Here is a 288358-nt window from a genome sequence, read left to right as displayed (position 1 = left end):
ATCTATCTATCTATCTATCTATCTATCTATCTATCTATCTATCACCATCTAACTATATTATTACGTATAAGCATGTTCTTGCAGAGATTCAGAGCATAAGAAACAGCATAAGTGGTCTAGTGTGTGGCCATATCTATCTATCTATAATCTACCTATCTGTTATCTATCTATCTATCTATCATCTAACTTTATTATCTATCTATCTGTTTATCATCATCGTCACCATTATCTATCTATCTATCTATAATCTACCTATCTGTTATCTATCTATCATCTATATATCATCTAACTTTATCTATCTATTTATCATCATTATCATCTAACTATATAATCTATCTATCTATCATCTATCTATCTATCTATCTATCTATCTATCTATCTATCTATCTATCTATGTATCTATCATCTATCTATCTATCTATCTATCTATCTATCTATCATCTAACTTTAATATCTATCTATCTATCTATCTATCTATCTATCTATCATCTATCATCATCTATTATCTATCTTTCATCTATCATCATCATCTAACTATATAATCTATCTATCAATCATCTATCTATCTATCTATCTATCTATCTATTATCTAACTATATTATCTATCTATCTATCTACCCATCTATTATCTAACTATCTATCCATCTTTAATATATCTATCTATCCATCTATAATCTATCTATCTATCTATCTATCTATCTATCTATTTATCATCTACATATCTGTTATCTATCTATCTATCTATCTATCTATCTATCTATCTATCTATCAATCACCATCTAACTATATTATTATCTATAAGCATGTTCTTGCAGAGATTCAGAGCATAAGAAACAGCATAAGTGGTCTAGTGCGTGGCCATATCTATCTATCTATCTATCTATCTATCTATCTATCTATCTATCTATCTATCATCTATCTATCCATCTATCATCTATCTATCTATCTATCCATCTATCTATCCATCTATCTATCCATCTATCTATCTATCATCTACATATCTGTTATCTATCTATCATCTATATATCATCTAACTTTATCTATCTATTTATCATCATTATCATCTAACTATATAATCTATCTATCATCTATCTATCTATCTATCTATCTATCTATCTATCTATCTATCTATCTATCTATGTATCTATCATCTATCTATCTATCTATCTATCTATCTATCTATCTATCTATCATCTAACTTTAATATCTATCTATCTATCTATCATCTATCATCTCTATTATCTATCTTTCATCTATCATCATCATCTAACTATATAATCTATCTATCAATCATCTATCTATCTATCTATCTATTATCTAACTATATTATCTATCTATCTATCTATCTATCTATCTATCTATCTACCCATCTATTATCTAACTATCTATCCATCTTTAATATATCTATCTATCCATCTATAATCTATCTATCTATCTATCTATTTATCATCTACATATCTGTTATCTATCTATCTATCTATCTATCAATCACCATCTAACTATATTATTATCTATAAGCATGTTCTTGCAGAGATTCAGAGCATAAGAAACAGCATAAGTGGTCTAGTGCGTGGCCATATCTATCTATCTATCTATCTATCTATCTATCTATCATCTATCTATCCATCTATCATCTATCTATCTATGTATCCATCTATCTATCCATCTATCTATCCATCTATCTATCTATCATCTACATATCTGTTATCTATCTATCTATCACCATCTAACTATATTATTACCTATAAGCACGTTCTTGCAGAGATTCAGAGCATAAGAAACAGCATAAGTGGTCTAGTGTGTGGCCATATCTATCTATCTATAATCTACCTATCTGTTATCTATCTATCTATCTATCTATCTATCATCTAACTTTATTATCTATCTATCTGTTTATCATCATCGTCATCATTATCTATCTATCTATCTATCTATCTATCTATCTATCTATCTATCTATAATCTACCTATCTGTTATCTATCTATCATCTATATATCATCTAACTTTATCTATTTATTTATCATCATTATTATCTAACTATATAATCTATCTATCTATCTATCTATCTATCTATTATCTATCTTTCATCTATCATCATCATCTAACTATATAATCTATCTATCATCTATCTATCTATCTATCTATCTATCATCTATCTATCTATCTATCTATCTATCTATCTATCTATCATCTATCTATCTATCTATCATCTAACTTTAATATCTATCTATCTATCTATCTATCTATCTATCATCTATCTATCATCATCTATTATCTATCTTTCATCTATCATCATCATCTAACTATATAATCTATCTATCATCTATCTATCTATCTATCTATCATCTATCTATCTATCTATCTATCTATCTATCTATTATCTAACTATATTATCTATCTATCTATCTATCTACCCATCTATTATCTAACTATCAATCCATCTTTAATATATCTATCTATCCATCTATAATCTATCTATCTATCTATCTATCTATCTATCTATCTATCTATCTATCTATCTATCATCTACATATCTGTTATCTATCTATCTATCACCATCTAACTATATTATTATCTATAAGCATGTTCTTGCAGAGATTCAGAGCATAAGAAACAGCATAAGTGGTCTAGTGCGTGGCCATATCTATCTATCTATCTATCTATCTATCTATCTATCTATCCATCTATCATCTATCTATCTATCTATCTATCTATCTATCTATCTATCTATCTATCTATGGAAATGGCAATTTCATAGAATGCATTATAAACCATATTTTTAATGATTTACATTTTCTTTGTAAAACAGTACTGTTTATTCTGTCTTAAATAAACTAGCATAACTTGGTGGCAAGGCAGTTCTCTGGGTTTTTTAAGTTTAAATGTTTTATGTTTTTTTGTAGGCTGGAGATATGGTGATCCATATTACAGAAAGACCTGTATACATACAGTATTGTACAGGTATGGGATCTATTATGCGCAAACCTGCTATCCAGAAAACTCAGAATTACAGGAAGACATCTCCCATAGACTCCATTTTAATCAAATACTTCAAAATGTAAAAATTTTGGGATCTGTTATTCGGAAACTGTTATTCAGAAAGCTCCAAATTACGGGAAGGCCATCTCCGATAGACTCCATTTTTATCAAATAATTAACATTTTTAAAAATCATTTCCTTTTTCTCTTTAATAATATTAAATAATAAAAAAACAGTAGCTTGTACCTGCTCCCAACTTACATATAAGTTATAACATTAGATACTTTCAACTTTTAACATTTTAGATACTTCGACCATCGAATAGGATACTATGACTTCGACTTTGAATTAGATTCGAAGTAAAATAGTTAGAATATTCGAACATTTGATAATCGAAGTCTTGTCTCTTTTAAAAAAACTTCGATTTCAATACTTCGCCAAATTAAACCTGCCGAAGTGCTATGTTAGCCTATGGGGACCTTCTAGAGCATTTTTCTAATTTATCACTTTGAAATTCGACCCTTGCCCCTTAATGTTTCAATAATTTCTTTAGTAGAGTCTTCAAGTTTGGGATTCCAAATTAGGGAAAGACCTTTTATCCGGAAAAACCCAGGTTCCGAGCATTCTGATAACAGGTCCCATACCTGTATTATGTCTTTACGAATTTGTTTCTTTCTTTACATTTTACATAGCAATAAAGGTCTCTTTCATTGTGAAGGAATTCAATTTACCAATTTTTAGTATTTGGTGGGTTGTATATTTACCTAACACACAGTACTTGAGCTGGAACAGATATGGAAGACCGTCCCTCAGCTTGTTAGGAAAATTAATTTTTTTTTTGTAATTTATATTTTTATTACAAGTTGTGCAAACAAGTGTAAACAAGACAGGCAAAGTATGTGACATCAAGGGGCAGATTTATTAAGGTTCAAGTTTTGTTTTCCATGAAAAATGTGAGTTTTCGAGGTTACTTTTGAGTCAAAAATCTATTTTTTGTTTTTTGGGGTACAAACAGGAACTCAAATTTTATGAGTTTCATTATACCCCGACCCTGGAAATAATCCAGAAATACACCAAACCTGTCGAGGTAATGTAGAGGTCAGTGGCAGAGGTCCCTTGAACGATTTGAAGATGAAAATGAAGCCTTCAGGATGTTTGAGTTTTTTTCCGAGGGTCTGGCAAAAACTCGATCAATTCAAGTTTTTGTATTATTGACCAGGAAATTAGAAACCATTCAAGTTGTAAATTTATTCAAGTTCATTCAAGGTCTAAAAAAGCCCGTTCATTAGGAAAGCACAGAAGTAGGAAGCTGAATTCCCCTTCATAACCACACAATTCATCAGTTTTCACCATCTTAAAAGGGTGTGCCATTAATAAACCCATCATAGGGCATTGTGGCAATGACATTTCAAGTAACTGATGCAAGTCGCCACATGCATGAGGTATTTATTGACTTTTAACCAGTATAAAATAAACTGGCATAATGGAAATAAAAGTACTGCGGAGTGGTCCGTGTATGACCTCATATGTCCATGATAGAACAGCACAAATAATCACATTCATTTTGTAGCTTCATTTCTGGGGTCAACGCTAGTAAAAAAATACAAGTGCTGTTTTGTGTAAAAACAAATACACTTTTTAACAGGATCAGGCGCAAACAAAAGCAGTTGACTGCAGAAAACGCACGTGAGTTTAGGAAGTCTCTCATCTTTTCTGCGATCATTTTGTCCGTCAGCAATCCTCAAGGCAAGATAATCAGCCCCTTGTGCTTAGATGTGGAAGTAATGTTGGTTGTTAATACTTTGCAGATTATGCACTGTTGCATTTTAACTGCTGCATTATGGCTGTTGCATGGAACATGGGAAAGACACGCTAATTGATGTAACTCCAAAGGTATCAATTAATATACTGTACAAAGGACTAAATAGTACATTTTTTACCCGCAATGGAGAATTTTTAACAAAGTAGATATTTTGGTCATTATTCCAGTGTAATCATGGATGTGCAAAAAAATTTTGAACGGTTTGGGAGAAAAATCGGAAAAAGACGTACGATTCGGGTTTTTGCTACATTTTATCAAGATTTTTCTGATTAATTTGAGTTATTTTATTAACAAATAAGGCAAAATCAGGGATAGGAGTTTGGTCAAGCTTTTTTTTAAATTTAAAATATGAGATTTTAGTAAATAACCCCCTGACAGTACTTTAAAATTGATTACGTTAAGTCTGTAGCAGTGTAAACAAATCCTTTGGAGTGATAAATGGCATTTCACCTATTGGCAGCCTGACATAAAAGGTAAAGGTAAATTTGCCAATGGTAAAGGAAGGAATAATGGTCAGGGCCTTTTGTCCATTATTTGGGCTAGAGCCCCTGGTTTCATAGAAAGCAAACCTTGAGGCTACAGCATACAATGATGCTCTTGTCAACTCCATGCTTCCTACTCTTAGGAAAACAGTTTGGGGAAGGCTGTTTTCCTTTTCCGCATAATAATGCCCCGTGTATAAATCATGGTCCTTTCAAAACAGGTTTGCTGAGATGGGAGTGGAAGAGTTTGACTGGCCTGCATAGAGTTCTGACAGCATTCTAGCCAAACACCCATGAGATGAACTAGAACAACAGACTGGAGTCAGGCCTGATCCTCAAAATCAGTACCCACCCTCACTAATATATTTTTGGCTAAAATAAGCAAACAATGTTTCAACATTGGGAAGCCTTCCAATACAAGAGGACTCTTTGGAAATGCTGACCAGGAAGGTGTCTGGATACTTTTGGACATATAAGGATTCCTTTACAAATCCCCTGAGCTGAAGTACAAGAGAACTCCCTTGGTGCTTATTCACCTATCCCTCCTGAACAGAGGCCTGCTGAATGCAGGCATCACTGTATTGAAATGACACCTATAGTAGAGTCCTGCAGCGGGTCAGGTACCCCTTGGTTACCCGCAAAAACCTGCAGGTTGCGGGTAGAAGTTTCTGGGTGTGGGTATAGACGCAGGTCGGCGGTTCTGTGGGTCGCGGGGTGGGCCACGGGTCTTCTCAATAACGATTTTTAATACTCCTTTTTTCTGATCACTCCTACTTCCGATGATGTCATTTCCGGTTTACAATGACAGCACTTCCTGATTCTTGATGGTCGCGGGTACCGGTCGGTATGGGTTCCAAAAAATTGACCCGTGCAGGACTCTAACCTATAGTGTAAATATCTGCTTCTGATTCCCACATGGACTTTGTGTCCTCTAATCAAAGTTTGCCACCCTTTCCCCCCTTGCTCTTGTTTTTATAGCTCACTCACTGACGTAGTGGCAACGATGAATGCACCCTATGCTAATGCAAAGACAACATAGTGAGTTTATTGGCAGTTCTGTACATACATAAGCTTTATTGAATAGATTGAAAATTAATAATAGTCAACACAGAAAACTGGATTTTTAAGAAGCAGGAAGTGTTTTTTGCAGTGTAAGGAGGGTTTAAAATATTTAAGCACAGATAAGATTTTATTGGACAAATGCTTAATTCTGCACATTTAGTTTAGGGTTTTTTTTATAAAAGGTTGAATGTTAGCGTTTTTTATATCTTGAATGAACGCGAATGAACTCATGACTTGAATGGTTTCTTATTTAAGAAAAAACTTGAATAGAAAAAACTTGATTTGAGTTGCAAAACCCCAAAACTCTAATTGATCAAGTTCTAAGCGAAAAAAGAAAAAAACTTCAATCACTTGAATTGATCGAGTTTTCCGGAAAAAACCCTCTGAAAAAAACATAAGCATCATACAGGCTATTAACATCTTCAAATGGTTCAAGGGACCTCTGCCTTTGACTCCTACATGACCTTGATAGGTTTTAGATTTTCGGATTCAAGCTATTTCCAGGGTCAGGGTATCTCAAAAAATTAGATTTTGTTTAAACCCAAAATCTCGAGTTTTGACCAAAAATAACATTGAAAAGTTGAATTTTTGTGCAAAACACAACACGAACCTTAATAAATAAGTGAGAGTTTGTCTGACTTCACTAATAATTGTAGCACTTTTAAAATGATGTTGTTAAATCAAGGATTCAAGTAGGCAAACCTACAGACGTTTCCAAAATCACTTTGGTATAAGACAGTAAAAAAAGACTGTCAAGGTGGAGTGTAAATTACAAAAAAGTGGAGACAAACCTACCTCACAAAATATTTTGTAATCCTTGGTCTGGTGACTGATTATTTTTATCCTTATAAATGTATGGATGCCCTAAGCTCTCCAGATCAATACATGTGATGTCCCTGTTCAGACAATTTAGTTGACTTTTTAAGAACTCATTATACTACCACTCTGTTAGAATGCAGCTAACTTTGACATAGATTATATGTAATAATCCTAAAAATTACACCAGAACACAGCATATTTTATAAATATTTGAAGATAAGTGTAGGTCTAAGAGCAATAATAATTCTCTCCTTCCAATTATTTATGATTTTAACACCACTGTTATTAATATTTACAGTCTGGAATTATTTCTGTCAAGTCATGCTTATCTTTTGCCTGTGTCAATTATAAAAATACCTTAGAGCCAATTCTCATACAGATTGAGTAGATAAACACGCAAAGTTATACAGAAAGTATTTGGGTGGGGATTTAAATAAGGAAGTGCCAAGAAAAAAAAAAGCATTATTTTTAGAGGGCTGGGCTGCAGAGATCCTCTTTGTGTCTTGCAGAAAATGCACAGTCAAAAACATAGACAACCTAGTGATGACGGCCGGTGGCACATGGGCTGTTTTGACTGGCACCATGATCTGGCAGAAGATAGGGGTGGCCAATACATCCTATCTCCTACTGTAGATATAATATAGAGATAGTATAACTGCTACTGAGAGCAGTATCTGTCTTATTCTCTGCACTGTTGGTTCTGACATATACACAACAAACAAATGTTGGAGATGTAATAAACAACCAGGCACTATGTTACATATCTTTTGGGAATGACACAACATTCAGAACTTTTGAACACAGATCCACGGGGTGTGCACAAACCAACTACAACTTGATATAATTATCGACCAAGCCACAATTCTTCACCATCATCATATGGTCTCAACTTCATCTTACAAGAAATCCCTAAAACAATTTGCATTGAATGCAGCTAAAATATTGATCCTCCATAAGTGGAAGAGCGACATATAACCTACACACGCTGAATGGATAAGGGAAATTGAGCAGATACGAAAGGCATGCAGCATCCCATAATGATATGCTCTGGGCATTTTACAAACATACTGTAACACATTTTGAATTTATTATGCTGTTGCTTACATATTTGTAGTGGAAACTCGTCTTCTGGATTGATAAATGACATTTCACCATATATCGGTCAGATAGAAAAGTCTGGGATACCAGAAGAACACTACCTGCCTGAATGCATAATGCAGTAACTTTTTTTTTTTCACCAAAAAGTTGGTCAGCCCCTTACGCTTTTGAACGCACACCTTAAGACTACAGTGTACCTTGATGTTGACAGTTCTTGGCAACAGTTTGGGAGAGACTCTTTTCTGCTTTACCACAATAATGCCCCCATGCACAAAGCCAGGTCTGTACAGAATGAGTTTGAGATGGAAGAACTGACCTCAATCCAACTGACCATCTGTGAGATGACTTGGAACTCCAACTGTGAGCATGCCTGATGGGGCCAAATTAAGCCAACAATGGTTCAACATCTATTGGGAAGCCTTCAAAGAAGTGTAGAAATAGAGTCTGTTGGATAGGAGGAGTCTTGGGAATGGGATGCTGGACAAGCAGGTCATATAAGGAGTCATTTACAATTCCCCTGAGCAGAAGTGCAAGAGAGCACCCTTGGTGGTGATGTCAATCCAACTGACCATCTGGGATTACTTGGAACCCCAACTGTGACATGTTATATTTGACAGCGCTATATAAATAAATGAATATGATGATGATGCCTGATCCCCAACATCAGCACCCAACCTCCCTGATGCTCTTATGGCAAATTGTAAGTAAATAGTACCGGTAATATTCCAACCTCTACGGGTAACGGCACACCTGGCGATTCGGGGAGATTTTGTTGCCTGGCGACTAACCGCCTCTTCTTTGGGGCGACTAATCTCCCCGAATGGCTTCCCCCTGTCTTGCGCCGGCTACAATGAAAAGTCGCCTGTGGCATGGCACACGCAGCGCTTCATTTTCCGAAGTCGCCTCAAGAGGAAGCCATTCGGGGAGATTAGTCGCCCCAAAGAATAGGCAATTAGTCGCTAGGCGACTAAATCTCCCTGAATCGCAAGGTGTGCCCTTACGTTAATGGAATCCCTTCCCAGAAGAGTAGAGGCTATCACAGCCAAAGAAGCACCAACTTCATATTAATCCTCTTGGGCAGAGAGCGAGATGTTGGACAGATGCGTCCAGTTAACTTTGGCCATTAGGAGCATATTGTAGCAAGGGTTATCCATCCTTTGCTTCTAATATAAAATAGTGATTTAAACAATACAACAAAGGATGTTATAAATGCTGTAGTTTATGGGATTAGTTTACCGGTTTTTATGTACAACAACCTAATCACATTGATGAATTACGCCTTCACCACATCCCCGGTATGTTTTTCTGTTCTTCTTTTCTTTTGCTGAACACATGATCTCATGCTCTCGGCTGAGCTTATTGAGTGAATGTCACACTAAAGCAGAAAGTGATTCAATAACTGTCAGACTTAATATTTAATCCAGATAATTAAAAGGGTCAAAACTAACTCTATTACTAATCATCAGATTAGTTTAGAATCAAATACTTCTGCTGCACTGCAGGGCTCCCTATTGCTAAATGCGCAAGTTTCTGTGCAGCAATGTAATCTACACAAACTACTTAGCCCTTCAGCATTTGTATTTTTCTTTTTAAAGTGGTTGGGGTTCTAAATCATAGTTTTAAAACTCCATAGGACTCATTTACCAATGACCTGGAGTCAAGTGCTAGAGCACTAAGGGACGCATACATAGTCACTCTTATTTCTAAGCACATTCATATGGATCTGTGCTTCACTTTGCACCTCATAGTGGATTAAAAATGACAACGCTAGCAGTTACTCTCTAACTTGTGCGTTAGGTGATGGGTAAGGGGTAGAAGTACGGCAGGACCAGAAATGGGGGAAGAAAGAAGAAGCACATGCATAGGGCACAACAATGGGGGGCACTAGGCACATACCTCTTCTTTTACCTACCCCTGGTCCAGGCTCTTTTGCCTTTGTGTCCGCTGCAACCCCCGCATCATCACAATGTGAGCTTACACTCATGGGGGAGGGGGCAAGGTGGCTGGCCAGGTTGCCTATAGCTCCTGGCTGGCTAGTCCTGGTTCTGGAGTAGGGATGCCTCCACCTCTGCCCTTCATGAATAAAGCATGGATGTAAAAGTGTAGGTCATTGTTTTCCAGACCTGTGCCCATAGGGTGAAATGTGCGGAAAGCATCCCAGTTTGGGATTATTTCTTGCACTTTGCACCCTGCCACGTCATCAGTATATGAGTTCTTCTATCCATAAATCTCGCATGTAACACCCTACTACATAAGTCCATTGCAGTTGGCTGATGGTTTCTGGAGAAAAGATTGTCACTATGATGGCTACTGCAATCTAATGTGCCACACACACACACACACTACTGATGGGCGAACCTGCTCTGATTCGATTCGCAGAGAAATTCAGGAAACTCCGGAAAAACTTGCAAAACTCCGGCAAAATTCACATAGAGCATTGAAGTCAATGGGCATCAAAATTATTTTGACGCTTACAATTTTGACATTAGCAACAATTTTTATACGCGCGACTCTTTTGTCCAAGTACAATGGGCACCTGAATAATTTTGACGCCAAACTATTTTTATGTGCATTAAAGTCAATGGGCGTTCAAATAATTTTGACGTGCAACAATTTTGACGAGTGCCAATTTTTTTGTTGCAGCAAATTTTCCCACGGCTAATTTTCGCATGCAGTTTTGCCGTAATCCGGAAATTCGAGCCTATCCATTCTTGGCAAATAAATTCGCCAATCACTTACACATATCTGTTAAAGGACAAGGAAAGGCAAAAAAATAAAATCCCATTTCTACTTTCTTTAATGAAAAAGAAACCTATCTCCAATATACTTTGATTAAAAAATGTGTACAGTTTTTATAAGAAACCTATAAGAAACTGAATGCAGTGAAATTCTCCCTTCATTTACTGCTGTGGATAGGAATTGTCAGACGGCCCCTAACTGCTGAGCAGGGAAACAATCATACTTATGAACAGCAGGGGGAGCCCCCGCCTTACTTACCAGCCATGCAGAATTCAAGCAGCTTTGTTTATGACGATCCCTAAGCAGCCCAGACCACACTGAGCATGTGCACAGTCTTAGTCTTGCAAAGATGTATAACAAAGTTACAAGATGGTGACCCCCTGTAGCCAACTTTGAAAGCATAAATCATTTGTTTGATTAGGCTTGTGGTGCAGTAAGTTCATGCTTATGTTTAGTATACAAAATACAGCATTTCTAGCCTTATTCTATTTTAGACTTTCCTAGTCCTTTAAAGGGAAAAAAAAGGGGAAAAAAATTAGTGGACACGTAGCTCAATGTATACGACCTAATGCAAACTCTTATAAAAATCTTGCAAAAATGGTGTTCTATATGTTAAGCAAGACAGAACACTATATTATTATGTTTATGAGTTGCCTGTTAAATTGCTATGTTGACATATTTTATCCATTAGGCTGTTGCAGGACTGGGTTAGGGAAAATAGAAGCTGCATACGGTAGGTAACCGACATTTCCCCACTGCCCGTGCTTCCTGTTTGGCAATACCAAGCATTAAAGGAACACGCCCATTGCCAGTAACTACAGTCTACAGATGATTCCTCCGTCGCACAATTCAATCACTCCAATAAATACCAACATAAAACACACTTCCTAATGACTAATAAAAATCCAGTTATATTATTAAATCTCTCCTGTGACTATGACTGTCCAATTGCACATGAAGTTTGATGTGTTCATGAGAGGAACACACTGATTTACTCATTGCACAATCAGTTCTGAGTAACTTTCCTTCATACTGAGAAATGTTTCTCCAGGCTGGGACAAAATAACCTTCTGGACCACTAACTTCAAAGTTCTAGCTTTTCCCTCTTGGGGATTTCTTTCCTGAGTCCGTGGAGACAGGCCCCTCTGGAGAGAGCTGTTTGGGTTTTGGAAGATGTTAACTTGAAGAGTGAGTTTTCTTTCAATAAACAATCAGATTTTACAGCTCACTTCAATGTAACAGCTGAAGCTGACCCCGTGATATCCTGCTGGTGTTATCTGTCAGGAAACACTGTGCTGGGGACACATCCTTTCCCCAATTCTAGCAGCAATATGGAACTCTACTTGGCAGGTCCTTGCAGGAAAATACTCAGCAGCTTGTCTCATTCCTCTTGTCTGATCAGAAGACTGAGCTCAATCATAGCAGCAGAGAACTAGGAAGAAGAGTCATAATAATAATAGCAACGTATAGAAGCAAATCATACACTCGCTGTGTTCAGTCATGAACATGACATTGCAGAAAGTGTATGTAAAGATCTTTATCTAATAATTTCATTGTTGGGAATAGCAGGATTATTGTATATTAAAGGAAAGCTGTTCAGATGCCTTTTATTTACTCTATGAAGTGCAAGGTATAGGGTTGGCTGGAGCACAGAGAGGACCAGCATCAGAGAGAGTTCCTTTTTAGGGATAACAGTTGCAGATATGGCTTTAAGGCATCTGTTATCGGAAACCCTTTATCCAAAAAGCTCAGAATTACAGGAAGGCAATCTTCCATAGATGCCATTTTTTCCAAATAATCCAAATTTTTAAAAATCATTTCCTTTATCTCTGTAATACTAAAACAGTAGCTTGTACTTGATCCCAACTAAGATATAATTAATCCTTACTGTAGGCAAACCAAGCCTTTTGGGGTTTTTTTTAGGGGGCAGATTTATTAAGGTTTCACGAATATTCGAGTTTTCAAGTTGTATTTTTTGGTCAAAACTCACATTTTTGGGTTAAAAAAAACTTGAATATTTGAGATTTATTATTCCCAAACCCTGGAAATAGCTTTAATCCTCGAAACCTGTCGAGTATGTTAACAGCCTGTTTGATGTTCTAGTTTTTTTCAGAGGGTTTTGCCCGAAAACGCAAACGATTAGAGCAATTCAAGTTCTTTTTCACCTAAAACTCGATTAATTGAGTTTTCAGGTTGCAGGACTCGAACTCGCAGAATCAGGTTTTTGCCATTCGAGTTTTTTTCTTAAATAAGATACCATTCGGGTTTGTTCAATCAACCTTTGAGAAATAACCCCCTTAATGGTCACATGATTTTTTAGTAGACTTAGGGCTCTTACAGACGAGCGTTTTTACCTGCGCTCCCCTGCGTTCCGTTTTTCTGCGTTCAGCCGCAGGGGAGCGCAGGAATAGACGCATTACATTTTCCCAATGGGGCTGTACTCACACAGGCGCGTGTAGGCGCCGAACACAGGTTGAGACGCAACATGCTGCATTTTTTCTGCGTTCGGTGCCTACACGCGCCTGTGTGAGTACAGCCCCATTGGAATGCGTCTATTCCTGCGGCTGAACGCAGAAAAACGGAACGCAGGGGAGCGCAGGTAAAAACACTCATCTGTAAGAGCCCTTAAGGTAAGAAAATCCAAATTACAGAAAGATCATTCTGCATAACAGGTCTCATACCTGGCCAATGGACAAATATCAGTAAGCATGCAAAAAGGAACTAGTCTACCAAGGAAAAGCATTTATAGTGAAAGCATGCAATGTTACTTACACAATAAGGCCTATTTGCAAACAGAGGGGCAAAGTTGCACACAGATCTCCATATTCTTTAACAACATTGCAGTGTTTTCTCCCAGAAATCCAGGCTTGTGCCCACCTAATAGCATGCACGGCAACTTGCATGCTATTTACCAATGTGTGTGCAAATTAGCAAATACTTATGTAAGCTACACTTAAGTTATCACTTCCAGTGCAATAATGTGCATGAAATCAATAATGACGTTAGTGAGTCAGTTGTGTTCTTAGGTTTAGAAGGATACATGTACCATAGACCAGGGGCATGACTACAGAGGAAGCAGAATCTGCAGCTGCAGGGGGCCCCTGCAACTCCTGGGGCCGTAATTCATATACAATTTGAATATATATTGGTAAAACAGGTCTAGATTTTTTGGGGGCCTGAAAAGTAATTTGCTGTAGGCCCAATTAATATCTCATTACGCCATATCACACTTAAAGGGATACTGTCATGGGAAAAAAAACATTTTTCAAAATGAATCAGTTAATAGTGCTGCTCCAGCAGAATTCTGAACTGAAATCCAATTCTCAAAAGAGCAAACAGATTTTTTTATATTCAATTTTGAAATCTGACACGGGGCTAGACATTTTGTCAATCTCCCAGCTGCCCCTGGTCATGTGACTTGTGCCTGCACTTTAGGAGAGAAATGCTTTCTGGCAGGCTGCTGTTTTTCCTTCTCAATGTAACTGAATGTGTCTCAGTGGGACATGGCTTTTTACTATTGAGTGTTGTTCTTAGATCTACCAGGCAGCTGTTATCTTGTGTTAGGGAGCTGTTATCTGGTTACCTTCCCATTGTTCTGTTGTTTGGCTGCTGGGGGGGAAAAGGGAGGGGGTGATATCACTCCAACTTGCAGTACAGCAGTAAAGAGTGATCGAAGTTTATCAGAGCACAAGTCACATGACTTGGGGCAGCTGGGAAATAGACAATATGTCTAGCCCCATGTCAGATTTCAAAATTGAATATAAAAAAATCTGTTTGCTCTTTTGAGAAATGGATTTCAGTGCAGAATTCTGCTGGAGTAGCACTATTAACTGATTCATTTTGAAAAAAAAAGTTTTTCCCATGACAGTATCCCTTTAAGGAAAGTATTAGTTCCAGTGATTTTTTAAAAGCATGGACCCTGCAATTTGCATGTTGAGCACAACTGTACACAGTTCATCAGTGCAGGCCAAATCTTTGCACAGGCACCGAGCACAAGGTATAAGGTATGCATATGGGTGCAAGTTCCATTAAATGTGGGCAATTTGCTCACGCACCTACATTAGCCTTAAAGGACAAGTAAAGGGTAATAAAGTGGGGATGCCAATATGTTGGGAATCCTATAGTGTATTAAATTGATAACTTGGCTGGTCCTCCTGTTGGGGAAAAATTGCTCTTGGGGAATTTTCTTACTTCGCACCATCTTTAAGTGTTTCCCAAGAGTCTGTTGTCGCTATCTAGGATTGTGCATACGCAGTATAGATAAAGATTTTACTATGATGAGCATGTGCAAGTCTTGGAGTCTGAAGGAGTTGCTACGGAGCCTTGACAACTATAGATAAGATAGGGGTACAGCAGCTATTAAGAAAGTAAGCTGGACTGGAAAAAAGTTAGCAGTTTGTTTTGTTGGGTGTGTGTAACATCTTGGCAATACCTAGGGGTTATCTATCATGGTTTGAGTTGTGTTTTCCACGAAAATTCGAGTTTTCAAGGAAATTTTTTTTTTTTTTTTTTTGTTTGTTTTTTTAAACTCTTTTTTTATCGAGATTTATTATACCCTGACCCTGAAAATAGCTCTAATCCGAAAATACACCATCTAAAACTTGTTGAGGTCACGTAGGAGTCACTGGCAGAGGTCCCTTGAACCATTTGAAGATGTTAAAAGCCTTTATGATGTTCGAGTTTTTTTCAGAGGGTTTTCACAAAAACTTGATCCAACTCGAGTTATTTTACCGCCTAAAGCTTTTTTCCCCATTCAAGGTTTTTCTTAAATAGGAAACCATTTGAGTTCATTTGAGGTATAAAAAAAAACTCTAACAATCGACCTTTGATAAATAACCCCCCTAGTGCATTATCCTTATCTGTTAATTAGGACATTTACCCATTTAGGCGGGGGGGGGGGAGTAAGATTATTTTTTTTAAATGCTTTACAATTGGACCCGTTTCTCAAGGCAATGCTTATGTTAGATACAATCCATTTGTTGACACTAAAAACTAAAATATGTGTAACTGGGTTTGTTATTGAAGGGTTAGTAATAGGTAGATGCTTTACTTTAATGTAGCTGAATTACTGGACAGTTCCAACCTATAAGTAGGGGCACATTTACTAAGGGTTGAATATCGAGGGTTAATAAACCCTCAAATTCGACCCTTGAAGTTAAATCCTACGAATTTGAATATTGAATTAGAAGGATTTACCGCAAATCCTACGATCGAACGAAGGATTTTAATCGATCAAAGGATTTTCCTTCGATCAAAAAAACCTTAGAAAACTGATGGGGAAGGTCCCCATAGGCTAACATTGTACCTCGGTAGGTTTAAACTGCTGAAGTATGTAGTCGAAGTTTTTTTTAAAGAGACAGTACTTTGACTATCGAATGGTCGAATAGTCGAACGGTTTTTAGTTCGAGTCATAGTCGAAGGTCGTAGTAGCCTATTTGATGGTCGAAGTACCCAAAAAAATACTTTGAAATTCGAAGTTTTTTTTACTTCGAATCCTTCACTTGAGCTTAGTAAATGTGCCCCAAGTGTCAGTAAACAGTCTGATATATCATCTCCCCTTGTGTAATTAAACATGTATTCCCATTTTAAACACTTCTTAAAATAAGGGATATCACACACAGATATAACGGAAAGGGATAGCATTACAATTTGTGCAGCTGATAACTAGTGGTAATATGGAAAGAAATTTCAATGATTACACATTATTCAAGATATTTTTTTTTTTGAGCAAGAGAATATCCCACTAAAGCCTTCCGAAGCCCAACTGCATTCTGTATTGCTTCTTCTTCTTATCAGCAGGATTTAACATGGATACTAAGGTAAAGAGGTCATCAAACATGCAGATCATTCTCTTACTGGCCACCCATGTAGTGTACCAAATTGGGCTGATCCAGTGGTTCTTCCCCCATAGACAGTTCCCTATGCAGCTCACTCAGGTGAAGAGCTGCTATAGAAGTAGAGCAGGGATCACATCTGTACTTGTATATGGCTGCTGTTGCTTGGAGGTTGCTGGCAGCCATGTTTGCTGTAAGAAATATATTAGGGAAATGTGTTGCCATCTTCCTTTTATACTAACATATGTCACTATACAACATGCATACCTTATACCTTATGCATACCTTATAAAAAATGTAATTTAATTATATTTGTATGGATATATAATCAATAACATCTCCCCCACATTATGATACCTCATTTTCGAGTCTCCAAACTTTGCCTTTCTGTGTTGCCCAAAGGTCGTCCTTCCTTGGGCTTTTGCAGTCCGTTCATCTTGATTTTACCCGTTCAACGACTTAGGGAGAGGGTTGATAATTAAAAAACGCCCGGAAAGGGAATATTTTTTTATATAGTTAGTAAACAAATGTGAGTACAGGTAATTCCTGGAAGATACCTAGAATTATGAATACACATTATTGAATACATATTGTTTATGAATAACCTATAAATCGTTACGCGATTAATCATTTCAGTAATGCAATTCCACCCTGTCGGATTCCAGCAACTTATTTAGTTTGTGTTTGACATTGAGCATTAAAAATATAATAAAAACACATAATATATATATATATAAAGTCATATGTCATATGAAAAAGTTTGGGAACCCCTCTCAATTCTTTGGAGTTTTGTTTATCATTGGCTGAGCTTTCAAAGTAGCAACTTCCTTTTAATATATTTATATATATATATTATATATATATATATATATATATATATATATATATATATATATATATATATATTGACAAAGTTTATTGGACTTACAGAAAATATACAATATGCATTATAACAAAATTAGACAGGTGCATAAATATGGGCACCCCAACAAAGATATCACATCAATACTGAGTTGAGTCTTTTGCAAATTTAACAGCCTCTAGACGCCTCCTATAGCCTTTGATGAGTGTCTGGATTCTGGATGTGGCTGTTTTTGACCATTGGTCCATACAAAATCTCTCCAGTTCAGTTAAATTTGATGGCTGCCGAGCATGGACAGTCTGCTTCAAATCATCCCATAGATTTTCCATGATATTCAAGTCGGGGGACTCCAGAATATTGTACTTGTCCCTCTGCATAAATGTCTTTGTAGATTTCCAAGTGAGTTAAGGGTCATTGATATTCTTGCAGGTCTTTGGAGATGATCTTTGGGTTGTCTGTAACATTCTCACAATTCTCTGCATATGCCGCTCCTGTATTTTTCTTGGCCTGTCAGACCTGGGTTTTACATCAACTGTGCCTGTGGCCTTCCATTTCCTCATTACATTCCTTACAGCTGAAACTGACAGTTTAAACCTCTGAGATAGCTTTTTGTAGCCTTCCCCTAAACCCTGATACTGAACAATCTTTGTTTTCAGATCTTTTGAGAGTTGCTTTGAGGATCCCATGTTGTCACTCTTCAGAGGAGAGTCAAACAGAAGCACAACTTGCAATTGGTCACCTTAAATACCTTTTCTCATGATTGGACACACCTGCCTATGAAGTTCAAGCTTAACGAGCTAATCCAACCAATTTGGTGTTGCCAGTAATCAGTATTGAGCAGTAACATGAATTCAAATTAACATAATTACAAGGGTACTCACATTTTTGCACAGCCAGTTTTTCACATTTGATTTAATTTCATACAACTGAATACTGCTTCACTAAACATCTTTGTTCAGAAAACACCCCAGTACTAGATGTTCCTGGGAAATGAAAGACATACCACTGTTATCTTTTTTGTTGAAAGTGGAGTAAATTATTATGCAGGCTGAGAGGGGTTCCCAAACTTTTTCATATGACTGTATATGCATGACTTTTTAATTCCTAAGCTATGAAGTTTGTGGATGGTGGTTGTTTCTGGTACCCCTTTATACAAAGCTGCAATGTCTGCTTAGCTACTGCTTTTGTCGTTTGCCCCTGCCCTGTTCTGTCTGTTGTGTGAAAGTTTTAAAATAAAAGATAAGGTACAGGAAGGAAGTGGACACAAGTTGAAATAAAATTCCTTTTCTGTAAAGAAGAGAATTTTTTTCCCTTTAAAGGTATTTTATAGCACTGCTTAGGGATCATTTCATACGGATTTCCCTTTATATAACTATTGTTTTTCTCCTTTTAACAAATAGTAAATCTTAACCCTGTCTCATCTACTGCTGTAAATTTGCCAATCCCACCACTTGGAGCTTGAATTTTGAAAATACAATAAACTTTCCAGCATTTTAAATAAACAAAAAATTGTCCATAATAAATGTTTTTTTTTTTAATCATGAATCACAGTAGAAGTTGAATTTGAATGTTGATAAATCTGTCCTTGTTTTCAGGATTTGGATTATTATGAACATATTCTATTTTTCCCCTCAAATTGCTAAAATATAAAATTAAATGAGAATTCAGTTGTAATGTAATCAAACCTTTTGGGTAGGATTTTATATTTGGCCAAATGCACAAATTATAGCTTTGTTGATACACAACATTAAGGGGGTAATTTACTAAACTCCGAATGCAAAAATCACGAAAATTCGTGATTTTTTTTTTTTTTTAAATGTGACTTTTCGGAATTTATTAAACCCAGAGGATGGGAAAGTCCAAATCTGAAAATCCAGCATCTCAGACCTGTAGAGGTTGCATATAAGTCAATGGGAGAAGTCCCAATGATTTTCTAGGTTTTGTGAAAATCCGTGAAAATCTGATTTTTTTTCCCCTGCAAAGCATATTTTCGGGAAAATTTAATAAAAAATAAGAGTAAAAAACTGGAGCGGATATGATCGGAGTTTGTAGCAGAAAATATTGAGATAAATTCGGACTTTGATAAATAATCCCCATATTATATACTTGAATGTGCAGGGTAGGAGCACACAGCGTATGTCCTTATGCAAGACTTCAGGCTGACAGTGGTATATTTACTCCCCAAGATGAGTTGCCTTTTAAAGGAGAACTAAACCCTAAACATGAATGTGGCTAAAAATGTCATATTTTATATAGTGAACTTATTGCACGAGGCTAAAGTTTGAGCTTGTCAATAGCAGCAATGATCCAGGACTTCAAACTTGTCACAGGGGGTCACCATCTTGGAAAGTGTCTGTGACACTCACATGCTCAGTGTGCTCTGATTGGCTGTTGAGAAGCTAAGCTTAGGGCTCGTCACTAATTATCCAGCAGAAAATGAGCTTCCCTGGCTGTAATATAAGCTGATGCTACAGGTTTGCTGATTATTCAATTCTGATGCTAATTGCACTGGTTTCTGTGCTGCCATGTAGTAATTATGTGTATTAATTACTAATCAGCCTTATATTGTGACATTTCTATTCTATGTGTACTGTATATTGTGAGTGGGTCCCTAAGCTCAGTAAGTGACAGCAGCACAGAGCATGTGCAGTGAATCAGCAGAAAAGAAGATGGGGAGCTACTGGGGCATCTTTGGAGACACAGATCTTTACTGCTAAAGGGCTGTGGTTGCCTTGGGCTGGTACAGAAGCACAAAACATCATGTACAACATTTCTACCTACTGCTTAACTAGGCTTTAGTTCTCCTTTAATAAACTGGGGTGTACATGGTTTCTGCATACAGGCTAGTGTCTCAGTATTGTTTAAAATTAACTTTCTCATATTTCAAACAAAAGTAAAAGATGCAGTGATCTATTGTATTAATTACACTTTATGAGACGGACTGGTTTTCCAGGTGGTGTAGAACTGCAGCTCTTAATATTAGCAAGGACTGAATAGTAATTTAATAGCATTTTATTTAATGAAAAGGAACATACATCAAACAGCCTGACTGATTGATTAGTGGGGCGCATTATTGGCTGCATATGTATAGAGAATAGCTTCTTGATAGGTCTGATGTCCCTGGGAATCTTTACAACCCTGTGTATAACTACAAATGATTAGTTGCGGTTTGAAAGTTATATAGAAATATAAAGAAATATATATTAATTAAAAAATTCAGTGGTTTGTTATTTATAAATGTAAATGCTATTGAAAGCAGTAGTCATTTTCCTGTGGCAAAATTAGAGCGATAAAATCAAACATTTATTTGCTCAAGTGCTCTAGCACTTTTTCACCGAAGCGAACTTAGAACTAACGCTCCAGTGGGAAAACTGCCACCAAAATGAGATGACGGAGGGAGAAGATGGATGGAGTCTCTCTGAGTGCTGTAAAATTTATCAGGGTTTTCCATGAACAGCACTAGGGAGGAGGTCGATATTTTGGAAGTCTTTCAATCTTATAATGTGGATTTTTACTTTTGATTCTTGGGACAATATTGCATATCTTCTACATGTGAAATATTGTCAGATTCTTCGGAAAGCTCCAGCTGTAGCAGAGAAGTGAATACCATGTGGACACAGGCAGGGGGTGCTGCCCACTCTTTAGCAGGGAAGCCGACACACGTTTAAAAAAAAAAAAAATTGTTAAATATAACCCGTAATAGGAAACCATGGCATTTTAACGAAAAAATAAAAAACATGGAAAAATATCAGTTGTGCTTATTTGGCTCCTCCCTTTGAAAATCTCCTGTGGACACCCAATGAAAAAGTGTCAGCAGGGTTACGGTGTCTGCTGTTCTTTCCTTTCAACAGTTTCTTAAGCAATTTGTTCTCACCAGCTTGCACACTTTGTTCACGTATTATGCCCATAGAAGGCGCTATATGAATTAAAATACACATACAAAAACAGTGATTGATAAATAGCTGGTTGCCTAACTAGCCTCGTTTCCTCCTATAACGTTAAAGGAAGCTTTTGCAGAAATGTAATATTTAATAAAATATCATATGGATCCTGTCCTCCCAAACCAAAACGAAGTTTAAAAATAGGTGTTTTTAAACGTTTAAATGGCAAAAAAGCAAGAAGTAGAATATTGTAAAAAAAAAATATATATATATATATATATATATATATATATATATATAAAGTTTCAACCAAGCCAGCAGTTGTCTTATAGGGCATATGCTTCACGGGGAGTAAAGAGTGAACATCTAATACTGAAATTGTTGTTAAAATTCTTCTACCTATTTCAATTCAGTGGATTTTATTTAGTTCTTGTAAATATTTTTTCCTATAATTCTTAGTTTGCACCATTTTCTCCCCCTTTAACAACTATGCCTTTTTAAAGTAATATTCACTTTTAAGATTTTATTTTCACAATTTGCTAAAAGCATGTCCTATGTGTGTGAGTGTGTACCTAATGTACAAAAATAAATTACCCAGAATTGTAATTATTAGTGTTTAGTATTAAGGGGCACATTTACAAAGCTCGAGTGAAGGATTCGAATTAAAAAAACTTCGAATTTCGAAGTGTTTTTTGGGCTACTTCAACCATCGAATGGGCTACTTCGACCTTCGACTACTACTTCGACTCGAAGGATTCGTAGTAAAAATCGTTCGACTATTCGACCATTCGATAGTCGAAGTACTGTCTCTTTAAGAAAAACTTCGACCCCCTACTTCGGCAGCTAAAAGCTACCGAAGTCAATGTTAGCCTATGGGGAAGGTCCCCATAGGCTTGCCTGTGATTTTTTGATCGAAGGATATTCCTTCGATCGTTGTATTAAAATCCTTCGAATCGTTCGATTCGAAGGATTTAATCATTCGATCGAACGAATAATCCTTCGATCGTTCGATCGCAGGATTTGCGCTAAATCGTTCGACTTCGATATTCGAAGTCGAACGATTTTAGTTCCTAGTCGAATATCGAGGGTTATTTAACCCTCGATATTCGACCCTTAGTAAATCTGCCCCTAAAACTTTTTTTTTTCAAACACTAAAATTTTTGATTACCGAAAGACACTAGGGGGCAGATTTATCACTGGTCGAATTTCGAAGTACAAAAAACATCGAAATCCGACCATCGAATTAAAAAACTTCGACGTTTTTTCAACAAATTTGGCAATCCTGCGGTCGAATAAAAATCATTCGATCGAACGATTAAATAGTTCGAAACGAACGATTTTATCGATCGATCGAAGGATTTTTATTCGGCAGGTTTAATTTGGCAACGTTTTGAAGAGACAGTACTTCGATTATCGAATGGTCGAATATTCAAACAATTTTTACTTCGAGTCGAAGTAAATTAGAAGTCGTAGTATCCTATTCGATGGTCGAAGGATCCAAAAAATTACTTTGAATTTTTTTACTTTGAAAATTCCCTCAAATTCACTTCGACCCTCCGTAAATCTGCCCCTAGATGTTAAAATTTAGGGTAAAAAAAAAAAATCTATGTTAATATACTGTATCATGTAGCCGCATTATTCTTCGAGCATCTGAATGCAAAAATCTAATTTTCTGTAATGAATATTGTATTTTAAAAAAAATAAAGGGAGCTCCATAATTCATGATTTATAATTTCCAGGTGTATAGGAAGTATGACATTTGCTTCTGCTGTGGCAAAAAAAAATAAATAAAGGAAATATTGCCCTGCATTAAAATATGTAATAAAATATATATTTTCGACTTGAAGAAAAGAAATAGCTTATATTTATTACATTTTAGTTCTAAAAATAAAAAAATAGCACTGAGTGTAGAGTAAATTATATTCCTCTGAAATAATGTAATACAATCTTTTTTTTATTACTACGAGAAATTCTGTAAATGTTTATGGCAACCTCTGTTGGAATTTAAAAGAAATCATGCAATATTATTTATTAAAAATAACAACCAAGTTAAAAAATACTCTTCCCTGCAAATACATTTTTAGCAAGGAATAATTGTACAAAGCGTATCACGGCGGCTTTACACAAAGTGAAAAATATATCCTTTCGAGAATTTTAGCTTCCATTAATCTTGCTTTGTATTTGTCGATTGTGTGTATGCCTCTTTTGTTTTAAACAAGGCTAGGAAAATGATGCTTAAATAATTTTCTTACGAATAATTACAACAAAATTCAGATCCCATTTCAAATTGTCATAACATTTCTACCAAATTCTAATTTACTAGAAGATTTTTTTTTTCTAATTCTATACACGTTTCTGTGTACATGTTCTGGATAAACTACACCACATGCTAACAATATCACAGTAGTTGAATTTGTGCAGCAATTAGATTTTTTGTCTGAACACATTTGAACCAATGTTTGCTTTTATTATTTCTACTAGTGGAATTGTATAAAATGTCTGCATATTTTTAAATAAACAGATTTAATACGATTTATGGGGACACATTTTTCTTATAGCTCATTATTTAAATAAATATAGTATTAAATTGGTTGATTAAGGGTGTTTTTTTTTCTGAATAATGTAAATTGAAATAATAAAGGAATCAAAATAAATCTAAAAAGTAAAGTGATTTGAAGTTATCAATAATAAGCAACATTTTTTATCATTATTTAAAATAATTGTATGCTATTTTTACAAGCAGTTAATATTACATCCATTCAACGCACACAAGCATTTACGTATCTAAAGATGAAGTCACCCACAAGGTATTTATAAAAACAATCCAGTATTTTTTATTTAAATTAAATACTTAGGCAAATTTATATGTACATCAATGTCAAATGCAAGTAAAATGTAGATATACTGGTCGTTTTACAGAATAATGACTAATAATATTACTAATACATTCCCAGGACTGCAAACCATCTCCACTAAGTTTTAATACAACATGATCATGATCAAAATGGCAGACGTCAACAATATTGTTAATTACCCCACAAATTCTAACAAAACCAGTCCATTCCTTTAAAAAAAAAAAAAATTGACAAAAGTTTTTACAGGTTTCAATACATTTTAAACCAGTGTTCTGGAGTAAAACAAAAGGTGAACGCAAATTAGTGTGTAAACAAACCGTGAAAAATGTGTTTTACAAGTGTCGTGCCCTTCTAGAAGCTACGTGTAGGAATAATTTCAAATTCAAGTGTCCACCATTTATAGTCCTTACCAAAAAAATAATATGAATAAAAATCCATAAAGAAGAAAAGCGGAGATGAACAGTACGGTTGCTGTACAAAATGGAAATCAAAACAACCCTTAGTACAAACTATTTTATGATTTAATGGTAATGTTTTTTTTCCCCAGATATAAGCACACAATTACCTTTATATACAGGATATTTCTTTACTATATGTAACAACGGACTTGAACCAGATCAGTTTAGTGTTGTTTGAAGATTCCACCCCCACCCCTGCCCAAAGAGGAGTCTGAATTAGCCAGTCTGATTTGGTAACCCTGAGGAAATGCAGTCCTTAGCTTAATACGGGATTAATTCCATAATAATACTGCTTGCTCAGTCCCAGACCCAATCTTCTCAGGGTCCTAAGAAACACTATAACTGTTGTAGTACGTGGCTGTTGCATCTGCTAGGACAGAGATGAGACTGGTTTCTGAGGGCTGTATATCTGAAGCTTGTGACACCTGGACATGTCCATGGATTGTCATTTCAGTGGGATCTTGTAGTGAGGTATTTAAATATTGGTCAAATTCATTTCTGTCCATCTCACCAAGAAGTTCTGCTTGACTAATCTGGTCAATGGTGTCATAATGGGGGTGCTCAGGAGGAGGGGAGAGCTGGCCAAGGTGGGCATGATAGTTATGTATAGAATGATAACTCGAGCTGTAGTAGGCTGGGGGGCAGGTGGGTACTGGTGGAATCATTGATGACCCAGGTTGGGGAATGGGCACCTGGCTAAGGTGACTGCAGAGGATGGGGCTTCGGCTGTATTCAGGTGGGTAGACGGCTCCATTGATATGGGAGTGGCAATCTTCAGAGCATGAGGTCGAATAAAAACTCTGATCTTGGTCAATTGCTTCCAGCGGGGACATCTCTGGTGGGGTTGGCAGCCCATAGGGGTAAGTTTGGTCATATTTGTTTCCATTGCTCGGAGTCTCTCTGTAATGTCTTATGTCTGACAGGGCAGCTCCAGGGTACCCACCATTCTCCTCTTTCTCCATGGCCGTCCTGCACCCCCTTGTGTCTGGCACCGAATTCTGATCCTTCGATAAGCTGCCGAGCAGAAAACCAGTGTCTACCCGTTTACAGATCCTCTTTATTTGCTTCTTTCTCCTTGGCCTGTACTTGTAGTTGGGATAATCTTGCATATGCTGGACCCTCAGTCTCTCTGCCTCTTCTACATAGGGCCTCTTTTGGGCTGGAGAGAGGGCTTTCCAGGATTTCCCTGCAAATCAAACAGGACACAGAATGGAGAAGCATTAGCAACCAGGATATGTTGCAGAGGATATGCCCATCAACAGGCCAGATGTATTATTAATTATAGTAGCCAGTTAAATAAATGGGCCAGAGTTCCTGAAACCCTTCAAAGGAAAGGTCAGAAAAAAACGCCAGTATATTACCAACACTAGTGTGTTTTTGTTGTGCTTTTATTTTTTTAACCAGATTTAAATATAGTTATTGTAGATAATGGGTTGAGGGTTGAAGTAATATTTAACAATGCATTAAAAACTGACCTGGCATTCAACAGGTTGCTAGGACCAGTATTACCAGCAGCACACAATAATCAAAAATGCTATATTTGTGATATACAGGTATGGGACCGGTTATCCAGAATGCTCGGGACATGGGGTTTTCAGGATAACAGATGTTTCCATAATTTGGATCTTCACACCGTAGGTCTACTAGAAAATCATGTTAACATTAAATAAACCCAATAGGCTGGCTTTGCTTCCATTAATGATATCTTAGCTGGGATCAAGGACAGGTATGGGACCTGTTATCCAGAATGCTCAGGACATGGGGTTTTCCAGATAACAGATCTTTCCATAGTCTGGAATTTCATGCCTTAAGTCTACTAGAAAATCATGTAAGCATTAAATAAACCCAATAGGTTGGTTTAGCTTCCAATAAGGATTAATTATATCTTAGTTGGGATCAAGTACAAGTTACTGTTTTATTATTACAGTGAAAAAGGAAATCATTTTAAAAAATTTGGATTATTTGGATAAAATATGGTAGACGGACATTCCGTAATCCGGAGCTTTCTGGATAAAGGGTTTCCAGATAATGGAACCCATATCTGTACAACAAAACAATAAAGCAATGCACAAGTTATCCTTTAATGTAGCATTCCTGCTGAATTCTTTTTGACATTCAAATGGTAAATACCAATCCACCGTTATCAAGGATTTCATTTTTTGCCAGTGAATTTAAAAAAAAAAAAAAAAAAAAAAAAACATTTAAGAGAGATTGTTAATATCCCCCTCCGGGACTCCTAACCTCCTACGTGCCTTGGTTATTTATGGAGGGTAAGCACCCCCTAATGTCTGTCAGCATGCAGCGCTATCAGTGTGCTCCATGCAGAGCTGGGATGTGAAACATTTCCTGTGAGTACATCACAGCAGTGTAGGCAGATAAGAATTAAGAGGGCCCTGGTGATTTCCCGGCAATCAATGCAATCAGGCAACTTCCTCTAAATTCCTCTAAATTTACTGAAATATGAAAAAACAGATCCCAGGGCTAAAAATCTGTTCTCTATCTCAATTCTAGCATGCTGCATGCAAGGGAGAAACAGCATGATTGAGAATTATATTCCATATTTTCATCCACATTTTTTTCTTAGTATGTGAAGTATAGTATATACATTATTATTATTATTACAGGTATATGACCCATTATCCAGAAAGCTCCGAATTAGGGGAAGGAAATCTCCCATTTTTAAAAAATGATTTCCTTTTTCTGTGTAATAATAAAACAGTAGCTTGTACTTGATCCCAACTAAGATATAATTAATCCTTATTGGACTCATTGGGTTTATTTAATGTTTACATGACTTTTTAGAAGACTTCACCTATGGAGATCCTTTATGGAAAAATCCCTTATCTGGAAAACCCCAGGTCCCCATACTTTATTATAAATATTTGAGTCTGAGGGCTCTTACAGACGAGCGTTTTTACCTGCGCTCCCCTGCGTTCCATTTTTCTGCGTTCAGCCGCAGGGGAGCGCAGGGATAGACGCATTACATTTTTTCCAATGGGGCTGTACTCACACAGGCGCGTGTAGGCGCCGAACGCAGGAAAAATGCAGCATGTTGCGTCTCAACCTGCGTTCGGCGCCTGCACACGCCTGTGTGAGTACAGCCCCATTGGAAAAAATGTAACGCGTCTATCCCTGTGCTCCCCTGCGGCTGAACGCAGAAAAACGGAACGCAGGGGAGCGCAGGTAAAAACGCTCGTCTGTAAGAGCCCTTAACAAACACATATAGATAATAGATACATTAGATACAGATTGGTATATAACCACCAAATTCAGCCCTATTCGATCGAAAACAGACCTATTCGGCAGAAAAAAACTTCAACTTAATTTCGGTTGGTCTTTTTGAATTTCGCAGTTTTTCAAATTCGAAATGTCGACCCTTGATAATTATGCCCCCAAAAGAAGCCGCTCTCCTAGTTGCGTTCTTTATATAATGTTGGAAAGCAGCTTTAAAAATAAGTACAGGTATGGGACCTGTTATCCAGAATGCTCGGGACCTCAGATAACTGATCTTTCCATAATTTGGATCTTTATACCTTAAGTCTACTAGGAAATCATGTAAACATTAAATAAACCCAATAGGCTGGTTTTGCTTCCAATAAGGATTAATTTTATTTTAGTTTGGATCAAGTACAAGCGATTTTTTTGTTATGACTACACAGGAAAAGGAAATCATTTTTAAAACCTGAATTATTTGATTATAATGGAGTCTAAGGGAGACAGCCTTTTTGCAATTAGGAACTTTCTGGATAACAGGTTTCCACATAATGGATCCCATACTTGTATTCAATTGTCTATATTTATTAACACATATACACACTATTCTCTAACTCTAACTCTAACTCTAACTCTATTTACATTATTTCTGAACGTTCTTATAGTCTTATACTATTAAAAAGAAACTAAAAAATGGTTTAAAAAAAAAAATGTTGTGTCCCCAGTCAGACTGAAACGGATTAAAATGATTTTCATTGTTTCCTATGGAACAAGACACATGGATATCAAAATGTTGTGCAGTCCTCAGAAAACAGCGAGCCGACCTTAGCTTAAACAGTTCCAATTAAACGAAAGAATTGCACCTATTCCCCTCCACTTAAATACACTGAAGCACAAAGTTATATTTAAACGCTCACTAAAAGGATGAGAGCTACGGGGCAGCCCTGGAATTAACTGAAGGATTTCTTCCGACAGAGTGTAGGATTAAACCTGTCGCTTTTTATGATCCTTTCAATAAGCCCTTAAATAAATTCCTATTAATCCATATCTAATTGTGTCTAGGGCTGAATTTCTCCCAATTAAATTCACCGGCGGGATCTTTATATTGTCCTTCCTTTCCAATGACTTTTTGATTATTTTTTTTCTCCCAATCAGCTGAAGTTAAATGGCTGCTAATTGTCAGCTACTATTCTACCTGTGTGTTTAGTCCCAACAAGTTCAATACGTGTTTCATGCCGGTCTGATTACCTGTGTGCAGAGTATTCATGATTTACATAGACATTTAGGGCACATTTGTACAAAGCTCCTATAAGAATTTCTTTAATTCTTTGATGTGCCGTACGGAGAGTCTAATCCGTCCCACATTCTATAAATCTGAGAGTGAGTAAGAAGTATTAAGCAAACAGGTACTGAAACTCACCGAGCATCTTGCTGAGCTCCGCATTGTGCAGGTCTGGATTCTGCACGGCTAGTCTTTTCCGCTCGTCCTTAGCCCACACCATAAAGGCGTTCATGGGTCTTCGGATACGGGTCTCAGACCCCTTCTCTCGGGGAGACCTGTGCGGGGACAGCCCATCTGAGAGGTCTCCATCCATGGGGGAACAGTCCAGGCTCTCTGTCCAGCTGTAGGATCCCATCAGGGTAGTCATTATTCCAACTGACTTGCTGATGAGTGTGAGCTTCGTTAGGCTGCTTATTCGTTGCACTTCAGGTTCTCCAGTCAAGAGGCACTCCTTACAGAGTGTGCTGGGACTTCCTGGCAGCCGGTATATTTATCAGTTCCTAAGAAGTGACTCGTCCAATGGCACGACACGGCCCCTCCCAAGCATCCTTAGAGAGTGGAGTCACCTTACTCACTGCCCCAGGCTCTAACAGCTCACACACCAAAGGAACTGCCGTGTCCGACTCCCAGCACCACACACTGCTGCTCCTCCTTCCAACAACCCAACTGCTCACACAAACTACACAGCTTGCCCCCCTCATCACACACACAGGCACTGATAGGAAACTTTTCTAAGGGGCCAGTACATTACAACAACATTTTTTATATACCGTAAAACCCACCTTTTACGTTTTTCAGGGGACCAGAAAAAAAATGGTGTAAAATCCAGGAAAATTTAAAATCAGGGAAATGTATTATGCATACTATATAGGGGGGACCACAAAACAACAATGCAAAATGAGGGGAAACTTAAAATCAGGGGATGTAAAATTGAGGTTCCACTGTATTTCATTGGCTGTTTATTATAGATATTTTATTAAAAGGAATGTTTCACCAAATTATTTATTTTATTGCTTTTTTTTTAATGTACACATTTCAGCACTCTTGTCTCCTGCCCTGACAGAATACTGGCAGCAGGATTTCCCTGCCTCCGGGAAGGGATAAGGGCAAGACATGCCGTTTTTACGTTGTGTTTTTAAAAAAGCTCCGTCTGGCCTAAATACGCCACTGAAACCACATGCGACCGTCAACATGCGTTTTTCAGCACGTAGGTTTCTTTTCCCGACAAGCACTTCTCATTCTTCTCGTTCCCCATTATTCCGCTGGCTGGAAATAGAAAAAAGAAAGAAAAGCAATTTAGAAATAGAAAAACTATTTACATGCAAAATGGAGAAGCAATGATCATCAATACACAACGTAATTACGTCACCGGCCCTAAACGTATATGCGGCATTTATCTCGCGAGAATTTGAATGCCATATTGCGTAAATACGCTGCGTATTTACGTAAAGTGTGGTTTCAAAGTTGCAGATCCGATAGAGTTTATTGATTTGGTAGTTTCTTGACGTATTGGCGTTTCTGCTAAAAAAACGTGGCGGAATTTCAGCTTGCGAGCGCCCTGTGAGAATTGCCATAATGCGTTTTCCATTAGTTTCAGTGGAAGTGCAGTTTATGTGTATTCGCGCCCGACAGAGCTTTTTTAAAAACGCAACGTAAAAACGCCACGTCTGGCCTTGCCCTTAGGGTTAACGCTCTGGTAGGAAAAGGGCGACTGCCCTTCAGATCTGCAACATGAAGCCTTATTGGGGGAGGATTTAAAATAACAATAAGTGGCAGATTTATCAAGGTTCAAATTGAAAATCCTAATTCAAATGTTCACATTTTTTTTTATGGTCAAAACTGTCAAATTTGACTAGAGAATTATCCAAATTCGATTCGAGTTTTTTAAAAGATTCGAAACAATATTTCAATATTTATCATACGCTGGCCCTTTAAGAATTCGGATTCGACTATTCGCCACCTAAAAGCTGCCGAATTGCTGTTTTAGCCAATGGGAGAGGTCCAGGGATCAATTTGCAGCCTTCCTGACATTCGAGTTTTTGATCAAATTAGATTAGAATTCGATTCGAATTTTCAGGTCGTTTTAATTGTCCAAGTTTGAAAAATTTGATTTCAATAATAAATTTCGATTGGTCGAATTTCAAATTAATGGGAGTTTTAAAAAAAACTCCCATGAACTCGAAATTCAACCTTTGATAAATGTGCCTCCACAGGTACAGAAAAGGTCAGCTCATCTGAAACATTGGGGAACAGTGGGGGGATATACAGTATTGCCAGAGCCGCATGTGAATGATGAAACCCGGTATCCAGATAGCTCCAAACTACGGAAAGGCCATCTCCCATAGACTCCATTGTAATAAAATAATTCCAATTTTTTAAGACAATTTCCTCTCTCTGTAATAATAAAACAGTCGCTTGTACTTGATCCCAACTAAGATATAATTAATCCTTATTGGAAGCAAAACCAGCCTATTGGGTTTATTTCATGTTTACATGATTTTTTTATTTACAGAGAAAAATTACAAAAAGATCCCTTATCCCCAGGTCCCGAGCATTCTGTATAACAGGTCCCATGCATTCACCTAAAATGATAAATAAGCAAAACAAATGGTGCCCTACCTGTGCAGATTGATATATACGCATGTAATAAATAGCTCTCACAGTATTGTGACACTTTCTATTGTCCGCAATCAAAGCCCTTGGGGTACAAAAGCCCTTGCTGCTCTCTCTGACACTCCCACAAACCACAGAGAAATTTGGACGAAATGTTTGTAAGAATCATTGTGGTTTTTGTGTGCATAGAGAGTTATTGCCACAACCTATGTTTTAGAGTGATAATATTTATATGCCATAACCACAGGATTTGTTTTCTAATACAGTCATCAGAATGTTGTTTTGTATTCACCCCCCTAGAATTTGAATTTATTTGCCACTAGCAGTGCAGCTGCAGTAGATAGTGTTGCATTTGTACTTTTGGGGGCAGATTTATTAAGGGGCAGATTTACTAAGGTTCGAGTGAATTTTCGAAGTACAAAGAAGTAATTTTTTGAATACTTCGACCATCAAATAGGATACTACGGGGCCCATTTACTTAGTTCGAGTAAAGGAATAGAATAAAAAAAAACTTTGAATTTCAAATGTTTTTTTGGCTGCTTCGACCCTCGACTACGAATCGAACGATTCAAACTAAAAATCGTTCGACTATTCGACCATTTGATAATGGAAGTACTGTCTCTGTAAAAAAAACTTCGACCCCCTAGTTCGCCACCTAAAACCTACCGAAGTCAATGTTAGCCTATGGGGAAGGTCCCCATAGGCTTTGCAATCTTTTTTTGGTCGAACAAATATCGTTCGATCAATGGATTAAAATCCTTCGAATCGAACGATTCGAAGGATTTAATCGTTCGATTGAACGAATTGTGGTAAATCCTTCGACTTCGATATTCGAAGTCAAAGGATTTCCATTTGCCAGTCGAATATCGAGGGTTAATTAACCCTCGATATTCGACCATAAGTAAATTTGCCCCTACGACTTCGAATTTACTTCGATTCGAAGTAAAAATCGTTTGACTACTCGACCATTCGATAATCGAAGTACTGTTTCTTTAAAAAGAGCAATTTTCTAAGTTTTTGGCATTTGAAGGAAAATCGTATGATCGTACGATAAAATCATCGAATTGAATCCTACGAAATTCGAATTCGTAGGATTTTTAGCATCGTACGATCGTATTCCGATCGTAGTAAGATCGTACGATCGTACAGTCGTATTACGATCGTACGATGCTAAAAATCCTACGAATTCGAATTTCGTAGGATTGAATTCGATGGTGGAATTTCGAAAGTATTTTACACTTCGAAATTCGACCCCTGACAAATCTGCCCCTAAGGGTCAAATTGAATTTTACATTTGAATTTTCAAAAAAAATTTTATGGTCAAAACTCTCAAATTCTAATTGTTAAGATGTATCATACTCTGGTCCTCTAAGAACTCAAATTTGACTATTTTCCACCTAAAACCTGCCGAGTTCATAAATAAGTCAGTAGGAGAGGTCCAGCGATCAATTTGGACACGTGAGTAGCCTTCCTGACATTCAAGTTCTTTTCGGAGAAAAAACTCAATTCGAGTTTCCGAGTCTTTAAAATTAGTCAGAGTTTTAGATATTCGATTTTTTTTATAAATAATTATATTTATTATGAATAATAAATTTAATAGAGCTTTAAAAAACTCACATGAATTTCGAAATTCGTCCTTTAAAAGATACTGTATTAAATCAAGTACCAGAGTGGTGTGAGCCATCGCATTTCCTAATGGACAGAATTGTAGGCACAAAACTGGAGCAATAACCGTCCTTGTGCCGTTTAAAGTGTCCAGTAAGTGGCTGTTTTGTCTTTGTCTCTTTCCTTACTGTTTGTGGGTGTTTGTGTACGTGTGACGAGCCCATTGTGTCTGTGTGTGTCAATTTGCATAAACGCAATGTTTGTGTTTAGCATATGTTCTCCATTTGCGTGTGGGTGTGAATGTCTTGTCTGTGGCTGGAACAAGAGCCGTATAAGACGATTGCACAGTGGTCATGTGACTACAAGGTAATAATGTGCAGGTAAAACACAGTGGGGCTCATTTATCAACACTGGGCAAATTTGCCAATGGGCAGTAACCCATGGCAACCAATGAGATTGCTGCATTCATTGTTCTACTTGCAGCTGGTTTCAAAAAGCTAATCACTGATTGGTTGCTATAGGTAACTGCCCATGGGCAAATTTGCCCAGGGTTGATAAATGAGCCCCAGTGTTAGTTTAAACTAGGGATGCACGAACCCACTTTTTTTGAACCCCCTAATCCTTCGTTTTGTGACGAATATTCACATGATTTTAACGATTTGGATTCGGTTCAGCCAGGCACAAGGATTCCGCCGAATCCTGCTGTAAATGGCCGAATACTAAATCGAATCCTGGATTCACTGCATCCCTAGTTTAAAAAGGCTTAACTGAAAGGACAAGGAAAGTGTAATACACTGGGGTGCCAATGGGCTAGGCTGCCTCCTCCTATGTATTAATTCACTAACATTTTCCCAGCTCCTGTCTGGAAAAAAAATGCATGGCTCCCGGATCTTTCTAACCAAGGACCACGCTTCCTGCTTAGATCGTAAGCTCTACAGGGCAGGGATCTCCTTCCTACGGTATCTTTTAGCACATGGCTGTATTTTTATATTTATGTATTAAAGGTATAGGAACTGTTATCTGGAAAACAGTTATCCAGAAAGCTCAGAATTGTATTTATGTATACATACATACTTTATTTGTTAAACAATGTTAAGGAGCCGCAGCGCTGTGCAGTGCATACAAGTACAATATATATATATATATATATATATACATATATAATACACAAAAGCCATGAATATCCTGTGAATTATATCCTTATAAACGGTGAGTTCTGATGTCATCAGTTATAAACGGTGAGTTCTGATGTCATTTCTGTCACATGACTCACTAAAACTTGTGTATTATAATAAATAAAGTACCCCCTCTTGTAAAATATGAGGATATTAGAAGTTACCTCGGAGTTCCATGACCTGTATAAAAACACTCGGCCTTCAGCCTCGTACTTTTATATGGTCATGAAACTCCTCGGTAACTTATAATATCCTTATATTTTACAAGAGGGGGTACTTTATTCACTATATATATAAAAGTATACAAGGGGAAGAATTACAGGAAGGTTGTCTCTCATAGAATCCATTTTAATCAAATAATTTAAAATTTGAAAACATATTTCCTTTTTCTGTGTAATAATAAAACAGTAACTTGTACTTGATCCCAGCTAAGATATAATTAATCCTTATTGGATGCAAAAAAAAAAAATCCTATTGGGTTTATTTTAATGGTAGAATGATTTTTAGTAGACTTATGGTATGGAGATCCAAATAACAGAAATAGCCCTTATCTGGAAACCTCCCCCCCAGGTCCCAAGCATTTTCGATAATAGGTCTTATATAGGTATGGGACCTGTTATCCAGAATGCTCTGGACCTGGGGTTTGCTGAATAACGGATCTTTCCATAGAACGGATCTTTCTCTAGAACGTACTAGTATTTCCAAAGGATCCATTGTGGCTTCTTTCCTCATGTGCACAATAGTAAAATCAAAATATTTTACAGTTGTGCACATGTTATATTCTTTAGAAGTTTAAATGATTTGTTAGTAGACTTGAGGTATGGATATCCAAATTATGGAAGGATCCCTTTTCTGGAAAAGCACAGGTCCCAGGAATTCAGGATAATAGATCCCATAGCTGTACCATGTACCAAAGAACATTTAAATGGTTGTTGACCGTTAAATTAATGTTTAGTATGATGTAAAGGGTGATATTCTCAGGCAATTTGTAATTAGTTTCATGATCTATTATTTGTGTTTTTTGAGTTATTTAGCTTTTTATTCAGCCGCTCTCCAGTTTGCAATATCAGCAATCTAGTTGCTAGGGTCCAAATTCCCCTAGCAACCATGCACTGATTTGAATAAGAGACTGGAATTTGAATAGGAGAGGCCTGAATAGAAAGAGGAGTAATAAAAAAAGTAGCAATAACAATACATTTGTAGCCTTACAGAGCGTTTGTTTTAGATCGGGACAGTGATCCCCATTTGAAATTTGGAAAGAGTCAGATGGCAAATAATTAAAAAACTATAAAAAATAAATAATGAAGACTAATGGAAAAGTTGCTTATAATTTGGCCAAATGAAATGTTGACTAGAATTAGCCATTCTATAAATATCTAAAGGTTAACTTAAAGGTGAACCACCCCTTTAACCAGTGCAATTTTAAGGGGAAGAAAGTTAGTGATTTAATACACTGGTGGTGAACTTTGAACATTTTGGAACCCTCTGGTCTATTACCCCTTCAATGTGCTTTAAATAGTAACAGAGTAAGTTAGGTTGAAAAAAGACACATGTCCATCAGGTTCAACCTTTTTTTTCACTTGCCTAACTGTCAGTTGATCCAGAGGAAGGCAAAAAACCCATCTGAAGCCTCTCCAATTTGCAAAAAAAAAGGGGGGGAAAATCCTTCCTGACTCCAAAATGGCAATGGGACCAGTCCCTGGATCAACTTGTACTATGAGCTATCTCCCATATCCCTGTATTCCCTGTACTATCAGTTCAGCCTACAATAATCTTTTACACTGGAAAATGTTTAAAAAATTATGTATAAATATTGAATTTTATAGAAAGCAGGTGAAAAACGTAAAGTTTATTTACTATTCCAATTTTTCAGCCTTGAGACCTTTGTCAAGGCGACAACAGGGTGAAAAAAATCAAACCCCCCCCACTTGGAAATGGCACCAAAATGTGTGAAAATGTTTGCTAGGAAACCATGTGTTAGTAAATAATCAGTTTATTAGTGTAAACAACTAGAAAAAGTGTGGACATAGCATTGTGAAAATATTGATATTTGTTGTAGATTTGTTACATTAATTGTGATACTTTGTTGTGGATTTGTTCCAATAATTTATGATACTTTGTTGTATATTTGTTACATAAATTGTGATACTTTGTTGTATATTTGTTACATAAATTGTGATACTTTGTTGTATATTTGTTACATAAATTGTGAAAATATTGATATTTGTTGTAGATTTGTTACAGTAATTGTGATACTTTGTTGTAGATTTGTTCGATAAATTGTGATACTTTGTTGTATATTTGTTACATAAATTGTGATACTTTGTTGTATATTTGTTACATAAATTGTGATACTTTGTTGTAGATTTGTTACATAAATTGTGATACTTTGTTGTATATTTCTTACATAAATTGTGATACTTTGTTGTATATTTCTTACATAAATTGTGATACTTTGTTGTATATTTGTTACATAAATTGTAATACTTTGTTGTATATTTGTTACATTAATTGTAATACTTTGTTGTATATTTGTTACATTAATTGTGATACTTTGTTGTATATTTGTTACATAAATTCTGATACTTTGTTGTAGATTTGTTACATTAATTGTGATACTTTGTTGTATATTTATTACATATATTGTGATACTCTGAAGTTCAAGACACAACTTGAATCCAAAAATCCATATTCAATAACAGTCAGGACAGACTGTATAAAAAAACACCAAAGAGAAAATTAGGAGAATAAGATCCTCAGCGTCTATTGACAGCAAGGAAAATCCAAGATAACGAAACAAGATGTAATAAAGTCTCCGATCATCCGGCAAAATAATGTTTGGGCTTGTTTTTCTAGCAGACGATATATCTATAGATATAGATATCATTTTTAAAAATATACAATGTGGAAAATCACACTATTCTGTTTTATATTTCACCCACTAAAGAGGCAGAAGAAATGAATGTAATAAAATAGCTCCGAATCTTGACCTCAATATAAAATTGTATTTAGTAAAAGCACAAATATTTCATTTGAAACCCGTTTACAACACACATATAATTTATTCTAAATTGTATTTAGTAAAATATTTCATTTGAAACACATTTGCTTCTTTAAATAGATGAACCAGACAAGTATTTAGATCACAAGCTTCACGTACCATATACCATAATTACGGGAATATTTCCCAGTTTCAGCAGCTATAAAAATGATGATGAGGACAAAGGCTTCCTAATAAAGTGCAATTGCAGCCACCAAGCCTTAATATTTTACATAGAACAAAACTATAGGCCAGAGAGAGCCAAGTCAATTTGTATAAATGCAGCACCTGGCATCCTACACCAACAGAAAGAGGCTTGAAATTTCATCATTTGGCCAAGAGCACCAGTTGTGCTTGAAGGGAATCCAGTCTATGGGTTGACAGGTTATAATCACAGAGCTGGTTGTTCAACTACCTAAACAGGCAGTTAGTTGTACTGGTTTTGCCAGGGTCTCTGTAGTCATGTTCCATGCGCTTATATGTCAGTTCACATCTCATTCCATTGCCTAAGCTGAGATTTGAATCTTGCAACAACAAAAAGTGCCTGGCTAACTTCCTAATGGTCATGCTCTCATTACTGGACACTTGCTGGCCAAGTTGAACTTAAAGGGGTCGTTCACCTTTAGATTAACTGTTAGTATGATGTACAGAGGGATATTGTGAGACAATTTGCAATTGGTTTTCATTTTTTATTATATGTGTTTTTTGAGTTTTTTCGCTTTTTATTCAGCAGCTCTCCAGTTTGCAATTCAAGCCATCTGGTTGCTAGGGTCCAAATTCCCCTAGCAACCATGCTCTGATTTGAATAAGAGACTGGAATATGAATAGGAGAGGCCTGAATAGAAAGAGGAGTAATAAAAAGTAGCAATGACAATACATTTGTAGCCTTACAGAGCGTTTGTATTCAAATGGGGTCAGTGACCCCCCTTTGAAAGCTGGAAAGAAGTCTGAAGAAGAAGGAAATAATTTCAAAACTATAAAAAAAAAAGAAAAAACGAAGGCCAAATGAAAAGTTGCTTAGAATATGCCATTCTATAGCAAATAGTCGAATTTCGAAGTAATGGGAGTTTTTTTGAACTCACATAACTTCGAAATCCTAATTTGTTTTGGCTGAATAGGTCCGTTTTCGATCGAAAATGGACCTATTCGATCGAAAATGGACTTATTCAGCCAAAAAGAAAAAACAATAGGTCCGTTTTGATTGAATAGGTCAGTTTTTGATCTAATTGTTCAAATCGAAGTAACAGCGCATTCAATCTAATTCGATTCGAAGTTTTTCCAAAAACACCCTTCGATTTTTCAAAGTCCACCAATTGACTCCAAATAGGTTCTAGGAGGTCCCCCATAGGTTTAAACAGCAATTCTGCAGGTTTTAGATGGTGAATAGTCGAAGTCAAAGAGACAGTAAAAATTTCAAATTTTTTACACCTTCGAATTGAATTTGGACTATTCCCTAGTTGAAGTACACAAAAATTAGCTCGAAATTCGAATTTTTTAATTCAAGTTTTCACTTCAACCTTTGATAAATCTGCCCCCATGCATTAATGTGAAGATGAACCACCCCTTCAAGGTAAAGATGCAAGGCAGGAGGCAATCGTTTCAGGTGAATAAAGTTTTTCGGCACAAATAAGAGCGGTGTCCCTTTAAGTAGCAGCAGTGCAGGGGATGGAATGAAGTAAATAATACCCATGAAAGCCTTTCAGGTTCAACGCTGGCCCCAGGAACACACGTCAATCTACAGAGAAAAGCTTGTTAAGGTTTTATAACCCTATTTAGTTTTTAAAGAGAAACCACAATTATAATCCAATTTAGCCGGTAATATAGTCTTGACTCAGGAGTTTGGTGTCGTAAATGTTCCCATTGGCCAGTGGCAGTCTGTATGAAATGATATTTTGATAACTATCAGTGTGTACCTATATTAGCATAGGGTTTCAGCTTGTTACAGTACAGTGTAATCAAATACCTGGGCTTTCCAGGAAGATATCCATTGTTAGTGAAGCTCAGCGGGAGTCCATTAGTAACACAGAGCAAACACCATACTATAGTATAGTATATAATGATCTCTTCCCAGAGATATGTGTGTGTTTTATTTTGCACTACAAACCACTGGGAAAAAGTGGCATTTATGTACCCTAGACCAGGGCTCCCCAACTGTTTTTACCTGTGAGCAACATTCAAATGTAAAAAAAAGTTGGAGAGCAACACAAGCATGAAAAAAGTCTCTGGGGGAAAAATAAGGGCTGTGATTGGCTATTGGTAGCCCCTATGTGGACTGGCAGCCTACAGGAGACTGTTTGGCAGTACACCAGGTTTTTATACAACCAAAACTTGTCTCCAAGTCTGGAATTCAAAAATAAGCACCTGCTTTGAGGCCACGTGGAGCAACATCCAAGGGGTCAGAGAGCAACATGTTGATCACTAGCCACTGGTTGGGGACCACTGGTCTATGCGCTCCATAAACTTATTTGTATGACACCAAAACTGTAACATAATCCAGTCCCTGAACATTGAATCAAGTTGTGCAGTAACTGATACAACTCATTCACCTTGGATAAGTAAATGGGATGCATTGCATTTAAGTAAAATTTTCATATAAAATGTACCCTGCAAAATTATGTGCTTTTAGTTTCATCATCATCATCATCATCATCATCATTTTTTATATAGCGCCAACAAGATACACAGTGCTTTACCTTATAACAAACAGGGAATAAATGGTGAATAACAAACAAGGGGTTACAGAGTACAATAGGATTAGAGGGGCCTACATGTGAGAGTTTACAAACTAAAGGTTAGGGTACAATTGAGACATTAGGATTTTAGAGACAGTTTTGGGATTTATGAAACAGCAATGACTGATTAATTAAGGTACATTGAATAAGCCTCTTTAAACAGATGGGTCTTTAAGGAGCGTTTGAAAGTTTGGAAGGAAGGAGAAAGTCTGACAGCTTGTGGCAGAGAGTTCCAGAGAAAAGCAGAGGCCCGAGAGAAGTCTTGTAGATGAGAATGAATGAATCAGAAGCAGAGTGAAAGTTGTGTGAAGGAGAGAATTTAGGGATCAGAGATGAAATATAGGGAGGGGCTTCACTGTTAAGGGCCTTAAATGTGAGTGTAAGTAATTTGAATTTGATTCTAGAGGATAATTGATAAAGCAGAGGTAGGTGCGCTTTTGCTGGACTAACTGGTAATTGCGGGGACCCCCGCAATTACCAGTTAGTCCAGCAAAAGCGCACCTACCTCTGCTTTATCAATTATTCGCTTGTGGATACGTGGATCCACTTTTTTCTGGTGCAGCTCAACCCCCCTTGATACCCAGCAAGCGCGGATCTTCAGCCCCCTTATTGCATCTTGATTCTAGAGGAGATTGGGAGCCAGAGAAGGGACATACATATGGGAGCAGCTGATGTGCCTGTGTGGTGGAATGAAAGATGGTGTTGTTTACGGTGAGTGATATCTGAGGGACAGGGGAAGATCTTGGAGGAAATATAATGAGTTCAGTTTTAGAAAGGTTCAGTTTCAGGTGGCGCTGTGACATCCAGGAGGAGACAGCAGAGAGACAGTCTGTGACTTGGGAAAGGACAGAATTAGAAAGATCAGGAGTAGACAAGTAGAGTTGGGTGTCATCAGCATAAAGGTGATACTGAAGTCCAAATGACTGAATGAGTTTTCCTAGTGAAGTTGTATAGAGCGAGAACAGCAGAGAGCTAGAACTGAGCCTTGAGGAACTCCAACAGAGAGTGGGAAAGTAGTAGAAGTAGAGTTAGAGAAGGCAACTATAAAGGAACGGTCAGACAGATAAGATGTAAACCATGAAAGAGCAGTGTCCCGAATGCCAGATGAGTGTAGAATGTCAAGGAGGAGTGTGTGGTCAACTGTGTCAAAGGCTGCAGAGAGATCTAGAAGGATTAGAATGGAATAATGAACTTTAGACTTTGCCAATAGAAGATCATTGGTTAGTTTGGTGAGGGCAGTTTCATTCGAGTGTGATGGGCGGAATCCAGATTGCAATGGGTCGAGAAGGGAGTTGTGAGTGAGATGCTGGATCAGGCGTTTATAAACAAGCCTTTCTAGTAATTTGGATGCGAATGGAAGAAGGGAAACTGGTCGATAGTTAGCGGGAGAGCTGGGATCAAGGGAAGGTTTTTTGAGGATAGGAGTGATTAGTGCTTGTTTGTATAATGATGGAAAGGTACCAGTAGAGAGTGAAAGATTAAATAGGTGGGTAAGTGCAAGAGAGAGTGTATCAGAGATTGGGTGGAGAAGGCAAGAGGGTATGGGGTCGAGGGAACAGGTTGTGGGTTTTGAGCAGGCTAGAAGTTTGCTAACTTCATCTAGTGTTGCAGGGGTGAAGGAGTGCAAAGTAGATGTGAGTGGACTGTATGTTAGTCTGTTGTCAGATGATATGCTCAGCCTAATGAGATCGATTTTTTTCATTAAAGAAATGAGCAAGATATTGGGCAGTTACATTAATGGGTGGAGGGGGGCATAGGAGTGAGTTAAATGTGGCAAACAGTCACTGTGGTTTAGAGGACAGAGTGGAGATTAAAGAAGAGAAGTATTAGCTAATGATAGAGCTCGATTGTAGCAGGAGAGCATGAATTTGAAGTGGATGAAGTCAGGATCAATATTTTCATATAAAATTTACTCTGCAAAGTGATGTGCTTTTAGTTTGTTGTTATCAAAAAAACGAAAGCAGAACATTACACGTATGGGACCTGTTATCTAGACTGCTCAGGGCCTGGGGCTTTCAGGATAAAGGATATTTCTATAATTTGGTTCTTCATACCTTAAGTCTACTAGACTAATCTTTTAAACATACATAGGATTATTTATTAAAGGTCAAGTTGTATTTTACTTGAAAAAAATATATATTTTTGAAGATATTTTTCAGTCAAAACTTGAATTTTTGAGTTAAAAAAAAGGTCAATGTTTTTAAAAAACTTTTTGAGATTTATTATACCCCGAAGCTGAAAATAGCTCAAATCCAAAAATACACCAGCTAAAACCTATCTGGGCCATGTACAAGTCAATGGCAGAGGTCCCTTGGACCATTTGAAGATGTTAATAGCCTTCACGATGTTCTGTTTTTTTCAGTGGATTCTGCTCGAAAACATGGTTAATTCGAGTATTGCGTTTTTTTCACCCAGAATTCACCGATTCAAGTTTTTCCCATTCGAGTTTTTTCATAAATCAGAAAACATTCAAGTTGTGAGATCATTCGAGGTATAAAAAGCCTCAAAAAGTTCCCAAACTCAAACTTTGATAAATAACTCCCGAAATAAACCAACAGGCTGGTTTTCCCATAAGGATTAATTACATCTTAGTTTGGAGCAAGAACACGGTACTATTTTATCACAGTGAAATAGGAGATATCTTCTTAAAAAGTGGATTATTTGATTAGAATGGAGTCTATGGGAGACTGTTATCCCGTGATTAAGAGCTTTCTGGATAATGGGTTTCCTGATAACAGATCCTATACCTGTGCACACTTGATAGCACCAAGACATCTTAGGGTCAATGATTTGGATTCTGACCCAGGCATCTCTAGTACATAGACTGTGTCTTTATCTACTGGGTACTCTGGTATCCTACAACAATCTGAGAACATTGAGGCAGGTTAATTGGCTTCTAATTAAAATGACCATGGCATACCTCCCAACACTTTGGAAGTAAAAAGAGGGACAAAAAAAATTTTTCCTCGCGTAGCGCAGCAATTTTTTGACCACACCCCTTTCTGTGGCCACACCCCCTAATTACCGTGTTTGTTTTACAAAATTTGGCAAGTTATGAAAGTTTGAAAATATTTCTCCTTATCTAAACTGTGTTTTTGTGTCTCAAAATTGTTACAAAGTATCTTATTTGCACCTGTTAGCTGTTCTGGGCTCTCTGCTAAAAGCCAATTAAGTGAGAAACTTTGTTTCCTTTTCTGGCTGTTCAGTGCAGAGAAAAGAGGGACTTTCCAGTACAAATGAGGGACTGCGGGTTGAGCTGTCAAAAGAGGGACTGTCCCTCCGAAAAAGGGACAGTTGGGAGGTATGCCATGGTATGTATGAAGGCAGGGTCTGTAGACTCCTCTAGACACAAGGGCACTAATGTTAAAGGACCAGTAACATCAATTTTTCTTTTTTTTTTTTTTTTAAAAATCGTTAGTTACATAGTTACATAGTTACATAGTTAAATTGGGTTGAAAAAAGACAAAGTCCATCAAGTTCAACCCCTCCAAATGAAAACCCAGCATCCATACACACACCCCTCACTACTTTTAATTAAAATTCTATATACCCATACCTATATTAACTATAGAGTTTAGTATCACAATAGCCTTTAATATTATGTCTGTCCAAAAAATCATCCAAGCCATTCTTAAAGGCATTAACTGAATCAGCATCACAACATCACCCGGCAGTGCATTCCCCAACCTCACTGTCCTGACTGTGAAGAACCCCCTACTCTGTTCCTTTAAATGAAAGTTCTTTTCCTCTAGTCTGAAGGGGAGGCCTCTGGTACGTGATTCTCTTTATGGGTAAAAAGGTCCCCTGCTATTTGTCTATAATGTCCTCTAATGTACTTGTAAAGTCTAATCATGTCCCCTCACAAGCGCCTTTTTTCCAGAGAAAACAACCCCAACCTTGTCAGTCTCCCCTCATAATTTAACTCTTCCCTCCCTCTAACCAGTTTAGTTGCACTTAGTCTCTGCACTCTCTCCAGCTCATTTATATCCCTCTTAAGGACTGGAGTCCAAAACTGCCCCCATACTCCAGATGAGGCCTCACCAGGAGACATAATTATGTTTTCATCCCTTGAGTTAATGCCCTTTTTTATACAAGACAGAACTTTATTTGCTTTAGTAGCCACAGAATGACACTGCCCAGAATTAGACAACGTGTTATCTACAAAGACCCCAAGATCCTTCTCATTTAAGGAAACTCCCAACACACTGCCATTTAGTGTATAACTTGCATTTATATTATTTTTGCCAAAGTGCATAACCTGCATTTATCAACATTGAACCTCATTTTCCAGTTTGCTGCCCAGTTTTCCAATTTAGACAAATCACTGTGCAAAGTGGCAGCATCCTGCATGGAACCTATAGTTCTGCACAATTTAGTCTCATCTGCACAAATAGAAACAGTACTTTCAATGGCCACCTCCAGGTCATTAATAAACAAGTTGAAAAGCAAGGGACCTAGTACAGAGCCCTGCGGTACTCCACTAACAACACTGGTCCAATTAGAAAATGTTCCATTTACCACCACTCTTTGTAGTCTATCTTTTAGCCAGTTCTCTATCCAGGTACAAATACTATGTTCCAGGCCAACATCCCTTAATTTAACCAGTAACCTGTTGTGTGGCACTGTATCAAATGCTTTAGCAAAATCTAAGTAAATCACATCCACTGCCATCCCAGAATCGAGGTCTCTACTTACATTCTCGTAAAAAGAAATTAAGTTAGTCTGGCAAGATCTATTACGCATAAAACCATGCTGGCACAAACTCATAGTATTATGATTTGCTATGAAGTCCAGTATCTTATCCTTTATTAACCCTTCGAAAAGCTTTCCTAATACTGACGTCAGACTAACTGGCCTATAGTTAGTATACAACGAAAAAAAAAAACACAAAGACAAATTAAACTTTGAAATCATTAAGTCATTATTAAGAAATAACTTACCGAAACTCTGTTTGCGCTCCTCTTTAGAAAAGGTGACGATCCATTGTGCGGCGCTTGATTTCTCCTCCCTGGCTATCTCCTATAAGGAAGGCAGGGAGGAGAAATCAAGCGACGCACGATGGATCATGATCGGCATTTCCGAAGAGGAGAGCAAGCGGAGTTTCGGTAAGTTTTTTCTTAATAAAGACTTAGCGATTTCAAAGTTTCATTTGTCTTTGTGTTTTTTTTCAATGTATACTAACGAATTTAAAAAAAAATGATACTGGTCCTGTTATTATCTCTGTAAACTTCTGGAGACAATGTTGCTAAATAATCTAAATAAAAGGACAGGACTATAAAATATATAGGAAATAACAATGTTACTGACACATTGGAGAATTGGGAAGAAAACAGGTACAGGCTTACATGATGATTTGTAGTAAAATTTCCCCTAAATAAATTTAGATTCCAGGATATAACTCTTTGACGTTCAGCATGAACCACTTACTGGTCTAGAGGTGAGTTATACTGTAAGTGAAGAAGCAGTTTGGCATGTAAGTGCCAAGGATATTACTAGGAAACAATCATCCAAAAGTGCTTGAATCATACAGATATGAAGCCTTATTTCTTACAGCAGAGAAGATACAGTGACATCTTCTATTTCCCATTTCAGAAGTTGCATTAGTAACTGCATTATGCAAGTGACACCAAACAGGTGAGAACTCACCATAAACTACTGGATTATTAAACAAGCTGTTGACACATAATGTAATTCTCAAATGAATCTGCTGTAAATTTACCGACATCAGAGCCAGAGTTTGAACTCGGTAAACTCACAAGCAATGTCATAGGTTCATGCTTCTCCCAGTTACATGTATTACTATTTGTTACAGTTATTGTAAAGCTTGATAAAGGGCCTGGGTGGCCTGAAACGTTGCCTTTTTTTGTTTGTTTATGGTTTAATTAAATCTTAAATCTTAAACTTAAATAAATTCACCAGCGACGGCTTCGGTCACAGCGCAACACTTCGCCAGGCGTAGATTCGACAGGACAACGCTAATTCACTAAAATCCGAAGTTGTGTCCAGGGCGCTGAACACTGGCGAAGTTGTGCTAGCGTTACTGCGCCAAAGTTGCGCTAGCGTTGGCTAATTTGCATATGGCGGGAAGTTAAAGTACAATGGACGTATATGTTGCAGCAAATACATTACACTACACAAGCCTGGGAAAGCTTCATAAAATAAAATAAAGTTCTGATATTGCCCTACACATGAGCCCACTGTATAGTTTATGTCCCATATGATCGGAAATGTAGGGGGGAAGCCGGTTACCCCAAAAAAATGTAACACAATTTTTCAGCCCATCACCCTGAAAAACGAAAAGTCGCCAGCGTTTTTTGGGACTTAGAAAAATTTTCAACTATTTTTTGAGGAACTCCTATCTACTCTATTGCACTTCGCCTGGTCTGAGGTGGCGAAGGCAAGTCTGGCGCAAGAGGTAACAATCAGTAAAATCCGAATCTTAGTGAATTTGCGTAGTTACATCCATTCGCCAGATCGCAAATCCGCCAGGAGTTAGGGAGCGAAGTACCGCTAGAGGCCTGCAACCGTAAATCGGTAAAGTATCGAAATGATGTCACCCTGGCGAATTTTCGCCCGCGTTAGTCACTTCGCCCTTTAGTAAATTTGCCCCTATAACTTGACCTTTGATAAATACTCCCCTAAATATTAGAATTTTGCACTAAACACGATGACGTCAGAAGCGAGGCAGCAAACGAAATCCTAGGGGCGTCCCCGTTGCCTCACGAGACCACCAGGTCCATTACAAGGAGGCTGAGTACAATGCAGCCCTGTACTTAACATGTAAATGTGATTTATATCACTTGTATCTTTCACAATCTACAGCCTGTCATGGCCTATAACACACCAGTTATCCGTGTCGATCAAACACCCCATTGCTTGAGTCAGAACATGTCAAATCTGTCGGTCATATATATTTGGTTTTACAATTCATAAACATATTTCCAAAGGCAACTTTGAAAACCTTTTAGTTCAGCCATTTCACCTCACTTCACCCTTCGTACAAAGACTTTTGACAGACCTTTTGACAAATGATTTTCTACCCGGCTCAGCTAATGAAAAACGTCATTGTTTGTGGGAGGCTAAAGAGTTTGTGTCTGGGCAAATCAGTGTAAAACAATTTATCTAAATCCCATAAAAGAATTCAGAAACATTTAAATATTTCAGAGTATTCTGATTGGCTTTTTAAATTTCACAAATAGACAATTCTATTTCCCATAAAATGATATAAAGGAAAGTTAGTATCTAATGAGATGCATGCATAGTAAGTCATTTCTATGGTTTTTTTAATAAGAAGGTTGTTCCTGCTCTTCCCAGAAGCAGTGAGTAAATCTATTAGCCATCCACTCCTGTTATCCTTCATTTGTACCTCTCTCATCCTCTGTGATGCTATAAGGACGGGTTAGACCAGTTCAATGAGAAATTCCTCAGTACAGATGATTCAGAGCAATCTAGATATTAACTGATGCTTATCATTGGTATCATTAGACACGGTGTGGGGTATAATTAGCAGGGGATTGTTCATATTGGCTTAGTCTAATGGGCATATGGCTGAGGTGGCAACCAATTGTGCATAGGTTGTTTTATAAAAGTGAGAAAAGTTTATGCAGCGTTAGATTAGCTCTTTATTTAAAATAAGTGTTCTGAATAATGAAGGATTACCAGGAAGGGTTAGGAATACATTGGAACAAGAATGGATTAATCTGTGGGAATGATGCAGTTTAATATGTTGTGCCTTTTCTTAATACAGGTATGGGACCTGTTATCCATAATTTGGATCTCCATACCTTACATTTCCTAAAAAATGATTTAAACATTAAATAGGATTACGGATTAACTATTGTACAATACACAAAAGCCATGAATATCCTGTAAATTATATCCTTCTAAACAGCTCTTAGTGATGTCAGCAGTTATCAATGGAGCTTAGTGATGTCATTTTTGTCACATGACTCACTAAAACTTGTGTATTATAATAAATAAAGTACCCCTTGATATAGAAAGGGGTTCAGAAGTAACCTCGGAGTTCCATGACCTGTATAAAAGCTTTTATATGGTCATGGAACTCCTCGGAAACTTATAATATCCTTATATTTTATAATAACGGGCAATTTATTTCAGTGGCATAACAAGTAGTGATGGGCGCCAGGCGCGAATTTGTGGCGAATTTGCGCGATTCGCCGTTAGTGAATAAATTCGCAAAACGCCCGCTAAAATTCGCGGCAAAAATTCGCCGGCACCAAAAAATTATTTTTTCTCAAAAAAAATGGACACAGGCATCAAAAACGGGTGCCAGCGTAAAAAACGAGACGCCTGCGCCCATCACTAATAACAAGCGCTTGCCGGAAATCTTTGAAGGGCCCAGCACGCATAGTAACAGTCGCCCTCTCCTCCCTCCATCACTTGAGCGTGCCTGCACAATTTTCTTTTAGGGGCAGATTTATCAAGGTTCGAATTTCGAAGTAAAAAATACTTCGAAACTCAACCATCGAATTAAAGTACTTCGAATTCGAATATCGAATTCAAACTTTTTCCATCGAATTTGTGTATTCTGTGGTCAAAGTAAAATCGTTCGATCGTTCGATCGAACAAATAAATACTTCGAATCGAACGATTTTAACGTACGATCGAATGATTTTACTTCGACTTCAAAAAACTTAGAAAAATGCTGTACAAGGTCCCCGTAGGCACTTAGGCAAAGTACTGAAGTCGAAGTTTTTTTAAAGAGACAGTACTTCGATTATCGAATGGTCGAATATTCGGAGATTTCTGGATAACGGGTTTCCAAATAATGGATCCTTAACCCGTATATTGAATAATGTTATACAGTTTGCAATATGTGGGTGCAAATTCTGGTGTTCAAATCGCAAAGCCCGGTGACAATGTTGAGGTTATGGAGTTCATGAGTGGGAATAACGTTGGCCACTTTGGTTACTTACCAAATAAAGCCGGACATACATACATTGAGTTCTGCTCAAGAAGTTTGGCTGACTTTGATCATGTTTGATCAGTCTGGGTATTAGTAAGGGTTTATCATACGGAACTTCGTTTTGTTCGATATTCTGTGCGTGTATGGCAGGAGACTAGACGACTGATATTGGTAAAAAACTGGAATATTGGTCAGCTTGTCAATCGGATATGTCCGAAAATTTTGATCTGGTGCCTTTGAAGGTGCTCGAACATTGGCCAGTGTTTACTGCTGAATAGTCAGATATGTGTAGAATTCTATTGTTTCTACCTGTATATCTGAAGATTCAACTCTAATGGTGGCCATACACGTGTCGGCAGCTTATTGGCCCGTGTATGGGGCCCCACGACGGGCTTCACCGATCGAGATCTGCCCGAAAGTCGGCCAGATCTCGATCAGATAGGACAAAAAATCCCGTCGGATCGCGGCCACATCTATTCGTTGATGCGGTCCCGCGATCCGACCACCAGTTTGGGCATCGTTAGGATCCGATCGTTGGGCCCTAGGGCCCACGGTTGGATCAGCCGATATTGCCCACCTCAAGGTGGGCATATCGGGGAGAGATCCGCTCATTTGGCGACATCGCCAAACGAGCGGATCTTTCCATGTATGGGGGGTATTTACTAATTCTTGCATTTATCTCATTTTTTATTAAAACAAAGTCGACCTAACTCCCATCCACGGATTTAACTCATTTGTCAAAAAATCAGCTCGACAAAGTCAGCGTGAAAAAACGTTTGCGGCAAACTCTTGCGACTTTTTCAAATCCACCGTGAAAACGAATTATTGGATGAAAAGCAGCACGGATCACGATGTCAAGAAACATCTTCAGGGACATCTGCCATTGACTTCTACATGACCTCGACAGGTTTGAAGTGGAGTATTTTCAGAATTGGATTTTTAGCAGCTTTGGGGTATAATAAATCTCTAAAGATTTCGAGGTTTTTTTCCCCTTCTAAAAACTCGACCAGTAAAATTGGAAGTTTAATAAATGAGCCCCTTAATGTCTGTATTGAAAACAACCATTGGTCGCAGGAAAAATTGTTATAGTAATGTGCATGGCCACCTTTAGTTTGGCCGGATCATCTTTTGATCCAAACTGAAAATTCATCAGACATTAGGGCAGGTGCATCGGCAGATGAAGAAGTAAAAATCAACTACAATTGCTCCTCATTTCTTGCAGCGCCAGATGTTGGTCCAACAAATGGAACAACTGAATGTGACCAGCTGTTTTGGGCTGTTTGTGTTGTTAGCCTAAAGATGAGCCCAAATAAACTATTTTGAATGTATACACTTTTTTTTAAAAGAAATACAATAATTGTGAAATTAATACATTTTTTATAGCTGTGCCATCGTTCCTTGACTTCATTAGGATCTGTGGAACTTCTTGGCTACGAAGTGGAAAAGGATCAGACTATTTGCACAACTGCCTCCTTATTTTGTTTTACTTCCAAAGCAAATGTATTTAACAATCAAGGAATAAAGGGTTGATAAACATTTATAGGAAACTTACAAGAGGTGCTGGCACGGTCACCTAGCGGTATCCCTTAATGTTCAACAGCAGCTCTGAGGGTTGAGCTTGGATATCCCTTCTTCATTCCTATACAGGTATCAGATCCGTTATCCAGATTGCTCTGAATTACGGGAAAGCCTTCTCCCATAGGGGTACATTTATCAAAGAGTGAAGTTAATAGTGTAGTTCCGCCACTAGAGTGAAATTCCGCCACTCTCCTTTCATTTCTATGGGATTTTTATAGGTGTATTTATCAAAGGGTGAACTTTCACTTTCACCCATTGATAAATACGCCTTTCAAAATCCCATAGAAATGAATTGAGAGCTGCGGAATTTCACTCTAGTGGCGGAACTTCACTCTTTGATAAATTTACCCCATAGACTCCATTTTATCAAAGTAATCCAAACTTTTAAAAACTTTTTCCTTTTTCTGTGTAATAATAAAACATTAGCTTGTACTTGATCCCAACTAAGATATAATTAATCCTCATTGGAATCAAAACCAGCCTGTTGGGTTTATTTCATGTTTAAATTATTTTCTAGTAGACTTAAGGTATGAAGATCTAAAATACAGAAAGATCTGTTATCTGGAAAATCACAGGTCCCGAGCATTCTGGAGAACATATTTTAGGATTTGGCCGAATCCCAATTCCTTTGTGAAAGATTCAGCTGAATATTGAACTGAATCCAATTTGCATATGTAAATAAGGGGGAAAGGGCGAAAAAATAACCAGCGCTCGGTTAAAAAAATTTTTTTACTTTCTTGTTTGAGTGACAAAAATTTCTTGGATTAGGATTCGGTTCAGCCAGGCACTTGAATTCGGCCGAATCCTGCTGAAAAATGCAGAAATCGTGGATTTGGTGCATCCCTAACCTGTAGTACCTACATGCTGATAAAATAATAACAATATCCTTAGTTCTATATGAGACTGATAATAAAGGAAACTTCTCATCTGATATTGAGTTCACTGAGTTCAGATTTTGGCTTTATACAAGGTGGTGTCAATTCTGGAGCATTAAGTATGTGGCAACACCTCCTGTATTATGTCGGTTGTTTAACCACAACTGTATGTTCTCACCAGCTCATGTAATTATTAGTGATGTGTTGGCTGACCCGACACCCCCTGGACCCGTGGCAGATTCGGCCGACTTCCATACATCATTGTCAGGTCGCGCGGGGGGTATTCATGTGGAGCAGCAGTGGATTTGGGTTGGGTAGAGTTTTTCTCAACCCCCACATCACTAGCAGCTATGTAGTAAAATAAGCAAGTCTGCAGCGCAGTAAACAACCAATCTGTAGCAGATTTCGGCACCGAAATGCACAGTTGTGTTTTAGTGCCAATGTCTACTCCCAAACAACTTCAACAGATCGGGTACAGGCACAGAAGAAGTGTAGGGGCTGATGCTCAGCTTGTGTTCCCCAGTGGCGTAACTAGAGTGCTCCCCATGCAAAAAAATCTTCAGAGGGCCCAGCGCACTCTGATCCCCAACCTTCCGCCCACTTCCCACCTGGACTCCGCCCACTCCCGCCCAGACTCCGTCCACCCAGACTCCACCTACTATCCGCCCCATGCAGACGCCCTCTGCTTCCTTGCTCTGCTACTGGTGAAGAGGGGTTCTTGTTGGCTATAGAGGAAGCAGACCCTCTTTTCCATGGGCACCTGGCTTTGCTGCACTTTTTGAAAAAGCCAGGCCCCCCTTGACAGCGCCGAAGCCATGCCGCCCTTCTGAAGTCCCGAACCGCCGAAAAGTTGAACAGTCCTGAAGTGGCGGAAAGTCACGAAAACAGCCGAAATTGAAGTCCCCATCTCCCTCTCAGTAATAGAACCCTTTTTATTACAGAAGGCACTATGTGTTCTGCAATTACAGCAAGCAGTCCTATGAAAAATGTTCTATTATGGTGAGCGACGTGGGAATAGAGCTGGACTTGCACACGGCAAAAATGAGCTTGGGAGAACAATAGGCCAATTTAATCAATTCAATAAATATCAATCAACATTGATTGTTGCCATTGTCTGAGCCCATAGGATGACAAACATAGAAGGGCACTTTATGCACCGTAGTGCTCAGACCTTACAGTCATTAGTATAATATTGGTGGATAACAGTGGTGTTTCATTGAGGTGGTAAAAATATATTAAGTAATATTTATTATATATATATATATATATCAATAACTACATAGTAACATAGTAAGTTAGGTTGAAAAAAGACACATCCATCAAGTTTAACCTTTTAACTCTATTTTAACCTGCCAGAGCAAGGCAAAAACCCCCATTTGAAGATCTAGCATTTGCCTCAGAGGGGAAAAATTCCTTCCTGACTCCAAAATTGGCAATGGGACCAGTCCCTGGATCAACTTGTACTATGAGCTATCTCCCATATCCCTGTATTCCCTCACTTGCTAAACACCATCCAACCCCTTCTTATACCTATCTAATGTATCAGCCTGTACCCCTGATTCAGGGAGACAATTCCACATCTTCACAGCTCTCACTGTAACAAACCCCTTCCCAATATTTAGGCGGAACCTCTTTTCTTCTAATCGGAATGGGTGACCTTGTGTCAGCTGGAAAGACCTACTGGTAAATAAATCATTAGAGAGATTATTATATGATCCCCTTATATATTTATACATAGTTATCATATCACTCCTTAAGAGCCTCTTCTCCAGAGTGAACATCCCCAATTTGGCCAGTCTTTCCTCATAGCTAAGATTTTCCCTTTACCAGCTTAGTTGCCCTTCTCTGTCCCCTCTCTAATACAATAATGTCCTGTTTGAGTGATGGAGACCAAAACTGTACGGCATATTCTAGATGGGGCCTTACCAGTGCTCTATACAGTGGGACCCCTCCTCCCGTGACTCTCTGCCCCATTTAATACAACTCAAGACCTTATTTGCCCTTCATGCTGCTGACTGGCATTACTTGCTACAGACAAGTATATATTCCTGTAGATTACATATTTGTAATGAGGCAAAATAAAGAAATTGCCAGTATGGTGTGTATGGCATGAAGGTGGGACACTAATGTGGATGTTTGAGGTTTGTTATAAAGTGAACTTGCCCTTTCCCTTGTGGTTTCCTTCTTCCTCCTCCTGACAGGAAAGTGCAGAGCTTGGAAATTCTGTGTTTTGTCTCTGCTCTGTATTTATTTGTGCAATCTTATAACACCCTGTTTTTAACACTATGTGGACCAGCTAAACCAGAAGGGGTATAGAAAGGCAAGGTATTGCTCTGCAAGTAAGATAAGCTTCTGTTGGCTGAGAATTTGTTGTACTTACGTGGCTAAAACATTTCTTTGTGCAGTTCTTGGTCGATGTTACACCCAAAACAGGCAAAAGTTGGATCAGTTTTTCTACCAGACAATGTACCTTATGTTCTCAACCTTCTTTGTTTTCTTTTGCTTAAAATAACAAACAGAGAATAAGGGCAGAGACACGGTCAGATTCGGGGAGATTAGTGAGGCAACTTCGGGCGACTTCGGAAAATGAAACACTCCAAGTACCCGTCTTCCCCTGCCTTCCCGCCGGCTAGAATGTAAATCGCCAGCGGGAAGGCAGTTTGGGGAGATAAATCACCCAAAGAAGAGGAGATTTGTCACCGGGCGACTAATCTCCCCGAATCTGACCGTGTGTCTCTGCCCTTAACAACAGGAGTCGTGAGCAGATCAGCAACTGCTGGACAGAGGGGACAGAGATGTTATAAATTGTTTGCAGTATAGTTTTGGGGGCCGCTGATGGCTGAACCCAATGTTATTAATAGGGGAAAAAAATAAATATATAGAAAGGCTGGTATTTTTTTCCAGAAAAGGTGGCAACCCTATTTCTTTTACATGGCCAGTTGCATCCCAGAGCTTTGAGACTTCCATTCTATACTCCGTCTCTGCCTCTGGACAGATGAGATTGTCTGATCACAGTAAGAAATTTCATTTTTGATCACAAGCTCTGCTGTCCAGTGTTAGAAAAGTCACATAGAATTAAGGTCGCCACTTTTTTTTTTTTTTGGTGAAAACGGATAGGGGGCAGGTCGGTGACATTGGGGGGCTGGGCAAGTGACTTGAGAGGCGGGATGGGTGGAATCAGGGGCGGGATGATGATGTGGCGATCAGCGATTGGCTATTTTCACCTGCGCAGCCCTTCCAAAAACGGGGAAATCCGGACACGTGGCAACTCTACATAGAAGAGCAGAGGCAGCCGGAGACCAGAAGTTGAAGTCTGCACAGTCTCACAAAATCCTGGGGTCACTGTACCACAGCACATATCAGAGATGCTGGGATTCACAGTGCTGTAATATAGTAAGTTAGGTTGAAAAAAGACACACGTCCATCAAGTTCAACCTTTTAGTTGTTTTTTTTAACCTGCCTGCCAGTTGATCCAGAGGAAGGCAAAAAAAACCCATCTGAAGCCTCTCCAATTTGTCTCAGAGGGGAAAAATTCCTTCCTGACTCCAAAATGGCAATGGGACCAGTCCCTGGATCAACTTGTACTATGAGCTATCTCCCATATCCCTGTATTCCCTCACTTGCTAAACACCATCCAACCTCTTCTTATACCTATCTAATGTATCAGCCTGTACCACTGATTCAGGGAGACAATTCCACATCTTCACAGCTCTCACTGTAACAAACCCCTTCCCAATATTTAGCTGGAACCTCTTTTCTTCTAATCGGAATGGGTGACCTCGTGTCAGCTGGAAAGTCCTACTGGTAAATAAATCATTAGAGAGATTATTATATGATCCCCTTTACATTTATCAACATTGAATCTCATTTGCCACTTAGCTGCCCAGATTGCCAGTTAGTCAAGATCCTGTTGCAAGTGCCACATCCTGGATGGAATTAATTGGGCTGATAGTTTTGTGTCATCTGCAAACACTGATACATTACTTACAATACCCTCCCCTAAGTCATTAATGAACAAGTTAAATAAAAGTGGACCCAATACCGAGCCCTGAGGGACCCCACTAAGTCACTAAGCCCTTTAATGCTGGGAAAGGGGTCTCTGTATAATTTCTTGCTGTAAGTATAAAATTACTCATAGATTGAAAAGCAGCATGGGGCACATATAGTGTTGGACTGGCCCACTGGGATATCAGGAAAACTCCTGGGGGGCCCAGGTGTCAGTGGGCCTCTTGCTTCTGACCATTTAGCCTATTTCATGGTCATTCCTTATTTATTTATGGGGACAAATGCTTAATAATGGAAGAATATAGGAAGTAGATATAAAAGACTAGAAGAATAAAGGAATAAGGAAAGGAGGAATAATAGTTTGGAAAGTGGGCCCATAGTCTTGTTTTCTGGTGGGCCCCTGGTATCCCAGTCCGACACTGGGCAGATTTACTAAAGGGCGAAGTGACTAATGCTGGCAACGATTCACCGGCGTTACCGTTATTTAGAACTTCGCCGATTCACTAAAAGGCGCAGGTGAAACTTCACTAGCGAAAGAGACAGACGCTAGAGCTTATTCACACACTATCGTCAGGCAAATTTTCGCTCTGCCAAATGGAAGTTACTCCACAAACTCACTAAGATGCGGATTTTACTGAACGTTCCCTCTTTCTCCAGACTTGCCTTCTCCAGCTCAGACCAGTAGAAGTACAATGGAGTGTATAGATCGTCCTCAATCTTCTATTACTTACATCATATTTTTTAGTGGAAAAAGTCCGAAAAACACTGGTGTCTTTTCCTTATTTCAGAGTGATAGCCTGCAAAAGTCCTTACATTTTTTTTTGGGTACCCGGCTTCCCCCCTACATTCCCTAACATAAGGAACACAAACGATACACTGGGCTCATGTGTAGGGCAATATAACAACTCTATTTTATTTATTAAGGTTCCCTGGACTTGTGTAATGTAATGTATTTGCCGCAACATATACGTCCATTCAACTTTATAATTTTCCGCCGTATGCAAATCAGCCTGAGCGAAGACCTGTAACGAAATTGCGTTAGAATTTACTCGCATTGCTAAAGTAGCGCTAGAGAAAATTCGCCAGCGTTCAGTGCCCTGGACGCAACTTCGCATTTTAGTAAATTAGCGCTGTCTGAACGACTTTTCGCCGCTAAGTAAATTTACCCCCTGGTCTGTGCCTGAATGGAAAAGCCCATTTAAAAGTGGGTGTGAATATCCCTCCACTTCAACCACTGACTCGCTGTTTTTGTTTCAGAGAAAACTCAAATTCATTTGAAGCCATGGGAAGTACCAGGCTGAACGTTCTGCTTATGAAACGTCTCCCAAACTTGTCTTGTTTGTTTGTTCCACGCCCTGATGTTCAGTGGGGGATTAATCCAGACGTTCTAGGAAATGAACCTTGAGTATCTTCCCCTTGCACTGCTCTTATTTCACAGTTTCGACCTCACAATGTGTGAAATTAACATTCAGTTTCATCATCTTCAACCTGTAATTCCTGCTCATATCTCTGCCTGCCAAGACATTGCTACTCACTTACTCACCTGGGGACAAGAAGTCACGTTCACATGATGATTAAAGGGCACAGGAGCCTTCCAGAAGTCTCACCCGTTGCACCCTCGGCCCATAACTTATTATGGTTACAAAAAGTGTCAGCCCTCCTCATGGAAATATTACAATATCCAATTCAATTCCCAATATCCAGAAAGTTTCAAATTACAGGAAGGTCGTCTCCCATAGACTCCATTATAATCCAATATTTCAACATTTTTAAAACATATTTCCCTTTTCTGTGTAATAATAAAACAGTAGCTTGTACTTGATCCCAACTAAGATAGAATTAAAACTAGGGATGCACCAAATCCAGGATTCAGCCTTTTTCATATGCAAATTAAGGATGGGGAGGAAAATCACGTGACTTTTTGTCACAAAACAAGGAAGTAAAAAAGTTTTCCCCTTCCCATCCTTTATTTGCATATGCAAATTAGGATTCGCTTCAGTATTCGCTGAATCTTTTGCGAAGGATTCAGGGGTTCGGCCGAATCCAAAATAGTGGATTTGGTGAAGGGGCCGATTCACTAAGGGTCGAATATTGAGGGTTAATTAACCCTCGAAATTCGACTAGGAATTAAAATCCTTCGACTTCGAATATCGAAGGATTTAGCGCAGATAGTTCGGGATTATTAAGGGGCCGATTCACTAAGGGTCGAATATCGAGGGTTAATTAACCCTCGATATTCAACTAGGAATTAAAATCCTTCGACTTCGAATATCGAAGAATTTAGCGCAGATAGTTCGATCGAACGATCGAAGGATAATTCCTTCGATCGAACGATAAAATCCTTCGAATCGAACAATTCGAAGGATTTAAATCCAACAATCAAAGGAATATCCTTCGATCAAAAAAACTTAGGAAAGCCTATGGGGACCTTCCCCATAGGCTTACATTGACTTCGGTAGCTTTTAGATGGCGAACTAGGGGGTCGAAGTTTTTTCTTAAAGAGACAGTACTTCGACTATCGAATGGTCGAATAGTCGAACGATTTTTACTTCGAATCCTTCGATTCAAAGTCGTAGTCGAAGGTTGAAGTAGCCCATTCGATGGTCGAAGTAGCCCAAAAAAAACTTTGAAACTCGAAGTTTTTTACCTTCGAATCCTTCACTCGAAGTTAGTGAATCGGCCCCTAAATGTTTAAATGATTTTTTAGCAGATTTGGGGGCAGATTTATTATACCCCAAAGCTGGAAATAGCTTGAATCCAAAAATACACCAACTAAAACCTGTCGAGGTCACACAGAAGTCAATGGTCCCTTGAACCATTTGAAGATGTTAACTTGTAGACTTCATGATTTTTGGGGTTTTTTTTCAGTCGGATTCAAATTTGTTTCCATGTAAAACTCCATTAATTCGAGTATTCGGACGTTTCACCCTGAATTCACTGATTTGAGTTTTTTACGTTCAAGTTTTTTTTCATAAATTAGAAAATATTTGAGTTCATTTGAGGTCTAAAAAAGCTCACAAACTTACCCTTTGATAAATACTGTAACTCCCTTAAAGTGTAGAGATCCAAATTATGGAAAGACCCCTTATACAGAAAACACCAGGTCCCAAGCATTCTGGATAATGTCTCATACCTGTATATGAATTGCGCCAGCAAAGTCCCAATATTATTTTGTTTGCAGGATGTGGATACATCCGAGTGCCAGGCCAAACATCGAACCCTAATCGTCACGTGAATTTGATGTGGCAGTTTTCTTACGGAATTTCTTTTCTGTGATTTTGCTCATTTACATATGTAAATTAGGGTTCATATGCAGTTTAGTCTTTTGTGGTGGATTCGGCATTCAGATGGACTTGGTGCAGGCCTAATTTGAATTATTTAATGTATTTCTAAACAGAAAAATTATTTGGAATGTAAACACGATTGGACTGGGCCAATGGGCCAATGGTAAAATATCCAATGGGGAGGCGACATTTGGAGGAACGGACTGGCGTTTGTTGCATTTTGCAGAACTGCTCACCCCCATATTTTCCCGCCCCTTCCCATCACTGATCCTCCCCCTCATTGTCCGGCCCACGCCTCAAACATCGGGCCAGTATTTTACTACAAGTATAGGATCCGTTATCCAGAAAAAGTTGCATTATGGAAAGGCTGTCTTCCATAGACTGTAGAGAAGTTATTGAGAGTTATGGAGAGACACCATATTTGTTGCAGGTGGGGAACTTACCCCTTTTATTGTGACCACCTGTGCATCAACGTTTCTGGGGGGATTAACCCTCCCTTCGTCAGGAGACCGTCTAGAGAGATCTGCACCACCGGGCCAGGAATATCATAGGAAAGGTCGGTTTATCTATATACAGAATCAGTCTTCCATAGACTCCATTTTATCCAAATAATTCAATTTTTTTAAAAATGCCCTTTTTCTTTGTAAAGTTATGGGACCTGTTATCCAGAATGCGCGGGACCTGGGGTTTTCCGGATAACAGATCTTTCTGTAATTTGGGTCTTCATGCCTTAAGTCTACTATAAATTAATTTAAACATTAAATAAAGCCAATAGGATTGTTTTGCCTCCAATAAGGATTAATTATATCTTAGGTGGGATCAAGTACAAGCGACACAGAAAAAGGAAATTCTTTTTAAAAATTTAGATTATTTGGATAAAATGGAATCTATGAGAGCCAGCCATTCTGTAATTCGGAGTTTTCTGGATATCGGGTTTCCGGATAAGGGATCCTATACCTGTAATAATAAAACAGTAGCTTGTACTTGATCCCAACTAAGATATAATTAATCCTTATTGGAAGCAAAACCTATTGAGTTTATTTCATGTTTACATGATTTTCTAGTAGACTTAAGGTACGAAGATCCAAATTACGGAAAGATCCGTTACTGGAAAACCCAGAGCACTCTGGATAACAGGTCCTATACCTGTATAAGAAAAATGGCAACGGTGTGAGATAATGATAAATATTTGTAAAGCACAAGTGGCCGATTCACTAAGGGTCGAATATCGAGGGTTAATTAACCCTCGATATTCGACTAGGAATTAAAATCCTTCGACTTCGAATATCGAAGTCAAAGGATTTAGCGCAGATAGTTCGATCGAACGATAAAATCCTTCTAATCGAACGATTCGAAGGATTTTAATCCAACGATCGAAGGAATATCCTTCGATCAAAAAAAGTTAGCCAAGCCTATGGGGACCTTCCCCATAGACTAACATTGACTTCGGTAGCTTTTAGATGGCGAACTAGGGGGTCGAAGTTTTTTTAAAGAGACAGTACTTGGACTATCGAATGGTCGAACGATTTTTTCTTCAAATCCTTCGATTCGAAATCGTAGTCGAAGGTCGAAGTAGCCCATTCGATGGTCGAAGTAGCCCAAAAAAAACTTCGAAATCCGAAGTTTTTTTACCTTCGAATCCTTCACTCGAAGTTAGTGAATCGGCCCCTAAATGTGTGTGGCGGCAGACAGGGACGGCGCTAGACAGTAACAGAAGCAGCAAACTCATTCCAGCAGCAGATTACAAGGCCTGTGAATAGGCGATTTGACTTTTGTTTCTCGATTATTTGCCTGAAAAATTTGCTACACTTGTATAAACACTTCTCAAATGACTGAATTTAACAATGAAAGACTCGCTGTGTCCTGAATGTCATCATTATTATTTACGTCAATAAAATGAAGGTATCAGAAGTGTGTCTAATGTGAAGTTTCATTTGTCCTGTTAAACATACCCGGCTCCCACGGAGAACTCATTCTCTGGTTACCACGCAGGAGCCACCTTGTTAGAATAGACAATTCCTGGCTGCCAGTAGATACACATATACAATGGCCGCTGGCAGCCGCTGGGGGCACATAGTGGTGGCTTATTACAATCCCATGATGCTTTGTGCTTGGATCTGCTTGACAAACACGCCACTTGGATGAAAGTCAACAGGAACCTCTTTCTGACAAACTGGCACAGACCGAGCTAATCCTTTAATTACACTTTATTTTTGAACAAAAGGAAAAAAAACTTTTTTAGGTTCATCGTTTCAGTAATCAAATAAGAGCCATGAAGTTGATGTAATCCCATCCCAACAGTGGAACGTAGTTGATTCTTGCAACACAATTTCTTGAGATGAGTCTTGGTAGAAAATTGTTAGAATTATTACTGTGACAAGTCAAAGGCAGAAGGTCCAAAACGGCTACAGTCCAAGAAGCCAATATATTCTGGGGGTTGAATTTCATCAAAGACCAGAGAGTTGCCAGATCTTATTGTGCTCTGACCACCGTGAAAAGGTTTTAGTGTGGAGACCTCACATAACATTCCCTCCAGTACAAGTATTAAGTCACAGCATCACATAACTATATACTAGGGATGTACCAAATCCAGGATTCCGTTCGGGATTTGGCCAGGATTCAGCATGATTCGGCCGAATCCTTCTACCTGGCCAAACCGAGTCCTACGTAGGTAAATTGCATGACTTTTTGTCACAAAACAAGGAAGTAAAACATTTTTTTCCCCTTCCCACCCCTAATTTGCATATGCCAGGACCAGTGTCGGACTGGGGCACCTGGGGCCCACCAGAGAACCTGATCTGAAGGGCCCCTCCATATACTTACGAAAACCCTCAAGTGAAAAAAAAGGAAATGCATACTAAAGTGAACATTTTTATTTATATACTATTAAACAACATCAAGTTGCCATAAATATTAAATAACCTTATTACCGAAAAAGAACAAAGTTGTTTTATAAGAAATATAATTAAAGCACTGCACATGCAGTATAAATGTGTAGAAATCTTAGTCACCTAGAACACACATAATCACACAGAACAGAGCAACCAATCTCAAATTAGTAATTTCTGCAAGAGGGAAGATGATTTTGCAAAGTTATCAATTATATCATCATAAATTAAATTATTTGCAATGTCCCTCTCAATGTTAAGCAGCAGAAACGATTCTAGCAACTCCTGTCCAATCATAGATCTTAAACGGGTTTTTACTATTTTCAGCTTAGAGAACACTCTTTCACATGACACCTGAGTGCAAGCCAAAGTTAGTAGTGTTTTATACACAGCAAAGAGGTTGGTGTATGCAGAAGAGTGTAAGTTGTGGTCGTAGAGAAGCCTGTAGCAACAGGTCAGACAGTTTTCACACACACTCTTTTTTAAGTCACTGGCTATTTCCTCCTCCTCATCACTTTCCCCTATAGTGACAGTGGCTGTTTGAGGAAGGCTGGGTTTTTTTAGCAGTGGGTAGTTGTCTTTAAAGTTCAAAAGCTCAGATTTTAACTGAACAGTATCCACACCAGCCAAATCAGCAACTGTATGTAAGGATTCTCCTGGAATGTCCTCTTCCCTGATGTTGCTAAACTGCCTAGGGTCTAGAAATGCAAGATCTTGTATGAGCTTTTCATTTTTGGAGAATTTTTGGTCAATGCTGTTTACAGCCTGATCTATGACTGCATAATATGTCTGGACCTCAAATCCTTTCAGAGGATCTACAAGAGGCTCATCTGCAGCCAACTCCCCAGGCATCCTTTTTTTCCTTGCTATTCTTTTATGTGGGAGACTCTTCTCTAGCTCAGCACTGACAGACATCTCATCAAGGGAATGGTCTATCTTTTCAATAAAAGCATTTGCCAGACTCACAAGCTTCGGAAATGATGGTCTCAGTTTCTGAAATTGGCTTTTAGCCATTTCAACCATTCTCCAAGCTTGCAAAATGTCCAGCCCACTAGTCTGAAGGTAATCTGATACAGGTGTGGCTATTTCGAAAATTTGCATGAAGAGAAAAGAAACAAGCAATGTTTCATATCTTGTCCAACCATGAATTAGATATTTTGCCTCACTGATCACTTTGCTGTCAAACTGGGTGGACAAAGAAATGTGCTCAAGACAGCAAATCAGTGTACTGTACAACTCTTTTGACTGATCAGTGCAGGACCCAAAAATAGTACTGAGTGCTCTCGGCTTACTCCACCATCGGGTGGCACCAATTTTTTTTAGTCTGGAAAGTTTTTCCTGCCCTTGACGCAGGGTAGAAACTTGTTCTGTCCACACAGACATCCTCTTGTACGACTCAGAGAAAAAACATGCAGTCTTCTCTAAAAGGCCAAACAGTGATTTTACAGGGATTACACACTGGGTAAAATCCACAATTACCAGATTCAGTATATGAGCATAACACCATGTATAAACAGAACTGCAGCTCACATTTCTTATATGGGCCTGAACGCCATTGTAACACCCACTCATGTTTGCAGCACCATCAAAAGAGCAACCAATGATGTTACTGACACTCAAAGATACCTTTTCCAGCTGATCTTTGAGAGATAGGTAAAGTGCTTCTCCTGTTGTGCTCTTAACATTTATGAGAGCAATACGTCTTTCATGTACATCTCTCTCTCTCACATATCTCAGAATGATGCTGCATTGTTCCATCACACCAACATCCTGGGTGCTGTCCATTTCCACACTAAATTTCACTGCATCTTTAACTTCCTGGCTAATTATTTGCTTCACCATCATTCCCATTACAATTATCAAATTATTTATTGTAGTTTTACTTAGGAAAGTAACTAGGCCTCCTCTCCCTTTGCTCTCAGGATGGCGCTTTTTCCTTTCCTCGCTCATTGCCACTACCTCTTTGACATGATTTTGTAGAACACGGTCATATTTACTAAGAAGTAAAACCAACTCGAGGAAGTTACCATGGTTCAAGTCACTATTTAGTAAGGCATGTGCAGCTTCATCCTATCCTCTGTAAGCCAGGCCAAGTTTTGCAATATGCTGAATAATGTCAATTAACCTCATTATGACTAAACGATTATGCCTTATTTTTACCTTTTGTTTGTTAACTAAATTTACATTGATTAGTGTTTCAATGTCGCTTTTCCTTTCTGCTGTCAAATAAGATGTTACTGATGCCTGATGTAGGACAGATTCCTCATGTTCCTTGACTCTTTCATTGACATGCAGTCTATTAACTGGCCAGCCACTAATAAATATACTTCTCCTGTTAGTACAGAAAGCCATGCAGGTTGAGCAGTAAAGTTTTTGGTCATCAACACAAAAGGAAAGCCATTTTCTCTGAATTGCACTTCCACCAGGCACTGATCGGAAATATACTTTGTGTGCTTGGAAAGGAAGTGTGTGAGTAGCATCTGAAAGTGGCTGAACTGGGTGTGCTTCCATAAAATGTAATTTAACAGAAAGATTGCAGGTTTGGTCTGGTGCCTTAAATGGATTACACTGACCATATGTGGAAGTAACAGGGGAGAGCACATTAGGCTCAGCTGAACTTTCGGAATCTGAGTCTTTATCAGATTCTACAGGAATGGTAGAGGAGTCTTTCTGTTCACCTTCCTGTTCTCTTATAAGCCAAGAGGGCCCTTCACATTCTTCCTCAACCCTAGATGATGATGATGATGCAGCCATTGCTATTGGTAGAGGGGCATCTTCATGGGTTAAGACCTGAAGCTCTGCAGAGCTCTGACATGGCTGGCCTTTTGGTTGCCATAACTTTTGTTGCCCTGGTGCTGTCCCTGCATCCACTAGCCCTTTTCTGGAAGCCTGTAACCTTTTTTCTGAACCTGTTTTATACTTCTTTTTAGGGATGGCTTCCTTGCTTTGATCTTTTGAATCAGTAGCTCTTTTAGAAGACATTGCAGATCTCCTATCAATAAAGAGTGCATTCTGTGTATTAGTATCCCTAACCCTAAATAAACCTAAACTTGTAAACTTGTGCACCATGCCCACGCTGAAAAACTGTGATACAAGCAAGAGAACATTGAGCTTCAAACGGACACACCATGCACAAAAAAACATGCCATCATGCTGCGGCATCATGCTTAAAAACATGCCAAACATGCATTTTGCTACATAACAACAAATAAGCCGATTTCTTTCTTTCCCTGATAACGTCAGGGTCCAATCTGTCTGCCTATGATTGAATAACTTTTTTCACACCAACCAGTCTTACTTACACCAAGCAACTCAATGATTTCAGAATTCTGCAACAAGAATATGTTATATTTAAAAACACAAAACTGTAATTGTATCATCAAGCAAAATCAGTAGCAAGCATGCAATTGCCCAAATAAATGTATATTTAATATATACAAGTTTCGGCATTAACAGATAAATACATAAACATACAACTAGGGATGCACCGAATCCACTATTTTGGATTCGGCCGAACCCCCGAATCCTTCATGAAAGATTCGGCTGAATACCCAACCGAATCCGAATATGCAAATTAGGGGTGAGAAAGGAAAAACAGCTTAGATGTCCTTGTTTTTTTCAAAAAGTCACCAACTCCACCCCTTATTTTTCGGTTCGGCCGGGAAGAAGGATTTGGCCGAATCAGAATCCTGCTGAAAAAGGCAGAATCCTGGATTCGGTGCATTCCTACATACAACTATAGATTACAGTAGCCTTGGATATTATTATTGTCCAAGAAAACATCCAAGCCCCTCTTAAAAGCATTAACACAATCAGCACAAAATCACAACATCTTCTGACATTCCCCAACCTCACTGCGAAGAACCATATGCACTGCTGCAGGTTAAAATTCCGATGGTCACTTCAGTATTTAGTAATGACTAACTTGCTTGACTGATGGGAATGTGATAGGGCCTACGGATAGTATGCTCCACTGGGGCAGTTACTTGTGGGAATTTAAGAGGGACCTTAGATTGTAAGCTCTAATGGGACAGGGAGTGATGGGAATGTGATAGGGCCTTCTGATGGTAAGCTCCACTGGGGCAGGGACTTGTGGGAATGTGATAGGGACCTTAGATAGTAAGCTCCATGGGGCAGGGAGTGATGGAAATGTGATAGGGCTTTCTGATAGTAAGCTCCACTGGGGCAGGGACTGGTAGGAATGGGATAGGGACCTTACACTGTAAGCTCACTGAGGCAGGAACTGATGTGAATAAGATAGTGACTTTAGATTGTAAGCTCCATGGGCAGGGACTGATCAAAATGTGATAATACCTGCAAAACACAACTGAAGCTTGAAAGGCAGCCCATGTGCAAATAAAGTAGGAAAACTATAATGTACACACATTTTATAAACACCAGTACTCCATCAGCTTTATGAATTGCATTCCATTTAATCAAATGGTAATTCATTAATTGATTAAAAATTCATGTTATACTGCATTAATCAAGTAAAAAAATCATTGAGCATTTAATTTATTTTATTGTTTTTATTTCATTTATTTTATCGTTTTTATTTCATTTATTTTACCATTTTTATTTCATTTATTTTATCATTTTTATTTTAACCATTCCCATCTCAGTCAAATAATAATTCATATCTCAGATTCAGCAAACAGATAAAGCAACTACTGGCAAAGACTGGAGATGGTCAGATTAAAAAAAAAAAGTCAATGTGGGTTATTATGAGTCTTATTAAGGCCAACATAGTTCATAGTCCAAAGTCAATACACCTTCCCCCAACCCCCCAGGGTGGTTAAGGGCAGGCCAGGCCGGCATAGTCCATTTCCCCCACCCCTCCCCCTTAAATTATTTGCTCACCAGCACTGCCACTGACTGTAGTATATTCTTCAAATATATGGCTAGAAGGAGGAGACAGGGAGAACAGAGAACTGCAATCGTCATCACCAGCCCAACTTGCCCAGCGAAAGTGAATGATGCAGCAGCCAGCAATCCAGGATCAACCAAAGCAGCAGCAGTAAGTACCGCTTGCTCGCTCCCTCCCTCTCTGTCACACTACTGGACAAGGCACGGCGTCTCTCTCTCCTCCCCCACGTGAAGGACGTTCAGTGACGTCATCATCAGGCGCGGTCGCACAGCCACAGTCAGATCAGTAAACACATGGATCGATGTGATACCGTACGGGCACAAGCAGCAGGATCCGAGTCAGTGCCTCAGTCAGTGAGCAGGTTTGACAGGCAGCTCAGTAGGAGTAGCGGCAGGGCTGCAGGGCCCATTCCTCAGAAAAAAAAAAACGGAGTGCTGAAAAAATAATAATAAAAAAAAAAAACATGCTCGTGGGGGCCCACAAGGACTGGGGCCCACCGGGATATCTCCCGGTGTCCCGGTGGGCCAGTCCGACACTGGCCAGGACTCATCTGAACAAATTGTGTTGAGCAGATACAAATTAGGATTCAGTTCGGTATTCAACCAAATCTTTAGCGAAGGATTCGGGGGTTCAGCCAAATCCAAAATAGTGGATTCGATGCATCTCTACTGAATACTTACATCACACAACACCCAGGGATCTTCCATTTTTCTTATTTTTAGAAGGGGGAACATTAAATAAGGAAGAGCAAGTTCTAGCTAAGTACAAGTGGAAAATGATGTTCGTATAAAGCAGGGGTAGGCAACCTGCGGCTCCGGAGCCTCATGCGGCTCTTCATCCTGCTTGCTGCGGCTCGGTCTTTTGGCTTTGCCTGTCATGCCATCTATACAGCCGTTGCATCTGCTGGCGGCTTCTTGAGTGTGAGACCACGGTTAGCTTACCGCAGTTGCACGCTCAGGAAGCCGCCATCAGGTGCAACGGCTGTATAGAAGTCCCAGGAGTGACAGGCAAGACCGGGCCGTAGCAAGATAATTCATCATGGTCCTTACTGCGGTCACACACTCAAGAAAGGAGAGGGAAGATCAGCATGGAGCTTCAGAAACAGAAGTCACATTAAACAGATGAGAACACCAAGGGGCAGATTTATCAAAGGTCGATGTGAATTTTCGAATGAAAGAAAAATCTGAGCTATTTTTTGTGTACTTCGACTAGGGAATAGTTCAAATTCGATTTCAATTTGAAAAAAATTTGAAAATGCGAATATTGAAATATATTATGTACTGCCTCTTTAAAAATTTGACTTTGATCATTCGCCATCTAAAACCTGCTGAATTGCTGTTTTAGCCTATGGGCGACCTCCTAGAACCTATTTGGAGTCAATTGGTGGACTTTTTTGGGGGGGAAAAACTTTGAATTGAATTCGTTCGAATGCGCTATTCCTTCGATTCGTAAGATTTAAATTTTGCCGAATACGAACCTATTCAATCGAAAATGGACCTATTCGACCAAAAAAAAACTTGTTGGTCTTTTGAATTAGAATTTCAAACTTTTTTCAATTCGAAATGCGCCCTTGATAAATATGCCCCTAACGTAATAGGGCTATTCAGTGTTTAATTTATTTCAAAGTAGGCCTAGACATACAGTACACTGCACTTCTGTATTCTGCTGTTTTAACAGTTAAAATTAAAAAAAAGGTTAATACTTTTAAAAGTTTATAAGCTGTGTTATGTTTTGTGGCTCCAGACTATTTTTCTTTAGTGGACGACGGGAGCAAAATGGCTCTTTTGATAGTAAAGGTTGCTGACCCCTGGTATAAAGAGTCAGGTCTTTGTTAGTCTATGGGCACCAGGCTTTGCTTGGAACTTACACTCATGGAATTGCCTTTTAAATCCGATCTGAAATGAGGTGTAACCATCTCTACCTGCTTTCATCTCTGTTGGCTTTACCAGGCTTGAGCTAAAACAGTCGCTTGTACTTGATCCCAATTAAGATATAATTAATCCTTATTGGAAGCAAAACCAGCCTATTGGCTTTATTTAATGTTTATATGATTTTCTAGAAGGTACGAAGATCCAAATTACGGAAAGACACCTTATCCAGAAAATCCCAGGTCCCAAGCATTCTGGATAACAGGTCCTGTAACTGTATGGGTGCTGGGAAATTGAGATGTATTCTTATGGGACATGCCCAATCTGTAGCCCAGGGACCATTGGCTGATGCTAGGAGGTTTAGCTTTACAACCGGTGGAGGGAAGCATGCTCTTCTTCACAACAATTACTTTTAGTAATCAATGGTGGAATGTTTTCTGGGTTTCTGTTTTGCATCTCTATCCAGTAATGTAAAATCTCATTCACAGCCAGAACTAGGGGTTGGCAGGAGAGGCACATGTCATGGGCACAACGTTGGGGGAGTGGGGGGCAGGCACATACTTCTGCTTATCCCTAGTTTAGGGTCCTGAAGGATCTCTGGATATGCTTCTAGCCACTTCTTTAAAGGGATACTGTCATGGGAAAAAAACATTTTTTTCAAAATGAATCAGTTAATAGTGCTGCTCCAGCAGAATTCTGTGCTGAAATCCATTTATCAAAAGAGCAAACAGATTTTTTTATATTCAATTTTGAGATCTGACATGGGGCTAGACATATTGTCAGTTTCCCAGCTGCCCCCAGTCATGTGACTTGTGCTCTGATTAACTTCAATCACTCTTTACTGCTGTACTGCAAGTTGGAGTGATATCACCCCCCTTCCCCCCCAGCAGCCAAACAAAAGAACAATGGGAAGGTAACCAGATAACAGCTCCCTAACACAAGATAACAGCTGCCTGGTAGATCTAAGAACAACACTCAATAGTAAAATCCAGGTCCCACTGAGACACATTCAGTTACATTGAGAAGGAAAAACAGCAGCCTGCCAGAAAGCATTTCTCTCCTAAAGTGCAGGCACAAGTCACATGACCAGGGGCAGCTGGGAAATTGAAAAAATGTCTAGCCCCATGTCAGATTTCAAAATTGAATATAAAAAAATCTGTTTGCTCTTTTGAGAAATGGATTTCAGTGCAGAATTCTGCTGGAGCAGCACTATTAACTGATGTGTTTTGAAAAAAACATGTTTTCCAATGACAGGACCCCTTTAAATACACCCCCCTCTTGCCATGCCTCTTTTGTATGTGCATGGGGGTAGTTGGGAGGATGTGATCTGCAGATTGCCTTGGGCGCACCTTTTACTTGGCCCGGCACTCATCTCATTTCTGGGGTTGGACATTGCCCTACAACCAAAAACCAGACCGATTGTGAGTCTATTGGTATTCTGCTTAATTTCTTCTTTTTTTCATCTTCTAGTCTGTCATTCAAAACACTGGCTAGTTGCTAGGGCATAGGACACAGACAACCCGTTAGTCTATACAATATTGTAGATGGGTGCCACACATATATTTATGGTTGTGATACAGCTGAACCTACCAGATGTGCGATGGATAAAAATTATTTGCAAATGTGCCTCTAAGATGTTGTGGAACCTTAACACCAAATTAGAATTTATTCTCAGCGCTGTGGAGCGTCAAGTGCCACAAAGAATTAAATAAAATATAGCAAAGTAAAAAAACTCCACTTTCTACATGATACTAAAAGTTTATTTAGTTGGGTGTCAATTTATCTTTAGAAAACAGCGAATATCACAAATGTACAGTCATTTGCATTTAAACTTATAACAATGAGACATGGCAGCTTCCATAGGAACAACAGGCATTTCCCAATAGTTGGTGTTTTTGGACTTAACTAAACCAAGTTATTCGGACTTCTTTTTCTTCTTCTTCTTCAATTGCTGCATTTGACAGTTCTCTTCCTCCTCCCATTGGTTAGATGTTTCGTTCTTCCTCTTCTTATTTTTCTTTTTTCGTTTTTTTGGTTTCTCCTCTTCTTCTGTGCGACAGTCATTCTGGTGAGAAGCTCCATCTTCTTCCTCCTCGTCTTTTCTTCCAACCCTCTCAGATTCAGGCTCTCGATACTTTTTGGTTTTTGATTTTTTTTTGGATTGTGGAACTTCTGTAACACATGGTAAGTCCCCATTGTCCAGGTCAGGATCATTGGTGTCATGAATGGTGTCACCCTTATTGCGTTTCCTCTTTTTGGACTTCTGGCTTATCTTTGTAGAACTCTCATCAGCTCCTTCTTCACGGCACTCCTCTTCTTTCTGTGGAACTTTTCCCATGTGTTTTGATTGAGACTTCTTTAGTTCTGCCATGCGTTTAGCAAAATATTCATTTACAGATAGTGAGCTGGTCACAGTGTTTCCTGGGTCGCATTCTCCTGAGGGGCTTTGCTTTCCCTGGTCTTCGTTTTCTTCTGATTCAGCCGAAGCTTCTTCCTGAAATCAAGTAATACAGCACAAGTTGAGAAATATTCCGGCATATTATACTGGAAAGAATAAACAGAATCTGAGAAATTTTAGATAATGGACCTTTCTAGATTAAGGAGCCCATACCATAGGGTTACTAAACACATTTAAATATTAAAAACACCAAAATAATTGTTATTTTATTCATACTAACTTAGAGAACATCAAGTACATTGTATCTGTAGTATAATTATTATTATTAAGTAGATAAATACAATAAATGGGAATATATATATTAAACATCCAGATTTACAAGAGCAAACACTACCTCTTTCAAAAGCTTTTCTTAAAACTATACAGTAAGGATAGAAAAGTAATTAAGACATAAACACTTTAAATGATGACACATTGCAAAATCTTCTACTTTTTATTGAGTGTTTAAGAAGCTTAGCCCGGGCCTGCCTTTAACCTTTCAATGAAGATATATATAAATCAACGTCAAACACTCCTTAGCTTTGTCCCAGGAGAGCTTCCATTAGGAGGAGAAGATATATGGTTTGTCAATATCCCATTGAGCAGTTGTCCATTTAAGTTTAGTAACTACAGAAGTGAAACCTAATGCAACTTGAGGACTACACCTTGAAAAAAGTCAAGACAAGAAATTGTTGAACTCTAAAAAAAACTTTTTAAAATGTTTTTGTTATAAACACTTTCATGTAAATGGAGAATCTGATGGCATAGGTCACCAAGTCTCATGAAGAACCAATAAACCTCCACTACAGGCATGCCACCAGGAGTTTTAAGGGTATCTCTGTCTCCTTTGTCTAAGGCAGTGATCCCCAACCAGTAGCTCGTGAGTAACATGTTGCTCTCCAACCCTTTGGATGTTGGTCTGGTCTCAGGGTCCTCAAAGCAGATGCCTTTTTTTGAATTCCAAGCTTGAAAGCAAGTTTTAATGGCATAAAAACGAAGTGCCAAGTAGAGCCTCTTGTAGGCCACCAGTCCACACCATGCTTGTGTTGCTCCCCAACTCTTTTTACATTTGAATGTGGCTCACTGGTTAAAAAGGTTGGGGACCCCTGCTCTAAGGGCAGAGACACATGTGGAGATTCGGGGAGACAAATCGCCTCCTCCTCGGGCGACTAATTTCCTTGAACTGACTTCCGCTGGCTAAAATCATCGGCAGGATGGCACTCGGAGCGCTTCATTTTCCTAAGTCACCGAAGTTTCCTCGCAATGTTGTGCAACTTTGGAAAACGATGCGCTCCGAGTGCCATCCCACTGGCGATTTCTAGATTCTAGCCGGCGGGAAGGCAGTTCGGGGGATTAGACACGCGAAGAAGAGTCGATTTGTCGCTGGGCGACTAATCTCCCCGAATCTCCACGTGTGTCTCTGCCCTAACCCAAATTATTTTACTGAATTCATACAAAGTGGGTTGTCTACCTGAATGTAGTGAACCAGTGAGGCTGCAATGAAATAATCAGTGGGAAGAACATTGGGTAGAGCAATTTATGAAGAGTCTAGTTCATAAACCTGCAGCACATCTACCAATGACGATGCACTGCACTCCATGCACATTCAGCTTTGCGGTGAGTATCTTGGTTTTTCACCATTGCAACAATGCATAACAAGAGAATCCTGTGCAAACCAAAAGATTGATATTAGTGATGTACCAAATCCACTGTTTTAGGATTCGGCTGAATCCCTTGTGAAATATTTGGCCGAATACTGAATCTGAAACCTAATATGAATGTAAATTAGAGAAACGAGTGGGGAAAGAGAACCATGTGCTGGTTAAAATCATTTTGACTTCCTCGCTTGTGTGATGAAAAGTCATGGGATTTTTGGGATTCAGCAGAATCCAAATCCTGCTGAAAAAGTCTGAATTGCAAACCGAATCCGTCCATCCCTAACTGATATAATCTTTTTTCCTATCCTATTAATTCCTATAGTTCAGGGGTGCCCAAAAGGTAGACCTTTAGCTGGTGATCAGTAGATCTCAAGACACTCAAGCTTGTCTACATTGCCCTCCTGTTTCATTCAGGATATGCAAATTAGGGGTGGTAAGGGGAAAACATTTTTTACTTCCTTGTTTTCTGACAAAAAGTCATGCAATTTCCCTCCCGCCCCTAATATGCGTATGCAAATTAGGATTCGGCCGAATCCGAATCCTGGCCGAATCCCGAACCGAATCCTGGATTCGGTGCATCCCTAGTAAATATATGTAGAAATATATGTTTAAATATAACAAATATACATTTTCTCATAAAACAATATTTAAGTAACAGAATGCTAACGATGCTTTTATGGATGTAGATCATAATGGGAGAACATCACTAAAAGTGGATCTCGCATTAGTAAAGTGTGGGCTCTCCTGTTCTAGTTCCAGGGTAAACCCTTACTTTGTGCAAAACCTGCCATTTTGCAGGAATCCTTGGCAACACCCGTTACAATTTATTCTTTCTTCACCCCTGAATTCCCCTTTTGACAGATTAACGACTGTAACTGACAGGTGATATGAAGTAATGCTTCTGCAGGAATTCTTACTGGTATAAACACTTTCACCCCTCCTAACCTCTTGGCTGAAATACATGCGCTGAAGAAGGCATTTTGCTCCCGGAATAAAAGTTCCCCTTGGTCACCAACTCCCGTATTGATAAGAAATCTAATAATCACGGGCCGCGGCACACAGAGCTAGCAGGGCATGGAGACAGGCTGAATGGTGCCAGAGTTAGGAAACTATTCAACTCGCTGAGAGCAGAAGGGGAGACATAAATCATTCAGAGATCCTGCTCGGTGCCAGCGATGTGCCCAGTTACCCCTACTGTCTACAATGCATGTTCCCTGCTCACACAGCCGCGGCAACTTCATGGGCTACTGGCTTTCTTGGCTCTGCTGTTGAAGTTGATTTAATCATTAATCCACATGGGTCACTGGTGAATTCCAAGGAATAAAGAAAGCAGAATCATCTCGGCCCATGGATGTGTTATTTGCAATGTTCCCAATATTCAAGTATTCACTATAAAAGCAGGATATTTGGATAACAAGTTTGGGAACCAAAGATCATTTAATTATTCCTAATTTATCATTCTGTCTAGACTCCTGTTTCAGTCTCAGATAATTAATTCTATTTTACTGGATGTGGAATGAATGTGGTGTAAGTCGGGTGTGTATATATATATATATATATATATATATATATATATATATATATATATATATATATATATATATATATATATATATATATATATTGTACCGCTGATTTTAATTCCAAATTCCCATCAACATGCTAACTCTATATACTGTATTACAAGCTGTAAGGGCTGAAAAATGGCGAAAGTGGCTTTGGGCTGAAAAGCTTTAGTAGTGGGGTTCAGCTGTTTTCCATCCAAATCAAGGAGGGACCACAGTTGGGCAAAAACATTTTTTTAAAAAGTGAACCGTACTAGTGATGTGCGAGATGGGGTTTTTCCCCGACCCGTTACCGCCCGTTATCCGACCTCCAACCACACGCGCTCGCACGAGCTCCTTTTATAGACCCACGCTGCCGATGTCACAAAAGGGGTGGGACAAGTAGGCGTGCCGCTAGAAAAATGGAGGCCGGAAGTCGAAAGCCGGCAGTGTAAGGTGGCGGGCGGGGAGAGCAGGAAGAAGAGCTCAACCCGCAAATGGTGGTGCGCGGCTGGCCCGAAACTGACTGACCCGCGGGTATCAGGCCGGCCCGCACATCACTAACACGTACCACCAGCCTAAAAGGAAAAAGATACAACTTTTCAGTACTTTATAGACTAGTATTCCCATAAACAACATGAAATAATTTCCCTCTGCACATCAGCTAAGGCCTCATAATTAACAGTCAACAGTGAAACCTCAATTTTACATCCCCTGGTTTTAAGTTTTCCTTTATTTGTTGTTTTGTGGTCCCACCTATATATTATGCAAAATACATTTCCCTGATTTTACACCATTTGTTTTTCACCCCCTGAAAAACTTAAAAGGGGGGTTCTACTGTATAAATGTGCTTTCCCCTTCTCCCCAACCACCTCTTCTTCTTTATCCTTCTCAACCACACACTGGTTTGATCAACCACATTAAATAATTCGGCAATGCGTCATCCAGAAACCCATAATCCTGAAATCTCAATCCCAACTAAGAAATAATTAATCCTTATTGGAGGCAAAACCAGTCTATTGGGTTTATTTAATATTTACAAGAATTTCTTTAGTAGACGAGATCCAAGTTACGAAAAACACCCGTTATTTGGAAAACCCCAGGTCCTGACATTGTGGATAACAACTCCCATTCCCATAGTCAGTGTCATGGGCAGATCATTTATATAAGGAAGGACCTACAGTATGTGCTTTGGAAGCGTCAGTGCTCGACGATACATTTTGGACTAGTAATAAGGCTGTGCAACATATTCATTTCACTTTAAGTCCCTATTGGCTTGACACAACCTCAGGACTGTGGTAGAAACTTTCCTGAATGAATTGATGCCTGACAGGTCCTGTTGAGAATGACATGGAGCTTCTTTATCATAGAGATGCTTTAATACAATTTATAAGATTGGTGTGACAACATTAATGATATTTTTATATCATAGTACCTCAAGACATAGTTAAATTAAATGCGTTGTTCACCTTTGAGTTAACTGTTAGTATGATGTAGAGAGTGATATTCTGACAATTTGCAATTATTTGTGGTTTTTGAGTTATTTAGCTTTTTATTCAGCAACTCTCCAGTTTGCAATTTAAGCCATCTGGTTGCTAGGGTCCAAATTCCCTGACCCGCACCCGCACTGCTTATACCTGCGCCCGCCTGCAACTACTTCCGGGGGTGCTTTTATAGACCCGCGCCGACACGTCAATGACGTCACAATGCATCACAAAAGGGGCGGGGCGAGCAGACGCGACACTATAAAACCGGAACCCGGATGCCCGCCACCTGCTAGATTGACCCGAACCCACGGGTCCCACGGGTTGGCCCGCACATCACTAATCCCCAACCTTTTTTATAGGGAAGCATCGTATCCACTATTTTGGATTCAACCAAAATCCCAAATCATTCGCGAAAGATTTAGCTGAATACCGAACCAAATCCTAATTTGCATATGGAAATTAGGGATGGGAAAAACATTTTTTACTTCCTTGTTTTGTGACAGTCATGCGATTTCCCTCCTGCCCCTAATTTGCATATGCAAATTAGAATTCGGATTTGTTTCGGCCAGGCAGAAGGATTCGGCCGAATCCTGCTGAAAAAGACTGGATGTAAAAAAAAAGTTGGGGAGCAACACAAGCATGAAAAAAGTTCCTGGGGTGCCTATTATGGACTTTGATTGGTTATTGGTAGCCCCTATTTGGACTCTGTTTGGCAGTACAGACAAGAAATATCCCAGTTAAAGGAAAACTATACCCCCCAAACAATGTAGGTTTTTATTAAAAGATACTGAGTAAAACAGCTCATGTTTAAAACCCTGCTTCATGTAAATGAACCGTTATCATAATAATAAACTTTTTTATTAGTATGTGCCATTGGGTAATAATCATAAATAGAAAATTGCCATTTTAAAAAATAAGGGCCGCCCCCTGAGTTGCTTAAGTATTCATTTTGGGGGGTATAGTTTTCCTTTAAGGCACATTAGCAGCTTCCATAAACCCAGCAACATATAACGTCTCTATGTTACATTTATCTTTTCCAGTTGCTGCAAATCAAACGGCAGAAAAGTCAGAGATGGCACCGCATTCCAACGCTCTCTCTTTGCTTGCGGACCAAAATATTCGATTGCAACACTAAGGGGCCGATTCACTAACTTCGAGTGAAGGATTCGAAGTAAAAAAAACTTTGAATTTCGAGGTTTTTTTGGGCTACTTCAACCGTCGAATGGGCTACTTCGACCTTCGACTACGAATGGAAGGATTCAAACTAAAAATCGTTCGACTATTCGATAGTCGAAGTACTGTCTCTTTAAAAAAAACTTCGACCCCTAGTTCGCCATCTAAAAGCTACTGAACTCAATGTTAGCCTATGGGGAAGGTCCACATAGGCTTGGCTAACTTTTTTTGATCGAAGGATATTCCTTCGATCGTTGGATTTAAATCCTTCGAATCGTTCGATTCGAAGGATTTAATCGTTCGATCGAAGGAATAATCGTTCGATCATACTATCTGCGCTAAATCCTTCGACTTCGATGTCGAAGGATTTTAGTTCCTAGTCGAATATCGAGGGTTAATTAACCCTCGATATTTGACCCATAGTGAATCAGCCCCTAACTGGACTACGCTCGAGTTCTATGGAAGTCGTCTATTGCCCTAATTTGACAGGGTTATAAAATATCTTGTTTTAGCCGACATGGTTTAAACATGAACTAATTCCTAACGTTCATCATAAAGAGCCTAAATTATAGGTATTTAAAAGAAGAGCTGCAATATAATCATTGTAGGTTGTAATTATGCTCTAAATGAAGTGCAGAAATCTTATGCCTCCAATGTTTGCACAAGGCTGAATTAACGAGATTCCTCTTACATCTGGATATTCACATGTCGACGCTCGAAGTGATGAGCTCGAGAATAAATGATTGGCTTTATTGGCTTCTTAGAAATCCCAATAAAGGCAAGAGATATTAAGATCAAAGGCACGACGCACCCAATATTACAATTTAGAATGATCTTGATGTGTCTATAAAATGAAGCAAACAGAAACTATTTAACCACATATTTCCAGCCAGATATGGCCGACGAGATAGGGGTCGTTCGGCTTTAAATTAACGTTTAGGGGCACATTTACTACTGGTCGAATATCGAGGGTTAATTAACCCCCGATATTCGACCCTCGAAGTTAAATCCTTCGACTTTGAATATTGAAGTCGAAGGATTTAGCGCTATTCATTCAATCGAAGGAAAAGTCGTCGATCAGAAATTGCTAGGAAAGCCTATGGGGACCTTCCCTATAGGTTAACATTGGTGCTCGGTAGGTTTTAGGTGGCCAAGTAGGTGGTCGAAGGTTTTTTTTAAAGAGACAGTACTTCGTCTATCGAATGGTCGAATAGTCGAACGATTTTTAGTTCGAATTGTTCAAAGTCGTAGTCGAAGTAGCCAAAAAAATACTTCGAAATTCGAATGAATTTTTTTATTCTAATCCTTCACTCGAGTTAAGTAAATGTGCCCCTTAGTATGATGTCGAGAGTGATATTCTGAGACGATTCGCAATTGGTTTTCATTTTTTATTTGTGGTTTTTGAGTTTGAGTTTCAGCTGGAAAGAAAAAGCCTTTTTTTTGATTATTTCTTAGTTATGCCCCTGAGGAAGCCCACTAGGTCGAAACGCGTTGGGCTCACCTATTGTTTTACAATTTTTTTTTCTTATTTAATAAACACAGTATTTTTTATTTTTTTTTGCTAACTGAGCGTGCGATCCTTTTTTGATTATTGATATGTTCGTTTTGGAGACCCTCATGGGGAGCCTCCTATGGATTAGCACCACGTATTATAATTTTAAGGGTGTGCGTCTTCTTCTGTGTTACTTTTTGGAAAGAAGAAGGCTGCAGAAAGAAATGGCCAATTGAAATGTTGCTTAGAATTGGCCATTCTGCAACCAACTAAAAGTGAACTTAAAGGACAAGGAAAGTTAAACTAAAGAAGTAGGTAGAAATGTTGTACATGATGTTTTGTGCTTCTGTACCAGCCCAAGGCAACCACAGCCCTTTAGCAGTAAAGATCTGTGTCTCCAAAGATGCCCCAGTAGCTCCCCATCTTCTTTTCTGCTGATTCACTGCACATGCTCTGTGCTGCTGTCACTTACTGAGCTTAGGGAGCCACTCACAATATACAGTACACATAGAATAGAAATGTCACAATATAAGGCTGATTAGTAATTAATACACATAATTACTACATGGCAGCACAGAAACCAGTGCAATTAGCATCAGAATTGAATAATCAGCAAACCTGTAGCATCAGCTTATATTACAGCCAGGGAAGCTCATTTTCTGCTGGATAATTAGTGACGAGCCCTAAGCTTAGCTTCTCAACAGCCAATCAGAGCCCACTGAGCATGTGAGTGTCACAGACACTTTCCAAGATGGTGACCCCCTGTGACAAGTTTGAAGTCCTGGATCATTGCTGCTATTGACAAGCTCAAACTTTAGCCTCGTGCAATAAGTTCAGTTTATAAAACATGGCAGTTTTAGCCCTATTCATTTTTAGGGTTTAGTTCTCCTTTAAAGGTGAACCACTCCTTTAAGATAGAGCGAATAATGACCCAAGAAAGGTTAAATGGGAAATCGACATTTACTGCCACAGAACCAAGAACCTTATGTACAGTGGGTAATTATTTATAGATAAAGGGGTTTACAATAAACAACTCTTTGTTCTTATGGCTCGTAGCCAATCACAACGGCACTCGCTGATCAGGAAGAGGCAGAGCGAAACATGCATTTCTATTTACTGCGCAGCAAACAAGTCGAAACGTGATGTTTTTCACCTGTAGGAGACGGCAGACCGATGCAGGTGGCAACCCTATGGCAAAGCAATGACTGGATTACAAAATCCAAGCCAATAAAATCTGCCTTTAAAAAACACAAAACACATTCAATATTCATGTATGTGTTGATCCATTAAAAACGGAACATCATGATAGGAACAATTAGAGAACCATAGGCTTAACGCGTTTCGTGGCTATCCAGCCACTTTCTCAAAAGCCCATAAATCCATAAACTCTTTGTGGCCAATAAAGACCAATTTGGTTAACAAAAAAAAAAAAAAAATTATATACAGATGCATAAAAAATTGTTAAACCATGCAGCATAAATAGTGGTTTTAGGCAAAGTTAAAAAAGGTTTTTTTTAACTAAACACTAGCCAAAATTCACATCTTGGGGGTTATTTACTAAAACTTGAATTAATCTCAGTTTTTTATTAAAACAAAGTCAACCAAAACGCCCTTCCACGAATTGAACTCATTTATCTCCAAAAAGTCAGAGAGACAAAATCAAGCCTCAATTGTATTGTATTGTAATTGTATTGCATTGTACGATTGACGCTCCAAAAACTTGAATTTATTGAATTTTCGCTGCAAAATCTTTTTTTGGATTATCGGACGAAAACCCTGACTTTATTGGATTATCCAGCGCAGATCACTATTTCAAGGGACATCTGCCATTGGCTACTACATGACCACAACAGCTTTGGAGATGGAGTATTTTCAGATTTGGATTTTTTAATAAATCTCTAAATAATTCGAGTTTTCCCATTTAAAAACCTCGACCAGATAAATTTGAGGTTTAATAAATGTGTTATGTTGTGTTTTTGCGATACATTTCTATTGGCATCTTAGTGTGTGTGCCCAAATACACACAGACACATATTTATTAAAGAAATCCGAAATACAACATTTCTATTATATTTTTACAAGGAATATTATTTATGTAAAAAAAAAAGATAATTTTTACATTTATAAATGACAATACACTAAGAGAAGAGTTTAATTTCGATCCCACAAAAACTCTTTTCTCCTCTAGATCAGGATTTTATTTATTTTTTTGCAGCTTCTCGTCATGTCATGTTCTGGAAGAATTTGGGAGCTAAAACCTACAAATATCTATTCAAAACAACGGGCACATCGGCATGTGTTTGAAAGGAAATCTACTTCACTTCTTCAATGGGTTCTTGGGAATTCTTGAGTTGTTTTACAAATGAAAAACTTCACAAAAAAAATAAAAATATATATATCTCCATCTCCAGGTATTTTTATGCTCGAAATTTAATTTGGCAAGTGATAAACACCAGGCAGAAAAAGAAAACCACCCTTTCATAAACTCATCAAATTAGGCCAAACCACAACTCTTAATTACATTATTTTATAAGTTCCAAGACATTTCATGGATGTGCTAAGAGAAATTATTACAAATGTAAAGGTTTTTTTGCTAAACTTGCCCTTAAATCCTGATTTTTATTTTCTGCCTTAAGAACCGCATACAAGTGCATGTGAAAATATAAATACTCTGATAACAGACAGAAAGTTGTTAATGTGGATTAAGGTGGCTAAACATGAACAAACAAGGTTGCCATTCACCAGATATTGGGCCAACTTAAGCCAAATGATGAAATGCACAGGCCCAGTGAGCATGACCCATATCCAAAGCCTGACATTGTATTTGATTCATCCCAATTAGTATCTGAATGAGAACTGATCAGAGATTGACCAGGAAGAGGTTCATATCAGACCATAGTTGGCCAATATAATGCGGACTTGGTGAGAAGACCCAGTACAGGTATAGGATCTGTTATCCAGAATGCTCAGGACCTGGGGGTTTCCAGATAATGGATCTTTCCTTAATTTGGATCTTCATACCTTAAAGGAGAATTCAACCCTAAACTTAAAAAAACCCTAAAGCCTAAGTGTTACCCCGGGCAAATGCCCCAAACATTTTACCTACCCCTCGGTGCAGGTATCGGAGTTCATGGCTCCATCTTCACCCACTTTGGTAGTCTTTGTAATGAGACCGGTGCTTCTGCAATTTCCGTGAATTTCGTCGCATGCGCTGGTCTAATGCAGAAAATTCCGCCAACTGCACATGCGCCAACATGCCGGTCTCATTCCGCAGAGGCTGAAGATGGCGTCTGAGAACTCCGATGCCTGAATCTGCACCGAGGGTAAGTAAAATATTAGGGGCATTTGCCCAGGGGAACACTTAGGCTGAGGGGAGGAGGGTCTATGTAGGGGAGGAGGGTCTATGTAGGGTAGGATTTTTTTTAGTGTAGGGTTGAATTCTCCTTTAAGTCTACTTGAAAACCATGTAAACATGAAATAAACCCAATAGGCTGGTTTTGCTTCCTATAAGGATTAATTATATCTCAGTTGGGATCAAGTACAAGCGACTGCTTTATTATTACACAGAAAAAGGAAATTATTTTAAAAAAAATTGGATTATTTGAATTACATGGAGTCTATGGAAGACCGCCTTCCTGTAATTCGGAGCTTTCTGTCAGTAGTTATTAATTTTTTTTTATAGCAACGATACAAATACAGAAGCTGGGAATGTTTGGTAACAACGGTAAAACATTTTTTGCACCAAGAAAACTAAAAGTCTCATTCCAAATTCTAATTCGTCATCCCTTAAAATAGTTTTCTCCGCTCCAGACTGGTAAGGACACAAGCAGACCTAGAATCTGAATTTCATACTAGAGCAGCGCACTAAAGAAAAATTCTTCCTCCAACAGAGCAACGTCTAATTGATTATTCTATTGTCATGTCAAGTTGTAGGTCACAAAGTCTTGTAATTCCAAATATATTTGTGCAAATAGTTTTCCAAGGTGTAACAACATCGCCGTGTAATTCTCTCTCTCCTATATTGTGTTGATCAAGCAGGAGAAAAACATATCCATAATCCACATATATATATATATATATATATATATATATATATATATATATATATATATATATATATTCATAGGGGCCGATTTACTAAAGCTTTTTTTTTTTTTATGGAAACAAAAGTTGGGCAAACGCCCTTCTTCGAATTTTTCTCAATAAAAAAATCGGAGCAACAAAATCGAGCACCAAATAGTAGCGTACGGGACAAATGATGCCCTGAAAACTCTGTTTTATCGAATTTTTGCTGCAAAAACTCGACTTTTTCAGATTATCCAGCGCAGATCACGAGAAACAACTTCAGGGACATCTGCCATTGACTTCTACATGAGCTCCACAGGTTTGAGATGGAGTATTTCCAGATTCTGATTCTCTAAAAATTAAAAAAAAAAATTCCATACAAAAAAAAAAAAAATCAGGTTCTCCCCCCTAAAAACCTTGACCAGGATAAAAATGGAGATTTAATAAATGGGCCCCATAATATCACTTGGATATTTGTACTGTAAGCTATGCCCAGACCTAAACAAGGGAGGATGTAAGGGTCTGACAACAGAGACAACTCTCATTACATGGTAGAGGTTCTTGTACACTTTTAAGTAAACTTTTAGTATGTTATTATGTTATAGAATGGCTTCTAATCAATTTTTCAATTGGTCTTCATTATTTATTTTTTATATTTTTGTTTTTAATTATTTGCCTTCTTCTTCTGACTCTTTCCAGCTTTCAAATGGGGGTCACTGACCCATCTAAAAAACAAATGCTCTGTAAGGCTACAAATGTATTGTTATTGCTACTTTTTATTACTCATCTTTCTATTCAGACCTCTCCTATTCATATTCCAGTCTCTTATTTAGATCAATGCATGGTTGCTAGGGGAATTTGGACCCTAGCAACCAGACTGCTGAAATAACAAACTGAAGCTAAATAACTCAAAAATAAAAAGCTAAATAACTCAAAAAACCACAATTTATAAAAAATGAAAACCAATTGCAAATTGTCTCAGAATATCGCTCTGTACATCATACTTAGGAGTTATTTACTCCAAATGCAAAAAAATCACAAAAAATGTGTATATAAATTCAGACTTTTAAAAGAATGACAAATTTTTCTGAATTTATTAAACCCCGAGGATGGAAAAGTCTGAATCAGAAAATTCGGCATCTCAGACCTGTCGAGGTTGCATATAAGTCAATGGGAGAAGTCCTAATGATTTTTTGATGTGTGCTGGGTTTTTGGAAATTCTGAGTTTTCGGGTGAAAAATCTGATTTTTTCCCGCAAACAAAATTTTCAGGAAAGTGTATTAATAAATAAGCAAAAAAAAAATGTGCTGATTTGGTCGGAGTTTTTTTCAGAAAATATTGAGAATTCGGACTTTGATAAATAACCCCCTAAAAGTGAACTCAAAGGTGAACAACCCCTTTAACAGTCTCCGTGAAGACTGGTGTATTGATTGCAGCTGAAATTACCCCAATACAGCTGCACTTGGTGGAATCTATGACCAGCTGCTATTTCTTTTCCAGTGCTCCGACTAACCTACATTCTTGTGTTTACCGGCTGCTAAACACTTACAGACCCAAAGCTTTAAGTCATTATATTTCCCAACAGAAAGACAAGAGCTGATGACAAACAAGGGATGGCAATAATTCAGATAAGTAACTGCAGTACGTGTTCTTGCCCCATTCACATGGTATAGGCCACAACTAGTTACAGTTAAACTAATAAAATCTAAACATGATTTACAGTGAATGGAATGCTTCACCCAGTAACCCTTGGCTATAAATGTATGAGAAATCATGAACAACAATGCTAGGCTCAATTATACATCAGCACCATAAATTTGCAGGGGCCATGTATTAAATAAATATCCAACGCCTCATAATTGCGCAGCCGGCCCTTCTGGCACCGAAGGGGGTTAACACGCTCACGTTGCATGTACATGTGAGTCTCAAAGGCACGAACACGGAAGAGCTCACGAGGAAAGGCCACGCGTTCCATGCCGCATCAGGCTCATTCGTTTTCTGCAGGAGGTGCCATTATTTTGCATACATTTGTAAAGTGGGTCCTCTAAGGTAATTATTAAGTTATTAGGTTAAGCATTTCTAAATTCATTGGTGACATAATTACATAAATTAGTCAATTAGTTTACATTTCAAGGCAGTGAGTGGGTCCTCTAAAGTTATCATTAGGGGGTGGATTTCCAGGGAGTGACCTTACTGAAGAGAAATGTTTTTGTTCTATGGAAACGTAAATACATAGAAGAGATGTAGACATTTTCCCCAAAACAAACAGTAAACAAGAACAGGTAATGAACCCATTACCCAGAATGCTCCAGACCTGGGGTTTTCTGGATAAGGAATCTTTGTGTTATTTGGATCTTCATACCTTAAGTCTACTAGAAAATCATTTAAACATTAAGGGGTCATTTATCACAGGTAGAATTTTTGAGTTATGTGGGCTTTTTTTTAGACCTTGAATCAACTGAAATGGTTTTCTAATTTAAGAAACCCAAAAACTCAAATCGATCGAGATTTCGGAGGCAAAAAACTTGAATTGATTGAGTTTTCGAGCGAAACCCACCGAAAAAAACTGGAAGGCTATTAACATCTTCAAATGGTTCAATGGACCTCTGCCATTGACTCCTACATGACATCGACATATTTAAGAAGGCGTATTTTAAGATTCCAGCTATTTCCAGGGAAGGGTTTATTTCGTTTTTTTAAACCTTGTAAAATTCAAGTTTTTCTTAACCAGAAAATTGATTTTTGACTTAAAAATAGCCTCGAAAACTTAAATTTTTCATTGAAAACACAAATTGATCGTTGGTAAGTAAGCCCGTAAATAAACCCAATAGGCTGGTTTTGCCTCCAATAAGGATTAATTATATCTTAGTTGGGATCAAGTACAAGCTACTGTTTTATTATTACACAGAAAAAGGAAATAAAAAAGGAGAACATGGAATCTATGGGAGATGGGCTTCCCGTAATTCTGAGCTTTTCTTCCCATACCTGTAGAATAAAAATATGCTCACAAAACCTTGTGACGTCACTAATTAATTATCTGCACTTGGTCCACTCTACTTACAAACAAAATTGATCCCGTTTCTAACGACCCACATAGATCCAACCAAAAAAACGCTGTGAGCCTCATCACAAGTCAATACGTATTACATGTCCCAAAGAAATACGTCATCCATGTCCCAAAGAAATACGTCATCCATGTCCCAAAGAAATACGTCATCCATGTCCCAAAGAAATACGTCATCCATGTCCCAAAGAAATACGTCATCCATGTCCCAAAGAAATACGTCATCCATGTCCCAAAGAAATACGTCATCCATGTCCCAAAGAAATACGTCATCCATGTCCCAAAGAAATACGTCATCCATGTCCCAAAGAAATACGTCATCCATGTCCCAAAGAAATACGTCATCCATGTCCCAAAGAAATACGTCATCCATGTCCCAAAGAAATACGTCATCCATGTCCCAAAGAAATACGTCATCCATGTCCCAAAGAAATACGTCATCCATGTCCCAAAGAAATAAGTCCTACATGTCCCAAAGGAATACGTCATACATGTCCCAAAGGAATACGTCATACATGTCCCAAAGAAATACGTCCTACATGTCCCAAAGAAATACATCATACATGTCCCAAAGAAATACATCATACATGTCCCAAAGAAATACGTCCTACATGTCCCAAAGAAATACATCATACATGTCCCAAAGAAAATGAGATGTACTTTTATCCATTTACGTGTAACCATTTAAATGGCAACGGCAATGGAATATTTATATTGAACAAAAAAAATTTCAAATTGAAGAATAGAAAGAATAAAGATCAGTGATGTCCCAGAAATATCCAGATGCTTTAAGAGAGCGAGAAGCTTACGGGTTATTAGCCAATGAGACACAATCAAGTTTGCAAAGCAACACAATAAATCAAACAAATTAATAAAATTATTAAAGGAGGAACAACAGATGAAACGCAACATGAAAGACTATTTTATAACACAAATACGTTTTATATGTGGGTGTGCTCTCGTAAACTAGTAGTACATATGGCAGCGAAACACATTTTATCTCCGCGCACACAGTGTCTATAATTCACAGGTCGGTTATTAATACTAAACAAGCTTGGTTGATATTCTGGGCTGAACGTTCAACAACTTGGCTGAAGTGAACGTTTACATTTTATGACATTTGGCAGAAAATACAATGGGGACACCTGTTGCGTGGCTAAGTCCATCCATAATTTATTCTTCGAGAAAATACACGAAATTTATTGCCCTCGTGAATACGGACTAATTACACGTTTTCTACACAGGTGTATTTGCCGGGTTCCCTCGCATTTAGGCATTGTTGAAGAATTTGCTTTCAACGCAAATAAACATTCAGGCAACGACAGACAAAGGCCAAAGTGAAAGTTAAAATATTTGTTTCATTTCTTCGAAGCCTCTTCCTGACTTTTGCAAAAAGTGAATAAAAAGACAAGGAAAGCAGACGCAGTTCGAATTTAACGAGGAAATACAAAAGTTGAAGGGCAGTAGATGTTAATTTGGAATTAATTTAGACGTATGAAATCTTTTACAGTTAAATTCATCCTACTACATTCAGATAAAGAAATATAAAATTGATAAAGATCTGTATGTGCGGAGGGGGGGCAGGTTCTATGACATTTTGGAAGTGACGCAATTCTGACTTAAAAGAATTTTTACCCTAATTGTGTCCAGTTCGTTTTGAAGTACAATTGTGTGTTTTGATGCATTGCCTGCGTCTCCCTGAAGGAAAGCGAGTAAAAACATGGCCTCAGAATTTTCAATTTTATCACTGCTCCCTATTGTTGGGGCTCAATGTTTTGGTGGTGTGTAAGAGTTCATTGCCGTCACTCTAACACTCTAACAAACCAGTCAAATACATTAAGGGGGTTATCAAAGGTCGAGTCGATTTCTACCCGAAAAATTCGAATTTTCTAGGGTATTTTTCAGTCAAAACTCAATTTTTTTAGGTTAAAAACAAAACTTGAATGTTTCACTTTTTTTAAACCTCGAATTTTCCAAGATTGATTATACCCCAAAACTGGGAATAGCTTGAAACTGAAAATACTCCAGCTGAAACCAGTCGAGCTCATGTAGAAGTCAATGGCAGACGTCCCTTCAACCATTTGAAGATGTTTGTAGCCTTCATGATGTTCGGGGTTTTTTTTTCGGTGGGTTTTGCACAGAAAACTCGATCAGTTTAGGAGTATTTCTCATTTAAGTTTTTTTCCATAAATCAGAAACCATTTGAGTAGCGAGTTTATTCAAGGTAACACAAACCTTTAAAGCTCAACTCTCGAAGATGATTTGGCACATTCACCAAAGCATTAAATGGTTTAAATTTTGCTAATTTCTTACACAATTTCCTGACTGTAAAATTCTCCTCATGGTCAGAAAAAAGTAATCAACTCAGGAAGAACAGCTGGAAATTTCCTCAGTTCACCATTTACTAAATCTTACCAAAGTCTTCTGCCTAAATTCTGTGTATCAAAGGACAGACTGGGAGTAGGATAATAATAACAAAGCACATTATCATCACAATATAATTTTTTTTAGCCATTTTTTGTGCTAAACGGGGGAATGCATTTCTAGTTGTGACTGTTTCTCGTACCTTTCTCTGAATAAAGTCCCGTCACACTTTTTTGTCTCCATATTAAAGAACGTTCTGTGACAGTGGTCATGACCTGAAATTCATTGTTTACCTGAATTTGTCAATTTTATAGGCTAAAAACCTGGATTCAAATTTATCGTATTTTCGAGCAAAACAAAAATCACGAAGGCAAAAAACATCAAATGGTTAAACCTCTGCCATTGACTTTTACATGAATTTGACATGAGTATTTTCAGATTCGGCTTTTAACAATTTCGGGGCATAGTAATTTGAGATTTAATAAATAGGTCCTTAAAGGGCTACAGGACATATTTCATTGTTCTTACTGTAAGAATATTCTCTATTGTGAAAACTGAATTATGCAAAAATTTGTGTGGATTATAAAGGCTAAACACAGCTACACACTCAAGATTACATTGAGCTCTTCTAATTTATTTTGTGGGAACTGCCTACAGTTTTTATGTTTTAAGTGTTTAAAATATTAGATTTACTAGAACCCCTGTTCTAGGAAATATTTAAATTTAAAGAATAAAAAAAATCATTTTATCCTTTTCAGTATAAATCAATGAATGCCAATTTAGGAGTGAACACATTTCATGACAAATTGTGAAATTGTTTTTTATTTTATATAAAGTTACTACTTATAAAAAGATAAAACTTTATTAAAATGTTTTTTTTTATTTTTCAATATAGTTTTTGAACTTCTAGAAATATAGCCCAAGATTTTTCTGTATACGCTGCCAATAATCAAAAGACCTTTCTATTATTCATTATTACTCAGAACAAAAGATCAGATTTTATTTAATGGTCTATTAATATATATATAACATTTTAAATTGTAACAATTTGCATCTTTTTTTAAATATATATTTATTTATATTTTAAAAAAAAGATGAAATTGTTACAATTTAAAATGTTAAATTAATGAATTGGCCACGGTAATGACATTTTCCGATTCATGGACTAGAAACTCCTTTGTTATTGTATTTGTTGACAAAATCCCTGTACAGGGGATTCAGTATCTGGTAAGATTCAAATTACGGCTATCTCCCATAGATTCCATTTTAATCTAAAAAAATAAATAAAAATGATTTCCTTTTTCTGTGTAATAATAAAACAGTCGCTTGTACTTGATCCCAACTAAGATATAATTAATCCTTATTGGAAGCAAAACCAGCCTATTGGCTTTATTTAATGTTTACATGATTTTCTAGTAGACTAAGGGGCAGATTTATCAAGGGTTGAATTTCAAAGTAAAAAATACTTCAAAATTCGACCATCAAATTAAAATACTTTCAATATCGAATTTTCATCGAAGTAAAATCGTTCGAACGAACGATTCGAACGATTTTTGTGTAGGATCAAACGATTTTACTTCCATGTGAAAAGACTTAGAAAATGGTCTAGATTTGGCGAACTATTGAAGTCAAAGTTTTTTTAAAGAGACAGTACTTCGATTATTGAATATTCGTACGATTTTTACTTTGAATTGAATTCGAAGTCGTAGTATCCTATTCAACGGTTGAAGTATCCAAAAAATTACTTCGAATTTTTTTACTTAGAAAATTCCCTCGAATTCACTTCATACCTTAAGGGGCAGATTTATCAAGGGTCGAAGATCTAAATTATACAAGGAACCCTAATCTGGGGAATCCCAGGCCCAAAGAATTCTGGATAACAGATCCCATACTTGTACCATTTCCTTACATTTTGAACAAGAGAAATATTTCTGAAAGCACAAACCCTTGAAATAAAACTTCAATACACAATACTTGTTTCGTGGAGTCTCACCTTGTCTATGTGAATACGTAGCTCGCCGTTCCTCCAGTAAAGTGGCCGTAACCAATATAACATTTTCTAATGTTTCCAGTGTCACATTCTGGTCATTTCTGGTGCCAGTGAATGATGTTTTATAGAAAGCAGCAGAGATAATGATAGTGTTTGTTATATAAACCCCAATATGTACCGCTGATTTAAACACCAAAAACATGACTTACTGTTTAAACATGTTGCAAATTCGAAGGCCGAGGATAGCGTAAATATTAAGTATCAACATCTCCCGATTTATGACTACAGTAGATTTATTTATCTTTATTTTGGGAAAAAGTCCAACATTTTCTCAGGTGTTTCATTAAAAACATAACACACCATTTTAACCTCCATTTATCTGCAATTTTCAACAAAAAGCAGGTTTTTTTTATATGGACACAGCAGATTTTACATTATTCTCTGTTATTTATAATCCTTGACCTCATATTTTTTTTTTTACAAGCTAAACGGTCTAATTTATAGAGGCAGATGTTCCAGAAACAGTAACTTTTTATCACATTACCTTAAATAACTGTTCACTGTAGGGGACACAAATTTTAAAAAAAAGGGCTATTTTTAAAACACTGTTTTTCTGGAAGACGTCCAACTGGTGATGTGCTTTTAACTGACTTCGGGGAGCGATTAACCTCTGTGACTCTCAGAAATCAAATACTGTACATCCTCAAGGAGGGATGGCACAAAGCTTTCCTGTTTTTCCAGCCTTAGTTACGGTAAAAATGGTAGTGACCAGGGGCAGCTGAAAAAACACACTAGGACAGCCAAAATTAAAGGACCAGTAAATATTTTTTAAAAATCATCAGTATACATTGGAAAAAAAAAAACACCAAGACAAATGAAACTTTAAAATCACAAAGCCTTTATTCAGAAATAACTTACCAAAACTCCATTTGAGCTCCTCTTCAGGAAAGGCATTCATGATCCGTCGTGCGGCGCTCCATTTCTCCTGCCTGGCTATCTCCTATAAGGAAGGCAGGGAGGCGAAATCAAGAGACGCACGATGGATCACAATCGCCTTTTCTGAAGAGGAGCTCAAGCGGAGTTTCGGTAAGTTATTTCTTAATAAAGATTGTAAAGTTTAATTTGTCTTGGTGTTTTTTTTTTTTATATATATACGAACGATTTTTAAAAAATATTTTTTTGATGTTACTGGTCCTTTAAGGCCTCCAGCAGGTCTAACCCATGGAGTAAATACGCTGAAAACAGGGAATTAAGTGGATTCTCGAAACTATGAGACCCCTCGGGTTTCCGCAAGGTAGAGTGCTGCAGCGGGTCGGGTACCTGCAGGTAACTGCGGTATCCTGCGGGTTGCAGGTAGAAGTTTCAGGAGCTCTGGGTTTGCAGGTCTTCTCAATAGAGAGGTTTACGCCTTTTTTTCTCACTACGCCTACTTCTAATGATGTCACTTCCAGTTCACAATGACACCACTTCCTGTTTCTTGATGATGGTCAGCTGGTCAGAGATCGGGTCTTGTCAATAGCAAGGTTTACTCCTTTTTTTCTGATCACGCCTACTTCTAATGATGTCACTTCCGGTTTACAATGACAGCACTTCCTATTATAGTCTTTTTCTGACTACGCCTACTTCTAATGATGTCACTTCAGGTTTACAATGACAGCACTTCCTGTTTCTTGATGCTCAGCGGGTCGCGTATAAGTTACTTGTGGGTCGGGTAGAGGGTCCAAGCGGGTAAGTATTATGGTCGGGTTTGGGTTTAACAAATTGGTTCCGCGCAGGATTCTACCGCAAGGTTCTAATTAATATCATTATCGCGAATGAACATCTCTTAATGTGGATACTCAAGACATATTTGCAAATATAAGTCACCTTTCTAGTTAAACATCACTGACTTCCCTAGAAGATGCTACAATTAATTTTTTTTGGTCCTGAATTGTACTTTATACTTTAAGGGGTGGTTCACCTTTTAGTTAACTTTTAGTATGTTATAAAAGGGCTAATTCTAAGCAACTTTTCAATTGGTCTTCATTATTATTATTTTTTTATATAGTTTTTGAATTATTTGCCTTCTTCTTCTGACTCTTTCCAGCTTTCAAATGGGGGTCACTGACCCCATCTAAAAACAAATGCTCTGTAAGGCTACAAATGTATTGTTATTGCTATTTATCTTTCTTTTCATGCCCTCTCCTATTCATATTCCAATCAAGGAATGGTTGCTAAGGTGATTAGGACCCTAGCAACAAGATGGCTGAAATTGCAAACTGGAGAGCTGCTGGATAAAAAGCTAAATAACTAAAAAACCACAAATAATAAAAAACCAATTGTAAAATGTATCAGAATATCATACTAAAAGGTAACTCAAAGGTGAGCAACTCCTTTAAACATACGGAATTAAAATACCTTTCTTTATTTCCAAGTAATTGAATCTAGATTCAAACCAGGTGCTTCCAAGTGTATTAGCCATCAAGCCACTCCTTACCACATTACACATGCCAATGAAATAACAATGTGATCACACCTCAAAATAAATCTTGCTTTTGCACATCGATGATTTAAATGTCATGGATGTATAAAAATGTAGATATATAAAAAAATTTATTTTTAGAAATGTCAGGTAAGGAGAGGATTGGATGGTTGTGATTCTTAGCACATCAGCCATCTTTTTAAAGTGATGGTTCAACCTCGAGTTAACTTTTATAGGATGGCTAATTCTAAGCAACTTTTCAATTGGTCTTTCCTCTATTGTTTTTTTTTTTTAATAATTTGCCTTCTTCTTCTGGTTCTTTCCAGCTTTCAAATGGGGGTCACTGACACTACTGAAAAACAAATGCTCTGTAAGGTTACAAATTTAGCGGCAGATTTATGTGGGGGGAAAAAACGTGTGGGAGGAAAAGAAAATGCCAACAAAACCTGGGTGACTTTTTTTCTCAAATAGTAGCGTATTTAAAGGAACAGTTCAATATGAAAATAAAAACTGGGTAAATAGACAGGCTGTGCAAAATAAAACTTGTTTCTAATATAATTAGTTAGGCAAAAATGTAATGTATAAAGGCTGGAGTGAGTGGATGTGTAACATAATAACCAGAACACTACTTCCTGCTTTTCAGCTCTCTAACTCTGAGTTAGTCAGTGACTATAAGGGGGGCCACATGGGACATAACTGTTCAGTGAGTTTGCAATTGATCCTCACCATTCAGCTCAGATTCAAAAGCAACAGTTATGACCCATGTGCCCCCCCTCAAGTCACTGATTGGTTACTGCCAGGAAGTAGTGTTCTGGCTATTATGTTACACATCCAGTCACTCCAGCCTTTATATATTACATTTTTGCCTAACTAACTATATTAGATACATTTTTTATTTTGCACAGCCTGTCTATTTACCCAGTTTTTATTTTTATACTGAACAATTCCTTTAAGAAAAAAATGTGACAAAATATTGTTTTTGGATGGTCGGATGTTTTTTCGCAGGAAAAAAATAAAAAGTCTCATGATAGCGAGAATCTCATTGTCGCATTCATTTCCGATGAGACTGAAAATCTCGAATGTTTTAATAACCTGGGAAATACAGTTTGTTTGGGGAGGGGGCAATGTAACAGGAAAAATAAGCATAAAAAATAGGAATTGCATAAAATGAAAAATATAGTTGGCAGGCCATGCTTTCTCAGGTCAGCACATCAATTACAGTAGAACCCCCATTATGTTAAATCCGGGAAAATGCAAAATCAGGGAAATGTCAAATTAATGTTTTACTTTGAGATACAATATTTACTGTGTAAAGTGGACCTGTCACCCAGACACAAAAATCTGTATAATAAAAGTCCTTTTCAAATTAAACATGAAATCCAATTTCTATTTTTTATTAAACATTCATAGCTGTTGTAAACTCATTTAAACATCTCAGCTGTCAATCAAATATTGTCTGCCCCTCCTCTATGCCTCAAGCAGTTACTTTGACTTTCCATTCAGCACTTCCTACATGTCACTGCTCTCCCCACATTCCCCCGTTCTCTTCACCATTTAATTGTGTAACCAGGACATGGGGATGGACATCAGGTCCCCCATTCTGGTGCACAAACAAGATTCTGAGATGATACAAGGCTTGTCTTAATAACAGTGTCCACAAAATGGCTGCTGCCTGCTTATTATAATTATGAATTCCCAGACTGAAGGAAACAAGATTCAAATAATTTATATAGTGTAATTTAAGTTCATTTTGCTTGACTAATGTGATAAAATAGTGTTTTAAATAATTTTATGGGGTGACGGGACCCCTTTAATAACAAGGGTTAAACATTGCAGTGTTAATGTTTGGGGATGCACCGAATTCAGGATTCGGTTCGGGATTCAGCCTTTTTCAGCAGGATTTGGCCGAATCTGAATCCTAATTTGCATATGTAAATTAGGGGAGGGAAGGTAAATCATGTGATTCTAAGGTTTTTTGGTGGGCCGCTGGTCTAAGGTTTTTTGGTGGGCCCCTGGTCACTTTGGAATTTGGCCAGATCTTTCATGAAGGATTCGGCCAAATCCAAAATAGTGGATTCGGTGCACCCCTATTAATGTTACACTATGGGGGGCAAGTGCAAGACTCTCTGTCAGTCACATACACAAAGTAAAGCAATAAGTGATTGGTGCAGGACTGTATAAGGGACAGACTCATTGCAATTGACCATTTAAAGGCAGAACCATGGCACAATATACATCTGCTTAGTATTTTAAACCTCTTTATTTCACAAATAACATTTATCGAGGAAAAAAAAGCAGTTTTTGGGAACATCAGGACAGAATTCTAATGCAAAATCTGGGAAAATATTACCCATTGAAATGGGACCACAATCAAAAATGCGAGAAAAATTAAATCCAGAGGACTTTAAAATCGAGGTTTCACAGTACTAAGGACTTCAGCCGAATGTTGTTTAATACAAACTGCTCAGCTCTATCCACAGCAAATCACATCTTAATTATTCTTTACATTTTTCTCTCTCTCCTTCCCTGCAGCCCACAAGTATCATTTCACTCATAAACCTACCAACGGAGGCCCATTTATTAAAAGTCACATGTTAGTGTTATTTGCTTTTTGAAACCACAATTAAACTCTCTCTCTAAAACCACTATTAAAAGATCCGAAAATAAAAAAGTATTATTGGGAAAAAGTGCTGAATGATCTGAAAAAAATACACGGAATACTGACTAGTAGGGATGGGCGAATTTGACCCGTTTCTTCAAAAATTTGCAGCTGGCGAAATGTCGCAGACGCCCATTGAAGACTACGGGCGTCAAAAAATTTTTGGCGTGCAGCGAAAATTTTTTGACGTGCGTCTTTTTTTTTTTTGGACGCACGACGCCATACAAGTCTATGGGTGTCATTTTTTCGGCAAAACAAGGCAAAAAATTCACCCATCCCTACTAGTTTTTCGGACAATTACAAGCATAAAAAAAAAATAAAAAAATTCCAAATTGGTTAAAGGTCCAATTGGATCAGTAGTTTTTCATGGTTTGTAAATCTCGAGTTTTAGAGAGATCTTTAAAAAATCTAAGACAGGTGATTTTGACACATGGGGGCAGATTTATCAAAGGTTGAAGTGAAAAATCTAATTTAAAAAATTTGAATTTCGATCTAATTTTTATATTCTTCGACTAGGGAATAGTCCAAATTCGGTTTGAATTTGAAAAAAATTGGAAAATTCTAAATTTATCATGTACTGTCTCTTTAAAAATTCAACTTCGACCATTCGCCATCTAAAACCTGCCGAATTGTTGTTTTAGCCTATGGGGGACCTCCTACAACCTATAAGTAGTCAATTGGTGGACTTGAATTGGACCGAATACGCAATTACTTCAATTCGTATGATTCGAATTCAATCCAAAACTGATCTATTCCGCCAAAAAAAAACTTTGATTTAATTTCGGTTGATCTTTTTGAATTCAAATGTCAATCTTTTTCAAATTCGAAATTTGACCCTTGATAAATCTGCCCCATGATGTATGTATTTTTATTTTGTTTGCTGTACTGATAGGCCGCTGATAAACTCTACAAATAAATGATGAAGGGCTATAGTTTGGAGACAGTACTGAACAGCATAAAATATAAGAATAGTATAATTCAAAGAAATAGAACAAAACCTACAAGGGACTCCTTGAAAGACGTTCGCTCGTGCCCCTTCCTATATTTTCCATTTAAAATGAACGCTCTGGGCCCTACAGTGTTTAGGGCCCTAACTAGGGGTAAGATGTTGTAGCACTTCTGTTGCTCTTTATATGACCAGGGATCCATTAAATGTCATTTAGGATGTAATGGGGACTGAGGACTGAGACGACACTGTAGAGACACAACAAATATCACAACAAACGTATCAGGTGAATTCTTCAGTAACAGAGGTAACACACGCCAGAGCAACAGCTTCACAGGTAACTACAAATTATCAGCAACAGACAACGTCAACCGTGTGACAAGAATGACATGTTTAGGACTTTAGGAGACTATTTTATGTAATCATCAAAGCTGTCTGAGAAACAGAAAGTAACTTTAAAGGAGAACTAAAGCTTAACTAAAGAATCAGGGTAAAAATTGTATGTTATGTTTTGTGCTTCTGTACCAGCCCAAGGCAACCACAGCCCTTTAGCAGTAAAGATCTGTGTCTCCAAAGATGCCCCAGTAGCTCCCCATCTTCTTTTCTGCTGATTCACTGCACATGCTCTGTGCTGCTGTCACTTACTGAGCTTAGGGACCCACTCACAATATACAGTACACATAGAATAGAAATGTCACAATATAAGGCTGATTAGTAATTAATACACATAATTACTATATGGCAGCACAGAAACCAGTGCAATTAGCATCAGAATTGAATAATCAGCAAACCTGTAGCATCAGCTTATATTACAGCCAGGGAAGCTCATTTTCTGCTGGATAATTAGTGACGAGCCCTAAGCTTAGCTTCTCAACAGCCAATCAGAGCCCACTGAGCATGTGAGTGTCACAGACACTTTCCAAGATGGTGACCCCCTGTGACAAGTTTGAAGTCCTGGATCATTGCTGCTATTGACAAGCTCAAACTTTAGCCTCGTGCAATAAGTTCACTGTATAAAATATGCCCGTTTCACCGAAAAATTTGCAAATTTCCTGCAAAATTCGCGAAACGGCGAAAAATTCTAGAAAAATTGTGAAATTGGAAAGGTCACAAAAAAATTTGAAATTCTTTCGTTTTCACTGAAAAATCGTGAAATTCTAATGTTTTCACAAAAAAAATGGAGCATTTCGAACGTTATCACGGAAAAATGGAGCAAATCAAACGTTTTCACAAAAAAAGTCGTGAAAATCTGGAACTGACGCCTGTGAATTTTCACGGGAGATTTGTGAATTTATTCACCACGTGAAAAGCCGAAATTCGCTATGAATTTGTGCCAGGCGAATCCATCATCCATCACTACTCAACTCGACTCGAAAAACTCAAATGGTAAAAATTTGATTCTAAATGGTCGGGGGGGGGGGACGTCTTGAAAATTCGTATCATAATCAACTACCTACAGAATTTGAACCAAGTTTTACTCCAAAAAAACTTGAATGTCATAAAGGCTATTAAGATCTTCAAATGGTTCAACGGACCTGCCATTGACTTCTACTTGACCTTGATCGGTTTTAGGTGGCAAATAGTCAAATTTGAGTTACTTCCATGGTTGGTGGTTGATAAATCTTGGATTCAAACTCGAAATTGTGAGTTTTGCCCAAAAAACAACTGAAAATTTTGAATTCGAATTTACCATTCAAACCTAAGTAAATCTGCCCCTTGATGTAAAATTTTAAGGATAAGCTGCAATAACGAGTTAAAAACACGGATTTGTTTAAGATAATTCTTTATGTAACTACAGATTATCGATGATCTCAGTGAAAGATTTAAGCTTTAGGAGGACTTTCTGGTTTGAGCCTGTGCAGAAGAGCGACGGCAGTTTGACACAAATTAAAACCTTAAATATGTGTTAATGCTCCGAGTGTCTACTGGTCAGACAAGTTCCGTTCAACGAGCAGTGATCTGATTGGCTACATGTTGCTCTCACTGGTCAAAGAACAGCTAAATCCTGTTCACTAAGGGGGTTATTTATCAAAGGTCGAATTATCAAAGCATTTTTTTGGACCTTGAATGAACTCGATTGAACTCACTTCACAAATGGTTTATAATTTAAGAAAAATTTAACCAGAGTAATTGGTTTTTGATTTAAAAATAACATCGAAAACTTAAATTTTTCATGGGAAAACACAACTCAAATCGTCATACAAATTGTATATAGCGGTTTGTTTGGTAGGGATGCACCGAATCCACTATTTGGGAGAATACTCTAATCCTGGGGTCCCCAACCACCGGGCAGTGGGCCAGAACCGGGCCGCGGACACTCCTGCGCTGGGCCGCCGAGCCCAGCGCACAAAAACGAGGCGAGCCAAATTAGACGCAGTGCGTCCAAACTTACTGCCAAGTTTAACAAGGATCGAATTTCAAATAAAAAAAACTTAAAAAATCGAATAAAAAAAGACTAATCGAAGTTTTTTCGAGTGAATTGGCTTTTTTTGTTCGAATTCGAATCGTACAAATCAAAGTAACAGCGCATTCAATCGTTAATTTGAATTTTCACTTCGACCCTTGATAAATCTGCCCCTAATTCTTCAAAAAATTCATTTATACATTAATTAAACCCAACAGGATTGTTTTACCTTTAAACAGAGTCTATGGGGAAAAAATCTAAGTTTTTTTTTTCGGACGAATAGGTTCGTTTTCAATCCAATTCGTACTAATCGAAGTAACAGCGCATTCGATCGAATTCTATTCGAAATTTTTCCAAAAAAACCCATCGATTTTTCAAAGTCCACCAATTGACTCCAAATAGGTTCTAGGAGGTCCCCATAGGCTAAAGCAGCAATTCACAGGTTTTAGATGGAAAATGGTTGAATTTTTAAAGAGACAGTATATGATAAATTTCGATATTCAAATTTTTTACAAATTAATTTGAACTATGACCTAGTCAAAGTACACAAACATAAGCTCGAAATTTGAATTTTTTTTAATTTGAATTTTCACTTCGACCTTTGATGAATCTGCCGCTAAATGTATAGGGAATTGTGTGAACCCCGATATTTTCTATCATTTCATCTCCATTTGGTTGAGTGACAATTTCTATGTCAAAGATGATGTTCATAAGGTGAAGAGGGACAGAGAATGGTTCTAAATGCTGATTTTGCCTTGGGAGTAGGGATGAGAAAAATATTTCACCAGGAGAAAACATCCAAAAACTTTGGAGTAAAACTTTGGTTGAGTAAAAAAACACCTATTGACTTCAATGCGTTTGGCAGATTTTCTTGCAGTTTTGCAAATGTTGGCGAAGCAAAACACATCAGATTCTCCCATCACTACCTGGAAGAACTAAACATATTTGACAAGTGTCCTCAGAGGTTTTTAAAATTATTTTTCTAATTTTCTATCTTACACCTCTATCAGCAAGAAAGCAGTATCATCATCATCATCGTTAAAGGGGTGGGTCAACTTTGAGTTAAGTTTTAGTATGTTATAAAATGGCTCATTCTAATTAGTCTTCATTTTTTCTTTTTTAGGTTTTTTTTTTAAATTATTTGCCTTTTGACTTTTTCCAGCTTTCAAACTGGGGTCACTGACCCCATCTAAAAAAACAAATGCCCTGTAAGTGATTTGCCTCCAATAAGGATTCATTATATCTTAGTTTGGATCAATTACAAGAGACTGTTTTATTACTATTTTTTTTTTTTAAATGTAAAAATGTGAATTATTTGATTAAAATTGAGTCTACTGGAGATTTCCTTCGGAGCTTTCTGTATAAGGGGTTTCCAGATAAGAGATCCCATACCTGTGCTTGTAAATGGTCCTCATACTGTAAAGGGCCGGTTAACCCTTAAAATAACTTTAAGGGCAGAGACACGCTGCTATTTCGGGAGATTAGTTGTCCAGCAACAAATTGCTTCTTCTTTGGGTGACTAATCTCCCCGAACTGCCTCCCGCCGGATAGAATGTAAATCGCCGGCGGGATGGCACTCGGAACGCTATGTTTTCCGAATTTGTCTGAAGTGAAACTTTGGGTGACTTCAGAAAGCCGAAGCGATCCGACTGCCTTCCCGTCGGCTAGAATGTAAACCGCCAGCAGGATGGCACTCGGATCGCTTCGGGTTCCGAAAGTCATCCGAAATTTCACTTCGGGCAACTTTGGAAAACAAAGCGTCCGAGTGCCATCCTGCTGGCAGTTTGCATTCTAGCCGACGGGAAGGCAGTTTGGGAGATTAGTCGCCCGAAGAATAAGGGATTTGTCGCTGGGCGACTAATTTCCCGAAATTGCAGCCTGTGTCTCTGCCCTTACTATTTTATAGAATGGCTGAATCTAAGTCAATTTATATATATTTTTTTTTTTTTATATAGTTTATAAAATCTTTCCAGCTTTCAGATGGGGGTCACTGACCCCATCTAAAAAATAAATGTTCTTTAAGGCTACAAATGTATTGTTATTGCTACTTTTTATTCCTCATCTTTCTATTCAGGCCTCTCCTATTCATATTCCAGTCTCTTATTCAAATCAATGCATGGTTGCTAGGGGAATTTGGACCCTGGCAACCAGATGGCAGAAATTGCAAACTGGAGAGCTGCTGAATAAAAAGCGAAAACACAAAAACCACAAATAATAAAAAAAGGAAAACCAATTGCAAATTGCCTCAGAATATCGATTAGGGATGCATTGAATCCACTATTTTGGATTTGCCCGAACCATTTGTGAAAGATTCAGCCGAATACCGAACTGAATACTTCCTTGTTTTGTGACAAAATGTTGCGCAATTCCCCTCCCTGCTTCTAATTTGCAAATTAGGATTTGGATAAAGATTCGGCTGTATCTGAATCCTGCTGAAAAAGGCCGAACCCTGAACCAAAGCCTGGATTCGGCACATCCCTAATATCGATATCTACATCATACAAACAGTTAATTTAAAGGTAAACGACCTCTTTAAGGATCTGCAGAGTAGCCAATGCTTGTATTGATGTTTCCATATTGTGGCAATACAGGTATATAGCAGCGAATGAGTAAAGAGAGACCTTGCTTTGACCCCCAGATGTTTTTTCAGCAGTGATGGTGAGAGAGGGGCACCCCTTTCTAAAGCCCCCCCCCTAGTAACAGTCCCACGAGCACAAGGCTGCCGAGAGTTAAAGGATCTTTTGAAGTCTCAGTTGGTTTATGTCTTGTGTCCGTTTGTGAGGAAAGGGATGTACTTTGAGCCCCATGTGCGCCTGGCTGATAAGCTGGACGATTCCTGAGCGCTGGGGTCTTATCTGCTCTTCCAGGGTCCTACATGTGGGAAACCTGACATTGCTTTTGGCGGGGCCCGAGGCCGGACCCTCATGAGAGACCCCAGTCACTGAGAGCTCATGGAAATCTTTGTATAAAAACAAGCAGAAGCCTGTCACATGCAAGTCACAAAGTGCTTACATTACAGCAGAGCAATGCGTTAGAAAGAAAAAGCCCATTAACTACAATTCCGGTCACTGCACGAAAATATGTGTGTGTGTTTTTACTCTACGTGAGCGGCTTATTTATTGCCCCAACCACTAACACCGCTCACTGACACACAAGTTATCTTGCTGTATAAATACGGATAATACCAACAATAAACCTAATGTGCAAGTACCACAAACACATAGTACAGGTATGGGACCCATTATCTGGAAACCCATTATCCAGAAAACTCCTGATTTTGGAAAGGTGGTCTCCATAGACTCCATTGTACCCAAATAATCCAAACAATTTTTTTTCTGTGTAATAATAAAACTTCTACTTGATCCCAACTAAGATATAATTTATCCTTATTGGCCTATTGGCTTTATTTCATGTTTATATGATTTTCTAGTAGACTAATGGCATAGACACACGGTCAGATTCGGGGAGATAAGTTGCCCGGCGACAAATCTCCTGTTGTTCGGGGCAACAAATCTCCCTACTCTAAGTTGCCTCACGAGGAAACTGCAGGCCACTTCAGAAAACAAAGCACTCAGAGTGCCATCCCACTGGCGACTTTCATTCTAGACTAAGGGAAGGCAGTTTGGGGAGATTCGTCACCCCGAAAAAGAGGAGATTTGTCGCCAGGCGACTAATCTCCCTGAATCTGACCTTAAAGGACATGTAAAGGCAAAAAAATAAAATCCCATTTTTACTTTCTTTAATGAAAAAGAAACCTATCTCCAATATTCTTTGATTAAAAAATGTGTACTGTTTTTGTAAGAAACCTGACTGTATGCAGTGAAATTCTCTCTTCATTTACTGCTGTGGATAGGAATTGTCAGACGGTCCCTAACTGCTCTGCAGGGAAACAATCATACTTATGAACAGCAGGGGGAGCCCCCGCCTTACTTCCCAGCCATGCAGAACTCAAGCAGCTTTGTTTGTTTCCCTGTAGAGCAGTCGGCGACTGTGTAGAGATTTGTATTGGATTTTATTTTTGCCTTTGCATCCCCTTTACTTTTTCCAACTCCAGCTGCAGGGACAAAGATCACGGAGCCAGATTTAAACAGATAAACTGGGATTCTATTTGGAGGATTATTTTGCTGCAGCCACTGGTTCTGCAGAGTTGGAGAAAGTTTATATTAAACAATACAAAACTATAAAATCCACATTAGATCACATGACAACACAGGAGCCAGTGCAGTCTGTATATTCTGATTATTAATCAGTCTTGTGTATCAGCTTCTGGCAGATATTATTTGACTTGTGCTGTTTTGATCATTTATGACGATCCCTAAGCAGCCCAGACCACACTGAGCATGTGCACAGTCTTGATCTTGCAACGATGTATAACAAAGTTACAAAGTTCATGTTTATGTTTAGTATACAAAATACAGCATTTCTAGCCTTATTCTATTTTAGACTTTACTTCCCCTTTAAGGTATGGATCTGAATTACGGAAAGATCCGTTATCTGGAAAGCCCGAAGGTCCCAAGCATTCTGGATAACAGGTCCTATACCTGTACAAATGTATCAAGAAGAGACAGATTGGGTATCCTTGATATTTGCAAGTCAGAAAAATCTACATAAAGGGTCTTTATCAGAGAAACCTGACCTGAAGCTGCATCTGCTTTAAAGTGATTCATAGATTCACACAGGAGCGAAAAAATTAGACAAATAAAATATGAATTCTAAAAAATGACACAGGGAGAATTTGTTCTTATTTTAATTTTTAAGAAAGTGACCCTTTACTTGGATGTAGACAGTTAAGCCCTGAGACAATCTGCAGTTGGTCGGAATGTTTATGCCACACATTTCTATTCAGTCCCTGTCCTATTCATCTTCAAACCACTGCCTGGCTACTAGAATAAATGGGGCCCTACCAACCAGGCAGATAGGGGATCTGTTATGCAGAAACCCATTAGCCATAAAGCTTTAAATTATCGAAAACCCTTTTCCCACAGACTCCACCTTAATCAAATAATTCAAAATTTTAAACATAATTTCCTTTTTTTCTGTAATAATAAGACAGTATGTACCATGTACAGGTATGGGATCCATTATCTGGAAACAATTATCCAGAAAGCTCCAAATTATGATAAGGCTGTCTCCCATAGACTCCATTTTATCCAAATAATCCAAATTTTTAAAGATATTTATGTATATAATAAAATTGTACTTGATTCCAACTAAGAAATAATTAATCCTTATTGGAAGCAAAACCAGCCTATTGGGTTTATATAATGTTTACATGATTTTCTAGCAGAGTTGTAGGCATGAAGATCCAAATGATACATTCTGGATAACAGATCCCATACCTGTACATATCAATTCAGAACTGGACAGAAGGAGAATAATGAATTAACAGAAAACCACAGCAGGACCTAATTAAAAAGTCTCCTAAACAAAGTGCCCCGTTTCCCTCACTGTCATGACAAAGTGCCAGGCTTTAGACGGATGGAGCAATGCCCCAGTGCTGTACTGACTGCACAAAAGTTCTGTTTAAAGGGATACTGTCATGGGGAAAAACATTTTTTTCAAAATTAATCAGTTAATAGTGCTGCTCCAGCAGAATTCTGCGCTGAAATCCATTTCTCAAAAGAGCAAACAGATTTTTTTATATTCAATTTTGAAATCCGACATGGGGCTAGACATATCAATTTCCCAGCTGCCCCAAGTCATGTGACTTGTGCTCTGATAAACTTCAATCACTCTTTACTGCTGTACTGCAAGTTAGAGTGATATCAACCCCCTCCCTTTCCCCCCCAGCAGCCAAACAAAAGAACAATGGGAGGGTAACCAGATAACAGCTCCCTAACACAAGATAACAGCTGCCTGGTAGATCTAAGAACAGCACTCAATAGTAAAAACCCATGTCCCACTGAGACACATTCAGTTACATTGAGAAGGAAAAACAGCAGCCTGCCAGAAAGCATTTCTCTCCTAAAGTGCAGGCACAAGTCACATGACTGGGGGCAGCTGGGAAATTGACAATATGTCTAGCCCCATGTCAGATTTCAAAATTGAATATAAAAAAATCTGTTTGCTCTTTTGAGAAACGGATTTCAGTGCAGAATTCTGCTGGAGAAGCACTATTAACTGATGTCTTTTGAAAAAAACATGTTTTCCGATAACAGTATCCCTTTAATGTCACCTACTGTTGGTTTCAGTGTCATGGACCACCATGTAGCTCAACACGTGTCACTCAGGGTATAGGGATACTACTCGTTGCCTTAGAGCCGGCCATTTATAGTTTAGCGCTCCCATCAAATACTTTATTGTGGAAGATGGAATGAGGTCAAAGTCTATAGATCTGCCATGTTAGAACCAAGGAGGAATCCCCCCACTTCCCTCGTTGTCTGATTCACATTTCGGTTGTTCCTAGCCAAATACAAGAGGTCCTCTGCACTCAACCCATTATCAATATATTTAAGACCGTTTCGGTTGTTCTTGCCAGGAGCTACATAAGGATTTTCTGGGTTGAAAAAGATTTGTGCCATTGGAGAACTTCACTAAACTGAACATTGGCCCAAAGGCTAATTTAGTGGTTGTTGGACTTTTGCAGGTCAAGAGGCCTTCAGGTTGAGACCCAGCCTTCAACTGCTTGTGAATCACTGGCCTAAATGATCATAAATGGGTGTAAATGGGTGCCGTGATCCGCTACTTCTTCTCCTCCACTGACCTCTATATGTGCACTCACGTCGATCAAAATCAGCCAAAAAGGGGCGACTACCTTGCTTTCATGTGTGAGCTTTTATATATACTCTGCTCTAGGAATCAAATGACTTAAAGGAGAACTAAACGCTAAAAATGAATAAGGCCAAAAATGGCATATTTTATCTAGTGAACTTATTGCACGAAGCTAAAGTTTGAGCTTGTCAATAGCAGTAATGATCCAGGACTTCAAACTTGTCACAGGGGGTCACCATCTTGGAAAGTGTCTGTGACACTCACATGCTCAGTGGGCTCTGATTGGCTGTTGAGAAGCTAAGCTTAGGGCTCGTCACTAATTATCCAGCAGAAAATGAGCTTCCCTGGCTGTAATATAAGCTGATGCTACAGGTTTGCTGATTATTCAATTCTGATGCTAATTGCACTGGTTTCTGTGCTGCCATGTAGTAATTATGTGTATTAATTACTAATCAGCCTTATATTGTGACATTTCTATTCTATGCGTACTGTATATTGTGAGTGGGTCCCTAAGCTCAGTAAGTGACAGCAGCACAGAGCATGTGCAGCGAATCAGCAGAAAAGAAGATGGGGAGCTACTGGGGCATCTTTGGAGACACAGATCTTTACTGCTAAAGGGCTGTGGTTGCCTTGGGCTGGTACAGAAGCACAAAACATCATGTACAACATTTCTACCTACTTCTTTAGTTAGGCTTTAAAATGCCAAACCCCGGCTGGAATGCCACTACTTGCAGTTATTTTCGTGGAAGGAAAGAGGAAAGAAATGACTATTGCAACATAACAAGGGTTCTATGCAGTAAATCTAGAGAAAAGAAAAGTGGAATCTCTAATGCCACATAAAACAAAAAAACTTGGCACTTCATCATTGTGGTCACACCAGAGAAACTGGACAGCCGTCGATATGAAATAGCGAAACTAACGTGAGCTTCACACAAAATCTCAGCCAGGCATTCGGCTTCCTCGGTTCTTTTCCTCTCATAGGGTCAGCAAGTTCTTCTTTCATCTGCTCTTACCCACAGGAAATAACCTCTAGCAAATCACAAGCCTCAAGGAAAAATAAGGAAGAAAGATACAGAGTAAATATATACTGAGACACCATCCTCCCTAATGGAACCCGAAACCAGGGGCCGCATTTTGCCCCAATGTTCCAGCCTTGTTATTAGAGAGAGGAAGGACATGTCCTGGGATTGTAGGAAGTCATCAGTATATTCTAAGAAATTTACTTTTCTATTAGTCGCCCCCTTATCGCAATCCTTTTACACACAGTAAAAATGCAATGAAGTCTCTTTAAGGAAATAAACCTAAAATGACGACTTGCATATCTATCCCCCATATGTAATAAAAGGCACTAAGTTTGCTCAGTAGCAGTAACCCATAGCAACCAATAAGATGTTTGCTTTTAAACAGGTGACCAGTAAATGCTACCTGCTGATTGGTTGCTATGGGTTACTGCTCCTGGGCAAACTTAGGGCCTTTTATTACATAACCCCCTTTGTCTTTACAGAGTGTTAACAACATCCGACCTGCGCCTCTCCAGTTATTGGGGGGTATGTGGTTTGTATGACCATCCAAGGAAAACACTTTGGAAATCAAGACAACCTTTAGCTAAGGAGTTGCTTATGGGTATGGGACCTGTTATCCAGAATGTTCGGGACCTGGGGTTTTCTGGATAACAGATTTTCCGTAATTTGGATCTTCATACCTTAAAGGGATACTGTCATGGGTAGAAATTTTTTTTTCAAAACACATCAGTTAATAGTGCTGCGCCAGCAGAATTCTGCACTGAAATCCATTTCTCAAAAGAGCAAACAGGTTTTTTTATATTCAATTTTGAAATCTGACATGGGGCTAGACATATTGTCAAATTCCCAGCTGCCCCTGGTCATGTGACTTGTGCCTGCACTTTAGGAGAGAAATGCTTTCTGGCAGGCTGCTGTTTTTCCTTCTCAATGTAACTGAATGTGTCTCAGTGGGACATGGATTTTATTATTGAGTGCTGTTCTTAGATCTGCCAGGCAGCTGTTATCTCGTGTTAGGGAGCTGCTATCTGGTTACCTTCCCGTTGTTCTTTGGTTTGGCTGCTGGGGGGGGGGGGGGAGGGAGGGGGTGATATCACTCCAACTTGCAGTACAGCAGTAAAGAGTGATTGAAGTTTATCAGAGCACAAGTCACATGACTTGGGGCAGCTGGGAAATTGACAATATGTCTAGCCCCATGTCAGATTTCAAAATTGAATATAAAAAAATCTGTTTGCTCTTTTGAGAAATGGATTTCAGTGCAGAATTCTGCTGGAGCAGCACTATTAACTGATTCATTTTTTTCCCATGACAGTATCCCTTTAAGTCTACTAGAAAATCATGGAAAATGTAAATTCTAAAAAATGACAGGGAGAATTTGTTTTTATTTATTTTAATTTTTAAGAAAGTTTTTTCTTTCCTTTAGGGCAGAGACACATGTGGAAATTCGGGGAGATTAGTCGTCCAGCGACAAACCGCTTCTTCTTCGGGAGACTAATCTCCTCACAATGCTTTACTGCTGGCTAGAATCTAAATCGCTGGCGGGATGGCACTCGGAGGGCTTTGTTTTCCGAAATAGCCCGAAGTTTGGGGGGATAAGTCGATCGAAAAAGAGGCAATTTGTCGCCGGGCGACTGAATATCCCCGAATCTGCACACGTCTCTGCCCTTAAAGTGACCCTTTAAATGGATGTAGACAGTTAAGCCCTAAGACAATCTGCAGTTGGTCGGAATGTTTGTGTGGTTTTTAAGTGATTTGACTTTAAATGTTTACATTCCCCGGACAGAATTTTAAAATTGTCCGGATAAGGGATCTTTCCGTATTTTGGATCTTCATACCTTAAGTCTATTTGAATCATATGCATATTAAATAAACCAAATAAACTGGTTTGGCTTCCAATAAGGATTAATTATATCTTAGTTGGGATCAAGTACAAGCGACTTTTTTATTATTACACAGAAAAAGGAAAAAAATGTTAAAATGTTTTTGGATAATTTGGATGAAATGGGAGATGGCCTTTCCGTAATTCAGAGCTTTCTGGAACACGAACACAGAAGTACTAATTAAATATACATGAAGGAGCAAATCCAATTGCTTAAGTATTTGTATACAAGTCACAGCGGAGAGTCCAGTTTATAAGTTGTCGGCGTCTTCATGATTTTGTGCCTAAGGGAAACCCAATGTATAAAGAAGCTCTAATTTACCTTTAACACCCCCAAAAGTGCAGAATAAAATACTAAAGCGCCATCTTGTTTTCCCAGCTGGACAAGAGCAGCGGATTAGATTGAGAGGTGACACCCCACGTCGTGAAGCAGTCGCCGTTGCGCCCCCGAGGGAGGGATGTCGGAGCAGCAGTTGGAATGTTGAATCACGGGCATCGGCGTGTCTCATTTCCCCCAGTGAGGTAATGGGACGGCCCGTGAAATACACAGATATTGGCTCAATCCCTTTCCTGGAGAAGTCACAGTCACTATCAGCACAAACAGGAAAGAGTCCGAGCTTCACTGAACATGTGCTGTTTATTTAACTCTGTCACCTGCTCGACATTTAACCATTTCCACTATAAAATATATATATATAGAGAAACCCCCCCCCCCGCTTAAGTACTTCCCTGAAAGCAGCTCAGGGTACGAGAGCCTGGGACAAGGACAAGGAAGAAGCAGATGTTCATGACATAGAACTTTATTTTCTTCCTCTTCCTCCTGCCTAATGACTTTACCTGCAGTTCTGTACTCATCAGTTTAAATACAACCCCCCCAAACAGACACAATAAGTAACATAGTAAGTAAGGTTGAAAAAAGACACATGTCCATTAAGTTAAACCTTAAGTCAATATATAACCTGCCTAACTGCCAGTTGATCCAGAGGAAGGCGAAAAACCCCATTTGAAGCCTCTCCAATTTGCCTCAGAGGGGGAAAAATTTCCTTCCTGACTCCCAAGATGCAATGGGACCAGTCCCTGGATGAACTTGTACTATGAGCTATCTCCCATATCCCTGTATTCCCTCACTTGCTAAACACCATCCAACCCCTTCTTATACCTATCTAATGTATCAGCCTGTACCACTGATTCAGGGAGACAATTCCACATCTTCACAGCTCTCTCTGTAACAAACCTCTTCTTATACCTGTCTAATGTATCAGCCACATTAGTCTCTAATCACATATACCTGTGCCCAGGAATACCTTTAAAGGGGTTCTTCACCTTAGAATTAACTGTTAGTATGATGTAGAGAGGGATATTCTGAGACAATTTGCAGTTGGTTTTCATTTTTTATTATTTGTGGTTTTTGAGTTATTTAGCTTTTTATTCAGCAGCTCTCCAGTTTGTAACTTCAGCAATCTGGTTGCTAGGATCCAAATCCCCCTAGCAACCATGCATTGAGTTGAATAAGAGGCTGGAATATGAATAGGAGAGGCCTGAATAGAAAGAGGAGTAATAAAAAGTAGCAAGAACAATATATTAGTAGCCTTACAGAGTATTTGTTTTTTAGATAGGGTCAGTGACCCCTGTTTGAAAGCTGGAAAGAGTCAGAAGAAGACAGCAAATAATTAAAAAAAGCTATATTTAGTTTTTAACAATGAAGACAAATTGAAAAATTGCTGAGAATGAGCCATTCTGTACCATACTTAAAGATAACTTAAACGGGTGGTTCACCTTTAAAGTAACTTTTAGTATGGTATGGTATGACCAATTCTAAGAAACTTTTCAATTGGTCTTCATTATTTATTTTTTTTATAGTTTTATAGTTACTTGCCTATTTATTCTGACTCTTTCCAGCTTTCAAATGGGGCGTCGCTGACCCCATCTAAAAACAAATGCTCTGTAAGGCTACACATTTATTGTTATTGGTACTTTTTATTACTCATCTTTCTATTCAGGCCTCTCCTATTCATATTCCAGTCTCTTATTCAGATCAATGCATGGTTACTAGGGGAATTGGACCTTGGCAACCAGATGGCTGAAATTGCAAACTGCTGAAAAATAAAAATGTTTTCTATTTACTCAGTTTTATTTTTACACTGAACTGTTCCTTTAAGCATTTAGAACATGAGAGTGTATAGGGTTAATGGTTAATATTTACACACGAGGGTGAGTGTTACTGGTGGAGGGGACTACTGAGCTGGAGTCGGCCTAAAATTGGCCTGTAAATCTTTGAAGTCCTGTGCCAGAAACAGACTTAATGGGATTTGTCCTGTATCCTGACCCGAGTCAATGGCTTCCAACCGAGTCTGTGATCCCACATCCCTCTTATACGCCGGGAATATTCCATTTCTGGCACCAGACCTCTCACCTCCGTAGGCAAAACCACTGCAGTTTCTATTTTGGGGGGAGCTGTCAGTGGCTGGATATTGATGAGTCCATGAGTCAGACTGTAACTGTGCAAGTAACTGCCGCTGTTTTTGTTCACCTTTAAATTAACTTTTATTATGATGATAAGTGATATTCTGAGACATTCATGCACATTCACACATTGATTTGAATAAGAGACTGGAATATGAATAGGAGAGGCCTGAATAGAAAGATGAGTAATAAAAAGTAACAATACATTTGTAGCCTTACAGAGCATTTGTTTTTTAAAAGGGGTCAGTGACCTTTAACCTGTTACCAGTCAGTAACCAATCAGTGACTTGAAGGGGGCCACATGGGACATAAGTGTTCAGTTAGTTTGATCCCTGTGTGATTTCTGAATAAATAGTAATGTGCTGGTTTATATATGTATTTAAACGGATTCTGTCATGATTTTTATGATGTCGTTTTTATTTCTAAATTACACCATTTACACTGCAAATAATTCATTCTACAATTTTATTCCTGAACCAGAAAGTGTATATTTTTTAGTTATAATATTGGTGTGTAGGTGCATCTCAGGTCATTTTGCCTGGTCATGTGATTTCAGAAAGAGCCTGCACTTTAGGATGGAACTGCTTTCTGGCAGGCTGTTGTTTCTCCTACTCAATGTAACTGAATGTGTCTCAGTGGGACATGGGTTTTTACTATTGAGTGTTGTTCTTAGATCTACCAGGCAGCTGTTATCTTGTGTTAGGGAGCTGCTATCTGGTTACCTTCCCATTGTTCTGTTGTTTGGCTGCTGGGGGGAAAAGGGGGGGGGTGATATCACTCCAACTTGCAGTACAGCAGTAAAGAGTGACTGAAGTTTATCAGAGCACAAGTCACATGACTTGGGGCAGCTGGGAAAATGACAATATGTCTAGCCCCATGTCAGATTTCAAAATTAAATATAAAAAAAAAATCTGTTTGCTCTTTTGAGAAATGGATTTCAGTGCAGAATTCTGCTGGAGTAGCACTATTAACTGATGTGTTTTGAAGAAACAGTATCCCTTTAAATATCCAGCCTGACTGTAGTTCAAAAGAAACTAAAATTGCCCGTACATTGAAAGTTCCACTCATGTGGGGAAGTGGTGAAACCAGCGGATCGATCCCCGATATTCCTACCTGGGTGATATTGGACTGAATTGGGGATACAGGTTGGGGTGAGGACAATATCAATTAGCTGATGTGGGTCATTGCTCTGAAAGGTTTCAGGTTTTGATCCAGGGACTGGTCCCATTGCCATTTTGGATTCAGGAAGGAATTTTTCCCTCTGAGGCAAATTGGAGAGACTTCAAATGGGGGTTTTCTCCTTCCTCTGGATCAACTGACATTTAGGCAGATTATATACAGAATTAAAAGGTTGAACTTGAAGGACCTGTGTCTTTTTTCAATCTAACTTACTATGTTTTAAACCTGGTCTGATCAATATCTTCCCGATTTTCTGCCAGAACAGAGTGTCTCACACTTAATAAGCTGGTGTCTCAGACCAGGGTCGGACTGGGAGGCATGGGGCCCACCGGGGCTACTGCCCCAGGGCCCCCTCCAGCCGCCACTGCCGCTCCGGAGTGCTGCAGGGGGGCTAGTGCGCATGCGCACAAACGCGGTGCCGCGTTTGTGCGCATGCGCGCGGCGCCACGTTTGTGCGCATGCGCGCGGCGCCGCGTTTGTGCGCATGCGCAGCCATTGTATTCTACCGCGACCCCAAACAAAGTGGGGTCGCGCCGCCCCACTAAGTAGCGGATCTGGGCCGGCGGGGCCCACAAGAGCCCGGGGCCCACCGGGGTTTTTCCCGGTGTCCCGCCGGCCCAGTCCGACACTGTCTCAGACTGAAGGGGTTGAGCCAATCTCTGCCTGTGTATGGCCTCCTTTATTTTACATGATAAAAGTACCCAGGGTTACACTATATGTGCCCAAAAATGATGGCAGGGCAGAAAGGAGCTAGAGAGGAATAACACAGGAATGACTCAGGACTTGGTTGTGTTGCAGATCATTGTTTTCTCTGGCAGGACATACTGACAACTTGCCGTGTGCTGAAAACAATGCGGCTACAGCTTGCCAACCAGCCCGGCATGTGCTTCTCTTTGTGTTTCAGCCCATAAGAAGTTTACTAAGTCACATAAAAGGGAACAGCATTTTGCAAACAAATTAACAGTTTTATTGGCTTCCGGAAGCAAATCCCTAATGTGCTGCTGTGCGGCCCCTTTGTATAGGTATTATTGTACAGGTATTATACAGGTATTATTGGACTGGTATTATTGTACAGATATTATTGTACAGGTATTATACAGGTATTATTGGGCAGGTATTATTGTACAGATATTATTGGACAGGTATTATACAGGTATTATTGGGCAGGTATTATTGGACAGGTATTATTGGACAGGTATTATTGGGCAGGTATTATTGGACAGGTATTATTGGACAGGTATTATTGGGCAGGTATTATTGGACAGGTATTATTGTACAGATATTATGCCTATTATTGGATTGCTTAGTATAAGGGTATTTATGCTGAAATCCCTCCATCTCTTTGCTGGTCGCCTATCCCTTTACTTACCCACATTCTGATCTCTCTCTTATCCAATGCTTGAAGGGGAAGTCATCTTTTGAGGAAAGGGTTGCACCTAAGGGTTGTGGCACACACGGCTACTTGGGGAGATTGCCACTTCTTCAGGCAACTAATCTCCCCACAATGGCTTCCGCCGGCTAGAATGCAAATCGGCACTTGAATCGAATCGGCTTTCCAAAGTCGCCGTAAGTCTCCTCATGAGGAAATGTCGGGCGACTCCGGAAAATGAAGTGTTCCGAGTGCCATCCCGCCGGCGATTTACATTCTAGCTGGCGGGAAGGCATTGCTGGGAGATTAGTCGCCCAAAGAGGCGATTTAACGATGGGCGACTAATCTCCCTGGGTAGCCATGTGTGCCACCACCCTAAAACACTAGGGATGCACCGAATCCAGGATTCGGGATTTGGCCTTTTTCAGCAGGATTCCGATCCGGCGAATCCTTCTGGCTGGCCGAACCAAATAGAAACCCTAATTTGCATATGCAAATTAGGGGCCGGAGGGAAATTGCGTAACTTTTTGTCACAAAACAAGGAAGTAAATTTTTTCCCCCTTCCCACTCCTAATTTGCATATGCAAATTAGGATTTGGTTCGGTATTCGGCCGAATCTTTCGCAAAGGGTTCGGCTGAATCCAAAGAAGTGGATTCGGTGCATCCCTATAAAACACAGGCACTGTGTGACTAATCAATTCTAGAGACAAACTATAGGACTGCACTCCCCCCCTTCATGTAGGAGCTCAGCTTGACTTTCAGTTTATATGAGGATTTTGAGCTTAATTTGTATTAAAGGGGTTGTTCACATTTACATTAACTGTTAGTATGATGTAGAGAGGGATATTCTGAGACAACTTGCAATTGGTTTTCATTTTTTATTATTTGTGGTTTTTAAGTTATTTAGCTTTTTATTCAGCAGCTCTCCAGTTTGCAATTTCAGCCATCTGTTTGCTGGGGATACAATTACCGTAGAAGAAGGCAAATAATTCAAAAACTATATTAAAGAAAAAAAATGAAAACCAATTGAAAAGCTGAATAGCATTTCTATAACATATTAAACATGATCTTAAAGGTGAACCACCCCTTTAAAGGAGAACTAACACTAGTAGGCTAGAAATGTTGTACATTGGGGCTCATTTATAAACAGTGAGCAAATTTGCTTCTGGGCTATAACCCATGGCAACTAGACGATTGCTTTCTGTGCTTAACCTGCAGCTGTCTGGAAAAGGCTAATCACTGATTGGTTGCTATTGGTTACTGCCCAGGTGCAAATTTGCCCAGTGTTTTTAAATGAGCCCAATTATGTTTTGTGCTTCTGTACCAGCCCAAGGCAACCACAGCCCTTTAGCAGTAAAGATCTGTGTCTCCAAAGATGCCCCAGTAGCTCCCCATCTTCTTTTCTGCTGATTCACTACACATGCTCTGTGCTGCTGTCACTTACTGAGCTTAGGGACCCACTCACAATATACAGTACACATAGAATAGAAATGTCACAATATAAGGCTGATTAGTAATTAATACACATAATTACTACATGGCAGCACAGAAACCAGTGCAATTAGCATCAGAATTGAATAATCAGCAAACCTGTAGCATCAGCTTATATTACAGCCAGGGAAGCTCATTTTCTGCTGGATAATTAGTGACGAGCCCTAAGCTTAGCTTCTCAACAGCCAATCAGAGCCCACTGAGCATGTGAGTGTCACAGACACTTTCCAAGATGGTGACCCCCTGTGACAAGTTTGAAGTCCTGGATCATTGCTGCTATTGACAAGCTCAAACTTTAGCCTCGTGCAATAAGTTCACTATATAAAACAAGGCCGTTTTAGCCATATTCATTTTTAGGGTTTAGTTCTCCTTTAACTGTTGGACAGATTTGGGGTACAATGTATTTGCTGAAACACAGAATGACAAAATAAAATGTGTGTTCCCTTAAAGAGATGATAATTTCATTACTTTTCAGTGTGGATGGTACAACAAACGAGCGCGTGAGCTGATACTTCAGCCCCTAGAGCAAGAACTGCAGGGGAGTCGGAGATCTTGCCAAATGTTTTCCCAGCAGTAGAAAAGCCCATCCATCTAATATGATTGAGGGCAGCCTCCCCCTGTGCATTCTACTCACTGACTGACAGTGATAAAGAAGCCAACGGCCCCTCACACAAACCAGAGTCAGAGCCCTGGAAGGTATTTAGGCCAAGTGGGTGCAAGAGCTTTATGAGAAGCTTTATATGAAGGGCTAAAACTCACACACGTAATCACTCGTCCATGGAGTGTCTGACACCAGCAGCCCAAGGATACTCTGCTTTAAAGGAAAATACACTCATTTATAAACAAATTAAACTACCATCTGTCCCTTAAAGAGGTTGTTAGCCTTTAAATGAATTGTTAGTATTACATAGAGAGTGATATTTTTGCAATTGGATTTAATTTTATTATTTGTGGTTTTTGACTTATTTAGCTTTTTATTCAGCAGCTCTCCAGTTTGTAATTTCTGCCATCTGGTTGCTGGGCTCCAAATTCCCCTAGCAACCATGCACTGATTTGAATAAGAGACTGGAATATGAATAGGAGAGGCCTGAATAGAAAGAGGAGTGATAAAAAGTAGCAATAACAATACATTTGTAGTCTTACAGAGAATTAGTTTTTTTAGATGGGGTCAGTGACCCCTGTTTGAAAGCTGGAAAGAGTCAGAAGAAGACGGCAAATAATTAAAAAAAACTATATTTAGTTTTAAATAATGAAGACAAATTGAAAAATTGCTGAGAATGAGCCGTTCTGTAACATTAAAAGTTAACCTAAAGGGGTGGTTCCCCTTTAAAGTAACTTTAAAGGAAAACTATACCCCCCAAACAATTTAGGTCTCTATTAAAAGATACTGAGTACAACAGCTCATGTGTAAAACCGTGCTTCATGTAAATGACCCATTATCATAATAATATACTTTTTTAGTAGTATGTGCCATTGGGTAATCATAAATAGAAAATTGCCATTTTAAAAAATAAGGGCCGCCCCCTGAGATCGTAAGATTCACTGTGCTCACATACAAACCACATGTAAGGTCACATGAGCCAATTAACAGACAGAGTTCTGCCTTTTGCTTCCTCATTTCTTCCTGTTACAGTTAGTGTTGTAGTATTTCTGGTCAGGTGATCTCTGAGGCAGCACAGATAGAGTCACGAAATGGTGGTTCAAGGCAAGAGAGGTAAAAGGGCAATATTTATGTAAATATGTATTCCAGTTTGGTAAGATTCTTTAATATGTCATTCAATTTGATATAAACTATCTGTTGCTTAAGTGTTCATTTTGGGGGTATAGTTTTCCTTTAAAGGGGTTGTTAGCCTTTAAATTAATTGTTAGTATGATGTAGAGAGTGATATTTTTGAGACCATTTGCAATTGGTTTTCATTTTTTATTATTTGTGGTTTTCGAGTTATTTAGCTTTTTTATTCAGCAGCTCTCCAGTTTGCCAATTTCACCAATCCAGTTGCTAAGGTCCATATACCCTTAGCAACCATGCACTGATATGAATAAGAGACTGGAATATGAATAGGAGAGGCCTGAATAGAAAGATGAGTAATAAAAAGTAACAATACATTTGTAGCCTTACAGAGCATTTGTTTTTAGATGGGGTCAGCGACCTCATTGGAAAGCTGGAAAGAGTCAGAAGAAGAAAGCAAATAAAAAATAAAAAAAAACTATATAAAAAAAAATAATGAAGACCAATTGAAAAGTTGCTTATTATGGCCGCGCTATAATTAACTAAAAGCTTAAAGGTGAACTAGCCCTTTAGTGTAAGGGCACACAACTATAATTATAAATCGCCTCTTCTTCATGACGACGAATCTCCACGAGCTGCCTCCCCCGCTGGCTAGAATCTAAATTGCCGGCAGAATGTCACTCGGAACGCTTCGTTTTCCAAAGTCGCCAGAAGTGTCTTCGTGAGGCAACTTTGGGTGACTTCGGAAAACGGAGCTCGCCGATTGCCATCCCGCCAGCGATTTACATTCTAGCCAGCGGGAGGCAGTTCGGGGAGATTAGTCACCACGAAGAAGAGATTTGTCGCTGGGCGACTAATCTTTCCGAATATGAGCGAGTGTCTCTGCCTTTAAGAAGCACAGTCACTGCAGCACATTGGACGTTAGACCTCCTGCAGCCATAAAGCAGGTTGCACTTGCTGCTCTACTGTGTGCAATGCTATAGGTTCCTGAGCCTGGGGCAAACAATGCACCTGTGCCTACTATGTGCTGACAGTTTAAGTGCAAGTGCCAGCGAGTAGCCCTTTGTGCATGACAATTGTGCCTCCTGATTTTACCATTTAGATGCGTCTCTTCCTGGTTTATATTACAATAAATAAATAAATCTGCACCTTCAAAGCCTTCCACTTGGGAACACGGTTGAAGTGAGTGCAATGAACTGAATACAATAAAAGATGTTACACACAGTGGGGGGTCAGGGTCTCTCTGCATTTGGGGTAATGTTCCTGCTATTTGTCCCTGTCTGACAGACGCCAGTGAAATCTATTGTAGTCACTGCCCTACACACCAGTATTACGGGGTCACGTGATGAATGATTCCTCTTAATTTGTATCAGCTGCAGATATTTTCTTACAAGGGTAACTTACCCCTCAGTAGCTCAGGGTCGGCCTGATTGAGGGGAGGGGCCAAATGAGAACCTTCAGTAAATGCGTGGCCCCCCAGCTGTGCACAGATTGACCCCACATACATCTCTTTGTTACCTGCCTACACAAAATATACATTATTTATGTATCTCAGGTAACAACATGGAAATAAGTCTGATTTCTAATACAAGCCCTTATCAGGAAACCCAATATCCAGAAAGCTACAAATTACGGGAAGGCCGTCTCCCATAGACTCAAATTTATCCACATTTTTAAAATGAATTTCCTTTTCTGTGTAATAATAAAACAGTCGCTTGTACTTAATCCCAACTAAGATAGAATTAATCCTTATTGGAGGCAAAACCAGCCTATTGGGTTTATTTAATGTTTACATGATTTTCTAGTAGACTTAAAGGGATACTGTCATGGGAAAACATGTTTTTATCAAAACACATCAGATAATAGTGCTGCTCCAGCAGAATTCTGCACTGAAATTCTCAAAAGAGCAATTTACAATTTGGAAATCTGACATGGGGCTAAACATATTGTCACTTTCCCAGCTGCCCCCAGTCATGTGACTTGTGCCAGCACTTTAGGATGGAACTGCTTTCTGGCAGGCTGTTGTTTCTCCTACTCAATGTAACTGAATGTGTCTCAGTGGGACCTGGATTTTACTATTGAGTGTTGTTCTTAGATCTACCAGGCAGCTGTTATCTTGTGTTAGGGAGTTGCTATCTGGTTACCTTCCCATTGTTCTGTTGTAAGGCTGATGGGGGGGGGGGGTGATATCACTCCAATTTGCAGTACAGCAGTAAAGAGTGAGTAAAGTTTATCAGAGCACAAGTCACATGACTGGGGGCAGCTGGGAAACTGACAATATGTCTAGCCCCATGCCAGATTTCAAACTTAAATATAAAAAAAATCTGTTTGTTCTTTTAAAAAATGGATTTCAGTGCAGAATTCTGCTGGAGCAGCACTATTTTTTTTAAAAAAAAAAAACATGTTTTCCCATGACAGTATCCCTTTAAGTTATGAAAATCCAAATTACGGAAAGATTTGTTATCTGGAAAACCCCAGGTCTGCATAACAGGTTCCATACCCTCATTTTTTTCAAATAATGCAAATTCTTAAAATTGATTTCCTTTTTCTGTGTAATAATAAAACAGTAGCTTGTATATATGCTATAATTAATCCTTATTGGAAGCAAAATCATCCTTTTAGGTTTATTTAGAACTCAAGTAAACCGAGTATGTTATAGAAAGGCAAATTCTAAGCAACTTTTCAATTCATCTTCATTATTTATATTTTTTTAATGAGTTTCCTGACTCTTTCCTGCTGTCAAATGGGGGTCACTGACCCCCATCTAAAAAACTAATACTCTGTAAGGCTACACATGTATTGTTATTGTTACTTTTTATTACTCCTCTTTCTATCCAGGCCTCTCCTATTCATATTCCAGTCTCTTATTCAAATTAAAACATGATTGCTAGTGCAGTCTGAACTTGCAAACTGGAGAGCTGCTGAATAAAAAAATAAATAACTCAACAACCACAAATTGAAAAACAATTGCAAATTATCTCAGAATATCCCTCTCTATATCGTACCAAGTTCATTTAACGGTGAACAATCAGTTTAATGTCTAAATGATTTTATAGTAGACAAAGTATGCTAACTATGGAAAGATCTGTTATTTGGAAACCCCCAAGTTCTGAGCATTCTGGACAACAGGTCCCATACCTGTAAATGTTCCATTCAAGTATTTTACCTTGTACATAAAATGTTACTGATTCTGCCCTGCTTTATGGCAGCTGAGATTCTAGCTATCTGTATAACAGAACATTCTGTCCCAGCGGCTGCACAGATCCTATCTGATCCCCATTGTAAGCAGCAGTCCTGTCCTGCTTTATGGCAGCTGAGATTCTAGCTATCTGTATAACAGAACATTCTGTCCCAGTGGCTGCACAGATCCTATCTGATCCCCATTGTAAGCAGCAGTCCTGTCCTGCTTTATGGCAGCTGAGATTCTAGCTATCTGTATAACAGAACATTCTGTCCCAGTGGCTGCACAGATCCTATCTGATCCCCATTGTAAGCAACAGTCCTGTCCTGCTTTATGGCAGCTGAGATTCTAGCTATCTGTATAACAAAACATTCTGTCCCAGTGACTGCACAGACAATCCTGATAAGACCCTCATGTTGAGGAGATGAGCCAACGAGTTAGGCAGGCTCTTGTGTCTATTTAAAGTGATACTGACACTAAAAAAATGAATTTTAGCATTAATGTACATTAAATGTTACCTATAGGTCAAGTTGATCATTTTTTGCTGAGAGGTTTGTTTTTGTATATAATTGTTAGTTGAAGTTCCTAAGCCTGACTCTCTGACACTCTGACTTTCCTTTGTCCCATCTCAGCCTGTTAGTTACAGTTTCTAATGCTAACGGACTCCTGCTGCACAAATATGGCAGCCCCCTCATACAGGAACATGGGGCATCAGACAGGTAATGTAAAAGCATCATGCAAATACTTTATGGCAAAGTTAGAAGTAGCTTGCAAAGCCAATATTATAATAGATGTAAAAAAAAGTTTAATTTCAGGTGTCAGTATCTCTTTAAGTGAGAAGTGTTGTGTTCCACCTGGAAGCATTTTGGTCAATACAACATCTTCTTCTGGTAAGCGGGGTGTGGGCCTTATTGTTCCGATACTGAAATAAATTTACCTGCAGATTGAAATAGCTAAAATGACTTACTCAGCTCCCTAATGGGCCCAATTATCTGGACTTTCTGAAGTGGTTAACCAAAAAAAAAAAAAGACTAATCATTTTGAGTTCCTGTAGTATTTGCAGAACCTCTAGAGACCTTAATTAGAAGACTTTCAGGCAAGAACAAATCGCTGGTAGCAGAGCACTAGATGCCAACGGGTGCCCATTCTGTAGTTGTACTTGTGCCCCTGCGCAACTCAGCGATGGGTGGCACGGAACTGGTTATTAGTCAAGATCAGCCAACTATATAACTTTAATCCCACTCCAACTGATATTTCTACCCACTTCCTTCTGGAGAACAATGCACAATGGTTCAGTCCATGCCTAAGAAGTATATACGCATTTCTAATTACCAAGTATTTTATATACAAACCTTTTATTCTTACATGACTTAGCACAGACCTCAAGATCTGGCCTACTCAGTGTAAGTTTTAAAAGAGACGGAAAAGATTAAAACGAAGTAAGCTTTATCAGAAAGGTCTATATAAATACACCAGTAAACCCTCATAGTAATGCTGCTCCGAGTCCTCTGTCTGGGTAAAATAGTGTTGGATCGAAGACCGCATCTGTTCGTTGATTCAGTCCTGAACTGACGCATATACACCATGCATTATGATCCGAAAAGCCCTAAAGCCCATGATCGGAACAGCCTGATATCGCCCACCTCAAGGTGGGCATATTGAGAGAGCCGCTTCTTTGGCGATTTTGCCAAACGAGCAGATCTCTATGTGTGTGGCCACCTTAAGAGCTTGGCAAGGGGTTGTCATTGTCATATCATTAACAGGAGTGTATAGTTGAACTAGCGCATGGAAATTCTTCTGTGAGTGGCTTTTTACTGCCCCTGTAACTAGTGCTCACTTAGCTTCATGCCAGAAAAATGTAACAAAGAGCCCTATATGAAGCAATACACACGCAAGTCTAAGCAGAGACACTTTCATGAAGGACAAAACCACTGTACAACGCTCACACTCCAACTAATAGATCTAAGTGTCTCCAAAACTGTAGGTTTGTGATCATATGGTATACATGGAACCACAAAGTGTGCCCAAAATCAGTGATCCCCAACCAGTGACTCACGGCCAACATGTTGCTCACCAACCCCTTGGATGTTGCTCCCAGTGGCCTCACAGCTGGTGCTTATTTATGGATTGCAGGCTTGGAGGCAAGTTTTGGCTGCATAAAAGCAGTTGTACTGCTAAACAGAGTCTCATGTAGGCTGCCAGTCCACCAAATAGCCAATCACAGCCCTTATTTGGTTCATGGGTAAAAACAAAGTTTGGGGGCCCCTGCCCTAGATGCACCCCCTGTAGCACGCCAACTGGTTGCCCTCAAAGTAACGGCACAATCTTTCTCTGACACCTACTAAATAAATCACAGGCGGCTCTGGATACATCACAAACAAGTCTCTCTGCCCAATGCACAACGGTCACAAGCAAAAGTACCACTAGACATTACAGCTGAGCACGTTTGATGAAGTGTTCCAGGGTATGAAGCATAGTCGGTTATCATAAAGCGTTTACATACGTACACATATAGTTGTTGAGTAAGTTGGGAGAGTTAAATGATACGGAAAATCTCCCATAATGGAGAAGGAGTTGATAAAGATTAAGTCCACAAAGGAGTCAATGTAGCGCTCCATGTTTTACATGCTCCACTAAAGGTCCCCATAGACGCAAGATTTCTCTTGCCGAACGACTGATTTCAGCGAAGTCCGACCAATCCTTCGGAATTATCGTGCGGTTAGTGGGATGTGATCGAACATCTTATGATTTTGGCATATGTCAGGAAATTGATCGGCCAGGTTAAAAAAATCTTTGTCGGTCCCAGTGCAATCTATCTATGTTTGCAGGGCCAAGTTACCCTTTGTTTTCCTGGCAAATTGGTCTTTTTAGTTGATGAACAATTCGTAGGATCGTTCAGAGATAATCGTGGTCTCACGATGATGATCGGATCTTTTAAACATCTTTTTAACATCTATGGCTAGTTTAAGAGTAATAAGGTGTCATCAGGCTAAATGCTTTCAGGGGATTTTCTGAGCTCTCGTCCGGTTGCTATGTGGCCCATTACTCCAACACACCAAAGTGAGCAAAGCAAACTAAAAGATACAAAGGTTTATTTAAAACCCCCTTCCAAGTGAATGAGAGGCCAAAGAACTGCTCTCAATCCTGAGTCCAACAGGTCCCCAGCACAGACAGGTAACAGACAGGTAACAGACAGGTAACAGACAGGTAACAGACAGGTAACAGACAGGTAACAGACAGGTAACAACCCCATGACACCATATAACGGCTCATTAGATCGCTTTCTAGTGCATTTTCTTCATCACCATTTGCATTTCTGCACACAGACAGTTAGACACACCTTGAAGGACATTCAGTAAAAGCAACACTTATTATTATTATAATTACAATCCCTTATTTGGCAGCAAATGTGCAATTACTGCTCAAAGAAATAGATTCCCTGACACAAACCTTTCTGTTTCCTACAGCGTGGAAAGAATCTCACTAGAGCAGGCACCCTATAATGATTTAAGCTTCTTTTGACAGAGGAGCAATGAAACTTTAAGAGCTGCCAGTGTCTTATCTGCTAGAGCAATGATCCCCAACATGTTGCTCCACGTGGCCTCAAAGCAGGTGCTTATTTTTGAATTCCAGGCTTGGAGGCAAGTTTTGGTTGTATAAAAACCAGGTGTTCTGTCAAATAGAGTCTCCTGTAGCTGCCAGTCCACATAGGGGCTACCAATAGCCAATCAAACCACTTATTTTGGCACCTCTGGAATCTTTTTCATGCGTGTTGCTCCCCAACTCTCTTTGCATTTGAATATTGCTCATGGTTAAAAAAGGTTGGGGACCCCATGCTAGAGTCAAATACAATGACTCCACCAAGATGGCGCTTGCAAAAAATGTGCATTTGCCAAGAATATTCCTTCCCCTGGACACGCACACTTGTAAAGAGCTTGTGCGCTGATACAAATCACTACATTAACATCGCACAAGCCTCGGGAGCTGCTGTGAATTTCACAATGATCATCTCCAGGCAGGACTCAGTAGTAGGGATGGGCTAATTTGACGCGTTTCGTTAAAAAAAAGATTTACTGATCAGCTAAAAAAAAAAAGCAAATTATTTTTGTCTGGACATAGCATCGTCCCATGAGTGACATGTCGGGTGCCCTACTGTAAAAGAGAACTCAGTAGCCAAGTTGAATTTGGCACCTCGGTGGAAGGGCATGATCTCTAATAGGAGCAAGATGGTCAGTGTAAAAAGAAAAAGTCAAAAATTAAAGAGTATTGGCTCTAAGTGAATATCCAAACAAATCTAAGTAGTCGTTGATAAATGAAGGTGATTATTTGGACAGTGGAGTTTAAGGGGCAAATTTACTAACCTCCGAAAATTCGCCAGTGACGGCTTCACTTCACCCTTCATTCCATAATAGGGAAGTAACTGATCCAGCTATAAAATAACCAGCCTACAAAAAATTAACCTCCTCCCCAATAAGGTAAAGTAAAATTTTGAATGTAACAATGAACAAGCGAATCTTTTCAGCATTGATCTGTACAGTTACAGTTCATTAATCAAAGGCCCTAATTGGAGCCGTCAGGTAAGTGTCTGTTTGGGATTGATGGATGGGAGTCAAGCAGATCCGCTCAGCTACTGATTTTGGGAGAGTGGAGACAGGGTGGCTTCTAGTGGTATTGTACTAAACAAACAGCGGCTGGTTGGCCGGGATACGGCACAGAAATATATAGATACGGAATAAAAACAAACAGGTGTAGGTGAGAGCTCAAGGTTACACAGCACCTTAGGGGAAGGCTTAGAGGTGATCAATCACGGCCTATTTAAGCACAAAAGCAACAAGGGCACCCGGAGCAGACATTTCCATAGTATGTCTCTTAATAGTATGATGTAGAGAGCGATATTCTGAGACAATTTGCAGTTGGTTTTCATTTTTCATTATTTGTGCTTTTTGAGTTATTTAGCTTTTTATTCAACATCTCTCCAGTTTGCAGTTTCAGCAGTCTGGTTGCTAGGGTCCAAATAACCCTAGAAACCATGCACTGATTGGAATAAGAGACTGGAATATGAATAGGAGAGGCCTGACTAGAAAGAGGAGTAAGAAAAAGTAGCAATAACAATACATTTGTAGCCTTACAGAGTATTTGTTTTTTAGATGGGGTCAGTGACCCCCCATTTGAAAGCTGGAAAGAGACAGAAGAAGAAGGCAAATAATTCAATAACTATGAAAGATAAATAATGAAGACCAACTGAAAAGTTGCTTAGATTTGGTCATTATAAAACATACTAAAAATTGACTCAAAGGTGAACCGCTATTTAAGGAACAAGGAAAGTTAAACTAAAGAAGTCGCTAGAAATGTTGTACATGATGTTTTGTGCTTCTGTACCAGCCCAAGGCAACCACAGCCCTTTAGCAGTAAAGATCTGTGTCTCCAAAGATGCCCCAGTAGCTCCCCATCTTCTTTTCTGCTGATTCACTGCACATGCTCTGTGCTGCTGTCACTTACTGAGCTTAGGGACCCACTCACAATATACAGTACACATAGAATAGAAATGTCACAATATAAGGCTGATTAGTAATTAATACAGATAATTACTACATGGCAGCACAGAAACCAGTGCAATTAGCATCAGAATTGAATAATCAGCAAACCTGTAGCATCAGCTTATATTACAGCCAGGGAAGCTCATTTTCTGCTGGATAATTAGTGACGAGCCCTAAGCTTAGCTTCTCAACAGCCAATCAGAGCCCACTGAGCATGTGAGTGTCACAGACACTTTCCAAGATGGTGACCCCCTGTGACAAGTTTGAAGTCCTGGATCATTGCTGCTATTGACAAGCTCAAACTTTAGCCTCGTGCAATAAGTTCACTATATAAAATATGAAATTTTTAGCCACATTCATTTTTAGGGTTTAGTTCTCCTTTAAGGAACACAGTAGTAGGCACGGTAGGAAGATGTGCGTGTGGCAGTTGTACGGATATCCAATTGAATCTGCACAATAAAACAGTTATACCCAATTAAACTATTTTGGTACGTCATCCCCTTCCTTTCCATTAGTCACCCCCGTGTTACTTGATGCTTTTTTTACTACTGGTAATATATAAAGGAGAGCCGATTACTGTTAAAATTCTACGATGCAGTTGGTCAGTTTTAAAAACCAGACAAAGTACTGAAATAGTAATTTTGGGTCTTTTTGTCCAAAATCAAATGATTTCTCTTTATTCTGCAGATGGGCATCGTCGGAGCACACGGATCAACTGAAGCCCCAGATGAATATTGCGCAGCTGGGCCAATCGTTCTGTTTAGTCTGACGGCTCACGTGATTGGATCTTGAGGTAAGTAAGTAGCCCAGGCTTCCTATCATCCACAAGGGCCAGTTAAAGGGGTGCGTTGCCTTAAGGGTGGTGGCACACGATGCTTCTCGGAGAGATTAGTCGCTCAGCGACTTCTTCGTGCGACTAATCTCCTGAAATGCCTTCCCCCCAGGTAGAATGTAAATCTCCGGCGGGATGGCACTCGGAACACTTCATTTTCTGAAGTCGCCCAAAGCTGCCTCACTAGGAAACTTCGGGCGACTTTGGAAAGCCAAAGCGATCCGAGTGCCATCGCAGCAGCGATTTAGATTGTAGCTGGTGGGAAGAATATACTAACAGTACATAACCCCCTATACAGGCAATGCATCCAGCATTATACGGTTTCTCCTGCCTGTGAGACTAGAAGCCCACGGGGAAAGGCTCGTGATTTATTTTCTCTTGTCGCTTGTGTGAGCTAAAAGCGCAGACTTGGCTGTAATGTGTCTCCATCGCAGCGTTGGCATTAGCCTCCCCTAAACCGCGCTGCCTCGCCGTGAAAAATGGCTCCTGATTTGCTAATTAATCAGTCAAAAGAGGAATGACACGGCTCTCGGCATGAGGGACCCCGCTGCGCAGGTAACCCGGCCCTTTGATGAATGGTTTTCTAACAAATTCATATATCAACAAAACTTGCCCATTTCTAAGTCAAAGCCGTGCGGCGCCTTCTTAGTGCCCTACAATTGTGCTGCCTGTGCGATTTCCCGTGCTCTCTGCAATATGTGAGTGTGTTTGCTTTGTGTTTCACTAACGTGACCAATCAAATGATTATATTTATATTTCTATATGTTATGTATATCATGAAGATCCAGCGGAAGTCTGGGGCCCTCCCAATTACTGTACAATTGCACATTCTGTTTCACCACTAGGTGCTGCTGTTCTCTAGGACTGTGGACTTTTATCATCACCAGAGGAAAACTCTATGGTATCTCCCACTCATACAGGAACCACTCATATGGGACCCGTTATCCAGAATGCTTGGGACCTGGCGTTTTCTGGATAATGGATCTTTCTGTAATTTGGATCTTCATACCTTAAGTCTACTAAAAAATCATATAAACATGAAATAAACCCAATAGGCTGGTTTTGCTTCCAGTAATGATATCTTAGCTGGGATCAAGGACAGGTATGGGACCTGTTATCCAGAATGCACGGGACCTGGGGTTTTCTGGATAATGGATCTTTCTGTAATTTGGATCTTCATACCTTAAGTCTACTAAAAAATCATATAAAGATTAAGGGGCCGATTCACTAACTTCGAGTGAAGGATTTGAAGTAAAAAAACTTCGATTTTCGAGTAGTTTTTTGTGCTCCTCGACTATTGAATTGGCGTAAATTCGCCTGAGTAGAATGATTCGAATAGATCGAGCGCAAAAACGCTGTGACTATTTGCCATTCGATAGTCGAAGTACTGGATCGAGCGCAAAAACGCTACGACTATTCGCCCATTTGATAGTCGAAGTACTGTCTCTTTTAAAAATACTTCGACTGCCTACTTCGCCACCTAAAACCTACCGAATTGCTTTAAAAGCCTATGGGAAAGTCCCATAGGCTTGTTTTCCAAGTTTATGATCGAATAAAAAGGCATTCGATCGAATGAAAATCCTTCGAGCGAATATTCGATCGAACGCCTATTCGCCAATTCGACTATTCGCCAATTCGACTATTCGCCAGCCCGAATTGCCTATTCGATTCTATTCCCCAGTCGAATTTCGAGGGATTTAACCCCTCGAAATTCGACCCTTGATGAATTTGCCCCTAAATAAACCAAATAAGTTGGTTTTGCTTCCAGTAATGACATTTTAGCTGGGATTAAGTACAGGTATGGGACCTCTCATCCAGAATGCTCAGGACATGGGGTTCTTTCCATAATTTGGATCTTTATACCTTAAGTCTACTAGAAAATCATATAAACCTTAAATGAACCCAATAGGCTGGTTTTGCTTCTAATAAGGATTAATTATATCTTAGTTGGGATCAAGTACAAGTTACTGTTTTATTATTACAGAGATAAAAATGAGTCTATGGAAGTGGGCCTTTTCGTAATACGGAGCTTTCTGGATAAAGGATCCCACAGCTGTATATGACATGCTCCGCAAGGTGGCTCTATATTGTTTCTAGAGTCTTTTTATGTATATGTATTGAGTAGGAGATGCCATAAGGCTTCCCTTTTTGGGGAATTTACATATTCAAATTAGAGCAAGATCCACCTCCATTATGGCCCAAGATACGACTCTAGTGAGAGCTGCTGTCTGTCCCACCTTATGTTAAAGGGGTTGTTCACCTTTGAGATAACTTAGTATGATGTAGAGAGTGATAGAGAGATTTGCAATTGGTTTTCATTTTTTATTATTTGTGGTTTTTGACTTATTTAGCTTTTTATTCAGCAGCTCTCCAGTTTGCAGTTTCAGCCATCTGGTTGCTAGGGTCCAAATGACCCTAGCAACCATGCATTGATTTGAATAAGAGACTGGAATATGAATAGGAGAGGCCTGAATAGAAAGAGGAGTAATAAAAAGTAGCAATAACAATACATTTGTAGACTTACAGAGCATTTGCTTTTAAGAAGGGGTCAGCGACCCCCATTTAAAAGCTGCAAAGAGTCGGAAGAAAAGGGCAAATAATTAAACTATAAAAAATAAATAATGAAAACCAGTTAAAAAGTTGCTTAGAATTAGGTATTCTAGAACATACCAAAAGTTAACTCAAAGGTGAACCAACCCTTAGTATGTTCTAGTATTTGAATTATTTACCTTCTCCTTTCCAGCTTTCAAATGGGGGTCACTGACCCCATCTAAAAAAACAAATACTCTGTAAGGCTGCACATTTATTGCTATCAAATCAATGCATGGTTGCTAGGGTGATTTGGACCCTAGCGACCAGAATACGAAAACTGCAAACTGGAGAGCTGCCGAATAAAAAGCTAAATAACTCAAAAGCCATAAATAATAAAAAATGAAAACCAATTGCAAATTGTCTCAGAATATCCATCTCTACGTCATACTAACAGTTAATTTAAAGGTGAACAAGCCCTTTAATAACACGTTGAATCGGTACATCACGTCATATTTGCTACACTCAATAGATCAGACAGATTTTTCCAGGACCAACATTATTATGTTTGCTGTTTGGACTTGATTGGGCACCAACTGAGCTGAGATCCTCAGTAAAACACACTTAGCGGCACGGCAACAACTTCCCCTGGCGGCACAGTCAGGCGGATCAGAATCGACTGTGTTTTTGTGAATGCGGCTAATAAACCCCGAGCATCGGACCAGTCCATTCCTGGCACTCGGGGGCACAAATCCCTGTACAACTGGGAGAATATTTCCCCTGTGATAAGGCCCCATCAGGAAGCGCAGCTGCAGAGGGGAAGGAAACGCCACGTTATAAAGGAGAAGAAAAATATTATGAGGGAAGACAGCTTCCAGGAAGCAGGAGCAGATAGCCGGCCACATGGAGTTCTCTGGGCATCTCAAACCTCAACATCCCAGGAAAGACAAACTTATCATTTTGCTTTCAACAAAAAAAAAAGTCAGATCTTTCTCAATCTTATTATTTCAAGGATTTCAGGTACACGGCCACAGGCCTCTGGTTATATCAGGAGAGAAAGGGACAGACTGTGGCTTTATAACCAATGAAAATGAGGAGTAAATGGATATTGGGAAGTTGCTCGTTATCATATTTTCTTTCATTAGGCAAAAAAAACTGGTTTTGGGTGGCGTTACCCTTTAATAATTTTGATTTATCCTATAGTTGCCCCCCCCCCTCAAAAAAAAGTTCAATCTACGGACCCTGGCGACGTACATGAGCAGGAGGCACGGCTACTGGTTTCTATATGTGGCCAGGTCCCATTAGATCATGGTCTGGTATGAGCGCAACTTGGTGACTGCCAGTGAGCGGTATACCTCCCAACTGTCCCTTTTTCGGAGGGACAGTCCCTCTTTTGACAGCTCAACCCGCAGTCCCTCATTTGTACTGGAAAGTCCCTCTTTTCTCTGCATTGAACAGCCAATTGGCTCTCTGCTAATTGGCTTTTAGCAGAGAGCCCAGAACAGCCACAGGTGCAAATAAGATACTTTGTAACAATTTTGAGACACAAAAACACAGTTTAGATAAGGAGAAATATTTTCAAACTTTCATAACCTGCCAAATTTTGTAAAACAAACATGGTAATTAGGGGGTGTGGCCACAGAAAGGGGTGTGGTCAAAAATGCTGCACTACATGCGGAAACAACATTTTTGTCCCTCTTTTTACTTCCAAAATGTTGGGAGGTATGGAGCGGGAGCCGACAGTTGGGATTTCCCTGTGATATAGAAACAATCAATACATGGACATGAGCAGTAAATGGTGTGTTAGGGATTTGTCTTTAAATAATAAGGATGCACCAAATCCACTATTTTGTGTTCGGCAGAACCCCCGAATACTTTGCGAAAAGTTAGCTGAATAGCGAAGCGAATCCTAATTTGCATATGCAAATTAGTGGTGGTTAGGGTAAAAAATGTTTTACTTCTTTGTTTTGTGACAAGAAGCCACAAAACAAATTATGCAAATTAGGATTCGCTTCGGCCGGGCAGAAGGATTTGACCGAATCCTGCTGGAAAAAAAAGCCGAATCCCGAACCAAATCCTGGATTCGGTGCATCCTGATCACTCCCTGGCACCGGCCCCTCATGCCATGTTACAGCCATGCCCAGACCAGAATAAGGAGCACACAGACATTATTGTGCACACGCAGTACTATCCATCACCCAAGGACATTTTATGCACACAACCTGCAGCCTTGCCCGGTCTCTACCCAGCGGAGCTTGCAATCTAAGGCCCTAGTGTGCAGGTACACACCAGGAGTCACAATCAATGCTAACGGTGCAATTAAACCCAATAAGTAACTAATCGAGACCCAGAAGTGCAGACTGCTCGGAGCAAAGAGAAACAGAGAAATGTTCACGTCTCAAACAGGTTCTCCAGCTTGTAAACAAGAAGCCACCAGCGCTTTATTTCTGGCTACGAGATTGTTCCAACAGATTCCAGTGTCTTTTCCGGCCCACACACACCTGCAGGGCGGGACACACACCTGCACTCAGTGACCTCTAATCCTATGTATGTATCACCAACATGAGCCGACACGTTCCCTGCTGTCACTTCCCCATCATACATCCCCGTGCCTCCCCATCATACAGCCCCATGCCTCTCCCCATCATACAGCCCCATGCCTCTCCCCATCATACAGCCCCATGCCTCTCCCCATCATACATCCCCGTGCCTCCCCTTCATACAGCCCCATGCCTCTCCCCATCATACAGCCCCATGCCTCCCCATCATACAGCCCCATGCCTCTCCCCATCATACATCCCCGTGCCTCCCCATCATACAGCCCCATGCCTCTCCCCATCATACAGCCCCATGCCTCTCCCCATCATACAGTCCCATGCCTCCCCATCATACAGCCCCATGCCTCTCCCCATCATACATCCCCGTGCCTCCCCATCATACAGCCCCATGCCTCTCCCCATCATACAGCCCCATGCCTCTCCCCAACATACAGCCCCATGCCTCTCCCCATCATACAGCCCCATGCCTCTCCCCATCATACAGCCCCATGCCTCTCCCCATCATACAGCCCCATGCCTCTCCCCATCATACAGCCCCGTGACTCCCCATCATACAGTCACGTGACTCCCCATTTTACAGCCGTGACTCCCCATCATGCATCCCTCGTGACTCCCCATCATACAGCCCTGTACCTCCCCCCCATCATACATTCTCGTGACTCCCCAAACATCCTCGTGACTCCCCATTTTACAGCCCCGTGCCTCCCCATCATACAGCCCCGTGCCTCCCCCATCATACATTCCTCGTGACCCCTCATCATAAAGCCCTGTGCCTCCCCATCATACATCCCCGTGACTCCCCATTTTACAGCCCCGTGCCTCCCCATCATGCATCCCTCGTGACCCCCCATCATACAGCCCTGTGACTCCCCATTTTATAGCACAGTGACTCCCCATTATACAGCCCTGTGACTCCCCATCATACAGCCCTGTACCTCCCCCCATCATACATCTCCGTGCCTCCCCATCATACATCCCCGTACCTCCCACATCAGACTTTAGGAGGGAAGTCTGAAAGCACAGACTATCCTGGGAAAACCAGGGCATATGGGCACAACAACTGGTCCCTAATACACATTGTACAACATCTGGGCAATTGGTTCTGTGGGAAAGAAGAATTGCAGCAAGTCTCATATTTGCCACAAGACCTGAAGGACATATCTGCTTATACTATAGCAATACAGACCAATATGAGATATATATACACACACATACACAGTATATTGCACCAGCAGTGCACACCGCGGGCTGGAGTAGCTTTGCTCAGGTTCTGCTTACGTTTCCCAATCAAATATGTATTCTGTGCACATATCAGAAGCCATAATCTTATTGGGTAATGTCTAAATTAAACAACATGGCAGCTCCCGCCTATGGATATAAATATAAAATGCACAGAAGGAATGTTCTCAAAGCTACACCCCCTTACTTTAATGTCTATTTGAAGAGGGAAAAGGAAGATAAACACATCCTAGGGTATATTTGTTGCATGAACGTAAGTGATAATATTTGTACAAGGAAGCTTTTCCCCCTGAGGGACCCGACACACATGAACGTTTCAGGATGAAAGTGTTTTTGCCAAGGTGAAAAAAAAAAAAAAAAAAAAGATGATATTTGAAAGTATCCAAGAAAAGGAGGGGAAACAAAACAACAGCAGTCAGGGATAGGAGAGCGGATGGAAGAAGTGAGCTGCTCTTAGAGCCTTTTGTAACGGAGAAAATAAGAGCCAGGACTGAGGAGATGACCGAGGGGTGTTGGCGAATGCACACTGCATGGGGAACCCCCTAATTCACCCTGTGGCTCCCCCATATACATGCCCAGAGTGATGGAGGCTGATATTATTGGCTAGACTCTTGCATGGAACCATGATCTGCTGACCTGTAACACACCCATTGCTCAATATGTCTCTTTCCCAGAACTACAAATAGTTAAAGGGATACTGTTATGGGAAAAAAAAACTGAACTGAAATTCGTTTCTCAAAAGAACAAACAGATTTTTTTATATTAAAATTTGAAAATCTGACATGGGGCTAGACATGTCAGTTTCCCAGCTGCCCCCAGTCATGTGACTTGTGCTCTGATAAACTTCAGTCACTCTTTATCCTTCTCCACCCCCTCCCAGCAGCCTAACAACAGAACAATGGGAAGGTAACCAGATAGCAGCTCCCTAACACAAGATAACAGCTGCCTGGTAGATCTAAGAACAACACTCAATAGTAAAATCCAGGTCCCACTGAGACACATTCAGTTACATTGAGTTGGAGAAACAACAGCCTGCCAGAAAGCAGTTCCATCCTAAAGTGCTGGCTCTCACATGACCAGGCAAAATGACTTGAGATGCACCTACACACCAATATAACTAAAAAAAAAAACTACACTTGCTGGTTCAGGAATTACATTTTATATTGTAGAGTGAATATTTGCAAAAATTTGCAGCGTAAACGGTGTAAAAACTTTTGACAGAATCCCTTTAACTTACCTTCTGACCTGGGACCCTCAAAACTGGACATGAAGTCACTCCGGCACCAGATGAGCAGTTTAGAGAAAAAACAACTTGCCAAAACCCCAGGAGAGAGAGGGAGGGATCATTCCCGCACCTTAGCCGGGTACCTAGACGACTCACACAGTCAGGCAATTGTGAAACTTCTGCCCGAAAATTGAATGCTTTGTGTGTATTCTGCAGGTACCTGAACTGGTGCAGAACTCTATTATTGGCATCCCCACACTTCCCCTAGAGGTTAAAGCCTACAATTCCTTTCACTTAGCACTTTCCCAAATGCACACAGGTACAGTTCTGCAACACCTGACACAGACTGACCATGAATCTAAGTATATTTATTACACAAGTTTATTAAACACCAACATATAAAGCAGCACTGAACAGAGGCACTGGAGCGTAACATTGTATTCCTGGGCCTCCAGTTCTACACGTATTTGGGCTCCACCACAACCTTTTCTGTGGATTGTGCAGTGGGGGGCAGGGAGCGTGAGGGTGCGGTGGGGAGCAAGAGGATTTGTGGGACACTGCGAGTCCCCCTCTTCCCTGTAGCAAAAGGGTTGGCCCCCACCAATAAATCCCTTTTAATTGGAGGCCAAATCCTGACTCGTGTTGTGTTTTTCTTCTATAGTTTAGGTGCTCAGAAGTAGCGATGAACTAAATCCAGGATTCGGCCTTTTTCAGTAGGATTCAGATTCGGCCAAATCCTTCTACCTGGCGAACTGAATCCTAATTTGTATATGCAAATTAGTGCGGTGAGGGAAATCGTGTGACTTTTTGTCACAAAACAAGGAAGTAAAAAATGGTTTCCCTTCCCACCCCTAATTTGCATATGCAAATTAGGATTTGGTTAAATCTTTCGCAAAGGATTTGGCCTAATCCAAAATAGTGGATTCAGCGCATCCCTACTCAGGAGCCATTGGAATGCAAAACTTTGCAAATACATATTAAAGGGGAAGTATCGCAAAAATGAAAATTTTATTTAAGCTTCATCATACTGAAATAAGAAACTTTCTAAATACAATCAATTAATAATAATTAATAATACTAATCAAGTTAATCTTCACTATTCCTCTCTCAGCATCTGTTTCTCTTCATTCTCTCTTCATGCAGCAGTTGGGTGTCAGATAATCATTGACAGTTAGATCCAATATATCGTATAGGGGGGCTCCTTTTGCCTGAATGATGTATTTGATTGTACCGTATATACTCGAGTATAAGCCGACCCGAGTATAAGCCGAGGTACCTAATTTTACCTACGAAAACTGGGAAAACTTATTGACTCTAGTATAAGCCTAGACACAACTACAGCCCTGTCTCCCAGCAGCGCACATTCTGCCAAAGCGACCCCCACAGCTATCAACCGGACTTCTTTGCAAGGTTAATGGTGACAGAGAATTGCCAAACGGATTACTGTGTGCATTGTCCCACTGTCCCACTACCATGTGCAGAGGGTACTGTGTGATATTGCCATCACTGTTAATCCTTCATATAACCAACAGAGGGCGCTGTGTGATATTGCAGTCACTGTTATTCTTTCATATAACCAACAGAGGGCGCTGTGTGATATTGCAGTCACTGTTATTCTTTAATATAACCAACAGAGGGCGCACTGTTATTCTTTCATATAACCAACAGATGGCGCTGTGTGATATTGCAGTCACTGTTATTCTTTCATATAACCAACAGAGGGCATTGTGGGATATTGCAGTCTCTCCCCAAGTGAACTGTTGGTATAGGAATGATTAAAAGTGACTGCAATCTCAGCTACTTCCCGCTGACCCGAGTATAAGCCGAGGTAGACTTTTTCAGCACATTTTGGATGCTGAAAAACTAGGCTTATACTCAAAGTATATACGGTATTTAGAAATTCTTTCAATATGCTATAGCTTATATTAAATTTTCATTTTCACAATAGTTCCCCTTTAATGATGGAAGCCAAGAGGCAATTGAGAGGGAAAGGAGAGGTGTTTGTATTTAAGGCTGATGAATTCTCTGGAGATAAAGCAGCATTGCCAGAAGTGAAGACCAAGTTATGTGAATTAAATGGGCTGATAATAGACTCTCACATCACTCACCAACCACTTGCCCCAGTAGTATATGGAATTGCTGCTTCTCTGAGAACTGAAGGAAGCTCACTAAATGGAAAGGTGTCTTTTTATCAGCCTCAGCTGAAATATCATGAGGTAGAAGAGAATACCTGTGGGCCGCCTTTCTTAGTCTTCTCCCGTTTCCCAAAGATACAGGCCAGGTCTGTGTCACTGCGGCTTGAGAGGTCCTTCCCTGCAGGAACAAGGGAACGTTACACATCATACATCCGTGTGCACATATTGTATCTATAGTGAATAAAGTACCCCCTCTTGTAAATTACAAGGATATTAGAAGTTACCGAGGAGTTTCATGACCATATAAAAGTGCGAGGCCGAAGGCCGAATGTTTTTATACAGGTCATGGAACTCCGAGGTAACTTCTAATATCCTCATATTTTACAACTGGGGGTACTTTATTTATTATAATACACAAATTTTAGTGAGTCATGTGACACAAATGACATCAGAACTCACCGTTTATAAGGATATAATTTACAAGATATTCATGGCTTTTGTGTATTATATAGTGAATAAAGTACCCGTCTTGTAAAATATAAGGATATTAGAAGTCACAGAGGAGTTTCATGACCATATAAAAGTACGAGGCTGAAGGCCGAGTGTTTTTATACAGGTAGTGGAACTCCGAGGTAACTTCTTATATCCTCATATTTTGCAACTGGGGGTACTTTATTTATTATAATACAATACAAGTTTCAGTGAGTCATGTGACAGAAATGACATCAGAACTCACCGTTAATAACTGATGACATCAGAACTCACCGTTTATAAGGATATAATTTACAAGATATTCATGGCTTTTGTGTATTATATAGTGAATAAAGTACCCGTCTTGTAAAATATAAGGATATTAGAAGTCACAGAGGAGTTTCATGACCATATAAAAAAACACGAGGCCTAAGGCCGAGTGTTTTTATATGGGTCATGGAACTCCGAGGTGGAGGCAGGACTGTGACATTGGGGGCGGGGCTATGACGTGGCGATCAGCCAATTGCAGTATCAATTTCAGGAAATCCTACCTGGTTTTCCCAATATGGAAAACAGTTCAGCCAGTTTTGACTAGGGATGCACCAAATCCACTATTTTGGATTTGCCGAACCCGGAATCCTTCGCAAAAGATTCTGCCGAATACCGAACCTAATCCTCATTTGCATATGCAAATTAGGGGTGGGAAGGGGAAAACACTGTTTACTTCCCTGTTTTGTGCCAAAAGGTCACAATATAAAAATTAGGATTCGGATTTGGTTCAGCCTGAATACTAGCCGAATCCTGAACTGAATCCTGGACTCAGTGCATCCCTAATATTATATTCAGTATCTGATGAATTGTCTCAGACACACACAGCAGAATACATTCAATATTATGAGATTGCCCTTTAATGCACTGCTGCCTGGAGAGAGCTCAGACTGAGGAGGAACAAACAAGTAACTAATAATCATATACACAGGATTATCTCCTGGGAGATTATCATCATCAATTCACATTAGCCTCGTTTATGGGAATAGTTTCTTAAAATGATGTGCATATATAAGACATTGTATGGGATCCGTTATCTGGAAACCCGTTATCCAGAAAGTGCAAAATTTAAGAAAGGGCGTCTCCCATAGACTCCAATTTCCTTTTTTGGTGCAATAATTAAGCTTGTACTTGATCCCAACTAAGATATAATTAATCCTTATTGGAAGCAAATCCAGCCTATTGGGTTTATTTAATTGAATTTTTTTTAATGCTTTTTTAGTAGATTAGAATGGGGATCCAAATTATGATAAGACCCCTTTTCTGGAAACAGAAGGTCGCCAGCATTCTGGATAACAGGTGCCATAGGAAAAAAAAAATATATATATATATATATATATATATATATATATATATATATATATATATATATATATAATATATATATATACAGTATATATATATATATATATATAGTTCAACACCAGCAAGAGGACACGTGGGACATTCCTGATACATACCGATAGATATATAGATATATAGATATATATCTCTATATCTCTATATATATCTATATCTATATATCTATATCTATATATATCTATATCTCTATCTATCTATCTATATCTATATATGCATATACTAATCATAGTTCCCAAACCCTTGGGCATGGTCCCAACCTGGAGAGAGGATCTGTGCAGATCAGCAAAACTTTTAATAATAATAAAAAAAACGAAAAAAAAAAACTGATATAAATATTTATTCCCTGAATAATAAAAACATAGTGTGTACATATATAAGAGTTAAAGTCTGCCATCTATTGGCGGCAAGCAACAATAACTCCCCATAAATGAGAGTGAAATCTGCAGTAGCAGTGAGCAGGCCAGCACTTGTACAGGCTCAGAAGGAATCCAGGGGTTGCTGGGATATGTAGTTCTGCAAGAGAAAATAATTTTTACATATACTGATGCCAAGTCCTTACAGAAGCAATGCAATGTTTTAGGGATTTGTGCTATAGCAGCTCATAGGCCATTCAGTATAATCCAAGGGTGAAAAGGGCAGAGTTATTGTATGAGGCATCTGAGCCAGAATAGCTGTCCTGTGATGCATCTGTAACAACCCAGCTCCCAACATAACTGCCCAACTACTGATTTGTTACACCAGTCATTACCCATTACTCATAGATCACATACATATATAGACTGAAAGATATAAATACAGACAGATACATGACAGGCAGATATATTATAGATTGATAGATGACAGATAGATACAGGAAAGATGCATGAGAGAGAGAGAGAGAGAGAGAGAGAGAGAGAGAGAGAGAGAGAGAGATGATAGATGATAGATAGATAGCGCAAGAGAGATAGATGGATATGATAAATAGATGACAGATAGATAGATAGATAGATATGAAGTCTATAGACAGATGATAGGTAGATAGAAGATGACTAGATGATAGATAGATAGATAGATAGATAGATAGATAGCGCAAGCGAGATAGATGGATATGATAAATAGATGATAGATAGATATGAAGTCTATAGACAGATGATAGGTAGATAGAAGATGACTAGATGATAGATAGATAGATAGATAGATAGATAGATAGATAGATAGGAGGATAGGATGGATAGATGAAAGATAGATAACACGTAGAGTCCTGCGAGGAACCAATTTCTAAGACCTGGACCCGAACCACAACCCACATATTTACCCAATTTAATCCACTACCCGACCCAGATCCACAACTGCCTTATCCGCAACCTGACCAGTAACCTGCCAATCCCCATCAAACAGGAAGTAATGTTGCTGTAAACCGGAAGTGCCATCATCAAAAGTGGGCGGGGACAGAGTAAACTATCCCTCCCCCAGAGTAAAATATAGACAATATTACTAGGAATGCACCGAATCCACTATTTTTGATTCGGCTGAACCACGAATCCTTCGTGAAAGATATGGCCGAATTCGAATTTGCATATGCAAATTAGGGGTGGAAAGGGGAAAACATTTTTTACTTCCTTGTTTTGAGACAAAAAGTCACACGATTTCCCTCCCCGCCCTTTATTTGCATATACAAATTAAGATTGAGTTCGGCCAGGCAGAAGAATGCGGCAGAATCCGAATCCTGCTGAAAAAGGCCGAATCCCAAACCGAATCCTAAGTTCAGTGCATGAAATGAGACACGCAACCCAACCCACATCTGTATGAGCACCTGAAAATCCTACCCTCATTCCGCAGGGTACCCGCTTTTTTTGCGTGTAATTCGCAGGTACCCGACTCGCTGTAGGATTCTGGATGACAGATAGATACATGATAGATGGATTGATGACAGATTGATACAATATAGAGTGATGACAGATACGACAGACGTATAAAATATTATTAAAATATATTTCTATCCATTCATGTAAATCCAAACCTAAATTAAAGGAACAGTACCACAAAAAAATTAAAGTGTTCTAAAGTAATTAACATATAATGTGTGTTTGCTTCAGAAAGACTACTATGGTTTATATAAAGAAGCTGCTGTGTAGCCACGGGGGCAGCCATTCAAGCACAGGATACACAGTAGATAACAGATAAGTACTACTATAGTTTATATAAACAAGCTGCTGTGTAGCCACGGGGGCAGCCATTCAAGCACAGGATACACAATAGATAACAGATAAGTACTACTATAGTTTATATAAACAAGCTGCTGTGTAGCCATGGGGGCAGCCATTCAAGCACAGGATACACAGTAGATAACAGATAAGTACCGTATATACTCGTGTATAAGCCGACCCGTGTATAAGCCGAGGTACCTAATTTTACCTACAAAACTGGGAAAACTTATTGACTCGCGTATAAGCCTAGGGTGAGAAATGCAGCAGCTACTGGTAAGTTTCAATAATCATGTCACGCCTCCACACTTTTGTTCATACATAAACCATATTAAGATACTTGCAATTGGTCTTCATTTTCAAATTTTTAGCATCTTATTCAGCTGTCCAGTTTTGAATTTCAGCACTGATCTGGTTGCTAGGGTCTAAATTACCCTGGCAAACAGGAGTTGGTTTGAGTCAGAAGAAGGCAAATAATTTGAAAATTATATAAAATTAAAAATGAAATGAAGACCAAGTGAAAAGTTGCTAGTAATTGGTTATCTAATAAGATAATAGAAGTTAACTACTACTCCTTAAGAGGTTAAAAAAAACTTGCAACACTGTTGAAATATATGTTGGACAACTTTTTGTCTGCTTATCCCAAGCCAGTAACAGTGACATAAAGAACATTTACACAAATTTTGAAATAACTTTTTTATTCTTATTTTATATATAAAAACTTCTCTTTTGCAAAAATGAAGTGTAAGAATAGAGTCATTACACTCCCGCACCTTATAGAAGTGCGCATGCAGGAACGTGTTAAGTGTGTAGATCTTACGTGCAGGCCAATCGCAACATGAACAGGGTCCTCGGCAGTCTGGCTCCAACCTCCATTACGAGTCCTCCTGGTACTGGCAGGCAGTGGAACACACAGAGACGGATGCGACGTGCAGCTGGCGGCAGTGGGCCCACTACCAATCACTTAATGGTGCGCTTCCAGGGTCGGACTGTAGGGCCCAGCGTCTCCCTGCTGCGGAGTCGCACCCCGCCTCCGCCGGTGCACAAGTGCGGGCTCGCATCTTGTATTTGTCGCGACTTGCGGCAAGAGGATCAGCGCAGGCAACAGGACTGGGCCAGCGCACCGCGGGCACACACACTCCCTAGCATGGGAGTCAGGGGCGGCAGCCAGGCAGCAGTCAGCAAGAGAGGGAAGGCGCGGGCGCAGCCATCAGCATGGAAGAGGCACGCGCATCAGTCAAATAGGTAATTTTTTTTAACTGACCCGCGTATAAGCCGAGGCAGCATTTTTCAGCTTATTTTGGGAGCTGAAAAACTCGGCTTATACGCGAGTATATACGGTACTACTATAGTTTATATAAACAAGCTGCTGTGTAGTCATGGGGGCAGCCATTCAAGCACAGGATACACAGCAGATAACAGATAAGTACTACTATAGTTTATATAAACAAGCTGCTGTGTAGCCATGGGGGCAGCCATTCAAGCACAGGATACACAGCAGATAACAGATAAGTACTACTATAGTTTATATAAACAAGCTGCTGTGTAGCCATGGGGGCAGCCATTCAAGCACAGGATACACAATAGATAACAGATAAGTACTACTATAGTTTATATAAACAAGCTGCTGTGTAGCCATGGGAGCAGCCATTCAAGCACAGGATACACAGCAGATAACAGATAAGTACTACTATATTTTATATAAACAAGCTGCTGTGTAGCCATGGGGGCAGCCATTCAAGCACAGGATACACAGCAGATAACAGATAAGTACTACTATAGTTTATATAAACAAGCTGCTGTGTAGCCATGGGGGCAGCCATTCAAGCACAGGATACACAGTAGATAACAGATAAGTACTACAGGTACTATAGTTTATATAAACAAGTTGCTTTGTAGTCATGGAGGCAAAAAAAAACACATTACCTTAAATATTCATGTCATTTAATGGGTGAAACATATTTAAAGGGAACGTGCATTGGTTTTCCCCACTATCAAACAATGAAATGAATGGAAGCGCCTCTGGGTGGTCCCGTGGGGTCCTCTATACATGAACAGATTGGCTATACAATTAATCACCAATATGGAAAATGCAGCAATAAGAAAGTTGTGAGATGGTAATTAACGGGTTGTTCATCATTAAATTACCTTTTAGTATGATGTAGAGAGGGATATTCTGAGACAATTTGCAACTGGTTTTCATTTTTTATTATTTGTGGTTTTTGAGTTATTTAGCTTTTTATTCAGCAGTTCTCCAGTTTGTAATTCCAGCAGTCTGGTGGCTAGGATCCAAATTCCCCTAGCAACCATGCATTGATTTGAATAAGAGACTGGAATATGAATAGGAGAGGCCTGAATAAAAAGTAGCAATAAAAATACATTTGTACATTTTTAGATGGGGTCAGTGACCCCCCCCCCCATTTGAAAGCTGGAAAGAGTCAGAAGAAAAAGGCAAATAATTCAAAAACTAAAATAAATAAATTACGAAGACCAATTGAAAAGTTGCTTAACATAGGCCATTCTAGAACATACTAAAAGTTATGAAAATGTTACATGTCAGGAGCGAATGAGAGAGGGGGGAGTTGCTGCAACATGACAAAGCCATGGATTAAGCTGCGGGTTGTTGTAATGAAATAATTACACAAATACCTGTGCACAACTACGTCACACACCTGAGGATTTCCTTGTATGACTGAGATAAACTGTCGGGCCACAGACACAGCAAGTCCCCGACACGTGGGAAATGATACACATAATACACAGCCTCTCAGCCTTCACATGCAACATTGCAGTTCAGCAAGTACTTATTGAGAAACATCATTATATGGGTATTAGCCTTAAAGGAGAACTAAACCCACTTGCTTATAAAATCTACCCTCCATAGTAGGGATGCACAGAGTACAGGATTTGGTTTCGGGATTCTGCCTAATCCTTGAACGAGTCCGAATCCTAATTTGCATATGAAAATTAGGGGCAGGGAGGGAAATCGCGCGACTTTTTGTCACAAAACAAGGGAGTAAAACATTTTTTCCCACTTTTCAGCCCTAATTTGCATATGCTGTATTTGTATAGAATTCGGATTCAATTCAGACGAAACTTTCGCGAAGGATTCAGGGGTTTGGCCAAATCCAAAATAGCGGATTTGGTGCTACCGTACTCCATAGTAACCCCCCTGCCCACCCCCCACGCAGGTGTTAACATCAGTAAATGCCCATAAGCCTGTAGTTACCCCTCGTTGCAGTCAGCGCCGGAGTTCACGTGCATCATCTTCCGGCAATTTGGTAATTTGTCACTTTTGCCGCATGCGCGGTTATCACAATGCGGAAGACTACTCCAACTGCGCAAGCACCAATACAGCGTTTGCTTAACGAAGATTACAGAAGCGCTGAAGATGGCTCCCGTGAGCTCCGCTGCAATGACTCTGCAACGAGGGGTAATTAATGCCTATGGGGCATTTACCAAAGTAAACAGCTGTGCGGGGGGAGCAGGGACTATGAAGGGTAAGGGTTATTATAAGGAAGGGGATTTAGTTCTCCTTTAATAATAATAATAATAATGTTTGTGATTGAAATAAACACAGAATTGTAACCCAATGGCTGCACAGATCCTATCTGATCCCCATTGTAAGCAGCAGTCCTGTCCTGCTTTATGGCAGCTGAGATTCTAGCTATCTGTATAACAGAACATTCTGTCCCAGTGGCTGCACAGATCCTATCTGATCCCCATTGTAAGCAGCAGTCCTGTCCTGCTTTATGGCAGCTGAGATTCTAGCTATCTGTATAACAGAGCATTCTGTCCCAGTGGCTGCACAGATCCTATCTGATCCCCATTGTAAGCAGCAGTCCTGCCCTGCTTTATGGCTGAGATTCTAGCTATCTGTATAACAGAATATTCTGTCCCAGTGGCTGCACAGATCCTATCTGATCCCCATTTTAAGCAGCAGTCCTGTCCTACTTTATGGCAGCTGAGATTCTAGCTATCTGTATAACAGAGCATTCTGTCCCAGTGGCTGCACAGATCCTATCTGATCCCATTGTAAGCAGCAGTCCTGTCCTGCTTTATGGCAGCTGAGATTCTAGCTATCTGTATAACAGAACATTCTGTCCCAGTGGCTGCACAGATCCTATCTGATCCCCATTGTAAGCAGCAGTCCTGTCCTGCTTTATGGCAGCTGAGATTCTAGCTATCTGTATAACAGAACATTCTGTCCCAGTGGCTGCACAGATCCTATCTGATCCCCATTGTAAGCAGCAGTCCTGTCCTGCTTTATGGCTGAGATTCTAGCTATCTGTATAACAGAACATTCTGTCCCAGTGGCTGCACAGATCCTATCTGATCCCCATTGTAAGCAACAGTCCTGTCCTGCTTTATGGCAGCTGAGATTCTAGATATCTGTATAACAGAACATTCTGTCCCAGTGGCTGCACAGTTCCTATCTGATCCCCATTGTAAGCAGCAGTCCTGCCCTGCTTTATGGCAGCTGAGATTCTAGCTATCTGTATAACAGAACATTCTGTCCCAGTGGCTGCACAGATCCTATCTGATCCCCATTGTAAGCAGCAGTCCTGCCCTGCTTTATGGCAGCTGAGATTCTAGCTATCTGTATAACAGAACATTCTGTCCCAGTGGCTGCACAGATCCTATCTGATCCCCATTGTAAGCAGCAGTCCTGCCCTGCTTTATGGCAGCTGAGATTCTAGCTATCTGTATAACAGAACATTCTGTCCCAGTGGCTGCACAGATCCTATCTGATCCCCATTGTAAGCAGCAGTCCTGTCCTGCTTTATGGCAGTCAGAAAAATGTAGCAATGCAAAAGAAACTACAGAAATTATGAAAACCGCATATGGATTTTGTATCATAAAACTAACAAAACAAAAACACCTGTTTGTGCCTAATTGCTTACACTGACAATAAATGCAGGAGACAGAGTTTCATTTCACACTCGTCTGCTCTGATGACATCAGTTTGAACCCAGTGATACTTCAGTCTGTATTGAGATTTAGAGGCCTGAAGTGAAGAGGTTCCTGTACATCAGGTTGGTAATCCCGGATTATAGCGACACGTATTCTCATGAAACAGACTACACCCCAAATCAGAGAGGCACCACAGCTTTAAGGGCAGGACAGGGCAGAGTAAAGTTGGATAATGACAGACACCCTAGAAGTTTTGAGAATTTCGGAGGAAAGTCAAGGCTTGCTTAAATTAAAATCAGTCCTGCAGATACCAATGCAGAGATGCAGGTTCTTTCCCTTACTGGAGGTAAAATTAGATCAAACTGCAAAACACAAAATAATTACACAATTATAATTAAACATAAAAATGGTGACATTCTCTGCCGCTCCTTTGTTTATGTTGAAATATAAAAGCTGCAATGCAAATACCATATTTATCTTTCACTCATCATTTAATCAATTTTTTATTATTTTTTTTCATTTACTCAATTTTTTATTATTTGTGTTTTTTTAGCTATTTAACATTTTATTCAGCAGCTCTCCAGTTTGTAATTTCAGTAATCTGGTTGCTAGGGTCCTAATTATCCTAGCGACCATGCACTGATATGAATAAGAGACTGGAATGTGAATAGGAGAGGCCTGAATAGAAAGATGAGTAATAAAAAGTAGCAATAACAATACATGTGTAGCCTTACAGAGCATTCGTTTTGATATGGGGTCAGTGACCCCCCCCATTTGAAAGCTCAAGATGGAAGAAGGCAAATAATTCAGAAACTATAAAAAAGAAAAAATGAAGAATAATTCAAAAATTGCTTAGAATTAACCTTTCTATAACTTACTAAAAGTTATCTTAAAGGAATTGTTCAGTGTAAAAATAAACACTAGGTAAATAGACAGACTGTGCAAAATAAAAAATGTATCTAATATAGTTAGTTAGCCAAAAATGTAATGTATAAAGGCTGGAGTGAGTGGATGTGTAACATAATAGCCAGAACACTACTTCCTGCTTTTCAGCTCTCTTGGTTTCCACTGATTGGTTACCAGGCAGTAACCAATCAGAGACTTGAGGGGAGGTCACATGGGACATAACTGTTGCTTTTGAATCTGAGCTGAATGCTGAGGATCAATTGCAAACTCACTGAACAGTTGTGTCCCATGTGGCCTCCCTTATAGTCACTGACTAACTCAGAGTTAGAGAGCTGAAAAGCAGGGAGTAGTGTTCTGGCTTTTATGTTACACATCCAGTCACTCCAGCCTTTATACATTACATTTTTGGCTAACTAACTATATTAGATACATTTTTTATTTTGCACAATCTGTCTATTTACCCAGTTTTTATTTGTACACTGTTATTTAAAAGGTGAACCACCCTTTGAGGCCTCGTCAGACTGTAGTGCTGCAAGTATGTGCCTTTATTTATTCCCCCTGCCTAGAGACTCCTGGGAGCCCAGTCTATGGCCCGGGGGGTGTTTGGGAGGCAGAGTCAATGAAGCAAGTGATGTTTGTTGCATATTAGGGACATTTAAGAATAATATAAGAACAAAACAAGATCCCTTGTGCCCCCGGCCTCCTGTAGACTTGATGAGGCTTAGGCTTAAATACGTATGTACTAAGCACCTCCACCCACAGCAGCCTGGGGCTTCACAGAAGCTTCCGACACTCTTTAACCTTCCCTCATTCCTCAACTATGAACTTCCGACCTTCACCAAACAAGATGATTATTATTAAAGGCACAGGTATAAGGAGGACAGACCGGTTTGGTTGCTTCATAGCTGCACCTGTCAGAGCGGAGGATCAGCCAATAAGCATTGAGCATCTCACCCCACCCAACCCATCACTTGTCACCCACTCACCAATAACCTCCATTTTCCAACCACAGACTGTACAGCAGCTCCAATAGCCACTGGCCACCAGCAATGATCAGCAGATACAGGCAGAGCAGTACCAGGGCGAGATTTCACAGTCAGGAACTTTAATGCATTATTTTACACATCAAAGGAAATATTCATTTATGCCTTCAATGCGGTTTAATAAACGTTGATATAAATCAAATATATTGAGCTATAAAATAAAAGACAAGGATTCACTAGTAAATGAGGTTTACTGGCAGACTTACCATCTACACCCCTTCCTTTTATCCACTCCATGTCTGATGTGTTACTGCCCCTCCTAATATTTGCATATCAAGTTACACCCCTTTCAGCTCATGATAAACCCCCCCCCCCCCCATGTCCCTTCATTCTTCCCTGTTATTACCTGGCCAGTAGTATAACTAGATATTACTGGGCCCCACAGAAAATTCCTTTTAGGGTCCCAAAATATTGATAAATTGGCCTGTTCTACTAAGATATAAATTAAGGGGGAACGAACGCAGAAATGAAAATGTAATACAGTAAAACATTCACAGGACGGGTCGCAGATCTTTTCAATAGCGAGTTTTACTCCCTTTTTTCTGATCAGCAGGTCGCAGATTGGAGAAACTTGCGGGTCTGGTCGAGTAGCGAGTCCAAGCGGGTAAGTATACGGGTTGCGTTTAACAAATTGTTTACGCGCAGGACTCTAGCTCACTCTATATTAATATCACTAGACATCATGTCTCTCTACATGCAGAATTTATGCAAAAGGCAGTTATTTTGTTAGATTTTGTTTGTACTGGAATAAGTTATTTGAGTGAGCTCTAATACATCTGCTTGGAAAGGAGCCCCCCCTATAAGATATATTGGATCTAACTGTCAATGAATATCTGACGATTGCATTTAGAAAGTTTCTTATTTCAGTATGAGGAAGCTTACATTACATTTTCACGATAGTTCCCCGTTTATTAATAAGGGCTCCAGTGGGTCCTCTACACCCTCCCCTGTAACCACAGAGTCTGCTTCCTCTGTAGTTACACCCCTGCACCTGGCCCACCTTCTCCTTATATATCATCCCCTTCTCAATCATTAAACCAGCACCTTCCCCAAATTATACCCTCAACGGCATTGCAAGGCACAGGACCCAAGTTGGGGAAGTTTGGGAATGTTTATAATGAGTCTAAAAACAATCCAAGGTCAGTATTGGCATCTCATAAAGAAACTTTTTCCATGATGTCTACAAGGGGCACATGGCCACCACACGGCAATTTAAAGGGGAACTATTGCGAAAATAAAAATGTAACATACTGAAATAAAAAACTTTCTAAATACAATCAATTAAAAATGCTGTACTGTTTCTGAAATAATCAAGTTTATCATCACTATTCCTCTCTCAGTATCTGTTTCTCTTCATTCTGTCTTCATTCAGGAGTTGGGCGTCAGATGAATGATCCAATATATCTTATAGGGGGGCTCCTTTTGCCTAGAAGATGTATTAGAGCTCACTCTATTAAATCACCAGACATCATGTCTCTCTACATGCAGAATTTGTGCAAAAGGCAGTTATTTTGCTAGATTTTGTTTGTACTGGAATCAGTTATTTGAGTGAGCTCTAATACATCTGCTAGGAAAGGAAGCCCCCCTATACAATATATTGGATCATTCATCCGACACCCAAATGCTGCATGAAGACAGAATGAAGAGAAACAGATGCTGAAAGAGGAATAGTGAAGATGAACGATTATTTCAGAAACAATGAGGAAAATTTAATTGATTATCAGATATTTCAGTATGAGGAAGCTTATATTAAATTTTCATTTTTGCCATAGTTCCCCTTTAAATATCAGCATAACAGGAAGTCATTATCCATAAGGCCATTACTCTATTCCCTCTCCAATAGTCATAATGGGTAATTCCATAGATGCATTCATGGTTCCAAGAATATTGATCCAAATGTTCTTATTTGTGAAGGGAGAACGAGAACTGATGTGTTGAGGTGGGAAAGGAATTTCTTTTAACCAGTCAGGGTCGAGATATTCAACCAAGAGCGACTGAAGGTGCAATTATTTTATGACGAGTGCAGGGCAGTAAAGGGCAAGTTAGCAGCAATAATGACATGGGTGTAACGGCATCGCTGCTTCTGTGCTAAGAGAAACACCTCAGGCTAAACATACGTGAAAAGTACAGTGAATAATCTACCCCTAAATAACTATACCCCTGCCATGTTCTTAAAGGCGAACTAAAGCCTAACTAAAGTAGCTAGAAATGTTGTACATGATGTTTTGTGCTTCTGTACCAGCCCAAGGCAACCACAGCCCTTTAGCAGTAAAGATCTGTGTCTCCAAAGATGCCCCAGTAGCTCCCCATCTTCTTTTCTGCTGATTCACTGCACATGCTCTGTGCTGCTGTCACTTACTGAGCTTAGGGAGCCACTCACAATATACAGTACACATAGAATAGAAATGTCACAATATAAGGCTGATTAGTAATTAATACACATAATTACTACATGGCAGCACAGAAACCAGTGCAATTAGCATCAGAATTGAATAATCAGCAAACCTGTAGCATCAGCTTATATTACAGCCAGGGAAGCTCATTTTCTGCTGGATAATTAGTGACGAGCCCTAAGCTTAGCTTCTCAATAGCCAATCAGAGCCCACTGAGCATGTTTTAGGGTTCATTTTTAGGGTTTACGTCTTCTTTAAGATAATCAAGGATTGCCAGTCTGTGGGACTCATGCCTTTAGCTCTTATTTACACACACTGATTATGCACAAATCCCAGCGCATTCTGTATTTATCCCCATTCCAGTTACAGCCCGGAGCTGTTCTCCATCAGGTATTATTATTATTATTATTATTATTATTATTATTATTATTATTATTATTATGTATTTATATAGAGCCAATATATTGCATAGCACTGTAAAGTAAATGTGATTATACAACTAAATCACATGAATTACATACATAGAACATATGGAGTTACATACATCACAATCAATACCGGTACAAAAGGTGAGGAAGGCCCTATGCATAGGCATACAGTCTAAAGGGAAGGGAGTAATACTTAAAGTGTGGGAGTGGGCAAGATTGAATTAAGTGGGTGCGAAATGTGGTATTGTATGTGGTGTTGCGTTTGGCAGTTAAGCAGAGTGAGGGTAGGCTTCTCGAAAGAAGAACGTTTTAAGAGATTTGTTGAAAGCAGAAAGGTTGGGAGAAAGTCGGACAGACCCTGGGAGAGAGTTCCAGAGGAGGGGTGCAGCCCTTGCAAAGTCTTGAATGCGAGCATGTGAGGAGGTAATTGAGAGAAGAGTTGAGTAGCAGGTCAGTAGAGGAGAGTAGTAAGCAGTTGGGTGAGTATATAGAGATGAGTTCAGAGATGTAGGGTGGGGCAGAGTTATGAAGTGCTTTGAATGTCAGGGTCATTAATTTGAATTTGATTCTGAAAGGTAACGGAAGCCAGTGCAGGGATTGACAGAATGGCGAGGCAGAGGAGGAGCGGTTGCTGAGGTGTATGAGCCTCGCAGCAGTGTTCATTATGGACTGGAGAGGTGACAGTCTCTGGAGGGGGAGGCCAATTAAAAGAGAGTTACAGTAGTCTAGACGCGATATGACGAGAGAGAGTGAATAAGAATTTTGGCAGCATCTTGGGTGATAAATGATGGTATTTTGGATATGTTCCATAGGTGGAAGTGACATGATTTAATAAGTGACTGGATATGAGGAGTGAATGACAGGGCAGAATCTAGAATAACCCCAAGGCACCGGGTCTGGGGAGAGGGGGTGATAGTGGAACAGGGCTGGACTGAGAGTCAAAACAGGCCCTGGCATTTCAGGTACACAGAGGCCCAACCAGCCCACACAGAGGCCCAAACAGACCCCACCAGCCCACTAAATACTGATTTTCTATGGCACCTTATAGCAGCCCCTCGGGCATTTGCCAGAACCCACAGATTGCCAGTCCGGGCCTGTAGTGGAATTGTTAACTATGATGGATACTTCGGGGATGCTACTGGTGTTAGTTGGAGGAAAGAGAACCATTTCAGTTTTAGAGAGGTTTAATTTAAGGGAGCGTTGCGACATCCAGGTAGAGATAGCAGACAGGCAGGAGGAGACGCGAGTTAGGAGTTCTGGGTTGAGATCAGGAGATGAGAGATAGATCTGAGTATCGTCAGCATAGAGGTGGTAGTGGAAACCATACGAGTGTATTAATTTGCTGAGGAAGTATAGAGGGAGAATAGTAATGGTCCCAGGACAGAGCCTTGAGGAACCCCAACAGAAAGAGGTAGGGGAGAAGATGATACTCCATTGTAGGAGACACTGAAGGAACAATTGGTGATGTAAGAAGAGAACCAGGACAGGGCTGTGTCACGAAGGCCAAGCGAATGGAGGGACTGGAGGAGGAGAGGGTGATCTACAGTGTCAAATGCAGCCGAGAGATCAAGCAGTATTAGTAGTGAGAAATGATTGTTGGCTTTAGCGGTTAAAAGGTCATTAGTCGAGTCAGGGCAGTTTCCGTGGAGTGTTGTGGCTTAAAACCAGATTGTAGGGGGTCCAGCAGGTTATTGTCAGAGAGGAATGAGGTTAGTCGGTCGTAGACTAGGCGCTCAAGTAGTTTAGAGATGAAAGGTAGCAGAGAGATAGGTCGGAGGTTGTCAAGATTGGAGGGATCAAGAGAGGGTTTTTTCAGAACGGGGGTGATAAGAGCATGTTTTAGTTGAGAAGGAAACAGTCCATTTGAGAGTGAAAGATTAAATAGGTGAGTTAAGGCTTTGATTAGACAAGGATTGGTATTGCGGAGAAGTTTTGAGGGAATTGGATCAAGCGGGCAGGTGGTAAGGTGAGAAGAGGCCAGAAGCTTTGAGACTTCCTCATCAGTGACAGGGGTGAAGGAGCACAGGAGAGACTGGGGAGTGTGGAGGGAGGGTGGTGGAGGTCTAGGGGGGTTGAGTAGTGGAATGTCCCTTCTGATAGTGTCAATTTTGTTTTTGAAGTGCTCAGCAATATCTTGAGCAGAGACAGATGTGCATGGAGGGGGTGGAGAAGGGGAAAGGAGAGGGTTAAAGGTGGAGAAAAGTTCTGCTGTTTTTTTAGAAAGGGAGTTAATGAGTGAAGTAAAGTATGTTTGTTTGGCTTGGAAGAGGCTGGTGTTATAGGAGCGCAGGGCAGATTTGTAGCTTCAAAAGTCTGATTCTGAACGGGGTTTGCGCCAGCGACGCTAAAGTGCACGTGAGTGTCTTTGGAGCACTTTTGTATGAGCAGTATGTCAAGGTTGAAGTGGTTTGGGTCTAGAATGTTTAGTTTTTATAGGAGCAAGCTCATTTAGGGCAGTGGTGAGAGTACTATAGTAGACAGAGGTAGCCACATTAGGACATGAGATGGCTGAGATATTAGAGTGAAGAGAGTCAAAGGAAGAAGAGAGATGTGACACGTCTACAGCTTGCAAGTCACGGTAAGTACGTGTTTGGGGAATAGCAGGGGGTGAGGAGGGAGTTAGTGAGAGTTGAAATGTGAGCATATTGTGATCAGAGAGGAGAAATGGGGAGTTAGTAAAATTGGTGGTTGAACAGAGTCTGGTAAATATGAGATCCAGAGCATTACCATTGGAGTGAGAGGGGGAGTCTGAGCACAAAGATAAGCCTAGGGAGGAGGTTAGTGAAAGAAGTTTAGAGACAGAAGAGTTGCTACTGTTGTTAACGGGTATATTAAAATCACCTAATATGATGGATGGGATGTTAGATGAAAGAAAGTAAGGAAGCCAGGCAGCAAAGTTGTCCAGAAATTGTGCAGTTGGACCTGGTGGTCAATATATAACAGCAATGCAGAGTGAAACAAGAGAAAAGAGCCTAAAGCTGGCCATAGACGCAAAGATCTGATTGTACGAATCGAGGATTCGTACGATATTCGGACCGTGTGTGGAGAGTCCCGACATTTTTCGTCCGGCGGAGATCGGTCGTTTGGTCGATCGGACAGGTTAGAAAATTTCTGTCGGCTGCCGATAATATCTCTGCGTGTATTGCTGATCGTACGATTTTCAGTGGGAGACTGTCACCAGCTTTGGTTGGACATAGATATCGTACGATTGCTGTCAGGGGCAGAACATTGCTGATCTGTTCTTTTACTAATCTGACTGGTAAGACTTTGATCTGAATGGTTAGTGGCGGGTCGGGAGATGGGAAAGTCCGATTGTACGATGATTCGTACGATCGGATCTTTGCATCTATGGCCAGCTTTATGCAGTGATTCTCAAATGAGGAGAATGATAGAGAGGGAACAGGTGGAAGAACTTTAAAAGTACTGCGGGGAGAGAGAAGCAAACCTACCCTACCTCCAGGTGTGTTACCAGGTCTGGGAGTATGAGTAAGGTGTAGCCCCCATAGGACAGGGCAGCAGGTGAGGCAGTGTCAGTCGGAAAGAGACAGGTTTCAGTAAGTGCGAGTAGGTTAAAGGAATTTGCAATGAAATGGTCGTGTATAGCAGTAAGTTTGTTGCAGACAGATCTGGCATTCCAGAGAGCACAGGAAAGATTAACTGGGTTTTTGGGTATAGGAGTAAGAGTTCTGTACTGTTTGAATTTGCACCGGAGAGAAGGCGCTTGTGGCCGTGATATAACTGGGATGGGGTAAGGGCCAGGGTTTGGGGAAATGTCCCCAGCTGCCAGTAATAGAAAGGAAAGATAGACTAAGTGAGAGCGGGATTTGTAAGTTCTTAGTTTGTATGAAAAAGAGGAGTTTTGTGGAATAGCTGAACAGAGTACTTTATAAACTTCATGTGTGGAGAGGGAAGGAGAGGAGAGAAAAGAGGCTGAGATTCGTATAGAACTGGGATTTGATGGGGGAGGTAGTGAAAAATGTTTTATGAAGCATGAGAGTGAAAGGAGGAGAAATGCAGGATAAAGCATGTTTGGAGTAAGAAGTATCAGAAGAACATCATTGTTTCTGAACTACAACTCCCAGTAAGCACCACCAGCAAAGCAGGATGATCTCACCTTTGGCAAACTTCATGTAATGCACACGCTTCTTAGAGGATTTCGACTTCTCTTCCAGGCTAAATGATTTCTTCTCTTCGTCGGCCGGAGACTCCTCTAATGAAGAATTAAGACATGTTAGAAACATTCTATCAGATCAGAAACCTTTAACTATACAAGGGTATCGCCAAGCCAATTTGGCTGTTTAAAAGGACTGACAAATGCTCACTATATAGACTATACGGACTGTGACTATTTAAAGGGTTTGTTCACCTTTAATGGAGAACTAAACCCTAAAAATGAATATGACTAAAAATTTTATATTTTATATAGTGAACTTATTGCACAAGGCTAAAGTGTCAGCTTGTCAATAGCAGCAATGATCCAGGACTTCAAACTTGTCACAGGGGGTCACCATCTTGGAAAGTGTCTGTGACACTCACATGCTCAGTGGGCTCTGATTGGCTGTTGAGAAGCTAAGCTTAGGGCTCGTCACTAATTATCCAGCAGAAAATGAGCTTCCCTGGCTGTAATATAAGCTGATGCTACACATCCTTTGTGTGCCACACTTCCCACGACCAAACAAACCCACTGCATTAAATTACATCAATGCCGGACCGTGTCCTTAAAAACATACAAATAAAATTGCCAAGGTGGACAAGTGGCAAATGGATGTGTTTGGTTTTTAACTAATAACTTATTAAAAGCTATGTTTTAAGTTATGGTGGAGGGGTTAAGTGTTAACCCATCACCTGTACCCTTGATAGCGGTCTGAACTGGGTTGCTGGGAGTTGTAGGGCGAGTGTTCAGGCTATCTGGACGCTTGACTCTCACAATTTTAGCAATCTGGTTGCTAGGGTCCAAATTCCCCTAGCAACCATGCATTGATTTGAATAAGAGACTGGAATATGAATAGGAGAGGCCTGAATAGAAAGATGAGTAATAAAAAGTAACAATAACAATACATTCGTAGCCTTACAGAGCATATGTTTTTTAGATGGGGTCACTGACCCCCATTTTTGAAAGCTGGAAAGAGTCAGAAGAAGGAAAAAGTATAACATATAAATAATGAAGACCAATTGCAAAGGTGCTTTGATTCAGACATTCTATAACATACAAATAGTTACCTCAAAGGTGAAAAACCTCTTTAAGGAATACTTGCAGAACAATTCGAAATGTGAATTATCCAAACTCGATTCAAGTTTTAATTCCAATTGCAAGATTTATCATACTGTGGCCCTTTAAGAATTCAAACTTGACTATTCGCCACCTTAAACCTGCCAAATTGTTGTATAAGTCACCGGGAGAGGTCCGGGGATCATTTTGGTGATGTTTGCAGCCTTCGTGACATTCCAGTTTTTTGGGTTTTTTTTAAATTTGATTTGAGTTTTCCTAATTCTAATCAAATTCATCCGAGCTGAGAAAATTTGATTTTATTAATACATTTAGATTGGTCGAATTACGAGTTTATGGGAGTTTTAAAAAAAATTCACATGAATTGGACCCTTTATAATTGTGTCTCCAACATTCAATCTTTTACCTAATTTCTAATTTAATTATGGCTTTCGCGGACATCTTTGCAGTGCTCACGTTGTGCATGGAAGCCGCAGGGGGCTGATTAGCATTATCAGACAGACAGGAGACTGCAGTGAGGAAGGTGCCAGGGTGCGGGGAGTTACATGTGAATCACCGGTGCCACCTAGTGGACAGTCTCATGTGCAAAGGATCACAACACAAACAGTCTGCTCTGTTTTACACCGGATTCTTTAGTCAATTTCAAGTTCATCTAGGGAGATGGGACTGACACCTTATTACAGGTGTTCCTGTATCTGACATTATCTTGGGCAAAATTCACATCAGCGTTTGACCAACCGCAACACTGCAAAAATTACATTAACTTTTCTTTTCTATGCAGCACGACTGGATTTTATTGTCAAGGGCTCATACTCGCAGACGTTTCACCCTGAGCTAAATATTTCTGCAGGACAAATGCAGCCTGTTCAAGTTTGAAGTCCTGGATCGTTGCTGCTATTGAAAAGCTGAAACTTTAGCCTCGTGCAATAAGTTCACTATATATTATTTGGCATTTTTAGGGTATAGTTCTCCTTTAAATAGTATGTGCAATTGTAGGTCAGCAATGATCTCTCCCAGCAGTGAGCATTTGTGAGCAATGGCCTGTGAGTATCAGGGTCGAGTCCAGGGACAAGTATAAGCATCGCTTTGCTGCCGCCTGCAAGTCTCACCCCCTGCCCCATTGCTCTAATGAAACATAAGAGTAGAGGAGGGATTCTGAAACGTCACCAGATAAAAACAGATCTCCCTAATTCAGAACTGGAAATTTTAGCGTTTAACCACAAAACTTACTAAGACGTACGGGTAACGGGAACAGAATCTAAAATATTAGCGACAAAACATTGCCTAACCTTTTTTATAAAAGGAGTTTGTTCACTTTTAAATTACCGTATAGCATGACATAGAATTTACTGTTTTTAGCAACTTTTTAATAGGGATGCACCAAATCCAGGATTCGATTCGGGATTCGGGCAGGAATAATTCTGCCCGGCCGAAACTAACCCTAATTTGCTTATGCAAATTAGGATTCAGATTCGGTATTCAGCAGACTCTTTCCCGAAGGATTCGGCCAAATCCAAAATAGTGGATTCGGTGCATCCATACTTAATTCATCTGGATTTTTTTTTTTTTTTATAAAATAGTTTTTAAATAATTGACCTTTTTCTGTCCACTGCAGCCAATCAACCATTGCTGTGAGGCTACAATTTGATTGTTACTCACTACTTATTTTCTTATTAAAATTGTATGCTCTTGTCCATGTTGCCTCTTTATATGAAATTGTAACAGTGCGTCTATTCAATACCTGGGTGCCAGCATGGGAAATAAGCAGTGAAAAAGAATTGCGGCACTCTGTTTGTTTTTGCTCCTGACGAAGATCCCTGTGGGGGGATAGAAACGTTGAAGCTTAATAATAAAACATTTTTTGTTTTTTCACTAAAACCCTGTGAGTGCCGCGATTCTTTTTCAATACACACACACAGGTAAGGGATCCGTTATCCGGAAGCTAGTGATGTGCAGGCCAGGCAGATACCCTTGGGTTGGCAGGCGGGTGCAGGTTGAGCTCTTTGAACCTTCACCGACTTCTTTTATAGACGCTGCGCCAGTTCGGCCCGCCCCGTTTGTGACGTCATCGGCAGGGCGCAGTTCTATAAATGGAACCCGGAAGTCAGGCTTGGGCGGGTGCAGGTCGGGGAAAAGCCCGACCTGCACATTACTACCGGAAACCCATTATCCAGAAAGTTTTGAATTGCGGGATGGCCATCTCCCATAAACGCCATTTTATCCAAATAATCCAAATTTTTTAAATGTATTACTTTATTCTCTGCAATAATAAAACAGCTTGTACTTGATCCCAACTAAGATATAATTAATCCTTATTGGAAGCAAAACCAGCCTATTGGGTTTATTTAATGTTTACATAATTTTCCAGTAGACTTATGGTATGACCATCCAAATTACAGAAAGATCTGTTATCCAGAAAACCCCAGGACCTGAGCACTCTGGATAACAGGTCCCATACCTGTATAAGCTTTTATATCTTATATTTGTATCCCCTTCTCTGTAAAGCTGTGCGTCACACAATGGTGCTTATACAAACAATATGTATTCAGGATTTTCCTCTTCACTTTCCAGTCTCTCATTGAAACCAATGACTGGTTGCTAGGGCAAATCAGACCCTAATAACCTGGTACAAACGGAAATTGAACTGAACAAACTGCATAATAATAGAAAAACCTCCAAAAAAAAAACAAAAAAAAAATCTGCATCGTATTACCACTACCAACTAAAACTACCTCTTTGACTTAAATGGCATTAAAGGGGTGGCTCACCTTTAAGTTAACTTTAAGTATGTTATAGAATGGCTGGTTCTTAGAAACTTTTCAGTTGGTCTTCATTATTTATTATTCATAGTTTTTGGATTATTTGCCTTTTTCTTCCGATTCTTTCCATCTTTCAAATGGGGGTCACTGACCCCATCTAAACAGGAAATTCTCTGTAAGGCTACAAATGTATTGTTATTACTCCTCTTTCTATTCAGGTCTCTCCTATTCATATTCCAGTCTCTTATTCAAATCAGTGCATGGTTGCTAGGGGAATTTGGACCCTAGCAAGCAGATGACTAACATTACAAACTGGAGAGCCGCTGAATAAAGCTAATTAACTCAAAAAAGACAAATAATAAAAATTGAAAACCAATTGCAAATTGGCTCATCATACTACAAGTTAACTCAAAAGTGAGCAGCCCATTTAAGTAAGGTTGAATAACAAAAGAGAGGGTTAAAACATGGAAGGAGGAATTACATCACTGATAAAACACAAGGAACAGATACTTTCTAGGTCTAAAACAAAACCCAGAAAATGTCACAAAATAAACACAAAGTTGCCCCATGCCAATATCTTACCAGATTCAGCTGTCCCGTGGCAGTTATTCAGCTCCGCCAGAAGCTCGTTAAAATCATCTTGATGGGCGAGCCAGTTATCCTGAGAGTTGGAGTGAGAGATTTATAGCAAGATCAGGACATTCACCAATGTCTTTATCAATAATCTTCTCTAAAGAGCAAATTAAATCTAAAAGCTCTGATGCATCATCTGATGGATCTGTAATTTCTCTCTTTATTGTCTTTGTATATTCCACTGTCTGCAAAGTTTCTATATATCTGTAACCTTGTTATGAGCTAAGGGGGCCCAGTCTGAAGGTCAGTTAGGGGGAGATTTGGGGTGAGTGTTTATTTGTACCCTGGGTACCCCTGGAACTATAGCAGGGTGACTGTTACCCCAATGTTTCTATATATCTGTAACCTTGTTATGAGCTAAGGGGGGCCCAGTCTGGAGGTCAGTTAGGGGGAGATTTGGGGTGAGTGTTTATTTGTGCCCTGGGTACCCCTGTAACTATAGCAGGGTGACTGTTACCCCAATGTTTCTATATATCTGTAACCTTGTTATGAGCTAAGGGGGCCCAGTCTGAAGGTCAGTTAGGGTGAGATTTGGGGCCAGTGCTTACTTGTACCCTGGGTACCCCTGGAACTATAGCAGGGTGACTGTTACCCCAATGTTTCTATATATCTGTAACCTTGTTATGAGCTAAGGGGGTCCAGTCTGAAGGCCAGTTAGGGGGAGATTTGGGGTGAGTGCTTATTTGTACCCTGGGTACCCCTGGAACTATAGCAGGGTGACTGTTACCCCAATGTTTCTATATATCTGTAACCTTGTTATGAGCTAAGGGGGCCCAGACTGAAGGCCAGTTAGGGGGAGATTTGGGGTGAGTGTTATAGTGACTATGCCAATATCCCACAACGAGTAGAGAGAGTGTATAGACCAGAATGAGATGACAAATCATTACCTGGTGATTGCGAGAGGCTCCTAGCCCTAGATTGTTATTCTTTACTTGCACTTTGATGTGCTCTGTGCTCCCTTGTTCCTTAGCCCCCAAACCCTGCAGGAGGAAAAAGAGAAAAATTATAATATAGGATGAGCACCCATTGTGCCCAAGGCTCCATTCTTTTATTGCTCTACATCATCCCAGCAATGTTCAATGATTTCCTTTAATTTATTTTCATTCCCACATCCTGAAAAAGCTGCTGCTCCCCAACGTGGGTGCAACATCCAAAACCAGAGTGTGACAAATGGCTGTAATGGAATAAAGCTGAAACAAAGCCATTCCCATTAAGTTGTGCTTTTATATTCTGCCAGTATAAAGAGGTACCTACCTTGCCTTTGGACCAGCCCATCTTTTCCATCAACTTCTGGCCAAATTTGGACTCATCCTTACTCCAGGTGCTGTTTCTTGGGTCTACCGACCATTTTTGTTTCCTACGGGCTAATAAGACATATTTATAAGACATAGTTATAAAATATAGTTATAAGATATAGGAAGGTATTGGGTTTCTAATGACAGTGGAAAGGTCCTGGGATGTTTCCCCTATAATGAATGTGTGGCTGGACCTTAAACAGGCCAGAGACTTAGGGGGTCCAAATTTATCTCAATATTTTCTGCTACAAACTCCGATCAAATATACTCAGGTTTTTTACGCTCAATTCTTATTGTACTTTCAGTAAAATTTGCTTTGCAAGTAAAAAATCTGATTTTCCCGATTTTTTTTGATTTTTCTATCCAATTTTCCCAACTTTCACTTTTTTTTCCTGAATTTTCACCCGAAAACTCAGAAAACTTCAGGGTATTGCACGAAACCCAGCGTACATCAGAAAATCATTGGGACTTCTCCCATTGACTTATATGCAACCTCGACAAGTCCGAGACGCTGGATTTTCTGATTCTGATTTTTCAATCCTCAGGGTTTAATAAATTCTGAAAAATTTGTACGATTTTATATTAAAAAAAAAAAAATCAATTTTTCGTGATTTTTGCATTCAGAGTTTAGTAAATAACCCCCTTAAAGGGATTATTCGCCATTGAATTAACTGTTAGTATGATGTAGAGAGGGATATTGTGAGACAATTTGCAGTTATTATTTTTTTGGGGGTTTTGAGTTATTTAGCTTTTTATTCAGCAGCTCTCCAGTTTGCAATTTCAGCCATCTGGTTGCTAGGGGCTGAATTCACCTAACAACCATGCATTGATAAGAATAAGAGACTGGAATATGAATAGGAGAGGCCTGAATAGAAAGGTGAGGAATAACAATACATTTGTAGCCTTACAGAGCATTTGTTTGTTGGATGGGGTCACTGACCCCCATTTCAAAGCTGGAAAGAGTGAGAAGAAGGAGGCAAAAGTTTAACATATAAATAATGAAGACCAATTGCAAAGATGCTTGAATTAGACATTCTATAAGATACTAAAATTTAGCTCAGAGGTGAAGTTGCCCTTTAAATACAGGGTATAAAGAGCTCAGTGGGGCCTTGAACAAAGCACTGAATGATAAATTGGCAAAAGAGACCTTATTAGCTAAAATATTGCAGTTAGGGAGCAATACAATAGTAATGTGTTCATTAGTGTTGCTTCACAGTAACTGCTACCCCCAACATTAGCACAAATGCTCAGACTATCAGTGTTGCTGAGAGTTGTAGTTCAGCAGCACATGTTATGGAACAGTCACGTGATTACTGCCCCTGACACACGTGCTGCCGCATTGTGAGCGCTAAGGAATGAGCACAAGGGTAAAGGTTGGACCTGTTGGCGGGCCCGGGCCTCACTCACGCTCTGCCAGCATTGCCATGGTCCCGGAGCTGGAGGACACCGGCCGGGAACGGAAGAGAGATGTTCCTCAGAGCTCAGCTGGGCGAAAAAGGAAATAATTCGGCGTCAGAGGGAACGCGACAGAGCGTAGGGATGACGTATGGCCGGGCAAGGAAGCTGCTCTTAGTCACGTGAGTGCCAATAAGGGGGCGGATCTGTTCGCCCATGACTGAATAATAAATTCTGTCACGTCTTCGTTGTGGGCGGCGCTATTGCACGCCATACATTCCTCATATTTGACGCTCACAGACAGTCCAGGGTTACCAGGTTGGTAGTTTTCCACCCAAATTCGACTAATTTAAAGCCCAGGCTGGTTTTGAAAGTACAAACGAGAGATGGTACGGATGTGGGCTACTTTTTGGGCCTATGGCTGGTTTGGACTTTGGAAACCAGACGCAGTTTTTCTTACCCTGTGTCTCCCAATGCATGATGGGTAATGTCGTTTTTCTTTAAGAATTTGCCAAGTTGAATGTAAGACTACAATACCCAGCATGCAATGGGACTGGCTTGTGTAGAAGTCAGGAGTTCCCAGATTTTGGCCTCTGTACCCCAGTCTCCTGTTACTCTGAAGCATTCTCACATTTTCTGATGACTTTTCTTCAATTTTGGGGCAAAAATCTGCTGGCCACCAAAATGTCTAGAGGTTGAGCTGTTTTACCAATATTTATTGAGGTTGAATCTGTGAATCTGTCCCATTTTGCTTCATGGAAATATTTGCAAATCAGTGACTATTTGAAAAAGGCGTATTTTCACATTCATTTATTTTTTTTAGACTTTTTTCCACTGCACCTATTGTGTTATTTTGGGCTACTTTTGAAGTGCCTCTTGGTTAGTTTTGGGCTGGTTTTGAAAATTAGACCTGACAACTCAGACTGACTCTTCTTTTCTTCAGGAGCTGTACGTGTGTCTTAAGCTGGCCATAGACGCAAAGATCCGCTCGTTTAGCAACATCGACAAACGAGACGATTTTTCCCCGATATGCCACTAATGGGCGTGGATATATCGGGGTAATCTGAACGTTCGGCCCTATGGCTGAAAGATCGGATTGCGCCGAGAGCGTAATGGGCTCCCGCTGGACAGTTGGGACATAATCAGACCTGTCCCATCGACCATAGACCGATCTCCGCCGGACGAAAATGTCGGGACTCTCCACAAATCCTCGATTCGTACAATAGGATCCAGGGGCGATTCTGGCTATAATGCCGCCTGAGGCGGCCTTCTTTCGCCGCCCCCTCCCCACGGCACTAACCTTTATAGCGCCGGAGAGGGCAGGGGCGGTCCACAACGCTTAGTGCAGAGAGCGCAATAGCGCTCTCTGCACTAGAAGAGCCGAATTTCCGGTTTGAAAACCGGAAATTCGGCTCTTAGTTACCAGGAGCGGCATTTTTGCCGCCCCTGGCAACCAGGGGGGCGCTGCCGCCTGAGGCGAGTGTCTCAACTCGCCTCATTGGTGGAGCGACCCTGATAGGATCTTTGCGTCTATGGCCAGCTTAAGTTGGAGACTTTTCTTTGAAGCCCCAGGATTTGTGCCCCCTGTGGTGCCAGAACTCCCAGAGCAGCCATCACACTTCCTGCCATAGACGGCAGTCTGCCCCAATTTAAAAAAAAAAACGAGTGCCCAAAGTTTAAAAAAAAAGTTGTGTTGGGCACTGGCTCTGCTCCTACTACAGCGCAACTCTGCTCCTACTTTGGCAGTTCAAGGGGGGCCGGCTAATCCAGGAGACACAGCGCGGCTAGGGTTGCATTTTACTAGTATAGCCGCTAAAACAACTGTCAGGGCCGGCAATGTAGTAGCCAGAAAATTTGTAATACCCTTAAAAACGCTCTTGGCCTGCCCCCAATTTACTCAGAACGTACTTTTTTCAGCTCTCTTGACATCTCGCGATTAGGGTTGCCACCTTTTCTGGAAAAAAAATACCGGCCTTCCTATATTCTTGCTGTTTTTTCCTATTAATAACATTGGCATCAAGCATCATTTTTACCAGCCAGGTGGCAACCCTACTCGCGATGTGGCTCCACCCCCTTTTTGAATCACTGTACATGGCTCCAACACTTTTGCATCGTGGACTGCCCCTTTTGTTCCCGCCCCCCACCGGCCAGTAAAACCTTTCAACCCTACCCTAGGACCGGAGCAATGGGTATTGGCACACAGGAAATTTAAAAAAACTAACATATCTCCTGTGCATCCCCAGTGTTTCTGAAAAAATGTGGGTGTGGTTGAGCAGCATGCCGCCCCCCTAAAATTCTGCCACCCTAGGCATGGGCCTTGGTGGCCTTTCCACAAATCCACCTGAGTATTACCCCAGGGAAATGCCCCTAACTTTTTACTTACCCCTCAGTGCAGATTCAGGGATCGCAGTTCACGGCAGCCATCTTCCGGGTCCGGCAATCTGAGAATGAGACTGGCAGAGCCGGTGACAACTGCACATGTGCCAAAACTGTTGGGAATTGCTAAAGTGCCAGAAGAAGACCCAGAAGATGGCTGTCGTGAACTGCGATCCCTGAATCTGCACAGAAGTAAAAAGTTAGGGGCAGTTAGTGTTTTTTTTAATAAGGGGTTTGTTTCTACTTTAACATATTGGGGCAAATTTACTAAAGGGTGAAGTGACTAACACGAGTGAAAATTCGCCAGCGTGACGTAATTTCGGTACTTCGCTAGCAATAGAGATTAGACTCTAGCGGTACTTCGCTCCCTTACGCCTGGCGAAGTTGCGCTCTGGTGAATGGACGTTACTAAGATGTGGATTTTACTGAACGTTACCTCTTGCGCCAGACTTGCCTTCGCCACCTCAGACCAGACCAGACAAAGTGCAATAGAGTAGATAGGAGTTCCTCAAAAAATAGTTGAAAAGTTTTCGAAGTCCCAAAAAACGCTGGCGACTTTTCATTTTTTCAGGGTGATAGGCTGCAAAAGATCGTAAATTTTTTTGGGTAACTGGCTCCCCCCTACATTTCCTAACATATGGCACATAAACTATACACTGGGCTCATGTGTAGGGCAATATAACAACTTTATTTTATTTTATTAAGGTTCCCTGGGCTTGTGTAATATAATGTATTTGCTGCAACATATACGTCCATTTAACTTTAACTTCCCGCCGTATGCAAATGAGGCAACGCTAGAGCAACTTTGCTTCACTTGCCGCAGTAACGCTAGCGAAACTTCGTTCGGTGCCCTGGATGCAACTTCGGTTTTTAGTGAATTAGCGTTGTCCTGGCAAATCTACGCCTGGCGAAGTGTTGCAATGTGAGCGAAGCCGTCGCTGGCAAATTTTCGGGGGTTAGTAAATTTGCTTCATAGAAGCCATAGGGCCTGGGACAATTGTCCCCCCAGTGGCCCCCTGATGGCAGCCCTGCCTGCCCCTATCCCCAGTCATTTGCACATTAGCCTTGTGCTCTTTACCTCAGCCTTGTGGCACAGTTGTGAGACAATTTGTTACGGCTGGGGTTACACATAGCCACTTAATATTTTACTATTTATTCTATTTACTCATCTCCACTTCTGTCACTCTACACTTTTTTCTGTTTTTATTTCTCCAAAAGCCACGGGGCTGTAGGGAATTGGAAAAAAGGGATCCCCCCTCCAGCCTTGCGGCGAAGTGGGTTGAAAGACTCTTGCCCACCCATCTGTGCCTTGGGGGTCGGGGATAAAGGGGCTCCCCCTAGCTTTGTGTGAAGTAAAGTCTGAAGATCCTTTATCGCTGCTGCGCCTTTTGGCCAAGTGATGAGGAGATGGGACCAGTTTTTCTTAAAAAAAACCCTAATACCTGGTACAAACTGAAACTGAACAAACTGCATGATAATTGAAAAACCTCGAAAAAACAAAAACATCTGCATCATATTACCACTACCAACTAAAACTACCTCTTTGACTTAGATGGCATTAAAGGGTTGTTTCACCTTTAAGTTAACTTTAAGTATGTTATAGAATGGCTGCTTCTAAGCAACTTTTCAGTTGGTCTTCATTATTTATTATTCATAGTTTTTGGATTATTTGCCTTTTTCTTCTGACTCTTTCCATCTTTCAAATGGGGGTCATTGACCCCATCTAAACAGGAAATTCTCTGTAAGGCTACAAATGTATTGTTATTACTCTTTATTACTCATCTGTCTATTCAGGCCTCTCCTATTCATATTCCAGTATCTTATTCAAATCAGTGCATGGTTGCTAGGGGAATTTGGACGCCAGCAACCAGATGACTGACATTACAAACTGGAGAGCCGCTGAATAAAAAGCTAAATAACTCAAAAACCACAAATAATAAAAATTGAAAACCAACTGCAAATTGGCTCATCATACTACAAGTTAACTCAAAAGTGAGCAACCAATTTAAGTAAGGTTGGATAACAAAAGAGAGGGTTAAAACATGGAAGGAGGAATTACATCACTGATAAAACACAAGGAACAGATACTTTCTAGGCCTAAAACAAAGCCCAGAAAATGTCACAAAATAAATTGCCCCATGCCAATATCTTACCAGATTCAGCTGTCCCGTGGCAGTTATTCAGCTCCGCCAGAAGCTCGTTAAAATCATCTTGATGGGCGAGCCAGTTATCCTGAGAGTTGGAGTGAGAGATTTATAGCAAGATCAGGACATTCACCAATGTCTTTATCAATAATCTTCTCTAAAGATCAAATTAAATCTAAAAGCTCTGATGCACCATCTGATGGATCTGTAATTTCTCTATATATTGTCTTTGTATGTGTATATTCCACTGTATTGTCTGCAATGTGTCTATATATCTGTGACCTTGTTATGAGCTAAGGGGGCCCAGCCTGTAGGCCAGTTAGGGGGAGATTTGGGGTGAGTGCTTATTTGTACCATGGGTACCCCTGGAACTATAGCAGGGTGACACCCCAATGTTTCTATATATCTGTAACCTTGTTATGAGCTAAGGGGGCCCAGTCTGAAGGTCAGTTAGGGGGAGATTTGGGGTGAGTGTTTATTTGTACCCTGGGTACCCCTGGAACTATAGCAGGGTGACACCCCAATGTTTCTATATATCTGTAACCTTGTTATGAGCTAAGGGGACCCAGTCTGAAGGTCAGTTAGGGGGAGATTTGGGGTGAGTGCTTATTTGTACCTTGGGTACCCCTGGAACTATAGCAGGGTGACTGTTACCCCAATGTTTCTATATATCTGTAACCTTGTTATGAGCTAAGGGGGCCCAGCCTGAAGGTCAGTTAGGGGGAGATTTGGGGTGAGTGTTTATTTGTACCCTGAGCTCAAACTCATTGCCCATTGTTAGGTCTACTTAGTTAGTTCCTGAGTGAGCTTATTCTGTTGGTATATTCTGATTTTGACCCCTGCCTATTTGATTCTCCTGTATTCTGTCAATATTGAACTTTGCCTGCCTGACTACTCTGAACTCTGCTAATCTTGATTCCCGCCTGCCTGACGATTCTACCGGTATTGACCCTTGCCTGTCTGACTGTCCTTGAACGCTGCCTGTACCGACCCAGCCTGTCTGACCTTGCCTGAACTCTGCCTGCACCGACCCCGGCCTGTCTGACTGTGCTTTCAGTCCATTCCTTGAACTGTACCTTCCGTCCAAAACCTTGAAAACGACTATGCCCCTTTGCCAGTCCAGAACTCTTGCTTGGCTCCTCTCTTATTAAGACCTGGCGGCATCCGATTAAAAGGCGGCTGTTACAGGCAGAAGCAGAGTCGAGAACCTGTTTTGGATTTATGCAGCCGATCTTGACAACTTCTATATGAATTAGGGCCTCATGGGGCCCCTATACCTCCTGCCCCTCCCTGCAGCCGCAGGGTCTGTTTCCTCTGTAGTTACGCCCCTGCCTACTGCTTTTTGTAGGGTCTGAATTAAGCTGTAGTCCTGTCTGTGCAGGTCAGATAGTCACTGAAAGGAAATGTTCCAGCAGCACTCGAAATAAGTGCTTTCTTGTGACACAAAACTGGCAACATTTCAACGTTTAGCCAGCCCTTAATCAAACGTTTATCGGCCCATTTATCAACATTCACATATAAGTGGCTTTAGAGATTTTTAAAACCACAAATAAACTCATTTTCTCTAAAACCACGAATGTGTCATTTATTAAAAGATCTGAAAATAAAAAGCATGAATGAAAAAAAAACGCTGAATGAGGCACAGAAGTGTACTAAAACCTCAATTGTCCTTTTTTGGACAATTACTAACGGAAAAAAATCAGAAACCTCTAGTAGTCCAAATGGCTAAAAAAAAAAAAGGTCCAGTAGGATCAGTGCCTGCCTTTTTCTTTGGTGTTGCTGCAGTTTAGCTTCTTTCTCAAGCTCCTGTCCACACTGTCTACTTCCTCCTTGATTCTTACTAAACACTAGGGATGCACCAAATCCACTAATTTGGGATTTGTCCAAATGCTTCATGAATGATTTGGTCGAATCCAAACCCTAATTTGCATATGTAAACAACGGAAGGGGTAAAGAGAACCGCACGCAAGGTCATAACATTTTTTACTTCCTTGTTTGTGTGACGAAAAGTCATGATTTGAAGGATTCAGATTCGTTTTGGCCAGATACAGCCAAATACTGCTGAAAAAATCCAATTAGAAAAGGAAAAAGGAGCGATTCAACCCCCCTGCCGTGTAATTCGTTTAAACAGACTTTTTAGCGGTGAATTTTTAATTTAAAATTCGCTCACCACAGGGATAGCTTGGTTCGGGTGCACTTGCCCCGAACCCTCCGTTTATTTCTCCAAAAACACAAGCATGGGTCACTCACCGCTCCTGTTTGGTGGCCCGGGTGCTGCGCACCCTCAGCAAAGGGGAGACATCAGTCCTCCAAACCAGCGAAATGGCACACACTCAGCAGGACTCCAGGCTGGGGTAAAAATTCAATTCACTTTATTTCACAAACATTAATCATCCGAAACGTGTTTGTGAGAACTCACCCTGGTGGTCTAGTGGGCCGGCGGGGATGCCCGCCACGTTGATCCTCTTCCCTTAATTGCCGGGCTGCTCTTGGGCGCTTGCGGCGCGCATTTCCAGTGTATATGCGCAAGCGATGCTGGCGTGATTACGTCATCACGCAATGGCGCAAGATTCAAACAATATTTAAAGGGGCTTTTGTATTTTAATCATTGCCCCTTGTTTGGTTCCATTTGTGAGTTCCTGGGTGCGTTACTTTACTGGTTCCTGTTTTGACCACTGCCTGCTTGTCTACTCTGACTTCTGTGATCCTGACCCCTGCCTGTTATCTGACTATTCTGAAATCCGTTATCTGACCCGAGTTTGTTTGACCACTCTGATTGATCTTCTGGTTTGACCCTTGCCTGTCTGACTCCGCTTGAATTCTGCTCGCACCGACCCGGCCTGTTTGACTATGCTTTTCTTCTATCCCTTGAACTGTGAACTTCTGCCCAAAAGACTTTGCTTAACGATCGTGCCCTACTGCTCGTCCAGAACCCTTGCTTGGCTCCTCTCTTTATAAGACCTGGCAGCATCCAATTAGCCGGCTGTTAAAGGCAGAAGCAAGAGCTCGCAGGCTGGACGCTGGGCAACAGGTTCCAAATCCAGTAGTTCAACCTCCTGTTGCCGCCCAAGAGGGTCCACCTGCTGTGATAGGTAACAGAAATAAATCTTATGAACCTAAAATCTCCTTCCCCGACAAATTTATGTCTTCCAGGAGGTATGCAAATTATACCTTAGCTTTTTTCCCTACTCCTTTGCTACTGGAGAGGAAAAAGTAAGGTTTGTAAGGACCTTATTACAAGGCGACCCACAAATATGGGCGCTAAGGTTATCCCCTCTGATCCTGCCCGTTTTTCCTTTGAAACCTTCTTTAATTGTATGGCAATTCTTTACGATGTCCCGGATCGTGCTTCTTCTGCCGAACCGCGATTCGTAATGAAAGAATATATTAAAGAAAACCTAGAGAGAGGTTTTATTAGGCCCTCTAATTCCCTTGCAGGTGCTTGGTTCTTTTTCGTGGGCAAGAAGGATGGAGGTCGTCGCCCATGTATTGACTATCGGGGCCTTAATAATATTACTATCAAGAACCACTATCCCCTTCTGCTAATTTCTGAGTTATTCGATCAGGTTAAGAATGCTACCATCTATACTAAACTTGATCTTATAGGTGCATATAACCTCATCCGTATTAGGGAAGGGGATGAGTGGAAAACGATCTTTAACACCAGGGATGGCCACTACCAGTATTTAGTCATGCAGTTAGGCCTTTGCAATGCCCCCGCAGTGTTCCAGGAATTTGTCAATGACATTTTTCCGGGACTTACTCGGGTTATTCGTAATGGTATATCTTGACAATATTTTAATTTTCTCTTCTAACCTGGGCGACCATCAGCAACATGTCCGGGAGGTTCTACTCAGGTTAAGGAGTAATAATTTGTTTGCTAAATTAGAGAAATGTACTTTTGAGGTTTCTTCTGTCCAATTTTTGGGGTTTAACATTTCTGGTAAGGGGTTAGAGATGGATCCCGGGAAGGTTAAGGCCGTATTGGACTGGGCTCAGCCTCTTTCTTTACGTGCAACCCAAAGGTTCTTAGGTTTTGCAAATTATTATCGTTAATTCATTAAAAACTTTTCTTTGGTGGTGTCTCCAGTTACGGATCTGACCAAAAAAGGTGCTGATCCAAGTATGTATTCAAGCCTTTGAATTCCTGAAAAAGGAATTTGTATCTGTTCCCATTCTTCGTCACCCTGATACAAATTTACCCTTTATTGTAGAGGTTGATGCCTCAGAAGTTGGGGCAGGTTCCCTCCTAAATAGCCCTGTCGCTGATCCACCACCTAAACATAGGTATATGATTCAGTGGGAGACAGACCTGGTGGCCGACATCACTCTCCAGCAGTGGGAAGATATCTGGGAGAATGCCCGAAAGGGTGTCACTTGTGTAAGGCAGAAGGAAAATCTTTACAAAACTTTATTTCATTGGTATTATACTCCAGTGAGGCTCAATAGAATCTTTCCAGATTTGTCTTCCCATTGTTGGAGGGGGTGTGGTCAGCCGGGCACACTTCTACACATTCTCTGGTCTTGCTGTAAGCTTAGAGATTTTTGGAATGATATTGCAGGGATGATAGCAAAAATAATGTTTATGGACATACCAGTGGAGCCTCTATATGCGCTTTTGGGTGCCCCTTATCCACATCTCTCTTCACAGGAACAGAAGCTGATAAATTTTGTTTATACTGCGGCTAGATTAGCTATTACCTCTAAATGGAAGGCCCCAGAAATTCCAACATTAGGGGAGGTAATTGTTCGCTTGCGCGATATGAAACTGATGGAGGAGATGACTTCCAAACATAATGGGAAGCTGCCCCTGCATGAAAAAATTTGGTCTAAGTGGGATTATTTTATTTCTCAAAGATAGCGGTCTATTCTCATCTTTTTTAGGTAGCTCTGACGATACCGGTGCGAATGCCTACTGCTTTTTGGGTGGGAGACTTGAACTGACTCTGTGTCGCTTGGTTCATAAGTAATGGGTAATAATGGGAGGTATGAGGCTTATGGAGATTAGATGGTTCTGTACCAAATGTTTATGTGCACGATTGCTTTGGATGCAAAGTGACCGTAAAAGGAAGATATATTGTGTCAATTTACCTGCTGTGTTGCTGTATGATATTGCTGTTTTCTCTATGTACCCTCAGCTTGTCTATTATGGTATAATTTAATGCTTTGCTAACATAAGTCTTTGTGAATGTAAACAGTTATGATTTGTGATGAAAAACTGTCAAAATCCAATAAACTATAAGTTACAAAAAAAAAAAGAAGTTGGGGCAGGGGCAGTCCTTTCTCAAAGGCATCCAATAACCAACAAAGTGCATCCATGTGCATTTTTTTCTAAAAATGTTTTGTCTGCTGAAGCCAATTATGACATTGGTAATAGAGAATTGTTGGCTATTAAATGGGCCTTTGAGGAATGGCGACACCTGTTGGGGGGGGGGCTAAACATACCATAACAGTCTATAATGACCACAAAAACTTGTTATATATCAAATCTGCTAAACGGTTGAATCCTAAGCAGGCTAGATGAGCTTTATTTGTTACCCGGTTTAAATTTTCTCTTACATACAGGCCTGGTTCCAAAAATACTAAGGCTGATGCACTCTCTAGGAGTTTTGAGTTAGGACGATCAATGTTTGTGAATTAAAGTATATTGAATTTTACCACTGCCTGGAGTCCTGCTGAGTGCGTGCCATTTCGCTGGTTTGCAAAAATCCAATTCCCTAACTGAATCCTGGATTTGGTGCATCCATAAAATCACTTAAAAGGGGCCCCTGGTGATCCGTAATGGCCAGGGGTGTAATTACTGAGAAAGCAGACCCTGCAGTTGCGGGGGGGTAACAATGTAGGGGCCAGTAAAGCCATAATTACTTGGTACAATAGGACAATGTTTTGTGGCCCTAAATTGAATATGCTGTGGGTCCCAGTCACATCTAATGGTAGTGGCCCCTGGTTTCCAGACAGCATCATGTAGAGAAATATTGGGCAGGTCCAGTTGCCACAAGTCTTTGCTGCCATGCCAAGAGCAAGGGACTCTGGGGTGAAGAGGTGTTGCTTATATAATGAATAAAGTAACCCCTTTTACAAAATATAAAGATATCGTAAGTTATTGAGGCATTATATGACCATATAAAAACAAACACCTAAGAAACCTTGGATACAGAACTAAATGTAGTAAATGTCAATTTGTGGCATGCTATAAACCTCTAGTGACCAAACCATGTTATATCATACAAAAAAAATTCATACGCATGCTCTATAGTTAAAAACATTCTTTTTATTCCATCATATTAAAATATCAAAACAACCCCTTAATGGAGCCTAACGCGTTTCATGTTTACCTAGCACTTAGTCATAGGCTATGACTAAGTGGGAACTTTATTTATTATAATACACAAGTTTCAGCGAGCGAACTGATAATAACCAATGACATCACTAAACACCGTTTATAAGGATATAATTTACAGGATATACATGGCTCTTGTGTATTATAACTTTGTATAAGCAGCTCTGGATACTTTATAGATTTTCTTTCCTACACATCTCCTCTTGTCTTGCCATAAGGGAGACATAAGGGATTACTACTGTAAATGATAAGGATACTAGAAGTCACTGAGGGGTTGTTCTGTGACCATATAAAGACACAAGGCTGCAGGCTGAGTTATACAGGGAACTCTGAGTATCACTCATGTATTATAAGGGATAATGTACCCCCTACTGTAAATGATAAGGATACTAGAAGTCACTGAGGGGTTGTTCTGTGACCATATAAAGACACAAGGCTGCAGGCTGAGTTATACAGGGACCTCTGAGTATCACTCATGTATTATAAGGGATAATGTACCCCCTACTGTAAATGATAAGGATATTAGAAGTCACTGAGGGGTTGTTCTGTGACCATATAAAGGCACAAGGCTGCAGGCTGAGTTATACAGGGAACTCTTGAGTATCACTCATGTATTATAAGGGATAATGTACCCCTACTGTTAATGATAAGGATATTAGAAGTCACTGAGGGGTTGTTCTGTGACCATATAAAGACACAAGGCTGCAGGCTGAATTATACAGGGAACATGTATTATAAGGTGTATTACTACTTGTGTATTATAAGGGATAATGTACCCCCTAAATGCAAAACTGATTCCAGTTAATTTCAGTATCTGGCCAGATGCTTTTCTGAAACTTCTGTATTTTGCCAAAACTTCTGTATTTTGCCGAATCCAAACAGTATATAGATTTAGTGCAATGCTAATTTTAACACAGGACACTGTAGGACAAAAAGACATTGACACACTAATTTTATTAAAATGAACTGTTTATTTTTCTCATTTAAGTCAGCACATTATAATGTATTAAAATGGAAAGGTACAAAATCGAAATAAATACTTCTGATTCATGTATAAATCTTTTGTCAAGATGACAATTTTTTATCAGTACATGTTTCAATAAAACACTTAAAATGGCATTGAAACTATTTAAAATATGGAGAATGGAAGTAGATTCGAAAGAAAACATATTTTTTTTAGGCTCGTTTTGGCATGATCTATTGACGCAAACCTGGGTTCCCCAAAACCACGTAAATGGTGGTAAAATAGAAACGTTCAACTCATTTAAAAAAATAATCAGGCTTTGAATTAAAAATCAAACAAATCAAAAACTTCTGTATGTCCTCACATTTTTCACCTCCTGTGTATTTGCAACATATACATTCATTTTGTCAGAGGGAAGACAGCCACTGACTTCCTCTAGAAGAGGCTTTAGGGTAAAGAAGCCTTTATTTTTCTTTCCTTATAAAATAATAAAGACAGCTGATAACTGTAAACAGGATATAATAACTGTAAGTTTGCCCTTTGACTGCCCATTTCTGTGCAGCCCATAGCAGGCCACTCTTGCAGTAAAGGAGTCAACATCAACATACATCAGAGTGCAAAAATTAGGACATTTAGTGGAATGCAGGCACAAGTTTAAATGATTCTGCCAGATATAAAGTTTGCCAGATCATGATAATTGCCATTGACTCTTAAGAGTAGATTTTTACGACTACTATAAACACCTGTGGCGTAGTGCAAGAGATTTGATGGGTTATTGTTACTGTAAACACCTGTGATATGGTGCAAGAGATGAGATGGGTTATGGTTACTCTAAATATTTAGAAAATGCTGCATGAGATGAGATGGGTTATGGTTACTCTAAAGATCTGGGAAAATAGTGCAAGAGATGAGATGGGTTATAGTTACTCAAAAGTTCTGGGGCATGGTGCAAGAGATGAGATGGGTTATAGTTACTCTAAAGTTCTGGGGCATGGTGTAAGAGATGAGATGGGTTATGGTTACTCTAAAGATCTTGGAAAATAGTGCAAGAGATGAGATGGGTTATAGTTACTCTAAAGTTCTGGGGCATGGTGCAAAAGATTAGATGGGTTATGGTTACTCTAAAGATCTGGGGCATGGTGTAAGAGATGAGATGGGTTATGGTTACTCTAAAGATCTGGGAAAATAGTGCAAGAGATGAGATGGGTTATAGTTACTCTAAAGTTCTGGGGCATGGTGCAAGAGATGAGATGGGTTATGGTTACTCTAAAGATCTGGGGCATGGTGTAAGAGATGAGATGGGTAATGGTTACTCTAAAGATCTGGGGCATGGTTTAAGAGATGAGATGGGTTATGGTTACTCCAAAAGACTTGGGACATGGTGCAAGAGATGAGATGGGTTAAGTTACTCTAAAGACCTGGGACATGATTATGGTACCTGGGACCATCATTATGGTTACTCTAAAGATCTGGGGCATAGTGCAATAGATGAGATGAGTTATGGTTACTCTAAAGATCTGCTCCATTGGTGCAAGAGATGAGATGGGTTAAGTTTACTATAAAGACTTGGGACATGGTGCAAGAAATGACATGGGTTATGGTTACTCTAAAGACCTGGGACATGGTGCAAGAGATGAGATGGGTTATGGTCACCCCAAAGATTTGGAAAATGGTGCAAGATATGAGATAGGTTATGGTTACTCTAAAGACCTGGGACAAGGTATAGGAGATGAGATGGGTTACGGTTACTCTAAAGATTTAGGAAAAGGTGCAAGAGATGAGATGGGTTACGGTTAGTCTAAATATCTGGGACATGGTACAACAAATTAGAAGGCTTATGTTTACTCTAAAGATCTGGGGCAAGGTGCAAGAGATGAGATGGGTTATAGTTATTCCAAATATCTGGGACATGGTGCAAGATATGAGATGGGTTCTGGTTACTCAAAAGACCTGGGACATGTTTCAAGGGATGAGTGGTTATTGTGGGTAAAGGAATCTTGAAATGGCCTTGTTATGTAACCTTTTTACCTTTGGTATTTGTGACTTCTTCTCTTGTCAACCATATACACTCATGTCCACAGTTAGCACCAATTCCTGAACCCACCTGCACCTTTCAATCCTCTTCAATATGGCATTTTGTGTTGCCCCTTCAAACTGCAGTATGTTTTCAATGGATTTTTCTTTTCAGAACTAAAGATTTATGGGCTGAGATCCAATACTCAAGACTATCTACTAATTCAGTAGCTAGATATACATTGATAAATATAATAGATATATATGATTGCATAAACAGAGAACTTTAAAACAAACTTTCACTTCGTTCTTAGACTTCTTGTTTTTACATACAATTATTAAACTGGTCTTGTATACTGATAATAATATTGGTGATTATCATCCTTTTCTCTATTAACTACTGACATAACTCAAATTCATTCCTTTTTTGACAAAGACAGAACCGTGTCAGAAATAGAAGAACCATCTCGCAAAGGGCAAAAGGAAGACTACGACTAGGGACCCTGAATTTACTGGAGGAAGGTGAAAGGTAAATCTTGGAAGCACTTTAGCTATAAAAGTGTGATTGAACATTACAGTCTAATTGCAGATTTGGGGTTCTGTTATAAAATGAACTGTGCTGAAGAGATAAGCACTCAAACGCAATGTTATTTTGGGATTCCCTACACTTTATAGAGCACTGGTAAGGCCCCATCTAGAATATGCCGGACAGTTTTGGTCTCCATCACTCAAACAGGACATTATTGTATTAGAGAGGGTACAGAGAAGGGCAACTAAGCTGGTAAAGGGAAAATCTTAGCTATGAGGAAAGACTGGCCAAATTGGGGATGTTCACTCTGGAGAAGAGGCGCTTAAGGTGTGAAATGATAACTATGTATAAATATATAAGGGGATCATATAATTATCTCTCTAATGATTTATTTACCAGTAGGTCTTTCCAGCTGACACAAGGTCACCCATTCCGATTAGAAGAAAAGAGGTTCTGCCTAAATATGAATCAGTGGAACAGGCTGATACATTAGATAGCTTTAAGAAGAGGTTGGATGGCTTTGTAGCAAGTTCAGGGTTATGGAAGATAGCTCATAGTACAAGTTGATCCAGGGACTGGTCCCATTGCCATTTTGGAGTCAGGAAGGAATTTTTTCCCCTCTAAGGCAAATTGGAGTGGCGTCAAATGGGTTTTTTTTTTTGCCTTCCTCTGGATCAACTGGAAGTTAGGCAGGTTAAAATAGAGTTAAAAGGTTGAACTTGATGGTCGTGTGTCTTTTTCAACCTAACTTATTATGTTACTTCCCAAGATCCCTAGAAACATTCTGGAACTTCCCTTTAGTTCTTTAAGAATTTTTTTATCCTTTGATCATTGACTTATTAGTTACATTCATTAGGGTCAACAGATGATGGTATTCCACCCAACTTTCTTTTAACAAACTCCAATTTTGCATCAAATTCTGATCAACTGATCTATAGTATAAGATGTAATTTGAAATTGTTGTCTGATTTTTCCAGTTGACGTTAGACCTCTCTATCCCTTTGGCTACAAATATCATCAAGATCAAGCCATAGAAAAAATTGTATATTCTACATACATTGGCATAATCAGGGGCTTTTGCATTATAATTTCCTTGGGTGAGTTTGATATAAAAAAGGTTAGAGCACCATCAGAGAGCGTAAGAATTTTATGTTCATTAAAAACCATTAATATTGTTAGCATGGATCTCTATAGTTCATTTTATAACCACATTAAAAGTTTTGCCAAGGGAAAGTTTATATAAAAATGAAGTTGTTGATGTATAGAATGTTATTTGTGGGTAAGTGTATGTGCATTTAGCATGAAGATGTTCTAAAACTGAGGTGTCTACAGCACCCAGATTTATTAAGGTTCGAATAGTGAATAAGAGTTTTCAAATTTTATTTGAATCACAAATTTGAATTTAAAAGTACCAACTCGAATGTAAATTCGAATGTGAGGTTTATTATACCTCGACCATGGAAACCTGCCGAATTAATTTACAAGTCAATGGGTGAGGTCCGTTGACCCATTTTGTTAATAGGAGAAAAACTCAAATTGCGTTTCATGCGATTCTAATTCGGTTTTCTGGACGGTAACATTTGTTCAAATTTTAGATGTTCGAGTTTTTTCTTATACCAAAATAACATTCGAGTTTTGAGTACATTCGAGTAAAAAAAAAAAATTCACATAAATTCGAAACTCAACCTTTGATAAATCTGCCCCTCTGTGTCAGAAGGTCCACAAAGATCCAAAAATATGTAGAGATCATTTGGCAACTTTATACCTGAAGCAAACCACAAATAAAATCAAAAATGAAGCAGAAATATGACACAAACTTTTGTTTCGTTCCCACACAAACAAACAAAACCACAACCTGGTTTTAAGGAACAGTATTATACACAGACACATTACCCTTGGTTTTGTGTTAAAAACAAAAACAGCCATAACCATAATAATGCTAAGGAAATCAACACATACAGTTCAAGGGGAATCTGGTTAAAAAACCAATCACTTAAAAAAGAAGCCATCCTTTTTTTTCACTGAGGACCTTAACAACATTTCTCAATGCACTAAGTACATTTTATCCATGCAAAATTACACAAACATTTGAACTTTTTTTCACTTTTTATTATTATTTTTCAACACCAACATTATGCATTTCTCTGTTAATTATACTGGTTAAAATTGCACAGCCGGCGGCTGTCAAATATCAGATACATCATATACATATTTTATACATAATTTGGACAACACAACATTACACACCTTGGAAAAAAAATGTATTTTTTTTTTAATTTTTTTTTGCGTCCTGACTATAGGACTGATGAAGAAGAAGTCTGTTAAAGAGTGATTTCAAAAAATAAAAGCTAAGATAATGGCTTAAACCTCAGATATGTTGGGAGAGGATAAAGGATGGTGGATACAGAAGGTGGTTTCAGTAGCAAATGTTTTATATAAAGCCCTAGGCTCCTACTGGCAATGAGAAGCAAGGCGCCCAACTCTAAGCATAAAATGCAGGGTTTTTATTTTGGTACTGGCTGCTGAAAGGGCCTAAAGTATTACCATATGAAGAATAAAAGCAGCATTCACTCACTCACTTCATTTCTTGGGAGGTGCACGTTTGCCATTTAAGCTTCCCACATGATTTGCTCATATAAGTTATTGGAGGATGTCATATCAGCACCTAGGGATGGCAAAGACCTAACGAGTCTCCTAAAAACATGATTCATTAACAGTTGTGGTCACAGATTCAAGAGAAGTGGAAGCACCATGGATTATAACTGGTCAGCTCCCTCAACTAAGCCAACCCAATCATTCCTGGTCCTATCTGGTATCTGGAACTGAGGATTTATGGTCAAGTCACTGAGGATGTTGGAATAATTCCTTTCAGAGTCCAAGGATTTGCATTGATAAACATGTTCTTGTTAAAGATGAGCCTCTAACTGGTTAAAACCTAACACTGAGGGGCAGATTTATCAAGGGTCGAATTTAGAGTTAAAAACAACCAATAATAATTTTTTCAAAAAAAATCAAATTTTTTTCAATTCGGGTGAATGGGATTGACCCGCAAACTCAAATTGAATTTTCAGGATGCTACCAAACAACTCCAAATTGATAAATCTGCCCCTGAGTATTTTCAGTGATTCAAACAGAATAGCTTTTGGATAATTCAGAGACAGCACCTTTTATTGGTTCATTGTCAAAAATGAACACCCCCAAAGGCCATCGCCATACCCCGTCGACATTCACTTAAACCCAACAGTCTTTAAATAATCTAAAGGCGCTTATTTACATTGGTTCAAACCCATGTCTTTGAAGAGTTTAATGAAATGCGGCCTTAAGACAGCAGTCAATGAACATACCAAAGCCATGCATTTTGCCGCACAACTTTGGAATAATTCAAAGGCACTCAATTTCATTGGTTCATATCCAGTGGTGTTTGAATAATCCAAATGGTCCTGTCCCGTTAAATTAAACAAACAGCATTGTTTGTCTAAACCCAATGGCCTCTGAAAGGTTGTTTAAAATCATTCATGCTCAACTGGCAGCGAAAGAATGAAATCACCATATTTTTACTAAATATGCAACAAAAAATATTTTATGAATTCTTGATAAGTAGATATTTTTTAGGTATGTACCAAAGCACGGATTTGGTTCGGGGTTTGGCCTTTTATAGAAGTGCCTGACCAAACTGAATCTAAATCCTTTTCTTCACACAAACAAGAAAGTCAAAAAATTTTTACTTTCCCCCATGTTTCCCTAATTAAATATGCAAATTAGGGTTTGGATTCGGTTCGGTATTCAGCCAAATATTTTGCAAAGGAATCAGGCAAATCCAAAAATTGTGGATTCAGTGCATGCCTGAAATTTTTGAAGCATCTATAAATGGAATATCCCAGGAGATTTGCCGTGATCCTTCCAAACGTGATAAAATGGCAAATACGTCACATTTTTGTGCACTTGGGTCAGAAGGCACAACTTTTTACAGCTCACAAAAACAAAACCGTAAGAATAACTGCTTTTTTTCTCTGCTTTTGTGGGATGAGAATGGAAAAAGTACAGTAAACTTTTATTTTAGCCAGAGGAAACTATACTGTCCCTTTTGCCCAAAACAAGCAGCGTCGCTTTATCCTACGACTCAAATTGAATTTGTCATTAAACTGCGAAAAATAAATGATATGAATTGCGGTGACTGTAAATATAGTGTATAAAAATGTTACAGTTCTTCGATATAATCAGAAAATACAAAAACATAGTTTCAACAAGTTATTTAATTGCTAACCATTACAGTGCAAGGTTCATTACAGTAAACGTTGTGTATATGTATTACAGTAACACAGATAGCCTATAACTATGTAGAATAGGTCCCTGATGATAAAAATTTATTGTTTTTTTTTTCTGCACCAGTTTAAGAGGAACCCACGCACAATAATGGTTAATTACTTTTTTTTTAATCTACATTTCAAATTAAAACCCAATTTAAAAAAAAAAAAAAAAATTACACTACTGCACATACACACACTTTTTTTTAAGTTGACTCCCTTCTCTATATGGGGCCATTTTAAGGTTTTTAAATCGGCTATATTTGTGATGGGATTCAAAGCATTTTGTCACTCTGATCAATTAAATATTTAGTTGCAATTTATATATATATCCTTTATCTTATTCCTGGTCAAATGAATGAAATGAAAAATGGTTTGTAAACGTAAAAAGAAAAATTAAAGGATTAAAACAGATTTTTTTAATAAATTAATGGATATATTAAAGAGATATACTCAAACAGATACAATATTCTATTTAAGGGGTTTACATCTTTATATAAATATAATATCATACATGGATCTATCACTATTTATTGAATTATATGTATATTGTATTTGTCTTTTTCATCTGAATCTATATATATCGGACATTGACATATCTACTACCAAACAGTAACCAGAGTATTTGAATGTTTACAACACAATTATTTAAACAGCTAGTAAATGTTGTATATGGTAAAGGTTCTTAACATCAAACTTAAAAATCAAACTTACTATGAACATACAGAAGCATATTTATTAAAAAAAAATTCACGGTTTCCTAATTTAAAAAAAACTCATAATTCTTAATGTCTAGCTTATTTATTGAAAACAAATCACATTTTACTATTCATTTTCAGAATCTGCAAAAACTCAAATTTTTTTTTGAAAACTCCAATTTTAAAACAGTTTGAATTTTGGAAATACACCTCCCATTAAAGTTGTACTAAATATATATTGTACTGTATTGATTTTTTTTTTTTTAATTGGAGTTTGAGGGGGTTTTTTCATTCAATAATTCTCGAAAATTGGATTTTGGAAAACTTGAATTTTGAAAATAATTGGAATAACATTTTAATAGAATTTTAATAAATCAGCAGTGAACTTTTTGTGTGAACAGAACTGATGTGGTTTTCTAGTTCTACACTTAAAAAACATAACTCACAATGTTTTAGTTAAGATACTCCCATGTTTTGGCTTCAAGTGGCATGAATAGCCAGTAGAAGTTTCTATGACTTGTCCAAGAAAAAAAACAGACACAATTTCCTACATATTAGACCTTTTATACTGAGTCAATTTATTTTACTTTTCTACATGAACACCAGACTTTCCACCACCTTTGAAACTACTGTTCCAACCTAACATAGGAGATACTATTTTACAAATATTTTCTTATATTCCCCCAATATAATACACTTTGTGGGCTCTGCATTGGCCATTTGTATAAGTTATGTATAGATGTTGCTTAACTAGTACTTGTTGTACAGGTGTGGAAACTGTTATCCACAATGCTTGGCATCTGGAGTTTTCCAGATAAGGGGTCTTCCTGTAATTTGGATCCCTATACTTTAAGGGGCAGATTTATCGAGGGTTGAATTGAAAAATCTAATTTTTAATTTAGAATTTTGAGGTTCTTTTAGTGTAATTCGACTAGGGAATAGTCCAAATTCGAATCAAATTTGAAAAAAATTAGAAAATTCAATTATCGCAATTTATCATGTACGGTCTCTTTAAAAATTCGACTTCGACTATTCACCATCTAAAACTTGCCGAATTGCTGTTTTAGCCTATGGGGGACCTCCTAGAGTTTTTGGGGAAAAACTTTGAATCGAATTAGATCGAATACGACCGAATTCTATTTAAATTATCGAATAAAACCTATTCAACCAAAAATTTTAAAATATAGTTTTTTTAAATAAATTTTGGTTGGTCTTTTTCTATTCAAATTTTGATTTTATGAGAGTTTAAAATAACTCCCGTCAATTCAAAATTCGACCCTTGATAGATCTGCCCATAAGTCTACAAAAAAATCATTAAAACATTAAATGAACCAAATAGGATTGTTTTTCATCCTATAAAGATTAATTATATCTTAGTTGGGATCAAGTACAGGTATGGGATCTGTTATTCAGAATGCTTGGGACCTGGGGGGTTCCAGATAATGGATCTTTCTGTAATTTGGATCTTCACACTCTATGGGGCCCATTTACTTAGCTCGAGTGAAGGAATAGAAGAAAAAATACTTCAAATTTCGAATGGTCGAATACGGCTACTTCGACCATCGAATTTTCAACTTCGACCTTCGACTTCGAATCGAATCGTTCGACTATTCGACCATCGGATAGTCGAAGTACTGTCTCTTTAAAAAATACTTCGACCCCCTAGTTCGCCACCTAAAAACTACCGAGGCCCATGTTAGCCTATGGGGACCTTCCCCATAGGCTTCCTAACAATTTTCTGATCGAAGGAAAATCCTTCGATCGATGGATTAAAATCCTTTGAATCGTTCGATTCGAAGGATTTAATCGATCGATCAAACGATTATTCCTTCGATCATAGGAATAGCGCTAAATCCTTCGACTTCGATATTCGAAGTCGAAGGATTTACATTCGGCAGTCGAATATCGAGGGTTAATTAACCCTCGATATTCGACCCTAAGTCTACTAGAAAATCATTTAAACATTAAATAAACTCAAGGATTAATTATATCTTACTTTGGATCATGTACAAGATATGGTTTTATTATTACAGAGAAAAAAAATTGCATTATTTGGATAAAATCGATTCTATGGAAGATGGCCTTACCATAATTCGAAGCCTTCTGGAAAATGGGGTTCCAAACAAAGGATCCCATACCTGTACAAGGTACTGTTTTATTATTACAGAGAAAATATTTAAAAATATTTGATTAAAATTTAGTTTATGGGAAATGGTCTTCCCATAAGTTAGAGCTTTCTGGATAACGGGTTTCCGAATAAAGATCCCATTCTCGTACATGTATTAAAATATTGAAAAATGTAGCCACAGATATCCTCGAAAAGAAGTAATCATGCCAAAGAGTGGATGGATCTTTGAGTGTATTGAATGAAGTTCAATGTATTGTTAAGCACCAGTGCCATTTTCTTAAATGTCAGGTACGTATGTGACAACTTTACCAAAAAGCCAAAATTCTCTCAAAGACTGAGTTCCGCCTGCTTCCCAAGAGATACAAGTGAATCTAGTCCAATAAAATGCTAGTATTGCAAAAACAAAGCAAAAGCAAAAGCAAAACAAAAAAAATTTGGCCCAGAATTTGTGCATCGGTCACACAGGCATTTGGTTTGGTCACCTTTATGTAGTGTAATTACTCAACATAGTTATCTGTCCCTAATTAATGACTTTAACATAAACTTGGAATTCACTTTTTATATACTAGTAGAAATAAAAATGGCATTGTTACAGAGAGATAGCACCCATTTTACAAATTGTAGACCGTGTTTACTCAAATTATTGGAATATAGTGTCAGACTGGGTGACTTTATCAAACATTCATAACAATTCCTTATGGAATTTGGCCTTCACCAGAGATAATTTTAAAAAAAAACACAACTTTTGAAATACCAAAAATAATTAAAAAAAAAAAAATCAACTTTTGAAATACCTGAATTTGTTTAGCACCTGTGAACCTGATATATGGGTATTTTGTGCTTGCAGAATTCATTGCCTTTATGTTGGGAATAAGATAGGTAGTGAATAAGTGAAAATACAGCATAGTAACAAAAAAAGTCTTGGCAGTTATCAAAAGCATGGCCATAGCAGAATCCAAAATAAGATTTCAATAAATGCACTACACTGGTGTGTTTCTTTGTTTTGATGACATATGTAAATGTTGTGTCAACTACAGACAATTATAAAAACACACACAAAAAAAAAATCTCCATTTAAACCCTGTAATAACTTAAAAGCCGAATCTGAATGACACATAAATATTTGAATATTTTGAAAATAAATATTCGAAGGTCTATTTCAAGCTAGATTTTAACTACAAATATACAGAAAGTATACCATAGTACTCATTAACGTGGCAAATGTAGCTGAAATGCCTATGTTAATACTTAACATGTCAAAATGAACCAAGAAACATACAATAGATTTTTTGTTTCAATAAATCATTGAACATTAAAAAACCTTTTATCAGTAAAAGATATGATGTGAGAACTGAGCCCACAAGAAATAAAATCTAATTTTACATACGCACAAACAAAATTAAAAAAATTAATGCAAAGAGCTCAGATGAAAAGAATAGAGATAATCAGACAAAGATTATGGGGCAGATTTATCAAGGGTCAATTGAAAAACTAAATTTTTAAATTCAAATTTCCAGCTAATTTTAGTGTACTTTGACTAGGGAATAGTCCAAATTCGATTTGAATTTGAAAATTTGAATATCGAAATTTATCATGTACTGTCTTTTTAAAAATTCGACTGACTATTCACCATCTAAAACCTGCTGAATTGCAGTTTTAGCATATGGGGGACCTCCTAGAACATTCGGAGTCCTTTGGTGGACTTCTATCTAAGTTTTTTTTGAAAATCAAATTCAGTCGAATACAATCCAAATTCGATTCGAACAATCAAATACAGCATATTCACTTGAATTTAAAAAATTAATTTTTTTAAATTAATTTCGGTGGGTCTTTTTTTATTCCAATTTTGAGTTAATAAAATCTAATTTTACATACGCACAAACAAAATTAAAAAAATTAATACAAAGAGCTCAGATAAAGGAATAGAGATAATCAGACAAAGATTATGGGGCAGATTTATCAAGGGTCAATTGAAAATCTGAATTTTTAAATTCAAATTTCCAGCTAATTTTAGTGTACTTTGACTAGGGAATAGTCCAAATTCGATTTGAATTTGAAAATTCAAATATCAAAATTTATCATGTACTATCTTTTTAAAAATTCGACTGACTATTCGCCATCTAAAACCTGCTGAATTGCAGTTTTAGCATATGGGGGACCTCCTAGAACCTATTCGGAGTCCTTTGTTGGACTTCTATCTAAGTTTTTTTTTGAAAATCAAATTCAGTCGAATACAATCCAAATTCGATTCGAACAATCAAATACAGCCTATTCACTTGAATTTAAAAAATTAATTTTTTTAAATTAATTTCGGTTGGTCTTTTTTTATTCCGATTTCGAGTTAATTCGATCCTTGATAAAGCTGCCCCTATGTGTCTAATTTTGAAACAATCTTATGTTATAAGAAACATTTATGCAAAATATTTACGAATTATTTTAGAGGGATTTAAAAGCGTTCAGTTGTTTACTTTGTAGAAAAAAATCTAGTTTTCAACCTTTATGGTTTAGTAACCCTAACTTTTTAGATTTGCTTTTATCTAGGCAAAAGATCTATTCTAAAATGGGGTCTTCAATTGTAGACTATTTTATATTTTATTTAGATATGTTCCTTAGGTTTTCTTTTCTTACTCTTAATTATTACTTACTAGTAATACGTAGACAAATTACTAGGTCTTAATGTTAAAATAAACACATGTCCACCAATGTTTATATGCCTTTTTGGCTAAAAAAGAGACTATAATTGAAACATTAGAATACGTAAGAAAAATAGAAAACATTCTCAAACTCATTTAATTAGATCTGTTATGGCATAAATTATTTTATCATAAAATTGTCTAAATAATGATTAATGATAATTAGAGCTAGTTCTGAGATTCTCGGATTGATGTAGAAGCCATTGTGAATTATTGCTAGATTTTTTGTGAATTTTATTTGTAGTATTAATTCTTATTTTTTTCAAAATCTAAATATTGTGCGACTAGTTGTGCTTTCTCCTTAAAATATAAAAAATATTGAAGTTATTCTAAGCTTCAGAGTGACAAAATGCTTGAAAGATTTTGGAAGGTTCACCAACTTAATCACCTTTTCTTCATTATTTAAAGTTAACACAATTTTCCTGCAGTCCCTCATGAACGTAATGTACCTCTTCCTATAGTCAAAATACTTCACAGTAAAAAAAATAGAGATAGAAGAAGCAAATTTGCTCCTCGGAAATAAGGTACTGTAAATGCATTCATGAAATTTACAATTTACCGGTAATTTGTTGAGGAATTAAAAACTGTTGCGATATGAATCTGGCTAAATAACACCGACAGTACATTGGTGCAATAAATGATTAATACTTCTCAGCATCTTTATTTTAATGTTACAGCCCCACGATGATCTCTACATTTTCAAACATCAATAAAAAATTTATCTGAAGTGAAAAAAAATTGTTTTTTTAAAAAATGTACAGTAACAATTATATAATAATATCATAATAAGTATTTTGTCAAATAATGTTTTTGTGCTTGGGTCGTGACAAATAAAAAAAAATCTGTAAGAAGGGAAGACTAAAGTAACATGCACATCCACCCTTCACCATTTCGGGGGGATTTAAAAGATAAAATTTAAATCAGGAAACAATTGGTGAATTATCTTTAACAACATCATCACATTTATTAAATTATTTCATTTGAGACCAAAAAGATTGTGTCATCCAATCTTTTTAGATTTTAAGTGAAGTAAAGTGAATTGAAGGGCCGAAGACAAAACAATTCATTGCTTTGCCAGTTAATCATAGGTCCAATTTTCAAATAAATAGTTCTTACTTTAGCAGAAATTACATTCATTATATTATATATCTAAAATCGTCAGTAGACTTCATTTATAGAGACCGAAGCTATCCTAAACCTTGTAATTATTCTCATGCTGATAACATGAATATTTTCAAAAGGAATCAGTTAATAGTGCTGCTCCAGCAGAATTCTGCACTGAAATCCATTTCTCATAAGAGCAAACAGATTTTTTTATATTCAATTTTGAAATCTGACATAGGGCTAGACATATTGTCAATTTCCCAGCTGCCCCAAGTCATGTGACTTGTGCTGTGATAAACTTCAATCACTCTTTACTGCTGTACTGCAAGTTGGAGTGATATCAATCCCCTCCCTTTTCCCCCCAGCAGCCAAACAAAAGAACAATGGGAAGGTAAACAGATAACAGCTCCCTAACACGAGATAACAGCTGCCTGGTAGATCTAAGAACAACACTCAATAGTAAAAACCCATGTCCCACTGAGACACATTCAGTTACATTGAGAAGGAAAAACAGCAGCCTGCCAGAAAGCATTTCTCTCCTAAAGTGCAGGCACAAGTCACATGACTGGGGGCAGCTGGGAAATTGACAATATGTCGAGCCCCATGTCAGATTTCAAAATTGAATATAAAAAAATCTGTTTGCTCTTTTGAGAAATGGATTTCAGTGCAGAATTCTGCGTTTTGGAAAAAAACATGTTTTCCGATGACAGGATCCCTTTAACTGAAGACACAAGTACTTTTTGTTTTACATTTTTTATGGGACTTCTTTTGGTATAAAAAAATCGATTGTTATTTTCCCATATATTGATTTAATACATTATAAACTTAGGCCTTGTCAGGGCCGTTCCTGCCATGAGGCAAGGTGAGCAGTGAACAGCCAGTTACAAGGGGCGGCAAAAAGCCGCCACCTGTAACTTTAAGAGCCGAATTTCCGTTTTTTAAACCGGAAATTCGGCTCTGCTAGTGCAGAAAGCGCAGTACGTGCTTCTGCGCTAGCGATGCAGCCCCTTTTGACCCGTCCGACGCTAAGTGCGGAGCGGGAGAGGGGGGCGGCATCGGGGTTGCTGCCTCAGGCGGCAGCAGCCCACGGATCACCCCTGGGCCCAGTACACCTATTTATAAACACACACATAGATAAATGACTGGACCAGTGGAGATAAACTTTTCACAATGGGGCATATTTACTAATGTGAGAGTTTCTGTTTGTCTAATTTCACCAAAATTTGTTAGTATGCTTTTGTGAAACAACGGTGCCAAATTTTCTCCTGTCATAAGTCGTACTGTGTCAATTTCTCAGCATGGAAGAGGTGACACAGAAAATGAGATAAAAATGGCTGCTCTAGCCTTTTAAAGGAGAAGGAAACCTAGTCGGCGCAAAAAGCCTCCCCCCCTCCCGTGTGTTGCCCACCCGCCCTCCTCCCCCCTGGCCTACCCGTCCCGCTGGGCAAATAACACTAACTTGTTACTTACCCTTCTGCGCAGGTCCAGTCCACGGAGTTCACAGGCACCATCTTCTTCCACGCGATCTTCTTCCTGCTTTGAGCGGCGTTTTGGCGCATGCGCAGTAGGAGCATTTCGCCGGTACGGATCTACTGCGCATGCGCCAAAAGTCACGAAGTTTACCGATTTCACTTCGTGACTTTTGGCGCATGCGCAGTAGAACGTACCGGCGAAATGCTCCTACCGCGCATGTACCGGTCTTGGAAGAAGATGGCGTCGGTGAACTCCGTAGACTGGACCTGCGCAGAAGGGTAAGTAACAAGTTTGGGGCATTTGCCCAGCGGGACAGGTAGGCCAGGGGGGAGGAGGGAGGGTGGGCAACACACGGGAGGGGGGAGGCTTTTTGCGCCAACTAGGCTTCCTTCTCCTTTAATGGCATGATGGAGCAATTTTTCATGGTGAAAATAAATTTGTGTTTTTAATAAATTGGCAAGTTCACAGGAGAAATTTCACCTGGCAAAAAAGATAAATTTTAGCTAAAGCCAAGTGAATTTTCACAAATGTGAAAAAAAACTTGACAAAACTTCTGATACGTGTCTTTTAGTGGATTGCTGATTGTTATTCTTGGCGAAAATATGACAAAATTCAACATTCTTCTTTAAGGGAATTAAAGTCTGAATTTTAAAAAACTCGAAAATGTTGAGTTTTTTTTACTAGAAAACTTGAATTTTTGTGAAAAAAAACCTTGAATTTTAGTGGAAAAAACCCTTGAATTTTAGTGAAAAAAACCCTTGATTGTTCTGTGATTTATTATACCCCAATGCTACAAAAAGCCGAATCCAAAAATCCGCCATCTCAGACCTGTCGACTCGAGGTCCTGTATAAGTAAATGGGAGAGGCACCTATCTCAAATTGAAGTTATCGGGGTCTTCTCGGATGATTCATCTGAAAGCTTTTTTCGGGTAAAAAATTTAAAAATACCAAGAAATTCGGGGGGAAAAAAGCCTGAAAAATTAAAGTGATTCCAGTTTTAGCGCGTTTTCCGTGATCCAATTAATTTGGGTTATTTTATTAATAAATAAGATGAAATCGAGCATGGGAGTTTGGTCATGGTTTTTTGTAATAAAATATGAGATAAATTTGGATTTTAGTTAATAAACCCCTTAGTAAATATGCCACTTTGTCTGGGGCTAAAATGAATGTTTATCTCTTATCAGAGGTTGTTAGAGATAAAAAAAGGACCTTTTCAGTTTCAAAAATATACACACCTGACGAGGAAGGTATAGAGCATGGCCAACTGAAATGACAATGGTAAAAATGATTCGGCTATATCTTTCGGATAAAAGGCTGCCACCATTTCAGTTCATATTCTGTACAACATGCAGTTTATATAAGGTGAGTGTAATTTTCAATGACATGAATGGACTAACTGCTGATGCAATTAACTGTTGAAAATAAACCCTCTATAAATCGAGTGTCCGTCACAATCCGTAATAAATGAAGCACCATTGTTAATCCTTTATGTCAAATGATTGCTATAAATTAGCCCAGTTTATTTGATAACGTCATATTTAACATGTATGTACATATCTATACAGAGTAACTTGCAGACAGAGGTGTGCTCTTTAAATAGGGAAAATACCTAGATCTGTAATTCTATACATAGTTTCAAAAGCAGCAATTTATACTGGAGGGGGGAACTACTTTTTTTTTCTCCTTTAATATTTCACCTAAAAATGTGGTTTAAGATGAGAAAACGCACCTTTTGAAAGCTGATAATTTTGTTGTTTGTTTAGACAGTACAACTTTTAAAGAAAAATAAATCTCATACACACATACATAAAAATGTCCGATTTCACAGCCTTCGTCTAGCCCAACCACCAGCACAACTATTCTGAGTATCTCGTTATATACTGATATAGCTTTGTTCTTTATTGCAAAGCAAAAAATATATATTTTTGAATATATATATATTTATCTACATATTACATTTGAAAATCTTTACACCAGATATGCACAGAAAATTAAACGAATCGAGGTAGATATAGAACACTTAGAAGCTTGAATGTTGAATTATCCAAATTTGGCTTAAAATACTGTTTTGAAATTTTGCCAAGAATGAGGCAAAATGAAACCAGTTGAGGGTATTTGTACGTAATAAAAACAACTTCAAGTAATAATCTGTATTGTCTTTATTTGTGCGTGTGCAAATCTAACATACCAGTATAGGGGGAGGAACTTAATTCTAAATTTTTAATTCTAAACTTCAATTTCAAAATAGTTTGAATTTTCCTACACCTCCCATGAACTCGCCAGCTTTTAGAGGATGAATATTTTCGCACTTGATAAATCTTGAAAATATTTGCAGCAAAAACCCAAATCGCTGTAAAAAAAGTCGAATTGAGATTTGTCTATGGAGATTCTCATTCATCTCGGTCATTATATAAAGCATTGAGTAGAGTTGAGTCTAAAGCAACTGAACTTTCTGAGTTTTCTTGAAAATGTTTTACCGCTCATCTTGAAAAAGTCACTTGGATGAGTGGTGAAACTTTTTAAAGAAAACCCTAGATTTTTCCCAAGGCCGTTATAGATGGAAAAAAAATCACAGGAGCCCAGTAAAATAAAACCTTATAAGAAGTGGTTAGTGATATCATCAGTAGGGTTGCCACTTTTTCCCCGACGGTAACTCCGGGCGGGGCAAGGACATCACGGGGCAGGGTTGACGTTGTGGGCGACCGATGACGTGGCGGGTCAGCTGGTTTTCCAGTTTTGTCACCTGTCCCTTTTAAATGCATGTAATATAAAAAATATGTACCCAATGTAAAATGTAAGGATATTAGAACTCACCTTAGCCTTGTGTCTTGGGCCATTTAATATCCTCATATCTTACAATAAGGGCACATTATTCCTTATAAAATATTTTTCTCTGTATAATTACCGAAATGAAATTCCATGACTCTAGGATAGAGTAGACAGGGAATCTTGTGACTACCCCATACCATGGAACCATATCCATGAGCCATCAGAGCCATCAAAGTCTGAATGTACTGTTTGTACTGGACTAGTATTCTGAAGATCACCTTTAACAGCAGCCATTTCTAGAATGTTATTCAGTCTTCTCATCATGATTGAGACTTGGCTATCTGGGACAGAAAACTAAGCAAAAATAATGACAATTATATTTGATAATTTGCTTGTGAGGCTGTTGATGTATACAGTTATACTATATATATATATATATATATATACACACACACGGGACTTTCTTAATCATCATTAAGGTGTCCCATTCCTATTAAGTAGACTTATATTGTTGATGGGAGCGGAAAGGTACAACACTCATCCAACATGTTACTGCTGCACCTTCTCACCCTGCTCTGCCTTACGCCATATTTCCTTAATAAAGGTAACTGTCCCCTTCCCTACTAAAGACACCGATGAGTACATTCGTAGTAGTTTATTAATCTTTTCCCATACCTTTTCTCCCCATAAATCAGTGCATAAGCACATAGCAGTGTACATATTTAGTTTTTGTGTTTGTTTTGTCTCACTTTCTTCCAACTTACAGACATTCAACTGATTTGCCCATTCCCCCCCACACACACCAATAAATCATAAAATTACATTTTACTGAAATTTTGTTGAATACAGTAAATATGTATTGTGGGTTTCCTAGCATGTATGATCTGAGCTAAGCCTCAGAATTTCCCTTTGTTGGGACTGAATCTACTGAACCTGCAAGTTTGTGCCTGGAAATCAAAGTGCAGTGTTTTCTGACAGAGAGATGGAGTGATATTGCATAGATTCGGAGAGTGGCTTTGTGTTATATTTTAAAACTACATTGACTGACACAATGACAGTCTGGGTTTGTTTTCTGCTTTAGAGAGTAACAGAAAATGCTGCGTGTCGCCATTAGCGCATATAGTTTCATTGGGGACCAGAAACTGTGTTAGTTTTTTGTAACACTGGTTTCATGGAGGAAAATAATAAATGTGGAAATAGAAAAAGTTCATAGAAGTTGTTTGACACTACATGAAGCTGGCCATTGATAGGCTGATGTTGCACTTGGCTCCTGTTGCCAGTTCTGGCAGCCTACTGGACCAAGTATGGAACCAAAACAATGGTCAGACATTGGATGTCTGGTTAGAACTAAGGTCTTAATATGGCTGACTTGAATATTCTGTTGGACAAGGACAAACATTGGGTCATAGATGTAGTCCTCTTCAGATGGGTCTACACAGGGGTTCAAATGATCAGATCAGCCCAAATTAAGCCTGTTTAGGCAACATGACAACCTCTGCCTTTTGATAAAAGTATGCTGATGTCTTTTAGTGATGTGCGGGATGGCCCGATACCCATGGGTCGGGCCAACCTCTGCACATTATTTGCGGATCCTTACACTGCCAGCTTCCTGCTCCTAGTTTTATAGGCGTGCACATGTCCCATCCCTTTTTTTACATCATTGGTGGGTGGAGCGGGTCTATGGAGGGAGGGGGAGAAGGCGGGTGCTGTGGGTTCGGGTCAAGTTTTTCTTCAACCCGCACATCACTAATGTCTTTCATGTTAGGCTATAGCCAGCTATGGGTGCTGTTACTGCTGTAGCTATGCCTGTATATTTCAATTGTTGTCTCTTTTCATTATGTGGCATCCCATGTATCGGTTCGTCATCATAGCGATATTCCTTTTTTTTAAAGATTGGGTTTCTGATCAGAGCTGTGCATATAGGGAAACAGTAGCTGTAAGCTGAGCAATTGGGAAAGGTTTTTGGGCATGTTTCCTCAACAATGAATGGGCTGTTGTGAATAGGAGTTCAGTGGCACCTTCAGAACCTTTGCCAAGACACACTGTGCAAGAGTGCGATAGTGAGGGGAAATTTACATTCCCTTCTCATCTGCGAATGAGGTACTGCGCATATGCCGATCAATGCTTGGAGGGGAATTTCAGAGGTCCAGTTCCTAGGCCAGCACCAAACTGAAATAAATCTATGTGGTATGTAACTTAATACAGTAACAACAAGATGTCAAAGTACATTTATAACACAGTCAATCATAAAGATCTCAAATAGGAGTACATGTTTATTTTTTTATTCCAGAACCCCCACCACTAATTTCCCCGCACCCAATAAAAGGGGTAGGAATTTGACCCGTTTCGTTTGGCCAAAATTTTGCGCGTCTTTTTTTTTTTAAGCAAAACGCCATACGAGTCTATGGGTGTCATTTCCGCGGCGAAACAAGGCGAAAAAATCTCCCATCTCTAAAAGGGGATCTAAAAAAATTAATTTTGCCTATTGCAAGATATTGAGCTGGATTATCTCTCTGGATTGTAAATAGTTGCACTGGGAAAGTGGAAGACCCTCATTGAATCTCAATTCTTCTGATTCCAAAAGGATGGGACATGGGCTGTGGCAAATGTATTCATTTGAGGACTGGCTTGGTTAGAAATGACAGCCTCGGCTTGAGTAACAGTAAACCAATAAGCACCAAGTGAAAAGGCACCACAAGATTTGGAGAAAAGAGCTGTTTATTGCTCTCCAATAGTCCCAAGTGCTCCATAAAGCTACGGAAGCTTTCACTGGTTAGGAAACTAGCACTTGGAACAATTTTGACACCAATTCCACCTGCCTCTGTTCAAAGGAAAGTATCTGGGGATATGAGAGAAATCAACCCTAGAGTTTTATTACTAGCATGGTCCTCTGTGCTACATATTGGCATCATCATTTCTAAACAGTCAACATGTTTACAGGGTCATCAAATTCCTGAATATTTTGCTTGTTAAAGTGAGAGGACATCTAACCCTTTTTGCCATTTTGGGCAGACGTTTATTTTTGGCTCTGGATTCAATGGGCATGCACGATAATATCTTATGAACAGTACAATATGGGATAGTCCACCCCACTTCCACCCCAGTGAGAGTCTTGCTACATGACAACATATGACAACGGAATTAAAGGTTATGGAAGTTCTGTACACTACACAATAAAGTATTGGCACATAACATACTTGTAATTGTAAAGCAGTAAATCTGGTTGTGCCACTGAATCTAACAGATTGGTCTTTGGCTAGTTTGTCCACAGAGGCGCAAGGTAAAATTGGCAGCTAGCTGCATGGTGGCCTCATGCCCAGGTAGAAGTGATTATCAACTATGTTCTCCACAAGATCTGTCTGCGGGTAGGGTGTTAAACCGGGCAGCTTGGTTTGCCAGTTGCTTAAATAAACCACTCTCTACCATTCAGTGTGGCCAATTCACCCCTAATAGACCAGTATAAACCTATTAACAAGCTGTACAGGTTTTAGAGCAATCCTACATTCAGATGCCACATCTACAAGTATGAATGTTTACATATATTTGCTTCATCTACCAAAAAAGTGTGCTGTCTGTAAGTGGAGACCTTACATCGCCAACATGATGAAAAAGCACCTCAAATTATGAATTTACCTTCATATTCTACTTATTCCAATTTTAAATATGTTTTATTAAGAGCAATAATGTGAGTTCTGCTCTGCTTGCAGTTGGTCCGCCTATCTCTTTTCTTATCTCAAAATATATTCTTATATCTGGCACCAAGTGATGCCATCAGTTCCAGTTGGTGCTTTCGGATATCACTTGCCAGATATAATATATTTTCTTGACCATGACAATGCCTTAAAACAATTAATACATTTAAGGTTTCCTTATCATGGAGGGGCACAAAGCACCATGTTTTTTTGCCCATAAAGCACCTCAGAACCCTTGTGTCTGCCATATTCCTAAAGTAGAGACTGCTCTCAAATCATAAATTAATAGGAACCCTGAAGGGCTGCTATATTGGCTCCTAGACCAACAGTTTCAAAATCCCTACAAAGATAGACTATAAATCATAGTATTTCATGGCCACTGCTTTGTCTTTAGCCTTATCACACCTATAGTTCTTATATCTATTGCCATTATGCATTGGTATGTGAGCATAGGTCCCCCTGTTCTACATTAATACAAATTTCTTAATTTGCTGAATGGCTTTTACAACACGTTATAGATCAAATTAGAATTAGACAGAATGAAGCCTTTACAAGAGACTAGAACATGAATCCATGCAACTATATCTTCAATACATGGGAGAGATAGACTTGTAGAGGTTTTGAGAGGAGCTAAAAGTTTAGCTTTGTAAGTGAAAGCACTGAATAAGCTCCCAAAAATAAATCAGTCACTCAATGTTCCCATTGAGCAAATATTTAACCTCAACAAAGAACTGAAGGTCTGTACAGTAGGCTGTATATGAAGGTATCACCTACTGTAGTTTCCCTTCATCGAGGCCACACCGAAATTAAAATGTTTATTCCCATTCTCTGCTCTTGCCTGATTTGTTAATGATCATAATGTGTTTTTGGAAACCATCAACAATATTTGGAAGTCTGGAATTAGGGATGCACCTAATCCAAGATTCAGGTCGGGATTCGGCCAAGATTTGGCCTTTTTCAGTAGGATTCGGATTATGCTGAATCCAACTGCCTGACCAAACCGAATCCAAAAAATCATGACTTTTCATCACACAAACAAGGAAGTCAACATTTTTTTAGTCTTGTGCTGTGCACATTGTTCTCTTCACCTTGTTTCCCTAATTCAAATTAGGGTTCAGATTCAGTTCCGGATTTGAATCTTTCAAAAAGGATTCGAGATTTGGCTAAATCCTAAAATAGTGGATTCGGTGCATCCCTACCTGGAATAATTGCCTTAAACTATAAAAAATAGAGTTTTGGAGGCTTTTGGTAGGTTTCATAGCATCCAAGGAATGTGTGCTTTAGACCAGAGCCTAAGGGCCTTTGGATATTTTGGTTTATATATATCAGCATTGGGCAACAGCCCATGATAACCTTTCAATACTTTCTCTTTTTTTGGTCAGATCGATTAGATTAAAAGGTGCCACGATATGTCAATGACATACCCTCTTAAAGAAACTGCTGGAAAACAAAGGGGTATACATTGCTTCAAACCCATGGCTGACTGACAAAGAATCCTCAAGAATGGGAAAATATTACCAACAAAAAAAACCAAAACAATGAAAAATAAAGTCTTGCACCATAGACTGTGGTCTTATTGAAGTGTAACAGAAAAAAACAAAGCCTTTCAAATGTGCAAACAGAAAAGACTTACAGTATTTACTTAAATATATATATAGATAAATACAAGATTCCTCTGCACTCAACCCATTATCAATATATTTAAGACAGAGAGCATACTGCTACTGAAAAATGCCTTACCCTTTTAACAAAACAGGGATTGTTTGTCCATATATTGCAATATATTTAAGCTGAACAACTACGTCAAAGTCATCCCATATCTGGCCAGTCCTACGCTCAATTTTCATTTGATTCATTAAGAATTCTATGGTTTCATTATACATTTTATAAAAGGGACGAATACGTTTTACCTGCAACTTACTTGCTGCTTTCAAAGTAAAACTCCCAAACTTGGCTGCCCTTTTATTAGACACCAGTGGGATCACCTGACTATAGTTGGAGGGGGTGGGAGCTACAACATGGAGCTGGTCACTGCTCCTGTAGAACTATAACAAACAAGGGAAAGTTGTGCTCACCACTAGTTTTTAAAATCATTAGGCGGGGGTGCAATGAGGGTGTGACCACAAAATACATATAGACAAATACAAGAGTCCTCTGCACTCAACCCATTATCAATATATTTAAGACAGAGACATTTTGTGCATACTGCTACTGAAAAATGCCTTACCCTTTAAACAAAACAGGGATTGTTTGTCCATATATTGCAATATATTTAAGCTGGCCAACTACGTCAAAGTCATCCCATATCTGGCCAGTCCTATGCTCAATTTTCATTTGATTCATTAAGAATTCTATGGTTTCATTATACATTTTATAAAAGGGACGAATACGTTTTACCTGCAACTTACTAGCTGCTTTTAAAGTAAAACTCCCAAACTTGGCTGCCCTTTTAGGCCAGCTTAAATATATTGCAATATATGGACAAACAATCCCTGTTTTGTTTAAAGGGTAAGGCATTTTTCAGTAGCAGTATGCACAAAATGTCTCTGTCTTAAATATATTGATAATGGGTTGAGTGCAGAGGAATCTTGTATTTGTCTATATGTATTTTGTGATCACACCCTCATTGCACCCCCGCCTAATGGTTTTAAAAACTAGTGGTGAGCACAACTTTCCCTTGTTTGTTATATATATATATATCTTTCTTTGTCGAAGTAGAGCGAATGTGGGATTAAAAAGATGCCCTAAAACAAGTTACTTTAAAGGAGCAATACTCTGGATAAGAAAATATTGTTGTGGATATTCCTGAAATATAGGTTTTTATAGCACGATTAAATTCCCACGCTAGAAGCATATGCCGTACTCACATATCGGAGAAATCAAAGTACAAACCAAAACAGGAAAAAGAAACAATCCATTACGATTTGACTTAAAGACACGGAACAGTTTTTTTTTTTTTTCAAGCTTCACACAGAAGAGAGTTATAATCTGGTAGAACTGCGCATTAATCAGGAGTGTAGCAGCGGTCCTGGTTTGTGTCGCGGACACAGAATAGACAGAAGAACGTGATTATCGCAGTTCTAGAACGCACCATGTGATGTGAAGTGGTTGTTATTTGTCCAATCACAATGCAAAGAAGTACAAAGCACCAGTTATTGTCTGAATTATTGTTTGTTTTTTCCTTTGTTTCAGAAACTCAACGTATTCCTAAAACCCGAACGGAAAAAACAAAAAGATAACGTAGCACTAGAAATCACTTTAAGGCTCAGATTGAACAAGAGACACGAACGGGACCCTAGCGGATTATTGTGACACACGGTGCTCTCTCCACGCAGCCTTAAAATGAAAAGATTGAATTTGCCAGTCATCAATCATCATATTGTACCTTTAATTGTCATGTCTTTTTTTTCTTTTTGCTACCTTGCTGAGTTTTATTATTACTGAATCTGGTGTTGGTTTTGGTGTTTTTGATTGAAGCTCAACGATTTTGTTTTTGTATTTTTTTTTGGAAATTAGAAATATTTTTCTATGTGAAATCAGTGTCATGGAAAACTGAGCATCACATAGGCTTTATGGACGGCATTAACCCTTTGGCTGCCAGCGGCAGGCCGTCAGCAGAAGGGTTAATAAGACTGGAGACCCCCTTTCCCCTCTTCTAAATCCCGTTTGAGAGAAGGCACATTCATCATGTGCAACTCTACATTTCTTCCTCACCGTGCCCCCAAGAAATAATCAGCCGAAAGGCTTGATCTCTTCCTGACTGATAACCACCGATTTTGCATTAGAAAGGTGACAGTACTTAATGAAACTCAGCACCAAAGGGCATAAGGCAGTTGAAGGTTAGTTTGTTCTAACAGCACCAATCCCATAAATTCTCGACACTTGGTGTATAATGTATAAAACACTGAACGGAGGAAATCGTCTTCCGCCTTAGAACTTAGTATGGATGTCTCAATATCGACTCTTGCGTCTACATCACCAAAGAAGAGTTATTTTTTTGTTTGTTTTTTTACTTACAAAACATAGAGAATATCTTTGTGTACATACGGCCACCGGATAAAGAGAGAGAGGAATAGAGAGAGAGAGAGAGAGAGAGAAGCTCAGCGGAAGCTTCCGGTCACTGTGCCTTTTGTTATTTTTCAATAAGCTGTGTTTTTTTGTTTTCGTAAACAAAAATAAGGTTCCTCCATACGTGGAGCTTTAGAGAGAAGACTCGTATTGTAGCAACTCATACAGGAGAGGACCGTCTCTGTACCTAATGCCTACAGCAGAGGGGGTGATGTACTGAAGAATGTTGATAGTCCTTCTTAACCGTCTGTCTACAAAATGTGCATCCCATGCTGGATACCTTTTCCTTGGCATGTCGATCTTTATGAGCGGCCCTTCTGGATAATAAGGGCGCCCTGATGGAGTAGTTGGCACCATTGGTCTCACCTGGAAAACTGGCAAGCACGTGTCTGCTGTTAGGTCATCCTGTTGCTCCGCAACTGCTCTAGTTGGCGTTGCCTCTGCTCCGCGATACCCTGGGGTTTGAGGTGCCATGGGTTCAACGTCGGGAGGTAAAGGAATACCCCAGAGCAGCTCGGCGCAACAGGAACTGGCAAATATCTTAGCACGTGGCCCCGTGGGATGCAAGACACCATAATAGAGAACTATGAATGCTACCCCAACAGCAAAACAAAGAAAAACACAACACAGTGCTGGCACGGCAAATGAGTCAGTGTTAGGATCTCTGTAAAAATACCAAAGGAACGTCAAGGCAGCATTCTCTGTCAGGATAACAGTGTAATAAGCAAACATTCGGTATCGAGTCCGGCCTTCCTTGACGTTAAACCAGCAGAAAATGTACACAATTCCTACCACCATGTTGAAGAGAATTTCCTCCCACTTGGACATACAGAAGTCTGTCCCACCATGGATGATCCAGAAGGCCATGATGCACCAGTGGACCACCACAAAGATTCCGAAGTAGAGCTGGAAGATGGAAGCAAAGAGGGCAAAAGAAATAACTCTGGATGAGATGGTGAAAAGTCGCCAGAAGATATGGATGAGCGCCCCTCTGTAGCTCATGCTCTTCTTGTCATCCCTGGAGTCACGTAAGAGTTTGTGATAGGAGGCTAGCACCCAAGCGAGGGACATTAGGGAGGCCACAGAGGAAACACCTGCCAAACAACACGCACAGGGTCATTGCATTATTTCCACTTTCACAATTAAAACATTAAAGGCTGTCTACTTGTGGATAGATTATGGATTAACCAGTTGCACATATTGCCTTATTCCTTATTAATACTGGCAGAACTACTTCCCTAGTCTACTGATACAGGCAGACACTCTACTGGCTTGGGAACCATATTGATAAAGACAAACAGTCTACTGACTTGGGAACCTTATTGATACAGGCAGACACTGTAGTGACTAGGGAACCATATTGATACAGGCAGACACTGTAGTGACTGGGAAACCATATTGATACATCTAGACACCTTACCGACTACAGAACCATATTGATAAAGGCAGGCACTCTATTGACTAGGGAACCATATTGATAAGGGCAGACAGTCTAGTGACTGGGGAACCACATTGATTAAGGCAGACACTCTAGTGACTGGGGAACCATATTGATATAGGGAGACACTCTAGTGACTTGGTAACCATATTGATAAAGGCAGACACTCTAGTGACTTTGGAACCATATTGATAAAGGCAGACACTCTAGTAACTTTGGAACCATATTGATACAGGCAGACACTCTAGTGACTTGGGAACCATATTGATACAGGCAGACACTCTAGTGACTTGGGAACCATATTGATACAGGCAGACACTCTAGTGACTTTGGAACCATATTGATACAGGCAGAAACTCTAGTGAATGGGGAACCATATTGATAAAGGCAGACACTCTAGTGACTTTGGAACCATATTGATACAGGCAGACACTCTAGTTACTTTGGAACCATATTGATAAAGACAAACACTCTACTGACTTGGGAACCTTATTGATACAGGCAGACACTGTAGTGACTAAACCATATTGATACAGGCAGACACTGTAGTGACTGGGAAACCATATTGATACATATAGACACCTTACCGACTAGAAAACCATATTGATAAAGGCAGTCACTCTATTGACTAGGGAACCATATTGATAAGGGCAGACAGTCTAGTGACTGGGGAACCACATTGATAAAAACAGACACTCTAGTGACTGGGGAACCATATTGATATAGGCAGACACTCTAGTGACTTGGTAACCATATTGATAAAGGCAGACCCTCTAGTGACTTTGGAACCATATTGATAAAGGCAGACACTCTAGTGACTTTGGAACCATATTGATACAGGCAGACACTCTAGTGACTTGGAAACCATATTGATACAGGCAGACACTCTAGTGACTTTGGAACCATATTGATACAGGCAGACACTCTAGTGACTTTGGAACCATATTGATAAAGACAAACACTCTACTGACTTGGGAACCTTATTGATACAGGCAGACACTGTAGTGACTAGGGAACCATATTGATACAGGCAGACACTGTAGTGACTGGGAAACCGTATTGATACATCTAGACACCTTACCGAATAGGGAACCATATTGATAAAGGCAGGCACTCTATTGACTAGGGAACCATATTGATAAGGGTAGACAGTCTAGTGACTGGGGAACCACATTGATAAAGGCAGACACTCTTGTGACTGGGGAACCATATTGATATAGGCAGACACTCTAGTGACTTTGGAACCATATTGATACAGGCAGACACTCTAGTGACTTGGGAACCATATTGATACAGGCAGACACTCTACTGACTTGGGAACCTTATTGATACAGGCAGACACTGTAGTGACTAGGGAACCATATTGATACAGGCAGACACTCTAGTGACTGGGGAACCATATTGATACAGGCAGACACTCTAGTGACTTTGGAACCATATTGATAAAGACAAACACTCTACTGACTTGGGAACCTTATTGATACAGGCAGACACTGTAGTGACTAGGGAACCATATTGATACAGGCAGACACTGTAGTGACTGGGGAACCATATTGATACAGGCAGACCCTCTAGTGACTTATGAACCATATTGATAAAGGCAGACACTCTAGTGACTTTGGAACCATATTGATACAGACAGAGACTCTAGTGACTTGGGAACCATATTGATACAGGCAGACACTCAAGTGACTTTGGAACCATATTGATATAGGCAGACACTCTAGTGACTAGGGAACCATATTGGTAAGGGCAGACACTCTAGTGACTTTGGAACCATATTGATACAGGCAGACACTCTAGTGACTGGGGAACCATATTGATACAGGCAGACACTCTAGTGACTTGGGAACCATATTGATACAGGCAGACACTCTAGTGACTGGGGAACCATATTGATAAAGGCAGACACTCTAGTGACTGGGGAACCATATTAATACAGGCAGACACTCTAGTGACTAGGGAACCATATTGATAAGGCAGACACTCTAGTGACTGGGGAACCATATTGATAAAGGCAGACACTCTAGTGACTGGGGAACCATATTGATACAAGCAGACACTCTAGTGACTAGGGAACCATATTGATACAGGCAGACACTCTAGTGACTTGGGAACCATATTGATACAGGCAGACACTCTAGTGACTGGGGAACCATATTGATAAAGGCAGACACTCTAGTGACTGGGGAACCATATTAATACAGGCAGACACTCTAGTGACTAGGGAACCATATTGATAAGGCAGACACTCTAGTGACTGGGGAACCATATTGATAAAGGCAGACACTCTAGTGACTGGGGAACCATATTGATACAAGCAGACACTCTAGTGACTAGGGAACCATATTGATAAGGCAGACACTCTACTGACTTTGGAACCAAATTGATAAAGGCACACACTCTACTGACTTCATGACAGAATCCGTTTAAAGATTTCCCTTGATGAAGGCTTCTTGACGAAACGTTGGGGCAATTCTCTCATTCAGAATATCCGCTTTCAGACTTGTATGCTGTTAATTGCTGGCTGGTATGTATGGCCCTGATGATCATTGTCAATGTAAATTGTAAATCTTCGATAAAGAATGTTTAATTGCAGTACCACCTTCTTCTTTGTGCAAGATCATTCTATGATTTGAATCCTGTAACTATTGGGGGGAATATTTGATTTTAGCACCTTAAATACAAATTTCTAAAAATATATATATATATATATATATGGACAAGCTTTTCTAGTCAACAGTGCCCTTCATTACTTTTGATTCTAGGATCCCTTTAAAGGCCAGGAGTAGGGTCTCCCAAGCAAGTGGACTAACCCATTACTACCCAGGGTAGATTGGCACTGAATAACATAGGTAAGACTGAATGGGCTCCTGATTGCTGCCCCTTTATAGGTGCATTAGAAAATAACCCCTAATATCTTTTCTCTATGAATGGTCGGAGATACAAGGGGCATTTTCCAGTCCCAGGGGTGTAATAAGTGCACCATTAGTGTTCCCTTACCAAGCACCGGGGAATGCTGATCTCTGCACCAAGCACAGAACAGAGTGCAGGTAGTAAGTACGTGATGCAGGCTCCTCCTCCTCATGTTCCCTGACTAATTTAGGGGGTAGGTGAGGGGATGCCTACATGGCCCCCTCTGCACTTTCTTTGCCTTTATTTAATATTATATCTGTGCGTAATACAGAATATTTTGTCTCGTCTAACACATAAATATTGGGTGTCGAGCTCTTCGTGATTTTTTTTAATAATGACAAATAAATATTACATGTGTTTTATATTACTAATATTAGTGACTAATGAGTTCAAGGCAATTTAAGCATGCCATAAGGCCCTTATATTTATAGCTGCATCAGCCAAGGGCTGTTTATTTTGCATTTTGTCAATATAGGAAGGAGCTCACAGCCAATAAAACCAGGAGTGAATAGAAATGTGCACTCAGATATAAGTGAGTGAAGCTGGGAGTGAGCACTGCATAAACTTGCTCCAAACAAGGTGTTTGGTGTTGGCTTAAGTAACACTTGGTGGAATGGACCTGGAGCTACTCTATAAGGTGCAGTCCCTTACCTACTTGTAACCAGTGAACCCCCCATGCTCATTGGCTGATGAATGGAGTGAGCTCAGATTCATACGACATTGTTATGGTGCCAGCAGACTTACATGGTAGAGTGTCTGCGCGGTTCTTTTGGATCATTATGCACAGTTGTAGCACCAGTTGGGGCGCGCTCTCTAGGAAGGTCTCCAGGAGGCGCAGCATGTTGACATCTGCATATTCGTACATCATAGCCCAATAAAAACGCCGTTGGTGTTCCTTCTGCCTCTGGCTCTGGATGCCCAGGTACATGGTTCGAAGGTATCTGGAGAGAGGAGAGGACATACAGGCTTTATACAAGTGCCAGACATTAACGGCACCGGAACTGTGCCATTGGATGGAGGTCACATAAATGCACAAATAGACATATTTTCTCTTATTTAATGACTTGCGTTTGGTTCATCTTATGCAATTACTGATATCATAGGGACTCAGTGAACACATTAAACTATGGCAGCATAGGTATTCCCCTGTACTAAGCACAATTCAGCAGGAACAGTCCCCTAAGTTTGCTCATAGTCTGTACAGAGAGATCCCATAAAACTATGGCAGCATAGGTATTCCCCTGTACTAAGCACAATTCAGCAGGAACAGTCCCCTAAGTTTGCTCATAGTCTGTACAGAGAGATCCCATAAAACTATGGCAGCATAAGTATTCCCTGTACTAAGCACAATTCAGCAGGAACAGTCCCCTAAATTTGCTCATAGCCTGTACAGAGAGATCACATAAAACTACAGCAGCATAGGTATTCCCTGTACTAAGCACAATTCATTAGGAACAGTCCCCTAAGTTTGCTCATAGTCTGTACAGAGAGATCCCATAAAACTATGGCAGCATAGGTATTCCCCTGTACTAAGCACAATTCAGCAGGAACAGTCCCCTAAGTTTGCTCATAGTCTGTACAGAGAGATCCCATAAAACTATGGCAGCATAAGTATTCCCTGTACTAAGCACAATTCAGCAGGAACAGTCCCCTAAATTTGCTCATAGTCTGTACAGAGAGATCCCATAAAACTATGGCAGCATAGGTATTCCCCTGTTCTGCTGGAAAATGTCATGGCGTAGTGACCAGGCTTTACACTGAATTTATTGTAATTAAAATAAACTAAATCCTGACATACATGAGTCAGTAGTACAGAGATTGTGCCACTAGATGGAACCCTGAACACATTATAAAACTAAATGTTGGCATACATGAAAGATTCAATATTTCCAGCAATCTGGAGTTTGTGGCAAAGAGGTTGTTTTACCCTGATTGGCCAGAAGGAAGGGGCACATTTGTTGGAATGAACAAGGGCACAGCAGACTGAATACGTTTATGTGTGAGCGAGGGGACGCCCTCCACGCCACTCCTCTTCTTCCACTCCGGTAACTTAGGGCGCGTGCGGCGTGCATTCTTCTTATTTATAGGCAACGTGATGACGCCAGCGTGCAATGGCGCGAAATTCAAATGTATTTAAAGTGGCAGTTTGTATTTTTCATTGCCCGTTATAGGATCTTTCTCCACGAATTTCCTGGTGCTCTTGTGCTGTAAAGCTTCTGTTTCCTGATACCTGTTGTGACCCCAGCCTGTTTTTGGCGATTCTGACTTCTGTGTCCTGACCCCTGCCTGGTAACCGACTTTTCTAAATCCGTATCCCTCCTGATTGATCTCCTGGTTTGACCCTTGCTGTTTTTAGCAGAATCTTCTCCTACTGTCACTATAATGACCTACTGTCTCTATCCTGTCCTACTCTTACCATCTTGTCTTTCTGTCTCCATCAAATACGGTCTCCATCTTCGCCAACTGTCACTATAATGACCTACTATCTCCATCCCCTACTGTCTCCATCTTCCTCTACTGTCGCTATAATGACCTACTGTCTCCATCTTCCTCTACAGTCGCTATAATGACCTACTGTCTCCATCTTCCTCTACTGTCGCTATAATGACCTACTGTCTCCATCCTGTCCTATCCTCAACACCTTGTCTTACTGTCTCCATCTTGGCCAGCTGTCACCTATAATGCTCTCCTGTTTCCATCTTGTCCAACTGTCACCAATTTGCCATACTGACACCATCCTGCTCTTCATCTGCCATTTTGTTCAGCCTACATCTTGCCCTACTGCCACTATCATGCCCTGAACTCTTGCCATGTTGCCAATCTCTACTTGCTTTACTCAGAAAGAAATCGTCAGCGGTCTAATTCATGTTGCGCCGCTGACCAGCTGCCGTAGACACCATTGTCCCAGCGCTCGGTCTAACCCACATTCTGGAGTTGACCAGCTGCCGCAAATGATAAAAAGCCAATACAGTATTTCTACACAAAGAGAAAATTTGCCAGCGCTCGGTTTGCCTTTAAAAAATAATTACAATAAATGAGGTGCTAGTACCACACTTTGGCCAACATATGTAAGCTCACGTGCCACGTCAAGGCCCCTCATTGTACGTGAGTCTTACACTGTTTGTGAGCAATATAAGTTTGTTGTGCATTTAAAATCAAGTCCCCCAGTAAACATGTGACTGAGTAGTAAGACCATTGTGCACTTCCCCTTAACTCCGGGCTATAGTGAGAAAGCAAGAAGCTTTTTAGCCCTAGCCAAATAACATACATCTATAAGTGATTCCCTGTTATAAAGGCTAAATGGCAGCCATAGGCAATATTTGGCTACAATATGTACATGAAACACAGAAAGAAAGAAAGATTTTACGATATGGCACGTGAGCTTACATATTTTGGCCAAAGTGTAGTACCTTATTTTTTGTAATTATTTTTTTAAAGGCAAACCGAGCGCTAGCATTTTTCTCTTTGTGTACAACTTGCTTTATTGTTATATTCTTTCCCTGCTGTGCCCATCTCACCCTACAGCCACTGCAGGAATAACGGTACAACACACACATGCAACATAGTTCATTTTATTGATGTACAACCATGATCTTCTCACTGTGCAACTACATCTCCCACCAGGGCACTTGAGCTGCAAAGAAAATACTTTTGAAGCTTTGCAGATTTCCCTACAATGATAAGTCAGAGCGGGCAGATTTGGGAGCTGTAATTGGGAGCTATTGAGACTGATCGCTTGGGCGCACTTTAAATGTCAGGCTACAAGTGTCCTTTTGTCATTCCACCCGGCACTGCTGGAAGCTTGTTGGACACATTATATACTCAGCTCTGTTTATTAAATGATGAAAGTCCTTTCCAGATACACACAGAAGTGCCCAAAGGATGTCAATGTGAAGCCAAGGCATATCTATTATATAACCAAGAGTTATAGGGTAAATTCACTAAGATTCGTAGTTGCGCCAGGCGCAACTTTGCCGCACTTCGCCACACTTCGCCAGGCGTAGTTTCGCCAGCGCTCCGCAAATTCACTAAAATCCGTAGCTGCGCACAGGGGTAGCGTAAGGTTGCGAAGTTGCGCTAGCGTTGATTCGCTAAGTGAAGCGAAGTTACGCTAGCGAAGATTAATTTGCATACGGCGCCAAATTCAAATTTCAATGGAGGAATACGTAGAATCACTACAAATGCCTAGAAAACCTTCAAAACATCAAATAAAAATTTTATTTTGCCCTACACATGTGCCCACTGTCTAGGTAAGTTGCCATGAATCAGGAAATGTAGGGGGGAAGGAGGGGAGCCCCAAAAATGTTTTCGATCTTTTTCAGCCTATCACCCATAATGTAGAAAACACACCAGCGTTTTTTGGGACTTAGAAAGAATTTTGACTTTTTTTGAAGCAATCCCTATCTACTCTATTGCGCTTCGCCTGGTCTGAGGTGGCGAAGGAAGTCTGGCGTAAAAGGTAGCGTTCAGTACAATGCGCGCGTTAGTGAATTTGCGTAGTTACGTCCGTAGCGAAAATTCGCCAGGCGTAAGGGTGCCAAGTACTAGGCCAGCGTTAGTTTGCGCAGTAACGAAAATGACAAACGCTAGCGAAGTAACGCTAGCTTTCGGCGCTTCGGCGCTTAGTGAATTTGCCCCATAGTAAGAGATATAGTAGGGAGATACTATCATCATTCTATAGTATAGAGAGCCTGCACAGCTTTATAGATACAGTTGTACCCTCACCTTCCCCTCTGTCTGAGCAGGGTCCATCTGTGGTTCTTTATTCTGTCTATTCTTATTGTGTCAGGCACTGGTGCAGCCATTAAGCCTAATTATCCCTCCATTGATTTAGTATCTTGATCATAAGATGAATTTTGTTAATTCAAGTTCTTTAACTAGAGAAACCCCAGTGGTAACCTGGAAAGTCCAAATCGTGACTGAGCACAGATTACACGGAGTATTATGGAGTAAAACAGACAGAATTAAGAGAGTCGCACCATTCACTGAGAGATTATAAAACAGCGCAGGGAGGATGAGCAGCTTCTCTTTTGATCCTTCAGATGAACATGAGCAGAAGTGCACCCTGGGAATTTAAGCAGATTTACCCTTTCTAAATTAAACATCCGACCTCAATTCAAATGAAAGATCCCTGAGGTCTTTGGAGGAACCAAGGATCAAAGAAAACATTCGATTAACCCCCTCCAGATGATTCATTTCATACAGAGATACTGTATCAAATTATCTATCCATAGTACAGAATATATACAGTAGCATTGCCAGCAAAAGTGTGACCCATAATCTGCCCCCAACAAAGTCACCACTGGGACAGAATGTTCTGTTATACAGATAGCTAGAATCTCAGCTGCCATAAAGCAGGACAGGACTGCTGCTTACAATGGGGATCAGATAGGATCTGTGCAGCCACTGGGACAGAATGTTCTGTTATACAGATAGCTAGAATCTCAGCTGCCATAAAGCAGGACAGGACTGTTGCTTACAATGGGGATCAGATAGGAACTGTGCAGCCACTGGGACAGAATGTTCTGTTATACAGATAGCTAGAATCTCAGCTGCCATAAAGCAGGACAGGACTGCTGCTTACAATGGGGATCAGATAGGATCTGTGCAGCCACTGGGACAGAATGTTCTGTTATACAGATAGCTAGAATCTCAGCTGCCATAAAGCAGGACAGGACTGTTGCTTACAATGGGGATCAGATAGGAACTGTGCAGCCACTGGGACAGAATGCTCTGTTATACAGATAGCTAGAATGCCCACATAGTGGTATGGAGTATTCCTGGGGGGTTGATGGGTACATTCAGGGGATTAGAGCAGACTGAAGGATTTTCGAGTGAAAGAAAACAAAATATAAGCTGCATCCAAAGGGCTTAATGGGGAGCATTTCATTGGCTGCACAGATATTTGGTGACGTGACCATTCGCTGGTACGACTGTCGCCGTAAGGGTGATCCCGTTTATTCCACTAAATCATCGCTGTGCTGCTGTGCCCCAGTCACTCCCCTCTCTGGATTTGAGCAGCGCCAGGCTTGTCCTCATTTCACCCGCCAGTTAGGATTCAGTGCCAGCTTGCTGCAGTCTCACTCCCTCTCTCTCTCTCTCTCTCTCTCTCTCTCTCTCTCTCTCTCTCTCTCTCTCTCTCTCTCTCTCTCTCTCTCTCTCAGACCAGCCAGTCCCCAAAATGAAGTGCCTGGCTAACGGCGTGACAGTTTCTTATTCATCAAGACTGATAAACATGAAGCGCTCACCCGCCTCCCCCGCAGCAACACCAAAAAATATACATTCCTGAGCTGCTCTGTTTCACCTGAACTCAACCCAAAAACTGCACAATGAAAAGAAATAAAAATATAAGCAACTTCCCATTGATTTCACTGATTTGTCACATAAGGTTCATCGTCTGTTTGTCTGGTTTATATTCTCTGCACTCCTGGTTCTGACTCCTGAAACTATTTAGCAGAAGCCAGTTAATTAATAGATTTGAAGGAAAACTGACTGCAGCTGCTACATTGTTTCAGGCATTACTGGCAGCGTCTGTCTGTCTGGTTTATATTCTCTGCACTCCTGGTTCTGACTCCTGAAACTATTTAGAATAAGCCAATTGATTGATAAATATGAAGGAGAGAACTCACTACATTGTTTCAAGCATTGAGGGCAGCGTCTGTCTCTCTGTCTGTCTGGTTTATATTTGCTGCACTCCTGGTTCTGACTCCTGAAACTATTTAGCAGAAGCCAGTTTATTAATAGATTTGAAGGAAAACTGACTGCAGCTGCTACATTGTTTCGGGCATTACTGGCAGCGTCTGTCTGTCTGGTTTATATTCTCTGCACTCCTGGTTCTGACTCCTGAAACTATTTAGAATAAGCCAATTGATTAATAAATATGAAGGAGAGAACTCACTACATTGTTTCAAGCATTGAGGGCAGCGTCTGTCTCTCTGTCTGTCTGGTTTATATTCGCTGCACTCCTGGTTCTGACTTCTGAAACTATTTAGCAGAAGCCACTTGATTAATAGATTTGAAGGAGAACTGACTGCAGCTGCTACATTGTTTCAAGCGGAGAACAGAAAGGATAGACATCTAGGGGCAGATTTATCAAGGGTCGAAGTGAATTCGAGGGAATTTTCGAAGTAAAAAAAAAAATCGAAATTCGAAGTAATTTTTTGGATACTTCAACCATCGAATAGGATACTACGACTTCGATTCGAAGTAGAATTGTTCGAATATTCGACCTTTCAATAATCGACGTACTGTTTTCAAAGTATTGAAGAAAAACTTTGACTTCAATACATTTTTCTAATTTTTTGGAAGTCGAAGTAAAATCGTTCGATCAACCGATGAAATAGATTCAAAGGATTTAATCGTTCGATCGAATGATTTTACTTTGACAGCAGGATATCCAAATTCAATGAAAAAAACTTCGATATTCGAATTCGAAGTATTTCAATTCGATGGTCAAATTTCTAAGTATTTTTAACGTCGAAATTTGACCCTTGATAAATCTGCCCCCTTGTGAGATGGTGACAGTAGGGCAAGGCAAGTAGGGTGAGATGGTGAGTCAGACAGGATGGACAAAATAGGATCCGTTATCCGGAAACTCATTATCCAGAATTCTCCAAATTACAGAATGGCTGTCTCCCATAGACTGCATTGTATCCAAATAATCCGAATTTGGAAAAAATGATTTCCTTTTTCTGTGTAATAATAAAACAGTCGCTTGTACTTGATCCCAACTGAGATATAATTAATCCTTATTGGAGGCAAAACCAGCCTATTGGGTTTATTTAATCTGTATATGATTTTCTAATAGACTTAAAGGGGTGGTTCGCCTTTAAGGTAACTTTTAGTATGTTATAGAACAGCCAATTTCAATTGGTTTTCATAATTTTTTATAATTATTTGCTTTTTTCTTCTGACTCTTTGCAGCTTTCAAACGGGTTTCACTGACCCCCTTCTAAATACTCTGTAAGGCTACAAATGTATTGTTATTGCTACTTTTTATTACTCCTCTGTCTATTCAGCTCCTATTCATATTCCAGTCTCTTATTCACATCAATGCCTGGTTGCTAGGGGAATTTGGACCCTAGAGAGCTGCTGAATAAAAAGCTAAATAACTCAAAAACCTTAAATAATAAAAAAACGAAAACCAATTGCAAATCGTATCAGAATATCCCTCTCTACACTAAAAGTGATCTGAAAGGTGAACAACCCTTTTAAGATAAGAAGATCTAAATTACAGAAAGGTCCGTTATCTGGAAAACCCCAGGTCCCGAGCATTCTGGATAACGGGTCCCATACCTGTACCTGTGATGCAAGAGGGTAAGACAAGTAGGGTGAGATGGTGACATGTCTGAAGGGCCACAGGCTGGAGCGTCTTTTCTGCCCCTTAGAATTGACTGAAGTTTGGAGTTTGCCAGTCTCTACTATCAATTCAGATAATGTATCAGTGCAAGTGTCATCTCTTCTGGACAAGGGGCCCCATACCAAGTATTGGGGCCCCACAGCTTATACCAGTTGTGCCCTACCCCCAATAATGAGTAGAATTCCCATAAACCCCAGCAGCAGGGATGTATCCATGGAGGGTCAATAAGCTAAAGCAACAATGTGTATCCACAATGTGACTACAACTCCCAGCATCCCCTGAGATGCCACAGGCACTGGAGCCCACAGGTTGCACTTTATATCTGAGGAATAATGAGTTGAGGATGCCCGACACTGACAAGGAAACCCCCAGCCCCCCTAATCTCAAAACTGTTTATTCATAACTCCCCGGGTCACTTCTAATGAGCCCAAAGACTCCCGCTGAGCTTCTGTATTTCATCTGCCTCTCTGTGATGTGCCAGGCGGTCGCTACACGACTAGGATTCTGCGCTCACTTGTCTGTATTTTCTTTGCCGCCTCTAGAAAGGGAGTTGCCAATAACAGAGATCATAAGGATGAAGCTGACCAATAAATTAACTAGGGATGCACCGAATCCACTATTTTGGATTCGGCCGAAACCCGGAATCCTTTGCGAAAGATTCGGCCGAATACCGAACCGAATCCGAACCCCAATTTGCATATGCATATGCAAAGGGGAAAACATTTTTTACTTCCTTGTTTTGTGACAAAAACTCATGCGATTTCCCTCCCTGCCCCTAATTTGCATATGCAAATTAGGATTCGGTTCGGCCAGGCAGAAGGATTCGGCCGAATCCAAATCCTGCTGAAAAAAAGCCGAATCCCGAACCGAATCCTGGATTCGGTGCATCCCTAAAATTAACATCGAGAGGCGGATCTATCAAGGGTTGAACTCCAAATTCGAATTTTAAAGGTTTTTTATGTCCAAAACTGTCAAATTCAACTAGTGAATTGATTCGAGTTTTTTTTAAAAATTCAAATTTCATTTTCAAGATTTATCATACTCTGGCCCTTTTCTGTATACGTCAATGGGAGACGCCCAGGGATCAATTTGGTGATATTTGCAGCCTTTCTGACATTCGAGTTGCTTTCGGAGAAAAAACTGGAATCAAGTTTTGTAGTTCAAATTTAGTTTTTCTAATTAGAATCGAATCGAGTTTTTTGGACCGATTCAATTCGTTGCGAGTTGAGAAAATGCGATTTTATTGATACATTTAGGGGCACATTTACTAAGGGTCAAAGTGAATATTCGAATTCCCAAACTTCGAATTTCAAACTAATTTTTGGGTACTTCGACCATCAAGTAGGCCTATATTCGACTTTGATTTCGATTCGCAGTAAAAAAAAGTTTGACTTTGAAAATCGAAGTACTGTCTCTTTAAAAAAGTTCGACTTTGACACTTCGCCACCTTAAACTTGCCAAATTGCAATGTTAACCTATGTGGACCTCCTAGAACCAACCAACCAACATTCGGCTACGTTTTTAGAAGTCGAAGTAAAATCGTTCGATCATTCGAAATCGTTCGAATATAGAAGTAATGCGATTCGATGGTCGAATTTCGAAAGTTTTTTGCACTTCGAAATTCGACCCTTGATAAATCTGCCCCCAAGATTGGTCTAAATTTTTGGCAGATGTTTGCAGCCTTCCTGACATTTGAGGTTTTTTTGTCCGAAAAAAAAAAAACTCGAATCGAGTTTTTAAAACTCAAATCGAATACGATATCGAGATTTCAGGTTGATCCTATTCAGCCGAGTTTAGAAAATTCGATTCGAGTTTTCGGATCGATTCAATTCGTCTGAGCTGAGAAAATTCGATTTTATTGATGCATTTTGATTGGTCGGATTTTGAATTTATGGGAGATGTTTGGAGCCTTGCTGACATTCAAGAGTTTTCGGGTTGATCCTATTCACCCGAGAAAATTCAATTTTAATAAATTTCGATTAGTAGAATTTCGAGTTCAGGGAAGTTTATGGGAGTTTAAAAAAACTCGCATGAATTTAAAATTTGGGATATTCTGAGAAAATTTGCAATTGGTTTTCATTTTTTATTATTTGTGGTTTTTGAGTTATTAAGCTTTTTATTCAGCAGCTCTCCAGTTTGCAATTTCAGCAGTCTGGTTGCTAGGGTCCAAATGACCTTAGCAACCATGCACTGATTTGAATAAGAGACTGGAATATGAATAGGAGAGGCCTGAATAGAAAGAGGAGTAATAAAAAGTAGGGATGCACCGAATCCAGGATTCGGTTGGGGATTCTGCCTTTTTCAGCAGGATTCGGATTCGGCTGAATTCTTCTGCCTGGCCAAACCGAATCATAATTTGCATATGCAAATTAGGGGCGGGGAGGGAAATTACGTGTCTTTTTGTCACAAAACAAGGAAGTAAAAAATGTTTTCCCCTTCCCACCCCTAACTTGCATAAACAAATTAGGGTTCGGATTCGGTTCGGTATTCGGCCGAATCTTTCGCGAATGATTCGGGGCTTCGACCGAATCTAAAATAGTGGATTCTGTGCATCCCTAATAAAAAGTAGCAATAACAATACATTTGTAGCCTTACAGAGCATTTGTTTTTTATATGGGGACAGTGACCCCCATTTGAAAAATGGAAAGAGTCAGCGGATACAGAATCACTAATACAGACTTCTTGGACACGTTTTTGGGGATTAATAAATTCTTCTTTTATTTGTAAAATACAGTAAAGACATGTCAGCAATAGCCCACTGTATTTTACAAACAAAAAAGAAGAATTTATTAATCCCCAAAAACATGTCCAAGAAGTCTTTATTAGTGATTCTGTATAAGGTTCCATTGCCAGGAAGTTGGATGTATGGACACGTGATCGTCTAGAACCAATCGGTGAGCTCCACACTAGCGAGAAAAAACATGTGGCAGATGAAGGCAAATAATTTTAAAAAAAACGATATAAAATAAATAAAGAAGACCAATTGAAAAGTTGTTTAGAAAAAGCCTTTCTATAACATATTAAAACCTGAAGGTGAACCGCCCCTTTAAGGCAATGCAACCAGTGTAGAATGAATAGGTGGGTAGATGCAGGTCCCCGGCTCCTTTCATCTAATAAACACATTTATTTTATACAGACGTAGACAGTAATATATACTAGCTGGATAAACTGCTTCTCCTTTAATCAGTTCAAGTGGGCTTTGAAGGAATCGCTCCCGAGAGCCCAGAGAGCTGAATAATGGCTCCGCACATGGGAAGATGAAAAGCCAGAATTCTACAGGCGGAGAGGAGGCCTCGCAATTAAATTGTTCTTTATATTTCCCTTAAATATATGTGAGGGCGGGGCTTAAAGGAGAACTGAATCCTAGTAAAAAATCTGGCTAGAAATTATGTATTTTATAGACTGAACTTACTGTACCAGCCCAGAGGTTCAGCAGCCCTATAACAGTAATGATCCAGCCCTTCAAAGTTGCCTCCGGGCGCTCCCCATCTTGGATCTTGTTAGGTCTCTTTTGTGTGTCAGTGGCACTGCACATGCTCAGTCGGCTCTGGGCTGGAAGCTGAGCTTAGGGGGTCAAGGGGAAATCATCAAGCAGAATCAGGCCTTTCATAGAAGCTGACTCTACAGGGCTGATTAGTAATCAATTCTGATGCAGACTGCACTGAATTCTATGCTGCCATGTAATGTGAATCTGAATTAATTCTCTAAACTCAGGTAAGTGACAGCAGACCAGAGCATGTGCTGGGAATCAGCAGAAAAGATGGGAGGCTACTGGGGCATCTTCAGGGGAACACACAATATAAATACAAGATGTTGCATCGTTTTGTTGAGTTTTATTTCTCCTTTCATAATTATATGGCCCACTTTCCCCTGGTGAAACTGCACATTTACATCATTTTAACTCTAATTCCAGGAAATATTTCTGCTCTCATACCAAGCAATATGGCAGCTCCCAATGATTAGGCATAAATATCCGCTAACTGTTACTGACATGAAATATTCACGACCGGCAGGCAGATGGCTCCTTTATACGGGTGGGCAGGCTATTTATATTGTACTGTATCAATAGGGAGGATAAGAGGTACAGATTTGTGAGTCTATTTTTGGTCTCGCTATAAAGAGAAACAGTAATTGGCCGCTTCTAATTCCTGGGCCATCTGCGCCTCTCTCTTTCTCTCTGGAACTCTCCCTCCTTTAGGCTAAGCACTGTATATATGTCTCTGTGTGTATGAGGGATGGAGATGGTTATTTAATAAAGCCTGAATGCTAAAAAACAGGTTTTTTTGCTGTATAATCCAAATTTTTTGTGGAAAAAAAACCCCTCAAATTTATTCGGCATCTCAGACCTGCCGAGGTTGTGTATAAGTCAATGGGAGGGGTCCCTGTCCTGTTTTGAAGTTTCTGTGGTCTGCGCTGGAATTAACCCAAAAATCAAACAATTTTGGGCTTTTCGAGCAAAGATTTTTGGGGAAACAGCCTAAAAAAAATCATACAATTCGGATGTTTCACTCGATGTTATTGAGTTTTTCCCCAATCCGATTAAATCAAGCTTTTTAAATAATAAATAAGGTCAAAATAGTGGATTCTAGTTTGGTCTGACTTTTTAAAATAAAATATCAGAAAAATGTGGATTTTGATAAATAACCCCCAGAGAGTATACAGTGCAAGAGAGAGCTCTTATTTGTAGACTGAAGGAGCAATGTTATATTTATTGTTCAGATAACCAAAGAGGACCATAAAATGCCAAGCGACTTTTAGGGTCTGGCCACACAGGCAGATTTGGGGAGATTAGTCGCGAGGCGACAAATCTCCTCTTCTTTGCGGCCACTAATCTTCCCGATCTGCCTTCCCATGCCTTCCGCCGGCTAAAATGAAAATCGCCTTGGGGCAGGAACTTGGAGCAATTAGTTTTCCAAAGCGCCCGAAATTTCCTCGTGGGGCAGCGCTCCGTGTGCCTGCCCCCAGGCGATTTTCATTTTAGCCGGCGGAAGGCATGGGAAGGCAGATCGGGAAGATTAGTGGCCGCAAAGAAGAGGAGATTTGTCGCCTGGCGTCTAATCTTTTCGAATCTGCCCGTGTGGCCATGTAGCAGAAGCCAGCTGATGAAACAGACCTGGAAGAAAACTGACTTCTGTTACACTGTTTCAAGAGTGAGAATAAGGGAACTGAGTGGGAAAAACTAAGTTGCAGACAAAAGCTGGACACGCTCTGTCTCTAGACTACAGTATGGTGAGTCTAGCACTGAATGGGACCTTTCAGAATAGTAAGTTGCATTTACTTTCCAGACACAGGGTGCAATTTCCAGATGCACGTTTGTTAACCATAATGCAGAATAATAGTGTTGTTACAGGTATACGGGAAGTTGTGTTGAACACAAGTGTGTGTGTGTTTTTACAAATCAGATGCAAGTTGCGCCTTACATTATCAAAGTAGGGATTGTGTAATTTCTGATACACAGTCTTAATTGCCATCAGCTTGTGATTCTTCTGATGCCAGCATCAGACTGGAGGGTCCAGGGCCCAATGGGGCTACAGCCCCTGTCCCAGCTGCAAACCCCCCCCCCCTCTGCCTCCCTGGGCTCCTTCCCCAGCCACAACCCCCCTCCGCCCCCTGTTTGATCGGGTCCATGTGAAGAGGTCTGAGGGCAGCACCCAGGGTTTCCTGTCAGGTAGTGAATTGGGTTGCCAGGGGGCCACCAGGTTTTTTTTTCCACAGTGTTCAACCAGCCAAGTTCCACCCTGTTTGGTGCAAGTCTATTGAGCCAACTCTGGAATGAGCCATATTCATAGTGGCATCAACAGGCGCCCTTGAGAGTAGACTGATCAGACACATTGGTGCTGAGTGCAAGTATGTTGTATAAGGAAGTGTACAAAAAGTCATTGGCATCAATACATTTGCATCTTTGCCAATTTGGCCATCCAACACGCTGGGCCATATTGGGCTGATCTTATTAATTCATACAGAGGGCCTACGGAGACTAATCGGTCAGAAATCAATGCGCCAAGGCAGTCCTTGTCGAGGACAACAGGATTTTCACACGTGTTGCCAAGTTTCCCCCAGATATTGGTTGGGCAGGTCCTCCCGTTGATCCAAAAGCCAAAGTTCCTGATGAAACCAAGATGCTGAAGAGCAGAGAGGAGAGAGTTGTAGGGACAAGGCTCTAGGTCTATGATGAGTACAGATGGACAGACAGAAGGACAGACAGACAGGTGAGTGCATTATTCCTACGCAGCCTTCTGCACAGTTCTGGTAATTAAGAGTAAGCACAAGCAGCTCTTCTCATCTGGAGCCAACAGCTGATCTCCTTCCTGCTTGGGTGACCTTGTACTTTACACCAGCTGCTTAGTAATGCAAGAGTGCACCCTAAACATTGTGTCATGAGTAACAGGACACCTTTATCTCCCTCCCTGTAAAGTGTCTGAGCTTTCTCAGCCACAGAGGAATTAATGAACATAATCCCCGAAATGTGTCTTTCCTCCTCCCCTACAATTATACCAGCTCATATCAGCGTATTAGGGCTGAGCAAAAGGAAGCTCCAGATATGAACTGTGTGAGCAGTGAAGGACGATTCTCCTACCATAGTCCCATGTCACAGATTTATGTCTGTTTGTTCTTACCAGAACTTTCTTTAAAAGATCTAAACAGGGTTATTTGCTCAGGGCCATCCATCCACATCGCATGGCCCAGCAGGCAGCAGAAGTTGTTGGTAGGGTGGAGAATAGAAGGCACAGTAGGGCAAGATAGCAAAAGTATGCCAAAATGGGGACAGTAGGGCAAGATGGTGACAGTATGAGTTGAAGTTGAGCTAATATTGCAGATCAACAACAACCTAAAAGCAAAAGGATAGACCTCCTGGTGGACCATCAATGGATTCAAGGTCTAGCAATTTAAGAAGAAGAAGAAGAAGAAGTAGAAGGCCAGATATGAAAGACCCATGCAGATTGCTTGGTCCATTAAAAGACCCTGATGCCAGTTTAGTTGTTATTTCTATATAACATGTTCTCTCTATGGATGACATAAGCTGAGGAGATTCCAAGGCTAACAGTGTCAAAGCAAATATGGAGAGAGTTCATCAAGGAAGATATTCCGAGGATGATGGTACCAGAATGACAAGGGTAGAGGCAGAACCTACTAATGCAAAGGCAGGTGCTACCAGACTAGATAAGGGTAGAGTTCATTAAGGCAGAACTTACAAATGCAAAGGCAGGTGCTACCAGAATAGATAATGGTAGAGTTCATTGAGGCAGAGCCTACAAATGCAAAGGCAGGTGGTACCAGACTAGATAAGGGTACAGTTCATCGAGGTGGAAAATTAGACAAGTTCATTGAATAGCAATAAATATAGGTGCTTAAAAGTAGAACTTTAAAACATTTCAGAGTCACAAGATGGAAGTAGACTTTCTTTCTATAGACAGTATAAGCCAAGTAATTTCTAGAATAGACACAAGTAGAGTAAAATGAGGTAGAACCTGCAGATTCCAAGGCAGATGGTACCAGAGTAAACAAACACAGAAGTTAACTGGGTAACAATAAATGGATTAGAAAATTAAGGTAGAACTTTCTCACTATGGACAACATCAAGTCAAGGGGATTCGAAGGCTAAGTGCCAGAGCAGACAAAAAGAAAGGTCAGTAAGGAGGAACCTGGAGATTGGTACCAGAATAGACAAGGCTAGAGTTCATTGAAATAGAACTATTTGGAGAAGATCAGCATAGACTTGGTCTTTCTATGGGTAACATTAGCCAGGGTGATTCCAAGGCTGGCAGTGCCAAAACAGATGGTACTACAGTAGACTAGAAATCAGAGTGATATAAGGGTTTAAAAGATGGAGACATTTTTAGGCTTTGGAAGATGAAATTTTAAGTTTTTACAAGACACTTACCAGACTTAGGGATCGGCATGGATTGAAAGAATTTTTGAAAGCTGATCTTGGAGTCTTGGAAAAGTCTTGAAGGCCAAGAGAATTAGAGGAAAAAAAATATAGCAAGAAGATCTAATTTGTAAACTCCATAGAGCATGTAGATTTTGGGGTAATATTTGTAGCTAAATCCTGCCTCACACATATTCAATAACCTGTTGCCTTTGTACCAAGCCAGAAGCTCGTTCCCAGGCGCAGTTGTTGTGGAATTAATGGCTGCATTTTCTTGTGATTACTCCCAACCTCCCATCTTCCATATTTACATAAATAATGTGCTCTTCTGAGATTCCGCTCCAGGCGTTGCAGTCTAATCAGCCCTGATCCCTGGAGGAAGCACTAAATACAGCAAAGTAAGAGGAGTAATGGTGTCAGTACTTTCGTTTTGCTTAGGGCCCCAGTGAAGTAAGAAGGGCCCAGGCACCTGAGAAGCCGGCGGTTATAACTGAAGAGGAGAAATATATGTAATTCTAGAATTCAATTTCTTTGGTTCTTCCAAGCAATTGTAGCAGACTGATAAGGCAGCTAATCAAATAACCAGTAACCCCCTTCCCCCCCCATATAATGTTTTCCGTTTTTACTTTCACTTTTTTTGTAAATGTGATGTTTGCTTATTCTGAAGAGAAGAAGAACCTGTGACCCTCAGTCATAACATAAGGAAGCAGATTGTTACCATGGAGGGTACTCAGTGAAGTGGGAGTAATGGGGGCAGGCAATAATAATAAAAACAAGCATTCATTGCCAGGCTTTATATAAGGATCTAACAATAATGATGGGCCTATAAAGCAGCCAGTAATGTGCTGCCCCAGCCATCCTTCAGTCTATATGATTAGACATGCTCATTATTCCCAATGACTGCAAACACTGTGCATGTAATTACATTCTGATTAACATTTCTGTCTACTGACTTGACCTTCTTGGTATATGAGTGATCAGAGGCAATTTAATAGATCTCTGCACAGATGCAGCTTGGGATGCTCAATGAGATGGGAGATTTTATTTGCACATATTGCCTTCCTGGCTCTTTCTCAACCCTCTCTCTAATTTCCTTCCTGCCTCCTTCCCTCCTGACCCTCTTTCTACTTTCCTTCCTACCTTCTTCTCTACTTTCCTTCATGCCCCATTTTTTACTTTCATTCCTTCCTACTTCCATTCCTTCATGTTACCCTCCAACTCTTCTTACCTCCCTTCCCGACACTCTCCCTCTCTAATTTCCTTCCTGCCTCCTGCCCTCTCTACTATCCTTCCTTCACTTCTGTATTCTTTCCTCCCTTCCTTACACTTCCCTCTCTAATTTCCTTCCTGCCGCCCTCCCTCTCTAATTTCCTTCCTGCCTGCTTCCCTCCTGACCCTCTTTCTACTTTCCTTCCTACCTTCTTCTCTACTTTCCTTCATGCCCCATTTTTTACTTTCATTCCTTCCTACTTGCCTTCCTTCATGTTACCCTCCAACTCTTCTTACCTCCCTTCCTTACACTCTCTAATTTCCTTCCTGCCTCCTGCCCTCTCTACTATCCTTCCTTCACTTCTGTATTCAATACTCCCTTCCTTACGCTTACCCTCTGGTACCATCATTTCTTTCCTTCCTGTCTCCCTCCCTCTCTAATTTCCTTCCTGCCACCCTCCCTCTTTAATTTCCTTCCTTCCTGCCGCCCTCCCTCTTTAATTTCCTTCCTGCCGCCCTCCCTCTTTAATTTCCTTCCTTCCTGCCGCCCTCCCTCTTTAATTTCCTTCCTGCCGCCCTCCCTCTTTAATTTCCTTCCTGCTGCCTTCCCTCTCTCTCTAATGTCCTTCCAGCCTCCCTCCCTAATTTCGTTCCTGCCGCCTCCCCTCTCTGATTTCCTTCCTTCTTCTTCTCCTTCCCCTACTTTTGTTTTTTTTCCTGCTTTTCTCCCTCTTTTATTTTGCTAACTTCTTCTACCCTTTCTCTGCTTACTATGCCTCCTGCCCTTTTTGTCCTCTCTTTATTTTCCATCTGTCTGCAACCAATATTCTCTCTTGTCTTTCTTCCCTTACAAAACAATACTAAATGCACCAATATTCCAGTCCTCCATGGCACAGTCTAAGAGGAAGATATAGAAAAGCTGGTGATACCCCAAATCTGAGCTGCCTACTCTGGCATTTAGAGTGCAGTGTGCTGGGTGATTATATATTTCTCCTTCTGTACAATCACAAATCCCATTGTGTCTCTACAACAATAAAACAACACTTTCAATGACTTTGAGAAAAAAGTTGGCATCTTCAGCTGCAAAGTATTTTGAAACACCACATGCTGCCCATTATCACCAAAGGACATTGCTGAATCAACACCGCTGTTCAGAGCTCTGTTACTGTTGACAGACCCATGGCTAGCATTAACATGCAGTTACCACATGATTTTGGGTGCACAGCCAACCCCTCTGTTTCCCATTAATCACTTACGTACTATTGCTCATACAGTAGCTACTAACCAATAGTTTCAAACAAGTACAGTTGTGCCTACCACCATTCAGCAGTTATTTTTCAGGCTATTACTGGTTAGAACCCTCCAGCCTGTGGGGCACCGGGAAAAAATCTGATAGGCCCCGCCTCCCACTGCTTGTCCTACTACAGTATTGAGTTGTGGTGGATGCAGGTAGGCAGCAGCAAGCAATTAGAAGTACCTGGAATGGACTGGAGGTATGCACGGGGAAGGGGGGTGAATTTGTAGAGGTGTGGGGACCTCCATGGCTAGGGTGGTGGGCCCTTCAAATTGTAACCCCGGCGGCCACGGACATCCCAGTCCGACAATGGAACCACCGAGAGAAGCATCACCCTAAGGGGCAAATTCACTAAGCGCTGAAGCGCCGAACGCTAGCGTTACTTCGCTAGCGTTTGGCATTTTCGTTACTGCGCAAATTCACTAACGAACGCTGGCGTAGTTTCGCTAGTGTTACTTTGCACCCTTACGCCTGGCGAAGTTTCGCTAGCGACGTAACTACGCAAATTCACTAACGCGCGCAGTGTACTGAACGCTACCTTTTACGCTAGACTTCCTTCGCCACCTCAGACCTGGCGAAGCGCAATAGAGTAGATAGGGATTGCTTCAAAAAAAAGTCCAAATTTTTTCTAAGTCCCAAAAAACGCTGGCGTGTTTTCTACATTATGGGTGATAGGCTGAAAAAGATCGAAAAAATTTTTGGGGCTCCCCTCCTTCCCCCCTACATTTCCTGACTCATGGCAACTTACCTAGACAGTGGGCACATGTGTAGGGCAAAATAACATTTTTATTTGATGTTTTGAAGGTTTTCTAGGCATTTGTAGTGCTGATACGTATTCCTCCATTGAAATTTGAATTCGGCACCGTATGCAAATTAGCCGTCGCTAGCGTAACTTCGCTTTACTTAGCGAATCAACGCTAGCGCAACTTCGCAACCTTACGCTACCCCGGCGCAACTTTGGATTTTAGTGAATTTGCAAAGCGCTGGCGAAACTACGCCGGCGAAGTGTGGCGAAGTGCGGGAAGTGCGGCGAAGTTACGCCTGGCGCAACTACGAATCTTAGTGAATTTGCCCCTAAGTGTTTACATTTGGCCATGGCACATGCAGGGATGGTGATCAGGAATAAGTACAATACTGGGGATATTTGTGTTCTTCCCAGGAAAGCACAGGGATTACCAGTGGCACAAACTCATCCTGCCAGGCACAAGGACCAGTGGAGCGTTTGCCATCTGAAATAACATTTGTTCTGCTTCATTGAGGTTATTAATGTTGCAGCTGCCTTTTAAATGTCAAGAAACAAATTCATCTTTACAAATATACTCAGCGCTGAGTCCTACTGTGATTCATTTCCATTCCCTGTGGTCATTACAAACAGAGATGCACCAAATCCAGGTGGACAAATTCCAGCACTTTATGCACATCTTGGATCTGCCCGATTCCTTTAGCAGAACTAATCCAGACCATTGAGGATTAAATATTCAGCTCAATCCAAAGATTCTGGGACTTCTAGTTTCAAGGTCAGGTGGCTCACATGCCAGATATGCTATTGGTCTGATAGTTTGGCCTACCTGATTGGATAACTAGGGAGCGCAGTCAAAACAAGGCTTGAATTGTGTCAATATCTCCATTTTGTCCGTTTTGGAGTACCGGGGTGCATTTTTCACTGGTGCCAAAGGATTTTAAATGTTCCTTTCATCATGTGCAGTGGGAAGTATTGTTGAATGCACAAGTGGGTTCCTAGGTTTGGGAACTTTGGTTTGTATTATCATCCTTGTTGAATATCAGTCAATCTTCACTTTTATTTTTGTCAATTTTATTTTTGTCAATTTAAAGAAGAAGGAAAAAGTGACCAATTCATTAGCTGCACATAAGTCTGCCTCCTTGAGGTCTTCTAAACTTGAATATTTTTTATTTCAGAGATCCTTATATCTTGTGGCTGCCATATTTGCTTCCTTTGTCCTCACTTGCTGTCACTTCTATGATGATCATTTCTTCTATATGCTGAATGTCTGCACAACACTCGAAAAGGCAGCTCAGAAACTTAGTATTGCCTACAAAATATGACACTAGGCTTCCTGTTGGAAGAGCAGCCAATATGGACAGGGATTGTAGAATTATCAATGATGCACAGGCCACCAGGGTCGGACTGGGGGGCTTGGGGCCCACCGGGGCTACTGCCCCAGGGCCCCGCTCCGGCCCCGCTGCCGCTCCGGGGTGCTTCATTGGGCTAGTGCGCATGCGTGTGGCACGGCGTTTGTGTGCACGCACGCAGGGCTACATTTGTTTGCATGCGCAGATCTACTATTCTACCACAACCCCCAACAAAGTGGGGTCGCGCCACCCAACTAAGTAGTCCGACACTGCAGGCCACATGGTATGCCCATACACCATTACTACACCAGAGAAGATCAAGGAATGGTGGGCATTTGCAAGACTTGGGTTTGAGCTAATGGACGGGCTCTTGGCCAATATCAGTGCATGGTTTATAAGAGAGAAAGTCATTCAACAATAATGCAGAAGATGAAGAGCCTTTCCTCTACCAATTCCTGAGTCTCTGACATCCCTTCTGTTGGTAAGACAGGGCTACCCATACATTGAAAAGAAAATCCAAAATGGGGAGAAGCTACCAGTGATAATTAATATTGCGTCAAGGAAAAGCTTCGGAGATCAAATGCAGTGGAAAGAAGGATATTTAGCAGAATACAACTGTTAATGGAAACAAACATTCCTGCCAGTGGAAGAGCAGAGAGAAATCAATTAGATCTTCTCAGACTGTCAGCACTACAGGAATCAGTCCTGTTCCTCCAATGATTAATTTAGTTGACTTCCCGAAAGGAAGAAAAAAAAACAAGGTTGAAAATACTGAACCTCAAGAAATGTTGTTCTACTGTGTTATGGAATATCGATTAGCAGACACATTAACTCCTTCCCCTCTACTGATAGGCCAAAGTCCATATGGCAATACTAGATGACTCAGCCTGAACGTCAGGGTATAGGGTTAACAGATCCGGCTGCCGCCTTGGGAAAGTTATTTTCTGCACTGATTTCCCTCTTGGTGCTGACATGCCCTATTGATCAAAAATTCATTAGGAAATAATCCACATCCTGTGTTTGACTTTAACATCTTTCTCATAGCCATGATGTCACGTACCTACAGTATTGACCAAATGTCTCCTGAAAAACTCATTCACGATTTGACTAGACCCATGCAAAGAAATGGAACTCTGGTGTCCATGCCTTGGATGATGTTCATATATTATGGTCATCTATGGTCCGAGATAATCCCATACAGTTCCTCCAGGAATATATCTAATATTCATATCCCGTTCAATAGGTCTGAAGTCTTTCCAACAGACTGTACAGTTTCACACCAGGGTTTAAGAACCAGGTTTCCTCTACAGGGTTGTGATCCTTTGCGCTCAAGAAAGAGGAGCTGGCTCTGAACAGAACCAAATTCTTCTACGGCAGGTGGGGAAAGGATTAGCATGATGGACCCCCCTAGATATAACTGAACACTTTCAATCATTCACCTTGAGGGTTTTTCCTGGAATTTGATGAAAAAAACCTGGAAAGATCCAGCAAGGAAAGATCCCAAAGGCCTGAAAGCAGCTGCATATTTTTGAATTCCAGGCTTGGAGGCAAGTTTTGGTTGCATTAAAACCAGGTGTACAGCCAAACAGAGTCTCCTGTAATGTTCCAGCTCACATAGGTGCTGCCAGCTAGCCAATCAAAGCCCTTATTTGGCACCCCCAGGAATTTTTTTCATGCTTGTGTTGCTCCCCAAAACTTTTGACATTTGAATGTGGCTCAGGGGTAAAAAAGGTTGGGTTCCCCTGCTCTACGGGAATATCTCCTCATGATATATGGATGTTGGTAATACATCAGGTTGGTTTCTTTGCGGGAGCTCAGTATTCAAGCCACTATGAGACCATCTGCTCCCCTTTCATTCACAAAAACAACATTGCTTGAAAAATATCAACATTATGTCACGGGGGGCAGTTGCCCGAGGGAACACAACAGATGCCGCAAAGAAGAATCCGGCCCTGAGATTCCAGGACGGAGGGACAAGAATCCAGGGATGCTGCCTGGGCCGATATACGGAATGAGCGTAATTAGACTTCAAAATGGAAAATTGCTGTGATCTTCAGGGAAATCAATGGCTAATATGAATTAATGAGACAGCGAGGAGTATCAAGGCAGCATTGCTACATGTGTGCATTTCCATGTTCTCTATATGACTTTTTTCTCAAATCGAGAGCAGGGAATCCACGTATTTACTACTAACAGAATGTGTCTGATGTTGATCCCTGGTTTCTGTGCATCAGATGTAGGTTATTTGTATCTGTCCCAACATGGCCGAATATCCAGTGCTCTGGCCTGGGGCCACAGTGCTCAACGGGAGGCTTTTCTTAGAAAAATACTATTGTTTCCCCCATTCAGAGTGCAGGCTCTGTTAGCTCACACCTCTGGTGGGGGAAACTATTTTTAAAGGGCACATAGTTACCATGGCTTATTTAATGACCCTAAACACGAGTACTCTGGCCCTCAAAAGCACACCCGGCACTAGGTGAGGGTGCAGCACTGGTGGGTGCCCTATGCTTTCTGCCTGTCTGAGGGGAGGTGGGAAGTACAGGTCTCTGTTGCAGTCTGTGTCCCCCATGTCTGAACTCTGTTCAAGTTAAAGGGGGCACCTATGAACGAAGTGCTGTACTCAGGGGGTGCAGGTAGAAGACCTGTAGCAATTAAAAAAAAGGACAGGGCAGTGCAAAAACACAGTGGTTTGTGCCTATTATTTGCTTTTTGCTTTGTCAATGACCCTGATACCATAAGTTCCTCCAGCTCCACCTGCCTACCCCCTCTGCAACCTTCTTGATATTCAAGCACTCAATGGCTGCCGTGCTGCTCTGTGCAGTGGAAGTGAATTGGAGCCGTGATGTCACAGTTCCTCACCATGTGTGCTGGCTTCGCTTTAAAAAACATTTTTTTTTTTTACAGAAAAGGAAAAAGGGAAACAATAAGAGAATAGAAGAGAGTGTGGTGCTGCACGTAATCTCCCGAGGGCCTATATATATTCTGCCTCTCCGTTCCTGTGCTGCTTCCTATTCCAGGCACATGGAGGGCTCTTCACCAATCTATCCATCTTAATCACAAGCCTTTCCAGCTGCGCCCGTCTGACGCCAATAAGTGCCCCCGGGATCACTGAGTAGGGACACTCTTTCCATTCCCATTTTCAAATTCTATATATTAAAAAGGCAGCTATGGCTTTATTTACCTCTATGAAGGGTTACATTGATCTCATCATCAGGGTCTATAAGGATAATCTCATCTAAATACATCTTTGCCAGCAATGCTCTGGTACAGTCACAGACTGATCCGACCCTGGATGCAACAGGCGCTGTGCCAGGCTATATTACCCTATGGTTCTTATCACTATGCCCCGTGCATATAAGTGACCTACCTGACTGTAGATAAACCCTAGCAAGAAGTGTCTTCTATCCATGAAATGCTCCTGATAATATATTTATTGGGTCCCATTACTAGACAGTTGACATCAAAGCAAGAGACCCTACAGAATGTTCATTCCCGGTCTACTCTGTACAGTGAGGTTAAAGAGCAGCTCCTCCGAGATCAACTATGCATATAAGTGACCTTCCTAGAAATAAGCGTCTTCTTCTAACCATGCAGTAAGAGAACTCCTCCAAGATCAACTATGCGCCATGCATATAAATGACCTTCTTGTCTGTAGATAAACCCTAGCAAGAAGTGTCTCCTTCTATCCATGCAATGCTCCTGATAGTATGTGCTTGCTGGGTTCCATTACTAGACCGTTGGCATCATAGCAGGAGACCCTACAGATTGTTCATTCCTAGTCTACTTTGTACAGTGAGGTTAGAGATTAGCTCCTCAGGGATCAACTATGCACCATGCATGTAAGTGACCTTCCTAGAAATAAGTGTCTTCTTCTGTCCATGCAGTAAGAGAGAAGTTCCTCCAAGATCACTATGTGCCATGCATATAAATGACCTTCCTGTCTGTAGCTAAACCCTAGCAAGAAGTGTCTCCTTCTATCCATGCAATGCTCCTAATGGCATGTGTTTCTTGGGTCCAATTACTAGACCCTTGGCATCATAGCAAGACACCCTACAGAACGTTCATTCCTAGTCTACTTTGTACACCGAGGTTAGAGAGCAGCATCTCCGAGATCAACTATACACCATGCATATAAATGACCTTCCTGTCTGTAGATAAACCCTAGCAAGAAGTGTCTCCTTCTATCCATGCAATGCTCCTGATAGCATGTGTTCCTTGGGTCCAATTACTAGACCCTTGGCATCATAGCAAGACACCCTACAGAACGTTCATTCCTGGTCTACTTTGTACACCAAGGTTAGAGAGTAGCATCTCCGAGATCAACTATGCACCATGCATATAAGTGACCTTCCTAGAAGGACTTCTGTCCATGCAGTGAAAGATGCAAGATCAACAGTGGTTCTAAACCCCACTGGAAGTGTGGGATGTTACACAACAGTACCTCAGGGGCGGGGTTGTGACTGTAGGTGCTGCAGGGGAAGATAGTGGCAGAGACACTTTGTAAGGAAGTCCAACCTGCTTCTCTTCGGCTGTTGTTGAAGTACAACTCATCCAGCGACATCTGTTGGTTAGAGGGCTGCTGCAATATGTATACGAGTCCAACATGGACCTCTTAAAGCACCAAATACTAAGCACATGCATCTGCCAAATAGGGCCCTACAAATCTAAAGTTAAGGTGCATTGTGGGCAAATAAAATGGCAATTTTCACCTGTGTTTGACACTTTGCACAGTTGTAAACGAGCCCTTAGGCTTTTACAATGAACTCAGAGCACTAGGCTGGGGGTGAGCGGGTAGCAGGCAGCATTCTCTCCCATCTCACTTTCTCCCTTTAAATGACTCCTTCGCTTAGCCAAGCCGTGATTGCACATAATAAATGTTATACTGTGCCTCGGGATACAAACCCTTCATCTTCCCAGAGCAGACGCAGGAAAAGTGATAGCTTGGCCATGAAACGCTAAAGGGATGTGACAGCTGGCGCTCACTGCCATCACAAGAGATTACGCCGGGGCTACCAGGGAAATGTAATGATTTGTAATATTAGATTAAATCCTACACACAAATATCACTGTCATACGCTCGCCATTTAACCCCCATGCTGAGGCAACATTACGGGGATGCAGCGGTTATGTTTTAGGAAACGTGCACAAAAATTCTTCTGACATGTCTTGGTTTTGGCACACTGATGAAGGGTTTTAAAGGAGAACTAGAGTCTAAAATTTTTTTTAAAATTATGTATTTATTAACTTAGTGCCCAGAGGTTCAGCAGCTCTGTAACAGTAATGATCCAGGCCTTAACAGTTGCCCCCAGCAGCTCCTTATCTTGGATCTTGTTAGGCACTTTTGTGGGTCAGTGGCACTGCACATGCTCAGTGAGTTCTGGGCTGCTGCTGAGAATCTGAGCTTAGGGCTTGGGGGAAATCATCCAGCTGAACATAAGTTAACGTCTGTCATAGAAGCTGATGCTACAGGGCTGATTATTGAATCTTGATGCAGGCTGCACTGATTTCTATTAGGGATGCACCGAATCCAGGATTTGGTTCGGGATTTGGCCTTTTTCAGCAGGATTCGGATTCGCCCGAATCCTTCTGCCCGGCAGAACCGAATCCTTATTTGCATATACAAATTAAGGGCAGGGAGGGAAATTGCATGACTTTTTGTGACAAAACAAGGAAGTAAAACATGTTTTCCCCTTCCCACCCCTAATTTGCATATGCAAATTAGGATTCGGATTCGGTATTCGGCCGAATCTTTCCTAATTTCTATGCTGCCATGTGAATCTGAATGAATGACTAATAAGCTTAGCATCATATCTTTTATATTGTATTTTATGTTACACTATATATATATTGTATATTGTGAGTCAGTTCCTAAGCTCAAGCTATATCAAACCAGAAGATGGGGAGCTACTGGGGCATCTTTGGAGACACAGATCTTTACTGCTAAATGGCTGTGGTTGCCTTGGGCTGGTCAGGCCCGGATTTGTGGCGAGGCCACATAGGCCCGGGCCTAGGGCGGCAAAAATGTAGGGGTGGCATGCCGCCCAGCCGCAACCCTACCCCCACAGTGCTCCCGTGATTTAAATTGCGATCGATGTCGCTTCACGCAGCCGGCGCTAGGACCATGTAGTGCCGGCAGTGGCAGGGGGGGCGTGCGCAACAGACGAAGTCGGCGCTTGGACAATGCGGCCTTGGGGCGCCGTGATTTGAAATCCGGCCCTGGGGCTGGTACAGAAGCACAAAACATCATGTACAGCATTTCTAACCTCTAGTTTGTATTTAAAGAGGTGGTTTGCCTTTAAGTTAACTTTTAGTATGTTAGAATAGCCAGTACTAAGAAACTTTTCAACTCCCCTTCATTTTTTTTAATAGTTTTTGATTCTCCTTCTTCTTTTGATTCTTTCCAACTTCCAAATGGGGGTCACTGACCCCACCTAAATACTCTGTAAGGCTACAAATGTATTGTTATTACTACTTTATATTACTCATCGTTCTATCCAGGCCTCTTCTATTCATATTCCAGTCTCTTATTCAAATAAATGCATGGTTGCTAGGGGAATTTGGACCCTAGCAACCAGATGGCTGAAACGGCAAAGTGGAGAGCTGCTGAATAAAAAGCTAAATAACTCAAAAACCATAAATAATAAAAAATGAAAACCAATTGCAAATTGTCTCAGAATATCACTCTCTACATCATACTAAAAATGTGAACAACCCATTTAATTGACCCCGACATCTGAAAAGCGTGGATTATGCAGTCTGTACTCCAATAAAATAGATGGAAAATAGTGATGTTATTTTTTATGCCTTTTTCACCCCTTTCTCAAATATCCCAACCTCTAGGCCAGTCCCCATTAGAAAGAACCAGGTTACCACATTACCCAGAATTCCCTTTCCTGAAGCACTTACTTCCCCTGTAGCTGAGGTTAATATTGAATTGCAAGACCCTCGTCTATAGAAGCTACAAACAAAAACCCAGTAACACTGAAGCTACGTGATGGGGTGAAATTCTAGCTGGCAGTTGGCTTATTTAATAAAATATTTCCTTCAAGCAAAACTAATACAGGTATGGGATCCGTTATCTGGAAACCCGTTATCCAGAAAGCTCCGAATTACAGAAAGGTGATTTCCTTTTTCTCTGTAATAATAAAAGTCACTTGTACTTGATCCCAACTAATATATAATAATCCTTATTGGAAGCAAAAGGCAGCCTATTGGTTTATTTAATGTGTACAATATTTTCTACTAGACAAAGTATGGAGATCCAAATTATGGAAATACCTCTTATCCAGAAAGCCCCAGGTCCTGAGTATTTTTAATAACAGCTCCCATACCTGTATGTTAAAAAGGTACAAAGTTTGCTCTAGTTACCCATCTCAACCAATAAGATGTTTGCTTTTTGCCCCGGAACATGGAAATGTTACTTTATGTTTGGTTGCTATGGGTTACTAGACCTTGTGCAATCACATTGCAATGTACTTTTTTGGTTTCAGACATAGTAATTGCCCTGTAAATAAAGCCCCATGGATATTCAACTGACTGGTGATTGGCTGAACTATAACTTCCAACCTGCTTTTTCATAGCCAATTAGAAATGCAAAGAAATAGATGTGGGTCAGAAAAACCTTTTAACGTAGTAATTAGAACATTCTGAATTCATCTTTAAGCAGCAAAATACTTGATCATCTTCCCAGGGCTTTGTCCCTTGCGTTATGGTCCTGTTTGTAAGTATTACTGCACCAATCCATTTACTGCCGGTTTAAAAATAAAATGTCCTCTCTGCTTAATATAACCCACTAAATGATTCATGATGTGCAAAAATAATTACGTATAAGGGAGGCTTCGGTGGAGTCACCTTCTGCGCCATTAGCATGACTTAGCATCGACGGTGCGGTTATTTACATCAGTCTGGAAACCATTACTGACCCCAGTGACTCAACTGGCATCAAGTACAGCAACTGCCAGCACGAAGCTTTAAAGTGATACCGACACCTTCACACCCTGATGCAAACTCACTGGAAGAATCAAAGTTAATCATAAATGTTGCCACTAGGTGGCGCACGTGGAAAAAACGAATTGCAAAGAAATTCTCAGCGGACATCCTTGGAAAATGGCATTGCTGCAAAGATCCCAGATATCACTGAAACCCGCCCACTCCATATTCTTATCAGCCCCTCCCAGACAAATCATAGCGCTTTGGAGTAATATCTAATTGGCCCCCCTTCTAGGCTACTCCCACTTCCAAAAATGTAGAAATATACAACAATTGATAAGGGTTAGGGGTAAACCTGGACACACAAGGGGCCCCTGACATCACTTTCTTCAATTATAATTTGTATTTTCTTTTCATTCTTTACAGAAAAGAAAACTAATAATTGAAAAATCTAAATGGGCCCCTAATCACTCTGGGCCCCTAGGCTGTAGGGTAACCTATTCATGAATCCACCCCTGGTCCGGTGCAACCTCCGCTCTGAAAATGCAGCTGCAGTTACACTGGAATTATGGGGAAAATGTTTCATTGTGGGTAAAAAAAATGTGTCAAAAATTTCACTTTGCACCTTCTGCTTGTGCTTTTAAATAACCCCTATAAAAGGATGCGAGACATAGGCCCAGTATGATTTCATTACCATGCCAAAAATATATAAGGAATAGTCTACCCCCCTAATGTAACTGATAAGGATATTAGAAGTCACTGAGGGGTTGTTCTGTGACCATATAAAGGCACAAGGCTGCAGGCTGAGTTATACAGGGAACTCTGAGTATCACTCATATATTATAAGGGATAATGTACCCCCTACTGTAAATGATAAGGATATTAGAAGTCACTGAGGGGTTGTTCTGTGACCATATAAAGGCACAAGGCTGCAGGCTGAGTTATACAGGGAACTCTGAGTATCACTCATGTATTATAAGGGATAATGTACCCCCTACTGTAAATGATAAGGATATTAGAAGTCACTGAGGGGTTGTTCTGTGACCATATAAAGACACAAGGCTGCAGGCTGAGTTATACAGGGAACTCTGAGTATCACTCATGTATTATAAGGGATAATGTACCCCCTACTGTAAATGATAAGGGTATTAGAAGTCACTGAGGGGTTGTTCTGTGACCATATAAAGACACAAGGCTGCAGGCTGAGTTATACAGGGAACTCTGAGTATCACTCATGTATTATAAGGGATAATGTACCCCCTACTGTAAATGATAAGGATATTAGAAGTCACTGAGGGGTTGTTTTGTGACCATATAAAGACACAAGGCTGCAGGCTGAGTTATACAGGGAACTCTGAGTATCACTCATGTATTATAAGGGATAATGTACCCCCTACTGTAAATGATAAGGATATTAGAAGTCACTGAGGGGTTCTGTGACCATATAAAGGCACAAGGCTGCAGGCTGAGTTATACAGGGAACTCTGAGTATCACTCATGTATTATAAGGGATAATGTGGAATGTACATTAAATATATAATACTGATGAATATCCAGTAACGTATATACATTGCTTAGCACTTTTTTTTTTAACTACTTGGTGACTTATAATATCCTTATATTTTACAACAGGGGGTACTTTATTCACTATATAAATCTGACCTCAATTCCATGAATTCAGTGGAGGTTTAGGCCAAACACATGGATCAGAGAATCAGTTAAAGAACAGTTTTTTATGTTTTTCTGTCATATAATTCAGATCTGAGGGCGACTGGCTGGTGCTTTGTAACTACAACTTTTTTTTGCCGACACCTTATTTTGAAGTGTTTAACGGAGCTTTGTGTTGATACAATTCTCACCCTGGTTCAGCCAGTAGAGATGAAAGAGCCAGAAGCAAAGTCTGATCATCAATGGAAGTCTGTGCGGGGTCTTCTGAAGCACAAACACACCATATGCCATTCTCCAGGAATCAAAGTCACGTTCCTTAAATCATTTAACAGCTAAAAACACGAGGAGACCAAGGCTTCAATGAGTGTCTGAACTGGCGCTAGGTCTGCTGGGAAACGCCGCAAAATACGTTGCGTCTGCTAATTTCTCTTTTACATTACATTAATTCATCTGGGCTAAAACCCATAATGGGTGAATGGGCAAGGGGGAGTTTCTGGTGAGCATCACTTTTGGATTCTTTAATTACATCCCTGAATGTTTGAGAAATTTTATTCAGAATGAGTTAAGCGCTGATGTCTGTAAGAAGTGTATCTTGGCCCTGATAATGTCAGAAGGATAAAAACATTGCATCTTGATGACTAAGTCTGAAGAACAGAATATCTGATGATAAACCTCACAGCCTGGTCCAGGGTGGTACCACCAAAACATATACTACAGCCAAGAATCCTATCAGGTCTAGAGGGCCCCACTGTGGGTTAAGACATGAGAACAGGGCAATCTTTAGTGGTGATTGCACCTAAAACAGGCAGCTATTATTGAACTACAACCTTTAACACCATCTGACCTTCTGCTGTGGGTGTGACTTAGTAGTGGTTCAACAGCAACTTGACATTATTTGGGCAACACACTTTCCCTAAACTCTTCATCTTGCTGTTCTGTCTCCATCTTCCTCTACTGTTTGTATCTTACTCTACTTTTTGCATCTTTCTTTACCATCTCCATCTTCCTCTACTGTCTCCATCTTGTCCTACTCTCCATCTTACCCTACTCTCTCCATCTTGCTCTACTATCTCCATCTTTCTTTACCATCTCCATCTTGCTCTACCGTCTCCATCTTGCTATACCGTCTCCATCTTGCTATACCGTCTCCATCTTGCTCTACTGTCTCCATCTTGCCCTACTGTCTCCATCTTGCTCTACTGTCTCCATCTTTCTTTACTGACTCCACTTTCCTCTACTGTCTCCATCTTCCTACACTGTCTTCATCTACCTCCACTGTCTCCATCTTCCTCTACTGTTTCCATCTTGCTCGACTGTCTCCATCTTGCTCCACTGTCTGTATATTGCTCTACTGTCTCCATCTTTCTTTACCATCTCCATCTTGCTCTACCGTCTCCATCTTGCTCTACTGTCTCCATCTTTCTTTACCGTCTCCATCTTGCTCTACTGTCTGTATATTACTCTATTTTGAGCATCTTGCTCTACTTTTTACATCTTGCTTTACTGACTGTATATTGCTCTACTTTCTGCATTTTGCTCTACTGTCTCCATCTTTCTCTACTGTTTCTATATTTCTTTACTGTCTCCGTTAACCTCTACAGTCTCCATCTTGCTCTACTATCTTCATCTTTCCTTACTGTCTTCACCTTCCTCTGCTGTCTGCATCTTGCTCTACTTTTTGGATTTTTCTCTCCATCTTGCCCTACTGTCTCCATTTTGTTGTAACATCAATATTCTTGCCCTTCTCTCATCATCTTCTTTTTCTGTCTCCATCCTCCCTACTGTTTTCATGTTGCCATCTTCCTCTGTCCCCATCTTCCTACTGTCTCCATCTTACTCTACTGTTTCCATATTGTATTACGTCAGTATTCTTCCCCTCTTCTCATCTTCTTCCAAGGTTTCCATGTTGTCCAAATTTCCATCCTTCTTTAATATCCTAATCTTCCTCTACCCTCTCCATCTTACCCTACTGTCCCTATTTAGCTCTATGGTCTCCACCTTGCTTTAGTATTGTCATTTTGTTTTACTCTCCCCATGATTGCTAAGACCCTGTGACTGGGGGGGGGGGGCAGGCTGGAAGTAAAAGGGGCACAGTGGTGCACTTTATGGAAGTCAGTTTGAGTATATGTTTATGAAAAATGTTCTATCCCCAAAGTTTAGGAAGTGCAGAAAATGATGTTGCTGTGGGGCCGTGTGCTTTGTAGTCTGCAGGCAAACCACTCATTAGAAATAAATAACATTGTCATTGGTTCTCATCCTGGTTCGACCCATAAAATGCCAACTATGTCAGTTTTACTAGTATTTCCCCAATTCCATAGTGAAAACTGGGCCGACTTGAAAATCCCATGCCGGCTTTTAGTCACTAGGGAGCAAACTGTTTATCTGGGAGACTGGAAGCAAAGATGGAGGCTCTAGTCAATGTCAAGCACCTGAATCATTAGAGGGTCATAATAATAAATACAGAAAGCAGACAAATCATTTAATACAAAATGCAATTGTTTAGTAACTAAGTTAATACCCTAATTAACATGATTAGTAGCCTCTCCCTCAGTCCCGTGTGAAAGTTCCTGGGATCCCGATGAGAACCAAAGTTAAAGTAGCAATATTGAGTGTGAGGGGGGCGCAGTATGAGGGTGCAGCTCATCCAGAGAGGGAGTCTTATCTATTATTCATCACATGAATGGGTTTCTGTGGTAAAGAACTGTTTCCTGTCTCAGTGTTTCCAAGAACAGAAAAAGGCAAAAGATTAAAGGGGATGCAAACCCAAACATATCATTTTGTACAGTGAAAGTGAATGTCATAATAAGCTTCTTCCTGGTTTACATTCATTGAAGTTTTATAGTTATGTGTAAATGTAATTACTGCTGAAAGTAGGGTCCGTTTTTGACTTGGGAAACAATGAAGCAGCTGCTCTTCAGCCAATTGCTCATAATCAGCTTGCTTCTGATGTATTGCAGAACAAACTAGGCAGAGGCTGCTTATAAATCTATTAAAGAGGTTATTCACCTTCCAACACTTTTTCCATTCCAGTTGGTTTCAGATAGTTCACCAAAAATAAAGACTTTCTCCAATTACTTTCTATTTTCTATGTGTGACTGTTTTTCTGATATTAATCTGTAAAGTTACATTTTTTACCTTGTAAGGCAGATGTGGGGGGGTCGCCGACCCTGTAAACTGTTCTAAACTGATACATTTAGTTGATACATTTCTTTGTCCCTGCTGAGCAGAATCCCTAAGTTTCATTAAAGGCAGCTACAATAGTTGCTAATACTGTGGAGATGCTACTGAGAAATGGATCAATTAAATGTTGCAAAATTGTAACAGTTCAGAATCTGCACCTGAATTACTGAGTTGCCAGACTCAAACACCACAGACAGGGACATTCAACTTTAAAGGAGAAGGAAAAGCTAAAACAAAGTAAGCTTTATCAGAAAGGTCTATATAAATACACCAGTAAACCCTCAAAGTAATGCTGCTCTGAGTCCTCTGTCAAAAGAAACATCACATTTCTTTCCTTCTATTGTGTACTCATGGGCTTCTGTATCAGACTTCCTGTTTTCAGCTTAAACCTCCAGGGCTAGGGCTTGAGCATGCTCAGTTTGCTCCTCTCCCTGCTGTAACCTGAGCCCAGAGCTATGAGTGAGCAGGGAGAGACTCAGGCAGCAAGTGATGTCGCTAATATGGCAGCTGCTATCCTAAACTAACAGAGAGTTTCTAGAGCTGTTTTCTCAGGTATGGTAAAGCATTCTACAGAATATATATAGTGTTATAGCTTGGACTATTGTGGCTTATCTATTGGCAATAAACTGCTTCAGTAGCTTTCCTTATCCTTTAAACGTACATTTTGAAAAAAAACTAAAAAATAAAAAGCCTTTATTTTTTGGGACCAAAAAGTGTTTGGAAGTTGAAGAACCCCTTTAAAGGCACATACTATGCAGGAGGTTAGCTAAGGTGCCTACAACTCTATCCACATGTCCTCTCCTGAGTTGCCCCCGGCTGTCCCTTCTCTCCGAGTCCCATCTTACTTATTATAGCCATTTATTTCTAGGTGCTAACGATACAAGACCCCACGTGCCGTTCTTCAGCGTGTTCCTTTGAAACAAACCTTTCACAGCTGTAAATCTGTCCTGCTCTAAAGCCACTTGTTATTCTGCAGCTCTGGAGTAGGAAATGGACACTTCAGCGCTCTTAGAAAACAAGGCTTAAATCATGGCAGGAGGCGAGTAAAGTCAATAAAATAGTCGTTTATCGCACTGAGCTTTACGGCCCTGTATTTGCTTCCAAAAGAGGAAAAATAATGGACGCGTTCAGGTTTCTCTTGCAAAATCCCCCCGGAACGCAATAAGCTCAGCCAGAGATCTTGCACTTACCTAGAATTCTTTTATGCTTTCGAAATATAAAAAATTGCAGCGTCAGTAACGATCTTTCCCAGAAAGCAATTAGTGATAAAAATAACGTTGAGTGGTGTGGGTGAGTGGCTGCTGGGGGGGGGTGTTTGCGCACGACTAAGTGATAGAACAGCTGGTAAATATCAAGTGAAAATAAAATCTCACTTTGAAGAGAAGAATTGGACTTTATTCCACGCGTATTACTGGAAAGTGCTTTGTGCAACTGATATAGAGGTATCCAGAAAGCTTCGAATTATGGGATGGACGTCTCCCATTTTAATCAAATAAGGAAAATTTAAAAAAAAAACAACAATTTCCTTTTTCTGTGTAATAATAAAACAGTAGCTTATACTAAGATATAATTAATCCTTATTGGAAGCAAAACCAGCCTATTGGGTTTATTTCATGTTTACATGGTTTTCAAGTAGACTTAAGGTATGAAGATCCAAATTACGGAAAGATCCATTATCCTATTGGGTTTATTTCATGTTTACATGGTTTTCAAGTGTGGACTCAGGGTATGGAGATCAAAGTTACAGAAAACCCCAGGTCCCGAACATTTTGGATAATAAATACCTGCATTATGTGACCTTATGTTTTAACACAGACAAGTGACTAAGAGTATCTGGTGCCGCAGGAACTCGTTAAGACACAGACTCCCACCAAAATGATTTTTCTAAAGACTACAGTAACCTTATGGTAGAGTCCTGCGTGGAACCATTCTGTTAAACCCGAACCAGACCTGCCACCCGCAACCCGCACCCATAACCCGCATACTTACTCGCTTGGACCAGCTACCCCACCTTATCCACAACCCGATCAGTGACCCATGACTATTAAGAAACAGGAAGTGCTGTCATGGTAAACCGGAAGTGACATCATTAGAAGTAGGCGTGATCAGAGAAAAAGGAGTAAAACTCGCAATTGAAAAGACCCGCAATCCAACCCGCAAACCCGGAGAACCGCTGACCCGCGTCTATACCATGCTCCCGAAACTTCTACCTGCAGCATGTTTTGCAGGTAAGGCTGCAGGACTCTACCTTATGGGGGAGGTTGCTTGACCCATTGCTTCCTTTGGAAACACTATGGGACCAACCGTAGAGGAAGGCAGGGTCAATAAGGACACAGAAACCAAAATAACAGCATCAAGCTTTCTAGTTGACCCCTGCAAACTCCATCGGTCCTTGACTACCATGATAAATGCCCTCTTTATAATCCACTACTGACTTGGGTTTAGGAGTTCCACACGGATGCTTGTTAAGCCAGGTAGTCTTGACCTCCTTGGTAAATCGGAGATAGGTCCACCCTTCTGCAAGAGTCTCTGGTTCCCTTGGAGGTTGGGTTCATAAACACATGGGCGCTCTTTCTTACCTGACTGAGTTGCCTTGTTTGGGACAAGGTTAACTGGATAGCATTAGGTTGAACTGGGCACAGCAGCTAAAATACCTCTGATTCACCCCTACAATCCATTTGGGCCCTTTATTGCTAAATGTGCCTTTATATGGTCACAGAAACCCTCAGTGACTTCTAATATTCTTATCATTTACAGTAGGGGGTACATTATCCCTTATAATACATGAGTGATACTCAGAGTTCCCTGTATAACTCAGCCTGCAGCCTTGTGCCTTTATATGGTCACAGAACAACCCCTCAGTGACTTCTAATATCCTTATCATTTACAGTAGGGGGTACATTATCCCTTATAATACATGAGTGATACTCAGAGTTCCCTGTATAACTCAGCCTGCAGCCTTGTGCCTTTATATGGTCACAGAACAACCCCTCAGTGACTTCTAATATCCTTATCATTTACAGTAGGGGGTACATTATCCCTTATAATACATGAGTGATACTCAGAGTTCCCTGTATAACTCAGCCTGCAGCCTTGTGCCTTTATATGCTCACACAACCCGTCAGTGACTTCTAATATCCTTATAATTTACAGTAGGGGGTACATTATCCCTTATAATACATGAGTGATACTCAGAGTTCCCTGTATAACTCAGCCTTCAGCCTTGTGCCTTTATATGGTCACAGAACCCCTCAGTGAATTCTAATATCCTTATCATTTACAGTAGGGGGTACATTATCCCTTATAATACATGAGTGATACTCAGAGTTCCCTGTATAACTCAGCCTGCAGCCTTGTGCCTATATATGGTCACATAACCCCTCAGTGACTTCTAATATCCTTATCATTTACAGTAGGGGGTACATTATCCCTTATAATACATGAGTGATACTCAGAGTTCCCTGTATAACTCAGCCTGCAGCCTTGTGCCTTTATATGGTCACAGAACAACCCCGTCAGTGACTTCTAATATCCTTATAATTTACAGTAGGGGGTACATTATCCCTTATAATACATGAGTTATACTCAGAGTTCCCTGTATAACTCAGCCTGCAGCCTTGTGCCTTTATATGGTCACAGAACAACCCCGTCAGTGACTTCTAATATCCTTATAATTTACAGTAGGGGGTACATTATCCCTTATAATACATGAGTTATACTCAGAGTTCCCTGTATAACTCAGCCTGCAGCCTTGTGCCTATATATGGTCCAATATGGTTTGTAAATCCCCAAAAAGCTGACCATGGGTTTCACTTCCACATTGTATGCTTTGATTCTGCAGCAAAGACAAAGGAAATTGTTTGCAGCCCTAAGTAACAAGTAAATAATATTTAAAGGCAGACATCTTGGCTGCATTCCCTGCAACACATTCATTATAACAATTCATAGCAACTTAAAGACACAGCGTAGCAGTCAGGAGATGTTTTTCCTTTGTGCAGTAACATTAGAGTAGTTTTCTTACAGAACCAGCAGAATTTGGTGGCAGGAAGTATCTAAATTCAATAAAACCTTTTTCCATTTCATGAAATTTTAATCTGGCAGTGACAGGGATAGGTCTGTTTACTGGGGATATAGTATATAACACACAGATAAGTGCAGATACAATTCGCTTCTTCGCTTATATAAATAACTAAAAAAATAATATATTAGCAACAATAAAAAGAAATAAATGTGTTTTCCAAGAAAATTCAAGTTTTTTCATTTCAAATTTTGGGTTTAAAAAAAATCTCAAATTTTTCCAATTTTTTTTTAAAAATCTCAAATTTTTCGAGATTTATTATACCCTGACCATGGAAATAGCTCAAATCTAAAACCTGTTGAGGTCAATGGCAGAGGTCCCTTGAACCATTTGAAGATGTTAATAGACTTCATGATGTTCCAGTTTTTCTTTTTGGAGGGTTTTGCCTGAAAACTCAATTAATTTGAGTGATGCGAGTTTCTTCCCTCCGAAAACTCAATCAATTTGAGAACTTGCTAATTTGAGGTTTTTTTTTTAAATTAGAAATCATTCTAGTTAATTTGAGGTATACAAAACTCTAAAATTCAACCTCTGATAAATGACCTTCCAAGTGTATAGAGAGGGATATTCTGAGACAATTTGCAATTGGTTTTCATTTTTTATTATTTGTGTTTTTTGAGTTATTTAGCAGCTCTCGAGTTTGCAATTTCAGCTATCTGGTTGCTAGGGTTCAAGTTCCCCTAGCAACCATGCACTGATTTGAATAAGAGACTGGAATATGAACAGGAGAGGCCTGAATAGAAAGGTGAATAATTTAAAGTAGCAATAACAATACATTTGTAGCCTTTTTTATTTGTTTTTTGTGACCCCACAGAATCAGAAGAAAAAGGCAAGTAATTAAAAAATTATCAAAAAAAATAATAATGAAGACTACTTAAAAAGTTGCTTAGAATTAGCCATTCTACAACATACTGAAAGTTGACTTAAAGGTGAACCACCCCTTAATGTTTTATTTTTGATGATAAATCTCAAAAACATGAGATCGGAAAACACATATATGAATAAGGTTTGAGATGGTGGGTTTTTTTGGTCATGTTTTTCTCAAATTAGACATGATCTTGAATTTCAATAAACCTGCCCCTTAATGTGCCTTACTGTTCACAACACTATCTGGTTATTGTTTGATGGTTATATAATTGAAAGTATTATGATATAAATAATGAAGGATAATATAATGAAGGATAATAATTCAATTCATCTACCAATTGGCAGAATACCCCATTCTGATCTATAGGGTGTTAGAGCTAAGTGGTAGCACTTAGCACTAACACCCGTCAAAATCACTAAAGTCAAATGACAAGTTACGCTTAATAATTTGGACAACTGCATTAATCAACGAGGAGGACAATTGATTGATTTTCCGTTTTACCGTGGTACCGTATATACTCGAGTATAAGCCGAGTTTTTCAGCCCCCAAAATATGCTGAAAAACTCTACCTCGGCTTATACTTGGGTCAATCGCAAAAATGGTTGCCAAGAATAGTCGCTGGCGTCCAAGAATAGTCGCCGGCGTCCAAGAATAGTTGCCGGCGTCCAAGAATGGTTGTCGGCGTCCAAAAACAAGACGCCAGCACCTCCAATGGGAGCAGAAACCCTCAATTTTTTGATTGAAACTTACCAGAAGCTGCTGCATTTCTCACCCTAGGCTTATACTCGGCTTATACTCGAGTCAATAAGCTTTCCCAGTTTTTGGAGGTAAAATTAGGTACCTCGGCTTATACTCGGGACGGCTTATACTCGAGTATATATGGTAAGTTGTGGTTAAAAACCGTAATGACAACGAGAAAAATTTTGTTCCATTCATTTTCAAAAAGAATCGAAAATGAAAAAAATAAAACAGCTTGAATGTTGAAAATTCCCCCTAGAATAAGTTTTTTCCATCATCTTGTTTTTTTCTCTCAACCATTAGCATATTTCCAAAAAAATTTAATTGTAAAAATGTTGTTCATTTTAAAATAATACCTTCGATTGCCTTGAAAATATCACTGTTGCATTCATTTTCAAAAATTTAAAAAAACCGACCTCCCTAGACTAATCTGGATTTTTCAGAAACTGGAATAAAATTTGAATAAACTCGACTTCCCTGCAATCTTTTTTTAAATTTTTTTTTAATTTGCATATTTAAAAACACTCAAATCTTGAAACATCAATAGTGTTTTTGGGGGAGTGGGAATTGATAACCTTGAAAATCACATTATTTCCTTCATTTTTTTAATAATCAACTTGTGGAGAAAAAGGAATTTTAAAATAACTTGAATTTGAGAACTTCTATTATCCTAACAATTGCCCGGAGCTCTACATAACCTGTAAAATATACCCACAATGATGTCATCAGCTTTAATTTATGATGCTTGGTGATGTCACATGTCCCACATGATTTAATAAGAAACAATGAAATAAATAATTTCCTAATTATAAATATTGCCCAACTCTTCTCTTCTTACATCTCCATCCACCAGGCCACAATAAAGACTCACTTTAACTTAAAGGTCATTTGTTCCCCCAAGCTCCGAAGCCTCGTGTTAATAACTTTGCCTACTGAAACGGAAAAGGGAAGGTATTTCTGAATGTTAATTAAGCCCCCTATAAACCTGATACTTTAAATACAATTCATCTCAACACCATGGCACAAAATAATGGGCCTCCATGAAGTTAAAAAACTTGAACAATGAGAACTGGCCAGTTCTAGGTAATAATGGGCCGACAGGGCACATATTAGCAGCGGGATGCAGAACTTCTAAAGTGCTTCTGAAAGCCTCTATAATGAAATGTAATAAGAGTCATTTTTGTCCCCTGATGACTGGGCACATGGCACTTAAGGTAAAAGTGGCAGTAGCAGTTATTTCAGTCAGCAAGTTGGTCAGCAAGACAGAGGGACAATCTAAAGCTCCCCATAGACGCGACGATTCTTCTTGCCGAACGACCGATTTTAGGGAAGTCCGACCAATCCTTCGAAATTATCGTGCGGTTAGTGGGATTCGAACGATCGTACATCTTATGATTTTTCAGCCGACATCTGTCAGGAAATTGATCGGCCAGGTCAAAAAATCTTAGTCGGTCCCAGTGCAATCTCTCTATGTTTGCAGGGCCAAGCAGGCAGCTCCCCTTTGTTTTCCTGGTAAATGGTCTTTTTAGTTGATGGACAATTCGTATGATCGTTCTGAGAAAATCGTGGTCTCACGATGAGGATCTGATCTTTGAAAAATCTCAACATCTATGGCCAGCTTAAGGGTAGAGGTGGTTGTGGTCAATGTAGGAATGCTACTTGCTGATGATGTCAAGGCATGTGTTGTGAGTAGATTCTAGACAATCGGACAGAGTAGAGGTAAGAGGATACTGGAACTGGGGTGGATCAGGGCTGAAGTGGGAGGACCAGGGGCAGAATGATAGGTTACAACAAATTTGATCAGACTACAGGTATGGGTCGAAACATGTTTGTAAAAATGAAAACTTAGATTGTAAGCTGTGCAATAGTTATATGTTGATATATTCACTACCTATGTATGGTCATTAAGAGAATTGATTGCACAAATTGGATTCTTATGAGAGTGGGACTCTATGTGAGTATGTGAATCCTATTTGTACAACATGTTTGCTGGCAAGTATATTTCTGGTACATTTGTTATACTAGCCCCGGCCTTGGCTGGTATTTTACCCAATGTCGGACTGGGCCGGCGGGACACCGGGAAAAAACCCGGTGGGCCCCGCCGGCTCAGATCTGCTTCCCAGTTGCACACGAACCCTCTTTGTCGGGGGGTCACGGCAAAATCAAAATTTCACACGTGCGCACTGACGCGCATACAAATACCCGGCACTGGAGTGCCGGAGGGGGGCCCGGGGTAGCCCCAGTGGGCCCCAAGCCCCCAGTCCAACTCTGATTTTACCAGCCAGGTAGCAACTCTAGTTACCCCTAGTCATGGATTGGGTCTGTTGCCCTTTCCTGCTTAGGGTAAGGGCAAACACTAAGATTTGGGGAGATTTAGTCGCCCGGCAACAAAGTGCCTCTTCTTCGGGCGACTACTGTCCCTGAAAAGCATTGCCGCACCCTAGGATCTAAAGGTGGGATGGCACTCGGATCGCTTCATTTTCCGAAGTCGCCTGAATTTTCCTTGTGAGGCGACTTCAGGCGACTTTGGAAAACGAAGCGCTCCAAGTGCCATCCTGCCGGCAATTTCGATTCTAGCTGGTGGGAAGGCACTGCAGGGAGATTAGTTGCCCGAAGAAGAGGCACTTTGTCGCCGGGCGGCTAATCTCCCCCAAATAGCATTGTGTGCCTCTACCCTTAAAGTAAGTCCTGGTAGTTTCTTATTGGCCACGGTTGTCGGTGTCCCTAGTCTTCAATAGTGAAATCACCATGTAGTTCTGCCCCTGGGAACCCCACTTGTTGTAGGGGTGGATGTTGCTGAAAATGTTGGAGGCCTTAGTAAAAGATAAAAGATAAGACTATCCAGTAGGGGTTAGATCCTATTATAGTTCAGTCTAGGAGTGAACGTAAACGTAGGGTAGTTAGTTAAGCAGCAAAAATCTCCAACAAGGATAGAGTATTGGGTATAGTACAGAGAGACATCAAAGAAGTTCTACTTGTACTTGGGTGTTGGACAATTTCGAGTAAGTTCTATCCACTGATTGTATAATGACTACCCTGCAAGGGCAAAGGCAGTACAGAGTACAGCACCACATTAAAACAGCGTTATTCTAACTATTACCCTTTATTTATAACGCACGACTGTTTTACTAAGAACAGAGAGTTTCCAGCTGCAAAAAAAGAGCAAAGGAGTTAAACGACGAGCTCAGAGGAATGAGAATGTTCATATACATTGGGTTCATATGTTACAGCTTCACCAACGCTCTAATTAGTTGCCATGGTGCCCATTTTCCTCTGTTACTAAACAATACGAGATGCGAAAATGAGATATATTTGCCATAATGAAATGCAGCGCTTGCCAGCCGTGTCTCACATATTCATATCAGTAGTGTCACCGCTAGTCCATAGCATGCCCAGCCGGCATCCATCTTGTTTGTGGAGAATGCTCCCATCATGCACTGCAGGAGGACTCTATGTCAAATTGGCAACCAATTTGGTAGATCTAAGAACAATACTCAATAGTAAAAACCCATGTCCCACTGAGACACATTCAGTTACATTGAGAAGGAAAAACAGCAGCCTGCCAGAAAGCATCTCTCCTAAAGTGAAGGCACAAGTCACATGACCAGGGGCAGCTGGGAAATTGACAAAATGTCTAGCCCCATGTCAGATTTTATTATTGAATTTTGAAAAAAACATGTTTTCCGATGACAGGATCCCTTTAACAGGTGGCCCCAGAATACTCAGACCTGCTCCCCATTAGGGTTGCCACCTTTTAATAAAATTTCCACCGGCCGGTGGTGGGGTGGGAACAAAAGGGTGGCCCAAGCCATAAAAGTGGCGGGCTGTGATGTAAAAAGGGGCGGGCCATGACATAAAATAGGCGGAGCCACAACACGCAATGCACAGAAGGAGGCAAAAAGGTAAGTTTTGTGTGGATTGGGGCAGAGCCAGCAGCTTTTGTTAGGGGTATTACAAATTTACCGGTAGCTTCATTGCCAGTAAATTTGTAATACAGGCCTCGGCCTTGGCAGGTGTTTTAATGGCTAGGACGGTAAAATATCGGCCGTGTGGCAACCCTACACCCCACCCTGGTGCTGCACCCTTACCTCTTCCCCCTCCCCAACAAGATAGGGTAGTCGGGCGGAGGGGGGTTGCAGCTGGTGCATGTCGTGGGTGTTCTGGCCCATGTAGAGTTGCCACCTGGCCAGGCCAGTAAAAATGTTGCTTGATGCCAATGTTATTTATAGGGAAAAACCATAAAAATATAGGAATGCTGGTATTTTTCTCCAGAAATGATGGCAAGCCTAGGCCAATGAGGCAGCAGCCCTGCTGGACCCCGGACCCGCCAGATCCAACACTGCTCCTGCCTGAGAAGCCGTCTTTTAGTCTGGCCTGAAGTATATATCATCAAACAAACAGGCACCTCGTGTAAACTACTTTTTATAGCCCCACCGTCTCACATTCTGTGTGTCACATGGTATAATCTAACGAGTTAAGAAACACCTCTTGTTACAGCCCCTCCCACTTATCCAGGGTGCATGTGTCACATGGTATAATTGTACCACTGAGAGAAAAGCCCACCTGGATATGAGGAAGTCGATTATAAATATATTGTTACTGGTCCCTCCCACTTGCCTATAATTCTGTGTCCATGTGTCACATGGTATAACTGAACCAGTGAGGGTAAAGGCCACCTGGTAGTGATGTGCAGGTCGGCCCAAACCTGCCCGGGTCCTGCATCAAGCCTTCGGGTCGCTTCCACTCTCCCCGCCCGCGACTTAACACTTCTATCTTCCTCCATTTATAGATTCCCGCCTGCCCCGCTCCTTTCATGACATCACTGCCAGGTGGGTCTGACACAGGTCTTTAAATGGAGGAGCCGAGCTGGGTCAGGCCAGGTGCAGGTAGGGTGGCCACCTTTTCTTATGTTTTTTACCGGCTGGTGGGGGGGGGGCGAACAAAAGGGGCGGGGCAGTGATGTCAAAAGGGTCGGGGCGCATCGTGGAGAACCATAGACTTGAGGGGGCCGAACAAAAGGGGCGGGCCGTGACGTCAAAAGGGGCGGGCCACATCGCGGAGAACCATAGACTGAGGAGAAAAGGTAAGTTACAGGGGATTAGGGGCAGGCCGAGGGCTCTTTTTGAAGGGTATTACAAATTTACCGGCAGCTACATTGCCGGTAAATTTGTAATACCGGCCCCGGCCTTGGCAGGTGTTTTACCGGCTAGGCAGGTAAAATACCGGCCGGGTGGCAACCCTAGGTGCAGGTTGGGTGAGGGATGTTTAGGGTTGGGTGCGGGTCCAGAAAATCTAGATCCACACATCACTACCACCTGGAAATGAGGAATGTAGCATATAAATGCCTTGTTACCGTCCCTTCACACTTGCTCATTACTCTGAATGTGCCACAGGGTATAAATGAATGAGTGAAGGCTCGGGGCATTATCCTGCTCATTATACAACTTTCCAGCAATTGGGAAGGTGCCAGAGTTGCTCTATAGAAAGCTCTCGGTGCCACAAGAAGAACAGATAATACAAACAGCGGATAAGAGCACTTGATTGCTGAGATTAGTCAGCCGACTTCCATTGACCTTTCCCTCCTCTCTGCCAGCTGTATCACTAGCCACGCGCTCACTAAATATAATATTTTGCTGTTTGTGTTGCTCTTTTGCCTGCAACTGCCGCCGCAGTGTTTCCATGGTTACTCTATTGCAGCCTGTGGTGGTTCAATAGCCACAGGCCTGACAGCCTCTGAGGAATCAGTATAAAAAGGCTGATGGTGTTTGCGCTTCCCTTGCTGTTCATAATGGGGTCCTCTACATGTGTGGGGTCCTCGATCTCTGCTAAGGAAAATAGGGGAGGGGACCCCCAAGAATTAAAAGTCATTAGGGGACTGTAAAAGGAGATGTCTCTGGATCATTATTGAGTCTTCATTGATAAAAAGCACAGAGTTACTGTCAGAGATTCATTCATAGAGAGGAGCGAGGGAGATTGGGCACAGCTCCAGGTTATAGTAGTACATTTGCCCATTAAACGGTTGTTCTCTACCAAGCAGATACTGTTATATGGTAGAGCCGAGCAAACCAAGAGCCGTTATCATATTATCTTATAACAAATTCCCTGCGATCATCAATTCAGGCCTACACAGGGGGCACACAACAAGGTCAACGGGTTAAAAGGGTCTTCAGCTTTTATATCTCTGCTGGGTGGGTGTGTGTGTTGCACTGGCCCAGAAGTGATATCACATACATACATACATATGTGCAGAAACAAACTCTCCTGAAATAACGCCTGAAAGAACAGGGGGGTTGACAGCTCTGTGTGTGTGTGGCCGATGCCTATACAAAGTCATAAAACAGAAGAATTTCAGCATAGGTATTCCCCTGTACTCAGAAACGTAACTAGAGGGGGGCGGGCCCTGGCACAGGACACGCAGCCGGGCCCCCCTCCATACACCCGGAACTGGCCGGCGCAAAGTGGCGCGCAAACTGCCGGGGGGCCCTGAGGGGGTGCGGGCCCTGACCCGCTTGCACCCCTGCTCCCCCGGTAGTTCCGCCACTGCCTGTACTACGCACAATTCAGCAGGAACAGCCCGTAAGTTTGCTCATAGTCTGTACAGAGAGATCATCATCATCATCATTTATTTATATAGAGAGATACCATAAAACTATGGCAGTATAGGTATTCCCTGTACTAAGCACAATTCAGCAGGAACAGCCCCCTAAGTTTGCTCATAGTCTGTACAGAGAGATCCCATAAAACTATGGCAGCATAGGTATCCCCCTGTACTAAGCACAATTCAGCAGGAACAGCCCCCTAAGTTTGCTCATAGTCTGTACAGAGAGATCCCATAAAACTATGGCAGTATAGGTATTCCCTGTACTAAGCACAATTCAGCAGGAACAGTCCCTAAGTTTGCTCATAGTCTGTACAGAGAGATCCCATAAAACTATGGCAGCATAGGTATTCCTCTGTACTAAGCACAATTCAGCAGGAACAGTCCCTAAGTTTGCTCATAGTCTGTACAGAGAGATCCCATAAAACTATGGCAGTATAGGTATTCCCTGTACTAAGCACAATTCAGCAGGAACAGTCCCTAAGTTTGCTCATAGTCTGTACAGAGAGATCCCATAAAACTATGGCAGCATAAGTATTCCCTGTACTAAGCACAATTCAGCAGGAACAGTCCCTAAGTTTGCTCATAGTCTGTACAGAGAGATCCCATAAAACTATGGCAGCATAGGTATTCCTCTGTACTAAGCACAATTCAGCAGGAACAGTCCCTAAGTTTGCTCATAGTCTGTACAGAGAGATCCCATAAAACTATGGCAGCATAGGTATTCCCTGTACTAAGCACAATTCAGCAGGAACAGTCCCTAAGTTTGCTCATAGTCTGTATAGAGAGATCCCATAAAACTATGGCAGCATAAGTATTCCTCTGTACTAAGCACAATTCAGCAGGAACAGTCCCTAAGTTTGCTCATAGTCTGTACAGAGAGATCCCATAAAACTATGGCAGCATAGGTATTCCCTGTACTAAGCACAATTCAGCAGGAACAGTCCCTAAATTTGCTCATAGTCTGTACAGAGAGATCCCATAAAACTATGGCAGCATAGGTATTCCCTGTACTAAGCACAATTCAGCAGGAACAGTCCCTAAATTTGCTCATAGTCTGTACAGAGAGATCCCATAAAACTATGGCAGCATAGGTATTCCCCTGTAATATGCACAATTCAGCAGGAAAACCCCCCTAAGTTTATTCAGAGCCTGTATGGGCAGATTATTATCGTATTTTTAGAGCACCAACATATTCCACAGCACTGTACAATGCCATAAAAAAAGATACATATTGTTGAAGGTCACAGCACCTAATTTATAGCACTTAAGCACATTAATCATAATTATTTGTATTAACACAATCGGTTGAAATACCATTAATTGTATGTTGGTGCTAAATTGATTGAGAACTAAGCATATGATTATAATAGCACTAAGCACTTATATAATTAGATCTCAATTAATTTTAGTAAGGTAGTGTGGGGTTTTACTGCTTTCTCTTGTTTTTAGTATCCCTATTCTGGTTTATATACCTCTACACCGCCTGAAATTGGGTAATACAAGTGAGTGAACATTAATTACAAGTGAACTATATTTTTGTTTGTGAATGCCATAAAACCATTAAGAATTTATTAGAAAAGAGACGTTGTATGTATTTTCCTTTATACAAATTATTTCCATGAAAATGATGTGGACATCGATAAAGTCTTGTATATAAGCAAATGATTGTCTCACAGTCCATGGGGTAAAATTATCAAAGAGTGAAGTTAGAGATCACCGCAGTCCACTAGAGTTTAATATCACCTCTTTCCATTCTTTTCTATGGGATTTTAAAAGCGTATTTATCAGAGGGTGAAAGTGAAAGTTCACCATTTGATAAATACGCCTTTTAAAAACCCCAAAGAAATGAATGGAGAGAGGCGGTATTTCACTCTAGCGGACTGTGGTGATCTCTACCTTCCCTCTTTGATAATTATACCCCTATGTCTTGTACAAATCAAAAATATAACATAAGGAAGAGACTAATGTTTTTTTCTTTTACATTTTAAAGGGATGGTTCATCTTTAAGTTAACTTTTAGTGTTACAGAATAGCGAATTCTAAGCAACTTTTCAATTAGTCTTCATTTCTTGTTTATGGTTTTTTTAAAGTATTTGCTGTTTTTATTCTGACCCTTTCCAGCTTTCAAATAGGGGTCACTGACCCCTTTTAAAAAACAAATGCTCTGTAAGGCTACAAATGTAATGTTATTGCAACTTTTTATTACTCATCTTTCTATTCAGGCCTCTCCTATTCATATTCCAGTCTCTTATTCACATCAATGCCTGGTTGCTAGGGGAATTTGGAATGCTGAAACTGCCATTAGCAAGTTTTTATTCCAAACTATAACAACACAGGGCAGATGCTTTGGATGACGAGTCCTTTTGGCGGTGCAACATTCCTATTGGCCCCTTGGCAGATTTATTACGGATCAAATTTTTTATTCGAATTTTTAAATGTTTTTATGGTCAAAACTCAATTCAAATTTTTAAAAAAATACGTGAATTACATTTTCGAGATTTATCAACCTCCGGCCCTTTAAGAATTTGGCTATTCGCCACCGAAAACTTGCCGAGAGGTCCAGTCAATTGGAGAGGTCCAGTGACCAATTTGAAGGTCTTTGTTGCCTTCCTGACTTTTTTCAGAGAAAAATCGATTTGAGTTTTTGGGTTGGTAAAATTCCTCCAAGTTTAAGCTATTCGATTCTTTTTAATAAATGACCCCCCCAATAGAATTTCGAGTAAAATCGGTTTACCTACTTCGATCCAATAACAGTCTAGGTGACGTACCCAACAGTTCTCTGTAATTTGTTGTCCTTCTGCACCTTAAACTGTATAGACTTGTTTCATTGGATTTCTGTTAAAATCTTGCTTATTTATGTGAAACACAATAAAAATTTTGGATCAAAAAATAAAAGAAAAAGGATGTTTTGTGCACTCGGAATTCTGTGCCCTGGTGTTTATATTTCTATTTGAGAATAAACCCTGCCTATTCCTTACAGCCCATTATTCCTTTCCTGCTCTGAGACCCTGCGTCCATGACATAATAAAAACTCCCTGCGTCCCAGGAGGGAATCAATAATAGTTTTTTTTCTCCGACATGTCCCACTCAGAAGCTAAACAGACTCCAGGGGAGATGCACAGATTTTACTTATTGCCAGACAGAAAAATCCCATAAAGAATTTATGAGCAACTGATACCAAATCCCACGGAGACACGAAAGGCAACAGTGACTCACTTTCTTACAGTCAAGTCAACCTACTGGCTATCATTTATTTTATACACCCAATATCATATACAGTATATATATATATATATATAGTGAATAATGTACCCCTGTTGTAAAATATAGAGCTATTATGCATCAACGAGGAGCTCCATTTCTACAGGTCATGGAACTCCGAGTTGAAGTCTAATCTCCTCATATTTTACAACAAGGGGGACATTATTTATTATAATACACAAGTTTCAGTGAGTCATGTGACAGTAATGACATCACCGATATAATTGGTGACATCACTTATAAGGATATCATTTACAGGATATTCATGGCTCTTTGTGTGTGTGCAGGGCCCCCATCAGGGGGGTGAATTTCTGGACCCGCACATCACAACTGACAGTATAACAGTGCAGCGACATTGGACTCCACATAACTATTACCAACCAAGGCAAAGGCATAGGGGCAAATTTACTAACCTCTGAAAATTTGCCAGCGGCTGCTTCGCTCACAGCGCAACATTTCGCCAGGCGTTGACTCGTCAGGACAACGCTAATTCACTAAAATCCGAAGTTGCGTCCAGGAACGCTGGCGAAGTTGCGCTAGCTTTAATTCGCAAGCAAATCGAAGTTGCGCTAGCGTTGGCTAATTTGCATATGGCGGGAAGTTAAAGTACAATGGACGTATATGTTTCAGCAAATACATTACACTACACAAGCCCAGGGAACCTTCATAAAATAAAATAAAGTTGTTATATTGCCCTACACATGAGCCCAGTGTATAGTTTATGTGCCGTATGTTAGGAAATGTAGGGGGGAAGCCGGTTACCCCAAAAAAAGTTACGCTCTTTTTTAGCCTATCACCCTGAAAAAGGAAAAGTCGCCAGTGTTTTTTGGGACTTAGAAAAATTTTCAATTATTTTTTGAGGAAGTCCTGTCTGCTCTATTGCATGTCGCCTGGTCTGAAGTGGTGAAGGCAAGTCTGGTGCAAGAGGTAACGATCATTAAAATCCGCATCATAGTGAATTTGCGTAGTTACGTCCATTCGCCAGAGCGCAAATTCGGCAGGCATTAGGGAACGAATTACCGCTAAAGTCTATATCCTTCGCTAGCGAAGTTACGCCTGCGCCCGTTAGTCAATCGGCGACGTACCGAAATGACGTCATTCTGGCGAATTTTCACCTGCGTTAGTCACTTTAGTAAATTTGTCCCATTGTCATTCTATCCATCAGGATATTTGTTCAGTGGACTGGGGGAAGGGGATTTTGGCGTTGTGTGAGTGTAATTGTATTTTAATGTTATTCTAAATTATGTTCATATTCTGCTGTAAAGTTTTTAATAAAAAACATCAAAACCCTATATATAAGGTGCTACCAATCCCTATTTCTGTAGGGAGCAGACAGTAACCTTTCCAACACTTTCCCCTTGTCTCTGTCTCTATACACAGTATATACAGTATATTAAGCAATGGCAGTCGTTAACCCCACCAATCCCAACTTCTGTCGAGGGCAAATAAAAGAATAGGGTAACACACGGCTGGGTTATAACATATCCAAGGGCCACCAATTAATCAGCAGGATTCATTTGATTAAAACCCTTAACACTTTGAAAATGAAAGTTGGAAATGGAACGAGTAGCTTTTTCTTTTCAGCGGCCAAGAAAGATAAGAATTCTGGGACCAATCTTTTCCGTATCCATGGAAACATTGCCGAAGGGACTGCTGATATACCAAGGCATTTGTTTTAACCCCTGCTTCAATAATATATATATATATATTCCCATAATATACCCTGCTGGAAATACATGTGGGTATTTATCAAAATCGATTTTTTCTGTTTTTTTAAGTAAAAAAAAAAGCCTGACCAAACTAGATTCCATGATTTTACCTTATTTATCATTGAAAAAACTCGATAAAACCGTTTCAGAAAAAACTTGAAAAATGTGGAGTTTTGCAAAAAACACACAAATTTATGCAAATTTTTGTGAAATTGCTCAACCCCCCCCCTCCAATTTTTTTGGATTTTTAGCCGAAACTCACGCAGAACATATCTTCAAACTGGAAAATGGGACCTTTGTCATTGACTTCTACAGGACCCCGACAGTTTAGAGATGGATTTTATTTCTACTAAAAATTTGGATTTTCTAGTAAAAAAATACACAAAGAATTTTTCAAATCTTTGGTATTTGGACTTTAAAGGGGAACTATTGCGAAAATGAAAATCTAATATACGGTAAGCTTCATCATACTGAAATAAGAAACTTTCTAAACACAATCGATTAAATATTCTGTATCTTTTCTGAAATAATCAAGTTTATCTTCACTATTCCTCTCTCAGCATCTGTTTCTCTTCATTCTGTCTTCATTCAGTAGTTGGGTGTCAGATATTCATTGACAGTTACATCCAATATATCTTATAGGAGGGGCTCCCTTTTGTTCCAGGCCAACATTCCTTAATTTAACCAGTAACCTTCTGTGTGGCACTGTATCAAATGCTTTAGCAAAGTCTAAATAAATCACATCCACTGCCATCCCAGAATCGAGGTCCCTGCTCACCTTTCATAAAAAGAAATTACGTTAGTCTGGCAAGATCTATTACGCATAAAACAATGCTGGCATACACATACACAGTATTATCTCTAATGTTGATTTGATTCAAGCATTCTTGCAGCGTTGGTGTCGTAGCAGACTTCCAATATTTGGCTATGGGGGTGGAAGTGGAATTGAAAACATGAAACAGCACTTTCCTAGTGGTTTTGGCAATGCGTATAGGATAAATTTGTAACGGGATCCTTTTTTGAATAGAGGCACCACATTAGCAATTCGCCAGTCTCTCGGCACTATGCCAGATCTCAATGAATCCTGAAAAATTAAGTCAAGAGGTTTGGCAATCACAGAGCTAAGCTCGCTAATTACCCTGGGATGAATACAATCTGGCCCCGGACCTTTGTTTTTCTTAACATGTTCTAGTCTCTTTTGAATTTCCTCATATGTGAACCATGCATCATTAGTTGTATTACTAGAATTGGTACTATTAAGAAGGAAACCTTCAATAACTGGTTCCTCATTTGTGTAGACAGACGAAAAATATGAATTCAGGATCTGCGCTTTTATTTTGTTTTCATCAACCAGCTGACCCCCTTCTGAAACTAAAGGTCCCACCCCTTCCTGCTGCATTTTTTTACAATTAATATTTAAAAAATAATTTTGGATTCTTTTTACTGCTTGCTGCAATATCCTTTTCCATATGTGTCCCAAACCCCACCCCAAATAGCATGACATGGTTTGACCACCCTGAAATATGGTAATGAGTCATATTTTTGAGTTTTCCACGGGTTCCTGATCCGATACAGAACTTGCAGGGGTGGGAGAAGAGATGCCTATGATCCTTAATTCCAGTTCTTGTCTTTTGACACTATTAATGAAAGGAGGAGAGGGTATTTAATCAGATTCTCCATCCTAGCGAAATCCTCTTTGTAGCAGGGATGGAATTCTACCAGTGTTACCCAAACTGGGTTCCGCCGGGGGCTGCTGAACAACGGCACCAAGTAAGGGAATCTCTTTCCTACTGAATGAGAGGAATGGTAATTAGTTAATAAGCACACAACTGCGGGGAGAATCCTCTTGCTGCCAAATCTCAGCTTTGTGTTACTTAGAATAGAGACGTCGCACTAACAACCCTCGTCTGTACATTCTGCAAAAACCCACAATTTATAGGAAAGAAAGGGGACGCGCTACAAGAAGGCAGCTGCACGCCCATCTGTTAAACTGTCACGCAGTTACCCCACTGTTTGCAAACACAGGCGACACTGGTGTAAACAATCCTGGGTTTAATGAGGCAAATAGTGGGTAGAAGTCTTGAAATGTAACTTCCTTTGGAAACAAATTCAATTACACAATTAAATTCAATTTAAATTAAATTAAACAATTAAATACTGAACACACAATGGGGCAAATTCACTAACCTCCGGAAATTCGCCAGCAACGGCTTCTCTCACATCGCCACACTTCGCCAGGCGAAAATTCACCAGGACAACGCAAATTCACTAAAATGCGAAGTTGCGTCCAGGGCGCTGAACGATGGCGAAGTTTCGCTAGCATTAATTCGGCAAGCAAAGCGAAGTTGTGTCAGCATTGGCTAATTTGCAAACAGCGGGAAGTTACATTTCAATGGAAGTATATGTTGCCGCAAATACATTACATTACACAAGTCCGGGAAACCTTAATAAAATAAAATCAAGTTGTTATATTGCCCTACACATGAGCCCAGTGTATAGTTTATGTTCCATATGTTAGGAAATGTAGGGGGGAAGCCGTGTACCCTAAAATAAAAATGACGATCTTTTGCAGCCTATCACCCTGAAAAACTGAAAAGTCACCACCGTTTTTTGGAACTTAGAACATTTTTTTTTTGAGGAACTCCTATCTACTCTATTGCACGTCGCCTGGTCTGAGGTGGCGAAGGCAAGTCTGGCGCAAGAGGTAACGTTCAGTAAAATCTGCATTTTTGTGAATTTGCGGAATAACGTCCATTCGCCAGAGTGAAAATTCGCCTGGCGTTAGAGACTAGCGAAGTTACACCAGCGCCCGTTAGTAAATCGGCGAAGTCCCAAAATGTTGTCACACTGGAGAATTTTCGCCAGCGTTAGTCACTTCGCCCTTTAGTAAATTTGCCCCAATGACTTTCCAAAATATTTCACTTTCTAAATTTCTAGATAGATGGGACACCTGGTGATCAATCATCCCAAATATTTCTGGACTTTTACTCTGCAAAAGAAGAAGCCAAGACTAGTAAATTTAACATTAGAATTGTGAAGCGAACATAATTTCAGGCATTTGTGGTTATGTTATGGTCTGTCGATCAGTACAGGATTACCACGCTTGCACACCCTGGCTCTCCACGATAAGATGACCCGGTGCACTGTGAAGGAGGCCTCGGCAACCTCAATGGTACGAACGAAGGAAGAATTCACTGGCACACGAAGGTTCTTTCAAGCAGGTACAGGCCCTTGCTAAGTTTATTTTGCAGAGGTGCAACGTTTCGGGGTGAACCCCTTTATCAAGCATCAATTTATGTTATGGTCTGCACTTGGAGTGACTGCACTGTACTTGTTGAGTATATAACGGTCTCATTTACTGCAGCTAAGTAGCAATAAAAGAACTATATAGTTCATAAGCAGTGTCTTTTTCTCTTGGGCACTACTACAGGAATCCTCGGGGGCGTTACCCGGTCACTATTAACAGGGGTCACTGTGCTGGTAGCCCTGCCCCCAGGGGACTGAATGCTGCCTGTTGTTCCTATAGCAAGTCAAAATATCAATGGACCTGGCTAGTCTTTGCTTGGTGCCCCCCACGCTGACATGAACTGCTTTTGAACCAAAAGCCAATGCTCTGGACACGCCCACTCTCAGCCCTGAGCAGGGTCGGCTTGGGCTGGCGGGAAAACGGGAAAAAACCCAGGCCCGCTTCCTGACAGATACTGTAGGTGCTTGCCCATTTCTGATGGTGGCAAGTTAAGAGTAAAACTGGTGGGCATGTGCGGTAGGGTAAGGCAGGTTTATTTCGCAGAAGCTCACATCTGGGGCGGGGGGCTCTAGACAGGTAGGAGGGCCCTCAACGGGCCTCTTGGATCCTCCTCAGGGCCAGTGTTGGACTGGGATGTGTGGAGCCCTGAGGTGGCTGTCCTGTGGGCCCCACACATCCCAGTCTGACACTGGCCCTGAGCAGGATCCAAGAGAAATGTTTTGACTACACCCCTGCCTAATATACTCTTTAGGGGTCACATGCTCCTGTCCGCCCTATTTGATATAGAGTTACCTTCTTTCAAATGGTCTTTCATTAACCCGAACACGAAAGGGGCAGTGACGTGTTTGAGGTGGTAATGGCCGGCATTGGGTGGACCCTTTGGATTGGAAAGAGACAGGGAGGTGCACTGGGACATTACTTCTCTGTATATCTGTATTTATACATGGGATCTATCATATCTATTGCCACCACCTTCCCACCCTCTGGCCCAGAGACAAGCCTAAAAACCTGTTGTAGTTTCATATCACTTCATAAAGGGATGATATCAATCTGCCTTGCTCTGGATCAAGCCCAATCCTTTCTCAGTTATATTTACTCAGTGATCTCAGCCTACATATAAACGCAAGGTACAGTGGTTGGTTCAAGGTCAAGTTACCCAAAGTGCTGGGAGGTCACTCTCGGCACATAGATATTTATGGCCATAATAAGGACAAGAGCATAAATAAGATTCACCAATCCCCTGATTATTCTGTTGGAGAGCATTAACATTCTCATTAACCGTATAGAAAATGGAGCTATGGCCAGTTGGCACCTAGACAGCGTTGTGTCATTGTAGGTCCATTTGCAGGTGCAATAACGCAATGAATGTACAGGTATATTCTTGTTGAATGGCTTTCCCTTACTTCTATAATGGTAACTCTGACTCTTCCTGAGGACTCTGCTTCAGCTCTAGAAGGCATTTTATTTTTGCTTCCTCTTATTCTCTCAAATCCCCATATCCTACTGCCTGGACAATAAAGTATCTATGGGATGGTTTAGGGGTGCACTGAATCCTGACTGGCTGGCCAAACTGAATTCTTAAAGCATCAGACAACCAAAAGCTCCAAATTTTTGTGACTTTTGCCACTGCAACGAACCCATGTCCAGACCAATAATCTGCCAAAGAGGACTGGAGGAATATTTGTTTCAGAAAAACGCGTATTAATAATAAAGTTCCACAAACTGTCCAGATGCTGCATTTACCATTATCTACCCCCGGCCTCCTACAGCGGTACCCTCACACAGCGTGGATTTAATATTCATAGCATATCCTAAGGGCGGGATATTCATAAGTTCTAATTGCACGAGCCTGATAGAAATTCCATTGATAATATTCCTATCCAAGCCATTAAATAAACATATCGAAGCGCTCTATTATTAAAAAGTTTTCCAATTAAGCGCATAAGGGCATAATGGGATGTGATACTATTGGGAAACTGCCCATAGCAGAGAAGGAGCATTGACGTGGCTCTTTGAGGAGGGTCCGTCTGATCTCTGCACTACTGGTGGTGGTTTTGTTAGGGGCGTAGGGCACATGTCACTTGGTGTCAAATTTAGAGGCATTTACAAAGATCTTGGACGGAAGTGCAAGAGCTCATCATGGGGTCTGTCTGTACTCTGCACCCCCAAATACTCTCATAAATATATCACTCTTAAACGAAGCTCAGATTCCAATTCAACTAGGATGGAAGGCAAGGTGCAAAAACATGTTCCGCTGAACCCGATGCAAAGCCTTGCACCCATGGCACACATAATATTTCTCTGTCCATGTATTTTAGCCAGTAAAGAAATGCCTGGTCCCTCTTAGTGCCTCCTGCTCGTCCCCAGAGACAACAAGTTCATGTCTCGGAGCTGGAAGCTGGAAATAGCTTGAATCCAAAAATACAACATATCTAAAACCTGTCGAGGCCATGTAGAAGTCAATGGCTGAGGTCCCTTGAACCATTTGAAGATGTGTGTAGCCTTCGTGATGTTCGAGTTTTTTTAATGGGTTTCACTCAAAAACTCAATCAATTCGAGTGATTCAAGTATTTTTCTGCCGAAAACTGGATCATTTAGAGCAGTTATCCCCAACCAGTAGCTCATGAGTAACATGTTGCTCTCCAACTCTTTGGATGTTGCTCCCAGTGATCTCAAAGCAGGAGCTTATTTTTGAATTCCAGGCTTGGAGGCAAGTTTTGGTTGTATAAAAACCAAGGGCATTGCCAAACAAAGCCTCAATGTAGGTTTACAATCCACATAGGGGCTACCAAATGGCCAATCACAGCACTTATTTGGTACCCCAAGAATATTTTTGATTGCTCCCCAAGTCCTTTGGGGGACCCCTGAATTAGAGTATAGAGTTTTTCATGCCGACTGTATTGATTCAAGTTTTTTACATTCCATTTTTTTCTTAAATTAGAAACCATTCGAGTTGTGAGTTTATTCAAGGTATAAAAGCTCTAAAATTCTACCCTTGAACAATATTTCCCTTAATCTCCGGACCACTAAATGGGAACATTTTTTGTTGATAGATTGTGCAAATGTTTGATTTTCCTCAAATTTAACCATGTAAACGGTTTGTTGTTCTGTCAAATCTTTTGTGAATGATTTATTAGACCAGATCCAAAGCTGATGGCCTTGGTGCATGCCTTCCACATACAGTCCTAAAAATGTGGGCACCACAGCAGCTGGCCAGTGGATATCATGGTGGCACGTCTATTTTTTCCAATTTGTATAACAGTTAAGAGCTTTCTAGCAGTTACATTATAGAACATGTGATACAAAGGAGCAAGTAGAGCCTGAGACACCGTTGGACATACAGTTTCAGAGCTTATTCGGCACCGGCTGCACTAGCAATCAGGGGATTCACCATAGGAAGCAAATGACAAGGGGGTAGTGATCTATCCGTATAGGACTCTCATTAACATGTTACTTTGGGGAACCTGCAGGGCCGAGTGGGTGGAAACAGCCAGCGTGACATTTCCAGCTCCATTTCATGATGAAATTCTACAAAAAGAGCATGTAAAATCTTCCACTCCTGCTGTTCCGGCGCATTCGGAAGTCTCTGAAGTCTTGTCTTATCTCAGAGAAATGTTTCAGGTTATTTGGGGAGTGGGAAAGTACATTGAGAAGAAATAATCTCCATTGTTCCCTAGTGTCACACACTATCATGTCTCAATTGCGATGGAACGTTCTGCTGTTGGTTGGGAGGCCTCAGGATATCCGTATATACACTTTACAGTGTTCATGTCGTTGGGACAAGACATTGCCTGCAAGCACCGTGGTTGTACGTACTGCTAGCATTCCGATAACCCAACAAGAGCAGTTATGTAGCAATAAATGAACAATAAAGGCTTGTTTTGATGTTTGTACGAATTGTCTGTGACACTGAGAGATATTTCTGGGTGAGACTGCTATGAAATAACTCCCAATAATGAGACTAAACCTCAACACTTGTCACCTGATCCATCACTACTTTTCTCTATACACCATGATACACTGCTTTCAAGCAATGAGAGAGCCCTGGTCTGCCGTACATATGGATCGCCCTACTTTTTTTTCAGCAAATCGTTGTTGGCCTAAGTGCCAATGCTGTGCTGAAGGCAGTGGTTCTCAAAGTGTGGAGCTCGCCTCCATGGGGCAGCCCAGAGCCTTATATTTGAGGGGCTCAGCCTGAAGACCAGGGATCCCCAACTAGTGGCTTGCAAGCAAGATATTGCTCACCAACCCATTCAATGTTGCTCCCAGTGGCCTCAAAGCAGATGTCTAATTTTGAATTCCTTGGCTTGAAGGCAAACTTAAGGCAAAACCATGTGTTTGGCCATAAAAAGTCTCCTGTTGGCTTATAGTCCACATTGGAGCTACCTATAGCCAATCAGAGCCCATATTTGGCACAACCAAGAACTTTTTACATGGTGCTGGTACACTCCAACTTTTATTTTCATTTGAATGTGTCTTAAGTGTGGGGACCCCTGCTGAAATTTAGGGATAATGCTTATTTGCCCTTATAATGATATTTGGGCAGAAATTGTAGTTTTCCTTAAAGAAGAAGGAAAGCTATAGAGGCCATTTATTGCCAATAGAATAACCACAATAGTGCAAGCTATAACACTATATTTATTCTGCAGAATGCTTTACCATACCCGAGTTAACAGCTCTAAACACTCTCTGTTTGTATAGGATAGCAGTTGCCATATTAGCTTGGTGTGACATTCCTTCCTGTCTGAGTCTCTCCCTGCTCACTCGTAGCTCTGGGCTCAGATTATAACAGGGATGGGAGGAGGGAGGTGGAGAGGAGCAAACTGAGCATGCTCAAGCCCTAGCCCTGGAGGTATAAGCTGAAAACAGGAAGTCTGATACAGAAGCCCATGAGTACACAATAGAAGGAAAGAAATGTGGTGTTTCTTTTGACAGAGGACTCAGAGCAGCATTACTTTGAGGGGTTACTGGTGTATTTATATAGATCTTTCTGAAAGTTTTCTTAGTTTCCGCCTTTCCTTCACCTTTAATATTCAGTACTATGGCTGAAATAAATGATAAACCATTCCTTCTATTATCCATAAACATTATGAGGGGGCCCCCGAACAAATACTGGACCTTAAAGGGGAAGCTTGAATCACTGTTTTAAGGTCAGTAAAAGATCCAGTAGTTTCATGATTTGGCCAAGATACCCAAATCAGCCAACTGATCAATCAGATAATACACATGCTGATAACTGGATTCCATTGCTCCGTACAGTTGTGGGTCAGCTGATCATACTTATCCCTAATCTGGTTTCACACCGATGACCATCCTCTTTATAAAAACTAAACCATATTAATATGAGCATGTGTGGCCAGTTCAACATTTCCAAAATGAGATCAGCCCAACTTTAACCGTATCATAAAATAAATCCAGATTTGTCCTTTGCTGATGATTTTCTCCCTGAACGTTACCTCCATATTGGGTTCAGTAAAGAAGTGACTCACCCAACTGCACATTTAAGCCTCATGTTGATAGAACTTTTGTTCAACAGCCTTAATTTGACTGTGCAAAGAATAGCAATCAAGGTGTGAATGCTGACACCGTGATCACGATTAATTACATGGTTTAATTAAACTTGTCAAACCTTTAAGAGTCAGAGCATGTTCAGTTAATTAGGAGATTCTGAGCAAGCTTTTCCGATAAATGGTTGAATATTCAAAGGTCTCCCCACAATATATCATCTATCTATCTATCTATCTATCTAAAGCTGTGCTGTTAAAATAGGATCAGCCTTGCCGGTGTGCAGTACCCTGGCACTTACAAAGGTGGCACAATAGTGATCAATTTTTATGAGTTTCAGGTCCTCTACACCTACAAATATCTCTGAGGTCCACCGTTCCATATAGTTTCATGTAAACTAACAAATACATACGATGAGACTGTGGAACGTTTATTCAAGAATTGCAAAGTCAAAAAAGGGATAAAAAATTTTCAAACTTTTTTGAAACCAAGCTCCCTTTACTACATAACGAAGTTACAGCTGTATGAAGTCTTGTCAAGGTTCTGCCTCGTGATTTTGAAGGTAGGACTTCCCTGCCTTCTGTTAATGTCACTTTCCATTTCATGGTGACCAGAATGTCATAATGTGGATATTAAGTTGTGAGTTGGATCCCGTAGTGGGTCGAAGCAGGTAAAAACATGGGTTGCAGGCCCAGGATTCAGCTTCAGGTTTCAGAATTTGGACCTGCGCAGAACTCTAGCCAAGTTTCCACCTTAACTGGCCTTCAGGCCAGGCTTCTCCCCAGTAACAATGACACTGTGAAGTTCTTAATGCAAGAAAGTGGTGTCTGCATCACAACTCTACGACTAGATCATGGTGCAGTTGTGTATGACTGTGTAGGACTGGATCATGGTACAGTTGTGTATGACTGTGTAGGACTGGATCATGTTACAGTTGTGTATGACTGTGTAGGACTGGATCATGTTACAGTTGTGTATGACTGTGTAGGACTGGATCATGTTACAGTTGTGTATGACTGTGTAGGACTGGATCATGGTACAGTTGTGTATGACTGTGTAGGACTGGATCATGTTACAGTTGTGTATGACTGTGTAGGACTGGATCATGGTACAGTTGTGTATGACTGTGTAGGACTGGATCATGTTACAGTTGTGTATGACTGTGTAGGACTGGATCATGGTGCAGTTGTGTATGACTGTGTAGGACTGGATCATGGTACAGTTGTGTATGACTCTCTAGGACTGGATCATGGTACAGTTGTGTATGACTGTGTAGGACTGGATCATGGTACAGTTGTGTATGACTGTCTAGGATTGGATCATAGTACAGTTGTGTATGACTGTGTAGGACTGGATCATGTGAACAAAGAAGGATTGTTCTAACAAAATCCACCATGTGTTGCTGCTCTCTTTCCTAAATTAGGCCACACCTGTCCAACCAATATTATACGTAAAAGGAGAATAGGATGGAGCACACGATTCAGCAAACTTTGCTGCAAAATTTTTATTTATGTGTTAATAAATATTTTGCAGCAAAGTCTGCTGAATCGTGTGCTCCATCCTATTCTCCTTTTACGTAGGACTGGATCATAGTACAGTTGTGTATGACTGTGTAGGACTGGATCATGGTACAGTTGTGTATGACTGTGTAGGACTGGATCATGGTACAGTTGTGTATGACTGTGTAGGACTGGATCATAGTACAGTTGTGTATGACTGTGTAGGACTGGATCATGGTACAGTTGTGTATACACAGTAAGGAATACAAAATGTGGCTGCTACAGCCAAAAAGGCCACTTGGAGGACGTGTATGAACCGTGCCATTGTGTGAGACATCTCACTATTAGCAGTAGTGCATAGGACTTAGTAGTTTCAGTAGTTTGGTTCATGTGGGTCATTTTCATTATACAAGACCTTTGGTTCAGCCACATAATAAATATACTATATATATATATATAAATGTGCAACTGTATTCATGTAGTTCCACCTTATCTTACTGGTCATAAAACCAACTGGACCCCATACTAGATCATGTGTGACAGTTAGTACAGGCCTGTGCATAGGGTCATGGTACACTGGGTACAAATTAAGCAAATAAAAACCTTATTCCCTGTATTTCTGACCCCCCAGATGAAGCCAGTGCTTAGATCCGGTCTTTTTACATTTCTCTTTCTATCTCTGTGACTGGCGCTGATGCTTTGCATTATCATTACTGAAGCAACAGGTTAAACCAACTATTTCTATAAAAAAAAAGAAGAAACAATCATCAGGGAGAAGCGCTTATGAAAGAAAGCATGACTGCTGGGAGAATAGCTGCTGAAATGAAGGGAAAATTACACGTTAGTGGTGGAAAAAAAGAACATTTAGGTCTCATCAACAAAAAGGTGAAGTTAGAATGTTAAGTAGTCGGTGCTCTAATGCAATCTCATGGGAGATGTGCTCTCTCCAGCTCTGCACCACGCGGCTTTAAATGCATGAAATGCGAATCGAACCAACTAGGAAATGTTTTATTTTAAATATCAAACTGCAAATCTCTCAGCATCGGAAAAATCAAAAGGCGGGACAGTTAAGGACCTTTCTAGTTACATAAAAAAAACACGCCCCTGGGACTGTCCTGCTTAAATAAGGTTTTAACTTGAAGGATACAAATCAAGGGATTAACTGGATTATTAAACTAGTGAGACATCTTTTATAGGGTTCAATTTCCCCTTGGTTCTTTGATGAGAAAGAGAGAGGCAACAGGTTGAACCTACTGTTCAGCCTGAGCTCTGGTTTCATTGCTTCGTGATTGGACCATAACAGACTTGGGAAACCCTGGGTTCAGTTCCTGAAGACTCAAGAAATGGAAAGATTAATCCTAGAGCTGGCTGTGCCCAAGATGAGCCCTAATTGGAGGAATTAAAGGGGTTGTTCACCTTTAAATTAAATTCTAGTATGGCATAGAGACTGATATTCTGAGACAATTTGTAATTGGGTTTCATTTTTTATTATTTGTGGTTTTTGGGTTAGTTGGCTTTTTATTCAGCAGCTCTGCAGTTTTCAATTTCTGTCTGGTTGTTAGTGTCCAAATTCCCCTAGCAACCATGCATTGCTTTGAAAAAGAGACTAGAATATGAATAGGAGATGCCTGAATAGAAAGAGTACAGGTATGGGACCTATTATCCAGAATGCTCAGGACCTGGGGTATTTCAGATAACAGATATTTCCATAATTTGAACCTTCATAACTTTTGTCTACTAAATAATAAGGATGCACCGAATCCAGGATTCAGTTTGGGATTCGGCCTTTTTCAGCAGGATTTGGATTCGGTCGAATCCTTCTGCGCGGCCAAACGAATCTGAATTCCCTCCCCTTGAAGGGAATTTGTGTCACAAAACAAGGAAGTAAAAAATGGTTACCCCTTCCTACCCATAATTTGCATATGCAAATTAGGATAGGGTTCGGTGTTCGGCCTAGTCTTTCACAAAGGATACAGGGTTTCAGCCAAATCCAAAATAGTGGATTCAGAGCATCCCTACTAGAAAGTAAACATTAAATAAACCCAATAGACTGGTTTTGCCTCCAATAAGGATTAATTATATCTTAGTTGGGATCCAGTACAATTTATTGTTTTATTATTACACAGAAAAAGGAAATCATTTTTAAAAATTTGGATTATTTGAATAAAGTGAAGTCTATAGGAGATGTCATTTCCGTAATTCAGCACTTTCTGGATAACGGGTTTCTGGATAACAAATCCTATACCTGTAATAAAAAGTAGCAATAACAATAAAGGTATAGCCTTACAGAGCATTTGTTTTTTATACGGGGTCAGTGACCCCCCGTATGAAAGTTGGAAGGAGGCAGAAGACAAATAATTCAAAAGTGCTGTTATTTGTATTTAAATGCATAGAAAAACATTTTTGGGTGTCACTGGACGTAACGTAAACTCTTTCATCCTGGTTCACCTCCTATGTCAAGTTTATTTACCCTTTAAATGAGCTATCTTTTCCCCGGTGCTCTGCTTCTATACCATGCTGCATTGTGCCAGCAATATCATATGTTATGAGAAAACACTGATTTCTTTTTACTTTCCTGTTATGTTTGATGCTCCATCTGGCAGTCAGTACGGTTACTGGCGAATACGAGCTGCGTCGCTTCCCAACATTTACATGGGGCTTTATCTTCTCTTCCATCTGCTTGGGAGAAGAATCGAATAAAAGCAGATGTTTAGGAAGAGTCAGCGACCTCACAGGGGAGACACTTACTAAGATGGTGCCTAGAGATCAGCGTTGGCTTACCGGCACTTTCAAATAGGGGTCACTGACCCTGTCAGCCAAAATGTTTTTTTTTTATGATTGTCAATTTTATTCCTTACCTTTCTATTCAGTCTTTCTCCTATTCATACTCCAGACTCTCATTCAAACCACTGCCTGGTTGCTAAGGTAAACAAGACCTAGCACCCAGATAACTACCGAAATTCATAACCAGAGAGCTGCTGACAAAAAGCTAAATAACAGAAAAAACGTAAAAAATAAAATATATACAGTATTTATAGACAATATAGAAAATTGTCTCAGATTATCAATGTTTTACTAAAAGTTAATTTAACGATGAACCACCCCTTTTAGGTTGTGCAGCACAAAGTACATGGAGCACAAAAAAAGTCCTGCAGCACAAAGTGCATGGGGTTCCAACACACTTACTGCACTATTGATAAGGTGCAAGAGGGAACTGCTATGGGCACAAAGCCCATCCCTGCACTTGCACCTGATGCACCTTTCTAAGGGCAAATTCTACCCCTCCCTCTGACTCATAAGGGCTATTGTACTCACACACAAACCCGGAGTACGCATGCATGCTAGCTTACATCAACCAACCAATGGACGAGTGTCTTTTTTGGCCAAACTTCTTCCTTTCACTATTAGTTCCTCATTTTAATTAGTTTCTTGCTGTCAGGTGACCAGTGAGCGCCACTCACAACTTGACAGAATGGCGGCATCGTGTATATGACAGATAACCAATATATATGTAGTGATGGGTGAATTTATTCGCCATGGCGCGAATTCGCGTCAAAAAAATTTCAGAAAAATAGAGACGCCGGCGTCGAAAAAACGGCCGCCGGTGTCCAAAATGGCCCGCCGGCGCTGTTTTGCAAATTTTTCACCGTTTCGCACATTTTCCGGCGAAGCGAAACGGCGCAAATTTGCCCATCACTATATATACATATATGTGGACGTGTTCATATCTCCCAACTGTCCTGTTTTTAGAGTGACAGTCCCTCTTTTGACAGCTCAACCCGAGCTCCCTCGTTTGTACTAGAAAGTCCGGATTTTTTCTGCACTGAACAGCCAGAAAAAGAAACAATGTTTCTAACTTAAATGGTTTTTGGCAGAGAGCCCAGAACAGCAAAAGCTGCAGATAAGATACTTTTAGTAACAATTTTGAGATAAGCAAATAAGTAATTGTAACAATATAACAGGTCTCTCGGGAGATGTTAGACTCACAGCTTAAAGGGCAATTCACCTTCATTAGCAAAACTGTAATAACTGAAAGAAATGTGTTCAAAGTTTCCTAACCTGCCAAATTTTGTAAAATGAACATGGAAATTAAGGGGTGTGGCCACAAAAATGGGCGTGGTCAAAAAATTGCCGCACACAGCCCACGGCAACTTTTTTGTCCCTCTTTTTATTTCCAAAATTTTGGGAGGTATGATGTGTTGGTTAATCGGATGAGATTCAGAGACAGGGCAGTAGGAAAGATATCAGTAATTAGTTGGTCAGAAAACAAAGATCCCTTCCAGTATTCACACACGAGTATATATATATATATATAATATATTTAATATATCAGCCGGCAGTAACCCAGTTGCAGTTCTGTGATGCCCCATCAGGCTGATTGCTAATGATGGCAGATATAATGAGCACAAACGGCAGAGATAAAACGAGAGCGCTGATAACCGCACTATGAAAAGCCGCCGCTCCTCCTGAGACCAAGGAAATGTCACACGACTGCTGTACGACTTGAATCCAAGAGCTCATTGTGCCTCCAGCAATTCCCACAGCTTGCTCCGCCTGACCTCCCTGCAACTCCACTTCTCTCCCCTGAGCTGATCTGCACAAGGAGAAGCCTCGCCGCAGCCAAGCAGCTCATAATTGTCTGCGATGCGCCCGTTACTCGCATCATGGCCTCATGCACATTACTGCTCTCCGCTCCTATTTAAGGGCTTTAGATTCTTCTCTTTTTTTTTTTAAGTGGAAAAGTAGAAAAAACAGGTCAGAATACTGGTAATTAGATACTGAAGAGACTCAGCTCTGCGCAGATGGTAGAAAAGAGTTGCATCTTTTTGGTGAACCCCAATTGGATTTTGTTACCAGACTATTGATGGGGCACATGTGAAATCACCCCAATTAAACACATAGTTCATCTCTAAATGAGTTCCCCCTCTTGCTCCTTCTGATACAGTTTTATGTTCTGATTTGCTCATCCTACTATCTCTATTGTTACTTATTGTCCCACCCACTGCCCCCCAGTGTCAGACTGGCACACCAAGGGCCCACCCAAAAACCTTAGACCAGGGGCCCACTCTCAGTACTATTATTCTTCATCTCCTCACTCAACCTCTTTTCTCCTAATCTCTTTTCTTTACATACTATAATCTATTATTCCATCTGTTTAGCCTCTTTGTTCTCATAGAAATAGGGAATGGTAATGAAATAGGCCAAATATTTAGCAGCATGAGGGGCCACTGACACCTGGGCCCCCCGGGAGTTTTCCTGGTATCCTGGTGGGCCAGTCCCCCCCCCCCAGATGGCATCCCATATCCAAATTCAATTGGTTTCTCTCTGGCCACTTTTGGGATCTTTTCTAGAGTAAGAAGGATAGTAATGGAATACCACAATTATTTTAGCTATAATTAAGCGATTGAACTGCGTCAGGCATTTTATGCTGCCTGTTTTTATGTGAACGCAAAAGAAGAAAGCTTTTAAGTGACGCCCGGTGTTGAGTTATTCCGTTACCATCCTTCTTGCATGTGCTACGGCCTGGAACACAAAGAGAGAACTGCACCCAATCGCCAATTCTGGACCTCGCCAGTTGAATTGTAATTGTATGAGGTGACTTGGAGCGGTATTTGCCAAAACTGCCATACTTCCGATGGTGACAGTAGGAATGGCTACAGTTCATCAAGAGAGAGACGGTGGGGGAACATGGAGACAACAAAGCAAGATCGTGAGATGCCATCTGTCTTGCAAGTGCTACAGCTTCCACTCAAAGCTGGCCATACATAGGGGGAAATATACTAAAAAGCAAATTTTCGCCTCGGAAGCTCCGGCACACTTCAAGCAACTTCGTCAGACGAAAATTCGCCACGTTACTCGAATCATGCGCCAATTACACTGCTTTCCGATCCTATTTAAAGTGGACCTGTCACCCAGACACAAAAATCTGTATAATAAAAGTTATTTTCAAATGAAACATAAAACCCAAAAACCCAATTTCTTTTTTTTTTTTTGTTAAACATTCATAGCTGTTGTAAGCTCATTTAAAAATCAGCTGTCAATCAAATATTGTCTGCCCCTCCTCTATGCCTTAGGCAATTACTTTCACTTTCCATTCAGCACTTCCTACATGTCACTGCTCTCCCCACATTCCCCCATTCTCTTCACCATTTAATTGTGTAGCCAGGACATGGGGATGGACATCAGGTCCCCCATTCTGGTGCACAAACAAGATTCTGAGATGATACAAGACTTGCCTTAATAACAGTGTCCACAAAATGGCTCCTGCCTGCTTGTTATAATTATGAGTTCCCAGACTTATGGAAAAAAAAGATTGAAATCATTTATACAGTGTAATTAAAGTTAATTTTGCTTGACTTATGTGATAAAATAGAATTTTGAACAATTTTTTTGGGTGATGGGTCCCCTTTAAGGGCTTCGGTTTCTCCTCTTTTTTGGAAAAGTAGAAGAAACAGGTCAGAATACTGGTAATTAGATACTAAAGAGACTCAGCCCTGCGCAAATGGTAGAAAGAGTTACGTCTATTGGGGGGAACCCCAATTGGACTTGATTATGAGACTATTGCTCATGTGAAAAGCACCAATTAAACACATAGTTTCGCTCTAAATTAGTTCCCCTTTTTGTTTCCTTGGCCCCTTTAAATTCTATTTTATGTTGTCAGTTGCCCATCCTACTATTTTAATTTATTGCTTATTGTCCCACCCACTGCCGCCACTCATATGCAAACGCAATCAAAATCGCCATTGCTTTCTCTCTGACCACTTTTGGGGTTTATATAATGGAATCCCGCAATGATTATACCTATGAATAAAGGGGTTGTTCACCTTGGAGTTAACTGTTAGTATGATTTAGGTCAGTGATCCCCAACCAGTAGCTCGTGAGCAACATGTTTCTCTCCATCCCCTTGGATGTTGCTCCCAGTGGCCTCAAAGCAGGTGCTTATTTTTGAATTCCAGGCTTGGAAGCAAGTTTTAATTGCATAAAAACAAACTATAGTGCCAAGTAGAGCCTCTTGTAGGCTGCCACTCTTGTCAGTCCACATAGGGGCTACCAAATAGTCAATCCCAGCACTTATTTGGCACCCAAGGACTTTTTCATGCTTGTGTTGCTCCCCAACTCTTTTTACATTTGAATGTGGCTCATGAGTAAAAGAAGGTTGGGGACCCCTGATTTAGGGAGTGATATTCTGAGACAATTGGTTTTCATTTTTTACCATCTTTCTTGCATGTGCTACGGCCTGGAACACCAAGGGAGAACTGATCCCAATCACCATTTGTGGACCTCGCCAGTTGAATTGTAATTGTATGAGGTGAGTTGGAGCGGCATTTGCCAAAATTGCCATACTTCCGATGGTGACAGTAGGACAAAATGGCTACAGTTCATTAAGAGGGAGACGGTGGGCCAAGTTGGAGACAACAGAACAAGATCGAGAGAGGTTGTACCTTTGCAGAGATAAACTCTTCCACCCTAAGTTGGCCATACACAGGCTGATAAACATTAGCCTCAATATCTGACCAAAACTTGGCTTGACATCTATCCCATTGGTCTGTCAAAACAGTCCTCTTCTGACAGCTCTGCATAGATCCACATTATATACAGATCATAGTGGAGACCTATGGAGCAGGTTGGCCCAGCACAGGTGGATCTTTCCATGTAAGTTCAGCTTCAGGCTTCAGTGGAGAAAATGCAACCGGCATCCTGAGTGGAAGATGCTGCATCCACATAAAATAACCAAAAGCCATTGGAAAGGCTAATAAATGAAACAGAAGAGCTGACATTGGCATTATCATAGTAAACATAAGTGAAACTATAAAAAATAAAAGGAAACTAAAAATAAATTATAAATATTTTCCTTTGAGACAAACACAGCGACCCCAAGAACACCGTCACTGCACTAATATTCACTCTCCATGAAGCGGCAGATTTGTCCCTGGAAGATTCCGCATGACTTTGCCTTTCATTATCAGAGTGACAGGAACATGAATCCAGCCTGACTGCTACATAACCACAGATATCACATACACTCATGTTACAGGCTTCTTGTACAGAGACGTGTCACGTCTGAGTGTCTCCTAATTGAGAGACTGCCCGTGGGCAGGTGTCATGCCTCCAGGTGAGAGGGGGGGTGCCTGCAGCAATGGGAAGATGGGAGTCCATCTCAGAAACCAGTTAGGCCGAGATACTGGCCTAAATATACAGGTATGGGACCTGTTATCCAGAATGCTCAAGACCTGGGGTTTTCCAGATAATGGATCTTTCCATAATTTGGATCTTCATACCTTAAAGGGATCCTGTCATTGGAAAACATGTTTTTTTCAAAACGCTTCAGTTAATAGTGCTACTGTGCACTGATATCCATTTCTCAAAAGAGCAAACAGATTTTTTTATATTCAATTTTGAAATCTGACATGGGGCTAGACATATTGTCAATTTCCCAGCTGCCCCCAGTCATGTGACTTTAGCCTGCACTTTAGGAGAGAAATGCTTTCTGGCAGGCTGCTGTTTTTCCTTCTCAATGTAACTGAATGTGTCTCAGTGGGACCTGGGTTTTTACTATTAAGTGTTGTTCTTAGATCTACCAGGCAGCTGTTATCTTGTGTTAGGGAGCTGCTATCTGGTTACCCTCCCATTGTTCTTTTGTTTGGCTGCTGGGGGGGGGGGGTGATATCACTCCAACTTGCAGTACAGCAGTAAAGAGTGATTGAAGTTTATCAGAGAACAAGTCACATGACTTGGGGCAGCTGGGAAATTGACAATATGTCTATCCCCATGTCAGATTTCAAAATTGAATATAAAAAAATCTGTTTGCTCTTTTGAGAAATGGATTTCAGTGCAGAATTCTGCTGGAACAGCACTATTAACTGATTCATTTCGAAAAAAAAAATTTTTCCCATGACAGTTTCCCTTTAAGTCTACTAGAAAATCATATAAACATTAAATAAACCCAATAGGCTGGTTTTGCCTCCAATAAGGATTAATTATATCTTAGTTGGGATCAAGTACAAGCGACTGCTTTATTATTACACCGAAAAATGAAATAATGATTTAAATAATTATAATGGGAGTCTATGGGAGACGGCCTTTCCCTAATTTGGAGCTTACAGGATAAGAAAATCATGTAAACATTAGGGATGCACCGAATCCCCTATTTGGGATTCAGCCGAATCCCCAATTCCTTGGTGAAAGATTTGGCCAAATACTGAACCGAATCCTAATTTGCATATGCAAGTTAGAGGCAAGAAAGGAAAAAGTGGAAAAAATTATTCTTTTGTGACAAAAAGTCATATGATTTCCCTACCCGCCCCTAATTTAAATATGCAAATTAGGATTCCGATTTTGGTTCATCCAGGCACAAAGATTTGGCCGAATCCAAATCCTGCTGCAAAAGGCTTAATCCTGACCGAATCCCGAATCGAATCCCGGATTCGGTGCATCCCTAGTAAACATTAAATAAATCCAATATTGTTTTCAACAAGGATTAATTGTATCTTAGTTGGGATCAAGTACAAGATACTGTTTTATTATTACTAGTGAAAGACACCGACGCTAGAGCTTATTCACACTCTATCGCCAGGCGAATTTTCACTCTGGCGAATGGACGTTACTCCACAAATTCACTAAGTCACTGAAAGTTACCTCTTTCGCCAGACTTGCCTTCTCCAGCTCAGACCAGGCGAAGTGCAATGGAGTGTATAGATCTTCCTCAATCTTCTGTTACTTACATCATATTTTTTTAGTGGAAAAAGTTTCTAAATCCAAAAAACGCTGGCGTTTGGATTATTTTATTATAATGGAGTCTATAAGAGACTGCCTTTCCATAATTCGGAGCTTTCTGGATAACGGGTTTCTGGATAATAGATCTTTCCATAATTTGTATATTAAGTCTACTAGAAAATCATGTAATCAAACCCAATAAGGCTGGCTTTGCCTCCAATAAGGATTAATTATATCTTAGTTGGGATCAAGTACAAGGTACTGCTTTATTATTACACAGAAAAAGGAAATCATTTTGAAAAATTTGGAGTATTTTGATAAAATGGAGTCTATGGGAGACGGCCTTTCTGTAATTCAGAGCTTTCTGGATAACGGGTTTGCGGACAACGGATCCCACACCTGTCAGCCGTATAAAAGCGCTCGCACTTTTCTGATCAAAGTCAGTGCCATCAGGAGGCGGTCACCTGCCAGCAGAAAAATGGCGGTTGGAGAAACCGCTGCATGCGCCATTAACACTAATCGTGGCCCCTAGCAGCATCAGCCAATCATTCAGGCCCTGGGCCCACGTACTTGTTCAAGGTTTCAAATGAATAATAATAACAGGAAAGAATCGGAGCTGCTGTGAAATCCTGACAGGCGTTCTGTTTCGTGCCGGGCTATTTATTTGCAATTTTTCAACATTTACATTTCCAACATTTTCACCTGTATACCGTTTGGCTTCGACACCCATTACCATGGAAACGCGTGTAGTCTTAATAAGCGTTAGTGCAAAACTCTCCGATCTGCCACTTAAGCTTTGGCTCCGGGGCCCGTTCTTATCTGGAACTTGTTTGGCGAGAAACATTGTTAAAATAAATGAATCGAATTCTCTGTTTGTGGAACCTTTCACCCGTTGCAATAAGATAGCGGCATTTAGAGCAGATTGTACAGGACGCCTATTTGTTTCAATATCTGCATGAAATCCCTTATGGGGCAGCAGAGAATGCTGGGAATTTTTATCGCTCAGATGGATGGCCGTGAATTTCATATCTATAGGGGCATGGCTGAAACTAGGGCCTGGTGCCTAGGGAATTACTAGGGTGTGGTGTAATGAATGGTACCTTCCACTTTTGCTGCCCTGAGCCTATTTTCTGAATGGGTAATTGGATCAGTCCATGGGTGAGCAGGATGGGGGGGGTACTGGGATGTGAGACAAGAGATATTTGCCTTGGCTGCCAGTATATCTTGGCCTTGCCCTGATAAAGTGATCTTACTCTACGGCTGACGAGAGAGGGGTCCCAGAATTGACTCACCAAAAAACCTTTCATAACCTCCCCCACCCCAGGGCCCATGCCTGATAATGAGAAATATAAGCACTGGGGAGTGAATCAAAATGTTTATACCGGGGGTCCTCATGACTTCAATTTATACCCTGTTGATCTCCCATGACTTTGAGTGATGTCCCTTTAAATTAAAGGGGTTGTTCACCTTTAAGTTAACTGTTAGTAGGATGTAGAGAGTGATATTCTGAGATAATTTGCATTTGGTTTGCATTTTATATTATTTGTGGTTTTTGAGTTATTTAGCTTTTTATTCAGCAGCTCTCCAGTTTATAATCTCAGCGATCGGATTGCTAGGGTCTGAATTACCCTAGCAACCATGCACTAATTTGAATAAGAGACTGGAATATGAATAGGAGAGACCTGAATAGAAAGATGAGTAATAAAAAGTAACAATAACAATACATTTGTAGCCTTACAGAGCATTTGTTTTTAGATGGGTCAGTGACCCCCTTTTGAAAGCTGGAAAGAGTCAAAAAAAGAAGGCAAATCATTCAAAAAATACAAAAAATTAGGGATGCACCGAATCCAGGATTTGGTTCGTGATTCTGCCTTTTTCAGCAGGATTCAGATTTGGCCGAATCCTTCTGCCCAGCCAAACCAAATTTGCATATGCAAATTATGGGTGGGGAGGGAAATCATATGACTTTTTGTCACAAAACAAGGAAGTAAAAAATGCTTTCCCCTTCCCACCCCTAATTTGCATATGCAAATTAGGATGTGGTTTAGTATAAAAATGCAGCACAATTAAAGGTCACAGTGCTAATAATGCCCAGATCTGAATGTGTGCAGGTACAGGTATGGGACCTGTTATCCAGAATGCTCGGGACCTGGGGTATTCCGGATAACGGATCTTTCCATAATTTAGATCTTCATACCTTAAGTCTACTAGAAAATCATATAAACATTAAATAACCTCAATAGGCTGGTTTTGCTTCCAATAAGGATTAATTATATCTTAGTTGGGATCAAGTACAAGCTACTGTTTTATTATTACACAGAAAAAGGAAATAATGTTTAAAAATTTGGATTATATCATGGAGTCTATGGGAAACGGCCTTTCCATAATTCAGAGCTTTCTGGATACTTGGTTTCCGGATAATGGATCTTTCTGTAATTTGCATCTTCATTCTTTAAGTGTACTAGGAAATAATGTTTAAAAATTTGGATTATTTGGATAAAATGGAGTCTACGGGAGACGGCCTTTCCGTAATTCTGAGCTTTCTGGATAACTGGGGTTTCCAGATAACGGATCCCATACCTGTACAACCAGTCAGCTGTATAAAAGCGCTCGCACTTTTCAGATAAAAGTCAGGGCCATCAGGAGGCGGTCACCTGCCAGCAGAAAAATGGCGAATGGAGAAACCGCTGCATGCGCCATTAACCCTAATCGTGGCCCCTAGCAGCATCAGCCAATCATTCAGGCTCTGGGCCCTGTACTTGTTCCAAGGTTTCATATCAGTTCGGCCGAATCTGTCGCGAAGGATTCGGGGGTTCGGCCAAATCCAAAATAGTGGATTCAGTGCATCCCTAGCAAAGGCACAATTAAAACAAACATCAGTATAGTAACATTTATAATCGACTGCTACACCTGCGAGTTAACGGCATAAAAACACTCTATCCCCAATATAATGGCCAATATACAAACAATGTTCAATGCAGGGTTTCAATGGCTTTTAAGAAACATAATGTGCCAATACAGCTCTTAGCAAAGGCTCATTAAACCTTACGATGCAAATGAATGTTCTTATTCCAACTCCCTGGAACCCTGTGAATCTGCGCGTTACATCCTGAAATGATCTGCAAATAAATGCAGCGTCTGATTCCTCGCACGGAGTATCAGCAGGATAAACACAGGAGCGCGATTTACTCTGGCACCGGCCAAAAATATAACAGGAGGCGCTTCTTGCTTGAGAGGAAGGCTATTGTGGGCAAGCGGGGGGTAATGATCCGTCTCCACAATGAAGTTGTTGAGAGCGAGAATGAAATCTGTTAAATATGCAAAGAGATCAATTGGTGTAAAGAAAAATAATAATACGCGCGCCTCCTGTTCATGACAATGACCCTGGTCTCCAAGAACTGGTAAATAAAAATCCATGGAACGCGTTCAGGTGATGAGCCTCTCAAATGATCAGGTGTAAGCACTTCCAATAGTCCTTATGGAGCCCGGTACTGATTAAGAATTTATATGAACAATTTCTGCCCAGGATTTGACTTCAGTGGGTTCAGATTGGGAGATTATCCAGGACTATAAACTGGACATGAAACTAAAGAGCTGCTCATATAGTGGAACAACCGTATCGTTGCCTGATTTGGCAACCCATGTGCTGGGTCAAATTCAATCATTTACTCCCCAAATGGTAATGCAGACCAGCCAGGAGAGGACCACATCAACAGGCCAATGTGGCCATCACACAATAATTCTAGCGTGTTTGTTGAATATCTGGAAGATATTTGGATCATTTTTTCACACTCTACCTAGAAGAAACTTGAGGGAACATTACCTTCTTCATCATCACTGCTGCTCCCATCCCCCTCCCCACAGTCACTCACTTGTTCGCTTACTTCATTATCTGTTGAATTCAACTAACCCCCTTCCCCGCCCCCACTGCATCCTAAGCACATGCCTTCCCTGCTTATACCTAGTTTTATCCCCTACTGAAGGCCTATACATGTAAATGTGCAGAAAGTTCTAGTTCTTCGGTTCTACTCATGCGGGAGGCAAAAACATTTAAACCTGCACCAACTCTAGTTTGCCCTAATCGAATCCAAACAGGCCCACCCTGCCACAATAATTTATATAACCCCTTGCCTAGCTCACATAAAGGGAAGGGGCAGGGTTATAAATACAACTTGGGCGAGTTTTGGCTGTTAATGAAGGGAGTTGGGATAGATCCAAGGGACTGGTTTGGGGGAGAATCAGGCCTGACACCCATTTGGGTTCTGTTGGAGAAGCAAATCCAATTGACCAAGAGGTTTCAGCCCACTAATTAGTTCCTACCACTAAACTGCACACTACCTGCCCACAATAATACTGGCCATGTTTGGATCAGGCAGGACATTTTATTCAGGCAACTAAGATCTCTAACAAAGACTGCCAGGTCTATAACGCATCTGGGACCTGCTGGAGAAGCTACTGGTTAGCCTAATTTACCCGTAGGTTTCACCCATGTAAGTCCTGTTGGAGAAGCAACCTCACTTGACCTGTAGGTTTCAGCCCACTAATTAGTTCCTACCACTGAAGTGCCCACTTGCCCACAATGCTACTAGCATGCTTGGATTGGGTAGAACATTTCATTCAAGCAACAAAGATCTCGTACATCTCAAAAGACTGGGGTTTAGAGTGCGACAAAGAGCCTATTATCCCCGGATGCCCAGCCTCACTGGAATGTATATACAATAAAACCATCATTGTTGAATCATTTTGTCATTTCACCCTGATGGGGCTGTAGCTTTCCTGCACTGCCGAAGAATCCTATTCTGAAACATCTCTACTGACCAAGATCTGCCTCAATCCTAACAAAAGGCTTTCTCTTAGGCTCCATAGTGAAGGCTCAATGTGATGGCAACATGTTCCAGCACCTACCTAGCAATGTCATTATGGAGATTGGGCAGAGCAATCAATGATTATAACTATATATTTTACTCTCTGTAGCATATTAATACACCATATCATTGGCAGTTAAGCTTGAAGATCCCAGTGCTATCTGGCTGCAATCTACGCTAGGAAAGATTGCTATTTGTAATGATTCATTCTATGGAAGATTTGCAGAGAAGTAAAATATGTTGCTGCAAAATCATACCAACCCTGGCATCAGATCCCTGTTTAAAATGTGTAAGTAGCTGGCAGGGTCCCAGGCTCTGTGTGAAGGTAAACACGGGCACATTCATGTGACTACACGCCAGGCTCTCAGAATAATATTCAACTGCCGACCCATAGAGCTTACGTCAGCCTGCAGGACCTGCCAAGTCAGAGCACACAGCACTCACAGCTCTGACAGTTTACAAGCAAAAGGCACATGTATGCTGGCCGGGCTGCACACCAATATGGGCTCAATGTATTTTTATTTTCAGGCCTGTGAGGTCTTCAGTGTGACCCTGAGAGGAGGGTAGAGCAGCCCAGGGGTCACTAAATGAGCTTCAATGAGTTGTATACATCAAACAGCTGAAGGGCCAAACTTACTATCCAACAGGAAATCAAAGCACTTGTTTTTCTTTGGATATTTCATGGTAAATGATATAATACTACAGGAAGCCTCAGGCAAACTGATTATAAGCCAAAAAGCATGTAATGTGATATAAAGAATCAATTCTACGCCTGTTTTACCCCCTCTGGCCAAGCAATACAATATGACACATTCAACTGAAACCATGGGTTTGAGGTAAGGGCCTGAGGCATGTAATTCCCTACTCAATAAAACAACTCTGTCCCCTACTGTATCTATAGGAAACAATATGGCAGGACCCAGATGAAGAGATCAGCCAATATGGATAAGGCCCCTGATTTAGTAAGGCTCTTCCATGAAATTGGAATACTCATAGGAGACTCTTGTTGAGGTGGAAAGGCAGTTTGGAGGTGCCTGAGACTGGAACCTTGGATGGTACTTTAAGAAGAATCTTGTTGAGGTAGAAGAAAATTTGGAGGTGCCTGAACCTGGAACCATGGATGGTGCTCCCAGGAGACTCTTGTTGATGTTGAAAGGTAGTTTGGAGGTGCCTGAGCCTGGAATCATGGATGGTGCTCCTAAGACACTCTTGTTGAGGTAGAAAGGCAATTTGGAGGTGCTTGAACGTGGAACCATGGATGGTGCTCCCAGGAGACTCTTGTTGATGTTGAAAGGTAGTTTGGAGGTGCCTGAGCCTGGAATCATGGATGGTGCTCCCAGGAGACTCTTGTTGATGTTGAAAGGTAGTTTGGAGGTGCCTGAGCCTGGAATCATGGATGGTGCTCCCAGGAGACTCTTGTTGATGTTGAAAGGTAGTTTGGAGGTGCCTGAGCCTGGAATCATGGATGGTGCTCCCAGGAGACTCTTGTTGATGTTGAAAGGTAGTTTGGTGGTGCCTGAGCCTGGAATCATGGATGGTGCTCCCAGGAGACTCTTGTTGAGGTAGAAAGGCAGTTTGGAGGTGCCTGGGCCTAGGGCAGTGGCTGGTGCAAGGAGCACAGAGGAAGCTGCATTTCAGACACCCAGGAGTAAATTTGGAAAGACGTTGGTGCAGAGGGCACATGGCTAATAATAAAGGAGGATCCGGGGAATCAGAGTGTAACTAAGCAGCACAAACACACGTGCCAAAGACAGCACATGGGACTTCGTATACAGCAGCAGATTGTCACACAGTTGGTCTGGCATTGGCACAAGCAGCAGCGGATGCTGATACATAATAAATGTAAATGGATCAGAAACAATCCCATTGTACCTAACAGACTGCACGTAGAAGCACTGGCAGAACAGGTGCAAATCATCCTGTGGGGTAAGGTGGGATCTCAGCGCAGGAAAAGAAACCAGTAAAGCACAAGAGATAGGATTGGGTAGCACTGAACAAACAATCGGGGGACCATTTTGATGCGGCAAATTATAAATTATATTATACAATAATTAGATAACATTAGGGGTGTATAGCTGTAGCCCTCAAATTTCCTGATTTCACCTGGGTGTCCTCTATCCCCTAATAATTAGTATGACTAAAAATGGCATATTTTATATAGTGAACTTATTGCACGAGGCTAAAGTTTGAGCTTGTCAATAGCAGCAATGATCCAGGACTTCAAACTTGTCACAGGGGGTCACCATCTTGGAAAGTGTCTGTGACACTCACATGCTCAGTGGGCTCTGATTGGCTGTTGAGAAGCTAAGCTTAGGGCTCGTCACTAATTATCCAGCAGAAAATGAGCTTCCCTGGCTGTAATATAAGCTGATGCTACAGGTTTGCTGATTATTAAATTCTGATGCTAATTGCACTGGTTTCTGTGCTGCCATGTAGTAATTATGTGTATTAATTACTAATCAGCCTTATATTGTGACATTTCTATTCTATGTGTACTGTATATTGTGAGTGGGTCCCTAAGCTCAGTAAGTGACAGCAGCACAGAGCATGTGCAGTGAATCAGCAGAAAAGAAGATGGGGAGCTACTGGGGCATCTTTGGAGACACAGATCTTTACTGCTAAATGGCTGTGGTTGCCTTGGGCTGGTACAGAAGCACAAAACATCATGTACAACATTTCTACATACTTCTTTAGTTAGGCTTTAGTTCTCCTTTAACTATGCTACTAGTAAGTTTGCTTATGCACAATCACTAAGTCTACCAGGGTTGGACTAGTCTTCTGTTTGCCCACCAGGGAGATGAACCTCTAGGCCCCAACCCCCCAAACACTGCCCGAACTAACCAAACCCAAACACTGCTGACCAGTGCTACCAGCCCAACCACTGCACATTTCAAGGCAGCTTTCCCTGTCGATGCCAAGGGACTTGTAAAAGAATCACAGGGAGACTGTTGAACAGGCTGTAGGATTAGCCTATGGGGTCAGGGCCCAGCAAGTCTGGGGCCCACCGGGATTTTTCCCGGTATCCCAGTGTGCCACTCTGACCCTGAAATGCGTCCACTTTCCTGCAAGCTCCTACTGTCTTAAAGTCCTCAGTCCAAGATTCAGATTCACCAAAATCTAAAATGTAGATTAAATCTAAAATTAGTGTTTAGCCATAGTGTTTAAGTTGTTGAACTGTAACTCCACAAGTTGCATTTGCTACATCCTTATTTTATGTGGCAGAAATGGTATTAGAATGTAGTAAATAAGCCCCACAGTATGAAGGGACGTCTGACAATAGCAGTGGTTCTTCCCTAAGGCGCCAGGGTAAGTACCAGTTTCCCTTAGGCAGAACAGCTTTGCAGCTCTGCGACTGTCTGTCCCCAACTACAGACAAGTGTAGTAATAGCAGCGAGTCCCTTCCTGGCAGGGGAGACATCAGAGAGACTTTAGGAAAATAACATATTTATAGGGGACACCAGCACCGAGGTAGTAATGGAAGATCCTGTTTGCTCTCGCCTGACAAGCCCGAGGGACACCAGCAGAAATACCCGGGGGACTCCGAGCTGTATTGCTGCATTAATGAGCACGGTGCTGTCCCAGATACTGCTGGAGCCTGGAATCTAACTGCACTCTGCTTAAAGGGGTTGTTCACCTTTAAATTAACTGTTAGTATGATGTCGAGAGTGATATTCTGAGACAATTTAGAATTGGTTTTCCTTTTTTATTAATTGTGTTTTATGAGTTATTTTAGCTTTTTATTCAGCAGCTCTCCTGATTGTAAATTTAGCAATCCGGTTGCTAGGGTCCAAATTACCATAGCAACATGCATTGATTTGAATAAGAGACTGGAATATGAATAGGACAGGCCTGAATAGAAAGATGAGTTATAAAAAGTAGCAATAACAATACATTTGTAGCCTAAGGGCAAGGCCAGACGTGGTCTTTTTGCGGCATTTTTACGTTGCGTTTTTTAAAAAGAACAGCCAGGCGTAAGTACGCCACTGAAACCTCATGCGACCGTCAACATGCGTTTTTCAGCACGTAGGATTCTTTTCCCAACATGCACTTCTCATTGTTTTCATTGTTCTCATTGAGAATTTGGACGCCATATTTAAAATACGCAGCGTATTTACGCAAAGTGTGGTTTCAAACGTGCAGATCCCATAGAGTCTATTGATTTGGTAGTTTCTTGACGTATTGGCGTTTCTGTTAAAAAACGCCAATACTGGCGTCCTGTGGCAGATTTCAGCGCCCTGTGTGAATTGCCACAGTGCGTTTTCCATTCGATTCAGTGGTAGTGCAGTTTATGCGTATTTACGCCTGCTTGTTCTTTTTTAAAAACGCAACGTAAAAACGCCACGTCTGGCCTTGCTCTTACAGAGCATTTGTTTTTTTAGATGGGGTCAGTGACCCCATTTGAAAGTTGGAAAAAGTCAGAAGAAGACGGCATATAACTAAAAAAAACTATATAAAAATGAAGACCAATTGAAAAGTTGCTTAGAATTTGCCATTCTATAGGATACTAAAACTTAACTTAAAGCTTTAATAACTCCCTTAGAATTCAGAAGCTTCAGCCGTCAAAAAAACTGCACTGAGGCTTGAGACACGGGAGCTAACAGTTTAACAATCACTCCAGTGTAGGGAGTGCTCTGCATGTTTAGATCCAAGAAAAGCCCATCTTTTCCATCATACGTTCCAGAGTCTAAAATCTACCACTCTACTCAAAGGGGAACTTAACCCAAAAAAATAACATCTTGCATAAAATTATTATGCAGTATATAATTCTAAGCCACTTTCCAATATATATTAATTCCACATTTTCAATGGTTTTACAGATAATTTTTAAGTCATTTCTTTTGTTCGCCGTCTGTCTCTAAAAACAATGTAACAGAGGCAGTCGATTCCCAGACCTACGAAGATGTTACGTTGTTTCAAGAGACAGAACCTTCGACAACAGAAATGGACAGACGGACACTGCTTTCAATAGGAGTAAAAATTACATTTAGGCACAAGTTAAATTAAAATGTTAATGGATGTGTATATATATATATATATATATTGTATAGAATGAAAGTCTCTTTCATTAGGCACAATGTTATTTTGGGGTTTACACCACCTTTAAAGGAGACATATAGGATAAATGAAAAAAACATAATTTTGTAGGCAATTATAAGTAATATATGGCGTTGCTTTTACATGCTGCTAAAAATGTATATTATCTTTGAAAATAACCCCATTATAATGGCTTCCTATAGATGTTCTCTGGTCCCTGTCTGTGTTTAAAATGAGGGGTGGGCGTGTCCTAACGGTCCCTGCCAGAAGCACAGTAGGAGGGGGACAGCCAATCACAGCCCTGCAGTCACACAAGCACAGACAGGCTTCAGTTCCCTATCAGGTCCTGCTAGCTGCTGATTGGTTCCTGTCCTACAGTGCAGTGATCTGAGAGCACAGCCTGGGAATTCAGGGAGCAGGAAGTGGAAGGGAGAGATTATTAGGGATTATTTTTGCAGAAATATTCAATAAATCAGCCTGAAACTGATTTAAGCACAATTCTTCTAGAGTATAATGCACTGGTACATTCTTATTTTTTACACTGAATGTCTCCTTTAAAGGGGTGGTCCACCTTCAAGTTAACTTGTATGTTATAAAATGGCTAATTCTAAGCAACTTTTTCAATTGGTCTTCATTATTTATTTATAGTTTTTTTTAATTAAGTGCCTTCTTCTTCTTCTGACTCTCTCACGCATTTTAAAAAAAAAAACATTTAAAAAAACAAATGCTCTGTAAGGCTACAAATGAATTGTTATTGCTACTTTTTCTTACTCAACTTTCTAGTCAGGCCTCTCCTATTCATATTCCAGTCTCTTATTCAAATCAATGCATGGTTGCTAGGGTCATTTGGACCCTAGCAACCAGATGGCTGAAATTGCAAACTGGAGAGCTGCTGAATAAAAAGCTAAATAACTCAAACACCGCAAATAATAAAAAAAGGAAAACTAATTGTAAATTGTCTCAGAATATCGCCCTCTACATGATATAAAAAAAATAATTTAAAGGTGAACAACCCCTTTAAATTGAGCAATGGTCGTTCTGTTTTCCTATGCCCCTCCCCTAGCCGCCTCCCATAAACTGAAATGTACAAAGCTTGAATATACTCATGCTTCTGTGTACTGGGCCCTTTGAGGGGTGATTTCGGGGTACTTTTTGGATGTGTTAAAAATGTAAATTTGCCCCATGTGCCAAAATAAACTTTAAAAAAAAATCTTATCCTAGATTACTATATAAAATCAGCCCCTTACTGTACAAACCGAGAGTGTCTTGGACATGCTGTAAATATTGTGTAATGCGGGTGCAGTAAATGATTTGCACAAACCTCCTCCCCCAGTATCTGAACACTGTCAAGTGAATCATTTCCATATAAATTAAAAGGCAGTGGTGCAAGCCGGGATCCAAGGCAGAGTCACACGTATCTCTCGTTGGACTCACTACCCTGACTTTTATTTTAAAGTGACAAATGGACTGTCACCAGTACAGTGCGCGGGGGCCTCGTTTGACGATGGGGGAAAAAATGTGCAGCCCTCCAGCTGTTGCTGAACTACAGCCACTCGCATGCCACCCACAGCTGCTGCTCTTATTCTACTTTGGAATAATTCTCCATGATTTAACCCCAAAACCACCAACTGCAACTTGCTTAACAATTATGCATATGTTGTTAAATGACTGTATCCAGGTCATAGCAAGCGTCATGTGGGTGGTCCCATTCTCAGCTGGTGGTCTCAAGGAGTCAGCATCTCTTTGCAAAAGGAATAATTAAGGGACAAGGAAGTAGGTAGAAATGTTGTACATTATGTTTTGTGCTTCTGTACCAGCCCAAGGCAACCACAGTCCTTTAGCAGTAAAGATCTGTGTCTCCAAAGATGCCCCAGTAGCTCCCCATCTTCTTTTCTGCTGATTCACTGCACATGCTCTGTGCTGCTGTCACTTACTGAGCTTAGGGAGCCACTCACAATATACAGTACACATAGAATAGAAATGTCACAATATAAGGCTGATTAGTAATTAATACACATAATTACTACATGGCAGCACAGAAACCAGTGCAATTAGCATCAGAATTGAATAATCAGCAAACCTGTAGCATCAGCTTATATTACAGCCAGGGAAGCTCATTTTCTGCTGGATAATTAGTGATGAGCCCTAAGCTTAGCTTCTCAACAGCCAATCAGAGCCCACTGAGCATGTGAGTGTCACAGACACTTTCCAAGATGGTGACCCCCTGTGACAAGTTTGAAGTCCTGGATCATTGCTGCTATTGACAAGCTCAAACTTTAGCCTCGTGCAATAAGTTCACTATATAAAATATGCAATTTTTATCCTTATTAATTTTTAGGGCTTAGTTCTCCTTCAAAAGGGTAGTTCACCGTTAAATTAGGGATACACCGAATCCAGGATTCGGTTCAGGATTCACCCAGGATTCTGCCTTTTTTAGTAGGATTCGGCCGAACCGAATCCTAATTTGCATATGCAATCTGGTTGCTAGGGTCCAAATTACCTTAGCAACCATGCATTGATTTGAATAAGACAAAGCAAGAGACCTGCGGCACAACTGTTGCAATTGATTAAGTGATCAGTATTTATTCAGCTCACAAACAAACTGCAACGTTTCGGGCCTCCACTGGGCCCTTTATCAAGCCTATCCGGTGATACAGACCTAGCACAGAATAGCACTCCATTTTTGGGATTTGATTTGAATAAGAGACTGGAATATGAATAGGAGAGGCCTGTATAGAAATATGAGCAATAAAAAGTAGCAATAACAATACATTTGTAGCCTTACAGAGCATTTGATTTTTAGATGGGGTCAGTTAGCAAATAATTAAAAAACTATAAAAATAAATAAATAAATAAATAAATAATGAAACCCAATTGAAAAGTTGCTTAGAATTGGCCATTTATAACATACTAAAAGTTAACTTAAAGGTGAACCAACCCTGTAACGTCCCACAGAGGATAAAATAACATTCTGGCAGAAAGAGAGTCTGAAAAGCTTGTTAGCACTGATGTGCTTAAAGTGGACCCGTCACCCAGACATAAAAATCTGTATAATAAAAGTCCTTTTCACATAAACATGAAATCCAAATTCTTTTTTTATTAAAGCATTCATAGCTGTTGTAAATGCATTTAAAAATCTCAGCTGTCAATCAAATATTGTCTGCCACTCCTCTATGCCTTAGACCAGTGATCCCCAACCAGTAGCTCGTGAGTAACATGTTGCTCTCCAACCCCTTGGATGTTGCTCCCAGTGGCATCAAAGCAGGAGCTTATTTTGGAATTCCATGTTTGGAGGCAAGTTTTGGCTGCATAAAAACTAGGTGTACTGTCAAACAGAGCCTCAATGTAGGTTGACAATTCATATAGGGGCTACTAAATGGCCAATAACAGCCCTTATTTGGCACCCAAGAACATTGTTCATGCTAGTGTTGCTCACCAACTCCTTTTATTTCTGAATGTTGCTCACAGGTTCAAAAGGTTGGGGATCCCTGCCTTAGACAATTACTTTCACTTTCCATTCAGCACTTCCTACATGTCACTGCTCTCCCCACATTCCCCCCGTTCTTTTCCCATTTAATTGTGTAACCAGGGCATGGGGATGGACATCAGGTCCCCCATTCTGGTGCACAAACAAGATTCTGAGATGATACAAGACTTGTCTTAATAACAGCGTCCACAAAATGGCTCCTGCCTGCTTGTTATAATTATGAATTCCCAGACTGAAGGAAACAAGGTTCAAATAATTTATATAGTTTATTTTGCTTGACTGATGTGATAAAATAGGATTAGGAACAATTTTTTCGGGTGATGGGTCCCCTTTAAGCAAGCCTTTGCAGTTCTATAATGGAATGGTTGTTGTTTAATAAACTATTACCTGAAAATGAAAACTATAAACATTATTCCCTAATATTCCATCAGGGCAGACTTAATATTGTTGGCACCTGAAAACAGCAAATGATTAAAGTGCTTTCCTAGACATTTAAATCTTATGAGGGTAATTTGGAGATTAATATACAGTATTTTAATATACAGTATCTGCCTTATTGTGGTGACATGTTCCATCTTTCCTCATGTCCAATTCCAACCTCTAGCCCTGCTTCAAGAATGCCGTGTTTTTTTGACAGGCAATAATTGGCGACGTGAGAGCTCTTGTCTCAGCCGCAGAACGCAAATAATCTCATCAACCGACAGTTTGACACATCCACAAAGAGAGATGCGCTAGATCTCAGTTTTTCCACATTGATAATGATTTGGCGGAGCAACAAATTCTGTTACTTTCCCCCCAACAGAAAGGTAAATGGGAAAATTTAACAGGAGCAAAAAGTCACGTAATGAGAGATTATAGTGAATATAACAATTATGTGGAAATTTACTACTGTAACTGTTTAATCTGCATTAACATTATTTATTTTAAACATCAGTTATACAAGCCATGGCCCTATACAGAACCGTTCAAAGGGGACTGTGACTGTGGAATAGCAGGTATAGTAGGGAGAGATGGTGCCTATAGTAACAGTGGATAATAGTCTCTGGGAAGGGAGTGTGACTGTGGGATAGCAGGTATAGTAGTGAGAGATGGTGCCTATAGTAACAGTGGATAATAGTCTCTGGGAAGGGAGTGTGACTGTGGGATAGCAGGTATAGTAGGGAGAGATGGTGTCTATAGTAACAGTGGATAATAGTCTCTGGGAAGGGAGTGTGACTGTGGGATAGCAGGTATAGTAGTGAGAGATGGTGCCTATAGTAACAGTGGGATAATAGTCTCTGGGAAGGGAGTGTGACTGTGGGATAGCAGGTATAGTAGGGAGAGATGGTGTCTATAGTAACAGTGGATAATAGTCTCTGGGAAGGGAGTGTGACTGTGGGATAGCAGGTATAGTAGGGAGAGATGGTGCCTATAGTAACAGTGGATAATAGTCTCTGGGAAGGGAGTGTGACTGTGGGATAGCAGGTATATTAGGGAGAGATGGTGCCTATAGTAACAGTGGATAATAGTCTCTGGGAAGGGAGTGTGACTGTGGGATAGCAGGTATAGTAGGGAGAGATGGTGCCTATAGTAACAGTGGATAATAGTCTCTGGGAAGGGAGTGTGACTGTGGGATAGCAGGTATAGTAGGGAGAGATGGTGCCTATAGTAACAGTGGATAATAGTCTCTGGGAAGGGAGTGTGACTGTAGGATAGCAGGTATAGTAGGGAGAGATGGTGTCTATAGTAACAGTGGATAATAGTCTCTGGGAAGGGAGTGTGACTGTGGGATAGCAGGTATAGTAG

General features: G+C 40.1%; 2 protein-coding genes and 1 long non-coding RNA gene across 4 annotated transcripts; 1 reads left to right on the top strand and 2 right to left on the bottom strand.

The window, feature by feature from the left end:
* Positions 1-24391: 24391 nt before the first annotated feature.
* Positions 24392-29818, bottom strand: sox7.L (SRY-box 7 L homeolog). Its single transcript, NM_001085868.1, has 2 exons — positions 29525-29818; positions 24392-26077 (listed from the first exon to the last, which is right to left on the bottom strand). The coding sequence occupies exons 1-2, from the start codon at positions 29751-29753 to the stop codon at positions 25218-25220; spliced, it is 1089 nt and encodes a 362-aa protein (NP_001079337.1). The 5' UTR covers positions 29754-29818; the 3' UTR covers positions 24392-25217.
* Positions 29819-70584: 40766 nt separating this feature from the next.
* Positions 70585-160844, bottom strand: pinx1.L (PIN2 (TERF1) interacting telomerase inhibitor 1 L homeolog). 2 transcript variants are annotated; one of them, XM_041562201.1, is made up of 7 exons: positions 160705-160844; positions 159284-159393; positions 158917-159009; positions 157979-158057; positions 153525-153620; positions 135758-135840; positions 70585-71336 (listed from the first exon to the last, which is right to left on the bottom strand). In XM_041562201.1, exons 2-7 carry the CDS (start codon positions 159311-159313, stop codon positions 70758-70760), a joined length of 960 nt encoding a protein of 319 aa, XP_041418135.1. In that variant the 5' UTR covers positions 159314-159393; positions 160705-160844; the 3' UTR covers positions 70585-70757.
* Positions 160845-160945: 101 nt separating this feature from the next.
* Positions 160946-199201, top strand: LOC108717242. The gene is made up of 3 exons (XR_001935830.2): positions 160946-161037; positions 174993-175085; positions 197139-199201. It is a non-coding gene; the product is annotated as an uncharacterized LOC108717242 (long non-coding RNA).
* Positions 199202-288358: the final 89157 nt, after the last annotated feature.

Source organism: Xenopus laevis, chromosome 5L, assembly GCF_017654675.1.
Source record: "Xenopus laevis strain J_2021 chromosome 5L, Xenopus_laevis_v10.1, whole genome shotgun sequence".
Taxonomy (NCBI): Eukaryota; Metazoa; Chordata; class Amphibia; order Anura; family Pipidae; genus Xenopus; species Xenopus laevis.
This window is presented reverse-complemented; position numbering and strand designations above follow the sequence as displayed.

Excerpts from the sequence above, each read along its gene's own strand:
- sox7.L (NM_001085868.1), bottom strand. The coding sequence starts at position 29,753 with ATGACTACCCTGATGGGATCCTACAGCTGGACAGAGAGCCTGGACTGT. Across the intron at positions 26,078-29,524 it reads GGAGCTCAGCAAGATGCTCG|GGAAATCCTGGAAAGCCCTC; the intron begins GTGAGTTTCAGT and ends TTTGATTTGCAG.
- pinx1.L (XM_041562201.1), bottom strand. The coding sequence starts at position 159,313 with ATGGAAAAGATGGGCTGGTCCAAAGGCAAG. Across the intron at positions 159,010-159,283 it reads TGGGCTGGTCCAAAGGCAAG|GGTTTGGGGGCTAAGGAACA; the intron begins GTAGGTACCTCT and ends TTCCTCCTGCAG. Across the intron at positions 153,621-157,978 it reads CCACGGGACAGCTGAATCTG|AGGAGTCTCCGGCCGACGAA; the intron begins GTAAGATATTGG and ends ATTCTTCATTAG.